At 43.5% G+C, this 288,358-nt stretch overlaps 4 protein-coding genes across 12 annotated transcripts; all 4 read right to left on the bottom strand.

Moving 5' to 3' along the window:
- Positions 1 to 46,842: 46,842 nt before the first annotated feature.
- On the bottom strand, positions 46,843 to 214,926 carry LOC139421567 (septin-9-like). Of its 7 annotated transcripts, XM_071172589.1 has the most exons (12): positions 214,619 to 214,926; positions 171,863 to 171,934; positions 127,324 to 128,061; positions 85,184 to 85,405; positions 73,833 to 73,961; positions 73,566 to 73,647; positions 71,117 to 71,254; positions 68,765 to 68,882; positions 57,369 to 57,464; positions 53,791 to 53,887; positions 50,219 to 50,270; positions 46,843 to 49,900 (listed from the first exon to the last, which is right to left on the bottom strand). In XM_071172589.1, exons 1-12 carry the CDS (start codon positions 214,638 to 214,640, stop codon positions 49,759 to 49,761), a joined length of 1,908 nt encoding a protein of 635 aa, XP_071028690.1. In that variant the 5' UTR covers positions 214,641 to 214,926; the 3' UTR covers positions 46,843 to 49,758. The 7 variants fall into 7 exon arrangements, 6 of the variants coding, with proteins under 6 accessions (XP_071028690.1, XP_071028692.1, XP_071028691.1 ...); XR_011635643.1 differs by lacking the exons at positions 127,324 to 128,061; positions 171,863 to 171,934; positions 214,619 to 214,926 and adding an exon at positions 100,338 to 100,388 and having other exon boundaries at positions 46,843 to 48,425; positions 48,558 to 49,900; XM_071172591.1 differs by lacking the exons at positions 171,863 to 171,934; positions 214,619 to 214,926 and adding an exon at positions 165,272 to 165,332.
- A 10,284-nt stretch (positions 214,927 to 225,210) lies between these two features.
- LOC139421565 (uncharacterized) lies at positions 225,211 to 240,955 on the bottom strand. 3 transcript variants are annotated; one of them, XM_071172587.1, is made up of 4 exons: positions 240,841 to 240,955; positions 228,688 to 229,016; positions 227,844 to 227,977; positions 225,211 to 226,083 (listed from the first exon to the last, which is right to left on the bottom strand). In XM_071172587.1, the coding sequence occupies exons 1-4, from the start codon at positions 240,876 to 240,878 to the stop codon at positions 225,973 to 225,975; spliced, it is 612 nt and encodes a 203-aa protein (XP_071028688.1). In that variant the 5' UTR covers positions 240,879 to 240,955; the 3' UTR covers positions 225,211 to 225,972. The 3 variants fall into 3 exon arrangements, with proteins under 3 accessions (XP_071028688.1, XP_071028687.1, XP_071028689.1); XM_071172586.1 differs by lacking the exon at positions 240,841 to 240,955 and adding an exon at positions 229,555 to 229,864 and having other exon boundaries at positions 228,688 to 229,020; XM_071172588.1 differs by lacking the exon at positions 240,841 to 240,955 and adding an exon at positions 229,555 to 229,798.
- LOC139421786 (nuclear speckle splicing regulatory protein 1-like) lies at positions 240,445 to 261,599 on the bottom strand. The gene is made up of 6 exons (XM_071172906.1): positions 261,550 to 261,599; positions 259,566 to 260,272; positions 259,207 to 259,445; positions 258,431 to 258,863; positions 258,188 to 258,346; positions 240,445 to 240,738 (listed from the first exon to the last, which is right to left on the bottom strand). Exons 1-3 carry the CDS (start codon positions 261,597 to 261,599, stop codon positions 259,441 to 259,443), a joined length of 762 nt encoding a protein of 253 aa, XP_071029007.1. The 3' UTR covers positions 240,445 to 240,738; positions 258,188 to 258,346; positions 258,431 to 258,863; positions 259,207 to 259,440.
- Positions 261,600 to 268,284: 6,685 nt separating this feature from the next.
- Positions 268,285 to 271,659, bottom strand: LOC139422329 (uncharacterized). The gene is made up of 5 exons (XM_071173525.1): positions 271,536 to 271,659; positions 270,882 to 270,963; positions 270,331 to 270,711; positions 269,850 to 269,990; positions 268,285 to 269,248 (listed from the first exon to the last, which is right to left on the bottom strand). Exons 2-5 carry the CDS (start codon positions 270,946 to 270,948, stop codon positions 269,184 to 269,186), a joined length of 654 nt encoding a protein of 217 aa, XP_071029626.1. The 5' UTR covers positions 270,949 to 270,963; positions 271,536 to 271,659; the 3' UTR covers positions 268,285 to 269,183.
- Between the last annotated feature and the right edge of the window lie 16,699 nt (positions 271,660 to 288,358).

The raw sequence follows: 288,358 nt of genomic DNA, 5'->3' as shown, positions 1-288,358 counted from the left end.
TAGCATGGGTGTTGTGGTGGGGATAACAGTCTAGCATGGGTGTTGTGGTGGGGATAACAGTCTAGCATGGGTGTTGTGGTGGGGATAACAGTCTAGCATGAGTGTTGTGGTGGGGATAACAGTCTAGCATGGGTGTTGTGGTGGGGATAACAGTCTAGCATGAGTGTTGTGGTGGGGATAACAGTCTAGCATGGGTGTTGTGGTGGGGATAACAGTCTAGCATGGGTGTTGTGGTGGGGATAACAGTCTAGCATGGGTGTTGTGGTGGGGATAACAGTCTAGCATGGGTGTTGTGGTGGGGATAACAGTCTAGCATGGGTGTTGTGGTGGGGATAACAGTCTAGCATGGGTGTTGTGGTGGGGATAACAGTCTAGCATGGGTGTTGTGGTGGGGATAACAGTCTAGCATGGGTGTTGTGGTGGGGATAACAGTCTAGCATGGGTGTTGTGGTGGGGATAACAGTCTAGCATGGGTGTTGTGGTGGGGATAACAGTCTAGCATGGGTGTTGTGGTGGGGATAACAGTCTAGCATGGGTGTTGTGGTGGGGATAACAGTCTAGCATGGGTGTTGTGGTGGGGATAACAGTCTAGCATGGGTGTTGTGGTGGGGATAACAGTCTAGCATGGGTGTTGTGGTGGGGATAACAGTCTAGCATGGGTGTTGTGGTGGGGATAACAGTCTAGCATGGGTGTTGTGGTGGGGATAACAGTCTAGCATGGGTGTTGTGGTGGGGATAACAGTCTAGCATGGGTGTTGTGGTGGGGATAACAGTCTAGCATGGGTGTTGTGGTGGGGATAACAGTCTAGCATGGGTGTTGTGGTGGGGATAACAGTCTAGCATGGGTGTTGTGGTGGGGATAACAGTCTAGCATGGGTGTTGTGGTGGGGATAACAGTCTAGCATGGGTGTTGTGGTGGGGATAACAGTCTAGCATGGGTGTTGTGGTGGGGATAACAGTCTAGCATGGGTGTTGTGGTGGGGATAACAGTCTAGCATGGGTGTTGTGGTGGGGATAACAGTCTAGCATGGGTGTTGTGGTGGGGATAACATTCTAGAATGGGTGTTGTGGTGGGGATAACAGTCTAGCATGGGTGTTGTGGTGGGGATAACAGTCTAGCATGGGTGTTGTGGTGGGGATAACAGTCTAGCATGGGTGTTGTGGTGGGGATAACAGTCTAGCATGGGTGTTGTGGTGGGGATAACAGTCTAGCATGGGTGTTGTGGTGGGGATAACAGTCTAGCATGGGTGTTGTGGTGGGGATAACAGTCTAGCATGGGTGTTGTGGTGGGGATAACAGTCTAGCATGGGTGTTGTGGTGGGGATAACAGTCTAGCATGGGTGTTGTGGTGGGGATAACAGTCTAGCATGGGTGTTGTGGTAGGGATAACAGTCTAGCATGGGTGTTGTGGTGGGGATAACAGTCTAGCATGGGTGTTGTGGTGGGGATAACAGTCTAGCATGGGTGTTGTGGTGGGGATAACAGTCTAGCATGGGTGTTGTGGTGGGGATAACAGTCTAGCATGGGTGTTGTGGTAGGGATAACAGTCTAGCATGGGTGTTGTGGTGGGGATAACAGTCTAGCATGGGTGTTGTGGTGGGGATAACAGTCTAGCATGGGTGTTGTGGCTATCAGCCTCTCTCTCCTCCCCTTCTCGCTTCCTCCTCTCTCTCCCTCCTCTCTCTCTCCCTCCTCTCTACCACAGCATACATGTGTCACAGTGATGAATGCGTCCTTCCTCCAAATGACCTCCAAGGTCACGAGAATCAGGGAGAATGCAGCCAGCCTCATTTCCCAAGAAGCCTTAGCAGGTAACAGCAGCTTGACCTAATCTGAAATGTAATGAAACGAGCTCTCACGCAATGGGCTCTCCACTGGACTGGAGGGTTGTGTGTGTGTGTATTTTCTCTCTCTCTCACACACACACACACTGGATTTATATCAGTTGGTAACCATTATTTTATTATTTTGGTACCAGACTCACTCTGCCTCACTGGTGTCTATCTCATCCACATATCAAACCCAACCCCAACCACTCTACTTGCCACACTGTGGACGTCCAAACCCCCCACACACACACACACGCACACATGCACACCAACTAGAAGATCTCTCTCCACAAAGGCCAAGTTGGAATAGAAGGAGAAGAACAGTAAGTGAGTGAGATGGTATGGGTTAGGGTGGCCAGAACCAGGTGGTATGGGTTAGGGTGGCCAGAACCAGGTGGTATGGGTTAGGGTGGCCAGAACCAGGTGGTATGGGTTAGGGTGGCCAGAACCAGGTGGTATGGGTTAGGGTGGCCAGAACCAGGTGGTATGGGTTAGGGTGGCCAGAACCAGGTGGTATGGGTTAAGGTGGCCAGAACCAGGTGGTATGGGTTAGGGTGGCCAGAACCAGGTGGTATGGGTTAGGGTGGCCAGAACCAGGTGGTATGGGTTAGGGTGGCCAGAACCAGGTGGTATGAATCTGCTCTTGAAATCAAAACACACAGTCATTCAGAAATCAACCAACCAATCAACCAACCAACCAATCAATCAACCAACCAATCAATCAATCAGCCAATCAACCAATGAATACATCTGAAAATCCCACAGATTTACACAAAGATGGATACAGCAGCCAGGCCAAGCCACATTGGCCCTCACATTTACCACACTTCTGCAGTGGGATTAGCTTGGTAAATAATACACGAGTATGTAACTACAGTGGTGAGATGATGGTACCAGGATGAATATTGCCAATGCGAGGCAACAGCAACAGCAGTGTCTTCCTCGCAGTGGAGAAGGTCTTATCTAGGCTATACTATCAATCTCAATGCCACGTCCCGAGATCCTGTATCCACACATTATTCATTTAATATTAATGAATTAACATTATTGTTCACCTAATTATTTAGTATGTCTTAATTATCTCTTAGATAATATATGCATGCTAGGTCATGGGGAACGTAAATTAGAAATGATGATGTTGTTTCTGTGGCCTACAAGAGGAATGTAGGGTATTTTCTGCATATGAATCACCATAGAGTTGTAATATTGAATGTCCCTGGTGCATTGTGGGGGTTGTAGTGTCTGTTGCTGTATGTGTTGTAATCTCTCTTTCTCTACCTCCTCTCCTTTCCATTTCCCAGTCAGGGCACACACTCTACAGAGCAAAATGAATCATTCATACATCTGTGTATAATCCCATAGGCCTGCTCCCCAGACAAACAGAGAGCGACTGAGAGAGACAGAGACTAGGAGTTAAGTCCTCAGTCCCCTTCATCACTCTCAGTCCTCAGTCCTCTTCATCACTCCCAGTCCTCAGTCCTCTTCATCACTCCCATTCCTCAGTCCCCTTCATCACTCTCAGTCCTCAGTCCTCTTCATCACTCCCAGTCCTCAGTCCTCTTCATCACTCTCAGTCCTCAGTCCCCTTCATCACTTTCAGTCCTCAGTCCTCTTCATCACTCCCAGTCCTCAGTCCTCTTCATCACTCCCATTCCTCAGTCCCCTTCATCACTCTCAGTCCTCAGTCCACTTCATCACTCCCAGTCCTCAGTCCCCTTCATCACTTTCAGTCCTCAGTCCTCTTCATCACTCCCAGTCCTCAGTCCTTTTCATCACTCCCATTCCTCAGTCCCCTTCATCACTCCCAGTCTGTAGTCTCAGCTCTGCCTACCTGCCTGGTGTTATTGACCACCCCAGCGTGTTGTGGTGTAGCTCAGTAGGTCTCCACCACTGTTTACTGCCTCCTTTTTGGACCTGGAGGCCTCTGTCTCCACCACTGTTTACTGCCTCCTCTTTGGGCCTGGAGGCCTCTGTCTCCACCACTGTTTACTGCCTCTATGGGCCTGGGAGGCCTCTGTCTCCACCACTGTATACTGCCTCTATGGGCCTGGGAGGCCTCTGTCTCCACCACTGTTTACTGCCTCCTCTATGGGCCTGGGAGGCCTCTGTCTCCACCACTGTTTACTGCCTCCTCTATGAGCCTGGGAGGCCTCTGTCTCCACCACTGTTTACTGCCTCCTCTATGGGCCTGGGAGGCCTCTGTCTCCACCACTGTTTACTGCCTCCTCTATGGGCCTGGGAGGCCTCTGTCTCCACCACTGTTTACTGCCTCCTCTTTGGGCCTGGATGCCTCTGTCTCCACAACTGTTTACTGCCTCTATGGGCCTGGAGGCCTCTGTCTCCACCACTGTTACTGCCTCTATGGGCCTGGAGGCCTCTGTCTCCACCACTGTTACTGCCTCTATGGGCCTGTAGGCCTCTGCCTCCACAACTGTTTACTGCCTCCTCTATGGGCCTGGGAGGCCTCTGTCTCCACCACTGTTTACCTCTTCCTCTTTGGGCCTGGAGGCCTCTGCCTCCACAACTGTTTACTGCCTCCTCTATGGGCCTGGGAGGCCTGTGTCTCCACCACTGTTTACTGCCTCCTCTTTGGGCCTGGAGGCCTCTGTCTCCACCACTGTTTACTGCCTCTATGGGCCTGGGAGGCCTCTGTCTCCACCACTGTTTACTGCCTCTATGGGCCTGGGAGGCCTCTGTCTCCACCACTGTATACTGCCTCTATGGGCCTGGGAGGCCTCTGTCTCCACCACTGTTTACTGCCTCCTCTTTGGGCCTGTAGGCCTCTGCCTCCACAACTGTTTACTGCCTCCTCTATGGGCCTGGGAGGCCTCTGTCTCCACCACTGTTTACCTCTTCCTCTTTGGGCCTGGAGGCCTCTGCCTCCACAACTGTTTACTGCCTCCTCTATGGGCCTGGGAGGCCTGTGTCTCCACCACTGTTTACTGCCTCCTCTATGGGCCTGGGAGGCCTCTGTCTCCATCACTGTTTACTGCCTCCTCTATGAGCCTGGGAGGCCTCTGTCTCCACCACTGTTTACTGCCTCCTCTATGGGCCTGGGAGGCCTCTGTCTCCACCACTGTTTACTGCCTCCTCTATGGGCCTGGAGGCCTCTGTCTCCACCACTGTTTACTGCCTCCTCTATGGGCCTGGGAGGCCTCTGTCTCCACCACTGTTTACTGCCTCCTCTATGGGCCTGGGAGGCCTCTGTCTCCACCACTGTTTACTGCCTCCTCTATGGGCCTGGGAGGCCTCTGTCTCCACCACTGTTTACTGCCTCCTCTATGGGCCTGGGAGGCCTCTTTCTCCACCACTGTTTACTGCCTCCTCTATGGGCCTGGAGGCCTCTGTCTCCACCACTGTTTACTGCCTCCTCTATGGGCCTGGGAGGCCTCTGTCTCCACCACTGTTTACTGTCTCCTCTATGGGCCTGGGAGGCCTCTGTCTCCACCACTGTTTACTGCCTCCTCTATGGGCCTGGGAGGCCTCTGTCTCCACCACTGTTTACTGCCTCCTCTATGGGCCTGGGAGGCCTCTGTCTCCACCACTGTTTACTGCCTCCTCTATGGGCCTGGGAGGCCTCTGTCTCCACCACTGTTTACTGCCTCCTCTATGGGCCTGGGAGGCCTCTGTCTCCACCACTGTTTACTGCCTCCTCTATGGGCCTGGGAGGCCTCTGTCTCCACCACTGTTTACTGCCTCCTCTATGGGCCTGGGAGGCCTCTGTCTCCACCACTGTTTACTGCCTCCTCTATGGGCCTGGGAGGCCTCTGTCTCCACCACTGTTTACTGCCTCTATGGGCCTGGAGGCCTCTGTCTCCACCACTGTTTACTGCCTCCTCTTTGGGCCTGGGAGGCCTCTGTCTCCACCACTGTTTACCTCTTCCTCTTTGGGCCTGGAGGCCTCTGCCTCCACAACTGTTTACTGCCTCCTCTATGGGCCTGGGAGGCCTGTGTCTCCACCACTGTTTACTGCCTCCTCTATGGGCCTGGGAGGCCTCTGTCTCCATCACTGTTTACTGCCTCCTCTATGAGCCTGGGAGGCCTCTGTCTCCACCACTGTTTACTGCCTCCTCTATGGGCCTGGGAGGCCTCTGTCTCCACCACTGTTTACTGCCTCCTCTATGGGCCTGGAGGCCTCTGTCTCCACCACTGTTTACTGCCTCCTCTATGGGCCTGGGAGGCCTCTGTCTCCACCACTGTTTACTGCCTCCTCTATGGGCCTGGGAGGCCTCTGTCTCCACCACTGTTTACTGCCTCCTCTATGGGCCTGGGAGGCCTCTGTCTCCACCACTGTTTACTGCCTCCTCTATGGGCCTGGGAGGCCTCTTTCTCCACCACTGTTTACTGCCTCCTCTATTGGCCTGGAGGCCTCTGTCTCCACCACTGTTTACTGCCTCCTCTATGGGCCTGGGAGGCCTCTGTCTCCACCACTGTTTACTGCCTCCTCTATGGGCCTGGGATGCCTCTTTCTCCACCACTGTTTACTGCCTCCTCTATGGGCCTGGGAGGCCTCTGTCTCCACCACTGTTTACTGTCTCCTCTATGGGCCTGGGAGGCCTCTGTCTCCACCACTGTTTACTGCCTCCTCTATGGGCCTGGGAGGCCTCTGTCTCCACCACTGTTTACTGCCTCCTCTATGGGCCTGGGAGGCCTCTGTCTCCACCACTGTTTACTGCCTCCTCTATGGGCCTGGGAGGCCTCTGTCTCCACCACTGTTTACTGCCTCCTCTATGGGCCTGGGAGGCCTCTGTCTCCACCACTGTTTACTGCCTCCTCTATGGGCCTGGGAGGCCTCTGTCTCCACCACTGTTTACTGCCTCCTCTATGGGCCTGGGAGGCCTCTGTCTCCACCACTGTTTACTGCCTCCTCTATGGGCCTGGGAGGCCTCTGTCTCCACCACTGTTTACTGCCTCTATGGGCCTGGAGGCCTCTGTCTCCACCACTGTTTACTGCCTCCTCTTTGGGCCTGGGAGGCCTCTGTCTCCACCACTGTTTACTGCCTCCTCTATGGGCCTGGGAGGCCTCTGTCTCCACCACTGTTTACTGCCTCTATGGGCCTGGAGGCCTCTGTCTCCACCACTGTTTACTGCCTCCTCTTTGGGCCTGGGAGGCCTCTGTCTCCACCACTGTTTACTGCCTCCTCTATGGGCCTGGTAGTCCTCTGTCTCCACCACTGTTTACTGCCTCCTCTATGGGCCTGGGAGGCCTCTGTCTCCACCACTGTTTACTGCCTCCTCTATGGGCCTGGGAGGCCTCTGTCTCCACCACTGTTTACTGCCTCCTCTATGGGCCTGGGATGCCTCTGTCTCCACCACTGTTTACTGCCTCCTCTATGGGCCTGGGATGCCTCTGTCTCCACCACTGTTTACTGCCTCCTCTATGGGCCTGAGAGGCCTCTGTCTCCACCACTGTTTACTGCCTCCTCTATGGGCCTGGGAGGCCTCTGTCTCCACCACTGTTTACTGCCTCCTCTATGGGCCTGGGAGGCCTCTGTCTCCACCACTGTTTACTGCCTCCTCTATGGGCCTGGGAGGCCTCTGTCTCCACCACTGTTTACTGCCTCCTCTATGGGCCTGGGAGGCCTCTGTCTCCACCACTGTTTACTGCCTCCTCTATGGGCCTGGGAGGCCTCTGTCTCCACCACAGCAGAGGAGGATATGGATATGGAAGGCATCCACACACACAGGATATGTTACATACGTATGTTCTTTCATTCATTCATTGGTTCATACAAGTTGTGTGGATTGGCTCCTCAGTAGAGAGGTGAAGCACGGTGCTTTCCTACTCTGGCATTACCCTGTCCTGTTCTACCTGATTAATCCTCTGATTAAATGAGCTGCCTTTCTCTGGAGTATCAATAACCCTCCTGTACAGCCGCTAGCAGTGATCACTCCCTCTGTGCTGTAATAGGTTAGAGGTCGTCACACACCTCCATAGACAGGCTTACTGCTCCCCAACCCACTGTCTCTATGTGTGTGTGTGTGTGTGTGTGTGTGTGTGTGTGTGTGTGTGTGTGTGTGTGTGTGTGTGTGTGTGTGTGTGTGTGTGTGTGTGTGTGTGTGTGTGTGTGTGTGTGTGTGTGTGTGTGTGTGTGTGTGCGTCTGTGTGTGTGTGTGTCTGTGTGCGTGTCTGTCCATGTGCGCGTCTGTGTCTGTCTGTCTGTCTGTCTGTCTGTCTGTCTGTCTGTCTATGTGTGTGCGTGTGTGTGCATGTGTGCGTGTGCACGCTAGCAGGGAAGTGTTGTTAAATGTTAGTCAATTCACACCACCCATCCTCTCAAGCTGTCAGAAACGGATTGAAATCTCATTACAATTTCAAACATCCAGATAATTTTTTTCTTAAAACATGCACACCTCCCCTCACTCCTTCCCCTCTTTCAGTTACACATAGCTTTGATGTCTTCATTTGAGGGACTGGTAGGGAGTGTGTGCGTACAGAGAGGAACTGATTAAAACTGTGCGTTTTTGTGTGTGTGTGTGTGTGTGTTTGGGTTGGAGGCAGTGTGTTCATGTGGAGTTGCTGGTTAAAGGGGCTAGAACAGGGTTTTCTTGGGAGTGTTTTTGTTCTTGGGGTCGAAAGAGCTCCCAAGTCTTAAGAGCCAAAGGGACAGCCTCTGGGTGTGTTCCAAATGGCACACTATACACAATGTAGAGCACTACTTTAGGAAATAGGGTGCCATTTAGGAGGCATACTCTGTGTCTGTGTTCTCTGACTACAATGCAAAGTTCAACGAGAGCGAAAGATCGCAAACCTGAAACACAACAGACAATTGTATTGACCCATATATGGAATACAGCCATAGCCTCTTCCAAATAATTCACATCTCAACATGAAATGAAGGATTCCCTCCACCTTCATTCCCTGTGACCGTTATCTCATCAAAGAGGAGATGACAGTTCATTCAGAAGCCAAACTGAAAGATCAGGGGAATGGGTGGAGGAATTGTCGGCTGCAGGAAATTCATACACATACGCGATAAACAGTTAAACTGTCTCCATCAGGAACACTATGAACAGTTAAACTGTCTCCATCAGGAACACTATGAACAGTTAAACTGTCTCCATCAGGAACATGATAAACAGTTAAACTGTCTCCATCAGGAACACAATAAACAGTTAAACTGTCTCCATCAGGAACACTATGAACAGTTAAACTGTCTCCATCAGGAACACAATAAACAGTTAAACTGTCTCCATCAGGAACACGATAAACAGTTAAACTGTCTCCATCAGGAACACGATAAACAGTTCAACTGTCTCCATCAGGAACATGATAAACAGTTAAACGGTCTCCATCAGGAACACGATAAACAGTTAAACTGTCTCCATCAGGAACACTATGAACAGTTAAACTGTCTCCATCAGGAACACGATAAACAGTTAAACTGTCTCCATCAGGAACACTATGAACAGTTAAACTGTCTCCATCAGGAACACGATAAACAGTTAAACTGTCTCCATCAGGAACACGATAAACAGTTCAACTGTCTCCATCAGGAACATGATAAACAGTTAAACGGTCTCCATCAGGAACACGATAAACAGTTAAACTGTCTCCATCAGGAACACGATAAACAGTTAAACTGTCTCCATCAGGAACACTATGAACAGTTAAACTGTCTCCATCAGGAACACGATAAACAGTTAAACTGTCTCCATCAGGAACACGATAAACAGTTCAACTGTCTCCATCAGGAACATGATAAACAGTTAAACGGTCTCCATCAGGAACACGATAAACAGTTAAACTGTCTCCATCAGAAACACTATTAACAGTTAAACTGTCTCCATCAGGAACACGATAAACAGTTCAACTGTCTCCATCAGGAACACGATAAACAGTTAAACTGTCTCCATCAGGAACACTATGAACAGTTAAACTGTCTCCATCAGGAACACGATAAACAGTTCAACTGTCTCCATCAAGAACACTATGAACAGTTAAACTGTCTCCATCAGGAACACGATAAACAGTTCAACTGTCTCCATCAGGAACACGATAAACAGTTAAACTGTCTCCATCAGGAACACTATGAACAGTTAAACTGTCTCCATCAGGAACACTATGAACAGTTAAACTGTCTCCATCAGGAACACTATGAACCTGTTAAACTATCTCCATCAGGAACACGATAAACAGTTAAACTGTCTCCATCAGGAACACTATGAACAGTTAAACTGTCTCCATCAGGAACACGATAAACAGTTAAACTGTCTCCATCAGGAACACGATAAACAGTTAAACTGTATCAATCAGGAACACAATAAACAGTTAAACTGTCTCCATCAGGAACACGATAAACAGATAAACTGTCTCCATCAGGAACACGATAAACAGTTAAACTGTCTCCATCAGGAACATGATAAACAGTTCAACTGTCTCCACTCGGAACACGATAAACAGTTAAACTGTCTCCATCAGGAACACTATGAACAGTTAAACTGTCTCCACTCGGAACACGATAAACAGTTAAACTGTCTCCACCAGGAACACTATGAACAGTTAAACTGTATCCAGCAGGAACACAATAAAAACAGTTAAATACAGGAGGTCTCCCATTCATTAGCCTTCAGCCCACTCAATACCACTCAAAGTGGATCTAATTCAGCTAAAACAAAAGATTGCAAAGATTTCACTTGAAGAGGAGGGAAGTGGGAGAAGATATTAAAAGCCTAAGAAATCATTAAATAACCTGGGTGGACTTGATGCTATAAAATAAGTTGATGTTATTTTTCCTTATTTGTTTTTTAATGGTTGCTTTTATTGTAAAAACAAAATAAGATATTCATTTAATAACCATTAAAATATCTCATTAGAATAACCATTTGCCTAAAATAACAGTAAACAGATGTATTGTAGCAAGAACTGAATATTTTGGTATTTGCATATTTTTGTTCACCGCTCAGTGGCTCACCGGGCAATAATGAATGAATCCCAAATTGAATTAAGGCGTTATTACTGGCTACGGGCGATCTGATTATGTGGCTTATTAAATCTGCTGTAAAAGGCCCACTGTGCTTCTGTCAGGCTTGGAGCGGGCAGCCGACTAGACGGCCCGGCCCACAGGGCAACTCGCTCACTCCACCAGCTGAGGCCCGCACCGATCGTTACCAAGGCAACGGCATAGCAAGAAGATATAGGGCCTGCCAAATGGAAAATGTCAATGACAGTAGATAGAGTGTTGTAGTGTTAAGGCAGGGGGCAAACAGCCTGGGAAAGAGGAGGAGGGGGGGAGAAAGGGGGATAGGAGAGGGGAGGGGAGAGGAGGGTGTTCAGTGTGTGTGTGTGTATGAGTGCGTGTGTGTGTGTGAGACAAGTTAAATGCGAGGCTGACTGTAATCTGGCAGAGCTGACAGGGAGAGACTGTCTGCCTTCATTAGAGTACAATTCCTTTGGGTGCAGTCAGTGTGTGATGGACACACGCACAAAATACACACAAAGACACAACACCCACTCAACACCTCTCCCAACCTCCCTTCACACCAGTCATCCAACCCCTAGTCTCCCCTGGTAGACAGTGTGATTGTGGTTAGGTGATATTGGGGAGGAGTGAGACATGGAGTGTAGTGGAGGTAGTGGTGAGAGGTACTCTGTTCTAATCCACATATTGATCCCCCTGCACGGGCAGACTGACGATCGATGCAGGCAATAAAACCAAGCTGTACCGCCTCTAGGGAGAGGTAGAGCTCTGACCCGCAGGCAGACTGATAGGCTTGAAGAGTTTGTGGGAGGGAGGGGGGAGGGTGGGCGGGTCTGTCTGTCTCTGTCTCTATCTCTCTGTGTGTGTGTGTGTGTGTGTGTGTGTGTGTGTGTGTGTGTGTGTGTGTGTGTGTGTGTGTGTGTGTGTGTGTGTGTGTGTGTGTGTGTGTGTGTGTGTGTGTGTGTGTGTGTGTGTGTGTGTGTGTGTGTGTGTGTGTGTGTGTGGTAGAGCCAAAGTGAGGGGTAGAGGGAGATCAGACAAAATCAGTGTGGACATCCCCATGGCTGTCATACACACCTCCCTTCAGGGACTCTGTACCATTGAACTAATGTTGCCATTCATGATCTCAAATAGTACATTGACCAGTCATATTAAAAGTACATCTGCAGTACACTAACTGTACGCAGGCAGAAAGACAGACAGACAAACAGAAGGAGGATGGGTCTACATGCAGCAGTAGAGAAGAGAATGGTGGAGTGGTACAGGGGAGGGTCTACATGCAGCAGTAGAGTAGAGAATGGTGGAGTGGTGCAGGGGAGGGTCTACATGCAGCAGTAGAGTAGAGAATGGTGGAGTGGTACAGGGGAGGGTCTACATGCAGCAGTAGAGTAGAGAATGGTGGAGTGGTACAGGGGAGGGTCTACATGCAGCAGTAGAGAAGAGAATGGTGGAGTGGTGCAGGGGAGGGTCTACATGCAGCAGTAGAGTAGAGAATGGTGGAGTGGTGCAGGGGAGGGTCTACATGCAGCAGTAGAGTAGAGAATGGTGGAGTGGTACAGGGGAGGGTCTACATGCAGCAGTAGAGTAGAGAATGGTGGAGTGGTACAGGGGAGGGTCTACATGCAGCAGTAGAGTAGAGAATGGAGGAGTGGTACAGGGGAGGGTCTACATGCAGCAGTAGAGTAGAGAATGGTGGAGTGGTACAGGGGAGGGTCTACATGCAGCAGTAGAGTAGAGAATGGTGGAGTGGTACAGGGGAGGGTCTACATGCAGCAGTAGAGGAGAGAATGGTGGAGTGGTACAGGGGAGGGTCTACATGCAGCAGTAGAGTAGAGAATGGTGGAGTGGTGCAGGGGAGGGTCTACATGCAGCAGTAGAGGAGAGAATGGTGGAGTGGTACAGGGGAGGGTCTACACGTAGCAGTAGAGTAGAGAATGGTGGAGTGGTACAGGGGAGGGTCTACATGCAGCAGTAGAGTAGAGAATGGTGGAGTGGTACAGGGGAGGGTCTACATGCAGCAGTAGAGTAGAGAATGGTGGAGTGGTACAGAGGAGGGTCTACATGCAGCAGTAGAGTAGAGAATGGTGGAGTGGTACAGGGGAAGGTCTACATGCAGCAGTAGATTTGAGAATGGTGGAGTGGTACAGGGGAGGGTCTACATGCAGCAGTAGAGTAGAGAATGGTGGAGTGGTACAGGGGAGGGTCTACATGCAGCAGTAGGGTAGAGAATGGTGGAGTGGTACAGGGGAGGGTCTACATGCAGCAGTAGAGTAGAGAATGGTGGAGTGGTACAGGGGAGGGTCTACATGCAGCAGTAGAGTAGAGAATGGTGGAGTGGTACAGGGGAGGGTCTACATGCAGCAGTAGAGTAGAGAATGGTGGAGTGGTACAGGGGAGGGTCTACATGCAGCAGTAGAGTAGAGAATGGTGGAGTGGTACAGGGGAGGGTCTACATGCAGCAGTAGAGTAGAGAATGGTGGAGTGGTACAGGGAGAGGGTCTACATGCAGCAGTAGAGTAGAAAATGGTGGAGTGGTACAGAGGAGGGTCTACATGCAGCAGTAGAGTAGAGAATGGTGGATTGGTACAGGGAGAGGGTCTACATGCAGCAGTAGAGTAGAGAATGGCGGATTGGTACAGGGGAGGGTCTACATGCAGCAGTAGAGTAGAGAATGGCGGAGTGGTACAGGGGAGGGTCTACATGCAGCAGTAGAGTAGAGAATGGTGGAGTGGTACAGGGAGAGGGTCTACATGCAGCAGTAGAGTAGAGAATGGTGGAGTGGTACAGGGGAGGGCCTACATGCAGCAGTAGAGTAGAGAATGGTGGAGTGGTACAGGGGAGGGTCTACATGCAGCAGTAGAGTAGAGAATGGTGGAGTGGTACAGGGGAGGGTCTACATGCAGCAGTAGAGTAGAGAATGGCGGAGTGGTACAGGAGAGGGTCTACATGCAGCAGTAGAGTAGAGAATGGTGGAGTGGTGCAGGGGAGGGTCTACATGCAGCAGTAGAGAATGGAGGAGTGGTACAGGGGAGGGTCTACACGTAGCAGTAGAGTAGAGAATGGTGGAGTGGTACAGGGGAGGGTCTACATGCAGCAGTAGAGTAGAGAATGGTGGAGTGGTACAGGGGAGGGTCTACACGTAGCAGTAGAGTAGAGAATGGTGGAGTGGTACAGGGAGGGTCTACATGCAGCAGTAGAGTAGAGAATGGTGGAGTGGTACAGAGGACGGTCTACACGTAGCAGTAGAGTAGAGAATGGTGGAGTGGTACAGGGGAGGGTCTACATGCAGCAGTAGAGTAGAGAATGGTGGAGTGGTACAGAGGAGGGTCTACACGTAGCAGTAGAGTAGAGAATGGTGGAGTGGTACAGGGGAGGGTCTACACGTAGCAGTCAAGCCAGGGTGAATAAATCTCATTCAGTATGAGGGAGAGAGTGGGTGATGCCAACCACCGCAGGCAGACAGGCCAGCCCCAATCTTTCAGTTTTAGGAAGAGTAGGCGATGCCAACCACCGCAGGCAGACAGGCCAGCCCCGATCGTTTAATCACATCCCAATATGTATAATTCCAGTGTATGATTCACAAATTGGTTTATATGAGTAGGGATGTTAAGCTACTGCTAAAGAAGTCTCTAGATTTTGCTCGCCTGAAGTAGAGTATATTGTGATAAATTGCAGGCCACACTACTTGCCTAGAGCGTTTTCAGCTATACTTTTCGTGGCTGTTTATTTACCACCACAGAAAGACGCTGGCACTAAGACCGCACTCAGTCAGCTGTATAAGGGAATAAGCAAACAGTAAACCACTCACCCAGAGGCGGCGCTCCTAGTGGCCGGAGACTTTAATGCAGGAAAACTTATATCAGTTCTACCAAATTTCCATCAACATGTTAAATGTGCAACCAGAAAAATTCTAGATCACCTTTACTCCACACACAGAGACGCGTACAAAGCTCTCCCTCGCCCTCCATTTGGTAAATCCGCCCACAACTCTATCCTCCTGATTCCTGCTTACAAGCAAAAACTAAAGCAGGAAGCAGCAGGGATTCGGTCAATAAAAAAGTGATCAGATGAAGCAGATGCTAAACTACCAGACTGTTTTGCTAGCACAGACTGGAATATGTTCCGGGATTCTTCCGATGACATTGAGGAATACACCACATCAGTCACTGGCTTTATCAATAAGTGCATCGAGGACGTCGTCCCAACAGTGACTGTACGTACATACCCCAACCAGAAGCCATGGATTACAGGCAACATTCGCACTGAGCTAAAGGGTAGAGCTGCCGCATTCAAGGTGCGGGACTCTAACCCGGAAGCTTACAAGGAATCCTGCTATGCCCTTAGACGAACCATCAAACAGGCAAAGCGTCAATACAGGGCTATGATTGAATCATACTACACCGGCTCCGAAGCTCGTCTTATGTGGCAGGGCTTGCAAACTATTACAGACTACAAAGGGAAGCACAGCTGAGAGCTGCCCAGTGACACAAGCCTACCAGACGAGCTAAATCACTTCTATGCTCGCGTCGATGCAAGCAACACTGAGGCATGCATGAGAGCATCAGCTGTTCCAGGCAACTGTGTGATCACGCTCTCTGTAGCCGATGTGAGTAAGACCTTTAAACAGGTCAACATACACAAGGCTGCGGGGCCAGACGGATTTCCAGGATGTGTGCTCCGGGCATGTGCGGACCAACTGGCAGGTGTCTTCACTGACATTTTCAACATGTCCCTGATTAAGTCTGTAATACCAACATGTTTCAAGCAGACCACCATAGTCCTTGTGCCCAAGAACACAAAGGCAACCTGCCTAAATGACTACAGACCCGTAGCACTCACGTCTGTAGCCATGAAGTGCTTTGAAAGGTTGGTAATGGTTCACATCAACTCCATTATCCCAGAAACCCTAGACCCACTCTAATTTGCATACCGCCCCAAACAGATCCACAGATGATGGAATCTCTATTGCACTCCACAATGCCCTTTCCCACCTGGACAAAAGGAACACTTACGTGAGAATGCTATTCATTGACTACAGCTCAGCGTTCAACACCATAGTACCCTCAAAGCTCATCACTAAGCTAAGGATCCTGGGACGAAACACCTCCCTCTGCAACTGGATCCTGGACTTCCTGACGGGCCGCCCCCAGGTTGTGAGGGTAGGTAGCAACACATCTGCCACACTGATCCTCAACACTGGAGCTCCCCAGGGGTGCATGCTCAGTCCCCTCCTGTTCACCCACGACTGCATGGCCAGGCACGACTCCAACACCATCATTAAGTTTGCAGACGACACAACAGTGGTAGGCCTGATCACCGACAACGACGACACAGCCTATAGGGAGGAAGTCAGAGACCTGGCCGGGTGATGCCAGAATAACAACCAATCCCTCAACGTAACCAAGACTAAGGAGATTATTGTGGACTATAGGAAAAGGAGGACCAAGCACGCCCCCATTCTCATCGACGAGGCTGTAGTGGAGCAGGTTGAGAGCGTCAAGTTCCTTGGTGTCCACATCACCAACAAACTAGAATGGTCCAAACACACCAAGACAGACGGGAAGAGGGCACGACAAAGCCTATTCCCCCTGAGGAAACTAAAAAGATTTGGCATGGGTCCTGAGATCCTCAAAAGGTTCTACAGCTGCAACATCGAGAGCATCACTGCCTGGTACGGCAACTGCTCGTCCTCTGACCGCAAGGCACTACAGATGGTAGTGCGTACGGCCCAGTACATCACTGGGGTTAAGCTGCCTGCCATCCAGGACCTCTATACCAGGTGGTGTTAGAAGGCCCTAAACATTGTCAAAGACCCCAGACACCCCAGTCATAGACTGTTCTCTCTACTACCGCACGGCAAGCGGTACCAGAGTGCCAAGTCTAGGTCCAAGAGGCTTTTAAACAGTTTTTACCCCCAAGCCATAAGACTGGCTACCCGGACAATTGCAAAAAATAATCAAATGGCTACCCGGACAATTGCATTGTGTGCCCCCCCAACCCCTATTTTTACGCTGCTGCTACTCTCTGTCTATCATATATGCATAGTCACTTTAACTATACATTCATGTACATACTACCTCAATTGGGCCGACCAACCAGTGCTCCCGCACATTGGCTACCCGCACTATCTGCATTGTGTCCCGCCACACACCACCCGCCAACCCCTCTTTTATGCTACTGCTACTCTCTGTTCATCATATATGCATAGTCACTTTAACCATATCTACATGTGCATACTACCTCAATCAGCCCGACTAACCGGTGTCTGTATTTAGCCTCGCTACTTTTATAGCCTCACTACTGTATATAACCTGTCTTTCTACTGTTGTTTTATTTATTTACATACCTATTGTTCACCTAATACCTTTTTTGCACTACTGGTTAGAGCCTGTAAGTAGGCATTTCACTGTAAGGTCTACTACACCTGTTGTATACGGCACACGTGACAAATAAACTTTGATTTAATTTGAAGTAAATCTAATCAGCATCACATAAGATTCAGTAGGCCCCCAGGTGTGTGAGTGAGTATTCTAGCCAGATCCCAGATCAGTTTGTGTTCTCTTGTCAACCACTTGTCTCGCCGATACACCAACAGATCTGGGATCAGGCTAGCTACAGTGTCATCCATCTGCCATGTGTGAACAATATAGACACAAGGGGTGTGTTCTATTGGAGTGAATAGAACCTTGAGCACAACAACGTGTATCTTTCCAACAAGAACTAACTAACCTGATAGTGTGGTCCCCTCCTTCAAAGGTGACACTCACATGTAGTAACTGCAGAGAGGGAGAGGGGGAAAGAGAGAGAGATAGATTAAGAGAGAAAGAAAGAAATAATGAATGAAAGAGGAGAGAAGAAAGAAAGAATGAATGAAAGAGGAGAGAAGAAAGAAAGAAATTATGAATGAAAGAAAGAGGAGAGAGAGAGAGAGAAGATAGAAAGAGGGGACAAAAAAACAGAAAAAGAGAAAAGTGTTGAGATAAATTAAAAGGTCTTTGGGACTCCGTACTTCACAGACACTAGGCTAGGTAGTAACACATGCTCAGGCTTCTGCTCTTAAGAGGATTCAAGTTCATTAATAGATAAGGACAGTGGGAGACGGAGGAGAGAGATAAAAGCATGGGATAAAGGTATGGAGTCATTCAACAGCAGGGACTCTTTTCTTTAGGCTGCTTGTTACCAGACATGGTGGCATCGCTTCAAATCATTCGAGGACAATAATAATTTGACCTAAAACATCAGTTTGAGCACAATGCATCTAAATTAAATGGACTTTTTTCCATCCTTCTCCCTGTCACCTCACACACTGTCCATGAGTCACTGTCCACACTGTATTCCACATGTCCACAGAGAGTTTATGCTAACGACGTCCAACAATCCATTTAGCAGAGAATCTGGCGAACAAGATAAGACTAGCTAGCTAACTGCGGCGATAGAGAGGGGATGAGGCCTGAGAGGATAATAGGCCCACTTTATTAACACATTTTCTCTTAACCCTTGTGTAGTCTTAACATTCTGTATACTCCCCTTGTCCTAAGGGTCAAAAATGACCCGCCTTCACTAAACCCCTAAAATAAAGAAGCGTAATTGAATTTGAAACCCCAAATCTATTTTGCATTTATAAACAACCTGGCATTCATCACAAACTTTGTGAATATCTGGGTTTTCCCTCTTCACAATGCAGAAAGACTGCATTTAATCAGTGGACACCACTCATTTTATTACAACACACCTGTCATAATTGTTTTCTTTACTAAAGTAGAGGTTTGTTATTATTTTTGCTAAAAGGTACTACATTGGTGTAAGCATCATTTTTTTTTAGCAAGAGATAGCACTTGTATAGCCTAAGAAAGTAGTAGAAAAGTGCAGAAAGTAGTTTTGAATGCCTTTTATTGAAGGGAAACAATAACATTCTTGAACGTTTTTGGCAGCATAGGGATATATTCTTATATACTGTACAATGAGGAATTCAACTACAAAATACTAGACTTTTCCCATTTTTTTTTAAACCATTGCCCCCCCCCCACCCACAAGGTGTATGAACAACAACAATAAATAAGAATAAAATAAGATAATAGATACAAAACAAAAATGTGAAGAACATAAATCAATCAACTCTAATTAGCACATGTAGGACAGTATGCAAGTGTGTGTGCATGGACTTTACAGATGTATTTCTCATATGTGCAACACATAGTATTTATTTTACAGTCCTTCTTTGGGTGCATAATTGGCATCTCCTCCTCTTGCCTGCCCCAGCTGCAGCCTCAGGTGGATCAGGACAAGATTCAGCCCCCTGAACAGCTTTCACAAGCGCTGCAGAGGCTGCTGTGCCAGGGAGGTGCTCCCTTCTTTGAATGTATGGGGTTACAAGTGCCTTTCCCGTCTCTTGTTCCGCTTATCAGGCATCCAGGTAGGGTTGATCTTGTTCCATATCACAAAGGCATTGTATGAGGACACATCAATTATGTTATGGAAGATGACCAGGGGCCAGCGGGCAGTCAATCTCCTGCAGCTGTAAGTTCCAATCACCTTGTCCAGGTTGTCCACACCTCCTTTGTTGTGGTTGTAGTCAAGGATGATGACTGGCTTCCTGTCCTCATGATCACTGATCTCAGCCGTTTTGCGCAATGTGCTCAGGAGGACCACATTCTTGTTTCTCTTTGGGAGGTAAGAAAATAGAGTGGTGGTGGGGGTGAAGGCAAACTTTGATGAGAAGGCCTCTCTCCCCCTTGTTGTGAGGAGTGTAGGGGGGAGAACTCAGGCTTGTTTTTTCTAACTGTGCCAACCATGGTGATCTTCCTCTTCAGGAGCTGCTGGCTGAGTTCAATCAGTAGCACACATAATCTCAATTTCCCATTGTGTGTGTGTGTGTTTTAGTGTTTTTTGTGGTGTGTAAATTATTTTATAACTGCCAGGTCAAAAATGACCCTAAGACAATCTTTGTACCCTGGTGGTGTAAGGCTTTCATGGAAATATGAACAAAGGCAATGTTTCACTTTTTTCATCAAATTTCAAGTTGAAAAAATATAATTTAGGGGGTTTTCTCTGCTAAACAGTGGCGGGTCATTTTTTACCCTTAAGACAACACAAGGGTTAATATCTTTCCTCTCCCTTCTTGTCTCTCCCCAGCGCTCTGTCCCCCCCCCCCCCCCTCCCTCTCTGACAGTCCAGTCGTTAGCTTCTATCGCTGACACGTCTCACCTCCAACACAGACTTCCCAGGGAGTACTAACAGAGGTCAGAGATTAGGGGTCATGGTCTCAGGCAGGCCAACCCAGACAGGGCTTATCACCGTTTCACCCCATCAATGACTGCAATCTGACCAATAACCAGCCAACAGATAGAACTTTAATGGTAGAAGGCTGATGTGGCCTCTAGAAAACTGATTCAGGGTCAGTATTGTTTTCAGGTTCAGCTTCTCTGCCCTTATAGGAAAACAGATCTTTCAAAATACAGAAATCATTCCCGTATGATGCGTTGTGCAAGATGTGGTGCAAAACACAGAATAATATCATGCAAAATGCATCACATGCAGTTGATTTCTGCATTTTGAAAGTTGTCTTGAAAACTTGATTGCTGACAAGCAAAACATTTTTTGTCCAAAACCAATGAAACAAATACCAAAAGTTAGTTTTTGGGTGAAGTTTTCCTTTAATGTTATGGTTAGTATTTGGGGAAAGTAGGCTATGCAAAACTGACTTTAGAGCAGTGTGATGCTCTCCTTTAATACTGATATGACACCCAGACAATGCACCGGGTGGAAGGAAAAGGATGGAGGACATTTAAAATAGACAATACCGTCTTCTCTTCTGTACACGTAGAGGCTGCAGAAAAGACAAATGGACTGGCCTGAAGAAGCAGTCCAAGCTTCAATGATTTCATTAAATATATAAAGCTGTATTTAAAAACACATTTATGAGAAGGCACACTATTTGATCTCACCAGCAAACATGTTTTGATTACTTCAAGCCAAGGAAAGCACATTCAACTTTGACAACCAAGTCTTCTTTTATTTTGCAAGGATAAAGCATGCTGTGTTGCTTAATTCTTCTCCTCATGGGTCCATGTGTGTGTGTGTGAGAGAGAGAGAGAGAGAGAGAGTGAGAGAGAGAGAGATATTAATTATTCTCCTCATGGGTCCATGTGTGTACGTGTGTGTGTGAGAGAGAGAGAGAGAGAGAGAGAGAGAGAGAGAGAGAGAGAGAGAGAGAGAGAGAGAGAATACACACGCCACCCTCTGTGTTAATGAGCAGCATGGCTGAGGCTGTACAGCCCTTATTGATAGGGATTAATGGGAGGTCGAGGCCCTTTATTAAATCAGACCTGAGATGAATTAGAGCTCGAAAGAGGAGATTTAGATTTATATCACAGCTCTGCCATTAGGGGACTGGAGCACAGTCACATCTGCTAAGTCACTCTCTACAGGCAAGTCACTGACGGTCCTCTTCTATTCTCTCCATTTATCTCAAACTCTCTCCTTCTCTCCACCTGGATTTACCGTTCTCTGTGACAGGGTCTATTCCCTCCTCATCACAGAGGTGTAAAATAGTTTCTGTGAGGTTCAGAGAGAGATTCATAAAGATTTGTTTCCAGAACCTGTTGTTGTGACACCAATAGAGTGGCATTGGTAGCATGATCCAAGGAGAGGAGGATGAGTGAAAGGAGAGACAGAGGGATGAAGAGAGCCGGAATGACATGGGGACAGAAATATGATCAACAAAACTCATACGCACGCACACACGACAACACACACACACGACAACACGCACACACGACAACACGCACACACGACAACACGCACACACGACAACACGCACACACGACAACACGCACACACGACAACACGCACACACGACAACACACACACACGACAACACAGACACACGACAACACACACACACGACAACACACACACACGACAACACACACATGACAACACACACACACGACAAAACAGACACACGACAACACACACACACGACAACACACACACACGACAACACACACACACGACAACACACACACACAACAACACACACACGACAACACACACACGACAACACACACACACAACAACACACACACACGACAACACACACACACAACAACATACACACACGACAACACACACACACGACAACACACACACACGACAACACATATTCACATGATGTTCTCCTCAGGAATCTAATTTCAGATGTAAATCATTAGAGCACAGGGGTCTGACATTGGAATGATTCCTCTGTGTCTAAATCCACCATTAAAACCACATTCCCCCTGCCAACACTGTGCAACACAAAGACAGACCCCCAGAAACAAGATTAGGAACCAACGAGTTCTCAGACGCCCATGATCCTCTCTGCTCCCTCAAAACCTCCAGTGAGATGCATTTGTGATCGAGCTGAGGAAGGGACTGTTTCCAGGGCAACCAGCCTTGCCAGTACACTCGGTCAGTTGTCCTGGGCAGGGATGAGTTTTCCAAAACCTTAATTACCACTTAGATAATCTGAAGTCCATTGGTAGGCAATGGATGAACAACAGGTTTGGGCTGTTAGATGTGTTACATGTTTGTTATCTTTCAATTGTCCCTGATGGGCGTAACAACTGCTACGCATCTTGTGGTTGGAAAGAACCTAGCAGTCTGAGGCCCTCAGCTCCCCAGTGGTTTACACTCAGTGAGATAGAATTTGTGACAGACAGTTGTTATCTAGTAGGCAGAGAGAGTGACTGACAGCTACAGTGTTTATCACTGAACCCTCCTCTCTCTCTCTCTCTATTTATTTATTTTATTTTACCTTTATTTAACTGGGCAAGTCAGTTAAGAACAAAATTCTTATTTTCAATGACGGCCTAGGAACAGTGTGTTAACTACCTTGTTCAGGGACAGAACGACAGATAACACTGTCCTATAGTCAGAATACAACAATGACTTATAACACTGTCCTATAGTCAGAATACAACAATGACTTATAACACTGTCCTATAGTCAGAATACAACAATGACTTATAACACTGTCCTATAGTCAGATTACAACAATGACTTATAACGCTGTCCTACTGTCAGAATACAACACTGTCCTACTGTCAGAATACAACACTGTCCTATAGTCAGAATACAACAATGACTTATAACACTGTCCTATAGTCAGAACACAACAATGACTTATAACGCTGTTCTATAGTCAGAATACAACACTGTCCTACTGTCAGAATACAACACTGTCCTACTGTCAGAATACAACACTGTCCTACTGTCAGAATACAACACTGTCCTATAGTCAGAATACAACAATGACTTATAACACTGTCCTATAGTCAGAATACAACACTGTCCTATGATCAGAATACAACAATGACTTATAACACTGTCCTATAGTCAGAATACAACAATGACTTATAACACTGTCCTATAGTCAGAATACAACAATGACTTATAACACTGTCCTATAGTCAGAATACAACAATGACTTATAACACTGTCCTATAGTCAGAATACAACAATGACTTATAACACTGTCCTATAGTCAGAACACAACAATGACTTATAACACTGTTCTATAGTCAGAATACAACAATGACTTATAACACTGTCCTATAGTCAGAATACAACAATGACTTATAACACTGTCCTAGAGTCAGAATACAACAATGACTTATAACACTGTCCTATAGTCAGAATACAACAATGACTTATAACACTGTCCTAGAGTCAGAATACAACAATGACTTATAACACTGTCCTATAGTCAGAATACAACAATGACTTATAACACTGTCCTAGAGTCAGAATACAACAATGACTTATAACACTGTCCTATAGTCAGAATACAACAATGACTTATAACACTGTCCTAGAGTCAGAATACAACAATGACTTATAACACTGTCCTATAGTCAGAATACAACAATGACTTATAACACTGTCCTATAGTCAGAATACAACAATGACTTATAACACTGTCCTATAGTCAGAATACAACAATGACTTATAACACTGTCCTATAGTCAGAACACAACAATGACTTATAACACTGTCCTACTGTCAGAATACAACACTGTCCTACTGTCAGAATACAACAATGACTTATAACACTGTCCTATAGTCAGAATACAACAATGACTTATAACACTGTCCTATAGTCAGAATACAACAATGACTTATAACACTGTCCTATAGTCAGAATACAACAATGACTTATAACACTGTCCTATAGTCAGAATACAACAATGAATTATAACACTGTTCTATAGTCAGAATACAACAATGACTTATAACACTGTCCTATAGTCAGAATACAACAATGACTTATAACACTGTCCTATAGTCAGAATACAACAATGACGGACAGAGAGACCGCAAGACAGAGAGCAAAGGAATTTATTGTCATTCCTACCGCAGAGTAGACATATTGCTATTGCTACCACAGAGTAGACATATTGTCATTCCTACCACAGAGTAGACATATTGTCATTCCTACCACAGAGTAGACATATTGCTATTCCTACCACAGAGTAGACATATTGTCATTCCTACCACAGAGTAGACATATTGTCATTCCTATCACAGAGTAGACATATTGTCATTCCTACCACAGAGTAGACATATTGCTATTCCTACCACAGAGTAGACATATTGCTGTTCCTACCACAGAGTAGACATATTGCTATTTCTGCCACAGAGTAGACATATTGTCATTCCTACCACAGAGTAGACATATTGCTATTCCTACCACAGAGTAGACATATTACCATTCCTACCACAGAGTAGACATATTACCATTCCTACCACAGAGTAGACATATTGCAATTTTTTCACAGAGTAGACATATTGCCATTCCTACCACAGAGTAGACATATTGTCATTCCTGTGGCGTAGCAGCAGCATCCATACAGGATAGGGTCATCTGTCTCCATTTCCTCTTCCTGTCTCTCTGTCTCCAACGCCAGCTCAGCTCTAATCAATTTAATTAGTCAACCACCACAAAATAACTCCCTGTCTACCCCCTTCCCCTGAGGTAGTTAAGGGTATAGAGGGAAGGGGTAGAGAGGGGTATAGAGGGAAGGGATATGAAGGGGTATAGAAGGAAGGGGTAGAGAGGGGTATAGAGGGAAGGGGTATGAAGGGGTAAAGAGGGAAGGGGTATGAAGGGGTATAGAGGGAGGGGGTATAGATGGAAGGGGTATGAAGGGGTAGAGAGGGAAGGGGTATAGAGGGAAGGGGTATAGATGGAAGGGGTATGAAGGGGTAGAGAGGGAAGGGGTAGAGAGGGGTATAGAGGGAAGGGGTAGAGAGGGGTATAGATGGAAGGGGTATGAAGGGGTAGAGAGGGGTATAGATGGAAGGGGTATGAGGGGGTAGAGAGGGTTAAAGTGTTGCCCAGCATGAAAAGACAAGAGGTCTATGAATTCTGTACATCTCTTCCACAATCCTCTCTGTCTGACAAAAGGCACCCTAATTAAAACAGCAGAATCTCTGCTTCAGGACTTCTTAGTTTAATGACAGGACAGCTTTGGAGTGGGCTGGTTACTAATTAAACACAAGCAATCAAGTAGCATCTTAGCGGTGGAAAAGGTAGCACCTTAGTGGTGGAAGTGGGGAGTGTGTCTGTGTGTGTACGCATGCTACAGTATGTCTATATCTCTAAAATATGTCTAGCCTCTGTCAAATCTAGAAAATAACCCAACGAGGTCACCCTACTGTCTGTTCAGAGATGGGGAAATACAAATGCCACATTCTGCATTCACACGCACCCTCCTCTCTTTCTCCTTCCGTCTCATGTACTTAGAAGAGGAGAACAGCTTCATCTGCAACCCTGGCCAGTGTCCTCCCTGCCTCCCCCCCAGGATCAGACCTGAATGGTTGTTCAGCTCAGCTGTAGAACTGCTGTAAGTCTGGTGTGTGTAGTGAAGAGAATGTGAAGCGTTGTTTTAACTGGTCCCCCAGGCAGGACCCAATATGGCCATTAAACATGAAAGTTACTCAGCAGGCTAAACAGACAGCTAATTAGAGGAGTGTCCCCCAGGGGCCCCAGGCCTTATATGTTTACTGGGAGAAGAGAGAAAGAAGAGCTCCCCAAGGCGAGGTTTATAGTAGCTTACCTTCAAGAGCTATGTCTCATACCTCTTTCTTTAATGGCAGCACTCACTTTCTCTCACTGTGAGCATCTTTCTTTAATGGCAGCACTCACTTTCTCTCGCTGTGAGCATCTTTCTTTAATGGCAGCACTCACTTTCTCTCACTGTGAGCATCTTTCTTTAATGGCAGCACTCACTTTCTCTCGCTGTGAGCATCTTTCTTTAATGGCAGCACTCACTTTCTCTCGTTGTGAGCATCTTTTTTTAATGGCAGAACTCACTTTCTCGCATTGTGAGCATCTTTCTTTAATGGCAGCACTCACTGTCTCTCGTTATGAGCCTCCTTTAATGGCAGCACTCACTTTCTCTCGCTGTGAGCATCTTTCTTAAATGGCAGCACTCACTGTCTCTTGCTGTGAGCATCTTTCTTTAATGGCAGCACTCCCTGTCTCTCGCTGTGAGCATCTTTCTTTAATGGAAGCACTCACGGTCTCTCGCTGTGAGCATCTTTCTTTAATGGCAGCACTCACTTTCTCTCGCTGTGAGCATCTTTCTTTAATGGCAGCACTCACTTTCTCTCACTGTGAGCATCTTTCTTTAATGGCAGCACTCACTTTCTCTCACTGTGAGCATCTTTCTTTAATGGCAGCACTCACTGTCTCTCGCTGTGAGCATCTTTCTTTAATGGCAGCACTCACTTTCTTTCGCTGTGAGCATCTTTCTTTAATGGCAGCACTCACTTTCTCTCACTGTGAGCATCTTTCTTTAATGGCAGCACTCACTTTCTCTCGCTGTGAGCCTCCTTTAATGGCAGCACTCACTTTCTCTCACTGTGAGCATCTTTCTTTAATGGCAGCTCTCACTTTCTCTCACTGTGAGCATCTTTCTTTAATGGCAGCACTCACTTTCTCTCACTGTGAGCATCTTTCTCAAATTGTTTCTCGATCTACCTCTTCTTCTTTTCAATTAACACACTGGTCTGCCCTCCCTCCCTCCCTCCCTCCCTCCCTCCCTCCCTCCCTCCCTCCCTCCCTCAGACCTCCCTCCCTCCCTCAGATCTGTTCATCTCTCGCTGTGAGCATCTTTCTTTAATGGCAGCACTCACTTTCTCTCACTGTGAGCATCTTTCTCAAATTGTTTCTCGATCTACCTCTCCTTCTTTTCAATTACCACACTGGTCTGCCTTTCCTCAATCTCGTTGTCCCTCCCTCCCTCCCTCCTCAGATCTGTTCATCAGGGGAGTATGATTGCTTATTGTATGCTAATCTGGCCATTTAATATGAGTGGGATAAATGGTAATTTGATGATTTAGTAAACCAATGAGAATTCCCCAACGGCTGGGGACGACGACTCCACTGTTATGATCTGGATGTGGATGTCTGGATATCTGTGGGAGTGTGTCTGTGTGATCTGGATGTGGATATCTGTGGGAGTGTGTCTGTGTGATCTGGATGTGGATATCTGTGGGAGTGTGTCTGTGTGATCTGGATGTGGATATCTGTGGGAGTGTGTCTGTGTGATCTGGATGTGGATATCTGTGGGAGTGTGTCTGTGTGATCTGGATGTGGATATATGTGGGAGTGTGTCTGTGTGATCTGGATGTGGATATCTGTGGGAGTGTGTCTGTGTGATCTGGATGTGGATGTCTGGATATATGTGGGAGTGTGTCTGTGTGATCTGGATGTGGATATCTGTGGGAGTGTGTCTGTGTGATCTGGATGTGGATGTCTGGATATCTGTGGGAGTGTGTCTGTGTGATCTGGATGTGGATGTCTGGACATCTGTGGGAGTGTGTCTGTGTGATCTGATTGAGGAGGGGAGAGGAAACAGGAGAAGAAAAGGGAAGAGAAGGAGAAGGGAAAGAGATGCCAGAGAGGACATGAGAACGGGGAAACTTCTAACAAACCAGATACTGCTGCTTCCCAATCCCACTCTTCCCATCTCTAATCCCACGGTAACCTAACTGGAACATCCTCGCTCGATCCTTTCTAGATTCCCACAATCCTGATAAATCCACAGCTGAACTTGATCAGAACTTTAAAAGCATATTAAACGTCTTGTGTCTGGGTGGAAATGCTCTCACCGGAGACTCATTGTGCCCAGGGGTTTATGGGTGAGCATTGGGATCTATCTGCTAGTTCAAAGATTTTCAACATCCACACATATTGTTGACTAGATGAAGCACTGTAACAGATTGCTAACGTGACTGAATAGACTGTGAACACGGGCCTCTTCCGTGCCACACGACTGTGTTAACCCGCTCAGCGAGAGACATTAGCTATGTGGGAGCTAACGCAAGTCTTCAGGTCTCAGGCAAGATTACTTATCTAATAAGCATTGTTCACCAACCACCTCCGTTACACTAATGCCAAATTAGCCATCCACATTTTCACTATGGCTTATACCCTCGCTCTCTTTTCTCTCCGAAAGGGTCCTAAATTCAGGGTCCCACCTTAAAGGAAACAAGACTTAAAGAAGCCTTTATGAAACCTTTATCAGGGCTATATAAATAGAAGCTACAGGTTGTCAACTCCCTCTCTCTTGTTCTCTCTTAGTGAAGCACACTTGGGTTCATTCATCTCCATTTTCCTTTACAGCAGCATTCTATCCTGTTGCTCCTCTTTGAACTCAAGCCTCCTCGTTCATTTTTGAAAGACAAGCATCAAGCAATGTGGGGCATGAATTAAAACACCTACACAAGTCAATATTTTATCCTGTTCTGTTCTGATGCCCCCCCCCCCCTGGATTTAAAAGCAGTGGATTGGTGACATAGTTGTGGGGTAGAGGGAAGTTTTCACCATTTCCTACACCAGTCCATTACTTTTAAATCCCGGAGGGGGTGTGAACAGAGATGTCAACTAGCCGTGTACATGACTGAGCATCTACAGACACCAGATTCCCACTATATGAGTACAGCTTGGGGGTTGGACTCGGTACAGGCATGGATAAAATAATATTATTATTGCAGTTCCAAACACTTCAGTCTCTTTCTCTCTCTGTGTGTTTGTGAAGGTTGCCATCCATCAGAGGGTCTGTCTGCCAGGGTCTAGTCCAGTTGTCTGCAGTAGCAGCAGAGTAATGGTTGCTGTGTTAAGATTGGCTGTCCCTACTCCCTGCAGCACATATGGGTGAGTGTCAGGCTCCATGAGAGATAATGCACACACACACACACACACACACACACACACACACAAAGACACACACACACACACACACACACACTTCCGTTTGATCCCTCCAGAAGGACACCAATAAAAACAGACAGGGACAAAAAAATAAAAGCACTCAAATGTCTGGATAAAGATTTTCACTTTTGTTTATTATCTCCTTCACTTGCTTTGGCAGTGTTAACATGTGTTTCCCATGCCAATAAAGCCTTTGAATTGAATTGAAATACAAATAGAGGGAGGATGACTGGGTGGGTTGAAATCACCGTGTGCGGAGAGCATTGTAATTTGCATGGTGCCTAATCTCCAAGGCTCTGCCATGCAAATGAGCTGGTAAGCAGAGAAGAGAGAGATGGGCAGGAGGGAAGAGATAGAGATGGAGAGAGGAAGTAAAGAAGAGTGGGATGGGCAGGAGGGAAGAGATAGAGATGGAGAGAGGAAGTAAAGAAGATAGGGAGAGGGGGAGAAAGGGAGACAGAGAGAGAAAAGGGGGGTAGAGGGAGAAGTGGAGACTTGGGGAATGGATGGCTGTCAGAGGAGGATGTATTCGTGGACAACCAGGTGGCACAGATCCAGTAAATCACTTAACACCACCAGACACTTCCAATCCAAGTTACAGAGCCCCGACTGAGAGCTCTACCAGTCTACCAATCAAGAACCTCACAGTTACAGACACACACAGAGAGCTCAGCCTGTCTGATGGGGAGTTGGAATACAAACTGTTTCAGGGACACATAAGGCTGTGTTTTACAGGCAGCCCAAGTCTGATCTTTTTTTAACGAAGTCTGATCTTTTGACAAATCAGATCAGCTTTTTTTGCTTTGACAATAATTGGGCAAAATATCATAATTGTGCTGCCTGTGTAAAGTAGAGTATATGACCCTGATATCATCCTTTACCCTACTTTCTTGGATTACTTCAACCTTCCACCCACACACTGTGGAAATAGCTCTTTCTGACCCGAGAGAATGAGGGTTTTCCACATGCCCACACAGATCAGGCGTTCACCAAAAGCTCTAGAGAGCGCTCTCTATTGTTGAGATTGAGAACATTGACAATTGAAATCCAATACAGCTTCAAAGCTTTCTAGGAATCAGGAAACATACTGCTCCTGAGAAATATTCAATATGTATCATATATGTTGTGCAGCTCCTTTATACAGTTGAAGTCAGAAGTTTACATACACCTTAGCCAAATACATTTAACTCAGTTTTTCACAATTCCTGACAATTAATCCAGGTAAAAATTCCCTCTGTCTTAGGTCAGTTAGGATCACCACTTTATTTTAAGAATGTGAAATGTCAGAATATTAGCAGAGAGAATTATTTATTTCAGCTTTTATTTCTTTCATCACATTCCCAGTGGGTCAGAAGTTTACATACACTCAATTAATATTTGGTAGCATTGCCTTCAAATTGTTTAACTTAGGTCAAACGTTGCAAACCGTAGTCTGGCTTTTTATATGGCGGTTTTGGAGCAGTGGCTTCTTCCTTGCTGTACAAGATGATGCTTGTACAGATGAACGTGGTACCTTCAGGTGTTTGGAAATTGCTCCCATGGAAGAACCAGACTTGTGGAGGTATTGGCTGATTTCTTTTGATTTTCCCATGATGTCAAGCAAAGTGGCACTGAGTTTGAAGGTAGGCCTTGAAATACATCCACAGGTACACCTCCAATTGACTCAAATGATGTCAATTAGCCTATAAGAAGCTTCTAAAGCATTTTCTGGAATTTTCCAAGCTGTTTAAAGGCACAGTCAATTTAGTGTATGTACACTTCTGACTCACTGGAATTGTGATACAGTGAATTATAAATGAAATAATCTGTCTGTAAACAATTTTTGGAAAAATGACTTGTGTCATGCACGAAGTAGATGTCCTAACCGACTTGCCAAAACTATTTGTGGAGTGGTTGAAAAACGAGTTATAATGATTCCAACCTAACTGTATGTTAACTTCCGACTTCAACTGTATATCAGGAGACTAGTGGGTTAACTTCTTTGGGGTACCCCCCCTTCTTCTCAATTTCCACCTAAAGACATACCCTAATCTAACTGCCTGTGGATCAGGCCCAGAGGCAAGGATATGCATATTTTTGGAATCATTTGAAAGTAAACACTCTGAATGTTGTGGAAATGTGAATTGAATGTAGGATAATATAACACAAAAGATCTGGTAGAAGAAAATACAAGGAAATAAAATTTATGTTTTTTTATTGTTGCTGCATCATCTTTCAAATGACCAAGAACAGCCAAACATACAGATAGGATGCTGGGGATGATTTGAATGAAGAACATAAGATGGAAACAATAGCTGAGCAAAGTTTTAGACAGATAACTTCAAAAATGAGCGAGCTACATGACATTGAGCATGAAGTCACTCAGGTGTCCCACACAAATGTAACCACATGTACCCAAGTGGCCGAATTGGTTCAGTGATACATTTTGAAGGAAATAACTATATGCAAAATACATAAATGCTATTCTAACACCACCCCCCCCCCCCAAAAAAAAAAAAAAATATATACATTTTTTTTTCTTAAAAAAAAACAAAAAAACAAGGGTAACTATTTACTCGGTCTTGCTTTCTCTATCAATTTCCTCTATAATGTGGGTTAAATCTGTATACCTAGACTTTGTTTTAGCTTTTCCTGATTTATTCGCCATAATTTAAATATATAAACTTGCTGAAAATGCTATTGACCATGTACTGCTATGGGTAACACTTGTGGCTCCGTCAAGTAGGATTTGCAATGGCGAATGAACCTCTTTTACGCCAGAGTTTACGACAAAGGCTGGTCTTCAAACGTATAACCATTACATATTGCCATTTACCTCAGCTCATTGGCTATCTTCCAAGCTAGATTTCAAGATGATCAGTGGTCATTGGGCCAAAATACAGTCAATCAACGATAGACCGATCCTACCATTGGTGCACAATGAGGTCATTGATTGGAAAAGAACCATCACGTATGGTTGTGTTAGTAACAACCAGAGGATTGCAATGAAACCAACCATGACTGGATAAACGTTTGTTTAGTGTGTGTAATTACCATGAACGCTTCGTCCAAAGTTGAATGAGACAGAAATCACGACGCAAGCGGTTTACAAATGTTTCGTGTTAGGCTATAAAAATTGATTTTATCAAACAAAATGAACATTCACTGTGTAGTTAGGACACTTGGCATTGCCACCAGAAGAAGATCTTCAAAGGTAAGCAATTTAAAAAAAAATGTTTTTCTGACTTTCGTGATGCTAATGCTTGGTTGGAAAATGCTAGTAATACTTGTGTGTGTGTGGGGAGCTGTCCTCAGAAAATCACATGGTTTGCTTTCGCAGTAAAGCCTTTTTGAAATCTGACTTCGGCTGGATTAATAAGATGTTAATCTTTTAAATGATGGAAGATACATGTATTTACAATAATTTTTACTATAACAAATGGTGTATTTAGAATGTTAGCGCTCTGCAGTTTCACCGGATGTTGGCCTGGTGGGAAACATTTACAACACCTTCTCTTTCCATGACATAGACTGAACTGGTGAAAGCTCTGATCACTTGTTGATGTCAATTGTTAAATCAACTTCAATCAGTGTAGATGATGTTCCTACCTGGACAAAAGGAACACCTTTGTGAGAATGCTGTTCATTGGCTACAGCTCAGCGTTCAACACCATAGTGCCCACAAAGCTCAACACTAAGCTAAGGACCCTAGGCCTAAACACCTCCCTCTGCAACTGGATCCTGGACTTCCTGACAGGCCGCCCCCAGAGGGTAAGGGTAGGCAACAACACATCTGCCACCCCTCAGGGGGGCGTGCTTCGTCCCCTCCTGTACTCCCTGTTTACCCATTACTGCGTGGCAAAACACGACTCAAACACCATCATTAGGTTTGCTGTCGACACAATAGTGGTAGGTCTGATCACCAACAGCGATGAGACAGCCTACAGGGAGGAGGTCAAAAACCTGGTAGTGTGGTGCCAGGACAACAACCTCTCCCTTAATGTGAGCAAGACAAAGGAGCTGATTGTGGACTACAGTAAAAGGCAGGCCGAACAGGCCCCCATTAACATCGACGTGGCTGTAGTGAAGCGGGTCGAGAGTTTCAAGTTCCTTGGTGTCCACATCACCAAATAACTGTCATGGTCCAAACACACCTATTCCCCTCAGGAGAGTGAAAAGATTTGGCATGCTCCTCAGATCCTCAAAAAGTTCTACAGCTGCACCATCCTGACCTGTTGCATCACCGCCTGGTATGGCAACTGCTCGGCATTTGACTGTAAGGCGCTACAAAGGGTAGTGCGTACGGCCCAGTACATCACTGGGGCCAAGCTTCCTGCCATCCAGGACCTCTATACTAGGCGTGTCAGAGGATGGCCCCAAAAATTGTCAAAGAGTCCAGTCACCCAAGTCATAGACTGTTCTCTCTGCTTCCCCAAGTCATACTGTTCTCTCTGCTTCCCCAAGTCATACTGTTCTCTCTGCTTCCCCAAGTCATACTGTTCTCTCTGCTTCCCCAAGTCATACTGTTCTCTCTGCTTCCCCAAGTCATAGACTGTTCTCTCTGCTTCCCCACGTCATGCTGTTCTCTCTGCTTCCCCAAGTCATACTGTTCTCTCTGCTTCCCCAAGTCATACTGTTCTCTCTGCTTCCCCAAGTCATACTGTTCTCTCTGCTTCCCCAAGTCATACTGTTCTCTCTGCTTCCCCAAGTCATAGACTGTTCTCTCTGCTTCCCCACGTCATGCTGTTCTCTCTGCTTCCCCAAGTCATACTGTTCTCTCTGCTTCCCCAAGTCATACTGTTCTCTCTGCTTCCCCAAGTCATACTGTTCTCTCTGCTTCCCCAAGTCATACTGTTCTCTCTGCTTCCCCAAGTCATGCTGTTCTCTCTGCTTCCCCAAGTCATGCTGTTCTCTCTGCTTCCCCAAGTCATGCTGTTCTCTCTGCTTCCCCAAGTCAGACTGTTCTCTCTGCTTCCCCAAGTCATACTGTTCTCTCTGCTTCCCCAAGTCATACTGTTCTCTCTGCTTCCCCAAGTCATACTGTTCTCTCTGCTTCCCCAATTCATACTGTTCTCTCTGCTTCCCCAAGTCATAGACTGTTCTCTCTGCTTCCCCAAGTCATACTGTTCTCTCTGCTTCCCCAAGTCATACTGTTCTCTCTTCTTCCCCAAGTCATAGACTGTTCTCTCTGCTTCCCCAATTCATACTGTTCTCTCTGCTTCCCCAAGTCATACTGTTCTCTCTGCTTCCCCAAGTCATACTGTTCTCTCTGCTTCCCCAAGTCATACTGTTCTCTCTGCTTCCCCAATTCATACTGTTCTCTCTGCTTCCCCAAGTCATACTGTTATCTCTGCTTCCCCAATTCATACTGTTCTCTCTGCTTCCCCAATTCATACTGTTCTCTCTGCTTCCCCAAGTCATACTGTTCTCTCTGCTTCCCCAATTCATACTGTTCTCTCTGCTTCCCCAAGTCATACTGTTCTCTCTGCTTCCCCAATTCATACTGTTTTCTCTGCTTCCCCAATTCATACTGTTCTCTCTGCTTCCCCAATTCATACTGTTCTCTGTGCTTCCCCAAGTCATAGATTGTTCTCTCTGCTTCCCCAAGTCATAGACTGTTCTCTCTGCTACTGCACGTTACCGGAGCGCCAAGTCTAGAACCAAAAGGATCCTTAACAGGTGAATGGGCAAGACAAAATATTTAAGTGCCTTTGAAAGGGGTATGGTAATAGACACACCGGGTTGAGTGTGGGTTTCCTGTGTGTATCAAGAATGGTCAACCACCCAAAGGACATCCAGCCAACTTCACACAACTGAGTCAACATGGGCCAGCATCCCTGTGGAATGCTTTCGACACCTTGCAGAGTCCATGCTCTGACGAATTGAGGCTGTTCTGAGGGCAAAGGGAGAGGGGGTTCTTAACGTTTGTTATTCTCAGTGTATATCATATAGTAAATTATGTATCGCTCCTTATGTATCAGGAGACTAGTGGGTTAACTATAAAGGTCAAATCAATCCTGGAAGGTTTCCTAGACAGACTCAGGACCAACACCAACACAAACACACAGCAGGGGAAACTAGAAAAGAAAGACAATTAAACTTGTAGGGGAGAGTAAACAGAGGACAGAAATAGAGGCACAAACATACAGTAATGGAACTCAGAGAGCAGCATTTACCAAGGGACATTGCTCTCCTATTCTCCTTTAATAAACAGCAAGTCTCTGCAGGCTACAGCGGGGCTGCCTTTCTAGTTTAATATCAGGGAGCTAAAGCTGCTTGACAGATCCCAGGAGAGGAGGGAGGGAGGTAGGGAGAGAGAGGAGGAAAGAGAGAGGGACAGAGGGGGGGTGAGAGGGAGGGGGGAGATTCAGAGAGAGAGAGAAAGAGAATGTCAGACACAGAGAGAAAGAGATGGAGAGAGTCACAGGAGATTGAAAGAAGAGAGCGCAACAGAGCGACCCATCAGAAAATTCAGTTACAGATTCATTTAAAGTCCCAGTAAAAAAGTCTTAATCTTCTGAACATTCAGATATCATTAAGGCCTAGAGGGGGGCAGCAGAGTTCAGTGCTGTCCCCAATCAATACTTGTATTATCGGAATAATTTAATATAGTGGGGTTCCATATCACACCATTTATTACAATAATATAGAATGCCATTCCTGACCGTCTCTTTTCATTAGGAGAGGATGCACATGGATGTACCCTAGAAATACACTGTAATAACTGAAAATACACTGTAATAACTGAAAATACACCGGAATAACTGAAAATACACTGTAATAACTGAAAATACACTGTAATAACTGAAAATACACCGGAATAACTGAAAATACACTGTAATAACTGAAAATACACCGGAATAACTGAAAATACACGTCATGAAATCCCACATACTATTTCATTAGGTGGTAGGTCTTTGATTATTGCTCAATAGCTTACCTTTGTGTTCAAGGTGGTCTCTCTGACCTCAGTGGCTTTGTAGACCCCTGATGGCAGTTCCATAGCCTGCAGATCAGACAGGAGGAGAACTGAAGCAATCAACCAGTTGGTTCCAGAATAACACATTCATAGCATCTCCGAAGGGACATATCTGTGACTATTTAAAAAAATATATTTTGATTGAAAAATTCCTGTTTTGATAAAATGTTTTCATTGAAGATTAATACTACTTCCTTGATTAATTTTCAAATGATCCACAATTCAAACTCAAACAAACAGACAAGTAAATTAAGTGTATGCAACAAAACACTCACAACCCCTGCTGACTTACTGTAGGCTACAGCACTGTCTCTTTGGCGTAATTGTACTAAAAAGCATTTAAATGTCAATGAAAAATGTTCTGATTGATTCACCCCCAACATCTGCCTGGATACCATATCTCCATGGAGACCATTAGGACACCTTTCCAGCCTGTTTGTCCAATGAGTTTGTTTTCCTGTTTATGCCTGAATGACAGAGGCTATACATGTACTATTACCAGAGTGCTAGAAGAAATGGTGCAACACTACAGTACATAGAACTAAAGGGTTGGATGCAAAGCACCATTATTTCACCAGTGTAGCCGACACAATGTGTCAGTGGATCAGAAGCATGTTCACTGCTGATGAGGTAAGAATCACAGTGGAGAAATAACGCCTCGGGAACAAAGATTGTAAATGGCAGGGAAAGGATGATGGTGTGAGAATGGTGTGTGTGTATGTGGTGGGAATGTGAGCAGGTAAGCATGTGTGTGTGTGTCAGTGGAGGCTCCTCAGAAGAGGAAGGGGAGGACCATCCTACTCAGTGAATACAAATAAAATGAAAAAAATGTACATAAAAAAAAAACATTTTTAGATAGACCTATACAAAATACACATCACCAAATACTTGATTAAAACACACTGTTTTACAATGGTCTACAGTAGCTTCAACAGAACGCTCTAGGGTAGCACTATGGTGTAGCCGGAGGACAGCTAGTTTCCGTCCTCCTCGTGCTCCTCACCTCCTTCCATTAACCTACAAGGTGATTATGACAACTTCCAGAGGACGTCTTCCAACCAATCAAAGCTTTTGCGGTATGAACTTACACGTTGTCCATCCAATCAAAGGATCAGAGAATTAACCTAGTACTACACACATGTGATTTAGAAAGTGGTTCAGACTCATAGACATCACCCCCCATCCCTCTTTCTCCTCTCTTTGGCCCCCCGACCCCTCCCAAACATATTTTCAATCATCTGAAAGTCACGCTTGAGTAGCACACAGCCAGATGACTGCTTTCAAATAAAACCAGACCTGATTGAGTACATCAAGCCATCTTTAAAATCCTTCTCAATCTGACTGGTGGCCACTGCAGGTTATGAGAAGAGGGTTCAGGAGTGTGTGTTTGTGTGTGTGGTGAGGGTGTGCAGAAATATGACTGTCCCTCGTTGCAACGCCTGGAGTCCATGTCTATAAGGTCTGGGCATTATTCAAAATCCCCTTTTCTCTAACCTCTGATAGGATTTAAAGTCTGTCAAGATTGTCCATGTGGAAAACACCAGCCTAGCATCCATGTCCCCTTTAAAGAAACACGTGTAGATTTTCCTCAGGGAGTCACAGATAAGATCTTCAGCTCAACATTAAATTCACTGCGCAGGAAAAACACATATGCAGGCAGGTAGGCACTCACACACACACAGACACAAACACACAGTGCTTGGCTCTGTGATGAGGCTCCCTCCCTCTCCAGCCCCCCAGGGGTACACCCACCCATACACCACAGCATGAAGACCCACCTGGAGAGTACGACCCCCCGTCACACTCCTCCATCACCCACCTGGAGAGTACGACCCCCCCGTCACACTCCTCCATCACCCACCTGGAGAGTACGACCCCCCGTCACACTCCTCCATCACCCACCTGGAGAGTACGACCCCCCATCACACTCCTCCATCACCCACCTGGAGAGTACGAACCCCCGTCACACTCCTCCATCACCCACCTGGAGAGTACGACCCCCCATCACACTCCTCCATCACCCACCTGGAGAGTACGACACCATGTCACATTTCCCCATCCCTCATTTTCTTGAGGGTGCCAGCGTAGTGCAGTAATTCCCAAACCAACCGGTCCTTAGGACCCCCAACTGTACCACATACTGCATTGATCTGTTTGCGTAATTATGTCAATGTTTGGTATGACAAGGAGTTGGAATGATAGCACAAACAGGGACAGGGCTAAATTGATCTATTCCATTTCCAAAACCAGCACACCTGATTAAATTAGTTGTGATTAGTGGGGAAAAACCCTGCCTCAGTGGCACAAAGCAGGGGAGAACAGACAGCCCGCTTGCATTGAGGATTTCAAGTTAGTAGTATTGCAGGCATTGTTTCCAGTAAACAGGATCCCCCATTATACTGAATAGGCGATCTTCGTGGTCAATATATGTGGATATATTTATTTTTATCAAACACAACCATGATATCAATAATTGCTTCTCTTTCACCAGATGTATGTCCTTGAACCGACTACTTTAAAATCACACACAGATGAAGTTATAAGGATAAATGAGTTGCTAATGGCAGCCTGCAATACCGCTGTCGGTATTTCAATTTGAGATACTCAGTGAGAGGGGGCAGCACTGAACAAGCCTGCAATGTCACTTCCTAGAGGAGCTGTGCAAGCAATGTTTCCAAAAACTTCTCAATGTAGCATGACTCCTTCATGTAGCAAGATGGCGACACAATGAAATGACACTTCCTGATCATCAAATGCGCAACTGAGCATTCTCATAGGAAACAATGGGGTGATGTCATCGATTGCTTTTTCACAGTTTATGGCACAAACCCTAAGTAAAACAAGTCAAATACACAATGTATACAATATACATGTATCTGCAAACTGTACTTTCACACACCCATATATGCATGATTAAACACACACATACACACACAGCATTGCTACAGACACACACACACACACCTTCTGCCTCCCCTTCGTCCCCCTAAAGGCGGAGTCTCTGATTGGTTTAATTACTCACAGTGATCAGCCTGATGAGAAACCATCACACCGGGGAGAACGAAAAACACCTCTCTTTCTCTCTCTGTGTCTACAGTATCTGTGTCTACAGTATCTGTGTCTACAGTATCTGTATCTACAGTATCTGTGTCTACAGTATCTGTGTCTACAGTATCTCTTTCCTTTCTTTCTAGATGTCTGCTTCTCTTTCTCACAACAGTCTCTCTCTCTAGCTCCAGTGCTTTGTGATAACTGGTGTGCCCGCACAATGTTAAAGCATCACTCTCTCTCAGCCTCCCTCCTCCGTGACCATACAGACTGGCATTGTTCTATCCCCTTCGCCCCATTGTTCTATCCCCCTCGCCCCAAAAGTGACCCTGTACGACCTCCGTTATCACCCCAAATACCCCCCATTCTTTTCTTCTCCTAAACAGAGATCACCAGCCGCTGATCGACAGACTTCTATCCTGCGCCAAATCTCTTCCTGTGAACACATCCATCCCCCTATCCTTGTTTCCGATCTAATTGACTTTACAGCCGTCTTTTAATTAACAGAGGACCTGATTTGCATACGTCTGGGTTAATTTGCATACATCCAGGGGAGATTTGCATATGGCTGTAGCGCCCCTCCCCTTGCATGTCTAAATACTTGACACAGAGCCAGGAGCAGCGAGGAATCTGACGTCAGAGGCTAGAGGGAGAGAGGGAGAGAGGAGACGGCAGGGAAGGAGGGAGAGAGGAGACGGCAGGGAAGGAGGGAGAGAGGAGACGGCAGGGAGGGAGGAGACGGCAGGGAAGGAGGGAGAGAGGAGACGGCAGGGAGAGAGGAGATGGCAGGGAAGGAGGGAGAGAGGAGACAGCAGGGAGAGAGGAGACGGCAGGGAGAGAGGAGACGGCAGGGAAGGAGGGAGAGAGGAGACGGCAGGGAGAGAGGAGACGGCAGGGAGAGAGGAGACGGCAGGAAAGGAGGAGACGGCAGGGAAGGAGGGAGAGAGGAGACGGCAGGGAGAGAGGAGACGGCAGGGAGAGAGGAGACGGCAGGGAAGGAGGGAGAGAGGAGACGGCAGGGAGAGAGGAGACGGCAGGGAGAGAGGAGACGGCAGGGAGAGAGGAGACGGCAGGGAGAGAGGAGACGGCAGGGAAGGAGGGAGAGAGGAGACGGCAGGGAGAGAGGAGACGGCAGGGAGAGAGGAGACGGCAGGGAAGGAGGAGACGGCAGGGAAGGAGGAGACGGCAGGGAAGGAGGGAGAGAGGAGACGGCAGGGAAGGAGGGAGAGAGGAGACGGCAGGGAAGGAGGGAGAGAGGAGACGGCAGGGAAGGAGGGAGAAAGATGGGGAAAGGGGGGGAAGGAAGGATTGAGTTAAGGCGGCTGAAAAACAGCTAAAAAATAGGGAGGAGAAGAAGCAGATGGTAGAGGAGGAGCTGGAGACAAACACCTTGAGATGTGGGGGTACACACACAAACATGCACACACACACACAAACATGCACACACACGCACAAACATGCACACACACACACACACAAACATGCACACACACACAAACAAGGCGAGTGTACAACTGGCACATAATACCTGCACAGGTTTCGCCATCAAACGCTAATTAACAGCGATAACAGGATAAAGAGATGCATGCTAAATATTCGTACTCATCCTACAAACAGTCACTCATTGGAGACACATAGGCTCTATGCAGATGAGCTGGGCGGGATTGGTAAATGAGACGCTGTAACGAGACGCAGTAACCTAACGAGATGCAGTAGACTAACAAGATCCAGTAACGAGATGCAGTAATGAGACCCACAGACTAACGAGATGCAGTAATGAGACCCACAGACTAACGAGATGCAGTAATGAGACCCACAGACTAACGAGATGCAGTAATGAGACCCACAGACTAACGAGATGCAGTAATGAGACCCACAGACTAACGAGATGCAGTAATGAGACCCACAGACTAACGAGATGCAGTAATGAGACCCACAGACTAACGAGATGCAGTAATGAGACCTACAGACTAACGAGATGCAGTAATGAGACCCACAGACTAACGAGATGCAGTAATGAGACCCACAGACTAACGAGATGCAGTAATGAGACCCACAGACTAACGAGATGCAGTAATGAGACCTACAGACTAACGAGATGCAGTAATGAGACCCACAGACTAACGAGATGCAGTAATGAGACCCACAGACTAACGAGATGCAGTAATGAGACCCACAGACTAACGAGATGCAGTAATGAGACCCACAGACTAACGAGATGCAGTAGACTAACAAGATCCAGTAACGAGATGCAGTAATGAGACCCACAGACTAACGAGATGCAGTAATGAGACCCACAGACTAACGAGATGCAGTAATGAGACCCACAGACTAACGAGATGCAGTAATGAGACCCACAGACTAACGAGATGCAGTAATGAGACCCACAGACTAGCGAGATGCAGTAATGAGACCCACAGACTAACGAGATGCAGTAATGAGACCCACAGACTAACGAGATGCAGTAATGAGACCCACAGACTAACGAGATGCAGTAATGAGACCCACAGACTAACGAGATGCAGTAATAAGACCCACAGACTAACGAGATGCAGTAATGAGACCCACAGACTAAAGAGATGCAGTAATGAGACCCACAGACTAACGAGATGCAGTAATGAGACCCACAGACTAACGAGATGCAGTAATGAGACCCACAGACTAACGAGATGCAGTAATGAGACCCACAGACTAACGAGATGCAGTAGACTAACAAGATCCAGTAACGAGATGCAGTAATGAGACCCACAGACTAACGAGATGCAGTAATGAGACCCACAGACTAACGAGATGCAGTAATGAGACCCACAGACTAACGAGATGCAGTAATGAGACCCACAGACTAACGAGATGCAGTAATGAGACCCACAGACTAACGAGATGCAGTAATGAGACCCACAGACTAACGAGATGCAGTAATGAGACCCACAGACTAACGAGATGCAGTAATGAGACCCACAGACTAACGAGATGCAGTAATGAGACCCACAGACTAACGAGATGCAGCAGCCAAACAAGATGCAGTAGCGATTCAATTCCAGCCATTACATTGAGCCCGTCCTCATATAGCTCCTCCCACCAGCCTCCTCTTACATTTAGTGTATCTACATATCAACCACTGATGCTACAGCAAATGGGTTCTATATAGGGAAGTTCATCTTGATAGACGCATTCTGATCAGTCACAGGAGCCAGTCTGACCAATGACATTGAGAAATGACACCCTATTCCTTATGAAGTGCACTACTTTTGACAACCAGTGCCCACTAAGAGGTGCCAGTCCAACCAATGACATTGAGAAGTGACACCCTTTTCATTATGTGCACTACTTTTCTCTCTGCCCACTGTAATTCAGTTAATTGCCTTTAAAGGGTTTAACTTGGGTCAAACGTTTCGGGTACCCATCCACAAGCTTCCCACAATAAGTTGGGTGAATTTTGGCCCATTCCTCCTGACAGAGCTGGTGCAACTGAGTCAGGTTTGTAGGCCCCCTTGCTCGCACGCTTTTTCAGTTCTACCCACAAATTCTCTATAGGATTGAGATCAGGGCTTTGTGATGGCCACTCCAATACTTTGACTTTGTTGTCCTAAAGCCATTTTGCCACAACTTTGGAAGTATGGTTGGGGTCATTGTCCATTCGGAAGAACCATTTGCGACCAAGCTTTAACTTCCTGACTGATGTCGCTTCAATATATCCACATCATTTTCCTGCCTCATGATGCCATATATTTTGTGAAGTGCACCAGTCCCTCTTGCAGCAAAGCACCCTCACAACATGATGCTGCCACCTCCGTGCTTCACAGGGTGGGATGGTGTTCTTCGGCTTGTAAGCCTCCACCTTTTTCCTCCAAACATAACGATGGTCATTATGGCAAAACAGTTATATTTTTGTTTCATCAGACCAGAGGACATTTCTCCAAAAAGTACGATCTTTGTCCCATGTGCAGTTGCAAACTGTAGTCTGGCTTTTTTTATGGCGGTTTTGGAGCAGTGGCGTCTTCCTTGCTGAGCGGCCTTTCAGGTTATGTCAATATAAGACTAGTTTTACTGTGGATATAATAGATACTTTTGTACCTGTTTCCTCTAGCATCTACACAAGGTTATTTGCTGTTGTTCTGGGATTGATTCGCACTTTTCGCATCAAAGTACGTTCTTCTCTACGTGTCTCCTTCCTGAGCGGTATGACGGCTGCGTGGTCCAATGGTGTTTATACTTGCGTACTATTGTTCGTACAAATGAACGTGGTACCTTCAGACGTTTGGAATTGGATGAACCAGACCTGTGGAGGTCTACAATTGTTTTTCTGAGGTCTTGGCTGATTTCTTTTGATTTTCCCATGATGTCAAGCAAAGAGGCACTGAGTTTGAAGGTAGGCCTTGAAATACATCCCCAGGTACACCTCCAATTGACTCAAATTATGTCAATTAGCCTATCAGAAGCTTCTAAAGCCATGACATCATTTTCTGGAATTTTCCAAGCTGTTTAAAGACACAGTGAACTTAGTGTATGTAAACTTCTGACCCACTGGAGTTGTGATACAGTGAATTATAAGTGAAATAATCTGTCTGTAAACAATTTTTGGAAAAAGTACTTGTGTCATGCACAAAGTAGATGTCGTAACCGACTTGTCAAAACTATAGTTTGTTAACAAGAAATTTGTGGAGTGGTTGAAAAACGAGTTTTAAAGACTTCAAACTAAGTTTATGTAAACTTCCAACTTCAACTGTACACAGCTGGCATGGTCTGGAACTAACTTACAGCACGGACACATTGTCATACTGCTCTAACACCATTATGCTGACTGCACCTATTCGATACACACAGATATTACTGACACATTGTCATACTGCTCTAACACCATAATGCTGACTGCACCTATTCGATACACACAGATATTCACACACCAACCCTACACACACTCTTCCCAGGCACGTGAACCACATTCTGACCAGTAACCATTTTGACCAGTAACCAAGACAGACAGTTGTGCCGTTTAGGTTGCAAAATAGTTGGGAAGAGATTTTCGATGTACTGATTTCATGGCACATGGTTTATGAATTGACACACAAAATGACACTGGATTCAAAACGTAAAGTTTTTTTACATTTAAATTATTATACACACACACACACACACACACACAGCTTCATTAGTTAGCACACAGACACACAGCTTCACTAGAGATTACACAGACACACAGTTTCATTAGATAGTACAGAGACACGCTTGCTTCATTAGTTAGCACACAGAAACACAGCTTTATTAGATAGCGCACACACACAGCTTCATTAGATAGTACACACACACACAGCTTCATTAGATAGTACACACACACAGCTGCATTAGTTAGTACACACACACAGCTTCATTAGATAGTATGCACACACACACACACACACACACACACACAGCTTAATTAGTTTGCACACAGACACACAGCTTCATTAGATAGCACACAGACACACAGCTTCATTAGATAGTATGCACACACACACAGCTTCATTAGATAGTACACACACACACACACACACACACACACACACACACACACACACACACACACACACACACACACAGCTTCATTAGTTAGCCCACAGACACACAGCTTCATTAGATTGTACTATCTAATGAAGCAAGTGTGTCTGTACTGAGACACTCTTGCTTCATTAGTTAGCACACAGAAACACAGCTTTATTAGATAGCGCACACACACAGCTTCATTAGATAGTACACACACACACAGCTTCATTAGATAGTACACATACACAGCTTCATTAGTTAGTACACACACACAGCTTCATTAGATAGTATGCACACACACACACACACACACACACACACACACACAGCTTAATTAGTTAGCACACAGACACACAGCTTCATTAGATAGCACACACACACACAGCTTCATTAGATAGTACAGACACATTTGCTTCATTAGATAGCACACACACAGCCTCATTAGTTAGTACAGACACAGCTTCATTAGATAGCACACACACAGCTTAATTAGTTAGCCCACAGACACATTTGCTTCATTAGATAGCACACACACAGCCTCATTAGTTAGTACACAGACACAGCTTAATTAGATAGCACACACACAGCTTAATTAGTTAGTAGACAGACACACAGCTTTATTGGATAGCACAGACACACTTCATTAGAGAGTATACATACACACTTGCTTCATTAATGAAGGTAATTTCTCATTAGACCTGGGCTGCACAATGCTGGACGTCTGCCAAGAAGACCAGTGAAGGATGAGAGAGACGAAGGGGGAAGGTTGGTGAAGGATTGCAGCTGCTCTACCCCTCTCCCTTTCACTTTATTTCTTGCTCGTTTGCTGTTTAGGGAGAGTTTGACAGGGGTGTGTGAGTACAATACTGTAGGTGGGGGTCTGGATCTTAAACTAGTGGGTCGGTTGGGGGTGGCCGGGCGAGGTTTGCAATGGTCGCGGGCAACGGGTACTGGCATGTTGCATCTGTCTGCTAATGCCAAGGGGAGGCGCCATTTTGAATAAGATGTCTCCCTCTTTCCATTTTGAAGACTGGGGGAAAGAGGGGGAATTGCACTCACTCTCTCATGCACACACACAATCAAATATACATATAGTGATGGAACCATGTGTTTTTTGGAGTCTCAGAAGTAGGAGATATTTGCCTTGTAAACCTGGAGGAAAATAGATGTTTAGACCTATGGGTTAACATGATTTACATCCTATATACGTTCAATTAACACCACTGTGAAACACAGCCCTGATGTAGCAGCACGGTTCACCAGCTCTCATTAGAAAGTGTGATAAATTGTGGGTGATTTGCTGAGGGATTAGTACCTGTTACCTCTGTCCCTCTGCAACCACTAACACTAACATGCTAGCCACTCCTTATCTGCCACTTCCATTAGCATCTCCTCTTAGCCTCACAGACCCGACGTCTGCAGCTCCTCTACAGATCGATCCGGGGGCAGGCTTGTCAGTAACGCTGGGCCGCTCAGTAACTGTGGGCCCTTCATTGGCTCCTTCATTTCATTGTGGGTAACATGCACTCTTAGGACTTCTGGTAATTAGTGTAAATGCAATTCAGCCCTGCAACACGAGGCAGCGATATCGCTTACTACTGGCTAATCAAAAACAGGCTAATGACTTGGCAATTAAAAGGCTCCTATGTGTGAATTAAATCTGCGGCTAGATGGTACTAGATCAGTAATGCAGTCAATAGTTCTATACAACTTTTCATATAAACAACTTACCAGTTTCATCAAGTTTGAAAATCAAACTTTTTCTCACGTGTACCATGAGGAATAAGTGTGATCAGAAAATGGCTGACTGCCAGACACCTGACAGATTCTGCTATCATTCAAACCCACAACACCATAGAAGTCTCATTAAAATGTATATTGATGGTTGACATCTAGTGGAACCCCTAGGCAGTGCAACATCAATATCTCAAGGGGATTTCATTGGGGACTCATTGGTTGAATACATACAAAGCTCAGATTTCTCACTTCCTGTTTTGATTTCTCCTCAGGATTTTGCTTGCCATATGAGTTCTGTTATACTCACAGACATCATTCAAACAGTTTTAGAAACTTTAGAGTGTTTTCTATCCAATACTAATAATAATATGCATATATTAGCAACTAAGACTGAGGAGCAGGCCATTTACTCTGGGAAACTTATTCATCCAAGCTACTCAATACTGCCCCCCAGCCATAAGTTAAGAGCATAAAAATATATACAAATCTTTTAAAGTATGCAAAAAATATAAAGGTCTAATTTAACAACGTAACAGTTGGAAAAGGAGGAGAAATTGACAAGGAAATGACTATATACAACTTTCATCTTTATTTCTTGAAAATAACACGATATCAAAAGGTAAATTCTGTTATTATTAATACCAGTACAAACATGTATCTGACAATGAATATACAGGACAGAACATGACGACGATGATTTTTGGAAGCTGAGGATTATAGTTTGAAACTGAAACACAAAACCTTTAAACACCACATATTACTGTTTCTGGTTGATATCCAAGAAACGGCAGAAGAGAAGAAGAGAAAAGAAAGTGGAGAAAGAGAGAGTTAGAGTTTTTAAGGAGGACTTTAGTTTCAGGGTGCACAGTCTGATATAAAGAGACTTGATAACAATGAAATGTCTTCTTCTGTGGTGATTGGCACCAGCTAGCACATCAGTAATAGGACAAGGAGTTTTCCAGACTATTTGGCCTGACCAGGAAAAACTCAGGTCCCTGGTTATAGGCTATGGAGGTTTATCCTGGTCAGGTCACATGGTCTGGAAAAACTCAGGGCCTTAATTGTCACGGTTGTCCTTCCAGTTTAAAAGCATGTGCTAGTGGACAGTCTCCAATAAATAAAAGGCAATAGTGTTGTCCATGGCACAGAGACATGGCACATAGCTAGGACCAGGAGTTTTTCCCAAACACTTGACATGGGCAGTAGAAACTGATTTAGTGTTCTCTGCTCAGGACAACGGCCATGTGTGGATGAGTGGGTGGGTGGTACACTTCTTATCTTTCTAATGTGCATAAATACTATTTATTTTAAATCACTCTTTAAACATCTGTATATAAAAAAACACCCCAAAATGACATCTATTATTTGGAATTGAAAAGGCACTGAGGGCATTTTGAAATCCATTTTCTGACAGTAATACCTGTACGACGACGCAGCCATGTAAAAATAACAATTACCACAATAGTATGAGGGATATGTATCGCTGTACTGTCACCAGCCCAAGGCTTAAAGCACTGGCTCCTCAATGACAACAGGAGAGTGTTCCCCTCATTCTGCATCATACAAGTGTAGGACCAGGAGTTTCCTGACCATGTGACTTTACCAGGAAAAACTCATGGTCCTAGTTACAGTCTATAACGACGATTCAGAGAAGACCCTAGTTACAGCCTATAACAACGACTCAAAGACCCTAGTTACAGCCTATAACAACGACTCAAAGACCCTAGTTACAGCCTATAACAACGACTCAAAGACCCTAGTTACAGCCTATAACAAAGACTCAAAGACCCTAGTTACAACCTATAACAACGACTCAAAGACCCTAGTTACAGCCTATAACAACGACTCAAAGACCCTAGTTACAGCCTATAACAACGACTCAAAGACCCTAGTTACAGCCTATAACAACAACTCAAAGACCCTAGTTACAGCCTATAACAACGACTCAAAGACCCTAGTTACAGCCTATAACAAAGACTCAAAGACCCTAGTTACAGCCTATAACAAAGACTCAAAGACCCTAGTTACAGCCTATAACGACTCAAAGACCCTAGTTACAGCCTATAACAACGACTCAAAGACCCTAGTTACAGCCTATAACAACGACTCAAAGACCCTAGTTACAGCCTATAAGAACAACTCAAAGACCCTAGTTACAGCCTATAACAACGACTCAAAGACCCTAGTTACAGCCTATAACAACGACTCAAAGACCCTAGTTACAGTCTATAACAATGACTCAGAGAAGACCCTAGTTAGTCTATAACAACGACTCAAAGACCCTAGTTACAGTCTATAACGACGACTCAGAGAAGACCCTAGTTACAGTCTATAACTATGGCTGAGAACGTCCTAGTTACAGGCTGTTACAAGGGCCCAAGGTTTATTCTGGTCAGTTCAAGTTATGGGGAAAAACTCCTGGCCCTACAGATGTGTCGACGATGTCCACTAGACTCAAAACCTCCAGTCCACCCCCGACATTATGTAACCCTGACATTATGCAATCCTGACCAATCCAACAGCATTATCAACTTCCATCACAATGAAACACTCCCCATTCACCATCTTCAACTGACCCCTCTCGGACATCATCAAACAGAACTCTGACAAATGAATCAACTGCCATAGAATGAATAGATTTTATTTCTGTGTGTCATACTTCTAAATACTTAGCTGAATATCTGTCCTGTGCCTCTGCTGCTGTCGCGATGGATCCAGTACCACAGCTCTGGGGCCGAGTGTATAAAGCGCCTCAGAGTAGGAGTGCTGATCTAGGCTCAGGTCTCTCTGTCCATGTAATCTTTTACCTAAAAGGTAAAACTGATCCCAAATCAGCACTCCTACTGGGAATTAGAGTCCCTGAAGGCTAAACTACTCCCTCTCAAAGGGAACAGAAATAAACATTGTAGAACCTTCAGATAGCAGGTCAAATGAACAATGAATGAAGGATGTATTACAGGGGCTATATTAAAACGGATGAGAAATCAATATTTTACCCAAACAAAGGGCACTTCTGTCACTGCTTGTATGTAATGGGACTGAAAACACAGCGTTATTTTGTTAACCAACCCGACAGATGAGGGAACTAAAGAACGACAGAATAACTGAAAACACACAGATTAAGGTTGCAGTACATTAATAGTGTTTACTTAGCCTGGTTAAACCTGAATGAATGCAAGTGATAGCTAGCATTTACCCCCCCCCCCCCCCCCCTTCATGTAGACGTTAGTCAGAGAGACCGGGTGATCATCGAGGGGAAATGCATTGGCATCAACAGTCCATTCTATGCGTCTGTATTTGGCCATTTGGGGGCGCTAAGACTACACTCAACAGTCCCCCCAGTGTGGGGTTTCTCCCTTCTGTGGAAGGGTTTGGCATTGAGAGTGAGTGGAGGGGAGAGAGGGATGGAAGGATAACGGGATGGAAGGATCGAAGCTCCTTCGGAGGGAAGTGAGGGCTCATGGGACACAGTGGGCAGGGCTCTACATCTCATGGGAGGTCATGTGGTGTTGGGGGAGGCCGTTGGCATGGGCGACGGCGGTGTTGTTTTCGTTGAGGCGGCGGACGCGGTACACCTCATAGTGGATGCTGCTGGTGATGTCCTTGATGTTCTCCATGTGGGTCCTGACAGGGGAGAGATGGGGCTAGTTAGACATCAGCTGAGGTCAACAGAGAGATAGTTAGACATCAGCTGAGGTCAACAGAGAGATAGTTAGACATCAGCTGAGGTCAACAGAGAGATAGTTAGACATCAGCTGAGGTCAACAGAGAGATAGTTAGACATCAGCTGAGGTCAATATAAGGGGTTGTAATGATAAATGACACAGACTGATTTACAGACAAACATACACACACAGACTGACAAAGACACTTTGTTCAGAAACACATTATTATACTCATACCTCACACACATTCACATACAACACACACGTAGATATTTACCTAATCAGTAGATCCCGCAAATAGGCAAACTCACAATGAGCAATGTTCTCAACTGCAGAAAGGAGAGAGAAGACACATGGTAAGCACCTCACGAGGTCAAATCAGACACCAACACACACTGATGCAGTTCTCCACTACCCCACTACATAGAACTAGTGAGAACAGTGGAGAGAGAGAGAGAATTAGTGAAAACAGTGTAGAGAGAGAGAGAGAGAGAGAGAGAGAGAGAGAGAGAGAACGAGTGAGAACAGTGGAGAGAGAGAGAGAACTAGTGAGAACAGTGGAGAGAGAGAGAGAGGGAACTAGTGAAAACAGTGGAGAGAGAGAGAGAGAACTAGTGAGAACAGTGGAGAGAGAGAGAACTAGTGAGAACAGTGGAGAGAGAGAGAACTAGTGAGAACAGTGGAGAGAGAGAGAGAGAGGGAACTAGTGAAAACAGTGGAGAGAGAGAGAGAGAACTAGTGAAAACAGTGGAGAGAGAGAGAGAGAGAGAACTAGTTAAAACAGTGGAGAGAGAGAGAGAGAACTAGTGAAAACAGTGGAGAAGAGAGAGAGAGAGAGAGAGAGAGAACTAGTGAGAACAGTGGAGAGAGAGAGGGAACTAGTGAAAACAGTGGAGAGAGAGAGAGAGAGAACTAGTGAGAACAGTGGAGAGAGAGGGAACTAGTGAGAACAGTGGAGAGAGAGAGAGAGAGAGAACTAGTGAGAACAGTGGAGAGAGAGAGAGAGGGAACTAGTGAAAACAGTGGGGAGAGAGAGAGAGAGAGAGATAACTAGTGAAAACAGTGGAGAGAGAGAGAGAACTAGTGAAAACAGTGGAGAGAGAGAGAGAGAGAGAGAGAGAGAGAGAGAGAGAACTAGTGAGAACAGTGGAGAGAGAGAGAGAACTAGTGAAACAGTGGAGAGAGAGAGAGAGAGAGAGAGAACTAGTGAAAACAGTGGAGAGAGAGAGAGAGAACTAGTGAAAACAGTGGAGAGAGAGAGAGAGAGAGAGAGAGAGATAGAACTAGTGAGAACAGTGGAGAGAGAGAGAGAGAACTAGTGAAAACAGTGGAGAGAGAGAGAGAGAGAGAGAGAGAGAACTAGTGAGAACAGTGGAGAGAGAGAGAGAGAGAGAGAACTAGTGAAACAGTGGAGAGAGAGAGAGAGAGAGAGAACTAGTGAAAACAGTGGAGAGAGAGAGAGAGAACTAGTGAAAACAGTGGAGAGAGAGAGAGAGAGAGAACTAGTGAAAACAGTGGAGAGAGAGAGAGAGAGAGAGGGAGAGAGAGAAAGAGAGAGAGAACTAGTGAGAACAGTGGAGAGAGAGAGAGATAACTAGTGAAAACAGTGGAGAGAGAGAGAGAACTAGTGAAAACAGTGGAGAGAGAGAGAGAGAGAGAGAGAGAGAGAGAGAGAGAGAGAGAAAGAGAGAGAGAGAGAGAGCTAGTGAGAACAGTGGAGAGAGAGAGAGAACTAGTGAAAACAGTAGAGAGAGAGAGAGAGAGAGAGAACTAGTGAGAACAGTGGAGAGAGAGAGAGAGAGAGAACTAGTGAAAACAGTGGAGAGAGAGAGAGAGAACTAGTGAAAACAGTAGAGAGAGAGAGAGAGAGAGAACTAGTGAGAACAGTGGAGAGAGAGAGATAACTAGTGAAAACAGTGGAGAGAGAGAGAGAGAGAGAACTAGTGAGAACAGTGGAGAGAGAGAGAGAGAGAGAGAGAGAGAGAGAGAACTAGTGAAAACAGTGGAGAGAGAGAGAGAGAGAGAGAACTAGTTAATACTGACGGCTGAACAAATCCTGTCTGTCTGACAAGACAGTCAGACGCCGCCGGCCACTGGATGATGCGTGTCTGGATTCTAGATAATATCACAGGTCTATGGGCCAACATCAGAACCTGCCGCTGCAGACACTCTAGGCTTCCTTTGCAGGAAATGAAGGTTTCCTTTAGGAAGGTTTTAATAGAAGTGGAGAAGTAGTCACCTGTCTCAGTCTGATGGTGATGTAATTAAATACATGGTTGAAATTAGATCATTTGAAGGGTGTGATGACATTTTGAAATGGTTTGCATATAGTACTGGTAGTGATGCTGGAAATCACATCTACTACTGAGAGAGACAAGTGAACATCTATGGTTCTAGAAGTATCTGTCCAATAAAAGCCCCCAGACAACACCCCCACTGAGTTTTAGGATTAGGGGTGTATCTAGTTGTTGACCCCTGGTTCAGACCGATGCTAACCAGGTAACCAGGGGTGTGTGAGTGGAGCACAGTGGAACCCCTCAGACAACACGCTACCAATCCAATGAGTGGCACTTTCAGTGGGGACAGATAGATCTGTCCTGTAGCCTCCCCTCCACCCCTCTGTCACTATGAGACCAGAGGCCTGTACACACTGCAGACACATTGTAGAGCGGTAGTCTCAGCCAGCTGTATGACACAGTCTGTGTCTCTCTGTCTGTCTGGGTTGGGGACAAGTGAAATCATCCGAGGACTAGTCCTCCCCCTCTACTCCTCACCAAAGCTTCCTTTGTAAATCGGGAGGTGTGGGAACAAAAAGTGAGAGTGAGAAGGGGCTGACCTGGCGAGCTCTGAGGTATCAGAACACACTATATAAATTTGTGTAACCTTTATCATAAAGCATTGAATGCATATCATCGTATTGCATCTGCGTAGTGGCATAGAGCAGTATAGTAGATGCACTTGTTGAGTAGCCAAGGGTCCGGGAAAAATATGGCCTTTTAGAAACATATTTCACGCAATTCCATATCAATTTACATAGCTGAATCTTTTAACACAGCACAAATGATAGAAATGACAGGCTGTACTTTGACAGTGACTAACTGAGAATCTGATAGCAATACAAATCAATAGCTCAGGCCTAGGTCTGTGGAGACACATATTGTCCAATATGAGGAGGAAATTATAGCCCTAAAAAGTCTTTCCAGTTTCAGCGACTCACCCAATGATGCACAGATCACTCTCTGGTGATGCCCGATGCTCTGGTGCCAAAAGACACGCCTCTCTCTCTTATTTTACTTGGACAGATTAGAGTCTGCTCTTTTTAGCAGGAGCCATTTGCATTCCAACCTGTGTTTTTGCAGAAGGCTTGTTTTGTCTGCATGCTGTTTATTCACTTAGATTGGCAGCGTCTTCCCAACTGTACGTTATGCTTTGTTATTGGTCTACGCACAATCCACAGCTAGGCAATAAAAATAAAAATAAAAGCTTTTCATCCTCTGTGGCTAAAGTACAGACCTTCTAATGGTGTAGTAGGCAGCAGAATTAACGAAGAGGGAACTCAAATTAACTTTGATCGGTTTTATTCACATTTTTAAATTGCAAAATATAAATAAAAAAATCATGCCACAAGAAGTACAGTCCAAAACGAGAGGTGCCACACTGCCCCTCCCCCCTCATCTCCTCTGTCTTGTTTAGTCTTAACTGGCTGGTGTACATTAATCAAGAAAGGAAAACTAAAAGAGCTCTTCATAACGTTAGCCTTCATACTGTTAAGGAGAGAGACCACTGCTCAAAGATAAAAGACAAAAAGTACTAAAGCAAAAATGAGAAGAGAAGCAGGAGGCCATCTACCTTCTATGGTTCCCCACTTTGTCTTCCTTCCCAGAAGCCTCCTGCCGTTGACCTGGTACTCCTGGTCGCTGCCCACCACAGCAAACGGGATCATCTCCTACAGGACAGAAAGAACAGGGACAGACAGGAGGAACAAACAGACATACCATGAAGAGTCAAATAAACAGACATTTGATATACAGTGCCTTGCGAAAGTATTCGGCCCCCTTGAACTTTGCGACCTTTTGCCACATTTCAGGCTTCAAACATAAAGATATAAAATGTATTTTTTTGTGAAGAATCAACAACATGTGGGACACAATCATGAAGTGGAACGACATTTATTGGATATTGCAAACTTTTTTAACAAATCAAAAACTGAAAAATTGGGCGTGCAAAATTATTCAGCCCCTTTACTTTCAGTGCAGCAAACTCTCTCCAGAAGTTCAGTGAGGATCTCTGAATGATCCAATGTTGACCTAAATGACTAATGATGATAAATACAATCCACCTGTGTGTAATCAAGTCTCCGTATAAATGCACCTGCACTGTGATAGTCTCAGAGGTCCGTTAAAAGCGCAGAGAGCATCATGAAGAACAAGGAACACACCAGGCAGGTCCGAGATACTGTTGTGAAGAAGTTTAAAGCCGGATTTGGATACAAAAAGATTGCCCAAGCTTTAAACATCCCAAGGAGCACTGTGCAAGCGATAATATTGAAATGGAAGGAGTATCAGACCACTGCAAATCTACCAAGACCTGGCCGTCCCTCTAAACTTTCAGCTCATACAAGGAGAAGACTGATCAGAGATGCAGCCAAGAGGCCCATGATCACTCTGGATGAACTGCAGAGATCTACAGCTGAGGTGGGAGACTCTGTCCATAGGACAACAATCAGTCGTATATTGCACAAATCTGGCCTTTATGGAAGAGTGGCAAGAAGAGAGCCATTTCTTAAAGATATCCATAAAAAGTGTTGTTTAAAGTTTGCCACAAGCCACCTGGGAGACACACCAAACGTGTGGAAGAAGGTGCTCTGGTCAGATGAAACCAAAATGTAACTTTTTGGCAACAATGCAAAACGTTATGTTTGGCGTAAAAGCAACACAGCTCATCACTCTGAACACACCATCCCCACTGTCAAACATGGTGGTGGCAGCATCATGGTTTGGGCCTGCTTTTCTTCAGCAGGGACAGGGAAGATGGTTAAAATTGATGGGAAGATGGATGGAGCCAAATACAGGACCATTCTGGAAGAAAACCTGATGGAGTCTGCAAAAGAGACTGAGACTGGGACGGAGATTTGTCTTCCAACAAGACAATGATCCAAAACATAAAGCAAAATCTACAATGGAATGGTTCAAAAATAAACATATCCAGGTGTTAGAATGGCCAAGTCAAAGTCCAGACCTGAATCCAATCGAGAATCTGTGGAAAGAACTGAAAACTGCTGTTCACAAATGCTCTCCATCCAACCTCACTGAGCTCGAGCTGTTTTGCAAGGAGGAATGGGAAAAAATGTCAGTCTCTCGATGTGCAAAACTGATAGAGACATACCCCAAGCGACTTACAGCTGTAATCGCAGCAAAAGGTGGCGCTACAAAGTATTAACTTAAGGGGGCTGAATAATTTTGCACGCTCAATTTTTCAGTTTTTGATTTGTTAAAAAAGTTTGAAATATCCAATAAATGTCGTTCCACTTCATGATTGTGTCCCACTTGTTGTTGATTCTTCACAAAAAAATACAGTTTTATATCTTTATGTTTGAAGCCTGAAATGTGGCAAAAGGTCGCAAAGTTCAAGGGGGCCGAATACTTCCGCAAGGCACTGTATATTGCAGCAGAGGGACCTAAGTGTAATTTAACCAGGTTATCAACATGGATCAACAGGGACCTAAGTGTAATTTAACCAGGTTATCAACATGGATCAACAGGGACCAAAGTGTAATTTAACCAGGTTATCAACATGGATCAACAGGGACCTAAGTGTAATTTAACCAGGTTATCAACATGGATCAAAAGGGACCTAAGTGTAATTTAACCAGGTTATCAACATGGATCAACAGGGACCTAAGTGTATTTAACCAGGTTATCAACATGGATCAACAGGGACCTAAGTGTAATTTAACCAGGTTATCAACATGGATCAACAGGGACCTAAGTGTAATTTAACCAGGTTATCAACATGGACCTAACTGTAATTAAATCAGGTTATCAACATGGATCAACAGGGACCTAAGTGTTATTTAACCAGGTTATCAACATGGATCAACAGGGACCTAAGTGTTATTTAACCAGGTTATCAACATGGATCAACAGGGACCTAAGTGTAATTTAACTAGGTTATCAACATGGACCTAACTGTAATTAAACCAGGTTATCAACATGGATCAACAGGGACCTAAGTGTATTTAACCAGGTTATCAACATGGATCAACAGGGACCTAAGTGTATTTAACCAGGTTATCAACATGGATCAACAGGGAGCTAAGTGTAATTTAACCAGGTTATCAACATGGATCAACAGGGACCTAAGTGTATTTAACCAGGTTATCAACATGGATCAACAGGGACCTAAGTGTATTTAACCAGATTATCAACATGGATCAACAGGGACCTACAGGGACCTAAGTGTAATTAACCAGGTTATCAACATGGATCAACAGGGACCTACAGGGACCTAAGTGTATTTAACCAGGTTATCAACATGGATCAACAGGGACCTAAGTGTAATTTAACCAGGTTATCAACATGGATCAACAGGGACCTAAGTGTAATTTAACCAGGTTATCAACATGGATCAACAGGGACCTAAGTGTAATTTAACCAGGTTATCAACATGGATCAACAGGGACCTAAGTGTAATTTAACCAGGTTATCAACATGGATCAACAGGGACCTAAGTGTAATTTAACTAGGTTATCAACATGGATCAACAGGGACCTAAGTGTAATTTAACCAGGTTATCAACATGGATCAACAGGGACCTAAGTGTAATTTAACCAGGTTATCAACATGGATCAACAGGGACCTAAGTGTAATTTAACCAGGTTATCAACATGGATCAACAGGGACCTAAGTGTAATTTAACCAGGTTATCAACATGGATCAACAGGGACCTAAGTGTAATTTAACCAGGTTATCAACATGGATCAACAGGGACCTAAGTGTAATTTAACCAGGTTATCAACATGGACCTAACTGTAATTAAATCAGGTTATCAACATGGATCAACAGGGACCTAAGTGTAATTTAACCAGGTTATCAACATGGATCAACAGGGACCTAAGTGTATTTAACCAGGTTATCAACATGGATCAAAAGGGACCTATGTGTAATTTAACCAGGTTATCAACATGGATCAACAGGGACCTAAGTGTAATTTAACCAGGTTATCAACATGGATCAACAGGGACCTAAGTGTAATTTAACCAGGTTATCAACATGGATCAACAGGGACCTAAGTGTAATTTAACCAGGTTATCAACATGGATCAACAGGGATGTAGCACAGGTGAGTGGAGCTATAAGCGTTAATGTGAGGGTTTAAGGGTAGGGACAAGTGGGTAAAGCTGTGGACAGATGTGTCAACTCAAATCACCCTGATCTTGTCATTAATCATCCGGTCCTCTGCGTCCTCGTCAAACTCCTTCTGGGGGTACACGTCGATCCCATTGGCCCGTAGCTCTTCCCTGATCTGGGGACACAAAAACAGTTCTGGGTGAGAGGTGAGTGTGAGACTGGCCTGGTAACACAGCCTCCCCATACAGATGGCTTCCTTCTGGAGCTGAAGGAGCAGGGTTAGGGGAGTGACCTCCATGAAGAGGGGAGAGGTTAGGGTAGCTCTGTGACTAGGGTGGAGACTGAATAATTCACTGAAGTGTGTTTCTCATCCTCCACCGTGGAAAAGCCCCAGTCCATGGGATGCTGCTTGCTGCTCCCTGAGCTGGTTAACTGACTCTCATTTAGTCACTTCTACAGTGATAGTTTTGTCGTCAGCGGCCTTACAATAAAACACCTAGCCTGCTGGTCCCTGCTGTAAAAAAAAGGTTGAGAAACACGACAAATGCATTATACACTCTTGCAGAGACTTGAATACATTAATTAAAAAGGTTATGGGAACACACAAGCAAAGGCCTAACAACCGCAATTAGCCAGGCATGTCTGACAAATCCTTTGGATACATCACAGTATTTTGTGAGAAATCGAGACCATCTGCACACTGCGTTACCCACAGATTTAGGTGGTGTTAACGTAAATCCCTTCACTAATCTCCCCCAAAATGTTCTGTTGAAACCAACGGCCCATCACTGCCCGTGTACACGTTTACAAACAGACAAGCACACACACACAAACACACCACCCCCTCACACACGTTAAACTTTTTCTAACCGTTCGTACAGAGCTTCCCTAATGAGAGGGACACTGGTGGGGATCTGTGAGCATGGCTGCTATAATTACTTTGAAATAAATGCCTGCCTTTTTACTACTAATACTACTACAACCTGCCATTCCTCTACTTCTAATACTACTGCTGTATCTACTACTAATACTACTACAACAACCTGCCATTCCCCTACTTCTAATACTACTGCTGCATCTTCTACTAATACTACAACCTGCCATTCCCCTACTTATAATACTACATCTACTACTAATACTACAACAACCTGCCATTCCCCTACTCTAATACTACTGCTGCATCTACTACTAATACTACAACAACCTGCCATTCCCCTACTTCTAATACTACTGCTGCATCTACTACTACTACAACAACCTGCCATTCCCCTACTTCTAATACTACTGCTGCATCTACTACTAATACTACAACCTGCCATTCCCCTACTTCTAATACTACTGCTGCATCTACTACTAATACTACAACAACCTGCCATTCCCCTACTTCTAATACTACTACTGCATCTACTACTAATACTACTACAACAACCTGCCATTCCTCTACTTCTAATACTACATCTACTACTAATACTACTACAACAACCTGCCATTCCTCTACTTCTAATACTACTGCTGCATCTACTACAACAACCTGCCATTCCCCTACTTCTAATACTACATCTACTACTAATACTACTACAACAACCTGCCATTCCCCTACTTCTAATACTACTGCTGCATCTACTACTAATACTACAACCTGCCATTCCCCTACTTCTAATACTACTGCTGCATCTACTACTAATACTACAACAACCTGCCATTCCCCTACTTCTAATACTACTACTGCATCTACTACTAATACTACTACAACAACCTGCCATTCCTCTACTTCTAATACTACATCTACTACTAATACTACTACAACAACCTGCCATTCCTCTACTTCTAATACTACTGCTGCATCTACTACAACAACCTGCCATTCCCCTACTTCTAATACTACATCTACTACTAATACTACTACAACAACCTGCCATTCCCCTACTTCTAATACTACTGCTGCATCTACTACAACAACCTGCCATTCCCCTACTTCTAATACTACATCTACTACTAATACTACAACAACCTGCCATTCCCCTACTTCTAATACTACTGCTGCATCTACTACTAATACTACTACAACCTGCCATTCCCCTACTTCTAATACTACTGCTGCATCTACTACTAATACTACTACAACAACCTGCCATTCCCCTACTTCTAATACTACTGCTGCATCTTCTACTAATACTACTACAACAACCTGCCATTCCTCTACTTCTAATACTACTGCTGCATCTTCTACTAATACTACTACAACAACCTGCCATTCCTCTACTTCTAATACTACTGCTGCATCTACTACTAATACTACTACAACAACCTGCCATTCCCCTACTTCTAATACTACTGCTGCATCTTCTACTAATACTACAACCTGCCATTCCTCTACTTCTAATACTACTGCTGTATCTACTACTAATACTACTACAACAACCTGCCATTCCTCTACTTCTAATACTACTGCTGCATCTACTACTAATACTACTACAACAACCTGCCATTCCTCTACTTCTAATACTACTGCTGCATCTACTACAACAACCTGCCATTCCCCTACTTCTAATACTACATCTACTACTAATACTACAACAACCTGCCATTCCCCTACTTCTAATACTACTGCTGCATCTTCTACTAATACTACTACAACAACCTGCCATTCCCCTACTTCTAATACTACTGCTGCATCTACTACTAATACTACAACAACCTGCCATTCCCCTACTTCTAATACTACTGCTGCATCTACTACTAATACTACTACAACAACCTGCCATTCCCCTACTTCTAATACTACTGCTGCATCTACTACTAATACTACAACAACCTGCCATTCCCCTACTTCTAATACTACTGCTGCATCTACTACTACTACAACAACCTGCCATTCCCCTACTTCTAATACTACATCTACTACTAATACTACAACAACCTGCCATTCCTCTACTTCTAATACTACTGCTGCATCTACTACTACAACCTGCCATTCCCCTACTTCTAATACTACTACTGCATCTACTACAACAACCTGCCATTCCCCTACTTCTAATACTACTGCTGCATCTACTACTACTACAACAACCTGCCATTCCCCTACTTCTAATACTACTACTGCATCTACTACTACTACAACAACCTGCCATTCCCCTACTTCTAATACTACTGCTGCATCTACTACAACAACCTGCCATTCCTCTACTTCTAATACTACTGCTGCATCTACTACTAATACTACTACAACAACCTGCCATTCCTCTACTTCTAATACTACATCTACTACTAATACTACTACAACAACCTGCCATTCCTCTACTTCTAATACTACATCTACTACTAATACTACTACAACAACCTGCCATTCCTCTACTTCTAATACTACTGCTGCATCTACTACAACAACCTGCCATTCCCCTACTTCTAATACTACATCTACTACTAATACTACTACAACAACCTGCCATTCCTCTACTTCTAATACTACTGCTGCATCTACTACAACAACCTGCCATTCCCCTACTTCTAATACTACATCTACTACTAATACTACTACAACAACCTGCCATTCCCCTACTTCTAATACTACTGCTGCATCTACTACAACAACCTGCCATTCCCCTACTTCTAATACTACATCTACTACTAATACTACAACAACCTGCCATTCCCCTACTTCTAATACTACTGCTGCATCTTCTACTAATACTACTACAACAACCTGCCATTCCTCTACTTCTAATACTACTGCTGCATCTTCTACTAATACTACTACAACAACCTGCCATTCCTCTACTTCTAATACTACTGCTGCATCTACTACTAATACTACTACAACAACCTGCCATTCCCCTACTTCTAATACTACTGCTGCATCTACTACTAATACTACTACAACAACCTGCCATTCCTCTACTTCTAATACTACTGCTGCATCTACTACTACAACCTGCCATTCCCCTACTTCTAATACTACTACTGCATCTACTACTACTACAACAACCTGCCATTCCCCTACTTCTAATACTACTGCTGCATCTACTACTACTACAACAACCTGCCATTCCCCTACTTCTAATACTACTGCTGCATCTACTACAACAACCTGCCATTCCTCTACTTCTAATACTACTGCTGCATCTACTACTAATACTACTACAACAACCTGCCATTCCTCTACTTCTAATACTACATCTACTACTAATACTACTACAACAACCTGCCATTCCTCTACTTCTAATACTACATCTACTACTAATACTACTACAACAACCTGCCATTCCTCTACTTCTAATACTACTGCTGCATCTACTACAACAACCTGCCATTCCCCTACTTCTAATACTACATCTACTACTAATACTACTACAACAACCTGCCATTCCCCTACTTCTAATACTACTGCTGCATCTACTACAACAACCTGCCATTCCCCTACTTCTAATACTACTGCTGCATCTACTACTAATACTACAACAACCTGCCATTCCTCTACTTCTAATACTACTGCTGCATCTACTACTACTACAACAACCTGCCATTCCCCTACTTATAATACTACATCTACTACTAATACTACAACAACCTGCCATTCCACTACTTCTAATACTGCTGCTGCATCTTCTACTAATACTACAACAACCTGCCATTCCCCTACTTCTAATACTACTGCTGCATCTACTACTAATACTACTACAACAACCTGCCATTCCTCTACTTCTAATACTACATCTACTACTAATACTACTACAACAACCTGCCATTCCTCTACTTCTAATACTACATCTACTACTAATACTACTACAACAACCTGCCATTCCTCTACTTCTAATACTACATCTACTACTAATACTACTACAACAACCTGCCATTCCTCTACTTCTAATACTACTGCTGCATCTACTACTAATACTACAACCTGCCATTCCCCTACTTCTAATACTACTGCTGCATCTACTACTAATACTACTACAACAACCTGCCATTCCTCTACTTCTAATACTACTGCTGCATCTACTACTACTACAACAACCTGCCATTCCCCTACTTCTAATACTGCTGCTGCATCTACTACTAATACTACAACAACCTGCCATTCCTCTACTTCTAATACTACTGCTGCATCTACTACTAATACTACTACAACAACCTGCCATTCCTCTACTTCTAATACTACTGCTGCATCTTCTACTAATACTACTACAACAACCTGCCATTCCTCTACTTCTAATACTACTACTGCATCTACTACTACTACAACAACCTGCCATTCCTCTACTTCTAATACTACTGCTGCATCTACTACTAATACTACTACAACAACCTGCCATTCCTCTACTTCTAATACTACTGCTGCATCTACTACTACTACAACAACCTGCCATTCCCCTACTTCTAATACTGCTGCTGCATCTACTACTAATACTACAACAACCTGCCATTCCCCTACTTCTAATACTACTACTGCATCTACTACTACTACAACAACCTGCCATTCCCCTACTTCTAATACTACTGCTGCATCTACTACTACTACAACAACCTGCCATTCCTCTACTTCTAATACTACTGCTGCATCTACTACTAATACTACTACAACAACCTGCCATTCCTCTACTTCTAATACTACATCTACTACTAATACTACTACAACAACCTGCCATTCCTCTACTTCTAATACTACATCTACTACTAATACTACTACAACAACCTGCCATTCCTCTACTTCTAATACTACATCTACTACTAATACTACTACAACAACCTGCCATTCCTCTACTTCTAATACTACTGCTGCATCTACTACAACAACCTGCCATTCCCCTACTTCTAATACTACATATACTACTAATACTACTACAACAACCTGCCATTCCCCTACTTCTAATACTACTGCTGCATCTACTACAACAACCTGCCATTCCCCTACTTCTAATACTACATCTACTACTAATACTACAACAACCTGCCATTCCCCTACTTCTAATACTACTGCTGCATCTACTACTAATACTACAACAACCTGCCATTCCTCTACTTCTAATACTACTGCTGCATCTACTACTAATACTACTACAACAACCTGCCATTCCCCTACTTCTAATACTACTGCTGCATCTACTACTAATACAACAACCTGCCATTCCTCTACTTCTAATACTACTGCTGCATCTTCTACTAATACTACTACAACAACCTGCCATTCCTCTACTTCTAATACTACTGCTGCATCTACTACTAATACTACTACAACAACCTGCCATTCCTCTACTTCTAATACTACTGCTGCATCTACTACTACTACAACAACCTTCCATTCCTCTACTTCTAATACTACTGCTGCATCTACTACTAATACTACAACAACCTGCCATTCCTCTACTTCTAATACTACATCTACTACTAATACTACTACAACAACCTGCCATTCCCCTACTTCTAATACTACTGCTGCATCTACTACTAATACTACTACAACAACCTGCCATTCCTCTACTTCTAATACTACTGCTGCATCTACTACTAATACTACTACAACAACCTGCCATTCCTCTACTTCTAATACTGCTGCTGCATCTACTACAACAACCTGCCATTCCCCTACTTCTAATACTGCTGCTGCATCTACTACAACAACCTGCCATTCCCCTACTTCTAATACTGCTGCTGCATCTACTACTAATACTACAACAACCTGCCATTCCTCTACTTCTAATACTACTGCTGCATCTACTACTACTACAACAACCTGCCATTCCCCTACTTCTAATACTGCTGCTGCATCTACTACTAATACTACAACAACCTGCCATTCCCCTACTTCTAATACTACTGCTGCATCTTCTACTAATACTACTACAACAACCTGCCATTCCTCTACTTCTAATACTACTGCTGCATCTACTACTAATACTACTACAACAACCTGCCATTCCTCTACTTCTAATACTACATCTACTACTAATACTACTACAACAACCTGCCATTCCTCTACTTCTAATACTACATCTACTACTAATACTACTACAACAACCTGCCATTCCTCTACTTCTAATACTACTGCTGCATCTACTACAACAACCTGCCATTCCCCTACTTCTAATACTACATCTACTACTAATACTACTACAACAACCTGCCATTCCCCTACTTCTAATACTACTGCTGCATCTACTACAACAACCTGCCATTCCCCTACTTCTAATACTACATCTACTACTAATACTACTACAACAACCTGCCATTCCCCTACTTCTAATACTACTGCTGCATCTACTACAACAACCTGCCATTCCCCTACTTCTAATACTACATCTACTACTAATACTACAACAACCTGCCATTCCCCTACTTCTAATACTACTGCTGCATCTACTACTACAACAACCTGCCATTCCCCTACTTCTAATACTACTGCTGCATCTACTACTAATACTACTACAACCTGCCATTCCCCTACTTCTAATACTACTGCTGCATCTACTACTACAACCTGCCATTCCCCTACTTCTAATACTACTACTGCATCTACTACTACTACAACAACCTGCCATTCCCCTACTTCTAATACTACTGCTGCATCTACTACTACTACAACAACCTGCCATTCCCCTACTTCTAATACTGCTGCTGCATCTACTACTAATACTACAACAACCTGCCATTCCCCTACTTCTAATACTACTACTGCATCTACTACTACTACAACAACCTGCCATTCCTCTACTTCTAATACTACTGCTGCATCTACTACTACTACAACAACCTGCCATTCCTCTACTTCTAATACTACATCTACTACTAATACTACAACAACCTGCCATTCCCCTACTTCTAATACTGCTGCTGCATCTACTACTAATACTACAACAACCTGCCATTCCCCTACTTCTAATACTACTACTGCATCTACTACTACTACAACAACCTGCCATTCCTCTACTTCTAATACTACTGCTGCATCTACTACTACTACAACAACCTGCCATTCCCCTACTTCTAATACTACTGCTGCATCTTCTACTAATACTACAACCTGCCATTCCCCTACTTATAATACTACATCTACTACTAATACAACAACAACCTGCCATTCCCCTACTTCTAATACTGCTGCTGCATCTACTACTAATACTACAACAACCTGCCATTCCCCTACTTCTGATACTACTGCTGCATCTACTACTAATACTACTACAACAACCTGCCATTCCCCTACTTCTAATACTACTGCTGCATCTACTACTAATACTACTACAACAACCTGCCATTCCTCTACTTCTAATACTACATCTACTACTAATACTACTACAACAACCTGCCATTCCCCTACTTCTAATACTACTGCTGCATCTACTACTAATACTACTACAACCTGCCATTCCCCTACTTCTAATACTGCATCTACTACTAATACTACAACAACCTGCCATTCCCCTACTTCTAATACTACTGCTGCATCTACTACTAATACTACTACAACAACCTGCCATTCCTCTACTTCTAATACTACATCTACTACTAATACTACTACAACAACCTGCCATTCCCCTACATCTAATACTACTGCTGCATCTACTACTAATACTACTACAACAACCTGCCATTCCTCTACTTCTAATACTACATCTACTACTAATACTACTACAACAACCTGCCATTCCCCTACATCTAATACTACTGCTGCATCTACTACTAATACTACTACAACAACCTGCCATTCCTCTACTTCTAATACTACTGCTGCATCTACTACTAATACTACTACAACAACCTGCCATTCCCCTACTTCTAATACTACTGCTGCATCTACTACTAATACTACTACAACAACCTGCCATTCCCCTACTTCTAATACTACTGCTGCATCTACTACTACTACAACAACCTGCCATTCCCCTACTTCTAATACTACTGCTGCATCTACTACTAATACTACTACAACAACCTGCCATTCCTCTACTTCTAATACTACATCTACTACTAATACTACTACAACAACCTGCCATTCCTCTACTTCTAATACTACTGCTGCATCTACTACAACAACCTGCCATTCCCCTACTTATAATACTACATCTACTACTAATACTACTACAACCTGCCATTCCCCTACTTCTAATACTGCATCTACTACTAATACTACAACAACCTGCCATTCCCCTACTTCTAATACTACTGCTGCATCTACTACTAATACTACTATAACAACCTGCCATTCCTCTACTTCTAATACTACATCTACTACTAATACTACTACAACAACCTGCCATTCCCCTACATCTAATACTACTGCTGCATCTACTACTAATACTACTACAACAACCTGCCATTCCTCTACTTCTAATACTACATCTACTACTAATACTACTACAACAACCTGCCATTCCCCTACATCTAATACTACTGCTGCATCTACTACTAATACTACTACAACAACCTGCCATTCCTCTACTTCTAATACTACTGCTGCATCTACTACTAATACTACTACAACAACCTGCCATTCCCCTACTTCTAATACTACTGCTGCATCTACTACTAATACTACTACAACAACCTGCCATTCCCCTACTTCTAATACTACTGCTGCATCTACTACTACTACAACAACCTGCCATTCCCCTACTTCTAATACTACTGCTGCATCTACTACTAATACTACTACAACAACCTGCCATTCCTCTACTTCTAATACTACATCTACTACTAATACTACTACAACAACCTGCCATTCCTCTACTTCTAATACTACTGCTGCATCTACTACAACAACCTGCCATTCCCCTACTTATAATACTACATCTACTACTAATACTACTACAACCTGCCATTCCCCTACTTCTAATACTACTGCTGCATCTACTACTAATCTACTACAACAACCTGCCATTCCCCTACTTCTAATACTACTGCTGCATCTACTACTACTAACCTGCCATTCCCCTACTTCTAATACTACATCTACTACTAATACTACAACAACCTGCCATTCCCCTACTTCTAATACTACTGCTGCATCTACTAGTAATACTACAACAACCTGCCATTCCCCTACTTCTAATACTACTGCTGCATCTACTACAACAACCTGCCATTCCCCTACTTCTAATACTACTGCTGCATCTACTACTAATACTACTACAACAACCTGCCATTCCCCTACTTCTAATACTACTGCTGCATCTACTACTACAACCTGCCATTCCCCTACTTCTGATACTACTGCTGCATCTACTACTAATACTACTACAACCTGCCATTCCCCTACTTCTAATACTACATCTACTACTAATACTACAACAACCTGCCATTCCCCTACTTCTAATACTACTACTGCATCTACTACTACTGCATCTACTACTACTACTACTACTACAGCTGCATCTACTACTACTACTACTACTACTACTACAGCTGCATCTACTACTACTGAATCTACTACTACTGCATATACTACTACTACTACTGCTGCATCTACTACTACTACTGCATCTACTACTACTACTGATGCATCTACTACTACATCTACTACTACATCTACTACTGCATCTACTACTACTACTACTGCTGCTGCATCTACTACTACTACTACTACTACTGCATCTACTACTACTACTACTACATCTACTACTACTACTACATCTACTACTGCATCTACTACTACATCTACTACTACATCTACTACTGCATCTACTACTACTACTACATCTACTACTACTACTACTGCTGCTGCATCTACTACTACTACTACTGCTGCTGCATCTACTACTACATCTACTACTACTACTACATCTACTACTGCATCTACTACTACATCTACTACTACTACTACATCTACTACTGCATCTACTACTACTACTACTGCTGCTGCATCTACTACTACTTTCCCTCTTGGGGTCTGTGATCAAATTATTTTTTTACGTTTCAGATCCACACCACATAGGAGGAAGTGATGTAATGGAGTCCACTGTGACCACATCAGCAGTAAGGGGAGAGGGGGAAGGAGGGGAGGGAAGGAGACGGGAGAAGTTGGACAGAACTTACCTCTAGCCAATTCAAAATTGGGCGAGAGGGAGAGAGACAGAAAAGGAGAGAAAGACAGAAAAGGAGGGAGAGACAGAAAAGGTGAGAAAGACAGAAAAGGTGAGAAAGACAGAAAAGGTGAGAAAGACAGAAACGGAGGGAGAGACAGAAAAGGAAGGAGACAGAAAAGGAGGGAGAGAGAGGATGACTCCCACAGAACTCCTCTCCAATCCAGAGCCTGGCTTTATAGGTCCTGACCTCACAAGTACTCTATACACACAAAACATCCTCAGTGTTCTCTCATTGGACAGTGACCGAACGGGCGGCAGTGGCCAAACAACTTAAGAAACATTTCCTGTTGCTGCAGAGAACACAAAATATGCGAGAGAGAGAGAGAGAGACAGCATGCAACAAAAAAAGAGGAATTGGAGACAGATAAAGATGGAAGAAGAGAGAGAGAGAGCTCACCTTCTGTTTAAAGAAGTCCCTCTCCTCCAGGGTGAGTGTGTCTGCCTTGGCAATGACAGGAACAATGTTGACCACCTTACTGAGACGCCTCATAAACTCCACATCCAGAGGTCGCAGACTGGAAGTGAGAGAAGGGGGGGGGGGGGGATTGAGAGAGGGGCTTCATTTCACCTGTAGCTATAGCAGACCTGGGTTCAAAATGTCTCAAATACTTTGAGTATTTGCTGAAGCGCCAGGGTTTTCACTTTTGAGACTTTATTGGTTCCGTTGCAACAGGCTAGCTCAATCAAGCCTGGCAAATGTATTATGAATGATCTCAAATAGTATTAGAACCCAGGTCTGTTTTATAGTTCTTGTTCAACGTTTTAGTGTTTATTTGGGTCGACAGTGTGATACATCCTAGAACCACCAGAGGGCGGTATCCTCCAATAAATATACCCATAGCGCAGCTGTCTGAGGGCGACAAGCAGACATACAGTACTGTAGATTCACATACATACTCTATGTACAAGCTAAACCTACTGTATATCTGAGACCCACATCAGTCAGTGCGTGTCTGTCACTGTCAATTAAACCCCACTGAGCCTTGAACTGAGCTGAGCCTTATCCGCCATTGAGCAGTTGGTTGGAGAAACCCAGTCTTCCATAAGTGTGAAACTCATCCGTCTGTGGTTTGTGCAGCTGACGCTGGCTCAGATCACTGCACTATAAACAACTGCCCATTGTTGATAAAGACCTTTGGGTCAGACAGATGAGCATGTGCATACACACACACAACACACACACGACACACAACACACACGACACACAACCTCTGTTCTCATATTGCTCCCATTAGAGTATTAAACATTAGATTAGAACAGTTGTTGGACATGTGACAGACATCCACAACGCTGGAAGAACATGAAACGCTGCTCAGGCTATATCGGAGGGGGGGGGGCACAATATGTTAAGGCTCTCGCTCTTGTACATCACAACCACAGAAATTAGGGCAAAGCCAGCAGTCCACCACAGCACTGGACCCCAGACCATTGCAACAAATCGTAGAACCATCATGGGGTAGATGCAGAGGAGGAGCAGACATAACACAGGAGGGATTCAATTAAAAGGGTAATAGTTGTATACCGTAGCAACATAATTTTTTTTGGGGGGGGTGGGGGGGTAGCTCTATGAGAATCTCAAATCAGGCCCAGATGTGTGAGCAGCAGAAACACCAGACAGAAACTTGGAGCAGGGAGGCAAACACAGGCGTTTGTTTCAAGTCCTGGCGACAGAGAGCGAGAAATACATTTTTTCCAGTCATGGAAAACGGGTGTTATGGGACGTGTTGCAACTCGCTGCCTGTGAAACAGGAAATGGATGGGGGTCTGGAAGAGTAAGTGTTTCCACATCTGTGTGTCCCTCTGAGCTGCAGGAGCAGAGGAGGATCCACTACAGGTCAACCCAGAGCGGTGGTGAGGTAGTAGAACATGAGCCGTACGTTCAGACAGACATCTGTCTGTCCCTCTGAGCTGCAGGAGCAGAGGAGGATCCACTACAGGTCAACCCAGAGCGGTGGTGGGGTAGTAGAACATGAGCTGTACGTTCAGACAGCCATCTGTCTGTCCCTCTGAGCTGCAGGAGCAGAGGAGGATCCACTACAGGTCAACCCAGAACGGTGGTGGGGTAGTAGAACATGAGCCGTACGTTCAGACAGACACTCCAAGACTAAAACACACTCAGAGAATCTCCATTCTGTCCGGGAATCTGGCCCATACATAGGCTGTATATGTTACACAGAAGGGCACAGTGTGACGTTGGACATCATATCTGATATTTGAATGGCAGAGCACGGGGCATTAGATTGTTGTTATAACTAATGTGTATCAGAAAGTCATGCCAAACTCACTGTGTCCTCCTCCTCTGTTTTCTGTTCTGATGATTCAGGGCTATTTGAGTAGGACTCTCCCTATGACTCACTGCTTATCTAACATAAATCACTTCACTCCCTCTCTCACTCCTTTTTAAATCTCCCAGTTGCATATTCTCTACTGTTCAGGGACAGCAGGGGGCAGCAGCACTGTTGCACTGACACTGTGCATGTGTGTGTATGACAATTATTGTGATTGATTACATGCCATTTTTGATCACTCAAAAGGCATGACAACTGTATAGGACGATAAAGTGGAAAATCCAAAGAATGAAGTTTAGCTAATAATCAGCTTGACACTCTCCCAGCCATATCTAAACATTCACCTGAAACATTCCACACATTCATACCCTTCACAAGGTGTGTGAGTGAGTGTGAGTGTGTGTGTGTGTGTGTGTGTGTGTGTGTGTGTGTGTGTGTGTGTGTACGCATTCCTGCCTCACCAGTGTCCAGTAGGGGGTATGAAGTAAATACAGCAGTGAACCCTTGAGTCTGGAATCCTCTTCTTCCTGTTGATGTTGATCTCCTCCTGAAGGTACTGCTCATACTGGGCATTAATGAACTTCATGATGGGCTGCCAACTGTGGAGGGAGGGAGGGGAAGAAGACAGGAAGTGGAAGGAAGGGGAGAGGCAGATTAAAAGAGAAAGGGGGAGTTTTGGGGGATGGATAGGGGGAGACAAGTGAGAAAGACAGGAAGAGGGAGAGAAAGAGGATGGATGAGGTCATACACAGTACTGTGTACACTAGTCATCTAGATGAGATGTATGGGGTAAGCATTTATATTAACGAGAGAGAGCGACAGTACTACTCAAAAGTTTGGACATACTTATTTATTCAAGGGCTTTTCTTTATTTACTATTTTCTACATTGTAGAATAATGGTAAAGATATCAAAACTATGAAATAACACATACGGGATCCTGTCGGAAACACAAACCTTTTAAACAAATCAAAATATATTTTATAGTTGAGATTCTTCAAAGTAGCCACCTTCTGCCTTGATGACAGCTTTACATTTATTAATTTTTTGGTTACTACATGATTCCATGTGTGCTACTACATAGTTTTGATGTCTACACTATTATTTATTATACACTATTAATTCTTACATACACCTTAGCCAAATACATTTAAACTCCGTTTTCAACAATTCCTGACATTTAATCCTCTTAAAAATTCCCTCTCTTAGGTCAGTTAGGATCACCACTTTATTTAAGAATGTGAAAAAAACTAGTTTTAATTGGTACAATCTACGTGTATGTAAAGTTCCGACTTCAACTGTGTGTGTGGTGTCTTTTATACTGATAACAAGTTCAAACAGGTACCATTAATACAGGTAACGAGTGGAGGACAGAGGAGCCTCTTAAAGAAGAAGTTACAGGTCTGTGAGAGCCAGAAATCTTGCTTGTTTGTAGGTGACCAAATACTTATTTTCCACCATAATTTGAAAATAAATTAATTAAAAATCCTACAATATTATTTTCTGGATTTTGTACCTATGATAAAAATTACAGGCCTCTCTCATCTTTTTAAGTGGGAGAACTTGCACAATTGGTGGCGGACTAAATACTTTTTCCCCCCATTGTATATAGACCTCCACAAGTCTGGTTCATCCTTGGGAGCAATTTCCAAAAGCCTGAAGGTACCACGTTCATCTGTACAAACAATAGTACGCAGGTATAAACACCATGGGACCATCAGCCGTCATACCGCTCAGGAAGGAGACACGTTCTGTCTCCTAGAGATGAACGTACATTGGTGCGAAAAGTGCAAATCAATCCAAGAACAGCAGCAAAGGACCTTGTGAAGATGCTGGAGGAAACAGGTACAAAAGTAGCTATATCCACAGTATAACGAGTCCTATATCGACATAACCTGAAAGGCCGCTCAGCAAGGAAGAAACCACTGCTCTAAAGCTGCCATAAAAAGCCAGACTATGGTTTGCAAATGCACATGGGGACAAAGATCGTACTTTTTGGAGAAATGTCCTCTGGTCTGATGAAACAAAAATAGAACTGTTTTGCCATAATGACCATCGTTATGATGTTTGGAGGAAAATGGGGGAGGCTTGCAAGCCGAAGAACACCATACCAACCGTGAAGCACGGGGGTGGCAGCATCATGTTGTGGGGGTTCTTTGCTGCAGGAGGGACTGGTGCACTTCACAAAATAGATGGCATCATGAGGGAGGAAAATTACGTGGATATATTGAAGCAACATCTCAAGACATCAGTCAGGAAGTTAAAGCTTGGTTGCAAATGGGTCTTCCAAATGGACAATGACACCAAGCATACTTCCAAAGTTGTGGCAAAATGGCTTCAGGACAACAAAGTCAAGGTATTGGAGTGGCCATCACAAAGCCCTGAACTCAATCCTATAGCAAATTTGTGGGCAGAACTGAAAAAGCGTGTGCGAGCAAGGAGGCCTTACAAACCTGACTCAGTTACACCAGCTCTGTCAGGAGGAATGGGCCAAAATTCACCCAACTTAAATTCACCCAAAATCTTGTGGGAAGTTTGTGGAAGGCTACCTGAAACGTTTGACCCAAGTTAAACAATTTAAAGGCAATGCTACCAAATACTAATTGAGTGTATGTAAACGTCTGACCCACTGGGAATGTGATGAAAGAAATAAAACCTTCCCTCTAGTATTATTCTGACATTTCACATTCTTTAAATAAAGTGGTGATCCTAACTGACCTAAACAGGGAATTGTTACTTGGATTAAATGTCAGGATTTGTGAAAAACTGAGTTTAAATGCATTTGACTAAGGTGTATGTAAACTTCTGACTTCAACTGTATATACACATAGATAGGATATATCTACGCACATAGAAATATAAGCACATTATAAATATAACATTTCAGCTATGGATTGTACTGTTACTGTACCAGTTCTCGTTGTTGATCTGATCCCCGAAGCCGGGTGTGTCGATAACAGTTAGTTTCATCCTCACCCCCTTCTCCTCAATGTCTGAACAGAGACAGACACAATTAGACTGAATACAAGCACCCCAGAGGCCAAATGTACCTCAGACTGTAGTCACAACACAGGGTAGACTGAGTAGAGGGTGAGATGGATAAAGTGAAAGATGTAGCTAGAGGTGCAGAAAAGAAAGAGTGAAATTAACAGTATGAGTGATATTTTCCTCCTCTCACCATGGCTGACAGACTTGATATGGATGGTCTTGGGGATCTTCTCCTGGGACGTGGCCTGCACTGACTTACGGCTCACCTTGGACTTGAACAGAGTGTTCATCAGAGTGGACTTCCCTAGGCCGCTCTGCCCTACACACACACACACACACACACACACACACACCTGAATGTCAAACACATTGGTAATGCAAATAAACACAATAAAGCCACAATTGAGATTTTAGTCATCTAGCAGACCATCTTATTCAGTGACTTACAGTAATGAGTACATCCATTTTCATACTTTTGATTGGTACTGGTCCCGGGGGAAACAAGCCCACAACCCTGGAGCTGCAAGCACCATGCTCTACCAACTGAGCTAAACAAAATAACGTAGAAACTCTACAATGAAGGTAAAACAGTAGCCCAGGCCTCAATTTAAACCAATACCCTCTCATCTAGTGTGACTGTAGGGAATAGACTACTCTCACAATGGTGGACTTCCTCTCACCTTTCTCCAGAACATTCTTCAGTCACTCTTCCCACTAACAGGTTCATTCCAGTGGTGTAATGACTGACGGGCCTCATTATTTCACACTGAGACAAACAGAGTTCAACACCAGAGCTGTTCCAGCCGGTCACAGACACTCAGGGGAGAAAGAGGCTATTTCACAAGATTTTGGCTGCAGTGGAGGAAAAGTTACAGGTGTCTTCAGTAAGGCCTCCCCACCGAACACACACGCTACGTCAGTGCCCTTTTCACCATTCTCTCTGTGGCTCTGATATGAGTCCCAAGTACAGAATAATGACTCAGTCACTTGGCCAAGGCCCTCCCTCCCTCCCACTCTCCCTCCCTCCCTCCCACTCTCCCACTCTCCCTCCCACTCTCCCTCCCATCCATTAAAGTTGGCCTAAAGGAAATGCATGTCCTTTCGGGGCTCAGACCTGCAGTCTGGGGAAGAGCTCTGCTGTCAATTAAACCACACTGAGCCTTGAACTGAGCTGAGCCTTATCCGCCATAGAGCAGTTGGTTGGAGAAACCCAGTCTTCCATAAGTGTGAAACTCATCCGTCTGTGGTTTGTGCAGCTGACGCTGGCTCAGATCACTGCACTATAAAACTGGCCATTGTCGACAAAGACCTTTGGGTCACACACGCACCATAAGTCTATGACTCACACACACACCTCCCCCTGTTCTCTTATCTCTTCCAATACAGCAGGGTTCCCCAACTGTAAACTATGTTTAATTATTGGACATAAGACAAAACACAGTCTTCTGTCCAGCTCCAAGTGATTTTTGGGGGGGGAAATCTGTTCCAAAGTCTTCCCACGCATAATAGAGAGATGTATGTGATCGTATACAAATGTAAGCAAGGTTTGAAATGATTCTGTTTTAGTCCAATATTATATCACTTTGGGCTTCTTGCTGTCCATTTACAGTCTACAAATGATTTATAATGATGTTCCGGACCCCATGACCATCCGCTGAAGAAACAAAAGCCCGGCGGCTGAATCTAGTTGATGATCCCTGCAATAGAGTATTAAACAGACTGGAACAGCTGTTGGCAGGACATGTGACCGCCATCTGCAACGCTGGGTAGACATGTAACCCTGCAGTCTGGAGAAGAGCTCTGCTCTATCAGCACTAGAGAGGAACCAGCTGGAGAGGTGTGTGTGTGGGGGGGTCAGAAGATAGGCGAGAGATTGAAAAGCTGGACTAGATAGAACCCTGAACATTCTAGAATTAGGGAAGAACATACTGTGCATGGACCCAAAAGATTGCCTGTAGCAGCTGACTACCGCCAACATCACTTTTGGCCCCTGGGATCAACTGTGGGTTAACGAGGGAGAGTGTAGTGTTTATGACCCCTGGACAGGTAACACACACAGTTTAGGCACTGTATCACATTTTTTAGGGGTCTAGAATTCCCCTGAACGGTTGGTATGAGTGGCTGAGCCTGAAGAGGGGAATCCTGTGAGCTACGGGGCCAAGGTCAGGGTTCAGTGGGATGGGCTGTAGACATGCTACAGTGTTGATCCCCCTAGCTGAAAGGCTGGACCCAAAGACCAGCCAGATTGTGAGAGGAAGGACAGGGTATCAATACAACAATACAGGTGTATTAAACATTAGTAACCATCTCAGAGTAGGAGTGCTGATCTAGGATACATTCTGAATTTGAGATAATGAATCAGATTGTTATAGACAGGGAGGACCTGATCCTAGATCAGCCCTTCTACTCTTAGATTATTGTATCATTATATTAGTAGTGTTTGACTGAGGGTCACGGCTGGTTATCATAAGGAGTGTAGAGGTCTGCCCAGCAGAATCAGCTTCCATTCACACAAGTTCAAACGTTTGGGGTCACTTAGAAATGTCCTTGTTTTCCATGAAAACATACATGAAATGAGTTGCAAAATGAATAGGAAATATAGTCAAGACGTTGACAAGGTTATAAATAATGATTTTTTATTGATATAATAATTGTGTCCTTCAAAATGGAGTGTTAGCCTTCCTTCTACAAGATCCCTTTTACCCTGTACAAATCTCCCACTTTATCACCACCAGAGCACCCCCAGACCATCTCATTGCCTCCACCATGCTTGACAGATGGCGTTAAGCACTCCATCCAGCATCTTTTCATTTTTTCTGCGTCTCATGAATGTTCTTTGTGATCAGAACACCTCAAACTTAGATTTGTCTGTTCATAACAACTTTTTCCAATCTTCCTCTGTCCAGTGTCTGTGTTCTTTTGCCAATCTTAATATTTTATTTTATTGGCCAGTCTGAGATATGGCTTTTTCTTTGCAACTCTGCCTAGAAGGCCAGCATCCCGGAGTCGCCTCTTCACTGTTGATGTTGAGACTGGTGTTTTGCAGGTACTATTTAATGAAGCTGCCAGTTGAGGATTTGTGAAGCGTCCGTTACCCAAACTAGACACTCTAAAGCCCTTGTCCTCTTGCTCAGTTATGCACCGGGGCCTCCTACTCCTCTTTCTATTCTGGTTAGAGCCAGTTTGCGCTGTTCTGTGACGGGAGTTGTACACAGCGTTGAACGAGATCTTCAGTTTCTTGGCAATTTCTCGCATGGAATAGCCTTCATTTTGAGCCTGTAATCAAACCCACAAATGCTGATGCTCCAGACACTCAACTAGTCTAAAGAAGGCCAGTTTAATTGCTTCTTTAATCAGAACAACAGTTTTCAGCTGTGCTAACATAATTGCAAAATGCTTTTCTAATGATCAATTAGCCTTTTAAAATGTTAAACTTGGATTAGCTAATACAACCATTGGATCACAGGAGTGATTGTTGCTGATAATGGGCCTCTGTACGCCTATGTAGATATTCCATTACGAATCAGCCGTTTCCAGCTACAATAGTCATTTACAACATTAACAATGTCTACACTGTATTTCTGATCAGTTTGTTATTTTAATGGACATTTTCTTTTGGCTTTTCTTTCAAAAACAAGGACATTTCTAAGTGACTCCAAACTTTTGAATGGTAGAATATACACACACACAGAGCTGGAGTCAGAAGTTAAAACAAGTCATTAAAACACGTTTTTCAACCACTCCACAAATTTACATACACTAAGTTGACTGTGCCTTTAAACAGCTTGGAAAATTCCAGAAAATGTCATGGCTTTAGAATCGTCTGATAGGCTAATTAACATAATTTGAGTCAATTGGAGGTGTACCTGTGGATGTATTTCAAGGCCTACCTTCAAACTCAGTGCCACTTTGCTTGACATCATGAGAAAATCAAAAGAAATCAGCCAAGACCTCAGAAAATAAATTGTAGATCTCTGCAAGTCTGGTTCATCCTTGGGAGCAATTTCCAAGCGCCTGAAGGTACCATGTTTATCTGTACAAATAATAGTACGCCAGTATAAACACCATGGAACCACGCAGCCGTCATACCGCTCAGGAAGGAGAGGCGTTCTGTCTCCTAGAGATGAACATACTTTGGTACGAAAAGTGCAAATCAGTCCCAGAACAGCAAAGCACCTTGTGAAGACGCTGGAGGAAACAGGTACAAAAGTATCAATACCAACAGTAAAACGAGTCCAATATCGACATAACCTGAAAGGCCGCTCAGCAAGGAAGAAGCCACTGCTCCAAAACCGCCATAAAAAAGCCAGACTACGGTTTGCAATTGCACATGAGGACAAAGATCGTACTTTTTGGAGAAATGTCCTCTGGTCTGATCAAACAAAAATAGAACTGTTTGGCCATAATGACCATCGTTATGTTTGGAGGAAAAAGGGGGAGGAAGCATGGGGGTGGCAGCATCATGTTGTGGGGTTGGCAGCATCATGTTGTGGGGGTGGCAGCATCATGTTGTGGGGGTGCTTTGTTGCAGGAGGGACTGGTGCACTTCACAAAATAGATGGCATCATGAGGCAGGAAAATTACATGGATATATTGAAGCAACATCTCAAGACATCAGTTAAAGCTTGGTCGCAAATGGGTCTTCCAAATGGACAATGACCCCAAGCATACTTCCAAAGTTGTGGCAAAATGGCTTAAGGACAACAAAGTCAAAGTATTGGAGTGGCCATCACAAAGCCCTGACCTTAATCACATAGAAAATTTGGCCTACAAACCTGACTCAGTTACACCAGCTCTGTCAGAAGGAATGGGCCAAAATTCACCCAACTTATTGTGGGAAGCTTGTGGGAGGCTACCCAAAACGTTTGACCCAAGTTAAACAATTTAAAGGCAATGCTACCAAATATGAATTGAGTGTATGTAAATGTCTGATTCTCTGGGAATGTGATGAAAGAAGTAAAAGCTGAAATAAATACCTCTACTATTATTCTGACATTTCACATTCTTAAAATAAAGTGGTGATCCTAAATTACCTAAGACAGGGAATTTTTTACTTGGATTAAATGTCAGGAATTGTGAAAAACTGAGTTTAAATGCATTTGGCTAAGGTGTATGTAAACTTCCGACTTCAACTGTGTGTGTGTATATATATATATATATATATATATATATATATATATATATATATATATATATATACACATACACACACATACAGTGGGGAGAACAAGTATTTGATACACTGCCGATTTTGCAGGTTTTCCAACTTACAAAGCATGTAGAGGTCTGTAATTTTTTATCATAGGTACACTTCAACTGTATATATAGCTCCGTGGGATTTTGACAGCTCATCCCACTGAGCCCTGACCATGTATACACACACACACACACACACACACACACACACACACACACACACACACACACACACACACACACACACACACACACACACACACACACACACACACACACACACACACACGATGGCGTAGCCTACAGTCAGCCCTGAGCTGAATGGGTGGCAGGTTGCCGAGCTCTGTATCCAGGACACCAGGGCCAACCACAGGGGAATGTGAGAGGAATGTAGATTTTGTCAGCAGACTCCACATCACAGAGAGAGAGAACAGACACTAACCCTGGGCACTGCCTCACCCCTCAACCCCCTCATGACCCCACCCACACACCCACACACCCTCTCACCCACTTCCAGTACAGAAAAGTAGTTATTCAGACATGTAGATGTGTCCCACTCAGTGGAACTACTGTATACTGACACACCACTATACAGTATGGAGGATTATTATGAGACAGTTCTATATAGGACACACCACTATACAGTATGGAGGATTATTATGAGACAGTTATATATAGGACACACCACTATACAGTATGGAGGATTATTATGAGACAGTTCCATATAGGACACACCACTATACAGTATGGAGGATTATTATGAGACAGTTATATATAGGACACACCACTATACAGTATGGAGGATTATTATGAGACAGTTATATATAGGACACACCACTATACAGTATGGAGGATTATTATGAGACAGATCCATATAGGACACACCACTATACAGTATGGAGGATTATTATGAGACAGTTCCATATAGGACACACCACTATACAGTATGGAGGATTATTATGAGACAGTTCTATATAGGACACACCACTATACAGTATGGAGGATTATTATGAGACAGTTCTATATAGGACACACCACTATACAGTATGGAGGATTATTATGAGACAGTTCCATATAGGACACACCACTATACAGTATGGAGGATTATTATGAGACAGTTCTATATAGGACACACCACTATACAGTATGGAGGATTATTATGAGACAGTTCCATATAGGACACACCACTATACAGTATGGAGGATTATTATGAGACAGTTCTATATAGGACACACCACTATACAGTATGGAGGATTATTATGAGACAGTTCTATATAGGACACACCACTATACAGTATGGAGGATTATTATGAGACAGTTCTATATAGGACACACCACTATACAGTAAGGAGGATTATTATGAGACAGTTCCATATAGGACACACCACTATACAGTATGGAGGATTATTATGAGACAGTTCCATATAGGACACACCACTATACAGTAAGGAGGATTATTATGAGACAGTTCTATATAGGACACACCACTATACAGTATGGATGATTATTATGAGACAGTTCTATATAGGACACACCACTATACAGTATGGAGGATTATTATGAGACAGTTCCATATAGGACACACCACTATACAGTATGGAGGATTATTATGAGACAGTTCTATATAGGACACACCACTATACAGTATGGAGGATTATTATGAGACAGTTATATATAGGACACACCACTATACAGTATGGAGGATTATTATGAGACAGTTATATATAGGACACACCACTATACAGTAAGGAGGATTATTATGAGACAGTTATATATAGGACACACCACTATACAGTATGGAGGATTATTATGAGACAGTTCTATATAGGACACACCACTATACAGTAAGGAGGATTATTATGAGACAGTTCTATATAGGACACACCACTATACAGTATGGAGGATTATTATGAGACAGTTCTATATAGGACACACCACTATACAGTATGGAGGATTATTATGAGACATGAATGATGTGAGAGGAGTGTAGTGTACTTTTCTTTTCCTTTCTATATATCCTCTGTATAAAACACACTGAATATATACACACTGAACAAAAACATTTTCCATTCGCACAAAAAAGCTTATTTCTCTCAAATTTTGTGCACAAATTTGTTTACATCCCTGTTAGTGAGAATTTCTCCTTTACCAAGATAATGCATCCACCTGAAAGGTGTGGCATATCAAGAAGCTGATTAAAAAGCATGATCATTACACATGTGCACCTTGTGCTAGGGACAACAAAAGGCCACTATAAAATGTGAAGTTTTGTCACACAACACAATGCCACAGATGTCTCAAGTTGAGGGGAGCGTGTCATTGGCATGCTGGCTGCAGGAATGTTCACCAGAGCTGTTGCCAGAGAATTGAATGTTCATTTCTCTACCATAAGCTGCAACTGATGTCATTTTTGAGAATTTGGCAATACATTCAACCGGTCTCACAACCACAGACCACAAGTAACCACGCCAGCCCAGAACCTCCACATCCGGCTTCTTCACCTGCGGGATTGGTGCTGAGGAGTATTTCTGTCAGTAATAAAGCCCTTCTGATTGGCTGGGGCTGGCTCCCCAGTGAGTGGGCCTACGCCCCACAAGGCCCAACCATGGCTGTGCCCCTGCCCAGTCGTGAAATCCATAGATTAGGGCCTAATGAATTTATTTCAATTGACTGATCTCCTTATATGAACTGTAACTCAGTAAAATCGTAGAAATTGTTGCATTTATATTTTTGTTCAGTACACTTATTATATACCAGAGTAGTCTGTAGCAGAGAAATTCAAACATTAACCCAACGTCCTGTGTTCTGTCTCCTTCCCTACAGCTCTGTTCTCACAGGCAGACTTAAATGACAAATTACACCTGAGTGCACATTAACACTGCAGGAGACTAAGTGGTCGTTTTGGGGATTTTCTTTTCCATGGATGAGTCTGCATCCTCCTTCCTTGAAGTACCCCTGTAGGCTGTAGTGTGAGCCGTTTTATTCACGGAAAGAACCCACAGAGCAGACTGACAGTCGCGACATCATCAAATGGAGACGTGGTGTGGAGACAGCATGGCAAAGGGGTTTTATAGGGGCTGGTCTCTGGTGAAGGAAGGAGTGTGTGTTGTAAAAAATATACCGTTTTAAAAAGGAGCCATCACACACTGATGAGGGAGTGTCAGTATGGTGGGAGTGTCAAAAGGCTGTGTGTGTGTGTGGGGGGGGGGGGGGGGGGGGGGGGGTAAATGTGTGTGTGTGTGAAAATGAGAGCGTTCTTAATTAGAGAGATCCTCTTGTTAAATTAGAGATATATCCTCCTTGAATAACCCAGGAGAGGATAACATTAACTCAGCCTCTCACCGTAAACACAGCCTGGTCCCTATCACACACCACCACCTCCTGGCCTGTGTTTCTTCAGGCTGGATAACAGCAGACCAGGATCTTGAGCTCATTTGATGTAAACCTATGATCATATACAGTACACATGCATTCGTCTCTCACCATGTTAACTCACCCACTACCAAGATGTTGTGCTGTATGCTGTGTGTTGTGTGTTGTGTGTTGTGTGCTGTGTGTGTGTGTGTGTGTGTGTGTGTGTGTGTGTATATGTGTGTATATGTGTGTGTATGTGTGTCTCTGTATGGCATTTGCATTGCTTGCTCATTGGGGTTTTAAGCAGGGTATTTGTAAAGGACAGCTGACGTAAAAAGGGCTTTATAAAATAAATGTGATTGATTGAATTTGATCTGTTTGTGTGGGTGTGTTCTCTCTCTTCATGTTAACTCACCCACTACCATGATGTTGATCTGTTTGTGTGGGTGTGTTCTCTCTCTTCATGTTAACTCACCCACTACCATGATGTTGATCTGTTTGTGTGGGTATGTTCTCTCTCTCCATGTTAACTCACCCACTACCATGATGTTGATCTGTTTGTGTGGGTGTGTTCTCTCTTCATGTTAACTCACCCACTACCATGATGTTGATCTGTTTGTGTGGGTATGTTCTCTCTCTCCATGTTAACTCACCCACTACCATGATGTTGATCTGTTTGTGTGGGTGTGTTCTCTCTCTCCATGTTAACTCACCCACTACCATGATGTTGATCTGTTTGTGTGGGTGTGTTCTCTCTCTTCATGTTAACTCACCCACTACCATGATGTTGATCTGTTTGTGTGGGTGTGTTCTCTCTTCATGTTAACTCACCCACTACCATGATGTTGATCTGTTTGTGTGGGTATGTTCTCTCTCTCCATGTTAACTCACCCACTACCATGATGTTGATCTGTTTGTGTGGGTGTGTTCTCTCTCTTCATGTTAACTCACCCACTACCATGATGTTGATCTGTTTGTGTGGGTGTGCTCTCTCTCTTCATGTTAACTCACCCACTACCATGATGTTGATCTGTTTGTGTGGGTGTGTTCTCTCTCTTCATGTTAACTCACCCACTACCATGATGTTGATCTGTTTGTGTGGGTGTGTTCTCTCTCTTCATGTTAACTCACCCACTACCATGATGTTGATCTGTTTGTGTGGGTGTGTTCTCTCTCTTCATGTTAACTCACCCACTACCATGATGTTGATCTGTTTGTGTGGGTGTGTTCTCTCTCTTCATGTTAACTCACCCACTACCATGATGTTGATCTGTTTGTGTGGGTGTGTTCTCTCTCTTCATGTTAACTCACCCACTACCATGATGTTGATCTGTTTGTGTGGGTGTGTTCTCTCTCTTCATGTTAACTCACCCACTACCATGATGTTGATCTGTTTGTGTGGGTGTGTTCTCTCTCTTCATGTTAACTCACCCACTACCATGATGTTGATCTGTTTGTGTGGGTGTGTTCTCTCTCTTCATGTTAACTCACCCACTACCATGATGTTGATCTGTTTGTGTGGGTGTGTTCTCTCTCTTCATGTTAACTCACCCACTACCATGATGTTGATCTGTTTGTGTGGGTGTGTTCTCTCTCTTCATGTTAACTCACCCACTACCATGATGTTGATCTGTTTGTGTGGGTGTGTTCTCTCTCTTCATGTTAACTCACCCACTACCATGATGTTGATCTGTTTGTGTGGGTGTGCTCTCTCTCTTCATGTTAACTCACCCACTACCATGATGTTGATCTGTTTGTGTGGGTGTGTTCTCTCTCTTCATGTTAACTCACCCACTACCATGATGTTGATCTGTTTGTGTGGGTGTGTTCTCTCTCTTCATGTTAACTCACCCACTACCATGATGTTGATCTGTTTGTGTGGGTGTGTTCTCTCTCTTCATGTTAACTCACCCACTACCATGATGTTGATCTGTTTGTGTGGGTGTGTTCTCTCTCTTCATGTTAACTCACCCACTACCATGATGTTGATATGTTTGTGTGGGTGTGTTCTCTCTCTTCATGTTAACTCACCCACTACCATGATGTTGATCTGTTTGTGTGGGTGTGTTCTCTCTCTTCATGTTAACTCACCCACTACCATGATGTTGATCTGTTTGTGTGGGTGTGTTCTCTCTCTTCATGTTAACTCACCCACTACCATGATGTTGATCTGTTTGTGTGGGTGTGCTCTCTCTCTTCATGTTAACTTACCCACTACCATGATGTTGATCTGTTTGTGTGGGTGTGCTCTCTCTCTCTCCATGTTAACTCACCCACTACCATGATGTTGATCTGTTTGTGTGGGTGTGTTCTCTCTCTTCATGTTAACTCACCCACTACCATGATGTTGATCTGTTTGTGTGGGTGTGTTCTCTCTCTTCATGTTAACTCACCCACTACCATGATGTTGATCTGTTTGTGTGGGTGTGCTCTCTCTCTCCATGTTAACTCACCCACTACCATGATGTTGATCTGTTTGTGTGGGTGTGCTCTCTCTCTTCATGTTAACTCACCCACTACCATGATGTTGATCTGTTTGTGTGGGTGTGTTCTCTCTCTTCATGTTAACTCACCCACTACCATGATGTTGATCTGTTTGTGTGGGTGTGTTCTCTCTCTCCATGTTAACTCACCCACTACCATGATGTTGATCTGTTTGTGTGGGTGTGTTCTCTCTCTCTCCATGTTAACTCACCCACTACCATGATATTGATCTGTTTGTGTGGGTGTGTTCTCTCTTCATGTTAACTCACCCACTACCATGATGTTGATCTGTTTGTGTGGGTGTGTTCTCTCTTCATGTTAACTCACCCACTACCATGATGTTGATCTGTTTGTGTGGGTGTGCTCTCTCTCTTCATGTTAACTCACCCACTACCATGATGTTGATCTATTTGTGTGGGTGTGTTCTCTCTCTTCATGTTAACTCACCCACTACCATGATGTTGATCTGTTTGTGTGGGTGTGTTCTCTCTCTCCATGTTAACTCACCCACTACCATGATGTTGAGCTCGAAGCCCTGTTTCATGGCCTTTCTCCGCATCTGTTCCAGGATGGCATCGATGCCCACATAGCTGAAGTCCCCCATGCCAGCACCTGGCACAGTCTTCTCCACCTGGCACACTGCGGGCATCGCCGGGGTCGGCATCATCATCTCGGGCACAGCCACCTCAGACATGGCTCTACTGCTGTAGCTGGTAGTGACCTCTGACTCTGAGGAGAGAGGGAGAGAGAAATACATGTCAGTACAAGTGGATAAACCATTTATTTCCTCTCGTGTGATCATGTATCTTTGAAATATACTGGACACATTACATGAGCTTCCTACTGTGAAATAAAGAAAATAATTTAAAGTAGCAAGATAACAAAAACCTGACAGATTCAAGTAACCAACTTATACAGTTAGTATACTACACTAAACATATAGCAGAACCATATTGCTGTGTCATCAGAAACAAGTGAAGGAGTTGGAAGGATGGTTTTCTACACAGCTGTGAGGAGCTAGTTACTAGCTAGACATAACTTAGCTAGACCCGGGCTAGAGCCAAACACTAGTCTGAACAAACCGTGTTTGTTCAACCGTGTTTCAGCACCACCCAGAGCCTTCTGAAGTACTGAACCAACCGTGCTTCAGCACCACCCGGGGCCTTCTGAAGTACTGAACCAACTGTGTTTTAGCACCACCCAGAGCCTTCTTAAGTACTGAACCAACCGTGTTTCAGCACCACCCGGGGCCTTCTGAAGTACTGAACCAACCGTGTTTCAGCACCACCCAGAGCCTTCTGCAGTCACACACTTACTCAACAGTCATATTGAAGTAAACAGTCTCTACTGAGGGTTAGATACACAGTACATGTTTGTCTGACCACCGCAGGACTCATATACATTCATAGAATAATATTCTGTATATTTTCCTGAGTTACAGGAGGACCCCCCTGCAGATTCTAACTCAAGTTAACTATGTATGCTGGGTAGTGTCTGATCACCAGGCATATTGTTTAATATGGTGTGTCCTGCTGATGATGAGAGAGTGAAAACCTGAAACCTGACCTACTCACAACTCTGGAATCAACAGTGCTATTAAGGATGACTGACAAACACACACACACACACACACACACACACACACACACACACACACACACACACACACACACACACACACACACACACACACACACACACACACACACACACACACACACACACACACACACACACACACACACACACACACACACGAGGAGGACAGTCAGCTCCTCTCTTGGAGCCACAAGGGCAGGCTGCCAATAATTTTACAGCCATCAAGATTCCATCCCCCCTCCCTCCAGCTAGTTACAACTCCGATAACAACAACACTGAAGAGAGTTCACTGTAAAGACTACTACACCAGGTTCTGGTAGGAAGATAATAGGCTGGTATATCTTGTTCACAGAACACTTGATACCAGTCTGTTTTCAAAAGAAAAGTCTTGTGAATTGAGTATGATGTCAAAGTAAATGTTTCTATAGAAACGGGCAGAGTTAGAGACACACCTAGCCTATAGGGAACTAGCTCCAACTGGCCTCCACACCACTTCCCCATCCTGGTCCAGACACCAGTCACCCTCTCCTCTAGTAGTTTCCACTGCAACAGGTACAGAATAATACTGATCAACATGTCACTATGGTAACTTCCAATACCTGGCTCTACCCTGTGCTTACTGTTCTTGACTGGCATATAGGAGGGTGGTTGGTCATAGATAGATCTGGTGACCAGAATGTTCGGGCTTCAGCCAACTCTTCTGTCATGTGTGTTGTCATGGCATACAGTAGAAGAGAGGATGACTGAGGAGTTGGCTGAAGCACAAACAGACCTGGTTACCAGGCTATCTACAGTACAGTACAGGGTTTTTCTTTATTTGGACTATTTTCTACATTGTAGAATAATAGTGAAGACATCAAAACTATGAAATACCACATACGGAATCATGTTGTAACCAAAAAAGTGTTTAACATATCAAAATATATTTGAGATTCTTCAAAGTAGCCACCCTTTGCCTTGATGACAGCTTTGCACACTCTGGGCACTCTCAACCAGGAACCAATTCTTCACCTGGAATGCTTTTCCAACAGTCTTGAAGGAGTCCCCACATATGCTGAGCACTTCTTGGCTGCTTTTCCTTCACTCCGCGGTCCAACCCATTCCAAACCATCTCAATTGGGTTGAGGTCGGGTGATTGTGGAGGCCAGGTCATCTGATGCAGCACTCCATCACTCCCCTTCTTGGTCAAATAGCACGTACACAGCCTGGAGGTGTGTTTTGGGTTATTGTCCTGTTGAAAACCAAATGATAGTCCCACTAAGCGCAAACCAGATGGGGTAGCTACTCTGCCTCTCACAAAGACACGGCGGTTGGAACCAAAAATCTAAAATTTGGACTCTGACCAAAGGACAGATTTCCACTGGTCTAAAGTCTATTGCTCGTGTTTCTTGGCCCAAGCAAGTCTCTTCATCTTATTGGTGTCCTTTAGTAGTGGTTTCTTTGCAGCAATTCGACCATGAAGGCCTGATTCACTCAGTCTCCTCTGAACAGTTGACAATGAGTTATGTCTGTTACTTGAACTCTGTGAAGCATTTATTTGGGCTGCATTTTCTGAGGCTGGTAACTCTTATGAACTTATCCTCTGTAGCAGAGGTAACTCTTGGTCTTCCTTTCCTGTGGCGGTCCTCATGAGAGCCAGTTTCATCATAGCGCCTGATGGTTTTTGCAACCGCACTTAAAGAAACGTTCAAAGTTCTTGACATTTTCCAGAGACCTTCATGTCAAAGTAATGATGGACTGTCGTTTCTCTTTGCTTAATTGAGCGGTTCTTGCCATAATATGGACTTGGTCTTTTACCAAATAGGGCTATAATCTGCATACCACCCCTACCTTGTTACAACACAACTGATTGACTCAAACACATTAAGGAAAGAAATTCCACAAAATAACTTAAGGCACACCTGTTAATTGAAATGCATTCCAGGTGACTACCTCATGAAGCTGGCTGAGAGAATGCCAAGAGTGTGCAAAGCTGTCATCAAGGCAAAGGGTGGCTACTTTGAAGAATTTCAAATATAAAATATTTGTTTAACACTTTTTTGGTTACAACATTATTGTGTTATTTGTTATTTCATAGTTTTGATGTCTTCACTATTATTCTACAATGCAGTAAATAGTAAAATAAAGAAAAACCCTTGAATGAGTAGGTGTGTCCAAACTTTTGACTGGTACTATATATCCAGCTAACCTCACATGCCAGTCACGTACTGTAAACAGAGTTACTTACAAAAGGCTCTGACTGATGTAAAAGACTCATTGAGTGAGGTGAAGTGCAATGGCTCATCTCCATGGTTACAGAGACAAGACGATGCAGTGTCCATCCCAAATAGAGTCACTGCTCAGCCCTTTCCCTTAGCATCAGGGGACACTGCAGAACCCCTTTGGAGAGGATGGGGCATAACTATCTGACCATGGTACAGAACTGCTATGATGAGTGTTACAACAGGCTCTGCAAGGTGAGGAGTGAAGGATCATGGTTAACAAGGTGACAGTGTCTCGACCCTCCCTTCGTTAAATAAGAGTCACAGATTGTCTCTTTTTCCTTCCCTCTTCAGGGGACACTGCAGCACCCCTTTGGGAGGATGGGCCATACATGTGTAACGGATGTGAAATAGCTAGCTAGTTAGCGGTGGTTCGCGCTAAATAGTGTTTCAATCGGTGACGTCACTTGCTCTGAGACCTTGAAGTAGTGGTTCCCCTTGCTCTGCAAGGGCTGCAGCTTTTGTGGAGCGATGGGTAACGATGCTTCGTGGGTGACTGTTGTTGATGTGTGCAGAGGGTCCCTGGTTCGCGCTCGGGTATGGGCGAGGGGACGGTCTAAAGTTATACTGTTACACATGTACCTGTCTGTTCCCTCTACAGGGAGCCAGAGAGCTGGGTACGTCTTGGCTGTGTTTGGGCCTGTTTAACAAGAAGTAAATAGAAACACACACTAATCTCCCATTCCTAGTTGTTAAGAAACGTCTAGTTTTGAGGGTTTAGAGGGTGACACTATACGAACGATGCAGGGATTAGGGCTGGGACGATACCAGTATCACGATTCAAAGGATTCTAACAACCCTAGCTTTGTACGTTGACAGCTCATGAACCCGATGACACTAGGTACACTACCAACCAACAGCACATACAAGAGGGCCAGACAACCTTTCTGTCTGACTACACTGCTAAAACGTTGTGCAACTTTGTGAAGTAAATGTAGCCTTTTTGTTTAACCACGATCAAATCCCTAGAGGTTAAAACCTTACTACAAGGAGACCTGGAAATGAAGTAAACTAACTCTAAAAACTCGATAGCAGGGGTATTCAACTCTTACCCTATGATGTCCGGGGCCTGCTGGTTTTCTGTTCTACCTGATAATTAAATGCACATACCTGGTGTCCCAGGTCTAAATCAGTCCCTGGTTAGAGGGGAACAAAAAGCAGTGAAACTGGCTTCGAGGTCCAGAGTTGAGTTTGAGGGCTCTACAGTATGTCAGCCAATATGTCTTGCCAAAGTGCATAACATGGAACTGATTGGATGTCGTTATTATTATTCAGGGATGCCTTGGCCTGCTGTGCAGCGCCGAAACATAGGTGTCTGAGTGCTTTTTGGAAAATGACCCTATAAATCTGAAATGACCCTTGACCCTTTCATTAGTTAGAACGTCTGGTTGGCCATTTCACCTAAACAGCTGGGAGACATTAGCAGCACATTATCACACGGGGACAGGGAGAGAAGGACCAGTTAACCAGACAAGAAAAACAGAGGAATGGATGAGGGTTGTGTGTGTCTCAACTTTACAAACATATCATTCATTGAGTATGGTTCCAGTCGGTTTCCCAGAATGTGGACAACATCCACATTATCACTGTGTTTGCTAGCTGACAACAAAACCACCTTCAGGATAAAACCAAACCTAATAAGCCACAAACTGTCAGCCAAGCAGATTGTAGATATGAGTCCAAGTGAAGATGATCCTGTTTCATCTCTACCTCTCCAATTATAAAATGGTTATGAACAGTCTATGTAGTTATTAAGCATTATGCATGGCACATGAAGCTTTATGTGATTGTAATGCATTATAAACAGGGTATTCGTAGGGAGAGTTATCAATGTTTCAGAGTAGAACAGATGTCAGTTGAATAGTAACAGTCAGCAGCAATCAGTGGAACCATAAGGATCACTGTGGAGGCAATATGTTGTCATGGATGGATCCCTCTAATGATAATTTCCTGGAATTGAGTGGATTACATTACATAGGCTACATTCCTCTTTAGAATGGGATGTGCAGTCTTTCAGATGGCAGTCTTTCAGATGACAGTCTTTTGGATGGCAGTCTTTCGGATGGCAGTCTTTCCCGAGTGGCGCAGCAGTCTAAGGCATTGTGTCTCAGTGCTAGAGGCGTCACTACAGACACCCTGGTTCGAATCCAGGTTGTATCACAACCGGCCGTGATTGTGAATCCCATAGGGCGGCGCACAATTGGAACAGCGTCGTCCGGGTTTGGCCGGTGTAGGCCATCATTGTAAATAAGAATTTGTTCTTAACTGACTTGCCGAGATAAAGTTTTTTTTAATAAAATAAAAAATGTTAACCAGATGGCCTGACTCACTGTGGTTATTAAAGATCTCATGGCACTGCAAAGAGAAGAGGACATGTCATTAAAATGACTTTATTTAGGTGACACTCATTGTAAGAGTAAGGGTGTTAACCCTGATGTCATGGCTAAATTCCCAACCTGGCCCTCATCATTTTATCATGGAAAGGGGGATACCTAGTCAGTTGTACAACTGAATGCATTCAACTGAAATGTGTCTTCTCCATTTATGGGCATCTAATCATCCCCAGATTCCAACTCCAGTGGGCTCTCCTATCCCTTGAAACTCTTCAACCAGGTTGTTGCTGTGAAGGGGTGTGTCAACCTGAAATTAAATAGAGTTCCTTCATTTCGATATGAAATTGGCATGAAAAATGCATTTCGTAAGAATCCACAGAAAAAGGCTTTTAGAATTCCCACAAAAAAATAAAAATACTTTTCCAGATTTACTGGAATTGTTGTGCTCCTGGTTTCAATTATGGCCCATAAAGAATGTTGTTTTGTCTGTCATTGCAGAGTATGCAGTTCCTTTGCTCTGTAAATAAAGACAGAAGTCCCAATACCAGAGAGAGGAGAGGAATAGACAGGAGAATAGCGGAGAGGGGACTGAATAGACTGAATAGATGTGATTTACTCTCTCCATGCATAGCTTGGGGCATTCCCACTTAACAGCCAGCTAACTACAAACAGGCCCTAAAATATTCCCAAAAAGTGTGTTATGCCCCCCCGCAGGCCAGATCCATATGTTTGACACCTGTCCTACACCGTCTATAATCTAGCCCTGCATCTACTGCACATTGTGTCTTCAAGAGGGAGAACATGTTGTAAAACAGGAAATAACTACATTACCTAAACTAGTCCAATTGGTGCAAACACTAATTATTTCAGTTTTTAAACCCAATGTGATATGTTCACCATTTGTCAGATGATGTTAATCAAAAGGTTAGGGCTGCGGTTAGTTGATATGTTGACAGTTAGTTGAACATCAACAAACCATCTATTTGGGACTATGTAAATGAAGTGCTGACTATGCAAATTAAGTACTGAGTGTACTTTTTCTCCACATTCCGAGACCCATGAGAGAGATGTTCACAATGACATTTTGTCCATAAGCTCCTTTCTAAAGCAAATTGAATACGCTACTCCAAACTATTATTAATCAAGAAATCAGAAAACAGACTTCCTCTAACAGTCGAAAGTCCAACTAGTTGTGACCGAGTCCTGGTTTCATTCTTCCTATGAATTTCTCAGGTCAAGAACCTGGGAGGAAAGAGAGGAAAGAGGGGAAGAGATGACAATGCATGTGAAGAATAAAAGAAAGCCTGGCATCATCAACACTGCATATGAGCCATCAAATCCTGGGACAGAGAAGCCATTGTCAGGTACAGTGCACACATGACGAGTCACCGTCATATGACAGAGGCTGACACAGCAGTACGGAGGCCAGCCAGTAAGACCAGGCATTACTCTGCATTATGGTACAAATACCCCCTAGCCAGACCCAAAGAGAAGCCCCAAAATGAACCGGGGAAGTATTGTGCTTATATGCGGGTGTGTTTGTGTAGCCAAGCCCGTTTCCCAGGGTCCTCTCCATTTCTGGTCTCCTGAGAATGTGGCCTACGACCCCACAGGGCTGTGAAAGCAGATGTTGTCACCTGATGCTGGGGATATGTACTGCTGTGTGTGTAGAGTTGTTTACCAAACACATCTGTATGCCCAAAACACGACACAATCTCAGACACTCATTTAAAAATGTATGGACAATAAAGACATAAAACGACGAAGAGAGCATGTTCTAACACTCCAACATATTTTCAAGGTGTAATCGTCTTCAGATTGTAACAATGTGCATCGACCTGATAAAACCTACATCAAAACATGTAACTTGACAAACGGCACCCCATACCTACCACAGACTCCCAGTGATAGAGTCAGAGTGTTTCAGAGGGATGTTAGACAGACAGAGGGGTTGAGGGGTTCATTCAGTCATGCTGCAGTGCTGTTATCTGTCTCATTATCTGACCCGTCACTGTTTCTGACAGAAAACAGACAACGCAACGACCCCTAACTGCCTACACAATACAGGGACATTATCTACCTGTGTAACATAAACACACATAAACACACATCGACACAGAGTCAGGTCAGATATGCAGCATAGTCTGGTGAAAGTATGCATAGGACCATTTCATCATTATGTTGAGCAGGATCTTTTTACACCAACTGTAGATTCCTCCTGCGACACCACCTCTTTGCCTGTTCCCAGATCAGTCTGTGCTGTGTAGCTAACTACTATGGCCATTGTCATGCCAATCATGTTTGACTATGGGAGTTAGCAAGACAGCTTCAAATGGAAGTGAAAGAGTCCACTTCAAAATTAAAATCTTTAAATTTTCAGTTAAGACGCGTCTTTAGCCCGAACCTACACAATTGTAACCTGCCTGACTGTTTACCATTCTGTTTCCACCTAGTTACCATTCTGTTTCTGCCTTTTCTGCCTAGTTACCATTCTGTTTCTGCCTCAGTCATTATTAGACTAATGTTAATTGTAACAAGGTCCATCTAATGATATTATCTATGAGCCTTTTTCAGAGAAGCGAAGAGAACGAGCCATTAGCCAGCAGCATTAACTGTGTTGACTGTGTTAACAACCCTCCAGACAAACTTCAATGCCATACAACTCTCCTTCCGTGGCCTCCAACTGCTCTTAAATGCAGGGAAAACTAAATGCATGATCTTCTACCGATCGCTGCCCGCACCCGCTCGCCCGTCCAGCATCACTACTCTGGACGGCTCTGACTTAGAATACGTGGACAACTACAAATACCTAGGTGTCTGGTTAACCTGTAAACTCTCCTTCCAGACTCACATTAAGCATCTCCTATCGTAAATTAAATCTAGAATTGGCTTCCTATATCGCAACAAAGCATCCTTCACTCATGCTGCCAAACATACTCTCGTAAAACTGACCATCCTACCGATCCTCGACTTCGGTGATGTCATCTATAAAATAGCCTCCAACACTCTACTCAACAAACTGGATGCAGTCTATCACAGTGCCATCCGTTTTGACACCAAAGCCCCATATACTACCCACCATTGCAACCTGTATGCTCTCGTTGGCTGGCCCTCGCTTCATACTCGTCGCCAAATCCACTGGCTACAGGTTATCTACAAGTCTCTGCTAGGTAAAGCCCCGCCTTATCTCAGCTCACTGGTCACCATAGCAGCACCCACTCGTAGCACACGCTCCAGCAGGAATATCTCACTGGTCACCCCCAAAGCCAATTCCTCCTTTGGTCGTCTTTCCTTCCAGTTCTCTGCTGCCAATGACTGGAACGAACTGCACAAAACTCTGAAGTTGGAGACTCATATCTCCCTCACTAGCTTTAAGCACCAGCTGTCAGAGAAGCTCACAGATCACTGCACCTGTACATAGCCCATCTGTAAACAGCCCATCTATCTACCTACCTAATCCTCATACAGTATTAATTTATTTATCTTGCTCCTTTGCACCCCAGTATCTCTATTTGCACATTCATCTTCTGCACATCTACCATTCCAGTGTTTAATTGCTATATTGTAATTATTTCGCCACCATGGCCTATTTATTGCCTTAACTCCCTTATTTGACCTAATTTGCACTCACTGTATATAGACTTTATGTTTTATTTTTTCTACTGTATTATTGACTATATGTTTTATTTATTCCATGTGTAACTCTGTGTTGTTGTATGTGTAGAATTGCTATGCTTTATCTTGGCCAGGTCACAGTTGCAAATGAGAACTTGTTCTCAACTAGCCTACCTGGTTAAATAAAGGTGAAAAAAATAAAAAATAATTAGCAGTACAGGTCATGCTATTGCCGGTTGTTTGTTTTGCTGAGGTCATAGTGTATCAGTGTGGAATTGTTCTCTGACAGCTAGTGTTGGGGCGCAGGGTTCCAGAATCTGACCTTTGACTGACCTCTCTGCCCGAGTCACTGGTACGACTACAGAGAGAAATAACCTCGGGGAGAGAATTAGGGAGAGGACTGCTTTCAACAGAGTTGTGCTAAAACACCTTAGCAACCCAAATCATGCAGCTTGGTGTATTATGACACGCTACCTCTGGACTGGACTTTAATTTCCATCACTGATCAACACATGTTCTCATGGCTCTCTTGTCCCTCAGCAGACATATGGTGAGCAATATGTTTGGAACACGCAATCATAATTGAATCGCAATATATACTGAATGGAGAGAATCGCAATACATACTGAATGGAGAGAATCGGAATACATACTGAATGGAGAGAATCGGAATACATACTGAATGGAGAGAATCGGAATACATACTGAATGGAGAGAATCAGAATACATACTGAATGGAGAGAATCGGAATACATACTGAATGGAGAGAATCAGAATACATACTGAATGGAGAGAATCGGAATACATACTGAATGGAGAGAATCAGAATACATACTGAATGGAGAGAATCAGAATACATACTGAATGGAGAGAATCGGAATACATACTGAATGGAGAGAATCGGAATACATACTGAATGGAGAGAATCAGAATACATACTGAATGGAGAGAATCAGAATACATACTGAATGGAGAGAATCGGAATACATACTGAATGGAGAGAATCGGAATACATACTGAATGGAGAGAATCGGAATACATACTGAATGGAGAGAATCAGAATACATACTGAATGGAGAGAATCGGAATACATACTGAATGGAGAGAATCAGAATACATACTGAATGGAGAGAATCAGAATACATACTGAATGGAGAGAATCGGAATACATACTGAATGGAGAGAATCAGAATACATACTGAATGGAGAGAATCAGAATACATACTGAATGGAGAGAATCAGAATACATACTGAATGGAGAGAATCGCAATACATACTGAATGGAGAGAATCGGAATACATACTGAATGGAGAGAATCGGAATACATACTGAATGGAGAGAATCGCAATACATACTGAATGGAGAGAATCGGAATACATACTGAATGGAGAGAATCAGAATACATACTGAATGGAGAGAATCAGAATACATACTGAATGGAGAGAATCAGAATACATACTGAATGGAGAGAATCAGAATACATACTGAATGGAGAGAATCGCAATACATACTGAATGGAGAGAATCGGAATACATACTGAATGGAGAGAATCGCAATACATACTGAATGGAGAGAATCGGAATACATACTGAATGGAGAGAATCAGAATACATACTGAATGGAGAGAATCAGAATACATACTGAATGGAGAGAATCGGAATACATACTGAATGGAGAGAATCGGAATACATACTGAATGGAGAGAATCGCAATACATACTGAATGGAGAGAATCAGAATACATACTGAATGGAGAGAATCGGAATACATACTGAATGGAGAGAATCGCAATACATACTGAATGGAGAGAATCGCAATACATACTGAATGGAGAGAATCGGAATACATACTGAATGGAGAGAATCAGAATACATACTGAATGGAGAGAATCGGAATACATACTGAATGGAGAGAATCAGAATACATACTGAATGGAGAGAATCAGAATACATACTGAATGGAGAGAATCAGAATACATACTGAATGGAGAGAATCGGAATACATACTGAATGGAGAGAATCGGAATACATACTGAATGGAGAGAATCGGAATACATACTGAATGGAGAGAATCGGAATACATACTGAATGGAGAGAATCAGAATACATACTGAATGGAGAGAATCGGAATACATACTGAATGGAGAGAATCGGAATACATACTGAATGGAGAGAATCAGAATACATACTGAATGGAGAGAATCAGAATACATACTGAATGGAGAGAATCGCAATACATACTGAATGGAGAGAATCGGAATACATACTGAATGGAGAGAATCGGAATACATACTGAATGGAGAGAATCGCAATACATACTGAATGGAGAGAATCGGAATACATACTGAATGGAGAGAATCGGAATACATACTGAATGGAGAGAATCGGAATACATACTGAATGGAGAGAATCAGAATACATACTGAATGGAGAGAATCGGAATACATACTGAATGGAGAGAATCAGAATACATACTGAATGGAGAGAATCAGAATACATACTGAATGGAGAGAATCAGAATACATACTGAATGGAGAGAATCAGAATACATACTGAATGGAGAGAATCAGAATACATACTGAATGGAGAGAATCAGAATACATACTGAATGGAGAGAATCAGAATACATACTGAATGGAGAGAATCAGAATACATACTGAATGGAGAGAATCAGAATACATACTGAATGGAGAGAATCAGAATACATACTGAATGGAGAGAATCAGAATACATATTGTACTGGCACATAAGTTTCATGATAATATCGTATGGTGAGGTCCCTGGCAATTCCCAGCCCTAGTATGTGTTATGGAGGTGATGTCAACGGTGAATAAATAAGGCTTCAGACAGATGTCATCTAGATGTCATCTAGATGTGTTACATGGATCTCATGACAGTCTGGTCAGAGTAAAGTGATACTGGGAAGATGTCATTACCAGTCAAAGTGACGTTGATGCTACATGTCTACAGACACTCAGTCTCTCAGTGTGAGGACCTCTACACATCCACTGTGCTGTCGATCATTCCTTTAATACAGTGGGCCCTAGTCAACACACACACAGCAGATCATCATTCCTTTAATACAGTGGGCCCTAGTCAACACACACACACAGCAGTTCATCATTCCATCAGCACAGTGATCAACAGTAGACCCCAATCTATCCATCACTGCAGACAGAAAGAGATGACCAACCCCTCAACTCTCCCTAAACCTGCTATTCTGCACCCCTCCTTAATCCGCATCAAGTCCCTTCTACTCCTCCTTATACACACACATATATCCCAGAAGTACTAGAGCTGGGAGAGAGACACAAATCCATATCACGCTACATTTACTGAATTATTCCGATAATGCTAAATTCATAACAATGTGCATCAGTTACTTGTTTATATTGGCCTTCAAACTACTACTATTTTTAAATGTTGTCCGGTTAGAAATCGCCCATATTTGTTGACATAATTCATTTCAAAACTTCACATTCCTCTTGTAAAGGCTATTTATAGCTGTAAAATGCCCTCGATAAATGGTTGGTTGGGTCGGTATCAGTAATGTTAGTTGCATCGTCCTTGCTCTATGAAATACACACCAGTCTGCACCCCTTCCCTTCTTCCTTCCTAGACCCACTGTCCTTCACTGGAACTAAAACCACAGACCTCATTATCTCATACATACCATTTCAGAACTAAAACCACAGACCTCATTATCTCATACATACCATTTCAGAACTAAAACCACAGACCTCATCATCTCACACATACCATTTCAGAACTAAAACCACTGACCTCATTATCTCATACATACCATTTCAGAACTAAAACCACAGACCTCATCTCACACATACCATTTCAGAACTAAAACCACTGACCTCATTATCTCATACATACCATTTCAGAACTAAAACCACAGACCTCATTATCTCATACATACCATTTCAGAACTAAAACCACAGACCTCATTATCTCATACATACCATTTCAGAACTAAAACCACAGACCTCATTATCTCATACATACCATTTCAGAACTAAAACCACAGACCTCATCTCACACATACCATTTCAGAACTAAAACCACTGACCTCATTATCTCATACATACCATTTCAGAACTAAAACCACAGACCTCATCTCACACATACCATTTCAGAACTAAAACCACTGACCTCATTATCTCATACATACCATTTCAGAACTAAAACCACTGACTTCATTATCTCATACATACCATTTCAGAACTAAAACCACTGACTTCATTATCTCATACATACCATTTCAGAACTAAAACCACAGACCTCATCATCTCATACATACCATTTCAGAACTAAAACCACTGACCTCATACATACCATTTCAGGAGACAAGGACATACATTACATGGCTACATGTCATACTCCACCCGTCATAATGGTATGTAAACGCATGACCAAGGAGAAGTGAATAAATAATATGTAATAGTAGATAATAGTAGACCCACTTAACGGATGACTACAGACAGAACCATACCTCTGGGGATCTAACACTCACACGAGAATGCAGAGGTAATGACGACCTTTCCGGCATCACATCAGCAGCTGTTGAAGAGCCAAGGTGTCTGTTCTCGCCTTGCAATGCACCAGAGCCCCTAACTGTCCAGAAAAAAGAGCTCCTTTGAACTAGTGTGTGTGTGAATCAGATCTGACTGACTCAAAAGGTGAAGAGCGGTTGCGTTATTCTGTTTATTTTTAACTGTCTGATATCAGTGAGCTATGCCTATGTAAAATAGCTGGGGTCAAACATATTTAAACAAATCATAGGTTGAGGGAAGCCATTGTCAGAGCAGTGCCATAGTTCTGCTTTTACTGTAACAGCCAATAAGAACAGCAATATGCAATCAAAGAAGAGCGAGAGGATGAAAGAGATAGAGTCATCCATCTCCACCTTCCAGACACATCACTCCATCATTTTAACTACAGGGACTACTTTTCATTTTGAACAGGCTGCCGGAGACGACTTCACAGCAGGTCTCACACCCTATACTAAAAGTATCTGCCTCTTTCCACATGTTTCCACGTCTGGAAATCCCTCCATGTACTGTACTGCTCTGCACTGCCTCTCTCCATGTTCTGTACCTGGTCTGCACTGCCTCTCTCCATGTTCTGTACCTGGTCTGTATGCAATACAGCAATGTCATGGATCAATGTCCAGCACTACACAGCCCCATGTGTGGATCATGTCGTTAGAGGAAAGTTAGAGAAAAGACGGAACGAGGGGAAAGGAGAGCTGAAACTAACCAGAGCAGAAACAGAGGAACATAATGAAACATGGCAGCAGCAGAGAAGCAGTGGTTTATGCAAACAGCCCCCTCACCTCCCAGGATTGATTACAGGGCCCTGGAGCTGCAGACGCCATGTTAGAGACACACACAAAATTCATATCCTCGAACCCCCCCCACGTCCCTCCACTCTGTGCTCCCCTGCTCCACCCCCAAACCCCCAAGAGCTCAGAACAACAGAGAAAAACTAGAAGATGAACCAGCAACAATGCCGGGTTTCAGGAGTACAGTACAACAGAGAAACTTCACAAAAAGCCTATTCCCCTCTACAGTCATACCTCAGTACATCTGAGTGGAACTTTCTATCAAGACAAACAAATACACACTAACATAAACACAGAAAGAGGCACACTCACACACAGTAGTGGTGCTCCGCGGCAGCAGAGTAAAGAGCGAGCTAGTACTGTACCACAGACAAACAGGAAACTAGAAGAGACCGAGGGAGAAAAACAAAAGCAGAGAAAAAGAGAGGGGAGAACAAGGAAACCACACACACAGTACACACTGCGAGGGAGGCAGAACCGCAAACTCACCGTGTGTGACTCACCGTGTGTGTTGTCCCGTGCTGAAGAGCAGCCCCCTAGTGAGAGCCAGTCCAGTCACCGAGGAACCCCACGGCCCCTCCCACCTCACCCCGTCATGTGACACTGGACCACAGGCATGCCACACCCCCCTCTCACTCACACCACCCTCCCCTCAACATGAAACGTCTTCAGAGAGAGAGGATAAACGCTTCTCATGCTTCCCATCTGAAACAGTTGGGAATAGTTTGTGGATACAGTATCAGTCAAAAAACACACCTACTCATTCAAGGGTTTTTATTTATTTGTTTCTATTTTCTACATTGTAGAATAGTGAAGACATCAAAACTATGAAATAATGAAAATAAAGAAAAACCCTTGAATGAGTAGGTCTGTCCAAACTTTTGACTGGTACTGTATATTATGATGACATTTTGTGATGTTTTTGTTGATTTTGGTCTTTGGCAAGGGTTTTTTCTGCTGTTCGTGCACACAATATTATCTCGAGGCAAGCTGAAGGCCGTGAGCCGAAATCTACGCACATTCGTCGGTTATTGGTCAACAGTAGGGATTCTTCAATTAAGTGTTTGTTGTCATTCAACGCTAGACGACTCGTTTTCATGCTACATTTTTTTACTTCAAATACTGTACCAAACATATTAGTTAGATGTACAAATACGCAACAAAAATCTAAATCTTAGATTAATTCTGACCATTGAGGAAGTGTATACTGGCTACGGCATCTCAAGATGGACAAACAGTACTATTGCCACTTTTTTCTTGTTTGTTTTTCAAGCAAAGTTCTTTTAAGGGAGTATGAGAGCACACTCATTCTTAAGGCTTCCACATGCTTTGGTTCGGCTGATGCCTAGCCATTTGTGTGTGTGTGTGTGTGTGTGTGTGTGTGTGTGTATAGACACACCGTCCCTGCTTCTCTACCCCTCATCCTTCCCCCTAGCCTCTGGCCACAGGTTTGAGAGAAGCCAGCCTGTCCACCCCCCTGGTCCTCCTGTCTGTCCCTGATTTACAACCCTCCAATGACCTGCTCCAGCCCTTTGTTCCTGGAATTCAGAGGATCCCAATCATTTCACAACACATACCAGAGGACTAGCGGGCCCAAATAAACATGATGACACGTGTTTACTTGCTATTGTGGGAGCTACAGCCAACAATGGATGAGGAGGATTGAGAAGTAGGTTAAATATTTAGTAATGTAACTGTGTAGCAGGTTGATGTGTTGCAACACTGTGTCCATACCGAGAAAGGGATAACATCTTGTCATTCTTTTTGACCACAATTTGACCACCATAGCCCCATCGCTCAGCTTTATGGCATTGACAAACCACTCAGTGGGGCTGCTGTTCGGCTAAAACAAACATTCAGGAGTATGGCTTTAATCCTTGATCATTAAAGATTAAAGGAGATTTTCTCCCTTTAAATCCCAGTTCTACAGTAGTTCTAGTTTCTACTGCAGTGGGTCTAGTTTCTCCTGCAGTGGTTCTAGTTTCTACTGCAGTGGTTCTAGTTTCTACTCCGGTTCTAGTTTCTACGGGGGTTCTAGTTTCTACTGCAGTGGTTCTAGTTTCTACTGCGGTTCTAGTTTCTACTGCGGTTCTAGTTTCTACTGCGGTTCTAGTTTCTACGGGGGTTCTAGTTTCTACTGCAGTGGTTCTAGTTTCTACTGCAGTGGTTCTAGTTTCTACTGCGGTTCTAGTTTCTACTGCGGTTCTAGTTTCTACTGCGGTGGTGTACATACTGCTCCAGGGAGAGGTATGTCTCAGTAGGTTCTAGTTTCTACTGCAGTGGTGTACATACTGCTCCAGGGAGAGGTATGTCTCAGTAGGTTCTAGTTTCTACTGCGGTGGTGTACATACTGCTCCAGGGAGAGGTATGTCTCAGTAGGTTCTTTGATACAACTGGTTGTCTGTGATTAAAGAGCGAAGGAAACAGCTGTGTTTCTGGCCACACAGGAAGTGAAATTATATACCTACCAGGGGCTAAAGCACCACATGTCTAACACACACACACACACACCTGCAATCCATCACCTGAGTTTTTTGGGGATGAAAGGGATCACGTTTTCACATTTACCTCATTCGTTTTTACAGCAACTACTGTTTCTGGATGGATGGCTTTATTTGGTTTCATTCATCACAAACCTTGCTGGTCGAGGGAAATGATTGAGTCTGTACTTTGTGAAAAGTCTTCGGGTAATTTATGTAAGAAGCTCAATGTTTTCTCTGAACAGGAGGAGAAAGTGAGCAACTGGAAAAAGTAACCTTGGACAGATTACCAGAATCTCCCCCCAAAATGCCATGGTTGTAGATTCATGACAGGTCCCAGTATATGTGCAACCCTCACACACCAGCCCTGAAGAACCCACATCCACTTAACAATTAGACAGTGTGCCAAATGGCACCCAATTCCCATAGGGCTCTGGTCAAAAGTAGTGCACTACATAGGGAATAAGGTGCCATTAGTGAGGCAGATTTACACAATGCCTTACTCTAGCCTAATACTCCCTCAACACACACCCAGCCAGCTCCCCACTTCCTGCTCGGGGTCAGAGGTGCGATCACGTATCAACATCAACTGGGAGTAAAAATAAATCCTGGGTGTATTTAGTCCGTTTTACAATGTTTATTAGAAGCCCTGAATTCTCTAACTCAGGCGCCCTATTTCAAAGCCCTGTATTGTGTGTGTGTGTGTGTGTAAAATCAGTAAATGCAGAGAAACTATGTTTAAAGAGGGGACCACTAAGTAGATAAACCGTCAGAGAGTTCTGTGGTTTTCAGAGCACAAGTTTGACTTCATCACAGAGTCGCTGTCTTTTCTGAGAGTTTTAGAGCCACCTATTCGCTGAAGCTTTCCCAGCTGTGTTGCTAAGCGCTGTGCCAGATTGATCCGGTCAGTACCAGGGTAGTGTAGACTGAGCATGTGCAGATTGAAGATTCCTCCGTAACCAGAGCCGCCTGGGTCCCTCCAACACAACAGTAACTCTCATCACTATCCATTAGACAGGACAAGTCAAAGAGAGGGAGAGAGAGCACTATACAACTTTTACAGGATAACAAAAATGCTGTGGAGCGAGAGAGTACTGGAGCAAGAGGGAGAGAGAGTACTGGAGCAAGAGGGAGAGAGAGTACTGGAACAAGAGGGAGAGAGAGTACTGGAGCAAGAGGGAGAGAGAGTACTGGAGCAAGAGGGAGAGAGAGTACTGGAGCAAGAGGGAGAGAGAGTACTGGAACAAGAGGGAGAGAGAGTACTGGAGCAAGAGGGAGAGAGAGTACTGGAGCAAGAGGGAGAGAGTGTACTGGAGCAAGAGGGAGAGAGAGTACTGGAGCAAGAGGGAGAGAGAGTACTGGAGCAAGAGGGAGAGAGAGTACTGGAGCAAGAGAGTTCTTCCCTCCCTGTCAGCCGAGAGGCCTTACTTTAGGTAAACATGGTAACATGCCATCAGAATTACAGGAAGAGTTTTGACTTGGCTCTAATGAAGACCATTTGCTAGGCAGAGTCGCACGCACAAGCACGCACAAGCACGCACAAACCCACACACACACACAAACCCACACACACACACACACACACACACAGGAGTACTTACAAAACTCAGTGTGTCCTGGTCTTGTTTGCCAGGAGCTGCTCCGTGTTGTCCTGCTGTAAAGTTCTGAGAAGACTGAATCTTAAAGACAAAATGTTGTACTGTACAACCCTCCCCTCACTTCTCGAAGTCTAGCTTTCCACTCAAAACTTGGCCCCTCTTTCTAGGCTTGTCTCTTTTTCATTCCTCTGTTCTCTCCCTCCATCTCTCCCCTCTCTGTCATCTCTGTCATCTCTTCATAGCTGAGCATCTAGCAGGGGTCCCTGGGGCCCAGAGGACTGTGGAAGGATTGGCTTTATTCTGTACATTACTACACCCTCAACATTGATAACACACTGTATTTCTGCAGTGGGAACAAGGCTAATGCACTGCTCTTCCACCCCCCACCACCATTCCTCCTCCGACCTCCCCAGAGATTCACCAGTCCCTAATTCACCCCAGCCAAGCCTACTGAAGTCACAGTCACTAAATATCAAACCAGCTATATCCTAACCAAACCTGGTCCAAGATCTGTTTGTGCAGTCTCGTCTACTTCAAAGGCCATAGTTGGCAAGACAGCACAAGCTGATCTGGGACCAGGCTAGCTGTATCCTGCCTGAAGGCAGATATGTCAGCAGAGAGGCCCAACTGAAGGACATAGTAGAGGGACATCATCTTATTGTATGATCAGACATTGAACGACTCGTGTTTTTCTCATTGGCAAAAACTGCATCACAAAATAAGTCCAACAGTCTCTCCTAAACAACTTTGACTCCAAACTGACTGTGAACACAGAGTGATGCCAGAGCTAAAGACAACCATAATTTGTTTGATCGGCACAACTTGGCTCGTGCCTTTAGTATCGACTCCATTTGAGTGGCTGCCCTGCGGAGAACATGGGCTTTCCAAGATGAAAGATCTTCGTTTGACGGAGACGCAGTGCCAGAAACCCAATAGCAGGGGCCCTGTGGGCTGATGTTACTGGGCTAGATGGAGACAGGTCTTGGCAGGGACAGTGGAGAGCTGCTTGGCTGACCTCCCCGTGCGTGTGCTGCAGTGGGGCTTTCAGACCATAGAAACACAATGTATAGATTGAAGAAACATGGCCTTTTCAATGTTTCAAATCACATTTGGTTTGTTCAACTATGGTTCCAATCAGAAATGTTCAGCTAAATATCAGATTACATGCATCTTATTACCGGTGACTGAATTTCAAGCAAATGTTCCGCAATCATACACATCTGAAATGCACAGAGAGCAGATAGAGGAACAGGGCCACATCATAGGAGTAGGAAACCAGTTCCAGACCATTTCTCCAGTCTGTGTAGGTGGGATGTACAGACAGAGAGGAGAGGAGTGTGAGAAAGCACAAAGTGAATAGCCTGATTGAGGTGTGTGTGTGTACAGGAGTGTGTGTGTGTGTGGAGAGAGATTGAGAGGAGAAAAGGACCGACGTGAATAGCCAACTTGTGTCCCACAGGTTTCCAGACTGAAGGCTGAGTATTCAGTGGGCCGCCTCAGGAGGACGGAGAGAGAAGGAGAGAAAGGAGAAGACCGAGAGACCAAACAGGACCACTATTGTTCCCATACAGTATACGGGGAAACCCAAAATAAGGGCATGTGAAGGCTGGCTCACGCACATTTTAGTGGGAAAAGCAGTTCTGTCGAGTCCTGTCTGCATTGTAGTCATTCTACACCTTCACTACATTCTTTAACACTAACAATCCCTTTCGAAGAGAGAAGTCAAGTTCCAATGTAGTTGGGCCCGTAAGTGTCTGAGTATAAGTGCTGATCTAGCATCAGTTTAGAGTTTTAGATGATAATGAAAAAGGTTGGAGAGTTTCTAGAAACCTCTAGGCCTTCGTTAGAAAGTATAACGTTTAGTGTACAGTGGGAACAGAATCCGCCAATGCCCAAAGCTTCCTGGGGTTCATTTTTAACTAAAGCACTTATTTTACCTCAGCAGTATATCCTTCTGCTCCCTCCTGTCAGAAAAGACAAGAAAAGGCAGGAAATTGTGTGTGTGTGTGTGTGTGTGTGTGTGTGTATAGGGGTGTCATATGGGTGCAGAGCTCTGGGAAAGGAGGAAGTACTTCCTCTAACATGCTGATATAAACCCAGCAGAGCACTACAGTGAATCATCCCAGAGCAGAGTTACGTAAAGCAGACCACTGAACTAGAATGACATTAACGTCAATGGGAAGGTCTGTTCTAGTTACTCTAGACCTTACCTCACTGACTTTTCCTCTGCATAAAAACACTACTGCCTGGCGCAGGCTTGCTGCTGGTCCCAAACCATCTCTCCACACCTTTAGTCAAGTATGTATACATTACCAAAGTAGTGGAAGTAAAGAACAACAAACTCACAGATGCTGGGGACAAGAAACGAAACAAGAAACAAAATACTGGGTCTCCCGAGTGGTCGACCTCTACTCTCGACCTTCGCATCTCCCGAGTCCGTACGGTAGTTGCAGCAATGGGACAAGACTTTAACAACCAATTGGATATCAAGAAATTGGGAAGAAAAAGGGTTAAACAGTACCAAAAAAGTATTATTATTATTAATAATAAATTGTAATAGAAAGGAAATCCCCACACCTTGTCTGTTTGCTCCTGTATTTCTATTAGCAACATAGCTGAAGTACGTACGTATAGATGATGTACTGTATATACACAGATGAAGTATGTACTGTATATACACAGATGAAGTATGTACTGTATATACATAGATGAAGTATGTACATAGATGAAGTATGTACTGTATATACACAGATGAAGTATGTACTGTATGTACATAGATTAAGTATGTACTGTATATACATAGATGAAGTATGTACATAGATGAAGTATGTACATAGATGAAGTATGTACTGTATATACATAGATGAAGTATATACATAGATGAAGTATGTACTGTATGTACATAGATGAAGTATGTACTGTATGTACATAGATGAAGTATGTACTGTATGTACATAGATGAAGTATGTACATAGATGAAGTATGTACATAGATGAAGTATGTACTGTATGTACATAGATGAAGTATGTACTGTATATACATAGATGAAGTATGTACTGTATGTACATAGATGAAGTATGTACTGTATGTACATAGATGAAGTATGTACATAGATGAAGTATGTACATAGATGAAGTATGTACTGTATGTACATAGATGAAGTATGTACTGTATGTACATTGATGAAGTATGTACTGTATGTACATAGATGAAGTATGTACTGTATGTACATAGATGAAGTATGTACTGTATGTACATAGATGAAGTATGTACATAGATGAAGTATGTACTGTATGTACATAGATGAAGTATGTACTGTATGTACATAGATGAAGTATGTACTGTATGTACATAGATGAAGTATGTACTGTATGTACATAGATGAAGTATGTACTGTATATACATAGATGAAGTATGTACATAGATGAAGTATGTACTGTATGTACATAGATGAAGTATGTACTGTATGTACATAGATGAAGTATGTACTGTATGTACATAGATGAAGTATGTACTGTATGTACATAGATGAAGTATGTACTGTATATACATAGATGAAGTATGTACATAGATGAAGTATGTACTGTATGTACATAGATGAAGTATGTACTGTATATACATAGATGAAGTATGTACTGTATGTACAGAGATGAAGTATGTACCGTATATACAGAGATGAAGTATGTACTGTATGTACATAGATGAAGTATGTACATAGATGAAATATGTACTGTATGTACAGAGATGAAGTATGTACTGTATGTACATAGATGAAGTATGTACATAGATGAAGTATGTACTGTATGTACATAGATTAAGTATGTACATAGATGAAGTATGTACTGTATGTACATAGATGAAGTATGTACATAGATGAAGTATGTACTGTATATACATAGATGAAGTATGTACTGTATGTACATATATGAAGTATGTACATATATGAAGTATGTACTGTATATACATAGATGAAGTATGTACTGTATGTACATAGATGAAGTATGTACATAGATTAAGTATGTACTGTATGTACATAGATGAAGTATGTACTGTATGTACATAGATGAAGTATGTACATAGATGAAGTATGTACATAGATGAAGTATGTACTGTATATACATAGATGAAGTATGTACATAGATGAAGTATGTACTGTATATACACAGATGAAGTATGTACTGTATATACATAGATGAAGTATGTACTGTATATACACAGATGAAGTATGTACTGTATATACATAGATGAAGTATGTACTGTATATACATAGATGAAGTATGTACTGTATGTACATAGATGAAGTATGTACTGTACTGTATATACATAGCCAGCACAGTCTAATAAAAATAATGAGCTGGCACACACCCATAGAAAATGATTTAGTGTAGAGGTGCTGACTAACTGAGAATAAACTGGAAGCTATAAAAACAAAGAGAGTCACACACTCCATATCTATTACCTCCCAGTCATTTATTCTGTAAAAAAAATGCCAGCACAGTGGTATAACTGATCCACAATCTGACCACATGTTTACTGACAAAGCAGATGGAGTGGACAGGGGATGTCCTACACTGAGATATCTATACAGTGGGATGGCAATATTGTGAGCCATCTTATTTCTATGACAACATCAAGACAACAGGGCTACGCTGCGATACGATCAGGACGTCCCTAGTGACACAAAGCTGTTGACATAAATCTAACAGGACAGGACATATACGCCTTTGTCAAGTCATGTATAAGAAGTGTAATGTAATCTCTTACAGACAGTGGGGAATACCTTCCTAGTTACCCGAGTGTGGGAGAGATAACCACCTGTGTGGAATACCTACCTATTTACCTGAGTCTGGGAGAGATAAAGACCTGTGTGGAATACCTACCTATTTACCTGAGTCTGGGAGAGATAAAGACCTGTGTGGAATACCTACCTATTTACCTGAGTCTGGGAGAGATAAAGACCTGTGTGGAATACCTACCTATTTATCTGAGTCTGGAAGAGATAAAGACCTGTGTGGAATACCTACCTATTTACCTGAGTCTGGGAGAGATAAAGACCTGTGTGGAATACCTACCTATTTACCTGAGTCTGGAAGAGATAAAGACCTGTGTGGAATACCTACCTATTTACCTGAGTCTGGGAGAGAACCACCTGTGTAACAGCATCTCCTACTGGTTGTTGTTAGAGCTGCACCAATGGGATGGTGTTTTGTTGAGGTGTTAATGTCACTGGAGAAACCAACAGGTACTGTATGTGGGGGGTGTATCAACAGTCTAAAGTGTTATTTTCTTCTCTACCAGTTGTCTTTGTCTGTGGCGATGCTATCTGTAGAAGTGTCTATTCTTTTTCTGGGAGTGTTTTAGGTTTGATTTATTTGCACCAAAGAAAACAAGTAAAATACATAAACCGTACTACTAAAAGAAACTGGTAAAAACATGGTGCAGGTAAGGTTGGAAGCCCAAAAGGGCTTATGTGAAAACCAGCACCAAAACATGTGTGTACATACATGTGTGAGTTAGGCTACATGGAGGGGATTACTGGGCTGTTTGCTTCATCAGGTTGACCCCTAGTCTACTACTGGGTAGTGTGGTTCATCAGGCTGACCCCTAGTCTACTACTGGGTAGTGTGGTTCATCAGGCTGACCCCTAGTCTACTACTGGGTAGCTTGGTTCATCAGGCTGACCCCTAGTCTACTACTGGGTAGCTTGGTTCATCATCCTGACCCCTAGTCTGCACTTGAAGTTATTGAGGGATAATAAATTGACAATGTGAAGATATGAATTCCAGAGTATGGTACCTCTGTATCTGATAGTAAATTGACATGTGAAGATATGAATTCCAGAGTATGGTACCTCTGTATCTGATTGTAAATTGACATGTGAAGATATGAATTCCAGAGTATGGTACCTCTGTATCTGATAGTAAATTGACATGTGAAGATATGAATTCCAGAGTATGGTACCTCTGTATCTGATAGTAAATTGACAATGTGAAGATATGAATTCCAGAGTATGGTACCTCTGTATCTGATAGTATATTGACATGTGAGGTGAGGCAGTGGGGAGGGTAAAAGGTAATGGCAGTATCTTGTGTTGTATGCATGGATTTAGTATCAACCTGAGTCTCTATTCAGTCCCTTTTATCACGATTACTCTTCTGAGAAACACAAAGCAAAAAAAATGGAAAAATATTTTGTGTGGCCAGAGGAATAAAAGACAGCTTTTCATTCCTGTCTTCTCTCTCAAGCCGGAGCGGAACGGCACACACACACCCGTCATAAACAACACACACACTTCCCATCTGTAAATTATTCATCACTGAAGACATTTCCGTGCCTTGTGACATGCACAAGTCCAGCTCCTCAGCCATCCCTTCTCCTTGCCATCAATAGCTCTTTATGTGGGAAAGAGGGAAATAAACACCATCTTAGGAGGTTGTGACTGCAGCCTGAGAGAACGCTCCCCCAGTCAGCACATGACCCTACTGCTCCCCTCGGGGAGATACTGAGTCACCCAGAACTATCACTAATTCTGAACAGAAGTCACCCCATTAGCCTCAAGCTAATCTTCATCAAAATGACTTTGCGGTGTTAGCATAGTCTGAAGCTAATTCCCATGATAAGCAACAATTGTACTATTCTGTACTACTCACATTAGCCTGGAGGCTAACTTTGATCTGCAGCTAAAGCTCTCCTAGCTAAAAGGGTCAATCTGCAGTTGCTACATATATTTCTTGACTTTATGATATGCACCCATTTACTCTTGAACGATCGTACCCTATCAGAACCCAACATGTAAGCCTGTGCTAGTCCACTGTATAGCCTCAAAACTTGGTTCAAACGTTGATATCATGAAGGTCATTCACTGCATCCGTAGCTCTTTTGATGCATTTCAGAGTGGTTATATTTCTCCAGCCACATCCCTCAGCTTTTTACTGAAACATAGGCAGGACAATCGGTTTGTTATTGTTTCAACTACCCCTTTAAGGTTCATTTTGAACATACAGGCTAGCTAACTAAAATTGTTTATCCACAGCAGCATAAAAGGGAGTCTGATCAATGTGTCATTAGAACTCACAAGGCTCCTGAGGGCTTTTTGCCCCGATGGCTTGACCTTTGCCCTTACAGGATGTCCATCATGTGACCAGAGAGGAATGTGAGTGGACAAAATAAATGAAAGGACAGAAGTACTGCCTGGTCTTATTCCTCTCTCCTCTCCACAGGAATGTCCTCCTACTCGGCTAACACACAGGACACATACAGTATGTGGTGTGCGCGTGCACACAGACACACATTACCCTAGCAGACCTCTGACAATGAAAAGGCCTCACAACACAACAAGAGACTACAAGCTTGCGGTCAGACTAATGATTTCTCTTTCTTTTTCTAAATGTCTATTTGCTGTGTGTCACCCTGCATGACCACATCACACAGTGGAGGGCTAGCCTACCAACCAAGATCCTCACCAGTCCAGTCCAGGGCTAACTAGCTACAGTCATCCACAGTGGAGGGCTATCCTACCAACCAAGATCCTCCCCAGTCTAGTCCAGGGCTAACTAGCTACAGTCATCCACAGTGGAGGGCTATCCTTCCAACCAAGATCCTCACCAGTCTAGTCCAGGGCTAACTAGCTACAGTCATCTCACAGTGGAGGGTTATCCTTCCAACCAAGATCCTCACCAGTCCAGTCCAGGGCTAACAAGCTACAGTTATCCACAGTGGAGGGCTAGCCTACCAACCAAGATCCTCACCAGTCCAGTCCAGGGCTAAATAGCTACAGTCATCCACAGTGGAGGGCTATCCTTCCAACCAAGATCCTCACCAGTCTAGTCCAGGGCTAACTAGCTACAGTCATCCACAGTGGAGGGCTATCCTACCAACCAAGATCCTCACCAGTCCAGTCCAGGGCTAACTAGCTACAGTCATCCACAGTGGAGGGCTAGCCTACCAACCAAGATTCTCACCAGTCCAGTCCAGGGCTAACTAGCTACAGTCATCTCACAGTGGAGGGCTAGCCTACCAACCAAGATCCTCACCAGTCCAGTCCAGGGCTAACTAGCTACAGTCATCCACAGTGGAGGGCTAGCCTACCAACCAAGATCCTCACCAGTCCAGAACTAACTAGTTACAGTCATCCACAGTGGAGGGCTAGCCTAACAACCAAGATCCTCACCAGTCCAGTCCAGGACTAATTAGCTACAGTCATCTCACAGTGGAGGGCTAGCCTACCAACCAAGATCCTCACCAGTCCAGTCCAGGGCTAACTAGCTACAGTCATCTCACAGTGGAGGGCTAGCCTACCAACCAAGATCCTCACCAGTCCAGTCCAGGACTAACTAGTTACAGTCATCCACAGTGGAGGGCTAGCCTACCAACCAAGATCATCACCAGTCCAGTCCAGGACTAACTAGCTACAGTCATCTCACAGTGGAGGGCTAGCCTACCAACCAAGATCCTCACCAGTCCAGTCCAGAACTAACTAGTTACAGTCATCCACAGTGGAGGGCTAGCCTACCAACCAAGATCATCACCAGTCCAGTCCAGGACTAACTAGCTACAGTCATCTCACAGTGGAGGGCTAGCCTACCAACCAAGATCCTCACCAGTCCAGTCCAGGGCTAACTAGCTACAGTCATCCACAGTGGAGGGCTATCCTTCCAACCAAGATCCTCACCAGTCCAGAACTAACTAGTTACAGTCATCCACAGTGGAGGGCTAGCCTACCAACCAAGATCCTCACCAGTCCAGTCCAGGGCTAACTAGCTACAGTCATCCACAGTGGAGGGCTATCCTTCCAACCAAGATCCTCAGCAGTCCAGTCCAGGGTTAACTAGCTACAGTCATCTCACAGTGGAGGGCTATCCTACCAACCAAGATTCTCACCAGTCCAGTCCAGGGCTAACTAGCTACAGTCATCCACAGTGGAGGGCTAGCCTACCAACCAAGATCCTCACCAGTCCAGTCCAGGGCTAACTAGCTACAGTCATCCACAGTGGAGGGCTATCCTTCCAACCAAGATCCTCACCAGTCCAGTCCAGGGCTAACTAGCTACAGTCATCCACAGAGCCCATCAGCATGTAATCAAGGCTCTACTTCCTCACTTGCAGTAAGGTACTCCTTGCCTGGCTATTTTTTCTCAAAAAGACAGTATTGTTCCAGAGCCATGTATTTAGATAATAATATTTAGATAATAATAATATAATAATATAATAATAATATATATATAATATATATATATATATATATATAATATATATATATATATATATATATATATATATATATATATATATATATATATATATATCGGTTCTATAGCAGAGCTGTACATGTAGAAATATAGTCTATATGTGGCTCCTATCAGTTCTAGAACTAGTATTCCCACTCCATTCTCCCAATTCTTAGCTTCCATCACACAACCTCAGAGAACAGATTAAGCAACTCATGCTATAGAGAGGCTCCCATCTTCAACCAACAAAACATAAGTAAACACTTAAATGGCTTCCTGTGGTCAGGGAAAGGTCACGCTACAGTAACGAGAGGGGTCAGTGACATCAGAGGGGTGTTTACCGTCGTCCTGTCTTTGGTGTTAAGTCACCTTCTAATAGTCACCTCGTTCCTTCACATTACGTTTCCCTCCCTCATCCATCAAACAGAGCATTAGCAGCAACAAACACCCGACAATATGGTGCCAGTTAGTTGGTCTAACAGTTGACATTCCACAGATACACAGTGAGGTCAACGGTATAAACCATTGTCGTATACATTAGAGCACACCGTAGCAAAAGGTTTTACAATGGAAAACAAAAATGAGCGTTTCTTATTGGTTCAGTCTGTTTTCCTCCTTTTGGTGCCTAAAGAATACAAGCCAGTCCTTATGATTAGTACTACTGCACATAGACTTCATGTGTGTGGTTTTCTAAATACTTCCCTTGACACGCTCAGTAATACTGTCCTTAGGGAGGCTGTCACCACTGGCTGCTTTACCCCACCTGAGAGGCAGTGTGTGTGTTTGTGTGTTTACTGTGGCTTGGTTTTGCTCAGTCCTTCAGTTGACAGCCAAGAGAAACTTGAACAAAAGTCATACAGCTGGAAGCCAGAAGGATGGAGAGAGAGAGGGGGAGGGATGGAGAGAGAGGGGGATCAAAAGAGGGAGGGAAGGAGCGAGAGAGGGATCAAAAGAGGGAGGGATGGAGAGAGAGTGGGATTAAAAGAGCGAGGGATGGAGAGAGAGGGGGATCAAAAGAGGGAGGGATGGAAAGAGAGGGGGATCAAAAGAGGGAGGGATGGAAAGAGAGGGGGATCAAAAGAGGGAGGGATGGAGAGAGAGGGATCAAAAGAGGGAGGGATGGAGAGAGAGAGGGATCAAAAGAGGGAGGGATGGAGAGAGAGAGGGATCAAAAGAGGGAGGGATGGAAAGAGAGGGGGATCAAAAGAGGGAGGGATGGAAAGAGAGGGGGATCAAAAGAGGGAGGGATGGAGAGAGAGGGGGATCAAAAGAGGGAGGGATGGAAAGAGAGGGGGATCAAAATAGGGAGGGATGGAAAGTGAGGGGGATCAAAAGAGGGAGGGATGGAAAGAGAGGGGGATCAAAAGAGGGAGGGATGAAAGAGAGGGGGATCAAAAGAGGGAGGGATGGAGAGAGAAGGATCAAAAGAGGGAGGGATGGAGAGAGAAGGATCAAAAGAGGGAGGGATGGAGAGAGAGAGGGATCAAAAGAGGGAGGGATGGAGAGAGAGAGGGATCAAAAGAGGGAGGGATGGAGAGAGAGGGGGATCAAAAGAGGGATGGATGGAGAGAAAGAGGGATCGAAAGAGGGAGGGATGGAGAGAGGGATGGATGGAGAGAGAGAGGGATCAAAAGAGGGAGGGAAGGACAGAGAGAAGGATCAAAAGAGGGAGGGATGGAGAGAGAGGGAGATCGAAAGAGGGAGGGAAGGGGAGAGAGGGGGATCGAAAGAGGGAGGGAAGGAGAGAGAGAGGGATCGAAAGAGGGAGGGAAGGAGAAAGACAAAAGGAGAGCAAGAGAGAGTATGCATACAGGCTCACTATGTAGTCACGTCCAAGCCAGGCATAGTCAGCTGTGTGTGTGTGCATGAGATCATTTCCTGTGGAAGCATCAGCCCTACAGTAACGTCTTCCAACATTTTACAGCAACACATTTCAAGGCTTTGAAATCCAATTGAAAACGTTCAATCACATACTAAATGTAATGTTTCACATGTCCATGCCACACACTGACAATGAAGCATTTCACTGTGGACCTTTAAAGTTATCACACCGTAAAGTCCACTGTAACATGGAGCAGACGGACATTTGACACATTTTGTACTTGCTGTTGAATTAAAATGCCCAATGGAATAAAATTGGCCATTGCAAATAGTTAACTATTAATGGAAGATTGCAAAAACAAATCCCTCTCTACTATGTTAAAGCATTTTTACTGTGGTAAATTAAACACACCTTAACGTAACACTGTAATACATTTGACTACCTCGTGTTTAACACCACCCCCATAAAGGTACCTTACCCTTGTAACAGTAGTTCATCTCTATCACCTGTCCCCTAGGCCAGACACCCTTAATACATGTCATAGGGGCACATAGCGTGCGCACACACACACACCTGAAATACTATCCGACAGACGGTGTGGCCTGAGGCACCCGGGCAGGTTGGTAACACTCAAATAGAGGGGAGAAGGGACATGACGAAACCTACTGTCCCTGCAGGCCTCACACACACACACACACACACACACACACACACACACACACACACACACACACACACACACACACACACACCAGGGGAAAGGAGAGAAGGTCCTACTGGACTGCCCTCTCACAGTGCTGTACACTGGGGGTGCCAGAGGTAGAAGATGTGGATGGAAACTCACTGATACTTCCCAAACATTACCTCATGTGTCTGCAAACACACTCCTCCTACACAGGGCTTAAATGTCTGAGTTCACACACTTCCCAACATTGTGGAAGTTGAATTAGCGATGCATAGCTGTGTTGAAAATAAAGCAACGTTGTCACTCAGACCAGAGAGATACATTTATCAAATAAATCTAACGTCTAAAACGTCTAATGGTTTAATCACTCGGTTTCTCAGCCCTCTAACTATCTGACAGAGGGGGGCACTAGTAGCCAACACACCTCGTTCAGAGGAATGCTTTCATCCCTAGTTCACAATGACGGTCCTCTGATTAATTTCTGGAATATGAGTTTAAACCACCGTCTTAGTCCCAAACACAATGTTAAAGCAGAGAAGTAAAACATGTAGTCAACCACAGCAGCTATCTACTTCAACACGTAGTCAACCACAGCAGCTATCTACTTCAACACGTAGTCAACCACAGCAGCAATCCCCTTCAACACGTAGTCAAACACAGCAGCTATCTACTTCAACACGTAGTCAACCACAGCAGCAATCCCCTTCAGCATGTAGTCAACCACAGCAGCAAGCCCCTTCAACACGTAGTCAACCACAGCAGCTATCCCCTTCAACACGTAGTCAACCACAGCAGCAAGCCCCTTCAACACGTAGTCAACCACAGCAGCAAGCTCCTTCAACACGTAGTCAACCACAGCAGCAAGCCCCTTCAGCACTTAGTCAACCACAGCAGCTATCCACTTCAACACGTAGTCAACCACAGCAGCTATCTACTTCAACACGTAGTCAACCACAGCAGCAAGCCCCTTCAACACGTAGTCAACCACAGCAGCAATTCCCTTCAACACGTAGTCAACCACAGCAGCTATCTACTTCAACACGTAGTCAACCACAGCAGCAAGCCCCTTCAGCATGTAGTCAACCACAGCAGCTATCCACTTCAACACGTAGTCAACCACAGCAGCAAGCCCCTTCAACACGTAGTCAACCACAGCAGCAAGCCCCTCCAACACATAGTCAACCACAGCAGCAAGCCCCTTCAACACGTAGTCAACCACAGCAGCTATCTACTTCAACACGTAGTCAACCACAGCAGCTATCTACTTCAACATGTAGTCAACCACAGCAGCTATCTACTTCAACACGTAGTCAACCACAGCAGCTATCTACTTCAACACGTAGTCAACCACAGCAGCTATCTACTTCAACACGTAGTCAACCACAGCAGCTATCTACTTCAACACGTAGTCAACCACAGCAGCTATCTACTTCAACACGTAGTCAACCACAGCAGCAAGACCCTTCAACACGTAGTCAACCACAGCAGCAAGCCCCTTCAGCACGTAGTCAACCACAGCAGCTATCCACTTCAACACGTAGTCAACCACAGCAGCTATCCACTTCAACACGTAGTCAACCACAGCAGCTATCCACTTCAACACGTAGTCAACCACAGCAGCTATCCACTTCAACATGTAGTCAACCACAGCAGCAAGCCCCTTCAGCACGTAGTCAACCACAGCAGCAAGCCCCTTCAGCACGTAGTCAACCACAGCAGCAAGCCCCTTCAGCATGTAGTCAACCACAGCAGCTATCCACTTCAACATGTAGTCAACCACAGCAGCCATCCCCTTCAACACGTAGTCAACCACAGCAGCAAGCCCCTTCAACACGTAGTCAACCACAGCAGCTATCCCCTTCAACACGTAGTCAACCACAGCAGCAACCCCCTTCAACACGTAGTCAACCACAGCAGCAACCCCCTTCAACACGTAGTCAACCACAGCAGCTATCTACTTCAACACGTAGTCAACCACAGCAGCAATCCCCTTCAACACGTAGTCAACCACAGCAGCTATCTACTTCAACACGTAGTCAACCACAGCAGCTATCTACTTCAACACATAGTCAACCACAGTAGCAATCCCCTTCAACACGTAGTCAACCACAGCAGCTATCTACTTCAACAAGTAGTCAACCACAGCAGCAATCCCCTTCAACACGTAGTCAACCACAGCAGCTATCTACTTCAACACGTAGTCAACCACAGCAGCTATCTACTTCAACATGTAGTCAACCACAGCAGCAAGCCCCTTCAGCACGTAGTCAACCACAGCAGCAAGCCCCTTCAGCATGTAGTCAACCACAGCAGCAATCCCCTTCAACACGTAGTCAACCACAGCAGCAATCACCTTCAACACGTAGTCAACCACAGCAGCAAGCCCCTTCAGCACGTAGTCAACCACAGCAGCAAGCCCCTTCAACACGTAGTCAACCACAGCAGCAAGCCCCTTCAGCATGTAGTCAACCACAGCAGCAAGCCCCTTCAGCATGTAGTCAACCACAGCAGCTATCTACTTCAACACGTAGTCAACCACAGCAGCAAGCCCCTTCAGCACGTAGTCAACCACAGCAGCAAGCCCCTTCAGCACGTAGTCAACCACAGCAGCTATCCCCTTCAACACGTAGTCAACCACAGCAGCAAGCCCCTTCAACACGTAGTCAACCACAGCAGCTATCTACTTCAACATGTAGTCAACCACAGCAGCAATTCCCTTCAACACGTAGTCAACCACAGCAGCAAGCCCCTTCAGCATGTAGTCAACCACAGCAGCAAGCCCCTTCAACACGTAGTCAACCACAGCAGCAAGCCCCTTCAGCATGTAGTCAACCACAGCAGCTATCCACTTCAACATGTAGTCAACCACAGCAGCTAGCCCCTTCAACATGTAGTCAACCACAGCAGCTAGCCCCTTCAGCATGTAGTCAACCACAGCAGCTATCCACTTCAGCATGTAGTCAACCACAGCAGCTATCTACTTCAACATGTAGTCAACCACAGCAGCTATCTACTTCAACATGCAGTCAACCACAGCAGCTATCTACTTCAACATGTAGTCAACCACAGCAGCAAGCCCCTTCAGCATTTAGTCAACCACAGCAGCAAGCCCCTTCAGCACTTAGTCAACCACTCTTCATAACATTCTGGAGTATATGCAAATTGCCATCATACCAACGGAGGCAGCAGACTTGGTGAAAATTAATATTAGTGTAATTCTCAAAACTTTTGGCCACGACTGTATGTGTTTACTCTAAGCTGACTATAGGGGTCAAAGGTGAGTTTCCAGTTTATTCCCTCTCCCTAATAACATTTACAGGAAACCAGGGATCCATTTCGCCCACATCGGCACACTTCTCCCTTGGCTCAACGCCCCCTCTCACTCTAAAGGGGGTTTCTCTCTCGCTCACTACAGGAGGAACTTAACCCTTTTCCTATCAAAACAATCTTTGGGATTCTCTCTCTCAGTTCATGGGGCTTTATTGGCATGGGAAACGTGTTAACATTGCCAAAGCAAGTGAAATAGATAATAAACTAAATCTCTCTTTCTTTCATTACCAGCCATGTCTGCGTTCTCTCCTCTCCTCATAATACCCCCAGAGGAAAACATTAGTCAATGATGCAGGTCAAAGGTTGATTCCTGGACTGGTTCCATCTTACTTCACCACCCACACACCACTAGTCCTCAGACCACCTTTCTCAAGATGTTCTTCCCTTCTTGTGATTAGATCAGTATCAGATGTTTTTCCTCTAAACTCAAGCAAAGACTTTTGGTGCTGTGATATTCAGTACGATAACCATGATGAATACTCATAAACAGAACCAACACAAAATGCAGGACTTTCCCTGTTTGGAGCCATTCATTGGTCCCTAGGTGCAAACCCTGCCTACCTGGCGAGCTAAATCAAGTGTACCTATATATTACAGCCCTAGGAGGCCATGGTAGATTGGCAGAGAGTTATTTCAGCCATCGGAGAGGCTGTTTGTAACAGTGATGAAACAGCCAATAAGGAGCAGTCAACAAAGAAGCAACAGCAGCAGAAAAAGCTGGAAATTGAAGGGTTTCTATTTTTATGCTGCACGTTTATGGACTCCAGATTTGGAATGTCACACCTACCAGTTGCCTGCGTCTCCCTCGGACCAGACTACACAGACAGCATGAACACAACCACCTTATAGGAGCTCCACTCACAATAACACCACCATACTGCCTCACAGGAGCTTCACAATAACACCACCATACTGCCTCACAGGGGCTTCACAATAACACCACCATACTGCCTCACAGGAGCTTCACAATAACACCACCATACTGCCTCACAATAACACCACCATACTGCCTCACAGAGGCTTCACAATAACACCACCATACTGCCTCACAATAACACCACCACACTGCCTCATAGGGCCCTAACAATAACACCACCATACTGCCTCACAGGGGCTTCACAATAACACCACCATAATGCCTCACAATAACACCACCATACTGCCTCACAGTAACACCACCATACTGCCTCACAATAACACCACCATACTGCCTCACAGGGGCTTCACAATAACACCACCATACTGCCTCACAGGAGCTTCACAATAACACCACCATACTGCCTCACAGGGGCTTCACAATAACACCACCATACTGCCTCACAGGGGCTTCACAATAACACCACCATACTGCCTCACAGGAGCTTCACAATAACACCACCATACTGCCTCACAGGAGCTTCACAATAACACCACCATACTGCCTCACAATAACACCACCACACTGCCTCATAGGGCCCTAACAATAACACCACCACACTGCCTCACAGGAGCTTCACAATAACACCACCATACTGCCTCACAGGAGCTTCACAATAACACCACCATACTGCCTCACAGAGGCTTCACAATAACACCACCATACTGCCTCACAGGGGCTTCACAATAACACCACCATACTGCCTCACAGGAGCTTCACAATAACACCACCATACTGCCTCACAATAACACCACCACACTGCCTCATAGGGCCCTCACAATAACACCACCATACTGCCTCACAGAGGCTTCACAATAACACCACCATACTGCCTCACAGGGGCTTCACAATAACACCACCATACTGCCTCACAGGAGCTTCACAATAACACCACCATACTGCCTCACAATAACACCACCATACTGCCTCACAATAACACCACCACACTGCCTCATAGGGCCCTCACAATAACACCACCATACTGCCTCACAGGGGCTTCACAATAACACCACCATACTGCCTCACAGAGGCTTCACAATAACACCACCATACTGCCTCACAGGGGCAACACAATAACACCACCATACTGCCTCACAGGAGCTTCACAATAACACCACCATACTGCCTCACAATAACACCACCATACTGCCTCACAGGGGCTTCACAATAACACCACCATACTGCCTCACAGGAGCTTCACAATAACACCACCATACTGCCTCACAGGGGCTTCACAATAACACCACCATACTGCCTCACAGGGGCTTCACAATAACACCACCATACTGCCTCACAGAGGCTTCACAATAACACCACCATACTGCCTCACAGGGGCAACACAATAACACTACCATACTGCCTCACAGGAGCTTCACAATAACACCACCATACTGCCTCACAATAACACCACCATACTGCCTCACAGGGGCTTCACAATAACACCACCATACTGCCTCACAGAGGCTTCACAATAACACCACCATACTGCCTCACAGGGGCTTCACAATAACACCACCATACTGCCTCACAGGAGCTTCACAATAACACCACCATACTGCCTCACAATAACACCACCATACTGCCTCACAGGGGCTTCACAATAACACCACCATACTGCCTCACAGAGGCTTCACAATAACACCACCATACTGCCTCACAGGGGCTTCACAATAACACCACCATACTGCCTCACAGGAGCTTCACAATAACACCACCATACTGCCTCACAGGAGCGTCACAATAACACCACCATACTGCCTCACAATAACACCACCACACTGCCTCATAGGGCCCTCACAATAACACCACCACACTGCCTCACAGGAGCTTCACAATAACACCACCATACTGCCTCACAATAACACCACCACACTGCCTCATAGGGCCCTCACAATAACACCACTATACTGCCTCACAGGGGCTTCACAATAACACCACCATACTGCCTCACAGGGGCTTCACAATAACACCACCATACTGCCTCACAATAACACCACCATACTGCCTCACAGGGGCTTCACAATAACACCACCATACTGCCTCACAGGGGCTTCACAATAACACCACCATACTGCCTCACAGGGGCTTCACAAAAACACCACCATACTGCCTCACAGGAGCTTCACAATAACACCACCATACTGCCTCACAGGAGCGTCACAATAACACCACCATACTGCCTCACAATAACACCACCACACTGCCTCATAGGGCCCTCACAATAACACCACCACACTGCCTCACAGGAGCTTCACAATAACACCACCATACTGCCTCACAATAACACCACCACACTGCCTCATAGGGCCCTCACAATAACACCACTATACTGCCTCACAGGGGCTTCACAATAACACCACCATACTGCCTCACAATAACACCACCATACTGCCTCACAGGGGCTTCACAATAACACCACCATACTGCCTCACAGAGGCTTCACAATAACACCACCATACTGCCTCACAGGGGCTTCACAATCACACCACCATACTGCCTCACAGGAGCTTCACAATAACACCACCATACTGCCTCACAGGAGCTTCACAATAACACCACCATACTGCCTCACAATAACACCACCACACTGCCTCATAGGGCCCTCACAATAACACTACCACACTGCCTCACAGGAGCTTCACAATAACACCACCATACTGCCTCACAATAACACCACCACACTGCCTCATAGGGCCCTCACAATAACACCACCATACTGCCTCACAGGGGCTTCACAATAACACCACCATACTGCCTCACAGGGGCTTCACAATAACACCACCATACTGCCTCACAATAACACCACCATACTGCCTCACAGGGGCTTCACAATAACACCACCATACTGCCTCACAGGGGCTTCACAATAACACCACCATACTGCCTCACAGGAGCTTCACAATAACACAACCATACTGCCTCACAATAACACCACCATACTGCCTCACAGAGGCTTCACAATAACACCACCATACTGCCTCACAGGGGCTTCACAATAACACCACCATACTGCCTCACAGGAGCTTCACAATAACACCACCATACTGCCTCACAGGAGCTTCACAATAACACCACCATACTGCCTCACAATAACACCACCACACTGCCTCATAGGGCCCTCACAATAACACTACCACACTGCCTCACAGGAGCTTCACAATAACACCACCATACTGCCTCACAATAACACCACCACACTGCCTCATAGGGCCCTCACAATAACACCACCATACTGCCTCACAGGGGCTTCACAATAACACCACCATACTGCCTCACAGGGGCTTCACAATAACACCACCATACTGCCTCACAGGGGCTTCACAATAACACCACCATACTGCCTCACAGGAGCTTCACAATAACACCACCATACTGCCTCACAGAGGCTTCACAATAACGCCACCATACTGCCTCACAGGAGCTTCACAATAACGCCACCATACTGCCTCATAGGGGCCTCACAATAACACCACCATACTGCCTCACAATAACACCACCATACTGCCTCACAGGAGCTTCACAATAACACCACCATACTGCCTCACAGAGGCTTCACAATAACACCACCATACTGCCTCACAGAGGCTTCACAATAACACCACCATACTGCCTCACAGGGGCTTCACAATAACACCACCATACTGCCTCACAGGAGCTTCACAATACCACCACCATACTGCCTCACAGGAGCTTCACAATAACGCCACCATACTGCCTCACAGGAGCTTCACAATAACGCCACCATACTGCCTCATAGGGGCCTCACAATAACACCACCACACTGCCTCACAATAACACCACCACACTGCCTCACAGGGGCCTCACAATAACACCACCAAATGTATCTAATATTCTGAATTCTGTTTTTGTAACTTTATTTTCATCATCAGTACAGTAAGGGTTCATAGTGGATGGAGTTACTATGGCATCACCTGGGTCTGTTCATTATAACAAATTATACTTCAGAATGAGGTCATCAGGTCAACGCCAAGTCTGACATCACACTTAAAGGGGCACTTCAACACTTTTGAACCTCATATTCATTACCACAACACACTGGTACAGTATTTGCTGGAGATAACGAATGAGATTAAAAAGTGGTGAAGTGGCCCTTTAAACTTCCCCCACAATAAACTAAGACCTCTCTAAGACCTCTCCCACGAGGAGACAGGAAAAAGTCAAGGCTACTTAGACCTTTAATGAGAGAGGTAGGCCTACATATAGGAAGCCTTCAAGCCCCCACAATGTCAACATTGCATCATCTGTATTCATACACTCATGACCTCACTCATACCTCCCTGACCCTTCAAGTTGAAACGGTCCCATCCTTTGAGGCTTTTCTGGTGGTTTTCTGGTGGTTTGAGAAAAGGCACATCGGAAGCCGAAATAACATTCACTTCATTGCCCTTTTCATCTTTAAAACAGATGGGCTGAAGGTTTGGCATGCCTGAATCATGAGTCATAGTTCTTACTGACAGCTCCTAGCCACCGTAGGATGACAGGTACTTTTCCAGAAAAATATACAATTATGACACATGACTTAGGAAAAAGCACCACAGAATGATCTTCTTTTATCTCAAGGCTTTGCTAACCATGGCTGTGTCACAAGTGACACCCTACTATGGTCATTTGTGCACTACTTTTGAGCTGGGCCCACAGGGCTCGTCAAAACTAGTGCACTTCATAGGGAATTAGGGTGCCATTTGGGACGCACACCAACCCTTCACACCACAGCATAGTTCCACCATTAGTCACTGTGCTTCAAAGTTCCAACTACAGCTGGGACGATAAACCAACAATGATTAACACCAACCACTTCTCGTGGGTATTTCACTAATATCGTTCATTACGATAAATAACCTACAACGTAGGGCCTTGCTAGAGAAATGTGAAGTTTGAAATAAAATCAGTTGGCTAATATGGGTGATTGTTAATGGGACAATTAACAACCATCAAACTAGTAGTAGTAGTTTAAAGGGATACTTCGGGGTTGTATCTAGTATATTGTATCTAGTTCCCCAGAGTCAGATGAATTTGTGGATACCATTTTTATGCCTCTGTGTCCAATATAAAATAAGTTAGAGGTAGGTTTGCAAGAAAATGCAGATACCCATAGACTTCCAGTCATTGCGCTAGTGCCAGTTAGCAACTTCCATCAACTTACACAGAGACATAAAAATGTTATCCAGCATTCACCTGACTCTGGGGAAGTAGATTAAGGATCTCATTGCCAAAATCTCAAAGTCTACCTTGAAAGAGTCATTTAAAAAAGCAGTGGTTTACATTCATGTTATAAATGTATCTTTCAATGTAGCATTATCCTATTCATTCAGTCAATTTAGGGCTGGGTGGTATACTGTATTTTACTATACACACCGGGAATGATGCACGGACCGGTTTGAGTGTCTTGACTTTCTATAACAGTATGTTTGGTTTGTTAAACATGATACACAACTCCTATGGGTATAATGTGTGTTTTTATAGTTTACTCCATCTGCTACTAGAGTCACAGTGGGGAAATTATAGTCAAAAGTGCAGAAATGGATGAAAATGCTAAAAAGTATTTTTGTTTGGAGTATAAATGGAGAAAGCCATTGAAATCACATGTATGTGTTGTCACCCTAGTGTCATGAATTACTCATGAAGCATATTTACAACTTGTATTATTCAAAAACCTCAAATAGCTTCAAATACTGTCAAAAATACTGTGATGTAATATTTTCGCCATATCACTCATCTCTAGTTCAAACCCCAAAAAGCTCAAGGCTAGGTCAGGTTAGACGGAGGAAAGGAAGGCTATCTATCACTCTGGTTTTGAATGATCCATCTTTATGGAAGAACTTTACTGTATGTTTACACAGGACACAGCTGAAGGATGGACCAGCAACTATAAAACACAACCACTACTTTACTGTATGTTTACACAGGACACAGCTGAAGGATGGACCAGCAACTATGAAACACAACCACTACTTTACTGTATGTTTACACAGGACACAGCTGAAGGATGGACCAGCAACTATGAAACACAACCACTACTTTACTGTATGTTTACACAGGACACAGCTGAAGGATGGACCAGCAACTATGAAACACAACCACTACTTTACTGTATGTTTACAGCTGAAGGATGGACCAGCAACTATAAAACACAACCACTACTTTACTGTATGTTTACACAGGACACAGCTGAAGGATAGACCAGCAACTATAAAACACAACCACTACTTTACTGCATGTTTACACAGGACACAGCTGAAGGATGGACCAGCAACTATGAAACACAACCACTACTTTACTGCATGTTTACACAGGACACAGCTGAAGGATGGACCAGCAACTATAAAACACAACCACTACTTTACTGTATGTTTACAGCTGAAGGATGGACCAGCAACTATGAAACACAACCACTACTTTACTGTATGTTTACACAGGACACAGCTGAAGGATGGACCAGCAACTATGAAACACAACCACTACTTTACTGCATGTTTACACAGGACACAGCTGAAGGATGGACCAGCAACTATAAAACACAACCACTACTTTACTGTATGTTTACAGCTGAAGGATGGACCAGCAACTATGAAACACAACCAATACTTTACTGTATGTTTACAGCTGAAGGATGGACCAGCAACTATGAAACACAACCACTACTTTACTGCATTCTTAACACCGGAGTCGACCCTGTAAAAACATCACTTCCAGGAATATCTGAAATGAAAACCAAGGGAGTACCACATCATACATAGTTCAGTTTCACAATTCACTGCTATGTCAACCTCTGTCTGCTTCCATTAAGTCCTTCATAAGATCCTGACGTAATGGTTAGAGTACACTCAACTTGGCTGGCTGGCTGGCTGGCTGGCTGGCTGACTGGCTGGCTGGCTGGCTGACTGGCTGGCTGGCTGGCTGGATGGCTGACTGGCTGGCTGGATGGATGGCTGGCTGGCTGGCTGGCTAGCTGGCTGACTGACTGGCCCCATTCTTACTGCTGGGCCTCAGCTGGGATCCTCATCATTACTCTGACCTATATTCCCAGTCAGACATCCAGACAGCACAGCAGCAAGAGCTCATGAGAAACCATCTGTACTGGTACTGTCACTGTTGCCTTGCAGGGTTAGGCTGCACTTTGTCTGAGTGAAAGGTGACTATTCACATGTCAAATAAGACAGCTTGTGTGTCTAAACTGTCTTGAAATGGTGCGAACACTGAAAACAAATGCAACTGACATTCTACAACACAAATGATTCTGATCAAAGCAAAGGATCAACCCCTGAACTTTAAAAAACAACTTTCTCTACATTCTCTCTCAGCAGAGAGCAGTTGTGAAATACTGTCCACAGACAGAGAGAGTGCACAGAGGTGAAATGAACAAGCATTAGAGACTAATGCATATGTCAGACATAGAATTAGATTGACTTACTCTCTATAGGTCTGACGACGGGCATCTCGCTGACCGGAGGCTGTGTCCTCTCGCTCCTGGGCTCCACCAGGCTGGGCAGGGGGCCACTGGGCACTGGGGGGTGGCTGTTGTTCTCCACCACCCTGACCGGAGGTGGTGCTGCCATCTCTGGCTGTCGGAAGACAGGCATCTCGGGTCTCCTGGAAGTAAAGCCCTCCACAGGGCTGACCATGGTGGGGTCGGTCCTCCTCTGAGGGGGGTCAGGGATCCGGGTGGCTGAGGGAGGCTGGGAGTCCCCCCTCCTGGGTGCCCCGGGGGGCTCGTGGGGCCGAGAGAGGGAGATCTCTGCCCGTCTGTGTGCCGAGCTGGAGCTGGTGGAGCTCTCTGAGACGGCTCCGGCTCGAGAACCAAGGCTCTGGGCCTCAGGCCTCTTCAGGCCGAAGCGGGCGATACCCGGACTGGGCGAGCTGTCAATCTGCTTGGATGACACCTCAATAGAGATCTCGGTCCGGCGGGTGGAGGCTGTATCCAGGGCACGGCCTCCTACCACTCCCCCGGACAGCTCCATGCGTCTCAGGCTGGTTTTGGGGGAGCAAGGGTTGGAGTCAGAAGGCGAGGTTCTGGAGGGGTTGTCAGAGTTGCGGGCTTCGTGGAAGCTTCGCTGGCTGGAGGTGGAGGAGCGGAGGTTGGTCCTACGGGACAGAGGGGAGGGGTTGATGGAGATGTCAGACTCCTCCACCTCAAACGACCTCTTTAGTGCTGGAAAAGAGAAGACATGTTGTGGTCAGTCAACAGATCAACACAGACGAATTGTGTTGCCTTGTACATTAATTAAGTAATATAATGAATGGATTAATAAACATCAATATATGCATCAGTATATATCACAATTTCATAATTTAGCTGAGTAGCCTACTGCTATAGCCTAACTAGGCTACCAAAATACAAGAGGGGAAAGCGTTTCAGATTTGGAATAATCTCTTGGAGAAGATTGTAGGCCTACAATTTGATTTCTAACGTGTTTGGGGAACACCATTCAAAAATCAAGTTGAAAACTATGTCACAAAAAACAAAAACCCTACGGAATCCCGATGTAACTAAAATATTAACAGGGAAAGTCCGTTCATTACCTGATTTAATACGCTTCACATATTTTTTCATCATTGCGATGTAGTTATTTCGCATTCCCTCAATGAAAACGTGAATGACTCACAACAAACCGATGCGCACAAACTGATCAAACACAACCAAAGCGCGCGCTACTGTGGTGTATTCATTATCTCTTACGACGGAAACCGTTTACAAGTTAAGAACCAAATGGAAGCAAACGGAACGAAACATGGCGGGACCTAACTGAATTTGTCCAATAGAAACTCTAGTTTTCGTTGCAAAACTTTTGGTTTCTGTTGTTAAATATTACAAAACATTTTACAACAGAATCGGCGTAATGAATACACCCCTGCGCTCGCCCTGCCCATAAATTGTGATGAATTAGCATGTATCCTATAAAAAAATACTCAAATTCTGTTCAATTCTGCCCATTGAATAAAAACGCGGTTCTATCAACAAATAACATAGATAAGCAGCAACAGGTTGGCTAATGGTGTTACCTTTATATATACCCCTATGGGTGTTACCTTTATATATACCATCTATGGGTGTGACCTTTATATATACCATCTATGGGTATGATCTTTATATATACCTCTATGGGTGTTACCTTTATATATACCTCTATGGGTGTGACTTTTATATATACCATCTATGGGTGTGATCTTTATATATACCATCTATGGGTGTGATCTTTATATATACCATCTATGGGTGTTACCTTTATATATACCATCTATGGGTGTTACCTTTATATATACCATCTATGGGTGTTACCTTTATATATACCATCTATGGGTGTTACCTTTATATATACCATCTATGGGTGTTACCTTTATATATACCATCTATGGGTGTGACCTTTATATATACCATCTATGGGTGTGACCTTTATATATACCATCTATGGGTGTTACCTTTATATATACCATCTATGGGTGTGACCTTTATATATACCTCTATGGGTGTTACCTTTATATATACCTATATGGGTGTGACCTTTATCTATACCATCTATGGGTGTGACCTTTATATATACCATCTATGGGTGTGATCTTTATATATACCATCTATGGGTGTGACCTTTATATATACCTCTTTGAGTGTGACCTTTATATATACCATCTATGGGTGTTACCTTTATATATACCATCTATGGGTGTTACCTTTATATTTACCATCTATGGGTGTTACCTTTATATATACCATCTATTTCTGTGACGTGCGTCATTTGTTGATCACGTGACCCACTTACATTTATAGTAAAACCCAAGCTGATTATAATATATCTTTAGTAATTTCTTTAGTAATCTCTTTAGTAATGAAGTTTCTACAATAGAAGGACAAATATTAGTCTAGCCCAGTTCACTAGAAATAGTATCATACACACTCTTCAGCATTTTTATTTTCTAGTGAAATATCTTCAAGCTTCAAATAAATGAAGCATCATCACACACCCAACCACCCCCATTTGCACACACAGACGCACACAGACACACACAGACACACACACACACACACACACGGATACACGCACGCATGCACACAGACGCACACAGACACACGCACGCACACAGATGCACACAGACACACACAGACACACACAGACACACACAGACACACACAGACACACACAGACGCACACAGACACACACAGACACACACACACACACACACACGGATACACGCACGCATGCACACAGACGCACACAGACACACGCACGCACACAGATGCACACAGACACACGCACGCACACAGAAGCACACAGACACACACACAGACACACACAGGGCTTTTGCCCAGACAGTTTCTTGCTATAATCTTCATAAAGTTATCCTTGAAAGCTAGCTATAGTTACAGCATTCTTATGCTATTTAAGTGTCAGCCATGTCAAATTCAATGTATTATTCCATTAGCAAACATTGAGTTCTGCAAATCACCAGGATGCCTTAACTAACCAAGGTAGACAGGGGAGTTGACAGAGGACTGGCAGATCTGGAACCAGGCTAGTAGTGCAATGAGTCCCAGGTAAAAAGATTTGGGACCTGGGGCTTATTGTTTCCAGTTGTTGTTGTTGTTATGTTTCCGTTGGGTTTCTAAGTTGGCCTTACAGCCTTACAGTCAGGGTTAGGTAGGTTACTTTCTAAATGTAATCCATTACAGTTACTAGTTACCTGTCCAAAAGTGGAATCAGTAACGTAACTTTTGGATTACCGAAAATCAGTCATGTAATCTGATTACATTACTTTTAGATTACTTTCAGATTACTTTCGCCTTAAAATGCATTAGAAGAAGACAAACATGTACGTTACCAATTGAACGACATCTATTTCAGGATAAATCAATGTTAAAGTTTACATAGCTGGCCATATATGGATGTAAAATGTTACTTTATGGGTTGGTTATGTAGGCTTCTTCTAACCCATCGCTTTCTACTACATATAATAATAATATGATTAAATGATATCCTTACATTACATTACATTAAAAACCAAAGTCTATCAGTTTAGATTAGCCACATTGTTTTACCTGAGCATAACCCCAACACTAAGGACATATTAGCCAGCTCTGTTGTTTATGATTTTGTTGTAATGAAGGACTGATTGGGCTCATTGATTCGAGTTGAATAATAAATGCTGCGCTTGTGGAATGGCATGCATTGATCAATAATAATAAGTGATATCCGTATCACCGTAGACTAAACCGCTGCTGTCATCCTTACCTCCAAGCGTTTATTCAAGTTGGATAATCTTTGGATGCCGACAACAGTCACATCATTGGAAGAGATATCTTGAACTGTAGCCTACAAAAGCCTATTTCTGCTCTTTTCCCGCGATGCATCAAACACATTTGGTGTGTCATCATAGTGGTCTCTGACTTGTGGTCAGACTCGCTCAGGTGGAACAAACTTCAATTTGCGCCTTTTTTCAATGCTGATTTGAATATCATTGTGAAAACAGAGTGTGTCAAAGTGTCAAAGATTTTATTTCTGAATTTAAAAGTAATCCTCAAAGTAATCATCTAGTTTTTCAAAAGTATCTGTAATCTGATTACAATATTTTTGCTGGTAACGTAATGGATTACAGTTACCGTTTTTGTAATCCCTTACATGTAACGGATTACATGTAATGACTTACTCCCCAACCCTGCGTAACGTATGGGGTTCCATTGGTTCCGTGTCAGTTTGGAGGTTGCGACACCTAGCTAACCTCTGCTCCTCCAGACTAGGGCCCTGGAGCTCCCAAATAAACAACCCAGCCAGTGCCAGCATCTTCCCCGCTCAGAAGGCCCCGAGCCAGGGAGCAGCATGGGGGTAATAGACCCCCTTATGGAGCAAACTATTTTCACACACTTGGTTCTTTTCATCAGGTTTTTGTGTCGTATTACTGAATAAAAGCCATGCTGGCTGCAGTTTAGGCAGGGCTACCTCAAGATTTAAAGATGTGTGAGTAGATACATGACAAATGCTGTGCTATTGAGGTGTTTGACACAGAATTCTGGGTGCAATAGCTGATCTTGGCAACAGTTCAGAAATAGTTTAGTTTCACTGAGGAAAGAGACCAAAATCAGGAGTAACATTTTTCAGGATGCATTATGGATATTTCTGTGACTGCTTAAACAAGGCTGAGTCTCACTGGCCTAATGCTCCTCTAAACTCTCTCGAATCTGCTGTACAGATACAGGAAATCTCAGCTTGGTTGACGGTTATCGACAGATTGGCATTCCAGGTCTGTCAGCACTCCGGGCCCTCTAGGTACTTTGGACCCATGGTCCTGGACAATGGCTGGCTTTATCCCAGCGCTCCCTGGCTAATAGTGGTCTGCCCTGGGCATGCCAGCGAGGTGAGGCCAGGTGACTGATGTCCAACTGTTACAAACAGGGATTAGGTTTCCTCCCTGAGACAGGAAGAGGGATCTGGCCCACTGTCAGCAGAACCGTGTTTACATTTACATTTGACATTTTGGTCGTTTAGCAGACGCTCTTCTCCAGTGCATTAATTCAGACAACCACATCACAATCACTGTAAGTAAAACTCTCCTCAAGCTATCAGCAAAATCAATGCTAGTTACTATTTGTTCATTGGGGCACAGCGTTAGAATATTTTTTTTGCCATGGGGAACAAATATGAGCGCTTCATATTGGACAAGTCTAGGTAGTCCCTCAATGTTTCAATAGGTTTTCTACCGTTTGGTGATTAATGAACTCAACCCAAGATAGTGGCCTGATGATGAGTGTGATAGAGAGTGCTGTGTTGTTAAGGCTGTATCTCAATACTATAAAATGGCCTCAGTCTCTCCATCTGTTTTCCTCCATCTGCACTAACATTAAAGAACTGGTCTTTTGAAAGTGAGTTCCTGGAAAGAATCCCCCATACCAGTTTGGGAAGCCAATAAGATGTTCAATCACATAGTAGTACACCTGGAATCCGGAGGAGTGGGGATAACTAACCCGGTGCACCACATGAATAACAGCTTCCAGCCTATATTCATAAAGTGTCTTAGAGTAGAAACGCTGATCTAGAATAAGTTCAGCCTTTTACATTACAATACAATTAATGTATGGGGGGTAACTGATCCTAGACCAGCACTCCTATTCTGAGACGCTTCATGAATACAAACCCAATGGTCTCAGCTGATCCATACAATTCTGACCAGCTTTGAGGAGAGACAGAGGCTGTCCTGATGTGCCTACAGTGTATTACAGTTCACTGACAGCCATGCTAGTGGTAAAGGGATACCTAGTCAGTTGCACAACTGAACCCATTCAACTGAAATGTGTCTTCTGCATTTAATCCATCAGAGTGGTGCAGGGGGCTGCCTTAATCTACAGCCACGTCATCGGTGCAGTTGTTGGGGGTTAACTGCCTTGCACAAGGGTAGAACAGCAGATTTCTTCACCTTGCTGGCTCGGGAATTCAAACCACTCCTAACCCGCTAGGCTACCTGCCGCCCCGTGATAAGGAGAGTCATGCATCTGGATAGAGATAAGGACTAAGCCATGTGGCCCATGCTACAAACAGACATATACCAGACCTGCTACCACAGCTGACTAACCACCTGATGCAACGGCTGATCCTGCATAACAGATCTAGACAAACACAGATCTAGACCAGTGATGTCACAAAGAACAGTTTTGAGACAAAATGGCATGAACAAAATGGGCCATGAAATTCACTACCTGTAGATATGGCTGATATAATGCCTATAATGCCGAGACATATAAAGGCGTTTAGATACAGTGATTCAACAGGAAATAAGGAAGAGCCTAAAACAACATCCCTGATGAAGTCATTCTCACACAGCAGAAATAACAGGAATTACTTGAAGCAAGGATGAATAGTTACAGTAGTTAGTCCCATAGAGATCCTATTAAATTATTAGCATTCTAATTCCTAATTCTATGGTTAGTCTTGTGTAGCATCTTTCAGTCCACTTAACAGCAAAAAGAGGAATCATCTCAGCTCAAAGAATATAGTAGCTTCCATAACACAAAAGTGCCATTTAAAGGGACACTTAACCACTTTTTAACCTCATATTCATTATCTCCAGCACCATACCTGTGTCTACATTTGTTGCGACAGTCTTCACAGTGTTGAGGAACCAACCAACAGATATTGTGATTGATGTAATGACCAGTCTGGGTGTAGTGATGTTAGGGGAGGACAAAAGAGAAGGGAGCTGTGTGTGTGTGAGTGTGTGTCGGATCTGTGGTAAGACAGGCACCAGCTGTCTGGAGGAGACAGACAGGAGACACAGGCACTCTCAGCTCTGTGTGTGTGTGCGTGCGTGTGTGTGTGTGTATGTGGCCCCTTCCCCCTGTGTAGTAAGGTAAACACTGAGGGGTTGGAGCCTGGCTCACTGAGGCTCTGACGCACATCTCAGACACTGGCCCCTAAATCACTAATGTGTTATACTCACACAATACTGCAGGAGGTGAACTGGGTGTGTGTGTGTGTGTGTGTGTGTGTGAGAGAGAGAGAGAGAGAGAGAGAGAGAGAGAGAGAGAGAGAGAGAGAGAGAGAGAGAGAGAGAGAGAGAGAGAGAGAGAGAGAGAGAGAGAGAGAGAGAGAGAGAGAGAGAGAGAGAGAGAGAGAGAGAGAGAGAGAGAGAGAGAGAGAGAGAGAGAGAGAGAGAGAGAGAGAGAGAGAGAGAGAGACTGTGTATAGTATGTGTTTATGTGTTTGCATGCCAGTGTGTGTATGGTGCCTTAATTTCAGCTTGTCTGTATGTTTCCCAGCACAAGGACAAAGGCGTGTGAAGCCTCAAAGAGTCTTTATCAGGAGCTGTACAGTATCAATGAGATAACAGTGATCACAAGCCTCCTAGCAACAGCTAGATAATTATAATGAGGACCAAATGTCAACTCTGTTCTTTATTTTATTCACCTCCTTATCTTCCTCTACCTCTCTCTACCTCCACCTCCACCTCTCTCTCTCTCCCACCTCCCCATTTCCACTTCTCTCAATTCAATTTCCATTTTATTTAAGGGCTTTATTGCCATGGGAAACATATGTTAACATTGCCAAAGAAAGTGAAGAAGATAATAAACAAAAGTGAAATAAAAAATACAAATGAACATTACACTCACAAAAGTTCAAAAATAATATTATGTGCAAATAGTTCAAGTACAAAAGAGAAGATAAATAAACATAAATATAGGTTGTATTTACATTGGTGTTTGTTCTTCACTGGTCGCCCTTTTCTTGTGGCAACGGGTCACACATTTTGCTGCTGTGATGGCACACGGTGGTATTTTACCCAATAGATATGGGAGTTTATCAAAATTAGATTGGTTTTCAAATTCTTGGTGGGTCTGTGTAATCTGAGGGAAATATGTGTCTCTAATATGGTCATACATTTAGCAGGAGGTTAGGATGTGCAGCTCAGTTTCCACCTCATTTTGTGGGCAGTGTGCACATAGCCTGTCTTCTCTTGAGAGCCAGGTCTGCCTATGGCGGCCTTTCTCAATAGCAAGGCTATGCTCACTAAGTATGTACACAGACAAAGCTTTCCTTAAGTGTGGGTCAGTCACAGTGGTCAGGTATTCTGCCACTGTGTATTCTCTGTTCAAGGCCAAATAGCATTCCAGTTTGCTCTGTTTTTTGTAAATTCTTTCCAATGTGTTATTTGGTGTTTTACGTTGTACACTGAGGATATTTTTGCAGAATTCTGCATGCAAAGTCTCAATTTGGTGTTTGTCCCATTTTGTGAATCCTTGGTTGGTGAGCGGACCCCAGACCTCACAACCATAAAGGGCAATGTGTTCTATAACTGATTCAAGTATTTTTAGCCAGATCCTAATTGGTATGAGAAGACTTTGCCTATGTTTGGTTTTGTTTGTCAATCTCTCTCTCTCTCTCTCTCTCTCTCTCTTTCTCTTTCTCTCTCTCTCTCTCTCTCTCTCTCTCTTTCTCTCTCTCTCTCTCTTATCCTCTCCCGACTCTTCTCTCTTAGCCTGTCTTAAAACTTGTTTTCCAGGGCCTCCCGAGTGGCACAGCGATCGATCTAAGGCACTGCAGTGTTTGAGGCGTCACTACAGATCTCGGTTTGATCCTGGGCTGTGTCGGAGCCGGCCACGACCAGGAGACCCATGAGGCGGCGCACAATTGGCCCAGCATCACCCGGGTTAGGGTAGGATTTGGCCAGCTGGGATGTCCTTGTCCCATCATGCTCTAGTGACTGCTGTGGCGGCCGGGGTGCATGCACACTGACTTCGGTCGCCAGCTGTACGGTGTTTCCTCCGACACATTGGCTTCCAGGTTAAATAAGCAGTGTGTCAAGAAGCAGTGCTTCTTTGGAGGATGCATGGCTCTCGAACTTCGCCTCTCCTGAATACGTACGGGAGTTGCAGCGATGGGACAAGACTGTAACTACCAATTGGATATCACAAAAAAGGGGTAAAAAAGTACCAAAAAATGAAATAATAACTTGTTGCCCAAACACACTAAGACAGTCGGGAAGAGGGCACAACAAAACCTATTCCACCTCAGGAAAATAAAAAGATTTGGCATGGGTCCTCAGATCCAGCTGCATCATCGAGAGCATCCTGACTGGTTGCATCACTGCCTGGTAGGGCAACTGCTCGGCCTCCGACCGCAAGACACTACAGAGGGTAGTGCGTACGGCCCAGTACATCACTGGGACCAAGCTTCCTGACATCCAGGACCTCTATACTAGGCGGTGTCAGAGGAAGGTCCTAAAAATTGTCAAAGACTCCAGCCACCCTAGTCATGGACTGTTCTCTCTGCTACCGCACGGCAAGTGGTACCGGAGCACCAAGTCTACGTTCGAGAGGCTTCTAAACAGCTTCTACCTCCAAGCCATAAGACTCCTGAACAGCTATTTTTTCCTTAACACTTTTTTTCCTTCAAACTTCTTAAAGCGTTGTTGGTTAAGGGCTTGTCAGTAAGCATTTCACTGTAAGGTCTGCACCTGTTGTATTCGGTGCATGTGACAAATAACATTTGATTTGATTTGATAAAGGCACCCACCACGTGATCAGCTGATTGTCAGCCAGAAGGAACAGAAGAGTACAGTTAAAGTCCTCATGACCAATGTGCTCCTCACAGTTTATCAGAAATATTGAGGCAAATTCAGGGGGTGTGAATGATCAGTAGATGTTCCACGACCTGTAGATTCTGATCTGTGATTGGCCAATTGTGCCCTTTTTACAGCTGAGAGTGTCAGAGAAGACAATGGTGTGTGACCCTTGACCCTCAACAAAGTGGACAGGTCGGTGCGTGTGAGAACTCCTACTCTCAGCCCAGATCAGTACTGATCCTGATACCTGTTGAATTCACACAGGATCCAGTGAAATAAGGCCAACTCTTTTTATGAGACACATACACATAACAGAGAGGAAAAGAAGGGCCTCAACCAGCGAGAGATGAGGTACAACCCAAAATATTGTATAAGCATGAGTGAGAGTTGTGCCTATTCCTTCTCAATGCACACACACATATAATGCCTTATAAGTGCTTTTCTAATGCGTTGTGATAGCCCTCATAGAAAATGTTACCGGCCAAACTCACCTCATCAAGGCTACTTAACATCCCTCTCCAAAAGGTGTCCATTACAGTCGTCAAACACACTCTCCAACTCGAGCAGGAAAAGTTCATGTTAGCTAAAAGAAAAGGGAAGTCTTTCATTGCTTTGTCGTATGATGAAGGCTGGTGATAACTCAAGGGGCCTTGGCTTGGCTGGGTGGGCGTGTGTGTTCTGTGTTCTCTGTGTGTGTGTGTGTGTGTGTGTGTGTGTGTGTGTGTGTGTGTGTGTGTGTGTATATATGTGTGTGTGTGTGTGTGTGTGTGTGTGTGTGTGTCTACGTGCATTGGTGCCTGTGTGTGTGTCTGTGTGTGTATGTGGGCAGAGTATAAGTTACACTCCACATGTTCTACAGGGAGAATAACAAAGAGCGGTAGCTGAAAACATACAAAGGTCCGCTATGTTCTCGCTGCCTGGGAGTGACCCCAGCAGTTGGTTCCAGTAGCCTCCAGCTACAACACACACAGCATGGCGGCAGAGGCAGGACACCTGTGTTAGTCGTGAGAGGTGAACTGATAGGGCAGATAAGGACGGAGATGGCTGGTTGACCTTTCAGCTCCTGGCAGGGGACACTTCCTGTGCTGTCCTCCAATGGGGTTCTCTAATAGAGTGGGGTCAGGGAAGCTACTGTGCAGAACAATGACAGATTGGCACAAAATGTAATAGTTAAGTTGAGAAACCAGTTATTTGAGTGGGCTTGCATTATAATGTATTGTGCAGGTTCAAAATGCCAGATGAAATGCCTTGGGAAGCAGTTGAAAAGATTGAGCAATCAATCAAAACCACATTAACAATACGTTTTCAATGTGTTTTTACTGGACATGATTGGCCATCCCATTAACGTGAATCATCATAGAGCACAACCGTTTACTTCCACTTCATTTTGTGTCCTGAAAAGCTGTCTGATTAGACAGTCTCAGACACTGATCCCTTCTCCCTGTTGAAAACCACCCAGAATGTGTGAATTCTGTAGCTCCCATACAGTCTAATGATCCCCTCTAGATATGGTCTGTTCAGATGACACGTTTTAGCTTATACAACGTGCACTAACCAATTGAGGGGTACTCAGAAAAAACAACCACAGCTAAATCACAGTTTGCTGAATTCTGGTTTTCTACAGTATGTGAAAGACTTGATGTATGTCCCAAATGGCACCCTATTCCCTATGAGCCCCGGTCAAAAGTAGTGCACTAAATAGCAAATAGGAGGATGCCATATGGGACACAACCTTGAATCTCTACCTCTGGTCTGATTTCTGCCCTGCCTGTCAGAAACTGAGCATCTAAAAAGAGGTTGACACTTAATTTAGTTGTCATGGTAGCATTGGCTTGTACTGCAGGCTGAGGGAAGATACTCACTGAGGGGACGGGATAGCCCAAAGCATAACATAGCTGAGAACTGACTGTTATATGATGCCAAAGTAACCACTTGTGTTATTCATATCAACCATTGGTGTGACACAAAATAAGTACTTAAAGAATGATCTAAGATCAGATTGTTCACCTCCAATACTGGCCTGAACCATTAATGGAGATAAGAGTATATCTGACCCTGAATTAGTTGAGAGGGTTGAGAGGGTTAAAGCTGAGAGCAGGGCAGGCATTGAAGCTCCTCTCCTCCTCTGTAAAGAGAAGAGAGACCAGGCTGTGTTGATATCTACTCCTCCTCTGTAAAGAGAAGAGAGGCCGGGCTGTGTGGATATCCTCTCCTCCTCTGTAAAGAGAAGAGAGACCAGGCTGTGTGGATATCCACTCCTCCTCTGTAAAGAGAAGAGAGGCCAGGCTGTGTGGATATCCTCTCCTCCTCTGTAAAGAGAAGAGAGACCAGGCTGTGTGGATATCCACTCCTCCTCTGTAAAGAGAAGAGAGGCCAGGCTGTGTGGATATCTACTCCTCCTCTGTAAAGAGAAGAGAGGCCAGGCTGTGTGGATATCCACTCCTCCTCTGTAAAGAGAAGAGAGGCCAGGCTGTGTGGATATCCACTCCTCCTCTGTAAAGAGAAGAGGGGACAGGCTGTGTGGATATCCTCTCCTCCTCTGTAAAGAGAAGAGGCCAGGCTATGTGGATATCCACTCCTCCTCTGTAAAGAGAAGAGAGGCCAGGCTGTGTGGATATCCACTCCTCCTCTGTAAAGAGAAGAGAGGCCAGGCTGTGTGGATATCCACTCCTACTCTGTCTACCCAAACAATTTCACCCACCACAGAAATCTGCTCTCTCTCTGGAATTTCCTCTCACTGCCTAAACGCCCTCAGAATGTAAAAGACAGTAAGAAAGAGAGAGAATGTAAAAGACAGAAAGAAAGTGTGTGTGTGTGTGTGTGTGTGTGTGCATGCATGCGTGGCAGTGTGTGTGTGTGGGGGGAGGGGGGAGGACTACTTCACTCCATGGCTCTGGAGCAGTGGGACCTTGCCTGACCCCTCACCCTCCATGGATTCCTCTGCTCTATCGATCACGACATACATTCAGTCTGAAACTGGCAGCCTAGAGGTCGTTTGTGTCACTTCAAAATGTACAAATCAAATTCATCACGGATTGGATCGTCTCTAACAAATCTAACCAGTCAGAGTATCAACGATAATAACGTCATCATGTAGGCCGGCTCTGGTCCAACCACTCGGTTTCTGGGACCAATCAGAACGTCCAGAAAGTGTTTGCATTCTAGAGATTGTAGTGGAAGGAAGCAAATCCAGACTCATAGTGGAGAAGAAAGGTCAGTTTGGCTGGAGTGATGTAAATGGGTAGCCAGGCAAAGTGGGACCTACATTAACTCTAGTTTGTTCACGTAGACTATTCCTAAATCATTGCTGTTCTCCTGAGGTGGCTGCCATCTTCAGCAGCAGTACTACAGGACATCAGAGCATAAGATCAACCTAAGAGCCCCTTCAATAGAGCACAAACTCACATATTCAGACATTGGCTGGTCCTCGCTTCATACTCGTCGCCAAACCCACTGGCTCCAGGTCATCTACAAGTCTCTGCTAGGTAAAGCCCCACCTTATCTCAGCTCACTGGTCATCATAGCAGCACCCATCCGGAGCACGCGCTCCAGCAGGTATACCTCACTGGTCACTCCCAAAGCCAATTCTTCCTTTGGCCGCTTCTCCTTCCAGTTCTCTGCTGCCAATGACTGGAACGAACTGCAAAAATCACTAAACTGGAGACTCTTACCTCCCTCACTAGCTTTAAGCACCAGCTGTCAGAGCAGCTCACATATCACTGCACCTGTACATAGCCCATCTGTAAATAGCCCATCCAATCTACCTCATCCCCATACTGTATTTATTAATTTATCTTGCTCCTTTGCACCCCAGGATCTCTACTTGCACATTCATCTTCTGCACATCCTACCATTCCAGTGTTTAATTGCTATATTGTAATTACTTCGCCACCATGGCCTATTTATTGCCTTACCTCTCTTATCCTACCTCATTTGCACATGCTGTATATGGACTTTTCTACTGTATTATTGATTGTATGTCTGTTTACTCCATGTGTAGCTCTGTGTTGTATGTGTCAAACTGATTTGCTATCTTGGCCAAGTCGCAGTTGCAAATGAAAACTTGTTCTCAACTAGCCTACCTGGTTAAATAAGTAGAATACATTCTAATTCACAATGTCTGCCACTTAGCAGACATTTTTATCCAAAGCGACATACAGTCACGCATGCAAACATTGTCGTATGGGTGGCCACAGCGGGAATCCAACCCACCAACAATGGTCTACCAACTGAGTCACACAGGACCACTTTTATCAAACAAAGCAGGACACACTAGTTTGAGCTGAGAACAGCTGAAGGCCCCAGTGGCCTGGTCAGTAGACCCAGGGTTGTGTCAGGATGAGGTCATAGCTGAGGTCATGTCATAGCTGAGGTCATAGCTGAGGTCATAGCTGAGGTCATGCATGTCATAGCTGAGGTCATCACCAGACTGTGGGAGCTCCCTGTCCTCTGAGTCTCCTACTAGCACCCTGTCCTCTGAGTCTCCTACTACCACAGCATCAGATAGTTACCATCCTTTAGGTTTTCACTCCAACCCTAATCTAGCACATCTGATTCTAATAATTAGCTGGTTGATGAACTGAACCAGTTTAGTTACAACTGGGGTTGGAGTGAAAACCTACAGGAGGATAGCTTTCCAGGAACAAGGTTGGAGAACCCTGAGTTAGGATGACCGTATGGAAGAGTGACACATTTAACCTCATACAGTAGTGACAGTCAGAGACACCTCTCTTTCTATCTCTCCCTTGTGTTTATCACGTCACAGACATCAGAGAGTGAAGCACACACACACACACACACACACACACACACACACACACACACACACACACACACACACACACACACACACACACACACACACACACACACACACACACACACACACACACACACAGAGATATGTTCTGCATAATTGAGTTGTGTCATTAGCTTTGACAACAGCAGAAAGATCAATGCTTTTAACACAGACTTATACAAGCACTTTAACAGCATTCCAGTCAGCATCTAACAGCTTTTCTTCACTTTCCTCATCATTTCTTCTCCTCTTCCTGTATTCCTTTCCTTCATCTCAACTATTGTTTGTGTTCAGTCTTTCTTCAGAAAGTGAAATCAGTATGCCACTGGTTGCAGCAGGCAGTTCCAGGAAGTGAGCAGTGAGCACATACCACTAGATACCTGGCGTTGACAGGGATCAGCTCTGGACAAGTGTGGATGCATGCCTAATGGGCATGTGCTTGTGAAGTACGCAGGCAGACACGGACATGGGAGAGGTGTCAGCCTGTCAGTAAAGCCCACGGCTGGAGACGTACAGCGGATGGACGAGGCGCTGAGAGACGAAGAGAAGGAGGAGAAGGAGGAGAGGAGGAGAGGGATGACAGAGGGCATCTGTGCCAGGGGCAGAGAGATGAAATGGGGAAGAAAGCCCCTAAAAAGGAGGGAGGGACGTAGGGAAAGAGAGAGGTGGAGACGGTGGTGGTAGGATGGGGGAGGGAGAAGAGAGCCAGGTGTTACTCTCACAGCCGTGGTCAGTTGCTGAGTTTCTTCTAGAGGGATCTCTCTCTTTCCCTCTCCTTCTCTCTTGCTAGGGGTGGAGGGAGGTTTCACTGGAGGTACTATTGTGTCTCCCCTGTATAAATAGTTTGATTTGTGTTTTTGTAGTGAGGATGTCTCAATAAAGAGCAGTAAAAAGTCAAGTTTCTCTCTCTCTCTATCTCTCTCTCTCTCTCTCTCTCTGAGTTCCCCTGCCAGTCGTCCAGTGCCTTTAGAGAGCCTTATAAAGAGCTTCTAAATCAATAGCACACTGTGCTCTGAACTGAACACTCTCTCACACACCATATGCCCACATGACCTCCATGGCTGACACACACGCAGCTCACAGCAGCTACAGAAAGAGAGTGAGAGAGAATAGTTGACCTGAAGAAGCAGTTGAAAAGTTGAAAAGGCAGCATTCCAAATGTAATGTTCCATTTCAATACCCACATTCAACATATATAACTCTCAATGAAAAATACCCTCTATTTAAAAATATATATAATAGAAAGTTTGGATATGATGTGTCCTCATGCAGGACTGAAGATGTTCCCTAAAAGAGCAGTAAAGAAAAGACAGAAGACAGAAAAAGAGGAGAAGAAGAGTCCAAAAGAGAAGACCAACCTTCAAAGTCTGATAGGATTCCTTCCAAGTGAGCATTGACAGTGGAATCAGACATTTTGTGGTTGAATCTGAGGGAGCAGGAATCCCTTATTCCCAAGCAAGTCAAAGTCTCCCAGACGCTGTCTCCCGCTTTAAACAAATCCCAAATTAGGAGCCCATGCGGGGGGTGGGGGGTGGGGGGCAGACAGAGGTATCAGCTCACTGATCCAAGAGTCCCTTTTTTAAATCCACCAACTTTTTTCCTCCCTCTCTTCTCGTCCTCCTCCTCCCTCTTCCACTTTCAGAGCTGCTGTTGTTGCTGCAGAGCTTGGAATGAGAGAGCGATGACAACCCCCCACGCCCTCTCTCTCACTCTCTCCAGTTCTCTCCCGCTCTCTCTTTCTTCCTCCCTCCTTCCCTCCCTCCCTACTCCTTCCCTTTCCCTCTCTTGCTTTTCTTCCAGTGGTCTCTGCCTGTATTTACTCCTGTGTTATTCCTGCTCGTGAAGATGTATCACAACCACTCTTCATGCAGACGCACGCTCACACACATTAGAAGGCATGCACATTCACCAGTCACATGTGCACACACCCATGAGCAAAGACGATCCCTCACACGTGTGCGCATACTCATGGGTAGACTCACTTGTTTTATCGTTCACAAATATATACTAACTGTAAATATGCACAACTTTGAAGCAAGGAACACAACTTTGAAGCAAGGAACACAACTTTGAAGCAAGGAACACAACTTTGAAGCAAGGAACACAACTTTGAAGCAATACAGATTCTCTGTATGCAATGCTGTGAGGAAAATAAAAACCTTTGATGGAAAAATACAGTGCCTTCAGAAAGTATTCAACACATTTTGTTGTGTAAAAAGTGGGATTAAAATGGATTTAATTGTCATTTTTTTGTCAACGATCTAAACAAAATACTCTGTAATGTCAAAGTGGGAAAAATTCTAACATTTGTAAAAAATGTATTAAAAATAAAACACTAATATATCTTGATTAGATAAGTATTCAACCCCCTGTTCATTTGATCTCCACTGTAAAAAGCATCTAGACATTATCTCACATTTCTTTTAGATTAACATTTAGTTTTCAACAGAGGAGATTTGTATAAACCTTACTGTCTGTTTCTCCGACATATGCAACATAGTTTCAATATTAAAATTCGATCTCCAACTGTCCCATAGTAATAAATGTGTAGGGGTCGGGAGTCGGGAGTAGAGAGACAGGCAGCGTTCTCAGCCAAATGAAATCATGAATCAGCTGGCATCATTTTTATGGATATATACAAAGAAATGTCAATTGAAAAAAGGTCAAATGAAACAAAGTGTAGCTACTTTGCAGTCTTTCCAGCTTCAGTTTGAAGTTACTGTGTTTTCTGTGTTGTTGGCTAGCTCCTCTAAAAAACAGTGTCCTAACGAGAGAGCACATTTTCTATGCCAGGCGAAATTGTGCCTCATTAGCTCCTTGTTATGGATGTATCCAAATACATGTCACTAGAAAACAGCTTAAACAAATGCAGCTACTGTTGTTATTATTTGCACTGTTTGACGTGACTGTAAGTTAGCCATAATTGGCTAGCTAGCAAGCAAGGTAAAAGAATGTTGCAGCCAGAATGGCAATGGAACATTTAGAACGAATGACTGGGTCGTGTCCATAAATACAGAACCAAAAGACTGAACGACTGGGTCGGGTCCATAAATACAGAACCAAAAGACTGAACGACTGAGTCGTGTCCACAAATACAGAACCAAAAGACTGAACGACTGGGTCGTGTCCATAAATACAGAACCAAAAGACTGAAAGACTGGGTCGTGTCCATAAATACAGAACCAAAAGACTGAAAGACTGGGTCGTGTCCATAAATACAGAACCAAAAGACTGAACGACTGGGTCGTGTCCATAAATACAGAACCAAAAGACTGAAAGACTGGGTTGTGTCCATAAATACAGAACCAAAAGACTGAACGACTGGGTCGTGTCCATAAATACAGAACCAAAAGACTGAACGACTGGGTCGTGTCCATAAATACAGAACCAAAAGACTGAACGACTGGGTCGTGTCCATAAATACAGAACCAAAAGACAGAACGACTGGGTCGTGTCCATAAATACAGAACCAAAAGACTGAACAACTGGGTTGTGTCCATAAATACAGAACCAAAAGACTGAACGACTTTGTCGTGTCCATAAATACAGAACCAAAAGACAGAACGACTGGGTCGTGTCCATAAATACAGAACCAAAAGACTGAACGACTGGGTCGTGTCCATAAATACAGAACCAAAAGACTGAAAGACTGGGTCGTGTCCACAAATACAGAACCAAAAGACTGAACGACTTTGTCGTGTACATAAATACAGAACCAAAAGACTGAACGACTGGGTCGTGTCCATAAATACAGAACCAAAAGACTGAACGACTGGGTCGTGTCCATAAATACAGAACCAAAAGACTGAACGACTGGGTCGTGTCCATAAATACAGAACCAAAAGACTGAACGACTAGGTCGTGTCCATAAATACAGAACCAAAAGACTGAACGACTAGGTCGCGTCTCTGGCAACCAAACCAATAGAACGAACGACCAGCTTGGGTAGCAACCCTAGATTTGTTTTGGGACTATATCCTGTGGAACGATGAAATAGTATGAATAAATTCATCAAAATACATTTTTTTATTAAAATATGTCAATCATTATTTGAATATGTTGGTAACCCGTTGTGTAAAAGTGATAATGCCCTAGAAGCCGGAGTTTGGAGGAGATATTGGCACGGTTTGCCAACCCTCGACTTCGTCTTGGGCCTAACAACACCCGTGCCGATATATCCTCCAAACACCGGCTTCTCCGGCATTATCACTTATTCTACACCTGCATTGTGCAACATTTGCCCATTATTCTTTATACAATTCTTCAAGCTCTGTCAAATTGGTTGTTGATCATTGTTAGACAACCGTTTTCAGGTCTTGCCATATATTATCAAACAGATTTAAGTCAAAGTGCAACTCGGCCACTCATTCCCTGTCTTGGTAAGCAACTCCAGTGTAGATTTGACCTTGTGTTTTAGGTTATTGTCCTGCTGAAAGGTACATTAATCTCCCAGTGTCTGGTGGAAAGCAGACTGAACCAAGTTTTCCTCTAGGATTTTGCCTGTGCTTAGTTCTATTACATGTCTTTTTTTATACTGAAAAACTCCCCATAGCATACCCATAACATGATGCAGCCACCACTATGCATGAAAATATGGAGAGTGGTACTCAGTAATGTGTTGTATTGGATTTGCACCAAACATAAAACATTGTATTCAGGACAAAAAGTTATTTGATTTGCCACATGTTTATCAGTGTTACTTTTTGTGCCTTGTTGTAAACAGCATGTATATTTTGGAATATTTTTATTCTGTACAGGCTTCTTTCTTTTCACTCTGTCATTTATGTTCGTATTGTGGAGTAACTACAATGTTGTTGATCCATCCTCAGTTTTCTCTTATCACAGCCATTAAACTGTAAAACTGTTTTACAGTCACCATTTGCTTCATGATGAAATCCCTGAGCGGTTTCCTTCTTCTCCAGCAACTGAGAACGCCCATATCTTTGTAGTGACTGACTGTATTGATATACCATCCAGAGTGTAATTAATAACTTCCCCATGCTCAAAGGGATATTCAATGGCTGCTTTTTTTTACCCCTCTGTCAATAGGTGCCCTTCTTTGCAATGCATTGGAAAACCTTAAATAAAAAATAAAAAGATTTCACCTTTATTTAACCAGGTAGGCTAGTTGAGAACAAGTTCTCATTTGCAACTGTGACCTGGCCAAGACAAAGCATAGCAGTTCGACACATACAACAACACAGAGTTACACATGGAATAAACAAGTCAATAATACAGTAGAAAAAAGAAAACAAAAAGTCTATATACAGTGAGTGCAAATGAGGTAAGATAAGGGAGTTAAAGGCAATAAATAGGCCATTGTGGCGAAGTAATTACAATATAGCAATTAAACACTGGAATGGTAGATGTGCAGAAGATGAATGTGCAAGTAGAGATCCTGGGGTGGAAAGGAGCAAGATAAATAAATAAATACAGTATGGGGATGAGGTAGTTGGATGGGCTGTTTAAAGATGGGCTATATACAGGTGCAGTGATCTGTGAGCTGCTTTGACAGGTGCTTCTTAAAGCTATTGAGGGAGATATGAGTCTCCAGCTTCAGTGATTTTTGCAGTTCATTCCAGTCATTGGCAGCAGAGAAATGGAAGGAAAGGCGGCCAAAGTAGGAATTGGCTTTGGGGGTGACCAGTGAGATATACCTGCTGGAGCGAGTGCTACGAGTGGGTGCTGCTATGGTGACCAGTGAGCTGAGATAAGGCGGGGCTTTACCTAGCAGAGACTTGTAGATGACCTGGAGCCAGTGGGTTTGGCGACGAGTATGAAGCGAGGGCCAGCCAACGAGAGCATACAGGTCGCAATGGTGGGTAGTATATATGGGGCTTTGGTGACAAAACGGATGGCACTGTGATAGACTGCATCCAATATGTTGAGTAGAGTGTTGGAGGCTATTTTATAGATGACATCACCGAAGTCGAGGATCGGTAGGATGGTCAGTTTTACGAGGGTATGTTTGGCAGCATGAGTGAAGGATGCTTTGTTGTGAAATAGGAAGCAGATTCTAGATTTAATTTTGAATTGGAGATGCTTGATGTGAGTCTGGAAGGAGAGTTTACAGTCTAACCAGACACCTAGGTTTTTGTAGTTATCCACATATTCTAAGTTGGAGCCATCCAGAGTAGTGATTCATCTGTGTTTGAAATTCACGGCTCAACTGAGGGATCTTACATATTATTGTAATTGTATGTGTGTGGTACAGAGATGAGGAAGCAAGGGTACATCCTCACTGTCAGAGTGGGAGTGTGTTAGTGTGTATGAGGGTACATCCTCTCTGTCAGAGTGGGAGTGTGTTAGTGTGTGTGAGGGTACATCCTCTCTGTCAGAGTGGGAGTGTGTTAGTGTGTATGAGGGTACATCCTCTCTGTCAGAGTGGGAGTGTGTTAGTGTGTGTGAGGGTACATCCTCTCTGTCAGAGTGGGAGTGTGTTAGTGTGTGTGAGGGTACATCCTCTCTGTCAGAGTGGGAGTGTGTTAGTGTGTATGTGAAGGTACATCCTCTCTGTCGGAGTGGGAGTGTGTTAGTGTGTGTGAAGGTACATCCTCACTGTCAGAGCGGGAGTGTGTTAGTGTGTATGAGGGTACATCCTCTCTGTCAGAGTGGGAGTGTGTTAGTGTGTATGAGGGTACATCCTCTCTGTCAGAGCGGGAGTGTGTGTGAGGGTACATCCTCTCTGTCAGAGTGGGAGTGTGTTAGTGAGTGTGAAGGTACATCCTCTCTGTCAGAGTGGGAGTGTGTTAGTGTGTATGAGGGTACATCCTCTCTGTCAGAGTGGGAGTGTGTTAGTGTGTGTGAAGGTACATCCTCTCTGTCAGAGTGGGAGTGTGTTCGTGTGTATGAGGGTACATCCTCTCTGTCAGAGTGGGAGTGTGTTAGTGAGTGTGAAGGTACATCCTCTCTGTCAGAGTGGGAGTGTGTTAGTGTGTATGAGGGTACATCCTCTCTGTCAGAGTGGGAGTGTGTTAGTGTGTGTGAAGGTACATCCTCTCTGTCAGAGTGGGAGTGTGTATGAGGGTACATCCTCTCTGTCAGAGTGGGAGTGTGTTAGTGTGTGTGAAGGTACATCCTCTCTGTCAGAGTGGGAGTGTGTTAGTGAGTGTGAAGGTACATCCTCTCTGTCAGAGTGGGAGTGTGTTAGTGTGTGTGAGGGTACATCCTCTCTGTCAGAGTGGGAGTGTGTTAGTGTGTGTGAGGGTACATCCTCTCTGTCAGAGGGGGAGTGTGTTAGTGTGTGTGAGGGTACATCCTCTCTGTCAGAGTGGGAGTGTGTTAGTGTGTATGTGAAGGTACATCCTCTCTGTCGGAGTGGGAGTGTGTTAGTGTGTGTGAAGGTACATCCTCACTGTCAGAGCGGGAGTGTGTTAGTGTGTATGAGGGTACATCCTCTCTGTCAGAGTGGGAGTGTGTTAGTGTGTATGAGGGTACATCCTCTCTGTCAGAGCGGGAGTGTGTGTGAGGGTACATCCTCTCTGTCAGAGTGGGAGTGTGTTAGTGAGTGTGAAGGTACATCCTCTCTGTCAGAGTGGGAGTGTGTTAGTGTGTATGAGGGTACATCCTCTCTGTCAGAGTGGGAGTGTGTTAGTGTGTGTGAAGGTACATCCTCTCTGTCAGAGTGGGAGTGTGTTAGTGTGTATGAGGGTACATCCTCTCTGTCAGAGTGGGAGTGTGTTAGTGAGTGTGAAGGTACATCCTCTCTGTCAGAGTGGGAGTGTGTTAGTGTGTATGAGGGTACATCCTCTCTGTCAGAGTGGGAGTGTGTTAGTGTGTGTGAAGGTACATCCTCTCTGTCAGAGTGGGAGAGTGTATGAGGGTACATCCTCTCTGTCAGAGTGGGAGTGTGTTAGTGTGTGTGAAGGTACATCCTCTCTGTCAGAGTGGGAGTGTGTTAGTGTGTATGAGGGTACATCCTCTCTGTCAGAGTGGGAGTGTGTTAGTGTGTGTGAAGGTACATCCTCTCTGTCAGAGTGGGAGTGTGTTAGTGTGTGTGAGGGTACATCCTCTCTGTCAGAGTGGGAGTGTGTTAGTGTGTGTGAGGGTACATCCTCTCTGTCAGAGTGGGAGTGTGTTAGTGTGTGTGAGGGTACATCCTCTCTGTCAGAGTGGGAGTGTGTTAGTGTGTATGAGGGTACATCCTCTCTGTCAGAGTGGGAGTGTGTTAGTGTGTATGAGGGTACATCCTCTCTGTCAGAGTGGGAGTGTGTTAGTGTGTGTGAAGGTACATCCTCTCTGTCAGAGTGGGAGTGTGTTAGTGTGTGTGAGGGTACATCCTCTCTGTCAGAGTGGGAGTGTGTTAGTGTGTATGAGGGTACATCCTCTCTGTCAGAGTGGGAGTGTGTTAGTGTGTATGAGGGTACATCCTCTCTGTCAGAGTGGGAGTGTGTTAGTGTGTGTGAGGGTACATCCTCTCTGTCAGAGTGGGAGTGTGTTAGTGTGTATGTGAAGGTACATCCTCTCTGTCAGAGTGGGAGTGTGTTAGTGTGTGTGAGGGTACATCCTCTCTGTCAGAGTGGGAGTGTGTTAGTGTGTATGAGGGTACATCCTCTCTGTCAGAGTGGGAGTGTGTTAGTGTGTATGAGGGTACATCCTCTCTGTCAGAGTGGGAGTGTGTTAGTGTGTATGAGGGTACATCCTCTCTGTCAGAGTGGGAGTGTGTTAGTGTGTGTGAGGGTACATCCTCTCTGTCAGAGTGGGAGTGTGTTAGTGAGTGTGAAGGTACATCCTCTCTGTCAGAGTGGGAGTGTGTTAGTGTGTATGAGGGTACATCCTCTCTGTCAGAGTGGGAGTGTGTTAGTGTGTATGAGGGTACATCCTCTCTGTCAGAGTGGGAGTGTGTTAGTGTGTGTGAGGGTACATCCTCTCTGTCAGAGTGGGAGTGTGTTAGTGAGTGTGAAGGTACATCCTCTCTGTCAGAGTGGGAGTGTGTTTGAGTTTGAGTTTATTTTCTTTTTACAGGGACAGTGCACATTAATAACGTTTCAGTAAAAGTGGCGGTTTTAGCCAGCCGGCTCATTTTCAACCGCAGTCCCTGGGCAGGTTATTAAAAACAATTACAATATAGACAATCATTGAGCAGTGAGCATACTCCGAGCAACATAGGACAAGCAAGACATAGCATACAGACAGAGCAACATAGGACAAGCAAGATGTAGCATACAGACAGAGCAACATAGTACAAGCAAGACGTAGCATACAGACAGAGCAACATAGTACAAGCAAGATGTAGCATACAGACAGAGCAACATAGTACAAGCAAGACGTAGCATACAGACAGAGCAACATAGTACAAGCAAGATGTAGCATACAGACAGAGCAACATAGGACAAGCAAGATGTAGCATACAGACAGAGCAACATAGTACAAGCAAGACGTAGCATACAGACAGAGCAACATAGTACAAGCAAGACGTAGCATACAGACAGAGCAACATAGGACAAGCAAGACGTAGCATACAGACAGAGCAACATAGGACAAGCAAGATGTAGCATACAGACAGAGCAACATAGAACAAAAACCAGCAAGACAAAATTCATAAAAGCAACAGTGTTTCCACACCTCACAAGCTACAGACAACAGACAACATGGAAAGCAGAAATACACAGCTATGGATTATGATCACAAATCTGATTGACCGTTTAGCCATGTATTCATACATTTTGTGAAAGTGTGGTAGGTGGTGCAGTTATGTGTGTCTGATGGCAGTGTACTCCAGACATGGGAAGCTCTCACAGAGAATGCAGATTTACTAAAGGTGCTTTTCCTTAAGGGAACTATACAGTCACCTCTCATGGCGGACCTTGTGGATCTGCTGCCATTTGTTTGGGTTTTCTGTTTAACAAAAATACTGAGTGGAGGGGGAGCCAGGCCATTAAGGATCTTGAATACAAGACATGCGTCGGTGTATTGCACAAGCTCCCAACTCAGGAGCTCATGCTTTCTGAGGATGTAACAGAGGATGGCTATTGGGCTTCCTATCAAGCACTTTGAGAGCCTGTTTGTAGACAGACTGAATAGGTTTTAATGTTGTACAGCAAGCTTGGGCCCAACTAGTCAAGCAGTATGTTAAGTGGGGGAGTATCATAGATTTGAAGTACAGTTTTGCTACCTCTGTAGTCAAACAATTTCGTATAAATCGGAAATTAGCTAGGTTGAATTTGAATGACCTTTTTCAAATGCTTTTTAAAAGAGAGGTTGGAATCAAGTATGATGCCAAGGTACTTAGTTAGTGTGTGTGTGTCGCTTGTGGCAAAGAGTCAAAGAAAGAATGATCAACTACTATAGATGTTAGAAGATAGAAGCTAAAACTTTACATTCAGGCTATTTAAAAAAAACAAAAAAAAAACATTTCAATAAACCTAATTATAATATAACACATAACACATATTGCAAAAATGTACCTTAGTACGCTAATGACAGAATGTGGAACATGTATTATGTATGTGGCCGTATGAGAAGTGTACAATGTTTATGACAGGAGGGCAATGTACGTACTATGTTGGGTATCTCATGACCAGTGTCTATTTTCTATACAGCAGTACTGTGTGTCTGAGACAATTTCCCCCTCGGGACACTAAAGTTCATCCTATCCTAATGAATATGTCAGTTACTTCCTGTTGCATGCATTGTTCTGGATTAGTAACATCCTGAGTGAGTACGACCTCAGCATTCAAAAACCTCTTTCTATATGTACAACCTGTTTACAGTGAAAAGAGATGAAGTAGAATTGAACAAGGACAATCTTGTCCAGCAGTGAGACTAAGCTGTATTTCAGAATAGGAGTATAGCTGATCATCTCTGAGTGTGTTGTGTTCTCAGTGGAAACCTGTCAACACCAATAAACACTGTAGTTAATGGCTCAAACTGGCTCAAAGTTACAACAGCAGCATTCCTCCTACACACACACACACACACACACACACACACACACACACACACACACACACACACACACACACACACACACACACACACACACACACACACACACACACACACACACACACACACACACACACACACACACACACACCTCTATCAGTAATGAGACACTTCATCCACCAGATGTCAGTGTTCTATCTATAAAACTAGGGCTGTTGCACCAACAGTGACAGAAGTTGTGGCCCAATAGTGAGATGTGTAACTAGATAACCATGGAGACATGTGGAGAATCGCTCTGCAGACCTTCTGGCTGTGACACACCCTCCTCCACACCTACTCTTCTGCCACATGTCTCACATTCCCTGGCACACACACACACCACAACTCCAAACACAACAAACACAAGCTCCAAGTCCACCATGGGGCTGGAACATACCCACTCCTGTCCTCATCCCCTTTAGGCAGCAGTTGACAGAGAGGGCTGTCTTTACCAACAGGATGATATGGATCACATATCTATCAAGGTTGTTGTGCTGCCAAACATAACCACACACATACAATCCCATATGGGATTTAAAGGAGACATCCTTTGGTGTGGTTATGTGTCCTGTACAGGTCATGACAGTACCATACACCATTTAGCAGACACTTCTATCCTCTTACAGTCATGCATACATGTTTCATATTGGTGGTCCCCCACGGGAATCAAACCCACAACCCTTGGCCTTGCAAGTACCATACACCACCAACTATGTCACACAGGAGGGCACTGGTCCCTCGGGTCATTAAGGGCCAGCACAGATACAGCTGAGGTCTATTAACCTTCTCATTGTACCCCTGGGTTACATTACCATCTCAGGTGGCTCTATGTGCCAGTGGGTACTGACCATGGCTTGACCTGACCACCCCAACCCTCCCTCTAACCCACTGACCTGACCATCCTAACCCTCCCTCTAACCTACTGACCTGACCATCCCAACCCTCCCTCTAACCTACTGACCTGACCATCCCAACCCTCCCTCTAACCTACTGACCTGACCACCCCAACCCTCCCTCTAACCCACTGACCTGACCATCCCATCCCAACCCTCCCTCTAACCTACTGACCTGACCATCCCAACCCTCCCTCTAACCTACTGACCTGACCATCCCAACCCTCCCTCTAACCCACTGACCATCCCACCCCAACCCTCCCTCTAACCCACTGACCTGACCATCCCAACCCTCCCTCTAACCTACTGACCTGACCATCCCAACCCTCCCTCTAACCCACTGACCTGACCATCCCAACCCTCCCTCTAACCTACTGACCTGACCATCCCAACCCTCCCTCTAACCTACTGACCTGACCATCCCAACCCTCCCTCTAACCTACTGACCTGACCATCCCAACCCTCCATCTAACCTACTGACCTGACCTGACCATCCCAACCCTCCCTCTAACCTACTGACCTGACCATCCCAACCCTCCCTCTAACCTACTGATCAGACCATCCCAACCCTCCCTCTAACCCACTGACCTGACCTGACCATCCCAACCCTCCCTCTAACCTACTGACCTGACCATCCCAACCCTCCCTCTAACCCACTGACCTGACCATCCCAACTCTCCCTCTAACCCACTGACCTGACCATCCCAACCTTCCCTCTAACCTACTGACCTGACCATCCCACCCCAACCCTCCCTCTAACCTACTGACCTGACCTGATCATACCACCCCAACCTTCCCTCTAACCTACTGACCTGACCATCCCAACCCTCCCTCTAACCCACTGACCTGACCATCCCAACATTCCCTCTAACCTACTGACCTGACCATCCCATCCCTCCCTCTAACCCACTGACCTGACCATCCCAACCCTCCCACTGACCTGACCTGACCTGACCATCCCATCCCTCCCTCTAACCCACTGATCTGACCATCCCAACCCTCCATCTAACCTACTGACCTGACCATCCCAACCCTCCCTCTAACCCACTGACCTGACCATCCCAACCCTCCCTCTAACCTACTGACCTGACCTGACCATCCCATCCCTCCCTCTAACCCACTGACCTGACCATCCCAACCCTCCCTCTAACCCACTGACCTGACCATCCCAACCCTCCCTCTAACCTACTGACCTGACCATCCCAACCCTCCCTCTAACCTACTGACCTGACCATCCCAACCCTCCCTCTAACCCACTGACCTGACCTGACCATCCCACCCCTCCCTCTAACCTACTGACCTGACCATCCCAACCCTCCCTCTAACCCACTGACCTGACCTGACCATCCCACCCCTCCCTCTAACCTACTGACCTGACCATCCCAACCCTCCCTCTAACCCACTGACCTGACCATCCCAACCCTCCCTCTAACCTACTGACCTGACCATCCCAACCCTCCCTCTAACCCACTGACCTGACCTGACCATCCCACCCCTCCCTCTAACCTACTGACCTGACCATTTGCTTCAACGTGTCCCTGATGTTTGGTGACACATTGAAAGTACAGTGAGCTGATCCTAGAACAGAAAATATTAGTCAAATACCACTTTGATCACGAGGCTTAAAAAATGGTCAATGGGAGTGTACTGTACAGTGCATTCAAAAGGTATTCAGACACCCTTCACTTTTTCCACATGTTGTTATGTTACAGCCTTATTCAAAAATGTATCAAATAAAAAATGTTCCTCATCAATCTACACACAATACCCCATAATGACATCACAATACCCCATAATGACATCACAATACCCCATAATGACAAAGAGAAAACAGGTTTTTAGAAAAAAAAACAGAAATATCTTATTTAAAGTATTCAGACCCTTTGCTATAAGACTCAAAATTGAGCTCAGGTGTATCCTGTTTCATTTGATAGTCCTTGAGATGTTTTAACATCTTGATTGGAGTCCACCTGTGGTAAATTCAATTGATTGGACATTTGGAAAGGCACACACTTGTCTTTATAAGTTCCCAGTTGAAAGTGCATGTCAGAGCAAAAACCAAGATAAAACATTTCTGCAGCTTTGAAGGTCCCCAAGAACACAGTGGGCTCCATCATTCTTAAATGGAAGAAGTTTGGAACCACCAAGACTCTTCCTAGAGCTGTCCGCCCAGACAAACTGAGCAATCGAGGGAGAAGGGCATTCGTCACGAAGGTGACCAAGAACCTGATGGTCACTCTGACAGAGCTCCATAGTTCCTCTGTGGAGATGGGAGAACCTTCTCTGCAGCACTCCACCAATCATGTCTTTTTGGTAGAGTGGCCAGACGGAAGCCACTCCTCAGTATAAGGCACATGACAGCCTGCTTGGAGTTTGCCAAAAGCACCTAAAGGACTCTCAGACCATTAGAAACAACATTCTCTGGCTGATGAAACCAAGATCGAACTATTTGGCTTGCCAAGCATCACATCTGGAGGAAACCTGGCACCATCCCTACAGTGAAGCATGGTGGTGGAAGCATCTTGCTGTGTGGATGTTTTTCAGCGGCGGGGACTGTGAGACTAGTCAGGATCGAGGCAAAAATGTCTAAAAAACTGTTTTTGCTTTGTCATTATGGGGGAAAAAACTATTTAATACATTTTAGAATAAGGTTGTAACATAACAAAATGTGTGAAAAGTCAAGGGGTCTGAATACTTTCTGAATGCACATGTTGTGTTTTACTCTGTACTGTAGAGTTTTATAGATTGCCAGTTGGTGTGAATGTTATAATGTTATAGACACCCTCAAGAATCTGGGACACGTGTCTGTCTATAGGAAATGTTTAGAACAGTAACAAACGTCAAGCCATACTAGGTTTCTTCTCTCTCTCTCTCTCTCTCTCTCTCTCTCTCTCTCTCTCTCTCTCTCTCTCTCTCTCTCTCTCTCTCTCTCTCTCTCTCTCTCTCTCTCTCTCTCTCTCTCTCTCTCTCTCTCTCTCTCTCTCTCTCTCTCTCTCTCTCTCTCTCTCTCTCTCTCTCTCTCTCTCTCTCTCTCTATTGGCATGGGAAACGTATGTTTACATTGCCAAAGCAAGTGAAATAGATAAACAAAAAGTTAAATAAACAATAACAAATGTACAGTAAACATTACACTTACAAAAGTATAAAGACATTTCAAATGTCATATTATGTATATACAGTGCCTTGCGAAAGTATTCGGCCCCCTTGAACTTTGCGACCTTTTGCCACATTTCAGGCTTCAAACATAAAGATATAAAACTGTATTTTTTTTGTGAAGAATCAACAACAAGTGGGACTCAATCATGAAGTGGAACGACATTTATTGGATATTTCAAACTTTTTTAACAAATCAAAAACTGAAAAATTGGGCGTGCAAAATTATTCAGCCCCTTTACTTTCAGTGCAGCAAACTCTCTCCAGAAGTTCAGTGAGGATCTCTGAATGATCCAATGTTGACCTAAATGACTAATGATGATAAATACAATCCACCTGTGTGTAATCAAGTCTCCGTATAAATGCACCTGCACTGTGATAGTCTCAGAGGTCCGTTAAAAGCGCAGAGAGCATCATGAAGAACAAGGAACACACCAGGCAGGTCCGAGATACTGTTGTGAAGAAGTTTAAAGCCGGATTTGGATACAAAAAGATTTCCCAAGCTTTAAACATCCCAAGGAGCACTGTGCAAGCGATAATATTGAAATGGAAGGAGTATCAGACCACTGCAAATCTACCAAGACCTGGCCGTCCCTCTAAACTTTCAGCTCATACAAGGAGAAGACTGATCAGAGATGCAGCCAAGAGGCCCATGATCACTCTGGATGAACTGCAGAGATCTACAGCTGAGGTGGGAGACTCTGTCCATAGGACAACAATCAGTCGTATATTGCACAAATTTGGCCTTTATGGAAGAGTGGAAAGAAGAAAGCCATTTCTTAAAGATATCCATAAAAAGTGTTGTTTAAAGTTTGCCACAAACCACCTGGGAGACACACCAAACATGTGGAAGAAGGTGCTCTGGTCAGATGAAACCAAAATTGAACTTTTTGGCAACAATGCAAAACGTTATGTTTGGCGTAAAAGCAACACAGCTGAACACACCATCCCCACTGTAAAACATGGTGGTGGCAGCATCATGGTTTGGGCCTGCTTTTCTTCAGCAGGGACAGGGAAGATGGTTAAAATTGATGGGAAGATGGATGGAGCCAAATACAGGACCATTCTGGAAGAAAACCTGATGGAGTCTGCAAAAGACCTGAGACTGGGACGGAGATTTGTCTTCCAACAAGACAATGATCCAAAACATAAAGCAAAATCTACAATGGAATGGTTCAAAAATAAACATATCCAGGTGTTAGAATGGCCAAGTCAAAGTCCAGACCTGAATCCAATCGAGAATCTGTGGAAAGAACTGAAAACTGCTGTTCACAAATGCTCTCCATCCAACCTCACTGAGCTCGAGCTGTTTTGCAAGGAGGAATGGGAAAAAATGTCAGTCTCTCGATGTGCAAAACTGATAGAGACATACCCCAAGCGACTTACAGCTGTAATCGCAGCAAAAGGTGGCGCTACAAAGTATTAACTTAAGGGGGCTGAATAATTTTGCACGCCCAATTCTTCAGTTTTTGATTTGTTAAAAAAGTTTGAAATATCCAATAAATGTCGTTCCACTTCATGATTGTGTCCCACTTGTTGTTGATTCTTCACAAAAAAATACAGTTTTATATCTTTATGTTTGAAGCCTGAAATGTGGCAAAAGGTCGCAAAGTTCAAGGGGGCCGAATACTTTCGCAAGGCACTGTATATATATATATACAGTGTTGTAATGATGTGCAAATAGTTAAAGTACGAAAGGGAAAATAAACATAAACATAAATATTTTTCTCTCTCTCTGTCTTGCTCTCAGTCTCTCTTTCTCTCTCTCTCCGTCTCTCTCTCTTTCTGATCACACCTCACACACAACGCTGTGTATGTACTCTGGACTCCACTCGTTGGTTACCGTGGTGCTACAGAGCTCTGTTTACATGACAACCCATATTAATCAGGTCTACAGTACCTGTCTGAGGCTGCTGCTGCAGAGAGGGGGAGGGAGAACGGAGGGAAGGAAGAGGAAGAGGAAGACATAGGTGTGCCAGTTCTCTACCACAATGTAAACACATGGTTCACATGCCAATAAAGCCATTTGAATTTAATTGAAAGAGAGAGAGAGAGCAAGATATATATACATAAAAGAGAGAGAGGAAATCCCAAACATGGTTTTGATAGGAAAAGAATAGGGGTGAGAGTTCATCCTGTAGTGAGCTTGTGAGTCGTAGCCCAGCATTACTATGACTAATGGCATCAGCAGCTTTTAGAAACAGAACCAGACCAGTCTACTCCCTACAGTACAGAATAGAACCAGACCAGTCTACTCCCTACAGTACAGAATAGAACCAGACCAGTCTACTCCCTACAGTACAGAATAGAACCAGACCAGTCTACTCCCTACAGTACAGAATAGAACCAGACCAGTCTACTCCCTACAGTACAGAATAGAACCAGACCAGTCTACTCCCTACAGTACAGAATAGAATCAGACCAGTCTACTCCCTACAGTACAGAATAGAACCAGACCAGTCTACTCCATACAGTACAGAATAGAATCAGACCAGTCTACTCCCTACTTACAGAATAGAACCAGACCAGTCTACTCCATACAGTACAGAAAAGAACCAGACCAGTCTACTCCCTACAGTACAGAATAGAACCAGACCAGTCTACTCCATACAGTACAGAATAGAACCAGACCAGTCTACTCCCTACAGTACAGAATAGAACCAGACCAGTCTACTCCCTACAGTACAGAATAGAATCAGACCAGTCTACTCCCTACTTACAGAATAGAACCAGACCAGTCTACTCCATACAGTACAGAATAGAACCAGACCAGTCTACTCCCTACTTACAGAATAGAACCAGACCAGTCTACTCCATACAGTACAGAATAGAACCAGACCAGTCTACTCCCTACAGTACAGAATAGAACCAGACCAGTCTACTCCCTACAGTTACAGAGTAAAACCAGACCAGTCTACTCCCTACAGTACAGAATAGAACCAGACCAGTCTACTCCCTACAGTACAGAATAGAACCAGACCAGTCTACTCCCTACTTACAGAATAGAACCAGACCAGTCTACTCCCTACTTACAGAATAGAACCAGACCAGTCTACTCCCTACTTACAGAATAGAACCAGACCAGTCTACTCCCTACAGTACAGAATAGAACCAGACCAGTCTACTCCCTACAGTTACAGAGTAAAACCAGACCAGTCTACTCCCTACAGTACAGAATAGAACCAGACCAGTCTACTCCCTACAGTTACATAATAGAACCAGACCAGTCTACTCCCTACAGTACAGAATAGGAACTTTGATTATTGAGATTATGTGTGTGAGTGTGTGGAATACAGAGTAAAATAGGCCAATTGGGCACTATAGAATGTGCAGGACCTGACTCAGCCAGCCACGCCCTGTGGGTTTAACATGGAACATTCACTCACACAAACAGGCACGCAAGCACACACACACACATATACATACAAGCAGCTGTGGTCACAGCTGTCCTTAAGCAAATGCATAGCAAGAGGTTAAGGCTTACAAAGGAAACTTTAATCACAAACACCTGTTGGAAAGAGGTGCCCTCATACAGTGTACAGTCACACAAAGCCTTGGTAGTGGGTACTGGGTGCATGGTATTATGGTGTGTGTGTGTGTGTGTGTGTGTATGTGTGTGTGTGTGTGTGTGTGTGTGTCTAGTTAGCCCCCTCACACATGGGGATGGAATGACTCAATAAATAGACAGAGCAGCTGTCCTCCATCAGGAATAGATCTTTCTTTTTCTTTCTTTCTTTCTGTCTTCCTTTCTTTCTTTCTTTCTTTCTTTCTTTCTTTCTTTCTTTCTTTCTTTCTTTCTTTCTTTCTTTCTTTCTTTCTTTCTTTCTGTATCTCCTCCTTTCGTCATCCTCCATCTCTCTCTCTCTTCAATAGTACTATCTTTATCATGTTAACAAACTAGCATTATAATCACAAACCCCAATCAGCTTCACAGCAGCTACACAGCCATGTCTCCATGGTAACCCAGGCAAAACACCAGACACAGAGTACAAGGAAGTATCTCTGACCAGTTTCATCCAATAACACAAGCCGAAATCTGCCTAGGCAGAGATACTGTAGAATAGACAGATACTCAGCTACAGACCAGTGTGTCAGTCTGTCCCCTTTAAAAACACCACAGACCCCAGAGTTGCCCCTACTACCGCTCTGAGCTTCTCTTATTACACACGATCCATCATCATTGAAAGAAATGGGCCAAAGCCAGTGTAATGGAAAACAACAGTTTTACCACAGTTCCTCCACAGAGGAGAGTGCCTGAAACTCAACATCACCACCTTGTGGTGATCCACTTTTGGATACCGTCCAGTCCAACCCAAACAGCATTAATGTTATATTTAAGCAGCAAACCAAAGAGCATATTCCAAGAATTATGTACTGCAACAACAGAGTTCATATTGTTGTGTGTTCTGTATGGATACTGTAGTAAGATGATATAGCAGCCTGTTTCTCTCTATTGAGAGGGAAGCGACTGGGAGAGGTTAAGGGAGAGTTTAAGGGAGAGGTTAAGGGAGAGGTTAAGGGAGAGGTTAAGGGAGAGGTTAAGGGAGAGCTTTTTTTAATTCAAGTTTTTACATATTTTTATTTATTTAACTAGGAAAGTCAGTTAAGAACACATTCTTATTTACAATGACAGCCTAGGAACAGTGTGTTAACTGCCTTGTTCAGGGGAAGAACAACACATTTTTACCTCGTCACCTTGGGGATTTGATCTAGATCTCTACCTTTCAGTTACTGGCCCAACACTCTAACCTCTAGGCTACCTGCCGCCCCAAGGTTAAGGGATGGCTGGGAGCTATTCACTAGAGGTTAGGGGATGGATGGAGGATGTTCACTAGAGGTTAAGGGATGGCTGGGACCTATTCACTAGAGGTTAGGGGATGGTTGGAGGCTGTTCAGTAGTGGTTAGGGGATGGCTGGAGGCTGTTCACTAGAGGTTAGGGGATGGCTACCTGCCACCCCAAGGTTAAGGGATGGCTGGGAGCTATTCACTAGAGGTTAGGGGATGGATGGAGGCTGTTCACTAGAGGTTAGGGGATGGCTGGAGGCTGTTCAGTAGAGGTTAGGGGATGGCTGGAGGCTGTTCAGTGGAGGTTAAGGGATGGCTGGAGGCTGTTCACTAGAGGTTAGGGGATGGCTGGAGGCTGTTCACTAGAGGTTAGGGGATGGCTGGAGGCTGTTCAGTAGAGGTTAAGGGATGGCTGGAGGCTGTTCAGTAGAGGTTAAGGGATGGCTGGAGGCTGTTCAGTAGAGGTTAATGGATGGCTGGAGGCTGTTCAGTAGAGGTTAGGGGATGGCTGGAGGCTGTTCAGTAGAGGTTAGGGGATGGATGGAGGCTGTTCAGTAGAGGTTAGGGGATGGCTGGAGGCTGTTCAGTGGAGGTTAAGGGATGGCTGGAGGCTGTTCAGTAGAGGTTAGGGGATGGCTGGAGGCTGTTCACTAGAGGTTAGGGGATGGTTGGAGGCTGTTCAGTAGTGGTTAGGGGATGGCTGGAGGCTGTTCACTAGAGGTTATGGGATGGCTGGAGGCTGTTCAGTAGAGGTTAGGGGATGGATGGAGGCTGTTCAGTAGAGGTTAGGGGATGGCTGGAGGCTGTTCAGTGGAGGTTAAGGGATGGCTGGAGGCTGTTCAGTAGAGGTTAGGGGATGGCTGGAGGCTGTTCACTAGAGGTTAGGGGATGGTTGGAGGCTGTTCAGTAGTGGTTAGGGGATGGCTGGAGGCTGTTCACTAGAGGTTATGGGATGGCTGGAGGCTGTTCAGTAGAGGTTAGGGGATGGCTGGAGGTTGTTCAGTAGAGGTTAGGGGATGGCTGGAGGCTGTTCAGTAGAGGTTAGGGGATGGCTGGAGGTTGTTTAGTAGAGGTTAGGGGATGGCTGGAGGCTGTTCAGTAGAGGTTATGGGATGGCTGGAGGCTGTTCAGTAGAGATTAGGGGATGGCTTCACTATGTTAGTCGTGTGTCTTAGAAAGGTCTCAGTCAGGTCACTGTGTGAGTGTCACAGTTATTAACTGTTCATCAGCTGTTATCATCGTGCTGAATACAGCACCTGTTGTACATGTCCCTCTATAGTGACAGTTATCAGTTGTTATCATCGTGCTGAATACAGCATCTGTTGTACATGTCCCTCTATAGTGACAGTTATCAGTTGTTATCATCATGCTGAATACAGCATCTGCTGTACATGTCCCTCTATAGTGACAGTTATCAGTTGTTATCATCGTGCTGAATACAGCATCAGCTGTACATGTCCCTCTATAGTGACAGTTATCAGTTGTTATCATCATGCTGAATACAGCATCTGCTGTACATCCCTCTATTTAAATATTTTTTTTTTACCTTTATTTAACTAGGCAAGTCAGTTAAGAACAAATTCTTACTTTCAATGACGGCCTAGGAACAGTGGGTTAACTGGCCTAGGAACAGTGGGTTAACTGGCCTAGGAACAGTGGGTTAACTGCCTGTTCAGGGGCAGAACTTGCAACCTTTCGGTTACTAGTCCAACGCTCTAACCACTAAGCTACCCTGCCGCCCCGCTATAGTGACAGTTATCAGCTGTTTAAGACTAAGTATGTGTTTTTCTCCTAGAAAAATGACAAATCACTCCCACAAACAAAGGAAGCAAACTTTAAAGTGTGTGATATTCCACTGTATTCAAGTACATTTACACAGTGGTTAGATAAGATACTATCATTCAGCATAGTATACAGTTATTTGAGATTGAAGGTGCATGGTTGTGATCCCTGATGTGTGCGGTCAAAACACAGTGTGACCAGTCAGTGGATGGTCAGATATCGTGTACACATACACATGATCACACGCACACATGCATGAACACACACAAACACACACACACTCCTGCAGAAGCCATTACAGCTCCCTGAAGGAAGCACCTGGAAACGGGGGCCTCGTTGGTGATCTCACCCTGGTCCAGGCTTCATCCCAAATGGCACCGTATTCCCTATATAGTGCACTACTTTTGACCAGGGCCCATAGGGCACTATATAGGGAATAGGGTGCCATTTGGGACGCATTCCCAGACTTTAAACAGTAGGTGCTACAGGACAAGGAAGGGCACTTGTGTTGTCTGCCCCCCATTCTCTGTTTTCTACTTTTTTACAGAGTTCTTACAATACTCCACAAACACTCATAAAAGCACCATTAAGGGACGGTGTTTCTCCACTGATGATTTTAACATCCACACGCATTCACAGACAAACTGAAGCCTAATGCGTTCTCTATGGACACTGATGATTTTAACATCCACACACATTCACAGACAAACTGAAGCCTAATGCGTTCTCTATGGACACTGATGATTTTAACATCCACACACATTCACAGACAAACTGAAGCCTAATGCGTTCTCTATGGACACTGATGATTTTAACATACACACACATTCACAGACAAACTGAAGCCTAATGCGTTCTCTATGGACACTGATGATTTTAACATCCACACACATTCACAGACAAACTGAAGCCTAATGCGTTCTCTATGGACACTGATGATTTTAACATACACACGCATTCACAGACAAACTGAAGCCTAATGCGTTCTCTATGGACACTGATGATTTTAACATACACACGCATTCACAGACAAACTGAAGCCTAATGCGTTCTCTATGGACACTGATGATTTTAACATCCACACACATTCACAGACAAACTGAAGCCTAATGCGTTCTCTATGGACACTGATGATTTTAACATCCACACACATTCACAGACAAACTGAAGCCTAATGCGTTCTCTATGGACACTGATGATTTTAACATCCACACGCATTCACAGACAAACTGAAGCCTAATGCGTTCTCTATGGACACTGATGACAGATGCACTTTATGAGGAAAATCACATCAACTTCAGGAACTACAACAAAGTGAGAATAGTGTGGAAAAACCATCCCCCTGCCAATAGAGAGTATCTCTACCCACACTGACGGTCGGTCGCCACCGGAGCCACGGGGGACAGAAGTAGTACTGTTCAAACATCACTTTTCCTGTTTTCACACCACAGACGAACATGAGAGGAGGACTACGGACCTACAGATGGAAATTAGCTTCATAGCTAGCTTTAACACATTTACATTGTGAACACTGAAATGTTGATTCGTGTGCACTGTCCCTGTCAAGCTAATTCAATTAAACAATAGATAACTGTGTAAGTAAGTCACCCAGAGAAAGAGAAAGAATCAAGGAGCTGCACAGCTCTGTCCCACTGTCCTGGCTGTCACCCAGATTAGATGACTCTGTGCCGGTCAGTCTCACACACGAAACCCTAGCTACTGGAACTCATTGAGCAGACAGCCAGAGAGAAAGAGAGAGACAGAAAGACAAAGAGACAGACAGACACATGGCAAAGGACAGGTCCTAAAACCCTCTACGCTGTATCTGCAAACTGCAGCTAAGCTAAAGCTTTAAAACCAGAAAATACAGAGAGGAAAAGACCCAGACTCTGGGTGTTTCAATAGATAGTTCAATGAAGAGCTGAAAAGTACTATTCCCCTGTGAGGAGAGTCCAGTTTGGCTGAGTTCCTGTGTCATACCTGAGAATCTGTCCCCCTCCATATCCAGATCACTCCCTCCACAGCCTCATGAAGTGTCTGCTTTCTTCCTCTCTCCTTCTGGACTTCCCCTTTCTCTCCCCCCCTTGCTAGCTCGCTCGCTCGCGCCCTCTCTTCCTCTCTTTTCCTCTCCCCAGTCTTTCCCTCCCTCCCTCCCTCCCTCCCTCTGTCTCTTTCTCTCCCTCTTTCTCTTCCTCTCTCTCTCTGTCTTTTTCTCTCCCCTGTTAGATTTTTCAGTCTGTTCTGCTAATGAATGCGTTCAGAATTACGGCATGCCCATGTGCTGATCATATGGAGCTCTTGTTATTCTTTCTTTTCATTCCCACCCTCCATTCCCCCTCCTCTTCTCTCTCCCTGTCTCACTCTCTCTATCTCTCTCTCTCTCTCCTCTTCTCTCTCCCTGTCTCACTCTCTCTCTCTATCTCTCTCTCTCACTCTATTTCTCTGTTTCTTTCTTTCTTTCCTTCTTTCTCTGCCTTGCCATAAGACTGTAGCAGCATTGTCTCAGAAACCCTGAAGGACCATGTGATGTGAGCTCCTTAGATTTAGTTTAAAATAACCCTCTCCTCTCCATGGCCCCAATAACCAACTGTCTGATAGACCCGTCTGTACAGCAACAGAGACCATAGAGTCTTGGCATGTCTATCTATGCAGAGATAGGATTTGGGTTTTATAAACTGGGTGGTTCGAGCCCTGAATGCTGATTGGCTGACAGCCGTGGTATATTATACCATATACCACAGGTACGACAAAACATTTATTTTTACTGCTCTAATTAAGTTGGTAACCAGTTCATAATAACAATAAGGCACCTCAGGTGTGGTATATGGCCAATATACCACGGCTAAGGTTTGTATCCAGGCACTCCGTGTTGCGTTGTGCTTAATAGCAGCTCTTGGCCTTGCTATATTGGCCATATACCACACCCCCTCAGGCATTATTGCTTAAGTATGCTGTATCACTACTATACAATGGAAAAACTATATAAAACAGTAGCAGGGGAAGTCTCTCCCTCCCTCCCTCCCTCCCTCCCTCTCTTTCTCTCTCTCTCTCTGTAAAATGTGCTTGACATCCATCCACCTCTTTGTTCAAGAAACACAGGTGAACCCTAACCTTTGGCACGTCCCTCACACTTGCCTGGGGGTCATTTGGCGTGTGGGTGTGTGTGAGAGGGAGAGGGAGAGATCAAACACACCCAGGCGTTAAAAAAAGCAGATATCAGGCTGCAGTGTTGCACAATGCAACCCTCACCTTCCTAAAGCAACCAGGAGTGTGTGTGTGGGGGGCAGTCAGGGTCACTTCAGCCAGGGCTGTCTAAAGCATTGCGCAACAGGAGAGGACAGTGGACCAGAGTTTGGGTCTAAGTGCCTATCAAAACACAATAGTAATCTGAATCACAGATCAACTAGCAGCTTCACAATGAATGGCTGATATAGTTACTGAACTACATGATCTAGATCACAGGCTGTCCCAAATTGCACCTTGTTTCCTATGTACTAGTGCCCTACTTTTGACCAGGGTCCATAGGTAAAAAGGTGCCATTTGGGACACAGGCTCAGTGAACATAATGGAGTGAGCCATGCTAGTAACACAGTGTGATTGCTTCCTCCCCTATAGAGATCAGTCTCATGACTACTAACTGAAGACAATCACCCAGAGGGCATGGCCATGGACAATACAGCCACTGTCAGAGACACTATTCAAACACTACAGATAGACTTCTACCAGTCCTGTGTGTGTGTGCATTGGTGTGTTTTTGGTTTTACTATCCTTGTGGGGACCAGAAGACCTCACAAGGTTAAACAAGGACATTTTGCCGCTTCCCTCAAGGAAAAAGCTATTTTAGGCTTAGGGGTTAGGTTTAGGGTTAGGGTTACAATTAGGGTTAGGTTAGGGGTTAATAAGAATGTGAATCCTTGTGTGTGTGTGTGTGTGTGTGTGTGTGTGTGTGTGTGTGTGTGTGTGTGTGTGTGTGTGTGTGTGTGTGTGTGTGTGTGTGTGTGTGTGCCTGCACATGTGTGTATTCTTAAGGTTACTGTGAAACAGCACTCTCCTCCTAAGGCCCATCTACCTCCTGTCTGCTCATAACTCCGCCCCACCAGGAGAGGCTTTGTGTGGGACATCTCAACCCACCCAGCCCCCTCCCTCACATCCGGGCACAGGGCACACACCCCCTGCCAGCCTCCATAGTCTCCCCCACCCCACCCTGCTCCCCTGCTCTGACACACATGCCCTGCAGAGACAGCATCAGGGGGGTCTGCTGACAGGATGGGTTTCATTCACACCCCTAAGCACCTCCCATAACCCAGTCTGCCTGTCTACCTGTTAGCTCTGCCTGTCTGTCAGTCTGCCTGTCACACACGCACACCTGAGAACTCAAACACACGCAAGCACGCACACACATAAACACACACACACACTGCTAATAATAAAAATTCCTGTGTATATCCCTATAACCCTGTCTGTCAGTGTGTGTATCCTAGCCTGTCTGTTAGCCTGCATAGTACAGTATCTGGCTGCCTCATTGCCTGTCAGATTCCTGTGGCTTGAGTGCACATCCTGCAAGGACATGTGCTCATACACAGGCTGTGTGTGTGTCCCTTTCCCCAACTCGGTGCTCCAGGCGCTACCCCCCCCCCCCCCCCCCCCCCCCGCCCTCTGAATTGCTGATGCTGCAGAAGCAGTTTGTTCTTCCCACTGAGAGGAGGAGGCCTCAGTGGTGAGCCACAGCCACAGCCTGCAACCTCATGCCAGCGCTTGGCAGTTACCCACACACGTGCACACACACACACATTAACACACACACACATGAACACATACACAAACACACGCACAAACACCCACCTACGCACGCATATGCACACACAGTAGTAGTAGTAAATAGTGAGTGCTCATTTCGATCATTATCTCAATCTATCTCACTGTCATACCCATGCTCTTTCAATCTTTCCCACTGAAACCCAGTGCTCACAGTCAGTATCTAAATAGTATGTGTGAAATGCTTGATATTGTATGTGATGTAAACCGAGAGGTCTACTTTCTTGGGAATCTGAATAGTGACTGGTTTTCATCAAGCTGTCCGCTCAAGAGGAAGCTTCTCAATGTAACCAGTGCCTGTAATCTGGTTCAGGTTATTAATCAACCTACCAGGGTGTTTACAAACACTACAGGAACAAGATCATCCACATGTATCAATCACATTTGAACTAATACTGTAGAACTTTGTACTAAAGCTGTATCCGTACCCATTGGATGCAGTGATCACAATATAGTGGCTATATCCAGGAAATCCAAAGTTCCAAAAACTGGGCCTAAAATATTATATAAGAGATCATACAACAGATTTAGCTGTTACTATTATGTGGTTGTTAAAAATATTTGTTGGTCTGATGTCTTTAATAAGGAGCATCCAGATGCTGCACTTCATACATTTATGAAATTGCTTCTTCTAGTTATTGATAAACATGCACCTGTTAAGAAACTGACTGTTAGAACTGTTAAGGTTCCATGGATTGATGAGGAAAAACTGTATGGTTGAAAGAGATGAGGCTAAAGGAGTGGCTAATAAGTCTGACTTCACATCTGACTGGCTGACTTACTGCACATCTGACTGGCTGACTTACTGCACATCTGACTGGCTGACTTACTGCACATCTGACTGGCTGACTTACTGCACATCTGACTGGCTGACTTACTGCACATCTGACTGGCTGACTTACTGCACATCTGACTGGCTGACTTACTGCAAATCGAGAAATTATGTGACTAAACACAACAAAAAGAAAAATAAACTGTATTATGAAGCCAGGATCAATGATATAAAGAAACTTTAAATGAAATTATGGGCAGAAAGACAAATTCAACTCCATCATTCATTGAATCAGATGGCTTATTCATCACAAAAGCATTTAATATTGCCAAATATTTTTATGGTTACTTCATTGTCAAAGTGGGCAAACTTAGGCAGAAAATGCCAACAACGAACAGTGAGCCATCGTACACATGCATACAAAAAACAATACTGAAAGAAAAGCATTGTAAGTTTGAATTTTGTAAAGTTAGTGTGGGAGAGGTGGAAAAATGATTGTCATCGATCAATAATGTCAAACCTCTTGGCATTGACAACTTAGATGGAAAGCTACTGAGCTATCTGTCATATCTTTAATCTGAGCCTAGAGTAAAGTCTTCAGGCCTGGAGGGAAGACAAAGTCATTCAGCTACCCAAGAGTGGTAAAGCGGCCTTTAATGGTTCTAACAGCAGACCTATCAGGTTTCTGCCAGCTCTTAGCAAACTGTTAGAAAAAAATGGTGTTTGACCAAATACAATGCTATTTCTCTGTAAACAAACTAACAACAGACTTTCAGCATACTTATAGAGAGGGGCACTCAACATGTACTCCACTGACACAAATGACTGATGATTGGTTTAAATAAATTGATAATAAGAAGATTGTGGGAGCTATACTGTTAGATTTCAGTGCAGCCTTCGATATTACTGACCATAACCTGTTGTTGATAAAGCGTTATGTCTTTTCAACCTCTGCGATATTGTGGATTCAGAGCTATCGATCTAATAGAACTCAAAGGGTTTTCTTTAATGGAAGTTTCTCTAATGTCAAACATGTAAAGTGTGGTGTACTGCAGGGCAGCTCTCTGGGTCCTCTACTCTTTTCTATTTTTACCAATGACCTGCCACTGGCATTAAACAAAGCATGTGTGTCCATGTATGCTGATGATTCATCAGCAACCACAGCTAATTAAGTCACTGAAACTCTTAACAAAGTATTGCAGTCTGTTTTGGAATGGGTGGCCAGTAATAAACTGGTCCTGAACATCTCTAAAACTAAGAGCACTGTATTTAGTACAAATTATTCCCTAAGTTCTAGACCTCGGCTGAATCTGGAAATGAATGGTGTGACTGTTGAAGAAGTTGAGGAGAGTAAATTACTTGGCATTTCCTTAGATTGTAAACTGTCATGATCAAAACATATAGATTCAATGGTTGTAAAGCTGGGGAGAGGTCTGTCTGTAATAAAGAGATGCTGTGATTTTTTGACACCACACTCCAAAAAGAAAGTCCTGCAGGCTATAGTTTTGTCTTATCTTGATTATTGTCCAGACATGTGGTCAAGTGCTGCAAGGAGAGACCTAGTTAAACTGCAGCTGGACCAGAACAGAGCAGCATGTCTTGCTCTTCATGGTAATCAGAGGGCTGATATAAATACTATACATGCCAGTCTCTCTTGGCTAAGAGTTGAAGACTGACTGCATCACTTATTTTTTAAAGAAACATTAATGTGTTGAAAATCCAGAATTGTTTGCAAAGTCAATTTATACACAACTCTGACACACACACTTACGCCACCAGAAATGCCACCAGTGGTCTTTTCACAGTCCCCAAATCCAGAATAAATTCAATAAAATGTACATTACTGTATAGAGCCATTATTGCATGGAACTCTGTTCCATCTCATATTACTCAAATAAACAGCAAACCTGGTTTCAAAAGACAAATAAAGCAACATCACCTCTGTGTATGTATTGATATGTAGGCTATGCGTGCTTCAAAACCATTTTTTCATGTTCTGTATTATGTCATGTTTCATGTTTTGTGTGGACCCCAGGAAGAGTAGCTGCTGCTTTTGCAACAGCTAATGGGGATCCTAATAAAATACCAAATATCTAAATCTCTCTCCATCTCACCCTCACCGAGTCTGTCTTAATCATCTCTCTCTCCATCTCACCCTCACTGAGTCTGTCTTAATCATCTCTCTCTCCATCTCACCCTCACTGAGTCTGTCTTAATCATCTCTCTCTCCATCTCACCCTCACTGAGTCTGTCTTAATCATCTCTCTCTCCATCTCACCCTCACTGAGTCTGTCTTAATCATCTCTCTCTCCATCTCACCCTCACTGAGTCTGTCTTAATCATCTCTCTCTCCATCTCACCCTCACTGAGTCTGTCTTAATCATCTCTCTCTCCATCTCACCCTCACTGAGTCTGTCTTAATCATCTCTCTCTCCATCTCACCCTCACTGAGTCTGTCTTAATCATCTCTCTCTCCATCTCACCCTCACTGAGTCTGTCTTAATCATCTCTCTCTCCATCTCACCCTCACTGAGTCTGTCTTAATCATCTCTCTCCATCTCACCCTCACTGAGTCTGTCTTAATCATCTCTCTCTCCATCTCACCCTCGCTGAGTCTGTCTTAATCATCTCTCTCTCCTCTCTCAAGGGGAATATTTGTGATTCATTCCTACCTGCTTACTGTAACATATCGGTCCATCTGTGCTACAGTACCTGTTTCGTGGCTCACTTCTCAGAAACCCTGATAAAGTCTGCTTGCTGACGAAATACAGTTTGTTACTTTCACTAAATCCAGTGAAAAGTGTGAAGGGCAGTATACAGTGCCTTGTCAACCCGCACTTCACCAATTCAGCTGTGCATTTTGCTCAGCCCACAACATGAACTCAGTAGCATTAATCAAAGTCCTTGTGTTGAGGCCAACAGATGTATGTAAGTAATAATGCGTGTGCCTGGTGGATTCCTCAGATAGAAACAGTATGACTTACTGGGACTGGTGATGGAAGAAGAACCTTCTCTGTCTGTCCTCCTCAGTCTCCCACTGGTGGACCTGGCAATACCTGTCACCCAGAGGAAGATAGAGAGAGAGGAGGGAGGGCGATCAATAAAGGTCATACATTCTATGTTGCATAATACCATTATAACATAACACTACATATGCCTGCAAGTTAACAACACTAAAACCCACACGGCTGATAAGCTGACAACAGAGAACCCAGTGACAGTCATCACAGATCCTAGGTGACACTGAGCAGCTCTGGAATCACTGGGATGCCTTCTGGCGTTCCACTACAGCTTTCCTTCAATGCTGACCGGGAGAGACCTATTCCATTCCAGATCGATACAGGGTGTGTTCCGTTGTGCTCTGTTCTGATCATTCCTTATTCCAGTCCAGGAGAGTTGAGGTGTGTGTGTGTGTGTGTGTGTGTGTGTGTGTGTGTGTGTGGACTGTAAAGTAGATCCTATGTAGACTGTTGGTCTCTCTGTAGAATGAGAGGTCGTCAGAGGTCACAGAGTTCAAAGGTCAACTTGGTCAACCAAGTTGGTAGAGGAGAGGAGTGGTAGAGGAGACGAGTGACAGGAGACGAGAGGGAGAGGGTGCTGAAATTGTTGTGGGACAGATTCAAACCAATGCTGGAGTGGTATACAGTATGTCTTCCAGGGGCAGCAGCTTAGACTGCTAGACCACCCTAGGCAACAGTAAGTATCTATTTCTAAAGAGCTGGTGATGATGTGATGATGGCCACGGAATCATTGTTTGATCTGATTTATAGCTTGGTGATTCAAAGGGGTCACACATGCCACAGGGGCAACCATCGTAAGAGATCAGGGATTTAACCCAGTCAGTACTATTCAGATGAAATGACTCCAACTTGTGGTTACTGAGTCAACTGACCCATCCTGTTCTGGCTCCTCCTTTAATTGAGACACTTCCTTTCTCAGTTCTGTCCTGTATGACATCGTTCACCATCATGACCAAGAGATGTGAATTCCTCTCTGAAGTGTCACCACTGTCTTTAGAGCGACATAGACAGCTGAGGGACAGGAAGGAAGACTAAAGGAGTTCTGACTGTAGGTTACTGAATACTGTGGGAGGAGGTCTAAAGGAGTTCTGACTGTATGTTACTGAATACTGTGGGAGGAGGTCTAAAGGAGTTCTGACTGTATGTTACTGAATACTGTGGGAGGAAGTCTAAAGGGGTTCTGACTGTATGTTACTGAATACTGAGGGAGGAAGTCTAAAGGAGTTCTGACTGTATGTTACTGAATACTGTGGGAGGAGGTCTAAAGGAGTTCTGACTGTATGTTACTGAATACTGTGGGAGGAAGTCTAAAAGAGTTCTGACTGTATGTTACTGAATACTGTGGGAGGAGGTCTAAAGGAGTTCTGACTGTATGTTACTGAATACTGTGGGAGGAAGTCTAAAGGGGTTCTGACTGTATGTTACTGAATACTGTGGGAGGAAGTCTAAAGGAGTTCTGACTGTATGTTACTGAATACTGTGGGAGGAAGTCTAAAGGGGTCTGACTGTATGTTACTGAATACTGTGGGAGGAAGTCTAAAGGAGTTCTGACTGTATGTTACTGAATACTGTGGGAGGAAGTCTAAAGGGGTTCTGACTGTATGTTACTGAATACTGTGGGAGGAAGTCTAAAGGAGTTCTGACTGTATGTTACTGAATACTGTGGGAGGAGGTCTAAAGGAGTTCTGACTGTATGTTACTGAATACTGTGGGAGGAGGTCTAAAGGAGTTCTGACTGTATGTTACTGAATACTGTGGGAGGAAGTCTAAAGGGGTTCTGACTGTATGTTACTGAATACTGTGGGAGGAAGTCTAAAGGGGTTCTGACTGTATGTTACTGAATACTGTGGGAGGAAGTCTAAAGGAGTTCTGACTGTATGTTACTGAATACTGTGGGAGGAGGTCTAAAGGAGTTCTGACTGTATGTTACTGAATACTGTGGGAGGAAGTCTAAAGGAGTTCTGACTGTATGTTACTGAATACTGTGGGAGGAGGAGACTGTGAGACGGGTCTGTGTGTGTGTGTGTGTGTGTGTGTGTGTGTGTGTGTGTGTGTGTGTGTGTGTGTGTGCGCGCGTGCGTGTGTGCGTGTGTGCGTGTGTGTGTGTGTGTGTGTATACATGTGGGAGTTATAGGATGCGTAACATGTGAGCTCATCCCTAACAGTGTTACATACAGGTCTCTTTGTTATGTCCTTCTCAATGTCTATGTGTGAGAGAGCAAATCAAAATGAGGAAGAAAACTAACATCCACTGGATCCCACAGACTGCTGTTTGCTCTGGAATTTGTCTCTGTGGCCACAGAAAGCAATGCCTGACTCTCCCAGACTGACCGACATCAGAGAGAAATCAACAGTCCAGTAACTTCAGAGAAACAGCAGCAGCACAGCCAGCCATGCTCTAATTCCTCCTCCAACTGACCAAACAACAGACTGGCCAGAGAGAGGCTACCAGACCAGACTAGCTGAGCCCAGAGCCATTCACTCCTCCTGCCAGAGAGATACAACTAACATTCAGAGAACCAGTGAAGCTACCAGTACCAGACCAGACCAGCTAAACCCAGAGAAAACACCCTCACTCAGCTAAACAGAGCCCGGTAACATTGTACTGAAGCAGGGTTGGATGAGAGTTCGACAGAGCGACTACTCTCCCCTGCCACTAACCAAATGTGCCTCTCCTCCCTGCTCCTCTAGACCACAAATGGCCCAGTCACCATAGCAACAGTAGCAACAGGTCTGTTTTTTTCAGGGACGTGGTGGTAGTGTTGTAACAGGAGGATGAAACTATGCGGCACACACATACCCACACACACACACACACACACACACACACACACACCTCTGCTAGCTCAGACAACAGATTATTTATTTACTGTAATCCCTCACTTAGACTTAGTTTACTTCCCAAATGGCACCCTATTCCCTACATAGCCATTAGGATCCCGGTCAAAAGTAGTGCACTATAAAGGGAATATGGGTGCCTTTTGGGACGTATCATAGATTGACTCACCATTCACTGTCACTGTAAGTAATGGGGATTAATGATTTAAATTGGGAATTGATCATTGTTTTCTAAACTGTGGCTTGGCAGAGAGCTTTAGACTGGGGCTTTGAATCAAAATGATGTTCAGTCCTGGAGAGGCTATGGTTGTTATAGAACAATGTTCAGTCCTGGAAAGGCTATGGTTGTTATAGAACAATGTTCAGTCCTGGAGAGGCTATGGTTGTTATAGAACAATGTTCAGTCCTGGAGAGGCTATGGTTGTCATAGAACAATGTTCAGTCCTGGAGAGGCTATGGTTGTTATAGAACCATGTTCAGTCCTGGAGAGGCTATGGTTGTCATAGAACAATGTTCAGTCCTGGAGAGGCTATGGTTGTCATAGAACAATGTTCAGTCCTGGAGAAGCTATGGTTTTTATAGAACAATGTTCAGTCCTGGAGAGGCTATGGTTGTTATAGAACAATGTTCAGTCCTGGAGAGGCTATGGTTGTTATAGAACAATGTTCAGTCCTGGAGAGGCTATGGTTTTTATAGAACAATGTTCAGTCCTGGAGAGGCTATGGTTGTCATAGAACAATGTTCAGTCCTGGAGAGGCTATGGTTGTTATAGAACAATGTTCAGTCCTGGAGAGGCTATGGTTGTTATAGAACAATGTTCAGTCCTGGAGAGGCTATGGTTGTCATAGAACAATGTTCAGTCCTGGAGAGGCTATGGTTGTCATAGAACAATGTTCAGTCCTGGAGAGGCTATGGTTGTTATAGAACAATGTTCAGTCCTGGAGAGGCTATGGTTGTCATAGAACAATGTTCAGTCCTGGAGAGGCTATGGTTTTTATAGAACAATGTTCAGTCCTGGAGAGGCTATGGTTGTCATAGAACAATGTTCAGTCCTGGAGAAGCTATGGTTGTCATAGAACAATGTTCAGTCCTGGAGAGGCTATGGTTGTCATAGAACAATGTTCAGTCCTGGAGAGGCTATGGTTGTCATAGAACAATGTTCAGTCCTGGAGAGGCTATGGTTGTTATAGAACAATGTCCAGTCCTGGAGAGGCTATGGTTGTCATAGAACAATGTTCAGTCCTGGAGAGGCTATGGTTGTTATAGAACAATGTTCAGTCCTGGAGAGGCTATGGTTGTCATAGAACAATGTTCAGTCCTGGAGAGGCTATGGTTGTTATAGAACAATGTTCAGTCCTGGAGAGGCTATGGTTGTTATAGAACAATGTTCAGTCCTGGAGAGGCTATGGTTGTCATAGAACAATGTTCAGTCCTGGAGAAGCTATGGTTGTCATAGAACAATGTTCAGTCCTGGAGAGGCTATGGTTGTTATAGAACAATGTTCAGTCCTGGAGAGGCTATGGTTGTTATAGAACAATGTTCAGTCCTGGAGAGGCTATGGTTGTCATAGAACAATGTTCAGTCCTGGAGAGGCTATGGTTGTCATAGAACAATGTTCAGTCCTGGAGAGGCTATGGTTGTTATAGAACAATGTTCAGTCCTGGAGAGGCTATGGTTGTCATAGAACAATGTTCAGTCCTGGAGAGGCTATGGTTGTCATAGAACAATGTTCAGTCCTGGAGAGGCTATGGTTGTCATAGAACAATGTTCAGTCCTGGAGAGGCTATGGTTGTTATAGAACAATGTTCAGTCCTGGAGAGGCTATGGTTGTCATAGAACAATGTTCAGTCCTGGAGAGGCTATGGTTGTCATAGAACAATGTTCAGTCCTGGAGAGGCTATGGTTGTCATAGAACAATGTTCAGTCCTGGAGAGGCTATGGTTTTTATAGAACAATGTTCAGTCCTGGAGAGGCTATGGTTGTCATAGAACAATGTTCAGTCCTGGAGAGGCTATGGTTGTCATAGAACAATGTTCAGTCCTGGAGAGGCTATGGTTGTTATAGAACCATGTTCAGTCCTGGAGAGGCTATGGTTGTCATAGAACAATGTTCAGTCCTGGAGAGGCTATGGTTGTCATAGAACAATGTTCAGTCCTGGAGAGGCTATGGTTGTTATAGAACAATGTTCAGTCCTGGAGAGGCTATGGTTGTCATAGAACAATGTTCAGTCCTGGAGAAGCTATGGTTGTCATAGAACAATGTTCAGTCCTGGAGAGGCTATGGTTGTCATAGAACAATGTTCAGTCCTGGAGAGGCTATGGTTGTCATAGAACAATGTTCAGTCCTGGAGAGGCTATGGTTGTTATAGAACAATGTTCAGTCCTGGAGAGGCTATGGTTGTCATAGAACAATGTTCAGTCCTGGAGAAGCTATGGTTGTCATAGAACAATGTTCAGTCCTGGAGAGGCTATGGTTGTCATAGAACAATGTTCAGTCCTGGAGAGGCTATGGTTGTCATAGAACAATGTTCAGTCCTGGAGAGGCTATGGTTGTCATAGAACAATGTTCAGTCCTGGAGAGGCTATGGTTGTCATAGAACAATGTTCAGTCCTGGAGAGGCTATGGTTTTTATAGAACAATGTTCAGTCCTGGAGAGGCTATGGTTGTCATAGAACAATGTTCAGTCCTGGAGAGGCTATGGTTGTCATAGAACAATGTTCAGTCCTGGAGAGGCTATGGTTGTTATAGAACAATGTTCAGTCCTGGAGAGGCTATGGTTGTCATAGAACAATGTTCAGTCCTGGAGAGGCTATGGTTGTTATAGAACAATGTTCAGTCCTGGAGAGGCTATGGTTGTTATAGAACAATGTTCAGTCCTGGAGAGGCTATGGTTGTCATAGAACAATGTTCAGTCCTGGAGAGGCTATGGTTGTTATAGAACAATGTTCAGTCCTGGAGAGGCTATGGTTGTCATAGAACAATGTTCAGTCCTGGAGAGGCTATGGTTGTCATAGAACAATGTTCAGTCCTGGAGAGGCTATGGTTGTCATAGAACAATGTTCAGTCCTGGAGAGGCTATGGTTGTCATAGAACAATGTTCAGTCCTGGAGAGGCTATGGTTGTTATAGAACAATGTTCAGTCCTGGAGAGGCTATGGTTGTCATAGAACAATGTTCAGTCCTGGAGAGGCTATGGTTGTCATAGAACAATGTTCAGTCCTGGAGAGGCTATGGTTGTCATAGAACAATGTTCAGTCCTGGAGAGGCTATGGTTGTCATAGAACAATGTTCAGTCCTGGAGAGGCTATGGTTATAGAACAATGTTCAGTCCTGGAGAGGCTATGGTTGTTATAGAACAATGTTCAGTCCTGGAGAGGCTATGGTTGTCATAGAACAATGTTCAGTCCTGGAGAGGCTATGGTTGTTATAGAACAATGTTCAGTCCTGGAGAGGCTATGGTTGTCATAGAACAATGTTCAGTCCTGGAGAGGCTATGGTTGTCATAGAACAATGTTCAGTCCTGGAGAGGCTATGGTTGTTATAGAACAATGTTCAGTCCTGGAGAGGCTATGGTTGTTATAGAACAATGTTCAGTCCTGGAGAGGCTATGGTTGTTATAGAACAATGTTCAGTCCTGGAGAGGCTATGGTTGTCATAGAACAATGTTCAGTCCTGGAGAGGCTATGGTTGTTATAGAACAATGTTCAGTCCTGGAGAGGCTATGGTTGTTATAGAACAATGTTCAGTCCTGGAGAGGCTATGGTTGTCATAGAACAATGTTCAGTCCTGGAGAGGCTATGGTTGTTATAGAACAATGTTCAGTCCTGGAGAGGCTATGGTTGTCATAGAACAATGTTCAGTCCTGGAGAGGCTATGGTTGTTATAGAACAATGTTCAGTCCTGGAGAGGCTATGGTTGTTATAGAACAATGTTCAGTCCTGGAGAGGCTATGGTTGTTATAGAACAATGTTCAGTCCTGGAGAGGCTATGGTTGTTATAGAACAATGTTCAGTCCTGGAGAGGCTATGGTTGTCATAGAACAATGTTCAGTCCTGGAGAGGCTATGGTTGTTATAGAACAATGTTCAGTCCTGGAGAGGCTATGGTTGTTATAGAACAATGTTCAGTCCTGGAGAGGCTATGGTTGTCATAGAACAATGTTCAGTCCTGGAGAGGCTATGGTTGTTATAGAACAATGTTCAGTCCTGGAGAGGCTATGGTTGTCATAGAACAATGTTCAGTCCTGGAGAGGCTATGGTTGTTATAGAACAATGTTCAGTCCTGGAGAGGCTATGGTTGTTATAGAACAATGTTCAGTCCTGGAGAGGCTATGGTTGTCATAGAACAATGTTCAGTCCTGGAGAGGCTATGGTTGTCATAGAACAATGTTCAGTCCTGGAGAGGCTATGGTTGTTATAGAACAATGAGTCCTGGAGAGGCTATGGTTGTCATAGAACAATGTTCAGTCCTGGAGAGGCTATGGTTGTCATAGAACAATGTTCAGTCCTGGAGAGGCTATGGTTGTTATAGAACAATGTTCAGTCCTGGAGAGGCTATGGTTGTCATAGAACAATGTTCAGTCCTGGAGAGGCTATGGTTGTTATAGAACAATGTTCAGTCCTGGAGAGGCTATGGTTGTCATAGAACAATGTTCAGTCCTGGAGAGGCTATAGAACAATGTTCAGTCCTGGAGAGGCTATGGTTGTCATAGAACAATGTTCAGTCCTGGAGAGGCTATGGTTGTTATAGAACAATGTTCAGTCCTGGAGAGGCTATGGTTGTCATAGAACAATGTTCAGTCCTGGAGAGGCTATGGTTGTTATAGAACAATGTTCAGTCCTGGAGAGGCTATGGTTGTTATAGAACAATGTTCAGTCCTGGAGAGGCTATGGTTGTCATAGAACAATGTTCAGTCCTGGAGAGGCTATGGTTGTTATAGAACAATGTTCAGTCCTGGAGAGGCTATGGTTGTCATAGAACAATGTTCAGTCCTGGAGAGGCTATGGTTGTTATAGAACAATGTTCAGTCCTGGAGAGGCTATGGTTGTTATAGAACAATGTTCAGTCCTGGAGAGGCTATGGTTGTCATAGAACAATGTTCAGTCCTGGAGAGGCTATGGTTGTCATAGAACAATGTTCAGTCCTGGAGAGGCTATGGTTGTTATAGAACAATGTTCAGTCCTGGAGAGGCTATGGTTGTTATAGAACAATGTTCAGTCCTGGAGAGGCTATGGTTGTCATAGAACAATGTTCAGTCCTGGAGAGGCTATGGTTGTTATAGAACAATGTTCAGTCCTGGAGAGGCTATAGAACAATGTTCAGTCCTGGAGAGGCTATGGTTGTTATAGAACAATGTTCAGTCCTGGAGAGGCTATGGTTGTTATAGAACAATGTTCAGTCCTGGAGAGGCTATGGTTGTTATAGAACAATGTTCAGTCCTGGAGAGGCTATGGTTGTCATAGAACAATGTTCAGTCCTGGAGAGGCTATGGTTGTCATAGAACAATGTTCAGTCCTGGAGAAGCTATGGTTGTCATAGAACAATGTTCAGTCCTGGAGAGGCTATGGTTGTTATAGAACAATGTTCAGTCCTGGAGAGGCTATGGTTGTCATAGAACAATGTTCAGTCCTGGAGAGGCTATGGTTGTTGTCATAGAACAATGTTCAGTCCTGGAGAGGCTATGGTTGTCATAGAACAATGGTTGTGGAGAGGCATAGAACAATGTTCAGTCCTGGAGAGGCTATGGTTGTTATAGAACCATGTTCAGTCCTGGAGAGGCTATGGTTGTCATAGAACAATGTTCAGTCCTGGAGAGGCTATGGTTGTTATAGAACAATGTTCAGTCCTGGAGAGGCTATGGTTGTCATAGAACAATGTTCAGTCCTGGAGAGGCTATGGTTGTCATAGAACAATGTTCAGTCCTGGAGAGGCTATGGTTGTTATAGAACAATGTTCAGTCCTGGAGAGGCTATGGTTGTTATAGAACAATGTTCAGTCCTGGAGAGGCTATGGTTGTTATAGAACAATGTTCAGTCCTGGAGAGGCTATGGTTGTTATAGAACAATGTTCAGTCCTGGAGAGGCTATGGTTGTCATAGAACAATGTTCAGTCCTGGAGAGGCTATGGTTGTTATAGAACAATGTTCAGTCCTGGAGAGGCTATGGTTGTTATAGAACAATGTTCAGTCCTGGAGAGGCTATGGTTGTCATAGAACAATGTTCAGTCCTGGAGAGGCTATGGTTGTTATAGAACAATGTTCAAACCACCTGAGAATAAGGACATGAACTGAACAGCTGTGAGTCAATGCAGGATGTTGACATGTCAGTAAAGTACACACACCTGACCTGGGACAGGCAGCACATATATTTACAGTTATGAATGATGAGCAAGGCAGAGAAGCAAATCCATGCGTTTACCTTATTCTGTGACTAATGCTGGAGAGCCACAGAGAGCCACAGCTCGTGAAAGGTGAATGGTGAGTCTAGAGTCTCTAGCACAACAACAGAAAGGCAGGGGAGGTGCTACATAAACACAACATAGCTGACACTGCAGAATCTCAATGGGAAACTAACAGACGCTAACTAATGAGATAACTAGAGACAGCTAAATATGTACTACAACAACAACCAAATAGATAAGACATTAATAAAACGTGTGCAGTACAAAAACCATCAAATAGATAAATATTGCATCCAAACTCTGTGAGACAGAGTAACACATGTAGGCCTAAGGACTACAAAACAATATACAGCATCAATTTGACATTCAGAATATGTTAAACAGAAAAAAACATGCAACAACCAAACCGATATGGCATAATTTGGCATTTAGTCAATGCTGCCAGTAGCTATAGGAGTCACACTGAGTTTAGGGAGTGGCCAGACAGATCATAGGTACACTGGCAGAGTACAACAGTGTTTGAGCCAATCATCAACTCCTGTAAAGCCTGAATGGAAAATAAAAGTGTGAGCAACCCCAGAGCGGAACCCACAGTGTTGTCGGAACAAAGGAGATGTGTGTGTGAGAGAGTGTGTGTTGTTGAAAAGCCCGGGACAAGACTGAACAGGTGAGTGGAGCGCTACAGGGCCCTCTACAGCTCCACACACAAAACAACCACACAGAAAGACAGGTGTGGCCTTCTCCACAACCACACACAGAGACAGCTGTGGCCTTCTCCACAACCACACACAGAGACAGCTGTGGCCTTCTCCACAACCACACAGAGAGGCAGGTGTGGCCTTCTCCACAACAACACAGAGAGACAGGTGTGGCCTTCTCCACAACCACACAGAGAGACAGCTGTGGCCTTCTCCACAACCACACAGAGAGACAGGTGTGGCCTTCTCCACAACTCTACTCAGAGACAGGTGTGGCCTTCTCCACAACCACACAGAGAGGCAGGTGTGGCCTTCTCCACAACAACACACAGAGACAGCAGTGGCCTTCTCCACAACCACACACAGAGACAGCTGTGGCCTTCTCCACAACCACACAGAGAGACAGGTGTGGCCTTCTCTACAACCACACACAGAGACAGCTGTGGCCTTCTCCACAACTCTACTCAGAGACAGGTGTGGCCTTCTCCACAACCACACAGAGAGACAGCTGTGGCCTTCTCCACAACTCTACTCAGAGACAGGTGTGGCCTTCTCCACAACCACACAGAGAGACAGCTGTGGCCTTCTCCACAACTCTACTCAGAGACAGGTGTGGCCTTCTCCACAACCACACAGAGAGACAGCTGTGGCCTTCTCCACAACCACACAGAGAGACAGGTGTGGCCTTCTCTACAACCACACACAGAGACAGCTGTGGCCTTCTCCACAACCACACAGAGAGACAGGTGTGGCCTTCTCTACAACCACACACAGAGACAGCTGTGGCCTTCTCCACAACTCTACTCAGAGACAGGTGTGGCCTTCTCCACAACCACACAGAGAGACAGCTGTGGCCTTCTCCACAACTCTACTCAGAGACAGGTGTGGCCTTCTCCACAACCACACAGAGAGACAGCTGTGGCCTTCTCCACAACCACACAGAGAGACAGGTGTGGCCTTCTCTACAACCACACACAGAGACAGCTGTGTCCTTCTCCACAACTCTACTCAGAGACAGGTGTGGCCTTCTCCACAACCACACAGAGAGGCAGGTGTGGCCTTCTCTACAACCACACAGAGAGACAGGTGTGGCCTTCTCCACAACAACACAGAGAGACAAGTGTGGCCTTCTCCACAACCACACAGATAGACAGGTGTGGCCTTCTCCACAACTCTACTCAGAGACAGGTGTGGCCTTCTCCACAACTCTACTCAGAGACAGGTGTGGCCTTCTCCACAACTCTACTCAGAGACAGGTGTGGCCTTCTCCACAACTCTACTCAGAGACAGGTGTGGCCTTCTCCACAACTCTACTCAGAGACAGGTGTGGCCTTCTCCACAACTCTACTCAGAGACCGGTGTGGCCTTCTCCACAACTCTACTCAGAGACAGGTGTGGCCTTCTCCACAACTCTACTCAGAGACAGGTGTGGCCTTCTCCACAACTCTACTCAGAGACAGGTGTGGCCTCATACAGGTGTCATGTGAATCTCCTCACACAAAGCTAGAATGGCCCTTTTAACTCTGAGGGACTGCTACAAAACAGTTATAATATGTCAGGTTTATGATGGTGGTATGTAGGTTTCATGGTGGTAAATAGCCCTGTCACATGGCTGTTGACTCCCTCTTAGACGTCACATAGGATTCAACAGCCATGTATCAGGGCTAGGTGGTCAAATTTAACACACAAATACTACACACTGTTTCACAACAGCTTAACCACATGTTTTCCCCTGACGGTTATACAGGTGAAGTATTTTCATGTTTTCATATGAACAATAAAGCTTCCTTTGGTGCTTCCCCAGTCCTTTGTTATTAGTGAACTGAAGTGTCTGAACCGTCGTGCTTCAGAACAATCAGTGTGTCATGTAGTGTGATTGAGTGATCTGTCCGGTCAAGTGCAGGCCTCGGCAAACATGTGAAATGATGAGTTATTGGTTCTAGAGGACTGAGGAGAGAAAACAAGAGGATTGGGGGGAGAGGGCCGTCTCCTGCACTTTAAACCCTGTGACCCTGTAGTACACGCTCACACTAGTGCGTGTGCACACAAGCACACACATACAAACACACACACACAAACACACACACACACCTCAATGGTCCTTGATCCTTCTTGACTATATTTGTAAAGGAGGCTAGTCACTGTTTGAGCAGGAGGGCAGAGTTGAGCACGATCCATCCCCCTTCCCCATCCCCCTCCATCCTCCCTTCCTTCTCCCCCCAACCCTTCCTCTCCCCAACTCATCCATCTGACCCATTGTGTTTTTATTGCCCTCATTACACATGTTCAGAGTATGCTGCAAACACCACACAGAGTTTACACAGTTTCACAACTGGCCTGTGAAACAGAGGCTGGGAATGGACAACCAGGGGGGAATTGACTGGAGAGATGGTCATTTTTCATGTGTTTTCACAGCCCACAGAGCCCAGATAAGGTCTTTACCTGGAAGTCTCCTACCTTGAGTAATGACTACACAGAATGGTACTGACCGTGAGTAGACTGTGAACAGTACTGTGAATAGTACTGACCGTGAGTAGACTGTGTACTGTACTGTGAATAGTACTGTGAATAGTACTTACCGTGAGTAGACTGTGAACAGTACTGTGAATAGTACTGACCGTGAGTAGACTGTGAACAGTACTGTGAATAGTACTACTGACCGTGAGTAGACTGTGAACAGTACTGACCGTGAGTAGACTGTGAACTGTACTGTGAATAGTACTGACCGTGAGTAGACTGTGAACAGCACTGTGAATAGTACTGACCGTGAGTAGACTGTGAACAGCACTGTGAATAGTACTACTGACCGTGAGTAGACTGTGAACAGTACTGTGAATAGTACTGACCGTGTGTAGACTGTGAACAGTGCTGTGAATAGTACTGACCGTGAGTAGACTGTGAACAGTACTGTGAATAGTACTACTGGCCGTGAGTAGACTGTGAACAGTACTGTGAATAGTACTGACCGTGAGTAGACTTTGAACAGTACTGTGAATAGTACTACTGACCGTGAACAGTACTGTGAATAGTACTGACCGTGAGTAGACTGTGAACAGTACTGTGAATAGTACTGACCGTGAGTAGACTGTGAACAGTACTGTGAATAGTACTGACCGTGAGTAGACTGTGAACAGTACTGTGAATAGTACTACTGACCGTGAGTAGACTGTGAACAGTACTGTGAATAGTACTACTGGCCGTGAGTAGACTGTGAACAGTACTGTGAATAGTACTGACCGTGAGTAGACTGTGAACAGTACTGTGAATAGTACTACTGACCGTGAGTAGACTGTGAACAGTACTGTGAATAGTACTGACCGTGAGTAGACTGTGAACAGTACTGTGAATAGTACTGACCGTGAGTAGACTGTGTACTGTACTGTGAATAGTACTACTGACCGTGAGTAGACTGTGAACAGTACTATGAATAGTACTGTGACTAGTACTGACCGTGAATAGAATGTGAATAGCACTGACCGTGAGTAGACTGTGAACAGCACTGTGAATAGTACTGACTGTGAGTAGACTGTGAATAGTACTATGAATAGCACTGTGAATAGTACTGACCGTGAGTAGACTGTGAATAGTACTGTGAATAGTATTGTGAATAGTACTGACCGTGAGTAGACTGTGAATAGTACTGTGAATAGCAATGTGAATAGTACTGACCGTGAGTAGACTGTGAATAGTACTGACCGTGAGTAGACTATGAACTGTACTGTGAATAGTACTGACCGTGAGTAGACTGTGAACAGTACTGTGAATAGTACTGACCGTGAGTAGACTGTGAACTGTACTGTGAATAGTACTGACCGTGACCCTGGACCGCACCAGGCACAGATTAATTTCTAAATGGCAATAAGACCGGTGAGCACTGATAAAGCTCATGCTGTTAAAGGTACATTCCACTTCACAATCTACATTTGTCAGATGTTTTCATAACCCAAAATTGGTGTTCTGTCGGGATAAATTGACATCCAGGCTTTCTGTTGTGTAGATTGAGCTACATGCCACAATCTAAAATGAATGGAAAAGATAAGCCCCTTGTAGGTCTAGTTTCCTGGTTTGTGGTGCTCATACTTTCCATTCATTTGGTGTTGAGGCATATACAGTAGTTGGGTCGACACAGCCGTTGGCATGGGATGTGGACGCATCTGGACATTAGAAAACATCGAACAAACTTTTAATGCCCTTTTAAACTTGAAAACCGGTTTTATGAAAACTGAAAAATTTAACACAAGCCTTTCTCTCACTCATCAAAACTCACCCAGGATTTTATCACCACTACTGACACAGGTGTGTTTAGTCACGATAAACTATCACAATCACACCAAAAACAGTAAATAACATATCAGTGAAGCAACATGATGGAAACAGATTTTTAAAGCCAGTTTTTATGATCTCAATAGGGAAACAGTCTGGAAGTAAGAGCAGTGAATAAAACAATGGCTTGTAGTGTAACAGATATGGATCGGCCTTCCATCTTGGCAGGTAGAGTAGAGATCAGTAACTAAAATTAACTCAGACTGTGTCCCTAATGGCACCATATTCTCTATGTAGTACACTACTTTTAACCAGGGCCATAGGGCTCTGCACTATTATAGGGAATAGGGTGCTATTTGGGACTCAACCTCAGATAAAAAAAAGTCCATTGAGTTTCTGGGTTTGAAATTCTCTCTGGAACACTTGGTTCCTAGCCTGGAATCCGTGCTGATATGAGAAAATAAATAGCCTTGCTATAGAGAAAGGTCACCGTAGGCAGACCTGGCTCTCAAGAGAAGACAGGCTATGTGCACACTGCCCACAAAATGAGGTGGAAATTGAGCTGCACATCCTAACCTCCTGCCAAATGTACGACCATATTAGAGACACATATTTCCCTCAGATTACACAGACCCACAAAGAATTCGAAAACATATCCAAATTTGATAAACTCCCATATCTATTGGGTGAAATACCACAGTGTGCAATCACAGCAGCAAGATTTGTGATCTGTTGCCACAAGAAAAGGACAACCAGTGAAGAACAAACACCATACAACCCATATTTATTTATTTTCCCTTTAGTACTTTAACTATTTGCACATCGCTACAACACCGTAATATAGACATAATATGACATTTATTTTCCCTTTAGTACTTTAACTATTTGCACATCGCTACAACACCGTAATATAGACATAATATGACATTTATTTTCCCTTTAGTACTTTAACTATTTGCACATCGCTACAACACCGTAATATAGACATAATATGACATTTATTTTCCCTTTAGTACTTTAACTATTTGCACATCGCTACAACACCGTAATATAGACATAATATGACATTTATTTTCCCTTTAGTACTTTAACTATTTGCACATCGCTACAACCCCGTAATATAGACATAATATGACATTTATTTTCCCTTTAGTACTTTAACTATTTGCACATCGCTACAACACCGTAATATAGACATAATATGACATTTATTTTCCCTTTAGTACTTTAACTATTTGCACATCGCTACAACACCGTAATATAGACATAATATGACATTTATTTTCCCTTTAGTACTTTAACTATTTGCACATCGCTACAACACCGTAATATAGACATAATATGACATTTATTTTGGAACGTATTTTGGAGTGTAATATTTACTGTTCACAATAAACTTTTGATTGTTTATTTCACTTTTGTTTAATATCTATTTCACTTGCTTCAGAAATGTAAATATATGTTTCCCATTCCAATAAAGCCCCTTAAATTGAATTGAGAGAGAGGGGGGTCTATCTACAGTATATAAACTACAGGGTCATCTAAGGTTTAAGGGTAACATATTTGTTTGTGTTTGTGTTGGCTTGTTTTTTTTTCCCTGAATATTTTTTTGGAAACAATTCACTCCAATCCTGGTCTTGAAAAAACCTTAAGGGTGTGTGTGTGTGTGTGTGTGTGTGTGTGTGTGTGTGTGTGTGTGTGTGTGTGTGTGTGTGTGAGTGTGTGTATGCATGCATGCGTGCGACACCACTAGAGATATGTGAGACACAGAGAGCGAGACAAAAAGACAGACAGACAGACAAAGCTCTTTGGCCTCATACAGTATGTATCACTATGTACTATAGAAGACACTAACATAATCTGTTACAGCTCTTCCTCAGTCAACCCCTCCCCTGGCATCATCTCACACCCCTGACAGACAGCTATCATCACAGAGCTGCATTCCTGTCTGGAGTCCCAGATAAACACAGAGTGGACACTTCAGACCTGGCTCCATACAGTATAGAGCACGGCATATGGTAGGAAATGGAGACCAGGGCCTGTACTATGTGTAGAGCAGATCACATTACCAGGGGGAAAGGGAGGACACTATAGATATAGATAGAGATAGAGATGCAGCATTTAAAGGCAATGTTTACACATTTACGGTAAACGGTGCAGATGTCAGCCCAAAAAAGGAAATTACCTGTAAATGTCAAGTGATCTACAACACGATTGGATTGAATCCTGGCTGAAGTCTAGAAGAGATTCCCTCTGTCTCTCAGAGTGGGAGAATTAGATTCCCTCTGTCTTTCAGAGTGGGAGAATGAGATTCCCTCTGTCTCTCAGAGTGGGAGAATGAGATTCCCTCTGTCTCTCAGAGTGGGAGAATGAGATTCCCTCTGTCTTTCAGAGTGGGAGAATGAGATTCCCTCTGTCTCTCAGAGTGGGAGAATGAAAAACGGATTGTAGCTGTCGTCTATTCTTCTCCATACAAGACTCAACATCCAGAAGAAGTGGGAAAACAAAGCTGCTGTCTTTATCTTAAAGCTGACCAGGCCTTCTGACGTGATGATAAACCACGTCATTAAACCCTGTCCATGTCTGGGCTCCCACGGACATCTCATCAGCATAATAACAACATCCCCGTCAACATCCGTCTGTTAAAGCTAGAGATATCTCTTGTTTTGCACGGCTGCGTCTCAATCCACCACATCCGTATCTGTGGTGGAAGGAAGCCTGGCTACAGCGGTGTTGGCGTATCTGTGGTGGAAGGTGGCCTGGCTACAGCGGTGTTGGCGTATCTGTGGTGGAAGGTGGCCTGGCTACAGCGGTGTTGGCGTATCTGTGGTGGAAGGTGGCCTGGCTACAGCGGTGTTGGCGTATCTGTGGTGGAAGGTGGCCTGGCTACAGCGGTGTTGGCGTATCTGTGGTGGAAGGTGGCCTGGCTACAGCGGTGTTGGCGTATCTGTGGTGGAAGGTGGCCTGGCTACAGCGGTGTTGGCGTATCTGTGGTGGAAGGTGGCCTGGCTACAGCGGTGTTGGCGTATCTGTGGTGGAAGGTGGCCTGGCTACAGCGGTGTTGGCGTATCTGTGGTGGAAGGTGGCCTAGCTACAGCGGTGTTGGCGTATCTGTGGTGGAAGGTGGCCTGGCTACAGCGGTGTTGGCGTATCTGTGGTGGAAGGTGGCCTGGCTACAGCGGTGTTGGCGTATCTGTGGTGGAAGGTGGCCTGGCTACAGCGGTGTTGGCGTATCTGTGGTGGAAGGTGGCCTAGCTACAGCGGTGTTGGCGTATCTGTGGTGGAAGGTGGCCTAGCTACAGCGGTGTTGGCGTATCTGTGGTGGAAGGTGGCCTGGCTACAGCGGTGTTGGCGTATCTGTGGTGGAAGGTGGCCTGGCTACAGCGGTGTTGGCGTATCTGTGGTGGAAGGTGGCCTGGCTACAGCGGTGTTGGCGTATCTGTGGTGGAAGGTGGCCTAGCTACAGCGGTGTTGGCGTATCTGTGGTGGAAGGTGGCCTAGCTACAGCGGTGTTGGCGTATCTGTGGTGGAAGGAAGCCTGGCTACAGCGGTGTTGGCGTATCTGTGGTGGAAGGTGGCCTGGCTACAGCGGTGTTGGCGTATCTGTGGTGGAAGGTGGCCTGGCTACAGCGGTGTTGGCGTATCTGTGTTGGAAGGTGGCCTGGCTACAGCGGTGTTGGCGTATCTGTGGTGGAAGGTGGCCTGGCTACAGCGGTGTTGGCGTATCTGTGTTGGAAGGTGGCCTGGCTACAGCGGTGTTGGCGTATCTGTGGTGGAAGGTGGCCTGGCTACAGCGGTGTTGGCGTATCTGTGGTGGAAGGTGGCCTGGCTACAGCGGTGTTGGCGTATCTGTGGTGGAAGGTGGCCTGGCTACAGCGGTGTTGGCGTATCTGTGGTGGAAGGTGGCCTAGCTACAGCGGTGTTGGCGTATCTGTGGTGGAAGGTGGCCTGGCTACAGCGGTGTTGGCGTATCTGTGGTGGAAGGTGGCCTGGCTACAGCGGTGTTGGTCAGACCTTGAGACATCCAGAAAGCGCCATGGGACTCATCTGAAGTCGGTACCGTCGATCTGACAACTTCTGTCTGTAGCGTCTGTAACAGTTTGGGATAATATGACCCCTCTATGTAAAGGTGAGTTTCCCATGAGCTCCAGGAAGCCCACAAGCCTCACAAGACACGTCTGAAAGTAGCCGGGTACCAGCTAAAAACATTTATGGAAGTACACTACCGGTCGAAGGTTTTACAACACCTACTCATTCAAGGGCTTGTCTTTATTTTTACTATTTTATACACTGTTGAATAATAGTGAAGACATCAGAACAATGAAATAACACATATGGAATCATGTAGTAACCAGAAAAGTGTTAAACAAATCAAAATATATTTTATATTTGAGATTCTACAAATAGCCACCACTTGCCTTGATGACAGCTTTGCACACTTTTGACCGGTAGTCTACATATGGAAGTAGTTTGTTGTAAAATATGGGTAAAAAAAATATCAATAAATAAATGACTGATTTATTTATTTTTTGACTATCTGCTGTTCCATGTCTGAATCTGTTATTCAATGTGTTTCTACTGGCTAATAGCAGTAAGGACTATCTGTTATTCACTGTGTTTCTACTGGCTAATAGCAGTAAGGACTATCTGTTATTCAATGTGTTTCTACTGGCTAATAGCAGTAAGGACTATCTGTTATTCAATGTGTTTCTACTGGCTAATAGCAGTAAGGACTATCTGTTATTCACTGTGTTTCTACTGGCTAATGGCAGTAAGGACTATCTGTTATTCAATGTGTTTCTATGGGCTAATAGCAGTAAGGACTATCTGTTATTCAATGTGTTTCTACTGGCTAATAGCAGTAAGGACTATCTGTTATTCAATGTGTTTCTACTGGCTAATAGCAGTAAGGACTATCTGTTATTCAATGTGTTTCTACTGGCTAATAGCAGTAAGGACTATCTGTTATTCAATGTGTTTCTACTGGCTAATAGCAGTAAGGACTATCTGTTATTCAATGTGTTTCTACTGGCTAATAGCAGTAAGGCCAAATGATGTTTGATTTTTTTATACCTAAAGGAGTCCTAAAATGTGTGTGTGTGTGGGGGGGGGGGTGACAGACAGACAGACAGAAGAGCACCAACGACACATGCGTAACATGTGAGCTCATCCCTCTCCCTGTTACATACAGTACCTATAATCAATTAAAGCACAGGCCTCTCTCACACAGGCCTCTCTCACACAGGCCTCTCTCACACACAAATTGATGGTTTGGACATCCTAGGCATACTTGACAAGATGACAGGGCAAATAGTGTGTCTCAACAGAGTTTATAGGTTGACTTTCAAGTTCCATCTAATAATATCTTTACACACAGCAAACCAAAGCCTGTCTGTGGATATAAACAATGTTAAAAGCCATAATGCAGAGCGGTGCTTGCAATAAGTCAGAGAGGTAGTAGTAGTGTGTTTGGGGTTGGACTTGAAAGCGCATACCAGACCCAGCGATACCCTATTATGAGTAAATCAGTGCTGTGGGCTCTGTAAATTATGAGCGTGTGTGTGTGTGTGTGTGTGTGTGTGTGTGTGTGTGTGTGTGTCCTAGCCTCTTCTTTGTGTGGTTGTTATTCATGTGCAGGTTACTGATTGATCCGCCAAGCTGAGGGAGTGGCGTACAAGGCAGAGAGCAGCTCCACATACAAGGCTCAGCTACCAGGGTCAGACACACACTGACACTAGCATGTGTGAAGTGAGCACCCTAATTTGCAGTCTATGATGAATACAGTCAGACAAACATGCACTCTCTCAAATACACACACACACACACACTCTGAAATACTGTAAAATAATACTGAGCGAAACATACAGCTCACAGTGTGTGTATATACAGTATGCACACACACACACACACACCATCTATATCCCATCCCCACACAGACCCATATCCCTGTACAGTATCTCCACACACAGTTTCAGTTCTGATGTCAAAACCCCCATCTCTGATAGTAGCCCACTCCAAACCCCCCCACCCTGATCATGAAGACAACCTTCTCCAAACCCCCCCACACTGATCATGAAGACGACCTTCTCCAAACACCCCCACACTGATCATGAAGACAACCTTCTCCAAACACCCCCACACTGATCATGAAGACAACCTTCTCCAAACACCCCCACACTGATCATGAAGACAACCTTCTCCAAACCCCCCCACACTGATCATGAAGACAACCTTCTCCAAACCCCCCCACACTGATCATGAAGACAACCTTCTCCAAGCACCCCCACACTGATCATGAAGACAACCTTCTCCAAACACCCCCACACTGATCATTAAGACAACCTTCTCCAAACCCCCCCACACTGATCATGAAGACAACCTTCTCCAAGCACCAACACACTGATCATGAAGACAACCTTCTCCAAGCACCAACACACTGATCATGAAGACAACCTTCTCCAAACACCCCCACACTGATCATGAAGACAACCTTCTCCAAACACCCCCACACTGATCATGAAGACAACCTTCTCCAAACACCCCCACACTGATCATTAAGACAACCTTCTCCAAACACCCCCACACTGATCATTAAGACAACCTTCTCCGTCTCCAGAGCTGAACAAATATGCCCAGAATGTGACAGCAGCTCCGCACACGTTCCGGCGGGAGACAAACAGGACAAATGACGACGACATGACCAGACATGCACTCCCTGCTCCGATGCAAACTGTGGGAAAGGAGACATTCAATGGGAATGGGTTGTGTACACTACACAGAGCAGCACAGAGCCAAGGGCTTAGGGTTGGAGACTCAGGTTGTGCCCCAAATGGCCTAGCCCCTATGGGCCCCTGTCAAAAGTAGTGCACTATATAGGGAATAGAGTACCATTTGGGATGCAACCTCAGAGAAAGGAAGCTGTAGGTTAAAGCAAATACAGTGGGTTCTAGGAGTGGGTGAGTGAGTGAGACACCATTCAGGGTGAAAGAGTGGGTGAATGACTGAAAAACCGTTAAGGGTGAAAGAGTGGCTGAGTGAGTGAGTGAGCCACCATTAAGGGTGAAAGAATGGGTGTGAGTGAACCACCATTAGGGGTGAAACGTGACGCTGGATACAGGCTACGTACAGATACAGGCTAGAGGCAGGTGTTCACACATGGAGGTTAAACATAGTCAGGAGAGACAACACAGGGAGAATGATGGATGGATACAACACATTTTCTCCATGCTGAGTATCATAGATGGATGGATATAGCACCTTTTCTCCATGCTGAGTATCATGGATGGATGGATGAATGAATATAGCACCTCGTCTCCATGCTGAGTATCATGGATGGATGGATAGATAGATAGATAGATAGATAGATAGATAGATAGATAGATAGATAGATAGATAGATAGATGGATGAATATAGCACCTCATCTCCATGCTGAGTATCATAGATGGATGGATATAGCACCTTTTCTCCATGCTGAGTATCATGGATGGATGGATGAATGAATATAGCACCTCGTCTCCATGCTGAGTATTCTGGATGGATGGATGAATGAATATAGCACCTTGTCTCCATGCTGAGTATCATGGATGGATGGATGAATGAATATAGCACCTTGTCTCCATGCTGAGTATCATGGATGGATGGATGAATGAATATAGCACCTCGTCTCCATGCTGAGTATTCTGGATGGATGGATGAATGAATATAGCACCTTGTCTCCATGCTGAGTATTATGGATGGATGGATGGATGAATGAATATAGCACCTTGTCTCCATGCTGAGTATTATGGATGGATGGATGGATGAATGAATATAGCACCTCGTCTCCACGCTGAGTATTCTGGATGGATGGATGAATGAATATAGCACCTCGTCTCCATGCTGAGTATTATGGATGGATGGATGGAAGGATGAATGAATATAACACCTCGTCTCTATGCTGAGTATCATGATGGATGGATGAATGAATATAGCACCTCGTCTCCATGCTGAGTATTCTTAATGGATGGATGAATGAATATAACACCTTGTCTCTATGCTGAGTATCATGATGGATGGATGAATGAATATAGCACCTTGTCTCCATGCTGAGTATCATGGATGGATGGATGAATGAATATAACACCTTGTCTCTATGCTGAGTATCATGATGGATGGATGAATGAATATAGCACCTCATCTCCATGCTGAGTATTATGGATGGATGGATGAATTAATATAGCACCTCGTCTCCATGCTGAGTATTCTGGATGGATGGATGAATGAATATAGCACCTCGTCTCCATGCTGAGTATTATGGATGGATGGATGAATGAATATAACACCTTGTCTCTATGCTGAGTATCATGATGGATGGATGAATGAATATAGCACCTCATCTCCATGCTGAGTATTATGGATGGATGGATGAATTAATATAGCACCTCGTCTCCATGCTGAGTATTCTGGATGGATGGATGAATGAATATAGCACCTCGTCTCCATGCTGAGTATTATGGATGGATGGATGAATGAATATAGCACCTTGTCTCCATGCTGAGTATTATGGATGGATGGATGAATGAATATAGCACCTTGTCTCCATGCTGAGTGTCATGGATGGATGGATGAATGAATATAGCACCTTGTCTCCATGCTGAGTATTATGGATGGATGGATGAATGAATATAGCACCTCGTCTCCATGCTTAGTATTATGGATGGATGGATGAATTAATATAGCACCTCGTCTCCATGCTGAGTATTATGGATGGATGGATGAATGAATATAGCACCTCGTCTCCATGCTGAGTATTATGGATGGATGGATGAATGAATATAGCACCTTGTCTCCATGCTGAGTATTCTGGATGGATGGATGAATGAATATAGCACCTTGTCTCCATGCTGAGTATTATGGATGGATGGATGAATGAATATAGCACCTCGTCTCCATGCTGAGTATCATGGATGGATGGATGAATGAATATAGCACCTTGTCTCCATGCTGAGTATTATGGATTGATGGATGGATGAATGAATATAGCACCTCGTCTCCATGCTGAGTATTATGGATGGATGGATGAATGAATATAGCACCTCATCTCCATGCTGAGTATCATGGATGGATGGATGAATGAATATAGCACCTTGTCTCCATGCTGAGTATTATGGATTGATGGATGGATGAATGAATATAGCACCTCGTCTCCATGCTGAGTATTATGGATGGATGGATGAATGAATATAGCACCTTGTCTCCATGCTGAGTATCATGGATGGATGGATGAATGAATATAGCACCTTGTCTCCATGCTGAGTATCATGGATGGATGGATGGATGGATGAATATAGCACCTCGTCTCCATGCTGAGTATCATGGATGGATGGATGAATGAATATAGCACCTTGTCTCCATGATGAGTATCATGGATGGATGGATGGATGGATGAATATAGCACCTTGTCTCCATGCTGAGTATCATGGATGGATGGATGAATGAATATAGCACCTTGTCTCCATGCTGAGTATCATGGATGGATGGATGAATGAATATAGCACCTTGTCTCCATGCTGAGTATCATGGATGGATGGATGAATTAATATAGCACCGTGTCTCCATGCTGAGTATCATGGATGGATGGATGGATGGATGAATATAGCACCTTGTCTCCATGCTGAGTATCATGGATGGATGGATGAATGAATATAGCACCTTGTCTCCATGCTGAGTATCATGGATGGATGGATGAATGAATATAGCACCTTGTCTCCATGCTGAGTATCATGGATGGATGGATGAATGAATATAGCACCTTGTCTCCATGCTGAGTATCATGGATGGATGGATGGATGGATGAATATAGCACCTTGTCTCCATGCTGAGTATCATGGATGGATGGATGAATGAATATAGCACCTTGTCTCCATGCTGAGTATCATGGATGGATGGATGAATGAATATAGCACCTTGTCTCCATGCTGAGTATCATGGATGGATGAATGAATGAATATAGCACCTTGTCTCCATGCTGAGTATCATGGATGGATGGATGAATGAATATAGCACCTTGTCTCCATGCTGAGTATCATGGATGGATGGATGGATGGATGAATATAGCACCTTGTCTCCATGCTGAGTATCATGGATGGATGGATGAATGAATATAGCACCTTGTCTCCATGCTGAGTATCATGGATGGATGGATGAATGAATATAGCACCTTGTCTCCATGCTGAGTATTCTGGATGGATGGATGAATGAATATAGCACCTTGTCTCCATGCTGAGTATTATGGATGGATGGATGAATGAATATAGCACCTCGTCTCCATGCTGAGTATCATGGATGGATGGATGAATGAATATAACACCTTGTCTCCATGCTGAGTATTATGGATTGATGGATGGATGAATGAATATAGCCCCTCGTCTCCATGCTGAGTATTATGGAAGGATGGATGAATGAATATAGCACCTCATCTCCATGCTGAGTATCATGGATGGATGGATGAATGAATATAGCACCTTGTCTCCATGCTGAGTATTATGGATTGATGGATGGATGAATGAATATAGCACCTTGTCTCCATGCTGAGTATCATGGATGGATGGATGAATGAATATAGCACCTTGTCTCCATGCTGAGTATTATGGATTGATGGATGGATGAATGAATATAGCACCTCGTCTCCATGCTTAGTATTATGGATGGATGGATGAATTAATATAGCACCTCGTCTCCATGCTGAGTATTATGGATGGATGGATGAATGAATATAGCACCTCGTCTCCATGCTGAGTATTATGGATGGATGGATGAATGAATATAGCACCTTGTCTCCATGCTGAGTATTCTGGATGGATGGATGAATGAATATAGCACCTTGTCTCCATGCTGAGTATTATGGATGGATGGATGAATGAATATAGCACCTCGTCTCCATGCTGAGTATCATGGATGGATGGATGAATGAATATAGCACCTTGTCTCCATGCTGAGTATTATGGATTGATGGATGGATGAATGAATATAGCACCTCGTCTCCATGCTGAGTATTATGGATGGATGGATGAATGAATATAGCACCTTGTCTCCATGCTGAGTATCATGGATGGATGGATGAATGAATATAGCACCTTGTCTCCATGCTGAGTATCATGGATGGATGGATGGATGGATGAATATAGCACCTCGTCTCCATGCTGAGTATCATGGATGGATGGATGAATGAATATAGCACCTTGTCTCCATGCTGAGTATCATGGATGGATGGATGGATGGATGAATATAGCACCTTGTCTCCATGCTGAGTATCATGGATGGATGGATGAATGAATATAGCACCTTGTCTCCATGCTGAGTATCATGGATGGATGGATGAATGAATATAGCACCTTGTCTCCATGCTGAGTATCATGGATGGATGGATGGATGGATGAATATAGCACCTTGTCTCCATGCTGAGTATCATGGATGGATGGATGAATGAATATAGCACCTTGTCTCCATGCTGAGTATCATGGATGGATGGATGAATGAATATAGCACCTTGTCTCCATGCTGAGTATCATGGATGGATGGATGAATGAATATAGCACCTTGTCTCCATGCTGAGTATCATGGATGGATGGATGGATGGATGAATATAGCACCTTGTCTCCATGCTGAGTATCATGGATGGATGGATGAATGAATATAGCACCTTGTCTCCATGCTGAGTATCATGGATGGATGGATGAATGAATATAGCACCTTGTCTCCATGCTGAGTATCATGGATGGATGGATGGATGGATGAATATAGCACCTTGTCTCCATGCTGAGTATCATGGATGGATGGATGAATGAATATAGCACCTTGTCTCCATGCTGAGTATCATGGATGGATGGATGAATGAATATAGCACCTTGTCTCCATGCTGAGTATTATGGATGGATGGATGAATGAATATAGCACCTTGTCTCCATGCTGAGTATCATGGATGGATGGATGAATGAATATAGCACCTTGTCTCCATGCTGAGTATTATGGATGGATGGATGAATGAATATAGCACCTTGTCTCCATGCTGAGTATTATGGATGGATGGATGAATGAATATAGCACCTTGTCTCCATGCTGAGTATTATGTATGGATTTTTTAAATATTTTTTTTATTTGACCTTTATTTAACCAGGTAGGCTAGTTGAGAACAAGTTCTCATTTGCAACTGCGACCTGGCCAAGATAAAGCAAAGCAGTGTGACACAGACAACAACACAGAGTTACACATGGAGTAAACAATAAACAAGCCAATTACACAAGCAAGTCAATGACACAGTAGAGAAAATAAAGTCTATATACAGTGTGTGCAAAAGGCATGAGGAGGTAGGCAATAAATAGGCCATAGGAACGAATAATTACAATTTAGCAGATTAACACCGGAGTGATAAATGAGCAGATGATGATGTGCAAGTAGAGATACTGGTGTGCAAAAGAGCAGAAAAGTAAATAAAATAAAAACAGTATGGGGCTGAGGTAGGTAGATAAGGTGGGCTATTTACAGATGGACTATGTACAGCTGCAGTGATCGGTTAGCTGCTCAGATAGTTGATGTTTAAAGTTGGTGAGGGAAATAAAAGTCTCCAACTTCAGCGATTTTTGCAATTCGTTCCAGTCACAGGCAGCAGAGAACTGGAACGAAAGGCGGCCAAATGAGGTGTTGGCTTTAGGGATGATCAGTGAGATACACCTGCTGGAGCGTGTGCTACGGGTGGGTGTTGTTATCGTGACCAGTGAACTGAGATAAGGCGGAGCTTTACCTAGCATAGACTTATAGATGACCTGGAGCCAGTAGGTCTGGCGATGAATATGTAGCGAGGGCCAGCCGACTAGAGCATACAGGTCGCAGTGGTGGATGGTATAAGGTGATTTTGTAACAAAACGGATGGCACTGTGATAGACTGCATCCAGTTTGCTGAGTAGAGTGTTGGAAGCTATTTTGTAGATGACATCGCCGAAGTCGAGGATCGGTAGGATAGTCAGTTTTACTAGGGTAAGTTTGGCGGTGTGAGTGAAGGAGGCTTTGTTGCGGAATAGAAAGACGATTCTAGATTTTATTTTGGATTGGAGATGTTTAATATGAGTCTGGAAGGAGAGTTTACAGTCTAGCCAGACACCTAGGTATTTATGGTTGTCCACATATTATAGCTCGGAACCGTCCATGGTCGTGATGCTAGTCGGGCGGGCGGGTGCGGTCAGCGAATGGTTGAAAAGCATGAGTTTGGCTTTACTAGCGTTTAAGAGCAGTTGGAGGCCACGGAAGGAGTGCTGTATGGCATTGAAGCTCGTTTGGAGGTTCGTTAGCACAGTGTCCAGGGAAGGGCCAGAAGTATACAGAATGGTGTCGTCTGCGTAGAGGTGGATCAGGGAATCGCCCGCAGCAAGAGCAACATCATTGATATATACAGAGAAAAGAGTCGGCCCGAGAATTGAACCCTGTGGATGGATGGAATATAACACCTCGTCTCCATGCTGAGTATCATTGATGGATAGATGAATGAATATAGCACCTTGTCTCAATGCTGAGTATCGTGGATGGATGAATGAATGAATATAACACCTTGTCTCTATGCTGAGTATCATTGATGGATGGATGAATATAGCACCTTGTCTCCATGCTGAGTATCATGGATGGATGGATGAATGAATATAGCACCTTGTCTCCATGCTGAGTATTCTGGATGGATGGATGAATGAATATAGCACCTTGTCTCCATGCTGAGTATTATGGATGGATGGATGAATGAATATAGCACCTCGTCTCCATGCTGAGTATCATGGATGGATGGATGAATGAATATAGCACCTTGTCTCCATGCTGAGTATTATGGATTGATGGATGGATGAATGAATATAGCACCTCGTCTCCATGCTGAGTATTATGGATGGATGGATGAATGAATATAGCACCTTGTCTCCATGCTGAGTATCATGGATGGATGGATGAATGAATATAGCACCTTGTCTCCATGCTGAGTATCATGGATGGATGGATGAATGAATATAGCACCTTGTCTCCATGCTGAGTATTATGGATTGATGGATGGATGAATGAATATAGCACCTCGTCTCCATGCTTAGTATTATGGATGGATGGACGAATTAATATAGCACCTCGTCTCCATGCTGAGTATTATGGATGGATGGATGAATGAATATAGCACCTCGTCTCCATGCTGAGTATTATGGATGGATGGATGAATGAATATAGCACCTTGTCTCCATGCTGAGTATTCTGGATGGATGGATGAATGAATATAGCACCTTGTCTCCATGCTGAGTATTATGGATGGATGGATGAATGAATATAGCACCTCGTCTCCATGCTGAGTATCATGGATGGATGGATGAATGAATATAGCACCTTGTCTCCATGCTGAGTATTATGGATTGATGGATGGATGAATGAATATAGCACCTCGTCTCCATGCTGAGTATTATGGATGGATGGATGAATGAATATAGCACCTTGTCTCCATGCTGAGTATCATGGATGGATGGATGAATGAATATAGCACCTTGTCTCCATGCTGAGTATCATGGATGGATGGATGGATGGATGAATATAGCACCTCGTCTCCATGCTGAGTATCATGGATGGATGGATGAATGAATATAGCACCTTGTCTCCATGCTGAGTATCATGGATGGATGGATGGATGGATGAATATAGCACCTTGTCTCCATGCTGAGTATCATGGATGGATGGATGAATGAATATAGCACCTTGTCTCCATGCTGAGTATCATGGATGGATGGATGAATGAATATAGCACCTTGTCTCCATGCTGAGTATCATGGATGGATGGATGGATGGATGAATATAGCACCTTGTCTCCATGCTGAGTATCATGGATGGATGGATGAATGAATATAGCACCTTGTCTCCATGCTGAGTATCATGGATGGATGGATGAATGAATATAGCACCTTGTCTCCATGCTGAGTATTCTGGATGGATGGATGAATGAATATAGCACCTTGTCTCCATGCTGAGTATTATGGATGGATGGATGAATGAATATAGCACCTCGTCTCCATGCTGAGTATCATGGATGGATGGATGAATGAATATAGCACCTTGTCTCCATGCTGAGTATTATGGATTGATGGATGGATGAATGAATATAGCACCTCGTCTCCATGCTGAGTATTATGGATGGATGGATGAATGAATATAGCACCTTGTCTCCATGCTGAGTATCATGGATGGATGGATGAATGAATATAGCACCTTGTCTCCATGCTGAGTATCATGGATGGATGGATGAATGAATATAGCACCTTGTCTCCATGCTGAGTATTATGGATTGATGGATGGATGAATGAATATAGCACCTCGTCTCCATGCTTAGTATTATGGATGGATGGACGAATTAATATAGCACCTCGTCTCCATGCTGAGTATTATGGATGGATGGATGAATGAATATAGCACCTCGTCTCCATGCTGAGTATTATGGATGGATGGATGAATGAATATAGCACCTTGTCTCCATGCTGAGTATTCTGGATGGATGGATGAATGAATATAGCACCTTGTCTCCATGCTGAGTATTATGGATGGATGGATGAATGAATATAGCACCTCGTCTCCATGCTGAGTATCATGGATGGATGGATGAATGAATATAGCACCTTGTCTCCATGCTGAGTATTATGGATTGATGGATGGATGAATGAATATAGCACCTCGTCTCCATGCTGAGTATTATGGATGGATGGATGAATGAATATAGCACCTTGTCTCCATGCTGAGTATCATGGATGGATGGATGAATGAATATAGCACCTTGTCTCCATGCTGAGTATCATGGATGGATGGATGGATGGATGAATATAGCACCTCGTCTCCATGCTGAGTATCATGGATGGATGGATGAATGAATATAGCACCTTGTCTCCATGCTGAGTATCATGGATGGATGGATGGATGGATGAATATAGCACCTTGTCTCCATGCTGAGTATCATGGATGGATGGATGAATGAATATAGCACCTTGTCTCCATGCTGAGTATCATGGATGGATGGATGAATGAATATAGCACCTTGTCTCCATGCTGAGTATCATGGATGGATGGATGGATGGATGAATATAGCACCTTGTCTCCATGCTGAGTATCATGGATGGATGGATGAATGAATATAGCACCTTGTCTCCATGCTGAGTATCATGGATGGATGGATGAATGAATATAGCACCTTGTCTCCATGCTGAGTATCATGGATGGATGGATGAATGAATATAGCACCTTGTCTCCATGCTGAGTATCATGGATGGATGGATGGATGGATGAATATAGCACCTTGTCTCCATGCTGAGTATCATGGATGGATGGATGAATGAATATAGCACCTTGTCTCCATGCTGAGTATCATGGATGGATGGATGAATGAATATAGCACCTTGTCTCCATGCTGAGTATCATGGATGGATGGATGGATGGATGAATATAGCACCTTGTCTCCATGCTGAGTATCATGGATGGATGGATGAATGAATATAGCACCTTGTCTCCATGCTGAGTATCATGGATGGATGGATGAATGAATATAGCACCTTGTCTCCATGCTGAGTATTATGGATGGATGGATGAATGAATATAGCACCTTGTCTCCATGCTGAGTATCATGGATGGATGGATGAATGAATATAGCACCTTGTCTCCATGCTGAGTATTATGGATGGATGGATGAATGAATATAGCACCTTGTCTCCATGCTGAGTATTATGGATGGATGGATGAATGAATATAGCACCTTGTCTCCATGCTGAGTATTATGTATGGATTTTTTAAATATTTTTTTTATTTGACCTTTATTTAACCAGGTAGGCTAGTTGAGAACAAGTTCTCATTTGCAACTGCGACCTGGCCAAGATAAAGCAAAGCAGTGTGACACAGACAACAACACAGAGTTACACATGGAGTAAACAATAAACAAGCCAATAACACAAGCAAGTCAATGACACAGTAGAGAAAATAAAGTCTATATACAGTGTGTGCAAAAGGCATGAGGAGGTAGGCAATAAATAGGCCATAGGAACGAATAATTACAATTTAGCAGATTAACACCGGAGTGATAAATGAGCAGATGATGATGTGCAAGTAGAGATACTGGTGTGCAAAAGAGCAGAAAAGTAAATAAAATAAAAACAGTATGGGGCTGAGGTAGGTAGATAAGGTGGGCTATTTACAGATGGACTATGTACAGCTGCAGTGATCGGTTAGCTGCTCAGATAGTTGATGTTTAAAGTTGGTGAGGGAAATAAAAGTCTCCAACTTCAGCGATTTTTGCAATTCGTTCCAGTCACAGGCAGCAGAGAACTGGAACGAAAGGCGGCCAAATGAGGTGTTGGCTTTAGGGATGATCAGTGAGATACACCTGCTGGAGCGTGTGCTACGGGTGGGTGTTGTTATCGTGACCAGTGAACTGAGATAAGGCGGAGCTTTACCTAGCATAGACTTATAGATGACCTGGAGCCAGTAGGTCTGGCGATGAATATGTAGCGAGGGCCAGCCGACTAGAGCATACAGGTCGCAGTGGTGGATGGTATAAGGTGATTTTGTAACAAAACGGATGGCACTGTGATAGACTGCATCCAGTTTGCTGAGTAGAGTGTTGGAAGCTATTTTGTAGATGACATCGCCGAAGTCGAGGATCGGTAGGATAGTCAGTTTTACTAGGGTAAGTTTGGCGGTGTGAGTGAAGGAGGCTTTGTTGCGGAATAGAAAGACGATTCTAGATTTTATTTTGGATTGGAGATGTTTAATATGAGTCTGGAAGGAGAGTTTACAGTCTAGCCAGACACCTAGGTATTTATGGTTGTCCACATATTATAGCTCGGAACCGTCCATGGTCGTGATGCTAGTCGGGCGGGCGGGTGCGGTCAGCGAATGGTTGAAAAGCATGAGTTTGGCTTTACTAGCGTTTAAGAGCAGTTGGAGGCCACGGAAGGAGTGCTGTATGGCATTGAAGCTCGTTTGGAGGTTCGTTAGCACAGTGTCCAGGGAAGGGCCAGAAGTATACAGAATGGTGTCGTCTGCGTAGAGGTGGATCAGGGAATCGCCCGCAGCAAGAGCAACATCATTGATATATACAGAGAAAAGAGTCGGCCCGAGAATTGAACCCTGTGGATGGATGGAATATAACACCTCGTCTCCATGCTGAGTATCATTGATGGATAGATGAATGAATATAGCACCTTGTCTCAATGCTGAGTATCGTGGATGGATGAATGAATGAATATAACACCTTGTCTCTATGCTGAGTATCATTGATGGATGGATGAATATAGCACCTTGTCTCCATGCTGAGTATCATGGATGGATGGATGAATGAATATAGCACCTTGTCTCCATGCTGAGTATTCTGGATGGATGGATGAATGAATATAGCACCTTGTCTCCATGCTGAGTATTATGGATGGATGGATGAATGAATATAGCACCTCGTCTCCATGCTGAGTATCATGGATGGATGGATGAATGAATATAGCACCTTGTCTCCATGCTGAGTATTATGGATTGATGGATGGATGAATGAATATAGCACCTCGTCTCCATGCTGAGTATTATGGATGGATGGATGAATGAATATAGCACCTTGTCTCCATGCTGAGTATCATGGATGGATGGATGAATGAATATAGCACCTTGTCTCCATGCTGAGTATCATGGATGGATGGATGAATGAATATAGCACCTTGTCTCCATGCTGAGTATTATGGATTGATGGATGGATGAATGAATATAGCACCTCGTCTCCATGCTTAGTATTATGGATGGATGGACGAATTAATATAGCACCTCGTCTCCATGCTGAGTATTATGGATGGATGGATGAATGAATATAGCACCTCGTCTCCATGCTGAGTATTATGGATGGATGGATGAATGAATATAGCACCTTGTCTCCATGCTGAGTATTCTGGATGGATGGATGAATGAATATAGCACCTTGTCTCCATGCTGAGTATTATGGATGGATGGATGAATGAATATAGCACCTCGTCTCCATGCTGAGTATCATGGATGGATGGATGAATGAATATAGCACCTTGTCTCCATGCTGAGTATTATGGATTGATGGATGGATGAATGAATATAGCACCTCGTCTCCATGCTGAGTATTATGGATGGATGGATGAATGAATATAGCACCTTGTCTCCATGCTGAGTATCATGGATGGATGGATGAATGAATATAGCACCTTGTCTCCATGCTGAGTATCATGGATGGATGGATGGATGGATGAATATAGCACCTCGTCTCCATGCTGAGTATCATGGATGGATGGATGAATGAATATAGCACCTTGTCTCCATGCTGAGTATCATGGATGGATGGATGGATGGATGAATATAGCACCTTGTCTCCATGCTGAGTATCATGGATGGATGGATGAATGAATATAGCACCTTGTCTCCATGCTGAGTATCATGGATGGATGGATGAATGAATATAGCACCTTGTCTCCATGCTGAGTATCATGGATGGATGGATGGATGGATGAATATAGCACCTTGTCTCCATGCTGAGTATCATGGATGGATGGATGAATGAATATAGCACCTTGTCTCCATGCTGAGTATCATGGATGGATGGATGAATGAATATAGCACCTTGTCTCCATGCTGAGTATCATGGATGGATGGATGAATGAATATAGCACCTTGTCTCCATGCTGAGTATCATGGATGGATGGATGGATGGATGAATATAGCACCTTGTCTCCATGCTGAGTATCATGGATGGATGGATGAATGAATATAGCACCTTGTCTCCATGCTGAGTATCATGGATGGATGGATGAATGAATATAGCACCTTGTCTCCATGCTGAGTATCATGGATGGATGGATGGATGGATGAATATAGCACCTTGTCTCCATGCTGAGTATCATGGATGGATGGATGAATGAATATAGCACCTTGTCTCCATGCTGAGTATCATGGATGGATGGATGAATGAATATAGCACCTTGTCTCCATGCTGAGTATTATGGATGGATGGATGAATGAATATAGCACCTTGTCTCCATGCTGAGTATCATGGATGGATGGATGAATGAATATAGCACCTTGTCTCCATGCTGAGTATTATGGATGGATGGATGAATGAATATAGCACCTTGTCTCCATGCTGAGTATTATGGATGGATGGATGAATGAATATAGCACCTTGTCTCCATGCTGAGTATTATGTATGGATTTTTTAAATATTTTTTTTATTTGACCTTTATTTAACCAGGTAGGCTAGTTGAGAACAAGTTCTCATTTGCAACTGCGACCTGGCCAAGATAAAGCAAAGCAGTGTGACACAGACAACAACACAGAGTTACACATGGAGTAAACAATAAACAAGCCAATAACACAAGCAAGTCAATGACACAGTAGAGAAAATAAAGTCTATATACAGTGTGTGCAAAAGGCATGAGGAGGTAGGCAATAAATAGGCCATAGGAACGAATAATTACAATTTAGCAGATTAACACCGGAGTGATAAATGAGCAGATGATGATGTGCAAGTAGAGATACTGGTGTGCAAAAGAGCAGAAAAGTAAATAAAATAAAAACAGTATGGGGCTGAGGTAGGTAGATAAGGTGGGCTATTTACAGATGGACTATGTACAGCTGCAGTGATCGGTTAGCTGCTCAGATAGTTGATGTTTAAAGTTGGTGAGGGAAATAAAAGTCTCCAACTTCAGCGATTTTTGCAATTCGTTCCAGTCACAGGCAGCAGAGAACTGGAACGAAAGGCGGCCAAATGAGGTGTTGGCTTTAGGGATGATCAGTGAGATACACCTGCTGGAGCGTGTGCTACGGGTGGGTGTTGTTATCGTGACCAGTGAACTGAGATAAGGCGGAGCTTTACCTAGCATAGACTTATAGATGACCTGGAGCCAGTAGGTCTGGCGATGAATATGTAGCGAGGGCCAGCCGACTAGAGCATACAGGTCGCAGTGGTGGATGGTATAAGGTGATTTTGTAACAAAACGGATGGCACTGTGATAGACTGCATCCAGTTTGCTGAGTAGAGTGTTGGAAGCTATTTTGTAGATGACATCGCCGAAGTCGAGGATCGGTAGGATAGTCAGTTTTACTAGGGTAAGTTTGGCGGTGTGAGTGAAGGAGGCTTTGTTGCGGAATAGAAAGACGATTCTAGATTTTATTTTGGATTGGAGATGTTTAATATGAGTCTGGAAGGAGAGTTTACAGTCTAGCCAGACACCTAGGTATTTATGGTTGTCCACATATTATAGCTCGGAACCGTCCATGGTCGTGATGCTAGTCGGGCGGGCGGGTGCGGTCAGCGAATGGTTGAAAAGCATGAGTTTGGCTTTACTAGCGTTTAAGAGCAGTTGGAGGCCACGGAAGGAGTGCTGTATGGCATTGAAGCTCGTTTGGAGGTTCGTTAGCACAGTGTCCAGGGAAGGGCCAGAAGTATACAGAATGGTGTCGTCTGCGTAGAGGTGGATCAGGGAATCGCCCGCAGCAAGAGCAACATCATTGATATATACAGAGAAAAGAGTCGGCCCGAGAATTGAACCCTGTGGATGGATGGAATATAACACCTCGTCTCCATGCTGAGTATCATTGATGGATAGATGAATGAATATAGCACCTTGTCTCAATGCTGAGTATCGTGGATGGATGAATGAATGAATATAACACCTTGTCTCTATGCTGAGTATCATTGATGGATGGATGAATATAGCACCTTGTCTCCATGCTGAGTATCATGGATGGATGGATGAATGAATATAGCACCTTGTCTCCATGCTGAGTATTCTGGATGGATGGATGAATGAATATAGCACCTTGTCTCCATGCTGAGTATTATGGATGGATGGATGAATGAATATAGCACCTCGTCTCCATGCTGAGTATCATGGATGGATGGATGAATGAATATAGCACCTTGTCTCCATGCTGAGTATTATGGATTGATGGATGGATGAATGAATATAGCACCTCGTCTCCATGCTGAGTATTATGGATGGATGGATGAATGAATATAGCACCTTGTCTCCATGCTGAGTATCATGGATGGATGGATGAATGAATATAGCACCTTGTCTCCATGCTGAGTATCATGGATGGATGGATGGATGGATGAATATAGCACCTCGTCTCCATGCTGAGTATCATGGATGGATGGATGAATGAATATAGCACCTTGTCTCCATGCTGAGTATCATGGATGGATGGATGGATGGATGAATATAGCACCTTGTCTCCATGCTGAGTATCATGGATGGATGGATGAATGAATATAGCACCTTGTCTCCATGCTGAGTATCATGGATGGATGGATGAATGAATATAGCACCTTGTCTCCATGCTGAGTATCATGGATGGATGGATGGATGGATGAATATAGCACCTTGTCTCCATGCTGAGTATCATGGATGGATGGATGAATGAATATAGCACCTTGTCTCCATGCTGAGTATCATGGATGGATGGATGAATGAATATAGCACCTTGTCTCCATGCTGAGTATCATGGATGGATGGATGAATGAATATAGCACCTTGTCTCCATGCTGAGTATTATGGATTGATGGATGGATGAATGAATATAGCACCTCGTCTCCATGCTGAGTATTATGGATGGATGGATGAATGAATATAGCACCTTGTCTCCATGCTGAGTATCATGGATGGATGGATGAATGAATATAGCACCTTGTCTCCATGCTGAGTATCATGGATGGATGGATGGATGGATGAATATAGCACCTCGTCTCCATGCTGAGTATCATGGATGGATGGATGAATGAATATAGCACCTTGTCTCCATGCTGAGTATCATGGATGGATGGATGGATGGATGAATATAGCACCTTGTCTCCATGCTGAGTATCATGGATGGATGGATGAATGAATATAGCACCTTGTCTCCATGCTGAGTATCATGGATGGATGGATGAATGAATATAGCACCTTGTCTCCATGCTGAGTATCATGGATGGATGGATGGATGGATGAATATAGCACCTTGTCTCCATGCTGAGTATCATGGATGGATGGATGAATGAATATAGCACCTTGTCTCCATGCTGAGTATCATGGATGGATGGATGAATGAATATAGCACCTTGTCTCCATGCTGAGTATCATGGATGGATGGATGAATGAATATAGCACCTTGTCTCCATGCTGAGTATCATGGATGGATGGATGGATGGATGAATATAGCACCTTGTCTCCATGCTGAGTATCATGGATGGATGGATGAATGAATATAGCACCTTGTCTCCATGCTGAGTATCATGGATGGATGGATGAATGAATATAGCACCTTGTCTCCATGCTGAGTATCATGGATGGATGGATGGATGGATGAATATAGCACCTTGTCTCCATGCTGAGTATCATGGATGGATGGATGAATGAATATAGCACCTTGTCTCCATGCTGAGTATCATGGATGGATGGATGAATGAATATAGCACCTTGTCTCCATGCTGAGTATTATGGATGGATGGATGAATGAATATAGCACCTTGTCTCCATGCTGAGTATCATGGATGGATGGATGAATGAATATAGCACCTTGTCTCCATGCTGAGTATTATGGATGGATGGATGAATGAATATAGCACCTTGTCTCCATGCTGAGTATTATGGATGGATGGATGAATGAATATAGCACCTTGTCTCCATGCTGAGTATCATGGATGGATGGATGAATGAATATAGCACCTTGTCTCCATGCTGAGTATTATGGATGGATGGATGAATGAATATAGCACCTTGTCTCCATGCTGAGTATTATGGATGGATGGATGAATGAATATAGCACCTTGTCTCCATGCTGAGTATTATGTATGGATTTTTTAAATATTTTTTTTATTTGACCTTTATTTAACCAGGTAGGCTAGTTGAGAACAAGTTCTCATTTGCAACTGCGACCTGGCCAAGATAAAGCAAAGCAGTGTGACACAGACAACAACACAGAGTTACACATGGAGTAAACAATAAACAAGCCAATAACACAAGCAAGTCAATGACACAGTAGAGAAAATAAAGTCTATATACAGTGTGTGCAAAAGGCATGAGGAGGTAGGCAATAAATAGGCCATAGGAACTAATAATTACAATTTAGCAGATTAACACCGGAGTGATAAATGAGCAGATGATGATGTGCAAGTAGAGATACTGGTGTGCAAAAGAGCAGAAAAGTAAATAAAATAAAAACAGTATGGGGCTGAGGTAGGTAGATAAGGTGGGCTATTTACAGATGGACTATGTACAGCTGCAGTGATCGGTTAGCTGCTCAGATAGTTGATGTTTAAAGTTGGTGAGGGAAATAAAAGTCTCCAACTTCAGCGATTTTTGCAATTCGTTCCAGTCACAGGCAGCAGAGAACTGGAACGAAAGGCGGCCAAATGAGGTGTTGGCTTTAGGGATGATCAGTGAGATACACCTGCTGGAGCGCGTGCTACGGGTGGGTGTTGTTATCGTGACCAGTGAACTGAGATAAGGCGGAGCTTTACCTAGCATAGACTTATAGATGACCTGGAGCCAGTAGGTCTGGCGATGAATATGTAGCGAGGGCCAGCCGACTAGAGCATACAGGTCGCAGTGGTGGATGGTATAAGGTGATTTTGTAACAAAACGGATGGCACTGTGATAGACTGCATCCAGTTTGCTGAGTAGAGTGTTGGAAGCTATTTTGTAGATGACATCGCCGAAGTCGAGGATCGGTAGGATAGTCAGTTTTACTAGGGTAAGTTTGGCGGTGTGAGTGAAGGAGGCTTTGTTGCGGAATAGAAAGACGATTCTAGATTTTATTTTGGATTGGAGATGTTTAATATGAGTCTGGAAGGAGAGTTTACAGTCTAGCCAGACACCTAGGTATTTATGGTTGTCCACATATTATAGCTCGGAACCGTCCATGGTCGTGATGCTAGTCGGGCGGGCGGGTGCGGTCAGCGAATGGTTGAAAAGCATGAGTTTGGCTTTACTAGCGTTTAAGAGCAGTTGGAGGCCACGGAAGGAGTGCTGTATGGCATTGAAGCTCGTTTGGAGGTTCGTTAGCACAGTGTCCAGGGAAGGGCCAGAAGTATACAGAATGGTGTCGTCTGCGTAGAGGTGGATCAGGGAATCGCCCGCAGCAAGAGCAACATCATTGATATATACAGAGAAAAGAGTCGGCCCGAGAATTGAACCCTGTGGATGGATGGAATATAACACCTCGTCTCCATGCTGAGTATCATTGATGGATAGATGAATGAATATAGCACCTTGTCTCAATGCTGAGTATCGTGGATGGATGAATGAATGAATATAACACCTTGTCTCTATGCTGAGTATCATTGATGGATGGATGAATATAGCACCATGTTTACATGCTGAGTATCATTGATGGATGGATGAATGAATATAGCACCTTGTCTATATGCTGAGTATCATTGATGGATGGATGAATGAATATAGAACCTTGTCTCCATGCTGAGTATCATGGATGGATGGATGAATTAATATAGCACCTCATCTCCATGCTGAGTATCATTGATGGATGGATGAATGAATAAGGCACCTTGTCTCCATGCTGAGTATCATGGATGGATGGATGAATGAATACAACACCTCGTCTCCATGCTGAGTATCATGGATAGATGGATGGAATTAATATAGCACCTCGTCTCCATGCTGAGTATCATTGATGGATGGAATGAATTAATATGGCACCTCATCTCCATGCTGAGTATCGTGGATGGATGGATGGATGAATGAATATAGCACCTTGTCTCTATGCTGAGTATCATGGATGGATGGATGAATGAATATAGCACCTTGTCTCCATGCTGAGTATCATGGATGGAAGGATGGATGGATGGATGGATGGTTGGATATAACACCTTGTCTCCAAGGCTCTTCGAGAGTAACTTTCCTAATTCACCACTCATGTATGGCATCTCACTGGCACACATTCAGATGGCAGACATTTAGGACCAGAGCAGACAATCTGTTAGCCAATCATCATCACCTATAGACCAGATATTAAGTAATCTGATGAGGCCTGTATATTGTATACCACATTACATTTACATTAGTCATGTTATTCATTTAGCAGACACTCTTGTCTAGAGTGACTTACAGTTAGTACGTTCATGTTAAATAGTTAGTTGGGCCGACCATATATCACAATCACAGTAAGTACATGGAGAAGATGACATGTACACATCCGTCCATTGGCGAAACAAATAAATAGTGTTGTAGGACATAACCCTTGTTGTAGGACATAACCCTTGTCTTGCTGCAGGGCAGTGGAGATGAAGCAGTGTTGTAGGACATAACCCTTGTCTTGCTGCAGGGCAGTGGAGATGAAGCAGTGTTGTAGGACATAACCCTTGTCTTGCTGCAGGGCAGTAGAGATGAAGCAGTGTTGTAGGACATAACCCTTGTCTTGCTGCAGGGCAGTGGAGATGAAGCAGTGTTGTAGGACATAACCCTTGTCTTGCTGCAGGGCAGTGGAGATGAAGCAGTGTTGTAGGACATAACCCTTGTCTTGCTGCAGGGCAGTGGAGATGAAGCAGTGTTGCAGGACATAACCTTTAACAAATCAAAAACTGAAAAATTGGGCGTGCAAAATTATTCAGCCCCTTTACTTTCAGTGCAGCAAACTCTCTCCAGAAGTTCAGTGAGGATCTCTGAATGATCCAATGTTGACCTAAATGACTAATGATGATAAATACAATCCACCTGTGTGTAATCAAGTCTCCGTATAAATGCACCTGCACTGTGATAGTCTCAGAGGTCCGTCAAAAGCGCAGAGAGCATCATGAAGAACAAGGAACACACCAGGCAGGTCCGAGATACTGTTGTGAAGAAGTTTAAAGCCGGATTTGGATACAAAAAGATTTCCCAAGCTTTAAACATCCCAAGGAGCACTGTGCAAGCGATAATATTGAAATGGAAGGAGTATCAGACCACTGCAAATCTACTAACTTTCAGCTCATACAAGGAGAAGACTGATCAGAGATGCAGCCAAGAGGCCCATGATCACTCTGGATGAACTGCAGAGATCTACAGCTGAGGTGGGAGACTCTGTCCATAGGACAACAATCAGTCGTATATTGCACAAATCTGGCCTTTATGGAAGAGTGGCAAGAAGAAAGCCATTTCTTAAAGATATCCATAAAAAGTGTTGTTTAAAGTTTGCCACAAGCCACCTGGGAGACACACCAAACATGTGGAAGAAGGCGCTCTGGTCAGATGAAACCAAAATTGAACTTTTTGGCAACAATGCAAAACGTTATGTTTGGCGTAAAAGCAACACAGCTGAACACACCATCCCCACTGTCAAACATGGTGGTGGCAGCATCATGGTTTGGGCCTGCTTTTCTTCAGCAGGGACAGGGAAGATGGTTAAAATTGATGGGAAGATGGATGGAGCCAAATACAGGACCATTCTGGAAGAAAACCTGATGGAGTCTGCAAAAGACCTGAGACTGGGACGGAGATTTGTCTTCCAACAAGACAATGATCCAAAACATAAAGCAAAATCTACAATGGAATGGTTCAAAAATAAACATATCCAGGTGTTAGAATGGCCAAGTCAAAATCCAGACCTGAATCCAATTGAGAATCTGTGGAAAGAACTGAAAACTGCTGTTCACAAATGCTCTCCATCCAACCTCACTGAGCTCGAGCTGTTTTGCAAGGAGGAATGGGAAAAAATTTCAGTCTCTCGATGTGCAAAACTGATAGAGACATACCCCAAGCGACTTACAGCTGTAATCGCAGCAAAAGGTGGCGCTACAAAGTATTAACTTAAGGGGGCTGAATAATTTTGCACGCCCAATTCTTCAGTTTTTGCAATGTTAAAAAAGTTTGAAATATCCAATAAATGTCGTTCCACTTCATGATTGTGTCCCACTTGTTGTTGATTCTTCACAAAAAATTACAGTTTTATATCTTTATGTTTGAAGCCTGAAATGTGGCAAAAGGTCGCAAAGTTCAAGGGGGCCGAATACTTTCGCGAGGCACTGTACATTTCTGTCATACCGATTGCATTTCAGGGCTCGAATCACCCAGTTTATAATATCTAATAACTCATCACAATCAACAGAACAGCAAGATGTGTTGAAACAGTATATCACTCAATAGTTAGACGATGAAGGTGGGATGGTGGGATACTGTGAAGTGGTTGGAGCTTAGTGACTCAGTCAGGGACCATGGTGGCAATCATAACTGACCTTTAGAGTACAGGAAAATAAATCATTATCTCGTGTCCATGTGCATGTATCTCTCTGGGGCACGTTCACTTTCACTCAACACAGATAACCTACGCGCCCGCGCGCGTACACGTAACCTAAAGTTACATATTTACAAGTAACCTAAAGTTACATAATTGAAGCTGATACTGTGCACATATAGATGGACAACTGTAAAATAACAATGTAAAGTATTATAATAACATTACAGCAAAGTAATAACAACAACAGGAGTATCCATAATAAATATCCTATCAAATGGTACACCTACCTGAATATCCTGATTTCTTCATGATGATCCTTCGTACAGAAACGACTTGCTTTAAGCCTCGATATGAGTTGTTATTTTAGCCAGGCAATGTCTCAGACGTGTTCGATGTCCGTGGCAATCAGATCCTCATTTACAACCGTAGTTTCACAGGTTTCACAGGTATCTCGGTGCGCGCTCTTCTCCCTATTCCTCCCAATCCTGGAACGTTAAGCTTTCCGAACACACCTGGCTGCGGGGAAAATCACGGGAACCGCTACTTCGTGGACTTGAAGTAAATTAGTGAATGATTTCATTTATCAGGATCGAACGCGAACGCTGAGGGAGTTAACCTCGGGGCCAGGCTATCTCTAGATACGTAGAATGGATACAATCACACCTGCGCTACCAACGCACGCCCAATCTGAAGGCGGGACTTGGAGCAATATACTGTACACAGTAATCAGAGGAAGTTATGTCAAAGTTCACGGTGATGACACTGTGGGCTAACCCATTGAGAAAATATACATTTAGAAATCACAGCATGTCAACAAACAATTGCTTATGGCAGTAGGGTGGATCATTGCTTACTTTAAAATGAGAATCCACATCCGTGTTTGATTGTAAATAGGCTACAGTTGTAATATCCTTTTCATGTACAGTATCACTTTAGTATGAAAAGACTTCGGCAAAGACGTTTTGCTAAAGTCAAAATTCTAGTGCTTATGCTACAACAGATGTGTGAAAAGACCCAATTAACAGGTGATTACTGAAGGATGCAGCCAGTAGCTCATTCAACTGCGGGAATCCTGTTATGTCAATCATATCAAAGTGTACAACTGTCAGTGTCCTTCAAACATGCAAATAAGACTTGATGAAAATGATTATCCTCGACCTCATACAACGTGCTGATATTCTGATCTGAGGAGACCTCTTGTGGACGTTTCTTGAAGGACAAACATCCCGTTTACTTATTCTAAAACCTAGGTGAATAGAAGCAAGTATGTAAAAAAAAAAATATTAAATGTAAAAATAAGAAGCAAGTATGTGTAGCCGCTGTCCAATATGTCGACCTTCGTATAGGTTACTGGGTGTGTCGAAAGGAGTGGGTGTATGTGCCTGCTGACCTGGCTGAGGTGCTTCCCACTGGGCAGCGCTATCACGATGTCTCCGGCGGTAGCTAACATTGCGACCAGTGCACCAGTGTTGTGTCAAGGTGCCTGCTGACCTGAGGTGTTTCCCACTGGGCAACTCTATCACGATGTTGCCGGCGGTCGCTAACATTGCGACTAGTGCACCAGTGTTGTGTCAAGGTGCCTGCTGACCTGAGGTGTTTCCCTCTGGGCAGCTGTATCACCCCTAAAAGCTCTCACAGGCTCATGTCAGAATTAGACGTTCATCCATGTTTCTCAAACGTCAACTTTTGAAGTTGTTCAAAACACCATATTTAGTGTTTCAGGTTAAGTTTAGACATCTCACTAAAGGCTTCAGTCATACAAAAGTTATACTTAAATTCGAACTGGTTCTCTAGCAGATTAGTAAGAATGTCTCACCTCATGTTCAAGAATGGCCTTTTTATCTTTATTCAGATTACAACCTCTCAATTTCGGTTATTTGAAAATGAAGTAAACTCCCAAATATGGTTATTTTTAAAACAAGCCATACAAGGTTGGTTGCAATTTCACTTTAATCCATCAGGAAAAGACAGAACAAATATTACAACAAATACTATGGTTAAACTCAAATATACTAATTGATCATTTAAAAAATATACAGTACCAGTCAAAAGTTTGGACACACCTACTCATTCAAGGGTTTTTCTTTATTTTTACTATTTTCTACATTGTAGAGTAATAGTGAAGACATCAAACTATGAAATAACACATACGGAATCATGTAGTAACCAAAACAGTCTTTAAAAAATATATAAATATAAATACAACTATCAAAATATATTTTATATTTGAGGTTCTTCAAAGTAGCCACTCTTTGCCTTGATGACAGCTTTGCACACACTTGGCATTCTCTCAAACAGCTTCATGAGGTAGTCACCTGAAATGCATTTCAATTAACAGGTGTGCCTTGTTAAAAGTTCATTTGTGGAATTTATTTCCTCCTTAATGTGTTTCAGCCAATCAGTTGTGTTGTAACAAGGTAGGGGTGGTATGCAGATTATAGCCCTATTTGGTAAAAGACCAACTGCTCAAATAAGCAAAGAGAAACGACAGTCCATCATTACTTTACGACATGAAGGTCAGTCAATACGGAACATTTCAAGAACTTTCACATTTTCTTCAAGTGCAGTCGCAAAAACCATCAATCACTATGATGAAACTGTCTCTCATAAAGATCACCACAGGAAAGGAAGATCCAGAGTTACCTCTGCTACAGAGGATACTGTATGTTCATTAGAGTTACCAGCCTCAGATTGCAGCCCAAATAAATGTTTTACAGAATTCAAGTAACAGACGCATCTCAACATCAACCGTTCAGCGGAGACAGCGTGAATCAGGCCTTCATGGTCGAATTGCTGCAAAGAAACCACTACTAAAGGACATAAATACGAATAAGAGAATAAGATACTTGCTTGGGCCAAGAAACAATGGACATTAGACCGGTGGAAATCTGTCCTTTGGTCTGATGAGTCCAAATTTGAGATTTTTGGTTCCAACCTCCGTGTCTGTGAGAGGTGATTTAGGTCAGTGATTTATTTAGAATTCGAGGCACACTTAACCAGCATGGCTACCACATCATTCTGAAGCGATACGTCATCCCATCTGGTTTGCGCTTAGGGGGACTATAATTTGTTTTCATTGGTCAGTGACCCAACACACCTCCAGGCTGTGTAAGGGCTATTTGACCAAGGAGAGTGATGGAGTGCTGCATCAGATGACCTGGCCTCCACAATCCCCCGACCTCAACCCAATTGAGATAGTTTGGGATGAGTTGGACCACAGAGTGAAGGAAAAGCACCCAACAAGTGCTCAGCATATGTAGGGTACTCCTTCAAGACTTTTGGAAAATAATTCCAGGTGAAGCTGGTTGAGAGAATGCCAAGCGTGTGGAAAGCTGTCATCAAGGCAAAGGGTGTTTACTTTGAAGAATCTCAAATCTAAAATATATATTTAGATTTGTATAACACCTTTTTGGTTACTAGATTATTCCATATGTGTTATTTCATAGTTGTGATGTCTTCACTATTCTACAATGTAGAAAATAATACAAATAAAGAAAAACACTTGAATGAGTAGGTGTGTCCAAACTTTTGACTGGTACTTTATATATACAACCTATTCGCAATATTAACGCTGATCTACCCCCTAAAATACATTTAAAAGAACACAATAAAAGTTTAGACATGAACTCCGAATTTTTAAAGTTAGCGTTAAGTTTAGGCATTAATTCTGAATTCTTAAGATTAGGCATTAACTCAAAATGGTTAAGGTAAGGGTTAAGTTTAGGCATTAATTCTGAATTCTTAAGGTTAGGCATTAACTCAAAATGGTTAAGGTAAGGGTTAAGTTTAGGCATTAATTCTGAATTCTTAAGGTTAGGCATTAACTCAAAATGGTTAAGGTAAGGGTTAAGTTTAGGCATTAATTCTGAATTCTTAAGGTTAGGTATTCACTCAAAATGGTTAAGGTAAGGGTTAAGTTTAGGCATTAATTCTGAATTCTTAAGGTTAGGCATTAACTCAAAATGGTTAAGGTAAGGGTTAAGGTTTGGGATAGGCTTAAAACCAAAATATAAAAAACAACTTTTGTCGCTAGATTCGAACATGCAACCTTTAGCATTAGATTCAGATGCATCCTCAACACCCTAGCAAAAACAGAACCTACTTGAAGGTAACACTACTCATAATTGCCCCTAGTGGCTGGTATACACGTCGTCTCCCGACTAGAGTATGTGGGCGGAGTTGAGCGTTCTAAAATCCCGCTCATCACTCAATGTCCTTTACAACCGCTCCACTAAAAAACACTCCTCGCTCAAAGAATAAAAAACACCGCTCCAAATTCTCTCCATTCATTAAAATCACAACCACCATCTATTTTTTGTGACTACCTGGGCCTCCATTTGTTTTTTTTAGTATTGAAACCAAACCATATGATTTGAATGAAAAGTGTTTTAATATACAACTGTAAAACGTGACTGTAAGAAGCGCTCATCATTTCAATTAGGCTGCATGTCATATCAACAGCATTTACAGTAAACACTAAATAGGTCAAAATCCAGACAGGGAACGAAAATGAATTATTTGGGCTATATTATTTCAAATATGTCAAGGCTATAGCCTATAAATAAACAAATGTGAAGCACTCCCGAGTGCCAGACAGTGACATTAAGCACTCAGGATTTAAACAACATTTATTTGTATTAAATCATTATAGTCTACAAATTGCACACATGACTTACTAAGAACCAAATACAAAATAAACGAAATATGCCTTTTTTAGAAACATGAGTTTGCCAGTCTGTGGCTTCAGGTTCATGCGATGGTGCCTTGAGAACAGGCCAGCGGCGGAGAATACCCTCTCAGCGCTTGTAGAGTCAATGGGGATGCTAAACACCCTTCGGGACACTTTTGTCAGGCTGGGAAGGGATGTGTAGTTTTTTTTCTGTAGGTAGGCCTAAAGGAGTTTAGGTAAAATAACCCTATCAAAAGAGAAATCGCCTTGAAAGAGGTAACATGCCAGGACTATTGGGCCAAATCAATTATGGCCTATTGTATAGATAATCGAACACATTTAGAAAAAATAAGAAACCCGCACACTGCTCTTGACAGTATCACTGTTCTTTAATAAGCTTTACATATCGAGCACACGGCCTTCATCAGAGCTTTTGTGAGTTTACTTTTTTTTAATAGCTCTTTCCCACTCTCTCTCTCTGTGTGTGTGTGTGATGGTGTGGGCGGAGACAGGTGTGCTGGAGTCAGAGCAGATCCCCACCAGTTGCAACCTGTTCCATAATCAAGACCTCTACAAATACTCAGCCCTGCCACTTCCACGCTGCCAGATCGTAATCTCTGCTCAGTCAGTCTACGGTTCTAGCCGTTTGTTACTGTTTAGATCCTGTTATGCCTGTTTTCCTTGCCTGACTCTGTTTTCCTCTCCGCTACAGTTCTGCCCGCTCTGACTCTAGTAACACGTCTCATCATCCTGCTACTCTGTTCTGGAGTTCCCACTCAACTACTCCCTTGGATTCCTCTCCGGGCCTGCTTACCCAGTTCCAACCCCTGTTGCTCCAGCCTCAGCCTCCACAACGGGTTTCCTGCAACCCGCCCAAGCTTCCCCTGACCTGCACTCCATCGTCCCCCTGTGTTTCAATAAATACCTTGGTTACTTCATCCCAGTCTCCTCATCTGAGTCTGCTCTTGGGTTCCCCTGTTCCATTCCGGGTAACAAAGTCTGACAGATCTTCTCCCATTCCTCCTCATATGCAAAACTTTGTCAATATATCGATACCCCTTCAGGATTTTATATATTTTTTTATTTTGTTTTCATTGTTAACAAAACGTTCTTCAAAAAGACCCACATAAAGGTTAACATAGTTCGGAGCGAAAGTGGAGCCAATCGATGTTCCATTCGCTTGGAGGTAGTATTCATCATCAAACCTGAAATATATGTCAAAACATATTCAGTCAGCTCTAGAATAAAGTTTGTCGGTGGATATTCGTTAGTATCTCTGTCTCTCAAATAGTGAGCTCGGGCTGTCAGCCCCCATATGGGGAAATGCTGGTATATAGATTCTCAACATCTAATGTGACCAAAATGCAGTTTTATGTTAATCCTGTTATTGGTGAGATCTTGTTTATGAAGTTTTGTATCTTTCACTTATGATGGTAATGCTTGCGCATGAGATTTAATAAGAGTCTACGAAGGTCGAAAATGGCTCTAGCATTTAGCCTATTCTTGCAACCACTGGTCTGCCTGGATAATTGCCTTGTTTTAGGTTTGTGTAATTTCGACAAAATGTACAGGCATGTACAGGCATGCACATATGGCACATTTACAGCAAAGATTTTCATATTCAGGTTTTGAGATAAGGTTATTTAATAGGGCTCCAGATTAGAGTGTATATCCCTTTGGAACACCTGTGTGGGATCAACAATCCATTTTCTATAGAAACGTTCATTACTGAGTTGTCTCTGAATCTCTTTGTATTTTTCCATAGTCTAAAATGACCACAGCACCACAGCCCTTGTCTACAGGTTTGATAACCAAAGATTAGTCTTTCATTAGTTCGTTAAGTGCCTGTTCTTCTGGTCTTGTGAGGTTTTTCTGAACGTGGTTTGTTTTTCTCCTATATGCTGACATGGCTTCTTGTCCGACTAATCTACAATAGGTAATAATCGAGTTGTTAACTATAGGACAGAATTTGTTATTGGGCTTAAAACGGGTACCAGGTCTTTGTTGGGTTTCTAGACCCGAAACAGTCTTCTGAGAAAACGTGCTTAAGTTTAAGGCCGTGAGGCCGATATATAAAGGTTATTAAAGAACAGCGATACCATCAAGAGCGGTGTGCGGGTTTCTTATTTTTTCTCATTTTATTCAACCGTTACCATGCACCTGCAAAAAAGATAGCTCAGATGTGCCATGCCTTTTGAATTTTATAGAAAATAGAACAAAAATGGACAGAACCTTTAAGAGATCAGATTTTTTTTGTTTGTAAATGTTTGTAAATGCTTTGCTACAATGACACACTTAGCTCGCTACCAACCTCGTTCCTTTCTGTTAGCATGTGCACGTATTAAGTACACCATCATGCTTTAGGGATACCTGTCTTTTCAGATTCCACAATGATTCTTTAGTTGTGGACACTACATCACTGCACTCCCTCTCTGGCTATTGGTCCTCATCTTTGTAAGTCACCTTTATTTTTCACCTGTGTGTTTTATCAGTTTCTTTGTGAAAAATGTAGCATAGTAGATGAGTCGCTAAAGCAAGGAGCTATAGCAGCACACAAGTAGACTACAGATGCATGCTGGTCCGGGCCCTGAGCTGGTGAAGTGAGCGCTACTGGAGTGAAATTGGAGCAGCGAGAAGCAGCCGATGCTCCAGCCTTTGGGAAAGTTGCTCCACGCTCTAGTCAAATTGGGCACGCTCAGCTCCTCGCTCCAGCTCAGCTCCTCGCTCCAGCTCTGCTCCTCACTCCAGCTCTGCTCCTCACTCCAGCTCTGCTCCTCACTCCAGCTCTGCTCCTCACTCCAGCTCAGCTCCTCGCTCCAGCTCAGCTCCTCGCTCCAGCTCAGCTCCCGAAGTCCTCAGACATAGATGGATGTTGAATACTGACTTGTATCAGGGGAGACCTGCCTGCACAGCCATGATCAGTACTTTCAATACAAAACAATCAGTTACAAACTTAACTGATGATCCTATCAATTCTTTCTTATCTATGTTTTGAAATGACTGTATGTAGGTTACTGCATCTAGTATGAAATGTAGGCTGTTATGACCACATCCTCTCAGTCAGATGCAGCACCATGTATACTGATTCAAAATATAAACGCAACATGCACACATTTCAAAGATGTTTCTGAGTTACACTTCATATAAGTAAATCAGTCAATTTAAATAAATAAATAATGCCCTAATCTATGGATTTCACATGACTGGGCAGAGGTGCAGCCATGAGTGGGCATGGGAGAGCATAGGCCCACCCACTGGGGAGCCAGGCACAGCCAATCAGAATGAGTTTTTCCCCACAAAAGGGCTTTACTACAGACAGATATACTCCTTTTTTATTTCAGGTCATGAAAAACAGGACCAACACTTTACATGTTGCGTTTATATTTTTGTTCAGTATACAGTAGTTCAGCTCAGCCTTCCCCCTTTCAGTGTCAGACTGACACATCAACTGACTAGTGTTGTCAGCCAAGCTATTCATTCTGTATGTGCCAGTTCAATGTGGACCCCAAGAGAGCCAATGGACAGGAGAAAGGAGAAAAACATTACATAATGGCCATGTTGAGACCCAGACCAGATATCGGAAGGTATCATTGAAGGTCATCTTGACTCATTGGAGGACAACTACAGTGTAATAATAATGTAGAGTACTTTACATTGAGGAATCTTTGGGACTTTTCTTCCATCAGTCCAGGGTTAAGGTTCTATGAGACATCACAAGAAAGTAGGTGAAATGTTGTGGGTGCTGCAGCCTCGTTGAAACAACGTTTCCACGATGAGCTGTGACAATCTCTCAACAAAGCACGTTCTTATTTCACAGTATCTCGCACACCCGTGTTTTGTCCTCCTGAGAATGTCTTCTGGGTCGTTCCATATGATTTCAATCCCTTTCTGTCTGCACCCCTTTGAACACAACGTTTCATACATGTTTGGCCATGGTGGAAGTGGTCAGAATGGGACAGTTTGGACCTGAATGCCAAAACATTCATGATAGAGGTGCTCAAAGTAGACCCATTTTTTTACAGTTTGACAAGCCTGTTCGTAAGCTTTCAAATGATGTCAAACTCAACCGTTCAGTGATGAAGACATGGATGTCTCATGGTAGGGTGTGGGAATGCAAAATGGGTCAACTTTTAATGTTTTGGCATTCAGGTCCAAAAAGTCCCTTTCTGAGCCCTTACTCTATGGGCAAACATGGAAAGTTGTGTTCAAATGAAAGGAGTGCAGGCAGAAAGTGATTGAAGTCATATGGAACTTCTTTTGAATTGACGTACAGGCCCATACTTCAGAATCAGCAATGTTACAGCTAAACAGGAAATGACTGGCTGTGAGTGTAACACATAACATAAAGTATGTTTGTTTTTTCAGAAATTGAAGTATGTGAAAATGTCCTGAGAAATGTGATGGATTGAAATCACTGTAAACATCAACAGGGACTGAGTGAAAACTACTTGGCCAGTTTGTGGTGAAGGTTATGACTATTGACCTTTAATCAAGCTAGTCAACATCATGGTTGTGTGGGTAAGTAAGCGTAACCCATGTTGTATTCCTGTAAACGGGGGTCTTGACTTCCTCTCTGCTTGCAGTTTCGACCACCCGCTGCACCAACACACGTGCACAAAGACAGGAAGTCTTAGTCTCGTCTCTATGCCATCTCAATGCGCACACAAACACACACATATCACTAGCATCACACAAAGACACACACACACACACCACTACCATCACACAAAGACACACACACATACCACTACCATCACACAAAGACACACACACACACACACACATACCACCACACAAACACACACACACATACCACTACCATCACACAAAGACACACACACACACACAAACACACCCATACCACTACCATCACACAAAGACACACACACACACATACCACCACACAAACACACACACACACATACCACTACCATCACACAAAGACACACACACACACACACACATACACACACACAAACACACCCATACCACTACCATCACACAAAGGCACACACACACACACACACACACAAACACAACACTACCATCACACAAAGACACACACACCTCTGTACATACACTGTACCCTTGCTGCACTATATAAAAATACCCGGGTCCACAGCGGGAGAAGAAAGTCACAGCTTTAACCAAACTTTCACCACACGTAAGTGATGTGTGCAATGAAAACAACATGCACCTCCACTGTGGTCTGGTGTTGTGCATGCTTTAGTGACAAACAGTGTGACATTTAGGCCCTTGCCTTTTGACTGATGGAAAGACTGCCTTGCAAGGCTTTAGATATAACGAATCTCTAGATGTAACGATTCTGAACCTTTTTGCCTCAGAGACTGAGCAAGCAATGGCTCCTCTCCCCATCCAAAAATGCTTTGATTAACACAAACTAGGTCAAACTTAATTTGTGTCAGCCAACCATCTGAGGGACCAGTCACTAACATCTCAGGGAACAGTGGTGGTCCACAGACCAGGGGTCGAGGACCACTGCTCTATTGGAAACCCTGAACACAGCTATTAAGTTGTTGTAGAATGACACTCCACTGGAAAATGATTCTGCAATAACACACATTAGTGTAATCGGAATGCAGTATAACACTTGTATTAATGAGTCAGTAGGTGGACTTATTAACTGATAGTCCTTCAGGCTTTCAGAATACTGTTTTTTTAAGGAGAGTGTGTTTCCACTCCTTTTCATATTTGTGTGATTTAATGAGAGAGACAGGAGTAAATGGAAGGGGAACACAGTATTCAGTAAAGCAGTAGACCTGTGATTGGATCCCAGCTAGTTAGTGGGCCATACAGTAAGTGCTGTAAGGTGACAGCAGGTGATTTAATGAGAGAGACAGGAGTAAATGGAAGGGGAACACAGTAGACCTGTGATTGGATCCCAGCTAGTTAGTGGGCCATACAGTAAGTGCTGTAAGGTGACAGCAGGTGATTTAATGAGAGAGACAGGAGTAAATGGAAGGGGAACACAGTAGACCTGTGATTGGATCCCAGCTAGTTAGTGGGCCATACAGTAAGTGCTGTAAGGTGACAGCAGGACCGACCAACCCCAGCCTGTCCAGCAAATATAAAAAATACACTAGTTTTCCTTTAGAGAGACGAGCCCTGCTGATGTGGGTTCTTCAAATAAAAACATCACAAAACTGTTGTGAAAAACATGAGATGGCACAATGACCACAGAAACGGAACTGGAAGTCTTATGACTCATTTATTATAAAAAATAGACTATCATTACAGGAACAACATGATCAGTACAGGAACTTAAGAATGCAAAAGTATTACAATAAAATAGCAGTAAAAGTTGCCTGGCGCCTGAAAAATAGGCATAGGCCCAATGCCATCAAATATGTAAAAACAATATATACAATAGAGAATCAATTCAACATTTAAAAGTTGTTCAAAAATATATATTGTCAATCTATAAAGAAAAATAGAATGTACAGCTAAAGACAATGAAATTCAATGCACAGCAATCAGTGCTATTTTCAAGTTAAATTGTGGTTGTAATTACAAGACTCAAATTCTCCCTGATACGTCAGGGTCAAGGACTATAACAAACCTCTGTATGAAAAACCATTTACAATGTGTGATGTCAGTCACATACAATGCTGTGTACTTAAGTAGCTACAGTATATAGGTAGCTTACCTTGAGGTTGAATGACTGACATAAGAGTACATCATTGATGCAAACCCTTGCTACTTAACACAACCTGAGAATATATCTTTCAAAGTCCTTCGTTGACATCATGTATTACAGTATGTTTACATAATTGTCTCTTAGTCAGCTGACATGAGCTTCCATTTGGACCCAAATTAAAGATGGCTGCCGTACATCATCAGTAACAAGCTGTCCGAAGGTCGTGCCCAAAGTAAAGATGGCTGCTGTGCAACACCCGTAGCAACCTGTCTTAGGTTAGTGCCCAAAGTAAAGATGGCTGCCGTGCAACATCACTAATAACCCATCTGGGGGGGGTGTGCACGTCTAATGGTGGTGCGCATGTCTTCATAGACATCGCTACTCTTGCTCTGTGTTGGTCTAATCGTTGCACGCCATGCCTTTAACTGGGAAGACAAGAGATCTTGGTCAGAAAAGGTACTATTAGTACGCTATGTTATTAACATTTAACTGACACTCTTATCCAGAGCGACTTACAGGAGCAATTAGGGTTAAGTGCCTTGCTCAAAAGCACAGCAACACATTTTTCACCAAGTGTGCTCGGGGATTCTAACCAGCGCCTTTTCTGTTACTGGCTCAACGCTCTTAACCTCTAGGCTTCCTGTCGCCGTGTCTTTAGAAGGGGGGGGGGGATCAGAAGGGGTCGTGTGTTTCAGTAAATACCTTGTGTATGGAATTGAAATTAATTGAACTAACATTATCATCAACACATTGCAAATGTCAAAAATGTGCATGTATACTATACACACACACACGCACACACACACACACACACACGCACACGCGAGATAGATGAGACGGAATATGCAGGGGCAGAATTTGCGCAATTCCCCAGAAGCAGGTCATAACTCATGAAATACGATCAATGTAGATGAAATCAAACAATACCACTGAACATGTCTAGTATACGGAGCTATATCCTGTCAAATATGTTGTGACAGTACTGATAATAGAACTTCCCCAACAGATTCCATCAGTCAAAGCAAAAGGCTGAAGTTAAAAACTGTGCATTTCCCTACCAAAGACAGGTCAGTGGAGACAGTGCTGAGGTGGCAATCTTGCCACCCGACACACACACTCAAACATCTACACACAGATTCACAAGTTTAAACACCTACACACAGATTCACAAGCTTAAACACCTACACGCAGATTCACAAGCTTCAACACCTACACACACACACACACAAAAAATACTATAGTATACTATGATATAAATACTGTGGTATTCACTGTAGTGTTTTTGTGGAGTAAAGTAGTATTTACTGTAGTATTTACAGTTAACTATAGTATAAATACTGTAGTAAAAGAAAACTGTATTTTATACTATAGTATTTACTGTAGTGTTTTTGCGGACTGTAATATACTGTAGTATATACAGTAGTGTTTCTGCGTACTAAAGTAGTATTTACTGTATTATACTTTAGTATCTGCAGTTAACTATAGTAAAAATAATGATGTAAATTAACTGTATTATATAATCAAGTATTTAATTAAGTGTTTTTGCAGAGTGTAGTATTTACTGTAGTATACTGTAGTATTTACTGCAGTGTGCTTGCGGATTGTATACCGTAGTATTTACTGTCGTGTTTTTGCGGACTGTAATATACTGTAGTATTTACTGTTGTGCCATTGCGGACATTACTGTAGTATTTACTATAGTATTTTAGTTTTATTATCTTTGACATAGAAGTGGAGGCTTTTTCCTTGAGGAAACCTACTGGGGAAATACTAAAAGAGAACATTTTCCATAACCTGTAGTTAGGTAGGTAGGACTGGGGTCTGAGAAGATATAGAAAAAAGCAGAAGCTCTGAACTAACCTAGCACAAATGTGGATATGGGGAGGGGAATGGTTAGGGGTTATGCCAATTAAATACTGTAGTATTTACTATCATTAAAGTCTAGTGTTTTTGCAGACTGTAGTGTTTTTGGGGACAATACTGTAGAATTTACTCAGGTTTTTTTCATATAATACTGCAGTATACTACAACATTAAGTACTACACATGATTGAGGGATACTACAGTGTATAGTATTGTACAGTATACTACAATTTACTACAGAATTCTATAGTCACTACTGTAGTATTCTATAGTAAACTGCAGTATTTTTCATGTGGGCACACACACTTTACTGTAGTACTTACCCTGGGGATGACCCAGATGAAGAGGATGAGCAGACTCAGGAGAAGCACAGAGCCAGCAGTGACAGCTGAGACCAGGACTAGATACCAGGACATTCCTAGCCCTGAGGATGCGTCATTCTGGTCACACTCCTCATCTGTGGCACAGCAACACACCAGGGTAGCACACGTTTTAATTCAGTTCAGTCCAATTAAACTCAACAAACTGACCAGTCTGAACTTTTTTAGAAGTTAGGTAGCTCAAATTAGGATTAGTTCCTATGAGACTGTGCTGCTCAGAGATCACATTAAGACAATGGTCCTGAATCATTCCCTAACCCTCCTCTTGACCCCATTAACATTCAATATTTGCAGATCTGTAGGATCTGGATAGGTATAACCAGTGGAGCAGCTTCCAACGTACAGATCTGTATCCAGGACATACATGCCAGGCTGTGAAAGGCCAGAAAAATTGCTGTCCAGCAGACGGTACCGGTCCATAAAGGCTCAGACCAACAGGCTCCTAAACAGCTTCTGTCCCCTGACCATAAGACTGTTAAATGGTTCATAACTACTGCTCCCCCATTGTATTAGATGTATCACTACCACTACACTGCTGTTCATGGATTACTGATAACCATTCACATCCATTTATTCAGCTCCTTATCTTATTTCTCATGTTGTTTTCTATTTAATTGCTTATTAGTTATACTATTTTGATATTGAATGCTGCACTGTAGGGTAAGGCTGGCAAGTTAAGCATTTCACTGTGCTTGAGCATATGACCACAAAAACTTGAACATTGAAGGGTGCAGTAAGTGCCAAATGGAATGTTAGGGAACGAATCAGGACTGGCTGAGACACTCACCATTCACCACCAGCAAAACAGCTCCTTCCCCCTCAGTCTTCTCAATCTTGTTTTTCTTATAAACATCGTACACACACCAGAAGGCCCCAGAGTCTTCTATGGTCAGGTTTGTGATGGTGATGTCCATTTTGTTGAGTCTTCCGTTAGTCGTCAATCTGAGTTTGAACCTCTCGTGGAGGGTTAATTTTTTTGTTTCCTGGTGAAAGTAGAGGACTGGAATCTCTTTTGTCAGGCGCATGTACACACCCAGGTTTTCTTGGTCTGGCAGAGAGGTGCTGCAGTGGATGGTCATAGTGTCTCCCTCCTGCTTTCGGACCAGCAGTCCCTTGCTCCCTTTCATGAGCAGATGGGAGAATGGAAGAAAAACACACACAACATATGTGTCAGATCTTTTGTTTTAAGGATAAGCCAATACCAACCAGTTAAGGAGATCTTTACTACCCAAAACTAGTTTCACACAAGTCTGGGTCTATTTTTGGAAATGGATTATGAATACAAGGAACCATATACTACTCTCATTTGAATATTACGCTTGAAAAGTAAATGACTTGAAAACAGCATCTGTATATCTATGATATTGCAACTCTAGATTACAGTGGACTCTAGATTACAGTGGACTCTAGATTACAGTGGACTCTAGATTACAGTGGACTCCTGAAAAAGGCAATGTCTTGGGACTGTTGTGCCAGATATGCAGTTATCAGGAGCAAGCTATTAAAAATCATGTCATTGAAATGAGACTGGAAACTGTATTGTACTTATTCAAAGTGCGCTTATCAGGAGTCGACTGTACAAAAAACCGCCCCTTTCCATGAACTCAAAAGGATGTCCACCTCCCAATAGAAAACTACAATAAATACCACTCACCTTTCTCAGCCAAGGTGCAGCAAAGAAGGCAGAGGAAGATTGAACAACACAGAGAGAATGCAGACATCCTGCTAATACAAGACCTACACATCACAACTAAACTGAGCCTTCAAATAACAGGAAATATACAGAATGTCTTTACCACAGTGGTGTCTGCTCTAGAACCTCTCCACCAATAGGAACACGAAGTAGGCCTACTTGTGTGTGATACAGTCATAGGTTAGGGATAAATGAGGTTAAACAACAAAACACAATTATTTTCAGAGCATTAATTTGTGGGTTTGTCATTCAAAGACAGTCACTTCAAGTATCTTCCGTCAAGATAGAACTGCCAAAGGGGGAGGAGTTGCAGTCTACTGCAGAGATAGCCTGCAAAGTAATGTCATACTTTCCAGGTCCATACCCAAACAGTTCGAACTACTAATTTTGAAAATTACTCTCTCCAGAAATAAGTCTCTCACTGTTGCCGCCTGCTACCGACCCCCCTCAGCTCCCAGCTGTGCCCTGGACACCATTTGTGAATTGATCGCCCCCCATCTAGCTTCAGAGTTTGTTCTGTTAGGTGACCTAAACTGGGATATGCTTAACACCCCGGCAGTCCTACAATCTAAGCTAGATGCCCTCAATCTCACTCAAATCATCAAGGAACCCACCAGGTACAACCCTAACTCTGTAAACAAGGGCACCCTCATTGACGTCATCCTGACCAACTGGCCCTCCAAATACACCTCCGCTGTCTACAACCAGGATCTCAGCGATCACTGCCTCATTGCCTGTATTCGCTACGGAGCCGCAGTCAAACGACCACCCCTCATCACTGTCAAACGCTCCCTAAAACACTTCTGTGAGCAGGCCTTTCTAATCGACCTGGCCCGGGTATCCTGGAAGGACATTGACCTCATCCCGTCAGTTGAGGATGCCTGGTCTTTCTTTAAAAGTAACTTCCTCACCATTTTAGATAAGCATGCTCCGTTCAAAAAATGCAGAACTAAGAACAGATATAGCCCCTGGTTCACTCCAGACCTGACTGCCCTCGACCAGCACAAAAACATCCTGTGGCGGACTGCACTAACATCGAATAGTCCCCGCGATATGCAACTGTTCAGGGAAGTCAGGAACCAATACACACAGTCAGTCAGGAAAGCTAAAGTCAACTTCTTCAGGCAGAAGTTTGCATCCTGTAGCTCCAACTCCAAAAAGTTCTGGGACACTGTGAAGTCCATGGAGAACAAGAGCACCTCCTCCCAGCTGCCCACTGCATTGAGGCTAGGTAACACGGTCACCACCGATAAATCCATGATTATCGAAAACTTCAACAAGCATTTCTCAACGGCTGGCCATGCCTTCCGCCTGGCTACTCCAACCTCGGCCAACAGCTCCCCCCCCCCCGCAGCTACTCGCCCAAGCCTCTCCAGGTTCTCCTTTACCCAAATCCAGATAGCAGATGTTCTGAAAGAGCTGCAAAACCTGGACCCGTACAAATCAGCTGGGCTTGACAATCTGGACCCTCTATTCCTGAAACTATCCGCCGCCATTGTCGCAACCCCTATTACCAGCCTGTTCAACCTCTCTTTCATATCGTCTGAGATCCCCAAGGATTGGAAAGCTGCCGCAGTCATCCCCCTCTTCAAAGGGGGCGACACCCTGGACCCAAACTGTTACAGACCTATATCCATCCTGCCCTGCCTATCTAAGGTCTTCGAAAGCCAAGTCAACAAACAGGTCACTGACCATCTTGAATCCCACCGTACCTTCTCCGCTGTGCAATCTGGTTTCCGAGCCGGTCACGGGTGTACCTCAGCCACGCTCAAGGTACTAAACGATATCATAACCGCCATCGATAAAAGACAGTACTGTGCAGCCGTCTTCATAGACCTTGCCAAGGCTTTCGACTCTGTCAATCACCGTATTCTTATCGGCAGACTCAGTAGCCTCGGTTTTTCGGATGACTGCCTTGCCTGGTTCACCAATTACTTTGCAGACAGAGTTCAGTGTGTCAAATCGGAGGGCATGCTGTCCGGTCCTCTGGCAGTCTCTATGGGGGTGCCACAGGGTTCAATTCTCGGGCCGACTCTTTTCTCTGTATATATCAATGATGTTTCTCATGCTGCGGGCGATTCCCTGATCCACCTCTACGCAGACGACACCATTCTATATACTTCCGGCCCGTCCTTGGACACTGTGCTATCTAACCTCCAAACGAGCTTCAATGCCATACAGCACTCCTTCCGTGGCCTCCAACTGCTCTTAAACGCTAGTAAAACCAAATGCATGCTTTTCAACCGTTCGCTGCCTGCACCCGCACGCCTGACCAGCATCACCACCCTGGATGGTTCCGACCTTGAATATGTGGACATCTATAAGTACCTAGGTGTCTGGCTAGACTCTAAACTCTCCTTCCAGACCCATATCAAACATCTCCAATCGAAAATCAAATCAAGAGTCGGCTTTCTATTCCGCAACAAAGCCTCCTTCACTCACGCCGCCAAACTTACCCTAGTAAAACTGACTATCCTACCGATCCTCGACTTCGGCGATGTCATCTACAAAATTGCTTCCAACACTCTACTCAGCAAACTGGATGCAGTTTATCACAGTGCCATCCGTTTTGTCACTAAAGCACCTTATACCACCCACCACTGCGACTTGTATGCTCTAGTCGGCTGGCCCTCGCTACATATTTGTCGCCAGACCCACTGGCTCCAGGTCATCTACAAGTCCATGCTAGGTAAAGCTCCGCCTTATCTCAGTTCACTGGTTACGATGGCAACACCCATCCGTAGCACGCGCTCCAGCAGGTGTATCTCACTGATCATCCCTAAAGCCAACACCTCATTTGGCCGCCTTTCGTTTCAGTTCTCTGCTGCCTGTGACTGGAACGAATTGCAAAAATCGCTCAAGTTGGAGACTTTTATCTCCCTCACCAACTTCAAACATCTGCTATCTGAGCAGCTAACCGATCGCTGCAGCTGTACATAGTCTATTGGTAAATAGCCCACCCATTTTCACCTACCTCATCCCCATACTGTTTTTATTTATTTATTTTTCTGCTCTTTTGCACACCAATATCTCTACCTGTACATAACCACCTGATCATTTATCACTCCAGTGTTAATCTGCATAATTGAAATTATTTGCCTCCCTTCTCATGCCTTTTGCACACAATGTATATATAGACTCCCCTTTTTTCTACTGTGTTATTGACTTGTTAATTGTTTACTCCATGTGTAACTCTGTGTTGTCTGTTCACACTGCTATGCCTTATCTTGGCCAGGTCGCAGTTGCAAATGAGAACTTGTTCTCAACTGGCCTACCTGGTTAAATAAAGGTGAAATAAAAAAAATAAAAAATAAAAAACAACTGGAATGGAACGCTACAACAACCACTTCAAATGGACACACACCATCAACTTTTCAAAGTTAGTCCACACTGTTGTGACCTGTTATTAGGGAGACTATAGGCAGGTAAATATAACAAACCAGAGTGTGTGACAACAATGACTTCTAACTCTACTGATGCTTTCTATGTGCAACCTGGGTTCAGGTGATGTGCGTAACACTAGACTCCCTACTCCCAGAATGGTTCACTACATACATACATAACATATCCTCTACTCTCAGACATGATAGAGGTGAAATCCTATCTATAGAGGCTCAAATCCTTCTGTTCACCTGATTTAGAATTCCTCACAATCAAATGTAGACCGCATTATCTACCAAGAGAATTCTCTTCGATTATAATCACAGCCGTATATATCCCCCCCAAGCAGACACATCGATGGCTCTGAACGAACTTTATTTAACTCTCTGCAAACTGGAAACGATTTATCCGGAGGCTGCATTCATTGTAGCTGGGGATTTTAACAAGGCTAATCTGAAAACAAGACTCCCCAAATTTTATCAGCATATCGATTGCGCAACCAGGGGTGGAAAGACCTTGTATCATTGTTACTCTAACTTCCGCGACGCATATAAGGCCCTGCCCCGCCCCCCTTTCGGAAAAGCTGACCACGACTCCATTTTGTTGATCCCTGCCTACAGACAGAAACTAAAACAAGAGGCTCCCACGCTGAGGTCTGTCCAACGCTGGTCCGACCAAGCTGACTCCACACTCCAAGACTGCTTCCATCACGTGGACTGGGAGATGTTTCGTATTGCGTCAGATAACAACATTGACGAATACGCTGATTCGGTGTGCGAGTTCATTAGAACGTGCGTTGAAGATGTCGTTCCCATAGCAACGATTAAAACATTCCCTAACCAGAAACCGTGGATTGATGGCAGCATTCGTGTGAAACTGAAGCTATTGAGCTATTCCCTCCGCAAGGCTATCAAACAAGCTAAGCGCCAGTACAGAGACAAAGTAGAATCTCAATTCAACGGCTCAGACACAAGAGGCATGTGGCAGGGTCTACAGTCAATCACGGACTACAGGAAGAAATCCAGCCCAGTCACGGACCAGGATGTCTTGCTCCCAGGCAGACTAAATAACTTTTTTGCCCGCTTTGAGGACAATACAGTGCCACTGACACGGCCTGCAACGAAAACATGCGGTCTCTCCTTCACTGCAGCCGAGGTGAGTAAGACATTTAAACGTGTTAACCCTCGCAAGGCTGCAGGCCCAGACGGCATCCCCAGCCGCGCCCTCAGAGCATGCGCAGACCAGCTGGCCGGTGTGTTTACGGACATATTCAATCAATCCCTATACCAGTCTGCTGTTCCCACATGCTTCAAGAGGGCCACCATTGTTCCTGTTCCCAAGAAAGCTAAGGTAACTGAGCTAAACGACTACCGCCCCGTAGCACTCACATCCGTCATCATGAAGTGCTTTGAGAGACTAGTCAAGGACCATATCACCTCCACCCTACCTGACACCCTAGACCCACTCCAATTTGCTTACCGCCCAAATAGGTCCACAGACGATGCAATCTCAACCACACTGCACACTGCCTTAACCCATCTGGACAAGAGGAATACCTATGTGAGAATGCTGTTCATCGACTACAGCTCGGCATTCAACACCATAGTACCCTCCAAGCTCGTCATCAAGCTCGAGACCCTGGGTCTCGACCCCGCCCTGTGCAACTGGGTACTGGACTTCCTGACAGGCCGCCCCCAGGTGGTGAGGGTAGGCAACAACATCTCCTCCCCGCTGATCCTCAACACTGGGGCCCCACAAGGGTGCGTTCTGAGCCCTCTCCTGTACTCCCTGTTCACCCACGACTGCGTGGCCACGCACGCCTCCAACTCAATCATCAAGTTTGCGGACGACACAACAGTGGTAGGCTTGATTACCAACAACGACGAGACGGCCTACAGGGAGGAGGTGAGGGCCCTCGGAGTGTGGTGTCAGGAAAATAACCTCACACTCAACGTCAACAAAACTAAGGAGATGATTGTGGACTTCAGGAAACAGCAGAGGGAACACCCCCCTATCCACATCGATGGAACAGTAGTGGAGAGGGTAGCAAGTTTTAAGTTCCTCGCATACACATCACAGACAAACTGAATTGGTCCACTCACACAGACAGCATCGTGAAGAAGGCGCAGCAGCGCCTCTTCAACCTCAGGAGGCTGAAGAAATTCAGCTTGTCACCAAAAGCACTCACAAACTTCTACAGATGCACAATCGAGAGCATCCTGGCGGGCTGTATCACCGCCTGGTATGGCAACTGCACCGCCCTCAACCGTAAGGCTCTCCAGAGGGTAGTGAGGTCTGCACAACGCATCACCTGGGGCAAACTACCTGCCCTCCAGGACACCTACACCACCCGATGTCACAGGAAGGCCATAAAGATCATCAAGGACATCAACCACCCGAGCCACTGCCTGTTCACCCCGCTATCATCCAGAAGGCGAGGTCAGTACAGGTGCATCAAAGCTGGGACCGAGAGACTGAAAAACAGCTTCTATCTCAAGGCCATCAGACTGTTAAACAGCCACCACTAACACTGAGTGGCTGCTGCCAACACACTGACACTGACTCAACTCCAGCCACTTTAATAATGGGAATTGATGGGAAATTATGTAAATATATCACTAGCCACTTTAAACAATGCTACCTTATATAATGTTACTTACCCTACATTATTAATCTCATATGCATACGTATATACTGTACTCTATATCATCGACTGTATCCCTATGTAATACATGTATCACTAGCCACTTTAAACTATGCCACTTTGTTTACATACTCATCTCATTTGTACATACTGTACTTGATACCATCTACTGTATCTTGCCTATGCTGCTCTGTACCATCACTCATTCATATATCCTTATGTACATATTCTTTATCCCCTTACACTGTGTACAAGACAGTAGTTTTGGAATTGTTAGTTAGATTACTTGTTATTACTGCATTGTCGGAACTAGAAGCACAAGCATTTCGCTACACTCGCATTAACATCTGCTAACCATGTGTATGTGACAAATAAAATTTGATTTGATTTGATTTGATTTTGAATGGTTCACTACATAACATATCCTCTACTCTCAGACATAATAGAGGTGAATGGTTCACTACATAACATATCCTCTACTCTCAGACATGATAGAGGTGAATGGTTCACTACATAACATATCCTCTAGTCCCAGACATGATAGAGGTGAATGGTTCACTACATAACATATCCTCTACTCTCAGACATGATAGAGGTGAATGGTTCACTACATAACATATCCTCTACTCTCAGACATGATAGAGGTGAATGGTTCACTACATAACATATCCTCTACTCTCAGACATGATAGAGGTGAATGGTTCACTACATAACATATCCTCTACTCTCAGACATGATAGAGGTGAATGTTTCACTACATAACATATCCTCTACTCCCAGACATGATAGAGGTGAATGGTTCACTACATACATACATAACATATCCTCTACTCTCAGACATGATAGAGGTGAATGGTTCACTACATAACATATCCTCTACTCCCAGACATGATAGAGGTGAATGGTTCACTACATAACATATCCTCTACTCCCAGACATGATAGAGGTGAATGGTTCAGTACATAACATATCCTCTACTCCCAGACATGATAGAGGTGAATGGTTCACTACATAACATATCCTCTACTCTCAGACATGATAGAGGTGAATGGTTCACTACATAACATATCCTCTAGTCCCAGACATGATAGAGGTGAATGGTTCACTACATAACATATCCTCTACTCTCAGACATGATAGAGGTGAATGGTTCACTACATAACATATCCTCTACTCTCAGACATGATAGAGGTGAATGGTTCACTACATAACATATCCTCTACTCTCAGACATGATAGAGGTGAATGGTTCACTACATAACATATCCTCTACTCTCAGACATGATAGAGGTGAATGTTTCACTACATAACATATCCTCTACTCCCAGACATGATAGAGGTGAATGGTTCACTACATACATACATAACATATCCTCTACTCTCAGACATGATAGAGGTGAATGGTTCACTACATAACATATCCTCTACTCCCAGACATGATAGAGGTGAATGGTTCACTACATAACATATCCTCTACTCCCAGACATGATAGAGGTGAATGGTTCAGTACATAACATATCCTCTACTCCCAGACATGATAGAGGTGAATGGTTCACTACATAACATATCCTCTACTCTCAGACATGATAGAGGTGAATGGTTCACTACATAACATATCCTCTACTCCCAGACATGATAGAGGTGAATGGTTCACTACATAACATATCCTCTACTCTCAGACATGATAGAGGTGAATGTTTCACTACATAACATATCCTCTACTCTCAGACATGATAGAGGTGAATGGTTCACTACATACATACATAACATATCCTCTACTCTCAGACATGATAGAGGTGAATGGTTCACTACATAACATATCCTCTACTCTCAGACATGATAGAGGTGAATGGTTCACTACATACATACATAACATATCCTCTACTCTCAGACATGATAGAGGTGAATGGTTCACTACATAACATATCCTCTACTCTCAGACATGATAGAGGTGAATGGTTCACTACATAACATATCCTCTACTCTCAGACATAATAGAGGTGAATGGTTCACTACATAACATATCCTCTACTCTCAGACATAGAGGTGAATGGTTCACTACATAACATATCCTCTACTCTCAGACATGATAGAGGTGAATGGTTCACTACATAACATATCCTCTACTCTCAGACATGATAGAGGTGAATGGTTCAGTACATAACATATTCTCTACTCTCAGACATGATAGAGGTGAATGGTTCACTACATAACATATCTTCTACTCTCAGACATGATAGAGGTGAATGGTTCAGTACATAACATATCCTCTACTCTCAGACATGATAGAGGTGAATGGTTCACTACATAACATATCCTCTACTCTCAGACATGATAGAGGTGAATGGTTCACTACATACATACATAACATATCCTCTACTCCCAGACATGATAGAGGTGAATGGTTCACTACATAACATATCCTCTACTCCCAGACATGATAGAGGTGAATGGTTCAGTACATAACATATCCTCTACTCTCAGACATGATAGAGGTGAATGGTTCACTACATAACATATCCTCTACTCTCAGACATGATAGAGGTGAATGGTTCACTACATAACATATCCTCTACTCCCAGACATAGAGGTGAATGGTTCACTACATAACATATCCTCTAGTCCCATATATGATAGAGGTGAATGGTTCACTACATAACATATCCTCTACTCTCAGACATGATAGAGGTGAATGGTTCAGTACATAACATATCCTCTACTCTCAGACATGATAGAGGTGAATGGTTCACTACATAACATATCCTCTACTCTCAGACATGATAGAGGTGAATGGTTCACTACATAACATATCCTCTACTCTCAGACATAATAGAGGTGAATGGTTCACTACATAACATATCCTCTACTCTCAGACATGATAGAGGTGAATGGTTCAGTACATAACATATCCTCTACTCTCAGACATGATAGAGGTGAACGGTTCACAACATACAGTGGCGGAAAAAGTACCCAACTGTCATACTTGAGTAAAAGTAAAGATACCTTAATAGAAAATGACTCAAGTAAAAGTAGTCACCCAGATAAAGTTCTACTTTAATAAAAGTCTAAAAGTATTTGGTTTAAAATATACTTAAGTATGAAAAATAAAAGTAGAAATCATTTAAAATTCCTTATATTAAGCAAACCAGATGGCACCATTTTCTTGTTTTTTTAATGTTTTTTTTAATGGTTCTCTACCAGTGGTGTAAAGTGCTTAAGTAAACATATTTTAAAGTACTACTTCAGTAGTTATTTTTAGTTATTTGTACTTTACTCTTTATATTTTTGATTACTTTTACTTCACTACATTCCTAAAGAAAATAATGTACTTTTTACTCCATACATTTTCCCTGACACCCAAAAGTACTTCAATTGTACCGTCTGGTTTTCTTAATATAAGGAATGTGAAATTACTTATATTTTAGCAATTACATTTACCTTTGATAAATAAGTATACTTAAAACAAAATACTTTTAGACTTTTACTCAAATAGTATTTTACTGGTTGGCTTTCACCTTGACTTGAGTCATTTTCTATTAGGGTATCTTTACTTTTACTCAAGTATGACAGTTGGGTATTTGTTCCACCACTGTTCACTACATAACATATCCTCTACTCCCAGACATAGAGGTGAATGGTTCACCACATAACATAACCTCTACTCCCAGACATAGAGGTGAATGGTTCACCACATAACATATCCTCTACTCCCAGACATAGAGGTGAATGGTTCACCACATAACATAACCTCACCACAACATATTTAACAGCAAATTATATAACATGACATCTCCCTTAGAAAGCTACACTGTGGAGGAAGTGTGTATACACACCTGATTCAATAATTATGGTCTAAATTGAAGACCATGGTAAATTGCTTATTGAATCAGGTTAGAGTGGGTCTGGTCAATTGCTTATTGAATCAGGTTAGAGGGGGTCTGGTCAATTGCTTGTTGAATCAGGTTAGAGTGGGTCTGGTCATTTGCTTATTGAATCAGGTTAGAGTGGGTCTGGTCAATTGCTTATTGAATCAGGTTAGAGTGGGTCTGGTCAGTTGCTTGTTGAATGAGGTTAGAGTGTGTCTGGTCAGTTGCTTGTTGAATCAGGTTAGAGTGGGTCTGGTCAGTTGCTTGTTGAATCAGGTTAGAGTGGGTCTGGTCAGTTGCTTGTTGAATCAGGTTAGAGTGGGTCTGGTCAATTGCTTATTGAATCAGGTTAGAGTGGGTCTGGTCAGTTGCTTGTTGAATCAGGTTAGTGTGGGTCTGGTCAGTTGCTTGTTGAATCAGGTTAGAGTGGGTCTGGTCAGTTGCTTGTTGAATCAGGTTAGAGTGGGTCTGGTCAGTTGCTTGTTGATTCAGGTTAGAGTGGGTCTGGTCAGTTGCTTGTTGAATCAGGTTAGTGTGGGTCTGGTCAATTGCTTGTTGAATCAGGTTAGTGTGGGTCTGGTCAATTGCTTGTTGAATCAGGTTGGAGTGGGTCTGGTCAATTGCTTATTGAATCAGGTTAGAGTGTGTCTGGTCAGTTGCTTATTGAATCAGGTTAGAGTGGGTCTGGTCAATTGCTTATTGAATCAGGTTAGAATGGGTCTGGAACTAAAGACAGTGCACACAGCACCTACTGTTGGTAAACTTCAAGTCAGGGTGTGAGAACAACTCTCTCTAGTGGGGGGGAGAGGTGTCTGCATAAAGCCAACAATTTGGGTACTTTTGAGGGCCAGGCCTCAGAGAGCTGGAAACACAAAAGGAAACATTTCTGGGCCAAACACTGGAGCTAAACCTGATACAGGAAATATCCTATTAGAAAACAGTTCATCACTGATCTCAAGTGAGGTACCCATACATAAAAGTTGTATATTGAGATACTGTATATGGTGGTACATTAAAAATGCTTTTCTATATTTTTTGTAATGCACGTTCATATATTAATAAAATATTGATTTACATATTGTACATCTGTACAGTATGCAACATATAGCAACTATAAATGATGATAGAACATACAGCATATTAAATTAATGTGAACATCAAGACATGAAGTAGAGAGGGATACTTTTTTCAGTCGTTTTTCTATGCTGAAGTCTGAAATATTAATGTGTGGATATGGTCCCTCTGGGCAAATGGCCTGTGAGACAAAATGAAAAACAGTGCTGCTACTTCAACCACTTGCTATGCAACTGTAAAAAGCTCAGTTTATGAAATCAATTAACTTTGGAAGGATTCATACCAAAGTAGGGTAGAGTTCCAGGGGCAAGTTTCTGTCATCTGTGCCACGAAGGTGGAGTGTTGGGCAGGGAACTGTCAACGGAGCTGGCTTGATGGTGTTGAGGTGGTCCCATCAGAGTAGAGCATCCTGGGATATTTTTCCCATAGACCTGCTGTTAGACTAGAGGAAAGATGTTAGCAGGCAGGAGATCATCAGAGAAAGCGATAATTGGCTGGCACAGTATTTCAATTAAACCATATTCACCTGCTTTCCTGAAGTAAGGATTATGGTCCTCATCTTTGTAAGTCACCTTTATTTTTCACCTGTGTGTTTTATCAGTTTCTTTGTGAAAAATGTAGCATAGTAGATGAGTCGCTAAAGCAAGGAGCTATAGCAGCACACAAGTAGACTACAGATGCATGCTGGTCCGGGCCCTGAGCTGGTGAAGTGAGCGCTACTGGAGTGAAATTGGAGCAGCGAGAAGCAGCCGATGCTCCAGCCTTTGGGAAAGTTGCTCCACGCTACAGTCAAATTGGGCACGCTCAGCTCCTCGCTCCAGTCAAATTGGGCACGCTCAGCTCCTCGCTCCAGTCAAATTGGGCACGCTCAGCTCCTCGCTCCAGCTCTGCTCTACGCTCCAGTCAAATTGGGCACGCTCAGCTCCTCGCTCCAGTCAAATTGGGCACGCTCAGCTCCTCGCTCCAGTCAAATTGGGCACGCTCAGCTCCACGCTCCAGTCAAATTGGGCACGCTCAGCTCCTCGCTCCAGCTCTGCTCTACGCTCCAGTCAAATTGGGCACGCTCAGCTCCTCGCTCCAGCTCAGCTCCTCGCTCCAGCTCAGCTCCTCGCTCCAGCTCAGCTCCTCGCTCCAGCTCTGCTCCTCGTTCCAGCTCTGCTCCTCGCTCCAGCTCTGCTCCTCGCTCCAGCTCTGCTCCTCGCTCCAGCTCTGCTCCTCGCTCCAGCTCAGCTCCTCGCTCCAGCTCAGCTCCTCGCTCCAGCTCTGCTCCTCGCTCCAGCTCAGCTCCTCGCTCCAGCTCTGCTCCTCGCTCCAGCTCAGCTCCCGAAGTCCTCAGACATAGATGGATGTTGAATACTGACTTGTATCAGGGGAGACCTGCCTGCACAGCCATGATCAGTACTTTCAATACAAAACAATCAGTTGCAAACTTAACTGATGATCCTATCAATTCTTTCTTATCTATGTTTTGAAATGACTGTATGTAGGTTACTGCATCTAGTATGAAATGTAGGCTGTTATGACCACATCCTCTCAGTCAGATGCAGCACCATGTATACTGATTCAAAATATAAACGCAACATGCACACATTTCAAAGATGTTTCTGAGTTACACTTCATATAAGTAAATCAGTCAATTTAAATAAATAAATAATGCCCTAATCTATGGATTTGACATGACTGGGCAGAGGTGCAGCCATGAGTGGGCATGGGAGAGCATAGGCCCACCCACTGGGGAGCCAGGCACAGCCAATCAGAATGAGTTTTTCCCCACAAAAGGGCTTTACTACAGACAGATATACTCCTTTTTTATTTCAGGTCATGAAAAACAGGACCAACACTTTACATGTTGCGTTTATATTTTTGTTCAGTATACAGTAGTTCAGCTCAGCCTTCCCCCTTTCAGTGTCAGACTGACACATCAACTGACTAGTGTTATCAGCCAAGCTATTCATTCTGTATGTGCCAGTTCAATGTGGACCCCAAGAGAGCCAATGGACAGGAGAAAGGAGAAAAACATTACATAATGGCCATGTTGAGACCCAGACCAGATATCGGAAGGTATCATTGAAGGTCATCTTGACTCATTGGAGGACAACTACAGTGTAATAATAATGTAGAGTACTTTACATTGAGGAATCTTTGGGACTTTTCTTCCATCAGTCCAGGGTTAAGGTTCTATGAGACATCACAAGAAAGTAGGTGAAATGTTGTGGGTGCTGCAGCCTCGTTGAAACAACGTTTCCACGATGAGCTGTGACAATCTCTCAACAAAGCACGTTCTTATTTCACAGTATCTCGCACACCCGTGTTTTGTCCTCCTGAGAAAGTCTTCTGGGTCGTTCCATATGATTTCAATCCCTTTCTGTCTGCACCCCTTTGAACACAACGTTTCATACATGTTTGGCCATGGTGGAAGTGGTCAGAATGGGACAGTTTGGACCTGAATGCCAAAACATTCATGATAGAGGTGCTCAAAGTAGACCCATTTTTTTACAGTTTGACAAGCCTGTTCGTAAGCTTTCAAATGATGTCAAACTCAACCGTTCAGTGATGAAGACATGGATGTCTCATGGTAGGGTGTGGGAATGCAAAATGGGTCAACTTTTAATGTTTTGGCATTCAGGTCCAAAAAGTCCCTTTCTGAGCCCTTACTCTATGGGCAAACATGGAAAGTGTTGTGTTCAAATGAAAGGAGTGCAGGCAGAAAGTGATTGAAGTCATATGGAACTTCTTTTGAATTGACGTACAGGCCCATACTTCAGAATCAGCAATGTTACAGCTAAACAGGAAATGACTGGCTGTGAGTGTAACACATAACATAAAGTATGTTTGTTTTTTCAGAAATTGAAGTATGTGAAAATGTCCTGAGAAATGTGATGGATTGAAATCACTGTAAACATCAGCAGGGACTGAGTGAAAACTACTTGGCCAGTTTGTGGTGAAGGTTATGACTATTGACCTTTAATCAAGCTAGTCAACATCATGGTTGTGTGGGTAAGTAAGCGTAACCCATGTTGTATTCCTGTAAACGGGGGTCTTGACTTCCTCTCTGCTTGCAGTTTCGACCACCCGCTGCACCAACACACGTGCACAAAGACAGGAAGTCTTAGTCTCGTCTCTATGCCATCTCAATGCGCACACAAACACACACATATCACTAGCATCACACAAAGACACACACACACACCACTACCATCACACAAAGACACACACACATACCACTACCATCACACAAAGACACACACACACACACACACACACACACACACACACACACACACACACACATACCACCACACAAACACACACACACACACACACACACATACCACTACCATCACACAAAGACACACACACAAACACACCCATACCACTACCATCACACAAAGACACACACACACATACCACCACACAAACACACACACAAACACACCCATACCACTACCATCACACAAAGACACACACACACACACACACACACACACACACACACACAAAAACACAACACTACCATCACACAAAGACACACACACCTCTGTACATACACTGTACCCTTGCTGCACTATATAAAAATACCCGGGTCCACAGCGGGAGAAGAAATTCACAGCTTTAACCAAACTTTCACCACACGTAAGTGATATGTGCAATGAAAAGAACATGCACCTCCACTGTGGTCTGGTGTTGTGCATGCTTTAGTGACAAACAGTGTGACATTTAGGCCCTTGCCTTTTTACTCATGGAAAGACTGCCTTGCAAGGCTTTAGATATAACGAATCTCTAGATGTAACAATTCTGAACCTTTTTGCCTCAGAGACTGAGCAAGCAATGGCTCCTCTCCCCATCCAAAAATGCTTTGATTAACACAAACTAGGTCAAACTTAATTTGTGTCAGCCAACCATCTGAGGGACCAGTCACTAACATCTCAGGGAACAGTGGTGGTCCACAGACCAGGGGTTGAGGACCACTGCTCTATTGGAAACCCTGAACACAGCTATTAAGTTGTTGTAGAATGACACTCCACTGGAAAATGATTCTGCAATAACACACATTAGTGTAATCGGAATGCAGTATAACACTTGTGTAAATGAGTCAGTAGGTGGACTTATTAACTGATAGTCCTTCAGGCTTTCAGAATACTGTTTTTTTAAGGAGAGTGTGTTTCCACTCCTTTTCATATTTGTGTGATTTAATGAGAGAGACAGGAGTAAATGGAAGGGGAACACAGTATTCAGTAAAGCAGTAGACCTGTGATTGGATCCCAGCTAGTTAGTGGGCCATACAGTAAGTGCTGTAAGGTGACAGCAGGTGATTTAATGAGAGAGACAGGAGTAAATGGAAGGGGAACACAGTAGACCTGTGATTGGATCCCAGCTAGTTAGTGGGCCATACAGTAAGTGCTGTAAGGTGACAGCAGGTGATTTAATGAGAGAGACAGGAGTAAATGGAAGGGGAACACAGTAGACCTGTGATTGGATCCCAGCTAGTTAGTGGGCCATACAGTAAGTGCTGTAAGGTGACAGCAGGACCGACCAACCCCAGCCTGTCCAGCAAATATAAAAAATACACTAGTTTTCCTTTAGAGAGACGAGCCCTGCTGATGTGGGTTCTTCAAATAAAAACATCACAAAACTGTTTTGAAAAACATGAGATGGCACAATGACCACAGAAACGGAACTGGAAGTCTTATGACTCATTTATTATAAAAAATAGACTATCATTACAGGAACAACATGATCAGTACAGGAACTAAAGAATGCAAAAGTATTACAATAAAATAGCAGTAAAAGTTGCCTGGCGCCTGAAAAATAGGCATAGGCCCAATGCCATCAAATATGTAAAAACATATATATACAATAGAGAATCAATTCAACATTTAAAAGTTGTTAAAATATATATTGTCAATCTATAAAGAATAATAGAATGTACAGCTAAAGACAATGAAATTCCATGCACAGCAATCAGTGCTATTTTCAAGTTAAATTGTGGTTGTAATTACAAGACTCAAATTCTCCCTGATACGTCAGGGTCAAGGACTATAACGAACCTCTGTATGAACAACCATTTACAATGTGTGATGTCAGTCACATACAATGCTGTGTACTTAAGTAGCTACAGTATATAGGTAGCTTACCTTGAGGTTGAATGACTGACATAAGAGTACATCATTGATGCAAACCCTTGCTACTTAACACAACCTGAGAATATATCTTCCAAAGTCCTTCGTTGACATCATGTATTACAGTATGTTTACATAATTGTCTCTTAGTCAGCTGACATGAGCTTCCATTTGGACCCAAATTAAAGATGGCTGCCGTACATCATCAGTAACAAGCTGTCCGAAGGTCGTGCCCAAAGTAAAGATGGCTGCTGTGCAACACCCGTAGCAACCTGTCTTAGGTTGGTGCCCAAAGTAAAGATGGCTGCCGTGCAACATCACTAATAACCCATCTGGGGGGGGTGTGCACGTCTAATGGTGGTGCGCATGTCTTCATAGACATCGCTACTCTTGCTCTGTGTTGGTCTAATCGTTGCACGCCATGCCTTTAACTGGGAAGACAAGAGATCTTGGTCAGAAAAGGTACTATTAGTACGCTATGTTATTAACATTTAACTGACACTCTTATCCAGAGCGACTTACAGGAGCAATTAGGGTTAAGTGCCTTGCTCAAAAGCACAGCAACACATTTTTCACCAAGTCTGCTCGGGGATTCTAACCAGCGCCTTTTCTGTTACTGGCTCAACGCTCTTAACCTCTAGGCTTCCTGTCGCCGTGTCTTTAGAAGGGGGGGGGGGATCAGAAGGGGTCGTGTGTTTCAGTAAATACCTTGTGTATGGAATTGAAATTAATTGAACTAACATTATCATCAACACATTGCAAATGTCAAAAATGTGCATGTATACTGTACACACACACGCACGCACGCACGCACGCACACCCACACACGCACACACACACACACGCACACGCGAGATAGATGAGACGGAATATGCAGGGGCAGAATTTGCGCAATTCCCCAGAAGCAGGTCATAACTCATGAAATACGATCAATGTAGATGAAATCAAACAATACCACTGAACATGTCTAGTATACGGAGCTATATCCTGTCAAATATGTTGTGACAGTACTGATAATAGAACTTCCCCAACAGATTACATCAGTCAAAGCAAAAGGCTGAAGTTAAAAACTGTGCATTTCCCTACCAAAGACAGGTCAGTGGAGACAGTGCTGAGGTGGCAATCTTGCCACCCGACACACACACTCAAACATCTACACACAGATTCACAAGTTTAAACACCTACACACAGATTCACAAGCTTAAACACCTACACACAGATTCACAAGCTTAAACACCTACACACACACACACACACAAAAAAAAATACTATAGTATACTATGATATAAATACTGTGGTATTCACTGTAGTGTTTTTGTGGAGTAAAGTAGTATTTACTGTAGTATTTACAGTTAACTATAGTATAAATACTGTGGTAAAAGAAAACTGTATTTTATACTATAGTATTTACTGTAGTGTTTTTGCGGACTGTAATATACTGTAGTATATACAGTAGTGTTTCTGCGTACTAAAGTAGTATTTACTGTATTATACTTTAGTATCTACAGTTAACTATAGTAAAAATAATGATGTAAATTAACTGTATTATATAATAAAGTATTTAATTAAGTGTTTTTGCAGAGTGTAGTATTTACTGTAGTATACTGTAGTATTTACTGCAGTGTGCTTGCGGATTGTATACCGTAGTATTTACTGTCGTGTTTTTGCGGACTGTAATATACTGTAGTATTTACTGTTGTGCCATTGCGGACATTACTGTAGTATTTACTATAGTATTTTAGTTTTATTATCTTTGACATAGAAGTGGAGGCTTTTTCCTTGAGGAAACCTACTGGGGAAATACTAAAAGAGAACATTTTCCATAACCTGTAGTTAGGTAGGTAGGACTGGGGTCTGAGAAGATATAGAAAAAAGCAGAAGCTCTGAACTAACCTAGCACAAATGTGGATATGGGGAGGGGAATGGTTAGGGGTTATGCCAATTAAATACTGTAGTATTTACTATCATTAAAGTCTAGTGTTTTTGCAGACTGTAGTGTTTTTGGGGACAATACTGTAGAATTTACTCAGGTTTTTTTCATATAATACTGCAGTATACTACAACATTAAGTACTACACATGATTGAGGGATACTACAGTGTATAGTATTGTACAGTATACTACAATTTACTACAGAATTCTATAGTCACTACTGTAGTATTCTATAGTAAACTGCAGTATTTTTCATGTGGGCACACACACTTTACTGTAGTACTTACCCTGGGGATGACCCAGATGAAGAGGATGAGCAGACTCAGGAGAAGCACAGAGCCAGCAGTGACAGCTGAGACCAGGACTAGATACCAGGACATTCCTAGCCCTGAGGATGCGTCATTCTGGTCACACTCCTCATCTGTGGCACAGCAACACACCAGGGTAGCACACATTTTAATTCAGTTCAGTCCAATTAAACTCAACAAACTGACCAGTCTGAACGTGTTTAGAAGTTACAGCCTGGTAGCTCAAATTAGGATTAGTTCCTATGAGACTGTGCTGCTCAGAGATCACATTAAGACAATGGTCCTGAATCATTCCCTAACCCTCTTGACCCCATTAACATTCAATATTTGCAGATCTGTAGGATCTGGATAGGTATAACCAGTGGAGCAGCTTCCAACGTACAGATCTGTATCCAGGACATACATGCCAGGCTGTGAAAGGCCAGAAAAATTGCTGTCCAGCAGACGGTACCGGTCCATAAAGGCTCAGACCAACAGGCTCCTAAACAGCTTCTGTCCCCTGACCATAAGACTGTTAAATGGTTCATAACTACTGCTCCCCCATTGTATTAGATGTATCACTACCACTACACTGCTGTTCATGGATTACTGATAACCATTCACATCCATTTATCCAGCTCCATATCTTATTTCTCATGTTGTTTTCTATTTAATTGCTTATTAGTTATACTATTTTGATATTGAATGCTGCACTGTAGGGTAAGGCTGGCAAGTTAAGCATTTCACTGTGCTTGAGCATATGACCACAAAAAACTTGAACATTGAAGGGTGCAGTAAGTGCCAAATGGAATGTTAGGGAACAAATCAGGACTGGCTGAGACACTCACCATTTACCACCAGCAAAACAGCTCCTTCCCCCTCAGTCTTCTCAATCTTGTTTTTCTTATAAACACTGTACACACACCAGTAGGCCCCAGAGTCTTCTATGGTCAGGTTTGTGATGGTGATGCCCATTTTGTTGAGTCTTCCGTTAGTCGTCAATCTGAGTTTGAACCTCTCGTGGTTCAAACCTCTTAATTTTTCTGTTTCCTGGTCTAGGACTAGAATCTCTTTTGTTAGGCGCATGTACACACTCAGGTTTTCTTGGTCTGGCAGAGAGGTGCTGCAGTGGATGGTCATAGTGTCTCCCTCCTGCTTTTGGACCAGCAGTCCCTTGCTCCCTTTCATGAGCAGATGGGAGAATGGAAGAAAAACACACACAACATGAATATTACGCTTGAAAAGTAAATGACTTGAAAACAGCATCTGTATATCTATGATATTGCAACTCTAGATTACAGTGGACTTTAGATTACAGTGGACTCTAGATTACAGTGGACTCTAGATTACAGTGGACTCCTGAAAAAGGCAATGTCTTGGGACTGTTGTGCCAGATATGCAGTTATCAGGAGCAAGCTATTAAAAATCATGTCATTGAAATGAGACTGGAAAACTGTATTGTACTTATTGAAAGTGCGCTTATCAGGAGTCGACTGTACATAATATATTTTAAATGTAAAATTGACTAGATGAAATGTTAAATAAAAAAACACCCCTTTCCATGAACTCAAAAGGATGTCCACCTCCCAATATAAAACTAAAATAAACACCACTCACCTTTCTCAGCCAAGGTGCAGCAAAGAAGGCAGAGGAAGATTGCACAACAGAGACAGAGTGCAGACATCCTGCTAATACAAGACCTTCACATCACAACTAAACTGAGCCTTCAAATAACAGGAAATATACAGTATGTCTTTACCACAGTGGTGTCTGCTCTAGAACCTCTCCACCAATAGGAACACGAAGTAGGCCTACTTGTGTGTGATAGAGTCATAGGTTAGGGATAAATGAGGTTAAACAACAAAACACAATTATTTTCAGAGCATTAATTTGTGGGTTTGTCATTCAAAGACAGTCACTTCCAGTACAACTGGAATGGTACGCTACAACAACCACTTCAAATGGACACACGCCATCAACTTTTCAAAGTTAGTCCACACTGTTGTGACCTGTTATTAGGGAGACTATAGGCAGGTAAATATAACAAACCAGAGTGTGTGACAACAATGACTTCTAACTCTACTGATGCTTTCTATGTGCAACCTGGGTTCAGGTGATGTGCGTAACACTAGACTCCCTACTCCCAGAATGGTTCACTACATACATACATAACATATCCTCTACTCTCAGACATGATAGAGGTGAATGGTTCACTACATAACCTATCCTCTACTCCCAGACATAGAGGTGAATGGTTCACTACATAACATATCCTCTACTCCCAGAATGGTTCACTACATACATACATAACATATCCTCTACTCTCAGACATGATAGAGGTGAATGGTTCACTACATAACCTATCCTCTACTCTCAGACATGATAGAGGTGAATGGTTCACTACATAACATATCCTCTACTCTCAGACATGATAGAGGTGAATGGTTCACTACATAACATATCCTCTACTCTCAGACATGATAGAGGTGAATGGTTCAGTACATAACATATCCTCTACTCTCAGACATGATAGAGGTGAATGGTTCACTACATAACATATCCTCTACTCTCAGAATGGTTCACTACATAACATATCCTCTACTCCCAGACATGATAGAGGTGAATGGTTCACTACATAACATATCCTCTACTCCCAGACATGATGGAGGTGAATGGTTCACTACATAACATATCCTCTACTCTCAGACATGATAGAGGTGAATGGTTCACTACATAACATATCCTCTACTCCCAGACATGATAGAGGTGAATGGTTCACTACATAACCTATCCTCTACTCTCAGACATGATAGAGGTGAATGGTTCAGTACATAACATATCCTCTACTCTCAGAATGGTTCACTACATAACATATCCTCTACTCCCAGACATGATAGAGGTGAATGGTTCACTACATAACATATCCTCTACTCCCAGACATGATAGAGGTGAATGGTTCACTACATAACATATCCTCTACTCTCAGACATGATAGAGGTGAATGGTTCACTACATAACATATCCTCTACTCTCAGACATGATAGAGGTGAATGGTTCACTACATAACATATCCTCTACTCTCAGACATGATAGAGGTGAATGGTTCACTACATAACATATCCTCTACTCTCAGACATGATAGAGGTGAATGGTTCACTACATAACCTATCCTCTACTCTCAGACATGATAGAGGTGAATGGTTCAGTACATAACATATCCTCTACTCTCAGACATGATAGAGGTGAATGGTTCACTACATAACATATCCTCTACTCTCAGACATGATAGAGGTGAATGGTTCACTACATAACATATCCTCTACTCCCAGACATGATAGAGGTGAATGGTTCACTACATAACATATCCTCTACTCTCAGACATGATAGAGGTGAATGGTTCACTACATAACATATCCTCTACTCTCAGACATGATAGAGGTGAATGGTTCACTACATAACATATCCTCTACTCTCAGACATGATAGAGGTGAATGGTTCACTACATAACATATCCTCTACTCTCAGACATGATAGAGGTGAATGGTTCAGTACATAACATATCCTCTACTCTCAGACATGATAGAGGTGAATGGTTCACTACATAACATATCCTCTACTCTCAGACATGATAGAGGTGAATGGTTCACTACATAACATATCCTCTACTCTCAGACATGATAGAGGTGAATGGTTCACTACATAACATATCCTCTACTCTCAGAATGGTTCACTACATAACATATCCTCTACTCCCAGACATGATAGAGGTGAATGGTTCACTACATAACATATCCTCTACTCTCAGACATGATAGAGGTGAATGGTTCACTACATAACATATCCTCTACTCTCAGACATGATAGAGGTGAATGGTTCACTACATAACATATCCTCTACTCTCAGACATGATAGAGGTGAATGGTTCAGTACATAACATATCCTCTACTCTCAGACATGATAGAGGTGAATGGTTCACTACATAACATATCCTCTACTCCCAGACATAGAGGTGAATGGTTCACTACATAACATATCCTCTACTCCCAGAATGGTTCACTACATAACCTATCCTCTACTCTCAGACATGATAGAGGTGAATGGTTCACTACATAACATATCCTCTACTCCCAGACATGATAGAGGTGAATGGTTCACTACATAACATATCCTCTACTCTCAGACATGATAGAGGTGAATGGTTCACTACATAACATATCCTCTACTCCCAGACATGATAGAGGTGAATGGTTCACTACATAACATATCCTCTACTCCCAGACATGATAGAGGTGAATGGTTCACTACATAACATATCCTCTACTCTCAGAATGGTTCACTACATAACATATCCTCTACTCTCAGACATAATAGAGGTGAATGGTTCACTACATAACATATCCTCTACTCTCAGACATGATAGAGGTGAATGGTTCACTACATAACATATCCTCTACTCTCAGACATGATAGAGGTGAATGGTTCACTACATAACATATCCTCTACTCTCAGACATGATAGAGGTGAATGGTTCACTACATAACATATCTTCTACTCTCAGACATAGAGGTGAATGGTTCACTACATAACCTATCCTCTACTCTCAGACATAGAGGTGAATGGTTCACTACATAACATATCCTCTACTCTCAGACATGATAGAGGTGAATGGTTCACTACATAACATATCTTCTACTCTCAGACATAGAGGTGAATGGTTCACTACATAACCTATCCTCTACTCCCAGACATGATAGAGGTGAATGGTTCACTACATAACATATCCTCTACTCCCAGACATGATAGAGGTGAATGGTTCACTACATAACATATCCTCTACTCTCAGACATGATAGAGGTGAATGGTTCACTACATAACCTATCCTCTACTCTCAGACATAGAGGTGAATGGTTCACTACATAACATATCCTCTACTCTCAGACATGATAGAGGTGAATGGTTCACTACATAACATATCCTCTACTCTCAGACATGATAGAGGTGAATGGTTCACTACATACATACATAACATATCCTCTACTCCCAGACATGATAGAGGTGAATGGTTCACTACATACATACATAACATATCCTCTACTCCCAGACATGATAGAGGTAAATGGTTCACTACATACATACATAACATATCCTCTACTCTCAGACATGATAGAGGTGAATGGTTCACTACATAACATATCCTCTACTCTCAGACATGATAGAGGTGAATGGTTCACTACATAACATATCCTCTACTCTCAGACATGATAGAGGTGAATGGTTCACTACATAACATATCCTCTACTCTCAGACATGATAGAGGTGAATGGTTCACTACATAACATATCCTCTACTCCCAGACATGATAGAGGTGAATGGTTCACTACATAACATATCCTCTACTCTCAGACATGATAGAGGTGAATGGTTCACTACATAACATATCCTCTACTCTCAGACATGATAGAGGTGAATGGTTCACTACATAACATATCCTCTACTCTCAGAATGGTTCACTACATAACATATCCTCTACTCCCAGACATGATAGAGGTGAATGGTTCACTACATAACATATCCTCTACTCTCAGAATGGTTCACTACATAACATATCCTCTACTCTCAGACATAATAGAGGTGAATGGTTCACTACATAACATATCCTCTACTCTCAGACATGATAGAGGTGAATGGTTCACTACATAACATATCCTCTACTCTCAGACATGATAGAGGTGAATGGTTCACTACATAACATATCCTCTACTCTCAGACATGATAGAGGTGAATGGTTCACTACATAACATATCTTCTACTCTCAGACATAGAGGTGAATGGTTCACTACATACATACATAACATATCCTCTACTCCCAGACATGATAGAGGTGAATGGTTCACTACATAACATACATAACATATCCTCTACTCCCAGACATGATAGAGGTGAATGGTTCACTACATACATACATAACATATCCTCTACTCTCAGACATGATAGAGGTGAATGGTTCAGTACATAACATATCCTCTACTCTCAGACATGATAGAGGTGAATGGTTCACTACATAACATATCCTCTACTCTCAGACATGATAGAGGTGAATGGTTCACTACATAACATATCCTCTACTCCCAGACATGATAGAGGTGAATGGTTCACTACATAACACATCCTCTACTCTCAGACATGATAGAGGTGAATGGTTCACTACATAACATATCCTCTACTCCCAGACATGATAGAGGTGAATGGTTCACTACATAACATATCCTCTACTCTCAGACATGATAGAGGTGAATGGTTCACTACATAACATATCCTCTACTCCCAGACATGATAGAGGTGAATGGTTCACTACATAACATATCCTCTACTCCCAGACATGATAGAGGTGAATGGTTCACTACATAACATATCCTCTACTCTCAGACATGATAGAGGTGAATGGTTCACTACATAACATATCCTCTACTCCCAGACATGATAGAGGTGAATGGTTCACTACATAACATATCCTCTACTCTCAGACATGATAGAGGTGAATGGTTCACTACATAACATATCCTCTACTCCCAGACATGATAGAGGTGAATGGTTCACTACATAACATATCCTCTACTCCCAGACATGATAGAGGTGAATGGTTCACTACATAACATATCCTCTACTCTCAGACATGATAGAGGTGAATGGTTCACTACATAACCTATCCTCTACTCTCAGACATGATAGAGGTGAATGGTTCAGTACATAACATATCCTCTACTCTCAGACATGATAGAGGTGAATGGTTCACTACATAACATATCCTCTACTCCCAGACATGATAGAGGTGAATGGTTCACTACATACATACATAACATATCCTCTACTCCCAGACATGATAGAGGTGAATGGTTCACTACATACATACATAACATATCCTCTACTCTCAGACATGATAGAGGTGAATGGTTCACTACATAACATATCCTCTACTCTCAGACATGATAGAGGTGAATGGTTCACTACATAACATATCCTCTACTCTCAGACATGATAGAGGTGAATGGTTCACTACATAACATATCCTCTACTCTCAGACATGATAGAGGTGAATGGTTCACTACATAACATATCCTCTACTCTCAGACATGATAGAGGTGAATGGTTCACTACATAACATATCTTCTACTCTCAGACATAGAGGTGAATGGTTCACTACATAACCTATCCTCTACTCTCAGACATAGAGGTGAATGGTTCACTACATAACATATCCTCTACTCTCAGACATGATAGAGGTGAATGGTTCACTACATAACATATCTTCTACTCTCAGACATAGAGGTGAATGGTTCACTACATAACCTATCCTCTACTCTCAGACATGATAGAGGTGAATGGTTCACTACATAACATATCCTCTACTCCCAGACATGATAGAGGTGAATGGTTCACTACATAACATATCCTCTACTCCCAGACATGATAGAGGTGAATGGTTCACTACATAACATATCCTCTACTCTCAGACATGATAGAGGTGAATGGTTCACTACATAACCTATCCTCTACTCTCAGACATAGAGGTGAATGGTTCACTACATAACATATCCTCTACTCTCAGACATGATAGAGGTGAATGGTTCACTACATAACATATCCTCTACTCTCAGACATGATAGAGGTGAATGGTTCACTACATAACATATCCTCTACTCTCAGACATGATAGAGGTGAATGGTTCACTACATAACCTATCCTCTACTCTCAGACATAGAGGTGAATGGTTCACTACATAACATATCCTCTACTCTCAGACATGATAGAGGTGAATGGTTCACTACATAACATATCCTCTACTCTCAGACATGATAGAGGTGAATGGTTCACTACATAACATATCCTCTACTCTCAGACATGATAGAGGTGAATGGTTCACTACATACATACATAACATATCCTCTACTCCCAGACATGATAGAGGTGAATGGTTCACTACATACATACATAACATATCCTCTACTCCCAGACATGATAGAGGTGAATGGTTCACTACATACATACATAACATATCCTCTACTCTCAGACATGATAGAGGTGAATGGTTCACTACATAACATATCCTCTACTCCCAGACATGATAGAGGTGAATGGTTCACTACATAACATATCCTCTACTCTCAGAATGGTTCAATACATAACATATCCTCTACTCCCAGACATGATAGAGGTGAATGGTTCACTACATAACATATCCTCTACTCTCAGACATGATAGAGGTGAATGGTTCACTACATAACATATCCTCTACTCTCAGAATGGTTCACTACATAACATATCCTCTACTCTCAGACATGATAGAGGTGAATGGTTCAGTACATAACATATCCTCTACTCTCAGACATGATAGAGGTGAATGGTTCACTACATAACATATCCTCTAGTCCCATACATGAAAGGGGTGAATGGTTCTCTACCAGTGGTGTAAAGTACTTAAGTAAACATACTTTAAAGTACTACTTAAGTAGTTATTTTTAGTTATTTGTACTTTACTATTTATATTTTTGATTACTTTTACTTCACTACATTCCTAAAGAAAATAATGTACTTTTTACTCCATACATTTTCCCTGACACCCAAAAGTACTTAAATCGTACCGTCTGGTTTGCTTAATATAAGGAATGTGAAATTACTTATATTTTAGCAATTACATTTACCTTTGATAAATAAGTATACTTAAAACAAAATACTTTTAGACTTTTACTCAAATAGTATTTTACTGGTTGGCTTTCACCTTGACTTGAGTCATTTTCTATTAGGGTATCTTTACTTTTACTCAAGTATGACAGTTGGGTATTTGTTCCACCACTGTGGAGGTGAATGGTTCACTACATAACATATCCTCTACTCTCAGACATGATAGAGGTGAATGGTTCACTACATACATACATAACATATCCTCTACTCTCAGACATGATAGAGGTGAATGGTTCACTACATAACATATCCTCTACTCTCAAACATGATAGAGGTGAATGGTTCACTACATAACATATCCTCTACTCTCAGAATGGTTCACTACATAACATATCCTCTACTCTCAGACATGATAGAGGTGAATGGTTCACTACATAACATATCCTCTACTCCCAGACATGATAGAGGTGAATGGTTCACTACATAACATATCCTCTACTCCCAGACATAGAGGTGAATGGTTCACTACATAACATATCTTCTACTCCCAGACATAGAGGTGAATGGTTCACCACATAACATAACCTCACCACAACATATTTAACAGCAAATTATATAACATGACATCTCCCTTAGAAAGCTACACTGTGGAGGAAGTGTGTATACACACCTGATTCAATAATTATGGTCTAAATTGAAGACCATGGGTCTGGTCAGTTGCTTGTTGAATCAGGTTAGAGTGTGTCTGGTCAGTTGCTTGTGGAATCAGGTTAGAGTGGGTCTGGTCAGTTGCTTGTGGAATCCGGTGAGAGTGGGTCTGGTCAGTTGCTTGTTGAATCAGGTTAGAGTGGGTCTGGTCAATTGCTTGTTGAATCAGGTTAGAGTGGGTCTGGTCAATTGCTTGTTGAATCAGGTTAGTGTGGGTCTGGTCAATTGCTTGTTGAATCAGGTTAGTGTGGGTCTGGTCAATTGCTTATTGAATCAGGTTAGAATGGGTCTGGAACTAAAGACAGTGCACACAGCACCTACTGTTGGTAAACCTCAAGTCAGGGTGTGAGAACAACTCTCTCTAGTGGGGGGGAGAGGTGTCTGCATAAAGCCAACAATTTGGGTACTTTTGAGGGCCAGGCCTCAGAGAGCTGGAAACACAAAAGGAAATATTTCTGGGCCAAACACTGGAGCTAAACCTGATTTAGGAAATATCCTATTAGAAAACAGTTCATCACTGATCTCAAGTGAGGTACCCATACATAAAAGTTGTATATTGAGATGCTGTATATGGTGGTACATTAAAAATGCTTTTCTATATTTTTTGTAATGGTTCATATATTAATAAAATATTGATTTACATATTGTACATCCAGTATGTAACATATAGCAACTATAAATGATGATAGAACATACAGCATATTAAATTAATGTGAACATCAAGACATGAAGTAGAGAGGGGGTTTTTCTATGCTGAAGTCTGAAATATTCATGTGTGGATATGGTCCCTCTGGGCAAATGGCCTGTGAGACAAAATGAAAAACAGTGCTGCTACTTCAACCACTTGCTATGCAACTGTAAAAAGCTCAGTTTATGAAATCAATTAACTTTGGAAGGATTCATACCAAAGTAGGGTAGAGTTCCAGGGGCAAGTTTCTGTCATCTGTGCCACGAAGGTGGAGTGTTGGGCAGGGAACTGTCAACGGAGCTGGCTTGATGGTGTTGAGGTGGTCCCATCAGAGTAGAGCATCCTGGGATATTTTTCCCATAGACCTGCTGTTAGACTAGAGGAAAGATGTTAGCAGGCAGGAGATCACCAGAGAAAGCGATAATTGGCTGGCACAGCATTTCAATTAAACCATATTCACCTGCTTTCCTGAAGTAAGGATTCCCCCCTTTGGGAAGACCAGAGTTCCCCAGATACATTCCCATCGGGGGAGGTGGTGGTACAGGCTTGTTCTGTAAACCACATCAACAAATTCTCCAAATGATTAGTACCATTCTCACAGTTAAAATACAATGATCAGGCGCTATTTTTAACTGACATGATTTAAAGTGAATACCTCAGCCTTGGGGTCAGTTTTGTGTCTACAAAGAATATTTAAACAGGTTCCTTAAGGAGTGGTCTTTCTCATCAGATAGATTAATCTACTTCCCTCTCCTGAAGATCCATCATCCACTGTTCTGAAGCGCTACAGCAGGTGTCTCAGGCTCAGCCCCCGGCCGGCTGCCAGTCTGGCTCTGAGGGTTGGCCTCGGTGATGGTCATTATGGAACAATGCACCACATCTACTCCAGGTATCTGTGACAAGTGGGAGAAGTCAGTCCACTCTACTCATGTCACCATACAGAACAACCACTAATTACATTTTTTATGTATTTTTATTTAACCTTTATTTAACTAGGCAAGTCAGTTAAGAACAAATTCTCATTTACGATGACGGCCTACACCGGCCAAACCCGGACGACACTGGGCCAATTGTGCGCCGCCCTATGGGACTCCCAATCACGGCCGGTTGTGATACAGCCTGGATTCGAACCAGGGTGTCTGTAGTGACGCCTCTAGCACTGAGATGCAGTGCCTTAGACCGCTTCACCACTCGGGAGTAGCAATTTCCTTACTCATAAAAGAAAGCTTAAATTACCCTTTCTCTTGCAGTAGAAATCTCCACATGTGGTATTCACTCCATCATTCCACGTTGGTCCCACCATGGTGGTGATTGGAGATGGTGTTGGAGCATTGCATTGGTCGCAGGGACGCTGACTGTTGGGAGGGTTGTAGGGATGCCCACCCTCTGCGCAGGGATGATATCCTGGTATTGAGCTGCCCCTGCATGTACTTAATCTCCTGCTGCAAGTTGTTCAGCAGGACCTGAATCTCACCCTAGAGGACATCAGGAGATTTAGCAGACTGACACAAAGAGAGAGGCTTCACACCATGCCCATTGGACCATCTTTAGGATTCTTTCTCACCCAACTCCAATTTCATAAGGACAAACCTTACCTTGTGAGATGCTTAATGAATGACGGGACATGTCCCTGCTCCTGTGAGCTCTGATGGGACGTGTTCCTGCTCCTGTGAGCTCTGATGGGACGTGTTCCTGCTCCTGTGACCTCTGATGGGAAGTGTTCCTGCTCCTGTGAGCTCTGATGGGACGTGTTCCTGCTCCTGTGAGCTCTGATGGGATGTGTTCCTGCTCCTGTGAGCTCTGATGGGACGTGTTCCTGCTCCTGTGAGCTCTGACGGGATGTGTTCCTGCTCCTGTGAGCTCTGATGGGACGTGTTCCTGCTCCTGTGAGCTCTGAGCTCTGATGGGACGGGACTTGTTCCTGCTCCTGTGAGCTCTGATGTGTTCCTGCTCCTGTGACGTGTTCCTGCTCCTGTGAGCTCTGACGGGACGTGTTCCTGCTCCTGTGAGCTCTGATGGGACGTGTTCCTGCTCCTGTGAGCTCTGATGGGATGTGTCCCTGCTCCTGTGAGCTCTGACGGGACGTGTTCCTGCTCCTGTGAGCTCTGATAGGACGTGTTCCTGCTCCTGTGAGCTCTGACGGGAAGTGTTCCTGCTCCTGTGAGCTCTGATGGGACGTGTTCCTGCTCCTATGAGCTCTGATGGGATGGGTCCCTGTGAGCTCTGACAGGATGGGTCCCTGCGAGCTCTGATGGGATGTGTCCCTGCGAGCTTTGATGGGATGTGTCCCTGCTCCTGTGATCTATGATAGAGGAAAGTGAGCCAGATTAGAGCTCTATGATTCAGCAATTAAACATTCAGCACCCCATGACTATTGAAATGTACTAAAGTCGAACCTTGCTCCATTGCTAATTATTTACAGGGGTCCCCATCATTTTCCATTGCCCATATTGTGATTCCTATAAAAGCTGGAGAATTTGGTCAAGTTACCAGTAGCCGTTCAGTCCATATAATCTTATTCATATCAGCACTTCTCCTCTGGAACTCTTTGCTTTATGAGATGCAATACGATACAGTATCACAAAATTCCATGCCAGCAGATTGGATAATTGTTAAGATATTTTATCAAGGTTTAAGATAAATGATTAAATAATTCTACCCAGAAACTTAACCATTAGGATTAGAGGTTATGTAGCATGAACAAGGAGTAATTAAAAATAATAAACACAGCTCCAACTGGGTTGGAGGGGGGACGAGAGGAATGCATGTGTGTGCCTAACAAAAACAAAGAGGATCCTTAAACTATGTTTGAACCGACTCAGCTATAACTCTGTGGATATAAAATAAGAGAGCGAGAACCCCTCCAGGTTTTCCGTATCTGGGGGGGACTGGAACTGTCAGCTAAGTGGTAATAAACTGTGATGAGACTTCAGGAGATAATCCAGATTTAGTGTGTAATGTATGTGCATTAAGGGGTTGGAATGGACTTTTGAAGCTGCTTTTTCTTTGTCGGAGAAGAGGAGGGACATCTAAAAAGCTATTGGACAAAATGTGAGGTACATAAACCAATGTACATGGTATTATGACCAGCGCTCTCGGGAATAAACGCTATTGGCTAATTTTGGTTGACTGGTCTCTGTCTATTTTATGCAAATAAGGATCTTACAAATTCTCAGAAACGGACAGAGTGTTTTAAATTGAATTGCATGACTGGTAATGTAAGTCATTCTAGAGTTCCAAATTGGCCTACAATCCCAGCATGAATGCTCACTGTCATTGGTGCACGCGAAAGTCTAATAGCGCGAGGCCACCATGTGTCCAGGTCAGAATGTAAAGTTATAATTTCATTAATCTCAAGTTAAATCAGATAGAAACCACAAATGCAATAGTTCTGATAACACGTATATACCATTTAAAACACTAGAGGTTTCATGATGCTGGTTTCTAAACCAAAGTAGATAATTTTAAGATTGTTCTACACATCTGTTGAGGTCTCTATAAGCTTCAATATGAGGTCGTAAACCTAGCATGAAAGTGCATCCTTGTAGCTGTGTGGGCTAATTTAGTCAACATGTTTGCCTTGAGTAAGTTGAGCCAATGGCCATGGGGTAAGTTGAGCCAATGGCCATGGGGTAAGTTGAGCCAATGGTTGAACCAATGGCAAGTTGAGCAAATGTTTCTTCCCAGGCGTAATGCAAGGCATAATCGCTGGGATATGAGGTAACAAGGAGCTCCAGCCTTAGAATTGGGGATGACGTACTGTCCTTTGAGTGACAGAAAACTGAGCCAATCATGACAGAAAACTGAGCCAATCAGGCACAACGCTCTGTATTTTCCACTGGCTGCCCCACCACCACAGAAAGCACTGAGCTAGGCTGAAACACCTGCATTTTGGAGCTGCCTTACTCAAGAAAGCAAAAAAGAGATCATGTTTTTATGCGGATTTATTAACTCAATTACTTTTTTTTTTACATTGTTTGCAAACTGATATGTGTCACGTATTAATGCCCAAATAACATACAAAACAGGCAAGACCCCCACCCCCCCAAAAAAGTGTGGGCCCTGCCCCACCTGCCCTGAATGACGGGTCTCCACTGGTTGACATCATGTTTGAATGACTACCCTTTCCTCTGTCCATATCTGTAAGATCCCTCAGTCAAGTAGGGAGTTTCAAGCAGAGATTCAACTAGAACGACCACAGAGGGTTTCTAAAGCCTCATAAAGGGCAGTGATTGGTAGATGGCTAACAATAACAAATCAGACGTTTAATATCTCGTTAAGCATGGTCAAGTTAATAAATGCTGTGGATGATGTATTAAACCACCCAGACCAGTGGAGGCTGATGAGGGGAGGATGACTCATAGTAATGTCTGGAATGGAGTAAATGGAATGGTATCAAACACATCAAAGACATGGTTTCCATATGGTTGATACCACTCCATTGACAAAATGTCAGCCATTATTATGAGCCATCCTCCCCTCAGCAGTCTTTACTGGCCCAGACACACCAAAGATACAGTCGTCCTTCTGAACTGGAGGATAGGGAGGGAACTGCTTAGGGATGTCACCATCAACAGTGACAAGCCACGGGGGTCTGACAACTTGGATGGAAAATGACTGAAAATAATAGCGGACCATATTGCCACTCCTATTTGTCATATCTTCAATCTAAGCTTACTAGAAAGTGTGTGCCCTCAGGTCTGGAGGGAAGCAAAAGTCATTCCCCTACTCAAGAATAGTAAAGCCCTCTTTACCGCTCAAATAGCTGACCAATCAGCCTGTTACCAACAATAAGAATATTTCGAAGATAAATACACAATGCAGAGACAGAGGACGAGAAGTCAATAGAGTAACAACGATCAATGGAAATAGTGGTTTTTCTGTAATAGGGAATTATCTACGGAAATAGTTGGTTTTCAGTTCAACATCTGTTAGGAATGTCAGTCCTGAACTTACGGTGTGGCACGTTCCCATTGGTCCAACCTGAAATAGGATACCGTTTTATTGCAAGTAATTCTAATTGGTCAAGCACAGGATAGGGCTGGGTTATAAACTACACCCTGTCCCTTTGTTCTGTGGAGAACCACAGGAGATAATCACTGGGAGAGCATCACTGAGGACAGGGGAGAATCACTGGGAGAGCATCACTGAGGACAGGGGAGAATCACTGGGAGAGCATCACTGAGGACAGGGGAGAATCACTGGGAGAGAATCACTGAGGACAGGGAAGAATCACTGGGAGAGCATCACTGAGGACAGGGGAGAATCACTGGGAGAGCATCACTGAGGACAGGGGAGAATCACTGGGAGAGCATCACTGAGGACAGGGGAGAATCACTGGGAGAGCATCACTGAGGACAGGGGAGAATGACCATCTACCTCCCCGTATGATTTGTTCTCTTCGAATAAACCTATTTTCCTCCCCCTGATTTACTTGGGGTCTGTGTTATTCTTAATAACATCAACTGCTAACATTTGGTGCCATGACGCGGATGAATTAGACTCAAAAACAACAAGAAAAACCTATCAACTGTGTGTTGATCCAGTAGAAAGAGAGAAGGTGTTCAAGTCTTATTATAGGTGTTCAAGTCCTCTATTAAAATGTTAGTGTCCTCTCTTTTTGTGAAACCTTCTTGTTGCATAGAAGTGAGTTGCTAGTTGAGTAGCAATTCTTACACGTGTGGTTAATTTAAGTCTTCAACAAGCTTTTTGAAGTGAACACAAGTCTTTATGGGTAACCAGACCCTACAAAAACAATTTGTGTTCTAAAACAGAGGTTTGAGTCCTGAAAAGGGGTTATATAAATATGTGTATGGGGTTAAATAAATATATAAACATAGAGATATATATTATACAACTTTTGAAGTTAATATAATGCCATTGTTAAGTGAGAAAACCACTCTAGAAAAGGGCGGAACAGCTCCTCCGGATGTGAGCATGAAAAATATTTTAAATTCACTGTCTAGTGATATGAAGAACCATTTCAAAGTAGAGGAGTGTAGGCAAGAGATAATAAATAAATATTTTGTCATTGTTGACAAAGATGGAATATGGAATCTGTCTGATATACAAAAAGCTTGGGGAAAAATACAGAAAATATCTAATTCCTTGATAAAGACACAATGGTCTTTAACTGTATTAGCCGAAGTAAGGAAGCGGGATGAGAAATCATTTCTGGAGAATCATGGATAGGACATTGCAGAGAGAAAAAAAAGAAGTGTGAAAGCTCTTGGTGGACAAATCTAAACCTTGAAGACAAGGGTCATAAAACCAGACTTGGCTCCAACATGTGGAGGACCCTTTGTTCCTTCAATCCACCCTCAGGCTGAGTTGCGCAAGGATGATCGGGTTTCAAGCATCTGGTCAGCACTGCCTGGCTTTGAGTCAACAGATAGTGACAGCGGTGACGAACAATGTCTTAGGCCAACCAGAACACAGGCTGTAAAAGGTAGTAAAGAGAAACCTCAATTGACAGTAATCACACATAAATCAGCATCTACAAAACAGTTGGATGATTGGTCGAAACTTTGAAACATCCCTGAGAAGTGGGTATGAAAACGTGGGACCATTTGAAGCGTTATAAGAAACTCAACTATCAACATCCTTATGATGGGTTCCAGTTATTAGCCTTTGTTTTTAACAAGCGTGAAGATGGTGTAGTTGAAGAAAAGGTTTCTAGAGCTGTGGGTGGTGAAGAGCAAGATGTGGTCGATGGATGGAGAGCCATACATGTTTTCCTTAAGGGTCTGACCAATGCAACCACCAACTGGGGAGAGAGAACCAAATGTGTTCAAAAACCAAAAGAAGCGTTTGTTGAATTGAAGAAAGGTTTAGATCAGAGGTGGTTAGACTCAGTGGCTTACCTGAAATGGGAGATGAAGATACACTCAATTCCTCCAAAAATGGGCAATCACTCATCAGCTGATCCAATCCATACATGATGATTAGCAAAAAACTTGTTTCCACAACTAATGACTGGGAGAGGCAAAACTACGGCGACATCATCGACAGGTTGTCACGACTGGACAGAGACATCAATCAACATAATAAACCGTCTGTTATCAGAGTTGTGCAGGTTCCGAGTGAAAGACAACAGCCCCAACGACACAATGCTGATGCAGAAATTGAAGAAGCTTTCTCCGGCTCAGCAGCAGAGTTTGCTGGATTCTGTGGAGGGAAACTAATAGACTCCCTCTTACGTACCATCTCAGCTGAAATCGGATGGAATATATGTGAACATGATGGTTAATAACTTTGCAGTAGATTTTTTGGTAGATACGGGTGCTGAAGTCATTGTATTGCCCACATCTTATGCAAAACATATATGTCCTCAGTATACGGGCAAGAAGATGGGAGCAACAGGAGTGGGGGGAAAGACAGATATGAAACAGACCAAACCATTATCAATTTATATTGGTCCAAGGAAGATTGATGCATGGGTGTGGATAGGCTCATTTGAACAACCTATTTTAGGCCTTGATGTTATTATGCAACTTGACTCTACATTGAACATTTCTGAAGGAAAAGTGACATTACAAATTAGACAACTCCAGGAATCTATAATTCAGAACCATGCTATCTGGACTACGAAGAAAAATGAGTGTGGAAATGGAACCAGTGTGCTTGACAGGTGTTGTCCCAACTCAGACAAAACAATATCCCATTAACAAAGAAGCTACGGACGCTACTAAAGTAGTGGAGGCTCCTAACATCACCATACAACGTGGCACACCATGAAATCCAGCTACTCTGATGTATCCTACAGATACCACATTACTTGAACACAACTGTTGTGAGTTGGATTTGGATCAGCTCTCTGATGGCTTTATAGAGTCATTAGTTGGAAAATCCTGAATTTATCTTATACACAGACAGTTCAAGGCATTGTGGAGCCAGGATATTATATCTGATGATAGGACGACATAAATTGTATCTTGGAAAGTCTACACATTCTAGTTATCAGATTCACATGGAATTCTTGTGCAATTTTCATTTTTAAATATGAAACTATTTGTGAAAATTTGAAATGTAATTTTAGCTTCTAAATGAAATAATTGTTTTCTTAAAGTAAACTATGATCACTCAGTGGCCACGCCCAAGTGAACAGACATTGGTTGAGAAATATGAAACACCCTTCAATCCCCCGCTACAAAAGCCCGTTGACGAAAGTCAACCTTGGGTTCCCGATGACGTGAGGACTTATGTCCATACGTTTAAAAGGGCTAATATCAACTACAACCTATCAAAATGAACTTTAGTTCCCGACGACGTAGGACTGGTGTCCATACGTTCAAAAGGGCTAATTTCAACGTGAAGGTGACGATCACCACGCTGGAAAGATGAATTGACTACACCAGCCAGAATATAGCACGAGCTGAGTATGGCAACTTGGTATGAACTTTGAACTCTTATTCACTAAAGAAGTGATACATCCTAGATGTCGAATTATCAGCAGCAACTGTAAACGTGCGTAGCCTAGGAAAGAACGGACAAACTCTTCAGAACGACAGGGTACTACAACGTATCCATTCTACCACACGACGACAGACTACAACGTATCCGCCCAGAAATATTCTTCAAAGGACAAGGGAGATCTCTGCTGGTCAACCCAGCCTTCCATCTTCGACCAATCTATCGAAGCGCAGCTCAGAGTAAAAATGTTTCTTGCATTTTCCTTTTTCCGAATGGGTGGTTATTCAGAATGCATAAGATTCCGAATTTACGATAGCATAGCTTCATAAGGTCCGATAGAGAACCAATCCTTTTGTTCCTCAGATTCATCCTGTGCATATGAAATTCTGTGTGATTTATTTAGGTATTTAGTAAATAAATAATTAAACCAAATGTTGTATTGCTGATTCAACTTGTTAGCCAGGGTTCGTGACGATAACCAAGAATTTTACGACGTTCAGATGAGACTGAATAAGGTGACAATTAATAATTGACTGCTATTGATATAAAAGATTAACAGATCTTTAAGTGTTTATTCGGAAGACAACAGCTCTATAAACATTCTTCCGGGGTTCCCCCGACTTCCTAGTTAATTACATTTACATGATTAGTTTAATCAGGTAATATTAATTAGAGAATTAATTTGATAAAATAGCATGTCATATCATATAATTCATAGTAAAGACACAACAATATGCATGTAAATCTCTCGTGGCACAAAGTGGAGGAGAGATTTGTTGTGCTTGTTTCAGTAAGAAGTGTTGACATGCTGAATGCACCGAGGTGTCTGTTTAAAGTACTGAGACACAGCTCGGACACCCGTACCCCACAAGACATGCCACCAAGGGTCTTTTTACAATCCAGAACAGACTATGGGAGCCGCACAGTACTTCATGGAGCCATGACTACATGGAACTCTATTCCACATCCGGTAACTGATGCAAGCAGTAGAAATCAGATAAAAATACACCTGATGGAACAGTGGAGTGTGAAGATACACAGGCACAGACACACATACTGTACACATGATAAGACACGCACTCTGCACACACGTACACATAGATTTTGTATTGTAGATATGTGATAGTAGAGTAGTGGCCTGAGGGAACACACTTAATGTGTTGTGAAAAGTGTTATGAAATGTAATGTCATGTAATATTTTAAAATTGTATATAACTGCCTTAAATGTTCCTGGACCCCAGGAAGAGCAGCTGCTGCCTTGGCAGGAACTAATGGGGATCTTTATTAAATACAAATACCATCAGCCCATTGGTGTTTTTATAATACAGCTACCGAGTTCAATGGCTGTGATGGGAGAAAACTGAGGATGGATCAACAACATTGAAGTGATTCCAAAATAATAACCTAATTGACAGCGAAAATATGAAATATGGTACGGGTAGGCTTGACGTCGGCAAATACTGGATAAAAAGAAACGGGATGGAGCTCGGCACAGGTACAATCCTGGAGGAAAACCTGCCTGCTTTACACCAGACACTGGTCAAGGAATTCACCTTTCAGCAGGACAATAACCTAAAACACAAGGCCAAATCTACACTGGAGTAGCTTACCTAGAAGACAGTGAACGTTCCTGACTGGCCAAGTTACAGTTTTGTACTTAAATCTGCTTGAAAATCTATGGCAAGACTTGAAAATTGCTGTTTAGCCAAGATCCCAAAAACCTGAAAAATTATGAAAATAATAAGGGACCAATATTGCACAATACAGGTGTACAAAGCTCTTACTTACCCAGGAAGACCCACAGCTGGTGTTTCTACTATGTATCGACTCAGGGGGTTGAATACTTAAAGGTATTGTAATGACCTGGCTAGATCATAAAGATACAATTGTCCAGACAGAGGGTTGAGTTGACGAATTCACGGTTTATTAACCCAACTCCACACAGGCTACTGTTCGGCCATAGCCCACGCCAAATAAATGAAGGATATCCATATGAACAACCGTGACCATCTCTTGTGAAGACCAGAAGTAAGAGAGAGAACAATGGCTAAACATGGCCTTAAACCAGCGATGCTCCACCAGCCACCAGGATGCCCGGCACAAGAACATTCCAGGCATTCCCGTGGTTGGCAGATAGCAGATTGACTGGCATGTCGGACCCCGCGAACACTGCGTACTGGTAAGTACAACAAAACCAACAGCATAATACATAACACAGCTGTTTGGGTCGCTACAGTATTTTTAGGTTATTTTTTCTTCCACTTTGACAGAGTATTTTATGTAGATTGTTTACAAAAAAATGACAATTAAATACATTTGAATCCCACTTTGTAACAATAAAAAACATGGCATTTGTCAACTCAAATGAACTAAAACACAATATTGGCTTCTGAATAAATGACTTCTTCAAATTGTGATGCACAAAGTAAAGGTGTTCTGTCAAGATCAATTTCACACACTGCTACTGTATCACACTAGTGTCTTCACTGTCAAATCAATGTCCACTAAATATGTGCATTTGTTTCATATCAGGTTTTAGTTACAATATATAAAACAATTATGAAAGAATAGTCTGGTGTGATTAACAACTACAGACAATGCTGCTAACAATTAGCTTGGTAGCAGGACAATGCGTGCACTCCATTTCTCCTGCAGAGGGGGAACAGAATAGTGTTGAGCCAGATTGCTCCCTCCTCCAGGCAAAGCATTCACATTCAGTTAGCGATGTGACGTGAGAGACAGAGCAGACATGACACCGACAGAGAAGAGAGCCCATGGCACCCCTGATAATACATCTGTCGCTACGGAAACGGTCCTGTCCTGGTGCTGGGGTTGTGCTCTGCTGGGACTGCTGTATCCTGAGGCTCTGGTTCCACAGGGGACAATAGGAACACTGTTATTTTTTCAATTTAACTAGGCAAGTCAGTTAAGAACAAATTCGTATTTACAATGATGGCCTACCCCGGACGACGCTGGGCCAATTGTGCGCCGCCCTATGGGACTACCAATCACAGCCTGATGTGATGCAGCCTGCCAACCACGAGAATGCCCGGAAGTTTAACCTTTATTTAACTAGGCAAGTCAACAAATTCTTATTTTCAATAACGGCCTAGGAACAGTGGGTTAACTGCCTGTTCAGGTGCAGAACAACAGATTTGTACCTTGTCAGCTTGGGGATTCGATCTTGCAACCTTTCAGTTATTATTTGTTAGAATTTCAGTTAGAATTTGTTCTTAACTGACTTGCCTAGTCAAATAAAAATATCATGGCATTTAGCTAGGACAGGAAGTACTTAACTAATCTTCCCAGACCTCCACATTCTTTCTGTGGAGACTGTGAAAAGCAGGGTCATGTTCACTAGGCATGAACTGGAAAGAAGCAGTCTGAAATGGGGAGGAACTATCTTAATAACTTCTTGAAGCGTTTTGCAACAGTGTGCCCTAATGGACATGACCCTGGGTGCTCACCTTGTCTGAGTCTTCTGGCTTGAAACAGCTTGAGAAGCAGCAGTCCAATGGCAAGAGAGCCTACTACCACACATACAGCAGCCACACTCATGTAACTGTTCTTTGGAATCTCCTTTTCAGTGCTGGGCTCGTACTGTAACACTAACACACAAAATCAGAATCATTATAAATGAAAATCACGTCACATTCAGGTATGCAATCAATTAGGTCATGTTTGTAGGGTATGTCAATTTATATTGGATACTAACAGAGGTTAATGTGAGAAAAGCAAGAATTCTTGATGGATCCTCTGCACAGTGGAAATCATGATGCAAAAAGGAGAATACTAAATGGTCAGTGTTAGGGTGTGAGGAAGGCACTTTGAATTCAAAACTGTGTAAAGCCCTTAGTTTTTCCTGACTGGGAAATACTCAGGGCCCTACCTATAAACATTTGAGTCCAAAAGCTTTGAGCTGACCTGTGAGGTTACCTGTGAGCTTACCTGTGACCTTCAGCATGAAGTTACAATGTGTGATTCCACTGTCAGTGTTCACCACACACTCATACGGACCCTCGTCTTCAGGCTGGGTTTCTTTGACCAACAGGGACACAACTTTGTCTTTCTCATTGGCAGGTGGCATGGGAAGCTGATATTTTGGGTTCAGCTGCAACCTGGGATTGGAGGATTGTTGATTGAATATGTTGCATTTGAACACAGGTCCACCTTTGTGAAGACCATTCTGGTCCAGCCTCCACCACACGACCTTCTCTATGTTTACATTACCAGTGGATTTCTCACTGATGTTCACAGAGCACTCTAGGACTGCATCCTTCCCAGAGTCCACCTGGACGACCTGCTTCAACTCTGGGCCCTGACTTAGACCTGTTTAAGCAGTAGATAGAAAAACAAAATTAAACAGGACTGTAGTACAGAAAATGTTACAACTGACAAGTGTAGTTTGGATAAAACAAAACTCCTAGACCATTCGGTGTGAGAATTTTGGAAGTTATGTTGGTAGAAGTACTACAAATTGTGCCTGCAGAATGCCTTACTTTTGGATGTCTTCATCCCAGTGATGAGGAGAAACATGAGAGTGGACAAGCTGAAGACCAACACCATGTTAAGGCCTTTCTCCTTAGTAGAAAAAAACAGGGGTTCTGTGAAACAGTGGTCTCTCCACAGGAAAGGGTTCACACCTGACAATCAGTGGTTGAGCCAAATTAAAATCTGAGAGCAACAGTGGATAGCCTGAATAATATGCATTGACTAATACAAGCATTGACTCAACATGCTATTTTTGCTTACTAAGCGAGCAAGGTCAATGTACAAAAAATAAAGTCTCACACTATATACACTCCCAACAATTTAAAGAGTAAACCTAACAACCAACGTTTTGGCAAAAATCTAATTTTATTTGTCAAATAATACTTGTCGACTAACAGTGAAACGCTTACTTACGGGCACTAATCAACAATGCAGAAAACGAAATTAGAGAACAAATTAAGACAGGCAATAAAGTGAGTTTAAAAAAAAATCACTGCATTGCCGAAATTATTGTTCTTGGGTTGACCCATTCAATTGTTGGGAGCATATAGTGTGATTTTACTGTTAGTCAACACCTCTACAAACATGTGGGTGTGTCATGCGTTTTTCTAGACTGTTCAGTTACGACCAAAAGTTACAGCAGCAATAAACAAAATACTTACAATTTGATTCCAATCTCGCTATAGTCCAGTCCTCGTGGCAAATCTTACGAGCTAAGAAAATACTTTCACTTCGAGGTTCAGCCTCGTTTGACTGTTCCCAGCAGTGGGAAGGAGGGGGCAAGTCATTCCCAAGCCCAATGTGTTCCAGACGGTATCAGCCCCCCCATGTGGACATTATTATAAAAGTGCTTTGGAAGTGTCTTAACATGTAAAATGGGATTTATCTGTAAAAAACAGGCTGACCAAATCGTTACTCAGATCTTTCACCTATGGCTTCAAATAGTTGGCTTACAATAAATTATCTGTGTGGTATAACATGCATAACTAAAAACATTTGAGAGCCACATAAAATACATATTTCCTCCGATAAAAATTAAACCAGGAGCAAAATGAACAAATTCATATCAATCTTTATTGTATTTAGAAATTCACGCATCAAATCTTTTTTGAATACTTTTCTTTACCATTTACAACAGGGCGAGAATGAGACAAGCAAAAACATGCCCTTTCCATCAGGCGCAATATAGGCACACTACAGAATGGACTGAAATGGGGGGAGGGGAAAAAGAGATACATAAAGTGCTTCTGTCAACGGTTCTCTTTAATTAGGAAAAAAGTAAAAACATGAGGGGGTTGGCAGGTAGGGGGGAAATTCCATGGCTCAGAGGGGACGTGGTGGATTGTATCAGACAGTGGGGAAGAACAGTGGGACTGAGGTGGGGAAGGGGGAAATGGGGGCAATTCTTTCAAAAATAAAAATGTTCCAACAAAACCAGACCTCAACCCAGGATGAGGCTGGACATGCCCCCTGGGGGGTTTCTTCGGCCGGAGGGGGCGGCTGCGTTGGCGGCAACTCCCGAGGGGGCAGAGGGCTGTGGTGCCTCCTCCTTCTGCTCCTTCTCTTCAGGTTCCTCGGGGCAGTCTACTTTACCACACAACACAGAGGAGACGACACTATCAGGGTCATAACTACCTGGCCCACTGATCAGAGATCTGATATGACTCAGGTTGAGTTCACACAGGCAACCGAACTGATCTTTGGCCCAATTATTGGCAAGAGAGCGGATCTGATTGCCCAAAAGGTCAATTGTGGTAATAAAAAAATGAATAAAATCAGTCTTGGGCTGCCTGTGTAAACACAGCCTATGATCTAGCCATGCTAGACTGGAGAGAGGCACAGCACTTCCTCACTACAAACACATATCTTCAACAAAAATATGAAATGCTGCATGAAACAATTGTAAAGAATATACTGAGTTACATTTCATATGACCTAAAATCAGTCAATTTAAATATATTATTTAGGCCCTAATCTGGGAATACAGATATGCATCTGTTGGTCACAGATACCTTCAAAAGAAATGGGCCTTGGGATCTTGCCATCTAAGCATTACAATTGTGTTCGTTGTCCTTAGCTTATCTGCCTATAACATAACCTCGCAGCCACAAACAGGGCACATTGTTCACAACATTGACATCAGCAAACCACTTGCCCACAAGACACCATACACATGCTCAGCGGTTGGACACTGCCACATTCCCTAAAACGACATTGGAGGCAGCTTATGGTAGAGAAATGACCATTAAATTATCTGGCTACAGCTCTAGTGGAGATTTCCTCAACTTGAGACATCTGAGGCATAGTGACAAAACTGGCCTTTTACTGCCCCCAGCACAAGGTGCACCTGTGTAATGAGCAGGCTGTTTAAATCAGCTTCTTGATATGCTACACCTGTCAGGTGGATGGGTTCTCATCAAAGGAGAAATGCTCACAAGGGATGTAAACAAAGTTGTTCACAATGAGAGAAGATATTTCTGCATATGGAACACTTCTGGGATTTTATATTTCAGGTCATGAAACAAACACTTGACATGTTGCGTTTATATTTATGTTCAGTGTAAATATCATCCAAACCTTGAATTGATAGGATGTCTGATAACAGTAGCACTTTGGTTGTAGCAAGGATAACCTGATGGGTCCTGCTACCACTTTCCAAATGACAGCTAAACAGATAACCAATAGCAAGGGATAGATTCAGAAAAATGTGTTGCTTTCAGTAAAATGTGCATAAATGTACTAGCATAACTCAAATCAAAGCAGATGCAATAAATTGAACTCAACAGTCCTCCATGGGGCAAATCTCATCTGGAATGAAATCCACTGGTGGAGAAACAGGCTGTCAATTGCCCATTAGTGAAGTAGAATCTCAAAGTCAAATTTCCTGAGAGCCATTACAGTATGGCGTCGGTAGGGGCTTACAGCAGCACGTAGACAAAGTGTGTGTTAAGACAGTGTTTCTAAGCCTATTTTGGTATCAAGGAACATAAAGCTGTGTTTTTTCCTTCAGAACACTGCTTGGCTTACATTTTACACCTGAAAATTGTACAACATCAGTGTCAGTCAAACACTTGGAGGGACCAGACAAGATCCTCCCAGGGTCCGCTGCCAGTCCAGAACCATTTCAAGCCCCTGTCTACAGTGCTTAGACAAGACCATAACAGTGGAATGCCTTAACCCTCCATTATCCAAAGAACACACTATCACTAATGTTTGCAGCACCTGGAAGTTAATAAATATCCTTGCTCCTCATAGGAACAGAATTATATCATTACAGAACAGATGACTGACCACAGACATTATGAAAGGGCACAACTGGATCAAAGAGAATCTGAGTTGTGACTACAAGGTGTTCCCTAAAAATAAAAAGCCTTAATAAAAGCCCTCTATGAGTCATGTGTTGTATAACTGGGACACCAGAGGTTCTCCTGGCTAGATCAACAAGGTCAGGACAAACTTCCCAGGTATGACAAATGTCATTGTTGAAAACAAAAGGAGAGACATGACCACGTTTAAAAAAGGCTGGAATTATCAGAGCTGCCACGGTCGACCATGATGCCATTCATTGTGGCCATTCGTAACTAATGGGAGTCATGCACTGCTGTTTACAGACAGCTGAGAGAACGAGGAATGTGGAATCTTTCCTTCCAGTCTGGTAGGGACTTCTTTTAAGTGGTGTCTCTTCAAAAGACTTCAATGAGATTCATCATTGGAAACTAAATTATTTTAGTAGCAGTCAGAGGTTTGAACACCTACTCATTCAAGGGTTCCTTTATTTTCACTATAGTAAAGTAAATAGTAATGGTAAAGACAAACTATTAAATGGCACATGAAATCATGTAGTTAAAAAGTATATTTTTCAGGACCCTGTCTTTCAAAAATAATTCGTAAAAATCCAAATAACTTCACAGATCTTAATTGTAAATGGTTACAACACTTTCCCATGCTTGTTCAATGAACCATTAATAATTAATGAACATGCACCTGTGGAACGTTTGTTAAAACACTAACAGCTTACAGACGGAAGAAAATTAAGGTCACAGTTATGAAAGCTTAGGACACTAAAGAGGCCTTTCTACTGATTCTGGAAAAACACCAAAAGAAAGATGGCCAGGGTCACTGCTCATCTGCGTGATAGTGCCGTAGGCATGCTGCAAGGAGGCATGTGGCCTGCAGATGTGGCCAGGGCAATAAATTGCAAAGTCCATACTGTGACGCCTAAGACAGCGCGACAGGGAGACAGGACGGACAGCTGAACATCCTCGCAGTGGCAGACCACGTGTAACAACACCTGCACAGGATCGGTAAATCTGAACATCACACTTGCGGGACAGGTACAGGATGGCAACAACAACTGCCCGAGTTACACCAGGAACGCACAATCCCTCTATCAGTGCTCAGACTGTCCTCAATAGGCTGAGAGGCTGGACTGAGCGCTTGTAGGCCTGTTGTAAGGCAGGTCCTCACCAGACATCACCGGCAACAATGTCACCTATGGGCACAAACCCACCGTCGCTGGACCAGACAGGACTGGCAAAAAGCGCTCTTCACTGACGAGCTGCGGTTTTGTCTCACATGGGGTGATGGTCGGATTTGCGTTTATCGTCAAAGGAATGAGCACTACACTGAGGCCTGTACTCTGGAGCGGGATCGATTTGGAGGTGGAGAGTCCGTCATGGTCTGGGACGGTGTGTCACAGCATCATCGGACTGAGCTTGTCGTCATTGCAGGCAATCTCTACGCTGTGCATTACAGAGAAGACATCCTCCTCCCTCACGTGGTACCCTTCCTGCAGGCTCATCCTGACATGACCCTCCAGCATGACAAGGCCACCAGACATACTGCTCATTCTGTGCGTTATTTCCTGCAAGACCGGAATGTTAGTGTCCTGCCATGGCCAGCGAAGAGCCCGGATCTCAATCCCATTGAGCACGTCTGGGACCTATTGGATCGGAGGGTGAGGGCTAGGGCTATTCCCCCCAGAAATGTCCAGGAACTTGCAGGTGCCTTGGTGGAAGAGTGGGGTAACATCTCACAGCAAGAACTGGCAAATCTGATGCAGTCCATGAGGAGATGCACTGCAGTACTTTATGCAGCTGGTGGCCACACCAGATACTGACTTTATTTCAGAGACACATTATTCAATTTAGGTTAGTCACATGTCTGTGGAACTTGTTCAGTTTGTGTCTCAGTTGTTGAATCTTTGTTCATACAAATATTTACATGTTAAGCTTGCTGAAAATAAAACACGTTGACAGTGAGAGGATGATTCGTTTTAGATACTTCAAAGTAGCAACCCTTTGCCTTGATGACAGCTTTGCACACTTGACATTCTCTCAACCAGCTTCACCCGGTATGCTTTTCCCAAAAGTCTTGAAGGAGTTCCCGCATCTGCTCAGCACTTGTAGGCTGCTTTTCCTTCACTCCGCAATCCAACTCATCCCAAACCATCTCAATTGGGTTGAGGTCAAGTGATTGTGGAGGCCAGGTCATCTGATGCAACACTCCATCACTCTCCTTCTTGGTCAAATAGCCCTTACACAGCTGGAGGTGTGTTGGGTTATTGTCCTGTTGAAAAACAAATGATAGTCCCACTAAGCACAAACCAGATGGGATGGCGTACTGCTGTAGAATTCTGTGGTAGCCATGCTGATTAAGTGTGCCTTGAATTTGAAATAAATCAGACAGTGTCAGCAGCAAAGCGCCTCCACGCTTCATGCTGTGAACCACACATGCAGAGATGCTCTGTTCACCTACTCTGCGTCTCACAAAGGCACGGTGGTTGGAACCAAAAATCTCAAATCTAGACTCATCAGACCAAAGGACAGACTTCCACTGGTCCAATGTCCATTGCTCCTGATTCTTGGCCCAAGCAAGTCTCTTATTGGTGTCATTTAGTAGTGGTTTCTATGCAGAAATTCAACCATGAAGGCCTTATTCACACAGTCTCCTCTGAACAGTTGATGTTGAGATGTGTCTGTTACTCGAACTCTGAAGCATTTATTCCGGCTGCAATTTCTGAGGCTGGTAACTCTTATGAACTTATCCTCTGTAGCAGAGGTAACTCTGGGTCTTCCTTTCCTGTGGCGGTTCTCATGAGACAGTTTCATCATAGCACTTCATTGTTTTTGTGACTGCACATGAATAAACTTTAAAAGCTCTTAATTTTCCAGATTAACACATGAAGGTCAGTCAAAGTAATGGACTGTCGTTTCTCTTTGCTTATTTGAGCTGTTCTGGTCATAATATGGACTTGGTCTTTTACCAAATAGGGCCATCTTCTGTATACCACCCCTACCATGTCACAACACAACTGATTGGCTCAAACACATAAAGGAAAGAAATTCCACAAAATAACTTTTAGAAAGGCACACCTGTTAATTGAAATGCATTCCAGGTGACTACCTCATGACGCTGATTGAGAGAATGCCAAGAGTGTGCAAAGCTTTCAAGGCAAAGGGTGGCTACTTTGAAGAATCTCAAATATTAAATATATTTGGATTTGTTTAACATATTTTTGGTTACTACATGACTCCATATGTGTTATTTCATAGTTTTGATGTGTTCTTTATTATTCTACAATGTAGAAAATAGTACAAATAAAGAAAAACCCTTGAATGAATAGGTGTGTCCATACTTTTGACTGGTACTGTACATAAATACCATATATTAAAATACTGCCATTCAAAATGGAACCAGAGATACTTACCATTGTTTGCCTGCTGGCACTCCTCAACCTGTCAGATGGAGAATAATAACAGTCAGCATTTTACTTTATCAATGGCATTTAAGTCAGTTCAAAAACACAGGACTGCGAATCACTGAAAACCATCCATGACAGCAGACTTGTAGAAACCAAGTCAAGTGTCTTACCAGTGGAAAACACACCCATTACATCTATGAATAAAACAATGGCCGACACAAGTCAATGTCAGTGACCCCTCACCCTTACCCCTAAAGGAACGTTGATGGAGGTGATGACCTCGTCTGTCTCATTGTTTTTGGGGAAGAGGAGCGGCTGCTGGCACCGTCTAAGGGGGGCGGATGGTTCTCCGCACAGAGTACCCTTGGCCGTCCCGCCTACGGAGAGAAACAACACCCAGTTAATAAGTGATGACTCAGACTTCACAAATGAGTCAGAGGAGATGACCTCACTACTAGAGTTCTGTAAAGCAGACCAGTGATAGGGACTAGTGTTAGGCCTAATGATAGTTAATGGAGTGTCAATGCTAGAAGTGCTAATAAAAACATGAGTTTCTTTACGGGTTGTTTCCACTTTACATTTCATTGATCAAAACAAACGTATTCGGATTTTACAATTTGGTTGAATGGGTCTAAATGGATTAAAGACTGGTGTGGAAGGCTGGTAACAGTTTGCTTTACCATCTTGATTTGTGGTGCATTCCTGTTTAAGTGGAACTGAGTGACTAACATGCAGTATGGCAATGTTTTTACTGAGCATAATACTGCTAGGAACTATTTGCCAAGATGACATGAGAAAATGCAGAAAACCACTAATGCAAACAAATCTGATGGCCTACCTATCAGTCTCAGACAGATACCAACAGACCAAGCAGCAAAGCAGCCAGTGGATGTAGGCTAATCCAGACAAATGCTGAGCCAAAACTCATAGGCTAACCCACATACCCCACTCAGCGAAAGGGCATTTTGGCCAACATTTAAGCTAGGCTACAGTCCCATACAAACTCCCAGTGAGCAACAACTGTAGAGCAGAAACAATGGGAAGTCAACAGATTGGGCTACCTGCCATCTATGACTAGAAGGAACAAAGCCAGACAAGGGGATGATTCTTGGTCAATATATCACTGCTTGTTAATGAAGTGAGAGGAGGAGGCATTGTGAAGTAATGGCACAGTGACTCAACAAGGTCTCCTTTATTATGGCTCTGCATCTGTTTATCAGGCCCTGCTGAATGACTGCTTTAATGCTTTTACATTAGCTTTGGCAATGGGACATAAACCGTGGACATGGCCAATAAGTGATGCTTTAATTGACTATAGTGCCATTACATTTAAATTAAACATTCAGATAGTACTGCAAGATCAAGATGTAGGTCTATATCAATGTTAAGCTGAAAACAACTGGATTTTTGGCCATTATGTAGGAGGTACTTCTCAACCAAATTTCCAGATTGTGATGTCATTAGGTAAACAGCAGCCTAAGTAAACATCCTGAAGTCTATTAACACAGAAAACAGTCTGAGCAATTCATGAATATCCAGACCTAAACACAGGCAAATAATCCAGGTGTATTCATGGAAATATATCAAGACTAATGCAATTTTAATTAAATATAGGCTAGCCTAGACCAAGTACTCAACTTCCAGACGAGATGGCACCGAAGCCAAACTAATTAAATAATCCAGGTGTATCCGGTGAATTGTGCATACCGTGCCTGTTCATTTATCATTGAATCACAGCCTACTTTGTCAAATGGTGGATGATTTAACAAAATTGTATTTGCGAAAAAAGCACAAATGTACCTAACCATAAACATCAATGCCTTTCTTAAAGTCAATACACAGAAGTAAATATTTTTAAACATGCATATTTAGTTAAAAGAAATTAACGTTAGCAGGCAATATTTACTAAGGAAATTGTGTCACTTCTCTTGCATTCATAGCACGCAGAGTCAGGGTACAGTATATGCAACAGTTTGGGCCGCCTGGCTCGTTGCGAACTAATTTGCTAATTAATTTGAGTTTTACATAATTATGACATAACATTGAAGGTTGTGCAATGTAACAGCAATATTTAGACTTAGGGTTGCCACCCGTTCGATAAAATACGGAACGGTTCCGTATTTCACTTAGGTCATAAACAAAACGTTTATTCTTTAAGGCTCATATTTCTGTGTTTATTATATTATAATTAAGTCTACTATTTGATAGAGCAGTCTGACTGAGCGGTGGTAGGCAGCAGCAGGCTCGTAAGCATTCATTCAAACTTTACTGCGTTTGCCAGCAGCTCTTAGCAATGCTTGAGGCACAGCGCTGTTTATGACTTCAAGCCTATCAACTCCTGAGATTAGGCTGGCAATACTGAAGTGCCAATTAGAACATCCAATTGTCAAAGGTATATGAAATACAAATGGCATAGAGAGAAATAGTCGACACGTCATAATTCCTATAATAACTTCAACCTAAAACTTCTTAACTGGGAATATTGAAGAACTGGGAATATTGAACCTCCAGCTTTCATATGTTCTGAGCCAGGAACTTAAACATTAGCTTTTTTACATGACACAGATTGCACTTTACCTTTCTTCTCCAACACTTTTTCTGCATTATTTAAACTAAATTGAACCTGTTTCATTATTTATTTGAGAGTAAATACATTTAATGTATTATATTATGTAAAAATAAAAGGGTTAATTGTTCATTCAGTATATATATATATATATATATATAAATAAAAATCATCCGAACAATGTTAGCGTCTTTTTTTGGTCCTCCAATTATCAGTATTGCCGTTGAAAAATCATAATCGGTTGACCTCTAATTTGAACCTAGCTTTAGACAATGTGGAATAGCAGGAAGGCAGAGTGTGAACACTGCATGCAGCTGTCGGCTCCGAAGGTCAGAGGTTACAGTTAACACATGCACACCACATTCTCCACACTTCATGCGTGGGCACGGATACGCCACTACACCAGTAAATGGATTAGGACCATGCCCCAGGACTACCTGACATGATGACTCCTTGCTGTCCCCAGTCCACCTGGCCGTGCTGCTGCTCCAGTTTCAACTGACCTGAGCCCTAGGACCATGCCCCAGGACTACCTGACATGATGACTCCTTGCTGTCCCCAGTCCACCTGACCGTGCTGCTGCTCCAGTTTCAACTGACCTGAGCCCTAGGACCATGCCCCAGGAATACCTGACATGATGACTCCTTGCTGTCCCCAGTCCACCTGACCGTGCTGTTGCTCCAGTTTCAACTTCTGCCTTATTATTATTTGACCATGCTGGTCATTTATGAACATTTGAACATCTTGGCCATGTTCTGTTATAATCTCCACCCGGCACAGCCAGAAGAGGACTGGCCACCCCACATAGCCTGGTTCCTCTCTAGGTTTCTTCCTAGGTTTTGGCATTTCTAGGGAGTTTTTCCTAGCCACCGTGTTTCTACACCTGCATTGCTTGCTGTTTGGGGTTTTAGGCTGGGTTTCTGTACAGCACTTTGAGATATCAGCTGATGTACGAAGGGCTATATAAATAAATTTGATTTGATTTGATTACTACATAAAGGGGTGACTACAGGGGTGACTACAAAAAGAAAACCAGCCACGCCACGGACATCGACGTCTCGCTTTCAAACTAAACACCTTCTTTGCCCGCATTGAGGATAATACGGTGCCACTGTCGCGGCCTGCTAACAAGGACTGCGGACCCTCCCCCTCTCCGTGGCTGACGTGAGTAACGTGTTACCCGTCGCAAGGCTGCTGGCCCAGATGGCATCCCTAGCCGCATCCTCAGAGCATGCGCAGACCAGCTGGCTGGTGTGTTTACGGACATATTTAATTGCTCCCAGTCTGCTGTCCCCATATGCTTCAAGATGGCCACCATTGTTCCAGTACCCAAGAAGACAAAGATAACTAAACTAAATGACTACTGCCACGTAGCACTCACTTCTGTCATCATGAAGTGCTTTGAGAGACTCTTCAAGGATCACATCACCTCCACCTACCCTGCCACCCTAGACCCACTTCAGTTTGCATACCGCCCCAACAGGTCCACAGACGATGCAATCTCCATCACACTGCCCTATCCCATCTGGACTAGAGGTCAACCGATTAATCGGAATGGCCGATTTCAAGTGTTCATAACAATCGGAAATCGGTATTTTTGGGCGCCGATTTGCCGTTTTTTTTATTTTTATACCTTTATTTAACTAGACAAGTCAGTTAAGAACACATTCTGATTTTTAATGATGGCCTAGGAACGGTGGGTTAACTGCCTCGTTCAGGGGCAGAATGACAGATTTTCACCTAGTCAGCTCGGGGGATCCAAACTTGCAACCTTACAGTTAAAAAGTCAATAACAACGCAATAACGACCTGCCTCTCTCTCGTTGAACTACACAAGGAGACTGCCTGTTACGCAAATGCAGTAAGCCAAGGTAAGTTGCTAGCTAGCATTAAACTTATCTTATAAAAAACAATCAATCATAATCACTAGTTAACTACACATGGTTGATGATACTACTAGATATTATCTAGCGTGTCCTGTGTTGCATATAATCTGACTGAGCATACAAGTGGGCACTGCCGCTCCATTGAATAGCAGGCTAACGTTGGTGGTTTCTTTGCAACGCTTGCAGTTTGCCACTTATTCCTTAAAAATGACTCATTGTTGAATTTAACATTGTGCAATCTTTATGTAGAATGGCCGATGAGCACCGATACAATTTATCTAGAATTTCTCTTTATTATTTCTCTTCGTATGACAAGGATTAAAAAGGATTTGCCAGTAGATTGTCGACAACTAATGACTGCTAGCTAAGACTTGGAAAGTAAGATGTTGACATGATCAGTCCAATCAAAGCTACTGTAGATGTAACGTGATTTGATGTAATGGGCACTTCTAACATAACTCTATGGCAAAATTTGAGCTCTAACCTTGGAATTGGGGATGACGTACTGTCCAATGAGTGACAGAAAACTGAGCCAATCAAGTGCAACGCTCTGTATTTTCTGGTGGCTAGCCCCACCACCACCACTGAAAGCACTGAGCTAAGCTGAAACACCTGCATTTTGGAGCTGCCAAAAGAAAGACATTTTATTTGAATTTTTTTAAAGAGACCATGGTTACAGTCCAAGACACACCCTTCCCCTCAGCCATCAAATTAAGTGGACACTTCTGATGACGTATCATGACCACCCTTGGCGGGTAATGGGTCACTCGTTCATCTCTCCGTACCTGTTTTTATTAATCACCCAACTTCTTGCAAATTCTTTAAATAATAATCCTGTACAATGTATTTCCATAGCTGGTAAAGAAATGATTATAAGCCAGCTGGCTGATGATACTACTTTTTCTGAAAGACACTAACCAAATTCCCATATCGATCAATGTGATACAATCCTTTTCCAAAGCATCTGGTCTATATCTTAACATTAATAAATGTGAACTCATGGCCGTCATAGATTGTGTGACACCTTCATAGTATGGTATTGCAGTAAAAGAAGAACTTACATATTTAGGCAGAACCATTACAAAGGATCAGAAGTATAGAGGCTTACTAAATTGTAACCTTCTTATTAAAAAAACCCAGAAGAAACTAAATCAATGGCTACAGAGGGACTTATCTTCAAAAGGTAGAGTCCTAATAACCAAGGCTGAAGGTATCTCTAGACTAACATATGGTGCTCTATCTTTATATCTAGACAGTAAAATAAGGAGATAGACCAGATGCTTAACAACTTTCTGTGGAGAAACCGTACCCATTACATTAGGAAAACTGTTGTAATGAACACTTATGAGAATGGTGGACTGAATTTTCTGGACTTTACTACTTTAAATAATACTTTTAAGATCAATTGGATAAAACAATTCCTAAGAAGACCCACTTCTATCTGGAATTGTATTCCTCATCATGTCTTCTCTACTTTTGGTGGCCTTAACTTCATATTGGTTTGGAATTATAATATTGACAAAGTTCCAGTGAAACTTTCTGCTTTTCATCGGCAGGTTCTTGTCATGGTCCTCAATTTATAAACACAATTCTTCTCCACACAGATATTATATATGGAATAATCGGGATATTTTGTATAAAAATACTTCTTTGTTTTTAGAATATTGGTTCCGAAGTAATATCCTATTGGTGAGCCAACTGGTAAATGCAGAGGGTCTTTTACTCAGTTATAAGGAATTCTTATCACTTTACAAGGTCCCTGTAACACCTAAAGATTTTGCAATTGTTTTAGATGCCATTCCCTCAGGTGAACGTGTCAAGACCTGACCCTCAGAGCCTACCTTCTATTGACCCTGTTGACTCATCAGTAGGAAAGATTTGTTTCTCTTTTGGTCCATTCAACAACAGCGCAATATAAACCTTGTTTCAGCAGGATACCTTATGTCATGCCTTATTGGAATGGATTTATTTTAACAAGACATTTATGAGACAATACAGATGTTTACCTGGACTAAAACATCTCTTCAGGGTTTCCTTATTACAAGCATGGCCTAGTCAAACTATGTTCAAGACATGTTTCATTCTACACAACCACTACTATATAAAAAAGATATAAAACCAATTTTCTGAAACCGACAACAGAAAATGAAGTTGAATAACAAACCAGTCTTATTCTCAAACAGTGAACGGGTGGAAAATAGCTTTTCTTGATCTCTGAATAAGTGAACCAACAAGTCACCAAAACAATGGACTTTTTAAGAGCTGGATCTTGCAGCGTTTATAAGCAGCACACCTTGTATGAATGTTACTCAAATCTGAGTTGTTTTAGCGGAGGTTGTTTATGTACAAAACAGGAAGGAAACAAAGGCAAGAATGAAAACACTAGACATCAACAGTTATGTAGAACTGTGAGCAGGACGTCTTCCACATGGTATTGGTTCTGTGGTGGAAAATGGGACAAGCTGCAAAGCAGCCATCTGGGGGTGGAGGAAGATGTGGGGGAGTACTTGACATGCTAGTAGAGGCCCTCCTGTCTGTTGCTGGAAAACGTTGATCGTATCTTCATCCTCCATTTCCAACTGTCAGGAAAAAGGGAGGAAATTAAGACAATTGTATATAGCTATTAGCTGTGAATGGAAAGCTTTCGTTAGAAGCCATTTTGCATTTAACATTCTTTCGGCATGCACAAATGTTCATTGGTATTCTCAAAACAGGGAGGAATGCATATTATACAACGGGTGGGTCTAATCCTGAATGTTGATTGGTTAAAAGCGTATTCCAGCCGGGGTCTATTCCACAATGCCCATTTACTCAGTTTCATCTGACTGTGCAATCCACTGTCTCATCAGCCCAGCCATAAACTTGATCTCCACTATAAAAAGCATCCGGACATTATCTCACATTTCTTTTTTAACAGCGGAGATTTGTATAAACCTTGATGTACGTGTAGGGGTCAGGAGTCAAACGAGAGAGCGAGGCAGGCAGTGTTTCTCAGCCAGTCGAAATTATGAATATTGGGATATATACAAAGAAAAATACATTGAAAAAAGGTCAAACGAAATGAAGTGCAGCTAGTTTGCAGTCTTTCCAGCTTCAGTTTGAAGTTATTGTGTTAGCTGTTGTCATGACGTTGCCCTCTTTGGGTACAGCAAGCCCCATCCCCCTCTCCCTGCCTCTCCCTGCCTCCTACAACTAGGCTGCCGTGGTCAGAGAGAGGTCGTAAATTCCTGAGGAGAGGATCTCCTCATGGCCACACAGTATAGAGATAGAGTGGAGTTTCATAGAGAACAAAGGAATTTCTTCCACCTCACAGAACTTGAGGTCCAAACAACATTTACGTTCCGGAGAAGGTATAAAAGATCGGTGAAGAATCCAGCTACGAACTGGTCCGTTTGTTACAACTTGGGAAGCTCAAGAGAGACGGTGTGGCCACATTACCATAACACTGTTTATATAATAGCCTCAGATATGAGGTTTACATCTAATTGTTGTATAAGATGAATGAGTGAGGATGATACTGTTTGTAAAATTGTGTAATATGATTGTGGACTGTTTAATGAAGACAAATACAATTCCCTTTTGATTTGAACTAAATCAGAGGACCGCCCATGAGCCCAGTTAGGGTCAGACATCCTGGGACAGGCCCTTTTCTGCAATTCCGAATAAAACCCCAACTTTGAGAAATTCTCACCAGACCATGTTTTTCTCCATTACGAGGGAACAAAGGTTGCAGACCATTGCTGAATCTTTTAACCATACCACGTGGTTAAACTCTTAGACTATCGATACCGACAGAATAAGAACAAGTCTTTGATATTAACTACTAGTCTGCAGCTAGGAATTCGGTATCATTTAACGCGAAGAATGACAACCGCCGACAACATGAATGAATGTTGCTCTGAACTATCCCCTCTAACCACGACAGAGAGAGAGAAAGCGAGGGAGAGGAAGAAAACTCTCCAACAGAAACTAACTTTTCAAGAAAGATCCCGATGACACACTGAGCGTAAATATATATTTTGATTGCAATTGTTCCCAAATGAGTGAGCGTTCATGTGCAAAGGATTAGCATTGCAATTGTTATAATTAGCAACTTTGTAGTGTCTCATCTCAGTTTACCCCCACTTCCCCTTTTGTCCACCAAGCCGCGATACCGGTTTATCCCACTAGGGAAACTCCGTTATCATTTCTTGTGTTTATGCATTTCTGTGAATTACTTAGTTAGTAAATAAATGATTTAAGACCATTGATGTATGGATGACTCATAGAGAAGAGGGTTCGTGCAGATAACCAACAATTTACTACGTTTGGAATGAGACTAACGTGAGGTAAAGTAAATAATTAATTAATGTGAAGACTAATTGATCAGATATAAAATATCTTAAAGGTTATATTAGGAAATTATAACTTTGGAATCTGAATATTTTCCTTGGTGCCCCCGACTTCCTAGTTAATTACAGTTACATGATTAATCAGTTTGATCGCGTAATACTAATTACAGAGAATCTTTGATAAAAACTAAGTCTTCAATTTAATGATAGTAAAGACAACACTGTGTTGTTGGCTAGCTCCTCTGAGCACCACAACAGGGCCCTAACGAGAGAGCACATTTTCTATCCCAGGCGAAATCTCGCCTCATTAGCTCATTGTTATGGATGTATCCAAATAAATGTCACTGGAAAACAGGTTAATAATGCCTGCGAGACACCTGCGTGTAACTAGCATGTCGTCATACCAATGCCTTACACCCACACAGCTCGCATTGGAAAATAAATTTAGAAAACTATATTATTCAATTATTGCACCCACACTGCTTGCGAGCATCTGCGTTGTCAAGCTGTAAAATAGAAGTCAGTTCTATTTGTGATGCAGATTGCGCTGCAAGTCCTGCCTCTCCCATCTCCTCATTGGTTAATAGAAGCAGGTACCCATGTGCCATTTCCTCATTGGTTAATCCCATGTGGGTGACTGAAAGACGAACAAGGTCAGTGGTGGAAATGCACCTAATTTATGAAAGTTGCCAATCGCAATATAAAGTCCAGAGAAGCAAAAGCATGGAAGGAGAGATGACTAGAAACGATTCGGTTGACGGTTTTATGTGTGGATTAATTTTCAGAGTAGAGGACCTTGTGCATTTCAGGTAAATAACAACTCAATGTTTATATCCCAGGACAAATTAGCTAGCAACAGCAAGCTAGCTAAATAGGACAAATTAGCTAGCAAGTGCAAGCTAACTAGCTAAATTGCCATAAATGTTTCATGCTTTTCGACCGTTCCCCAAATTAATGTAATAGGTTCAGAGTTTGTTTGATATTTTAACCTGCGTGTCGTGAACGCGTTTGGTGTGGGGGGGACAAAATACATTTATGCACGCGCACAGCCGGTTTGGGTTCCGTGTTACTAACATCTGTGTGAAGCCTGCATGTTAATGAAAGTCATAAGGTGCATAGTTTATATTTATATTAAATCTCAACCATAAAATGTTAGAAACGTTCAGTTTTGACCGTGCAAGCCGACATTCCAAAGTAGCCTCCGAGTGTAGCCTAAGGCTTGTGTATTTCATGTTATCGCTCACGGCCTAGAAAAGATTATGTCCTATCTATAGGTAATCTGTCTTTCCCTCAACACCTCATGGCATGGTATGTTATCTTGCTATATACAGATCTAAATGTTGTTAACCAATCACAGACTGTGTTGTTACCAGTTCCCTGTAGCCTACAACAGACAACCAAAAACCAAGAGTTGTGTTCGTGGCTTTCAGTCAAATAGAGGAGTTCATAGGCTTTCCCAAATTGTTAAATTTAGTGTTAGTTAAGGGTTTAGGGTTCAGGGTAGGGACATCCTAAGGAATCCGGATAGCAGTGACCATTCATAGAGTAAGAGACGGGCACGGCATTTGAGAGCGTGTCAGGTGACATGAACGTGCCGTGAACTCGACGGCAGTTTGACGCCTTCAAAAAAAACTTGCCTCCATTAAACAGTCCGTTTATTCATGCCGGTATTTTATGGTGCTAGGAAGACGTTAGCTGACCTCGTAAGAGGTATCAGTAGCTTCACAAGGCTTAATTATGGCACGTTAAACCCCCCATACAGCTTAAAAAATGTAAACGCAGCTACTGTTGTTATTCTGTCTGCACTGTTTGACGGGACTGTAAGTTAGCCGTAGATGGCTAGCTAGCAACCAAGGGATAAGAACGTTGCCAGCCAGTATGGCAATGGTACATTTAGAAAGAAAAACTGGGTTGTGTCCATAGATACAGAACGACTGGGTCGTGTCTCTGGCAACCGAACGAACAACCAGTCAGCTTGGGTAGCAACCCTAGATGTGTCG

This window comes from Oncorhynchus clarkii, chromosome 12 (assembly GCF_045791955.1).
Source record: "Oncorhynchus clarkii lewisi isolate Uvic-CL-2024 chromosome 12, UVic_Ocla_1.0, whole genome shotgun sequence".
Classification (NCBI taxonomy): domain Eukaryota; kingdom Metazoa; phylum Chordata; class Actinopteri; order Salmoniformes; family Salmonidae; genus Oncorhynchus; species Oncorhynchus clarkii.
The sequence above is the reverse complement of the archived record's forward strand: the minus strand, read 5'-3'. Positions and strand labels throughout refer to the sequence as shown.

Bases quoted from the DNA above. Each gene is read 5' to 3' on its own strand.
- LOC139421567 (XM_071172589.1), bottom strand. From the start codon at position 214,640: ATGAAGAAATCAGGATATTCAG. The intron at 68,883-71,116 runs GTGAGGCAGGAA...TCTCACTTCCAG, and splicing joins ATACCCCCTACTGGACACTG to TCTGCGACCTCTGGATGTGG. The intron at 50,271-53,790 runs GTAGATGGCCTC...TCCTTTCTGCAG, and splicing joins AAAGTGGGGAACCATAGAAG to TTGAGAACATTGCTCATTGT.
- LOC139421565 (XM_071172586.1), bottom strand. From the start codon at position 229,645: ATGTGTAGGTCTTGTATTAGCAGGATGTCTGCATTCTCTCTGTGTTGT. The intron at 227,978-228,687 runs GTGAGTGTCTCA...GCTGTGCCACAG, and splicing joins TGTTTTGCTGGTGGTGAATG to ATGAGGAGTGTGACCAGAAT. The intron at 226,084-227,843 runs GTAAGTACTACA...TTGTCTTCCCAG, and splicing joins TCATCTGGGTCATCCCCAGG to TTAAAGGCATGGCGTGCAAC.
- LOC139421786 (XM_071172906.1), bottom strand. From the start codon at position 261,599: ATGGCCATTGGCTCAACTTACCCCATGGCCATTGGCTCAACTTACTCA. The intron at 260,273-261,549 runs GCAAACATGTTG...CCTCTATCATAG, and splicing joins ATTGGCTCAACTTACTCAAG to ATCACAGGAGCAGGGACACA.
- LOC139422329 (XM_071173525.1), bottom strand. From the start codon at position 270,948: ATGGTGTTGGTCTTCAGCTTGTCCACTCTCATGTTTCTCCTCATCACT. The intron at 269,991-270,330 runs GTAAGCTCACAG...TTTGTGTGTTAG, and splicing joins CTTCATGCTGAAGGTCACAG to TGTTACAGTACGAGCCCAGC. The intron at 269,249-269,849 runs GTGAGCACCCAG...CTGTGGAACCAG, and splicing joins AGCCAGAAGACTCAGACAAG to AGCCTCAGGATACAGCAGTC.